The 241,220-nt window shown below is 44.0% G+C and overlaps 13 protein-coding genes and 1 non-coding gene across 38 annotated transcripts; 9 read left to right on the forward strand and 5 right to left on the reverse strand.

Annotated features, from left to right (window-relative positions):
• Positions 1–965: 965 nt before the first annotated feature.
• On the forward strand, positions 966–5,701 carry LOC106589349 (growth/differentiation factor 10). Its single transcript, XM_014179194.2, has 3 exons — positions 966–1,462; positions 2,114–3,018; positions 3,230–5,701. Exons 1-3 carry the CDS (start codon positions 1,204–1,206, stop codon positions 3,419–3,421), a joined length of 1,356 nt encoding a protein of 451 aa, XP_014034669.1. The 5' UTR covers positions 966–1,203; the 3' UTR covers positions 3,422–5,701.
• Positions 5,702–5,974: 273 nt separating this feature from the next.
• On the forward strand, positions 5,975–10,102 carry LOC106589225 (growth/differentiation factor 2). Its single transcript, XM_014178942.2, has 2 exons — positions 5,975–7,437; positions 7,614–10,102. The coding sequence occupies exons 1-2, from the start codon at positions 7,098–7,100 to the stop codon at positions 8,513–8,515; spliced, it is 1,242 nt and encodes a 413-aa protein (XP_014034417.1). The 5' UTR covers positions 5,975–7,097; the 3' UTR covers positions 8,516–10,102.
• A 1,525-nt stretch (positions 10,103–11,627) lies between these two features.
• LOC106589350 (retinol-binding protein 3) lies at positions 11,628–19,603 on the forward strand. Its single transcript, XM_014179195.2, has 5 exons — positions 11,628–14,687; positions 17,383–17,697; positions 17,893–18,083; positions 18,294–18,436; positions 18,574–19,603. Exons 1-5 carry the CDS (start codon positions 12,030–12,032, stop codon positions 18,900–18,902), a joined length of 3,636 nt encoding a protein of 1,211 aa, XP_014034670.2. The 5' UTR covers positions 11,628–12,029; the 3' UTR covers positions 18,903–19,603.
• Positions 19,604–22,858: 3,255 nt separating this feature from the next.
• On the forward strand, positions 22,859–50,928 carry LOC106589351 (anthrax toxin receptor 1). Its single transcript, XM_014179196.2, has 18 exons — positions 22,859–23,557; positions 30,845–30,916; positions 32,901–32,972; positions 33,203–33,284; positions 33,398–33,428; positions 33,517–33,590; positions 33,694–33,762; positions 34,822–34,902; positions 35,139–35,199; positions 36,438–36,536; positions 36,976–37,045; positions 38,374–38,452; positions 38,986–39,081; positions 39,433–39,471; positions 44,515–44,613; positions 44,806–44,973; positions 45,170–45,250; positions 48,308–50,928. The coding sequence occupies exons 1-18, from the start codon at positions 23,400–23,402 to the stop codon at positions 48,569–48,571; spliced, it is 1,695 nt and encodes a 564-aa protein (XP_014034671.2). The 5' UTR covers positions 22,859–23,399; the 3' UTR covers positions 48,572–50,928.
• A 25,026-nt stretch (positions 50,929–75,954) lies between these two features.
• Positions 75,955–93,022, reverse strand: LOC106589356 (ubiquitin domain-containing protein 1). 2 transcript variants are annotated; one of them, XM_014179205.2, is made up of 3 exons: positions 92,306–93,022; positions 80,340–80,567; positions 75,955–80,035 (listed from the first exon to the last, which is right to left on the reverse strand). In XM_014179205.2, the coding sequence occupies exons 1-3, from the start codon at positions 92,391–92,393 to the stop codon at positions 79,653–79,655; spliced, it is 699 nt and encodes a 232-aa protein (XP_014034680.1). In that variant the 5' UTR covers positions 92,394–93,022; the 3' UTR covers positions 75,955–79,652. The 2 variants fall into 2 exon arrangements, with proteins under 2 accessions (XP_014034680.1, XP_014034682.1); XM_014179207.2 differs by lacking the exon at positions 92,306–93,022 and adding an exon at positions 82,124–82,518.
• Positions 93,023–93,463: 441 nt separating this feature from the next.
• Positions 93,464–110,756, forward strand: LOC106589352 (MMS19 nucleotide excision repair protein homolog). 3 transcript variants are annotated; one of them, XM_014179198.2, is made up of 31 exons: positions 93,464–93,620; positions 94,491–94,539; positions 94,649–94,749; positions 94,862–94,947; positions 95,093–95,167; positions 95,316–95,385; positions 95,546–95,674; positions 96,262–96,323; positions 100,105–100,191; positions 101,614–101,688; positions 101,793–101,870; positions 102,016–102,154; positions 103,934–104,088; positions 104,382–104,451; positions 104,856–104,981; positions 105,240–105,321; positions 105,438–105,535; positions 105,666–105,827; positions 105,931–106,083; positions 106,382–106,475; positions 106,600–106,702; positions 106,888–106,959; positions 107,203–107,329; positions 107,423–107,529; positions 107,836–107,892; positions 108,165–108,351; positions 108,484–108,566; positions 108,809–108,973; positions 109,458–109,517; positions 109,645–109,745; positions 109,944–110,756. In XM_014179198.2, the coding sequence occupies exons 1-31, from the start codon at positions 93,530–93,532 to the stop codon at positions 109,972–109,974; spliced, it is 3,075 nt and encodes a 1,024-aa protein (XP_014034673.1). In that variant the 5' UTR covers positions 93,464–93,529; the 3' UTR covers positions 109,975–110,756. The 3 variants fall into 3 exon arrangements, with proteins under 3 accessions (XP_014034673.1, XP_045565980.1, XP_014034674.1); XM_045710024.1 differs by lacking the exon at positions 94,491–94,539 and having other exon boundaries at positions 93,519–93,620; positions 94,606–94,749; XM_014179199.2 differs by lacking the exons at positions 93,464–93,620; positions 94,491–94,539; positions 94,649–94,749; ... (2 more) ...; positions 95,316–95,385; positions 95,546–95,674 and adding an exon at positions 95,698–95,992.
• Positions 110,757–110,798: 42 nt separating this feature from the next.
• On the reverse strand, positions 110,799–124,846 carry zdhhc16b (zDHHC palmitoyltransferase 16b). The gene is made up of 10 exons (XM_014179202.2): positions 124,660–124,846; positions 117,648–117,901; positions 117,248–117,442; positions 117,027–117,115; positions 116,876–116,904; positions 116,561–116,694; positions 113,547–113,632; positions 112,231–112,354; positions 112,081–112,151; positions 110,799–111,991 (listed from the first exon to the last, which is right to left on the reverse strand). The coding sequence occupies exons 2-10, from the start codon at positions 117,891–117,893 to the stop codon at positions 111,883–111,885; spliced, it is 1,083 nt and encodes a 360-aa protein (XP_014034677.1). The 5' UTR covers positions 117,894–117,901; positions 124,660–124,846; the 3' UTR covers positions 110,799–111,882.
• Positions 124,847–124,872: 26 nt separating this feature from the next.
• On the forward strand, positions 124,873–137,859 carry vps35l (VPS35 endosomal protein sorting factor like). 2 transcript variants are annotated; one of them, XM_014179200.2, is made up of 29 exons: positions 124,873–125,115; positions 125,461–125,560; positions 125,850–126,035; positions 126,272–126,391; positions 126,499–126,523; positions 126,651–126,730; positions 126,832–126,960; positions 127,052–127,136; positions 127,291–127,347; positions 127,419–127,527; positions 128,381–128,428; positions 128,530–128,623; positions 128,870–129,070; positions 130,711–130,757; positions 133,848–133,959; positions 134,101–134,217; positions 134,312–134,365; positions 134,474–134,617; positions 134,717–134,802; positions 134,943–135,023; positions 135,143–135,206; positions 135,316–135,414; positions 135,683–135,760; positions 135,854–135,968; positions 136,071–136,210; positions 136,347–136,512; positions 136,795–136,913; positions 137,032–137,178; positions 137,283–137,859. In XM_014179200.2, the coding sequence occupies exons 1-29, from the start codon at positions 125,099–125,101 to the stop codon at positions 137,379–137,381; spliced, it is 2,919 nt and encodes a 972-aa protein (XP_014034675.2). In that variant the 5' UTR covers positions 124,873–125,098; the 3' UTR covers positions 137,382–137,859. The 2 variants fall into 2 exon arrangements, with proteins under 2 accessions (XP_014034675.2, XP_014034676.2); XM_014179201.2 differs by having other exon boundaries at positions 127,431–127,527.
• Positions 137,860–137,957: 98 nt separating this feature from the next.
• LOC106589355 (Golgi to ER traffic protein 4 homolog) lies at positions 137,958–145,147 on the reverse strand. The gene is made up of 9 exons (XM_014179204.2): positions 144,382–145,147; positions 141,475–141,553; positions 141,227–141,308; positions 140,976–141,125; positions 140,740–140,878; positions 140,472–140,612; positions 140,299–140,374; positions 140,119–140,191; positions 137,958–139,995 (listed from the first exon to the last, which is right to left on the reverse strand). The coding sequence occupies exons 1-9, from the start codon at positions 144,522–144,524 to the stop codon at positions 139,913–139,915; spliced, it is 966 nt and encodes a 321-aa protein (XP_014034679.1). The 5' UTR covers positions 144,525–145,147; the 3' UTR covers positions 137,958–139,912.
• Positions 145,148–145,537: 390 nt separating this feature from the next.
• Positions 145,538–172,962, reverse strand: LOC106589358 (SUN domain-containing protein 1). 18 transcript variants are annotated; one of them, XM_014179213.2, is made up of 23 exons: positions 172,621–172,962; positions 170,934–171,028; positions 156,308–156,511; positions 155,975–156,204; positions 155,523–155,828; positions 155,217–155,339; positions 154,746–154,883; positions 154,029–154,109; positions 153,535–153,651; positions 153,301–153,399; positions 152,523–152,616; positions 152,379–152,431; positions 152,067–152,221; positions 151,667–151,936; positions 151,399–151,500; positions 151,191–151,261; positions 150,950–151,094; positions 148,646–148,954; positions 147,820–147,904; positions 147,490–147,605; positions 147,135–147,302; positions 146,837–146,929; positions 145,538–146,656 (listed from the first exon to the last, which is right to left on the reverse strand). In XM_014179213.2, exons 2-23 carry the CDS (start codon positions 170,993–170,995, stop codon positions 146,540–146,542), a joined length of 3,138 nt encoding a protein of 1,045 aa, XP_014034688.2. In that variant the 5' UTR covers positions 170,996–171,028; positions 172,621–172,962; the 3' UTR covers positions 145,538–146,539. The 18 variants fall into 18 exon arrangements, with proteins under 18 accessions (XP_014034688.2, XP_014034687.2, XP_014034689.2 ...); XM_014179212.2 differs by lacking the exon at positions 172,621–172,962 and adding an exon at positions 171,988–172,382; XM_014179214.2 differs by lacking the exon at positions 172,621–172,962 and adding an exon at positions 171,165–171,386.
• Positions 172,963–173,162: 200 nt separating this feature from the next.
• On the forward strand, positions 173,163–191,307 carry heatr1 (HEAT repeat containing 1). 2 transcript variants are annotated; one of them, XM_014179208.2, is made up of 43 exons: positions 173,163–173,272; positions 173,550–173,710; positions 173,840–174,056; positions 174,236–174,377; positions 174,500–174,601; positions 174,710–174,850; positions 174,996–175,207; positions 175,352–175,485; positions 175,604–175,814; positions 176,000–176,117; positions 176,271–176,474; positions 176,563–176,651; positions 176,751–176,962; positions 178,265–178,386; positions 178,612–178,806; positions 178,987–179,146; positions 179,614–179,762; positions 180,021–180,213; positions 180,482–180,654; positions 180,802–180,972; positions 181,181–181,423; positions 181,656–181,787; positions 181,877–181,980; positions 182,128–182,274; positions 182,406–182,524; positions 182,620–182,741; positions 182,928–183,056; positions 183,521–183,739; positions 183,930–184,059; positions 184,217–184,380; positions 184,561–184,613; positions 184,778–184,901; positions 185,051–185,191; positions 185,275–185,573; positions 185,771–185,921; positions 186,052–186,210; positions 186,320–186,454; positions 186,553–186,657; positions 186,836–187,004; positions 187,252–187,406; positions 187,593–187,751; positions 187,961–188,069; positions 190,742–191,307. In XM_014179208.2, exons 2-43 carry the CDS (start codon positions 173,569–173,571, stop codon positions 190,828–190,830), a joined length of 6,444 nt encoding a protein of 2,147 aa, XP_014034683.2. In that variant the 5' UTR covers positions 173,163–173,272; positions 173,550–173,568; the 3' UTR covers positions 190,831–191,307. The 2 variants fall into 2 exon arrangements, with proteins under 2 accessions (XP_014034683.2, XP_045565973.1); XM_045710017.1 differs by having other exon boundaries at positions 178,990–179,146.
• LOC123731489 (small nucleolar RNA SNORA14) lies at positions 183,231–183,361 on the forward strand. The gene has a single exon (XR_006762642.1). It is a non-coding gene; the product is annotated as a small nucleolar RNA SNORA14 (small nucleolar RNA).
• Positions 191,308–191,697: 390 nt separating the features above from the next.
• Positions 191,698–197,862, forward strand: argi1 (Arginase-1). Its single transcript, NM_001141316.2, is given in 8 exon segments — positions 191,698–191,922; positions 192,083–192,155; positions 194,310–194,484; positions 194,651–194,810; positions 196,799–196,893; positions 196,997–197,101; positions 197,269–197,405; positions 197,602–197,862. Coding segments are annotated over 8 exon segments (1,014 nt in total). The 5' UTR covers positions 191,698–191,817; the 3' UTR covers positions 197,766–197,862.
• Positions 197,863–197,988: 126 nt separating this feature from the next.
• Positions 197,989–218,719, reverse strand: p4ha1 (procollagen-proline, 2-oxoglutarate 4-dioxygenase (proline 4-hydroxylase), alpha polypeptide I). 3 transcript variants are annotated; one of them, XM_045709937.1, is made up of 16 exons: positions 218,574–218,719; positions 216,547–216,653; positions 214,362–214,458; positions 213,656–213,807; positions 213,232–213,369; positions 208,187–208,435; positions 207,857–208,068; positions 205,822–205,998; positions 204,398–204,468; positions 203,604–203,669; positions 201,983–202,082; positions 200,945–200,998; positions 200,694–200,759; positions 200,432–200,500; positions 200,195–200,291; positions 197,989–199,981 (listed from the first exon to the last, which is right to left on the reverse strand). In XM_045709937.1, the coding sequence occupies exons 2-16, from the start codon at positions 216,629–216,631 to the stop codon at positions 199,911–199,913; spliced, it is 1,704 nt and encodes a 567-aa protein (XP_045565893.1). In that variant the 5' UTR covers positions 216,632–216,653; positions 218,574–218,719; the 3' UTR covers positions 197,989–199,910.
• Positions 218,720–241,220: the final 22,501 nt, after the last annotated feature.

The raw sequence follows: 241,220 nt of genomic DNA on the forward strand, positions 1-241,220 counted from the left end.
ATGCCAAAAAAATCAACATGCAAAAAACCCAACAATGAATTCATAATTCCTGTTGTCATACTTGCAATGTTCTGAACTCTAAACCACTTAAACTCCAGGCATAGACAGAGTTGGTCTTTAATGCAGGGCTGACAGACAAGTTCCTTACTTTCTAGCCATGTGTTTAAAGGTCCAATGCATCCGTTTTTATCTCAATATCAAATCATTTCTGGGTAACAATTAATACCTTTCTGTGATTGTTTTCAATTAAAATGAAAACAGCAAAAATTTTGCAAGGACTATCTGGGAGTGGGGAGGAGAAAAATAAAACATTTGCTGTTATTGACCAATAGGTTAGGACATCTTATTGGTCTATTAACCAGTTTACGCCATGGAAGGTAAAAACTAAATCCCACCAAAACAGGCTGAAATTGCAGGTGATTTTCAAACAGCTCTTACACTAAAAGGGCATTATATGCAGCTTACCTTTCTATCTGATAGGTTATGTTAGAGTTTTACACATCCTCTTCCAATCATAATGTGAGGAGATCAAAATAATTAAAAATTGTATGACAAATCTACTCATTTTAAAATGTTGATTACTTCTCTTTGCCATTATCATTCACCTGATGATAAGACAAGACGTGAAAAGCGTTTATTTTTTTTTGCTAACGTATGATGGGGTCCTGGGTCGCTGGTTTGCCTTGGTACCTGGGAAAGAAAATGTTGAAGACCCCTGACATATACTATGCTATTATATTCGGTTCTGTTATGTAAACTATTATCATTATGGGATCTTGCAGACATTGATTTAGCTTTGGTCTAACTTTATTAAACGAGCACCATTCGTCTGAGTAGCCTGCTCTCTACGCGTAAAGTAGTTTATGATTGTACAATGGGGGAGATTTGTGGGCTTGACTCTCGTTGGCTGAACGCTCCAAAGCGTCACCGTCTGTCACTGCTAAAGCAGTAGGCTATCCCCTGGTCTCTCTAGTAGTATTAAACAAGTGTGGAGCTATAAGCTGTGAAGTGTGCCTGTCATTCGATGTACCTTTTTTAAACACTTAACTCCAATCTACATTACAGTAAAAGGATAACACTAATCAAGCGCATCCCGGAATTGCACTGCAGATCAAACTGTGGACGACTTTTCTCACATTTTGTCACATTCAAATACTAAAGAAAGACCTTACTTGATGGAATAACGCGTTTTGCATAGACAATATGGCAAATATGTTATTACATCTGGTGCATTTGTTATTATTTTTAAATTCCAGTATCGGGGAAGTTTCATCCGTGGAGCCATCCGACATGACGCAGCACGACAGCAATATCGAACAGGCTACGGATCACTCTTCCGCGCGCGAAACCGCATCGCGGGACATGGTCTCAATCAATATGTTCAAACTCTATGAAAAGTACAGTAAGGAGCCTCACCGCCATCGAGACGGAAATACCGTGAGAAGTTTTAAAGCTATTCCAGGTGAGTGTTCTCCTACATGTTTATATTTTACTGCATGATACTATAATATCACACCTAATAGGAACGTGGTGGGATGTTGACAGCTGTAGGAGGGGGACTTTGAACGCAGCAGCTAGAGTAGCCTTGGAACCATACAAATGACAAACATAATTTTGCAAGAGCAACAAATTAATAATAATTAAGTTGGGCTATTGTATGTGTTTTATATAAGCACCCCCATGCCCTATCACCGTTTTGGTATAGTCTACTGTTAATATTCATGAGATGTTAGACAAGAGCCTATTATGACAGTCACTCAGACACTATTAAAGGCACATGGAAAACTCTATTCCATGCTCTCCTAAGCATTTCCATACGGCTGAGACCTATTCAGGGGCAATTTTTATCTTTCAAACAGTAGTGGGAGTCAAGGGATGACATTAAGTGTATTGTTTATGGTAGTCGAAATAGTGTGCATTGCAATCAGTGTAATCATGCCATAATGATTGCACTGTAGCCTATTGTATGTGAGGATATTTCACCCACGGATAATCATTCGTGGCTTTTATGACATTGTGGTTGCAGAAAAGCTGTTGAAAGCATGTTGAAAAAGAACGTGTAGAATTCAAAATGCTGTCGACACACATGATCACGTCTTTCTTTTCTTTGCAGGAGTCTCCGCGGACAGTGTGTGGTTCCATTTCAACCTGTCAACCATCCAGGAGTCGGAGGTCATCCTGTCCGCCACATTCCACTTCCTGGACCAGCGTCCCCGCCACCGGCCCTGGATCTGCCGGCGCTCCAGAAACGCTTCCTGTCGCATCCAGCACCTCCAGCAGCTTCCCCCGTCCCAGCTCCTCTTCCGAGGAACGTCCCCGAACTCTGCCTTTGCCTCCCCGCTGGGCAACGTCACCCTGCCCCCTCCCAGGAGAGGGTCCTGGCAGACAAGGGAAGTCTCCGCTGTAGTCAGAGAGGCCCGCGTCCTGGGAGAGCTCCTCGTCTCTGCAGAGTTTGACTTTGGGGTGAGGCCCCAGAGGAACCAGGAGCGCCTCTCTCCAGCCAGCCTACCATACGTCCTGGTGTACGCCAACGACATGTCCATATCTGAGCCCAACAGCGTGGCCATGACCTTGCAGAGGTACGGGCCTTTCCCTTCAGGCGAGGAGCCCACCCGGTCCCCCAATGCATCTCCTCCAGCCTCCAGGCTGAAAAGAGAAGCAGTGTCCCCCCTGGACCAAATACAGAACAATGACCTGCCTGAAGTCCAGTTTCACACCCTGAAGAACCATGAACTATGGGAGAGCACTTATTTTTCTCCCAAGATTAAGCCCTCAATGAAAGATGGGCGAAAGCAAGGCCAGGACAGCAGTGAGGGCTTGAATAAGCCCCAGGTGCTGAGCTTTGATGAGAGGACCATGAAGAAGGCTCGCAGGAGACAGTGGAGTGAGCCCAGGGTCTGCGCCCGACGCTACCTGAGAGTGGACTTTGCAGACATCGGCTGGAGCGAGTGGGTGTTAGCCCCGAAAGCCTTTGATGCCTACTACTGTGCCGGCACCTGCAGATTTCCTATTCCTAAGGTAAGTTAGCGTAGTGTTTTACTTCAGTGTGTCGTGTAGTATTTATTTAGTCAATAGAATGTTCCATTGTCTTGAAAATATGCTTGAAATTGATTTAATTCATCTACGGGGTATGCTGTATTAAATACCTGCCTGACAAATGTGATGTCATCCTCATATTTCCTTGTGAAAGAGAATCCCTCTCAACTCCAGCTTCTTTCCTGGCTCCCAGGTTATCCGGCCCTCGAACCACGCCACCATCCAGAGCATTGTGAGGGCGGTGGGAATCGTTCCCGGCATTCCGGAGCCCTGCTGTGTTCCGGACAGGATGAGCTCTCTGAGTGTTCTCTTCCTGGACCCCAGCCGGAACATGGTGCTGAAGGTTTACCCCAACATGTCTGTGGAGACCTGTGGCTGCCGGTAGAACCACCCGGGAAAGAGCCTCAATGCATAATGCATAAAACAGATTACAATGAATCAGACAGAGTGGAGCAGGAGAGACATTCAGTCAATAGAGTAAAAAAAGAAAGACATCTTTGGATGAGACTACAATGGATGAACTCACCACGGAGGGAGATATGGATTATAGATAAGGGTTTACGGGTGGTGGGATGCAGAGAACGCTACGTCTGACCCTCAGATGAGTGTGATTCACACAGAATTTTCTTTGTCATTCAGCAGCTCAACTGTAGGTGAATTGGGGACTGTGTGACTAACTGTCAGTTCCAAGCCTTCAGCCATCCAGAGCTGGCTCTTGATCTATACCCAGACCCCAGAGTAACTCAAATACTGGACCCTATTGCCATATACTGCACTTAGACTATTGGACTCAAGACTTCATACGGCACCAGACTCAAAAGCTCAACCTCTGTAAATAATCTTGTAACTAATACAACTAAATGGGACTTTTTTGTAAATAATTGATGGAATCTTAAACTATGCTTTGCCTGTCGTTTATGTAGTGTTCACTAGTTGTTTGAAATAATCTGCTAAAATAAATGGTTAATGCATGAGAGATTGTACTATTTTAATAAATAATTCCATATCGTTTTCTGACTGTATGCATACTGTGGTCATCTTATAGGTACTCACTGTGGAATATCAAATGAAATGTTTGCATTAGTTTGAATTAGGGATCCGCAGTCATCATTTTCAAAGAAAAGGGAGATACGCAGCACATTGCTGCCACCTGCTGTTTTGAAATAGAAAAATAGTTACAAAATTGCCATTTGAAGATGTGGACCTGAGATGAATTGTTTTGATGTTATTGATGAAACAATCCATCACTAGTGCACACTTATTACAGCCAACATTTTCAACATCATACTGTATGTACAGTTGATTCATGTCAAACTACCACAAAGGTCTTTGAGAATATTGTGCTATGTAACTTCTATTTCCCCATTACAGTTTTTCTCAATCGCTTTGGCTCATTTTTTGAAACCGTCTTAACATTCTCTAAACTGTAAGTGCAATTGTCACAACTGTTTTATGGGACGTCACAACTCTATTGCATGTCTGCAAAATGTAGTAACTCCCCCGAAACATTTAATTCATGCTTCAAAACCTAATTACTGTGTCAGTGAATTTGCCAATGCCACCAAAATGAGAAAAAAAAATGTTGTCATCGTGTGAGCCGTACTGGTCAAAATGTTTAGATGTTTTTTCACCATGACAGTCAACCCTGGAAATGTTTGTTATATACACGTTTCAGTTTTGCTCTACTTTTTTTGTAGACACTGACTGCTTACTATAATACACAATAATGTCAGTTTTGTCTAGCTGAATGCTATTGTGTATCACACTGAGCTTTTTAGATACCGATTTCAACAGTAGAAAAAAGTTTACTGGGAAAGGTCAATACTGTACAATACTGTAGTACAGAGAAAAAGGATATGCACATTTGTATGTATACAGTACATTTATTTTTGTAGCAATGTGTTACATGTAAACCGAAAATCCCATTTGCATGTCCATTTTTACATATTTCTGACATGTAAAGTCATACATAGTGAACAGAAAATTTGACACAAAATGATATCCGTGCAACAAAAAAAATGTACAATCCGCAACAACAATGAAAAAACCTGCGGTAGTTTCTGTAAAAAAAAAACAATCAATTGTACCTCCTCACAGTACGTAACACTACAAGTTCCCATCTTCTTGGTGGACATCCTGTCACTCTTGTTGGTCTGGCAGGTAATTTTCCAATTTAGCAGACATCACAAACATTCCATGTCATAGATATTTATGGAATATACTTGTATGTCTGACAGATTTTGATAATTCGATGGATCATTTTGCATGTGACGGCTCACACGATGAAAGAATGCTTAGAAGTTGTGAAGAGTATGACAGTTTCACTGAGAATCAACTCGTCAGTTTTGATCAGCCATGTGCATGTAGTTATTGTGCAAACTGTAGACAATTGTATTTACTCTTTTGCACACGTGCCAAAACACGTGCAATTTGCTTAAATGAAAAGGAAATTCAAATCTGGTGTGAACAAGAAACTAATTGTTCAGAGATTTGAACTTATTGTTTTGAAAAAAATAATTCTCGTTTGAGAATTGAGCCAAAGCGATTGAGAAAAACTGTAACTGAATTGTGAAAATGTCCGTTTTTTATCGTTTGTGCTTAAATTGCCAAAATATTGCCTAGATTGACTGTAAACTTAAATGGAAATAAACTGAATAGAACATAAGGTATAGTTTGTATTATGAAAAACATGGAAGATTGTGTGGGGTTGTAATCAATAGTAGTCAATAGGCTAATATTAGAATGAATGGCTGCTCCAGGAATGTTTAGGAGATAGGAATGTGTTACTCATTTCAGACAGGTTAAGAAAGTCCCTTCATTTCCAATGCATTGGAAAATGTATATCAGAGGATATTTCAATGGTCTTTACCCTGTTTTTTGGGAGGGGTGGGAGGAGTGCCCTGACTCAGGCCAACATCCTCAGATACATTTGCCTCTGATGTACCCCCCACGACGACACTGGATCCTAGCCACTGTATGACATACTGGTAATGAAGAAGCTGTTCTACCCAACATAGAACGATGCAGCTTGATTCATTCAGTGCTACCAATTTAACCTGTAACTAAAATTGAAAAGTACATGTGTTACTGTTTTCTCTGTTGAACAAGTATGATATCTATATTGCTTATGTATCTGAAAGATAAACAAGTCTTACTATGTACAGGGTTGGGTAGGTTACTTTCTAAATGTAATCCGTTACAATTACTAGTTACTGGTCCAAAATTGTAATCGGTAATATAACTTTGGGATTACCCAACCTCAGTAACATAATCAGATTACTTTTAGATTACTTTCCCCTTAAGAGGCATTATAATAAGACAAAAAGGATCCATCAAATTAATTTGGTGTATCATTATAGTGGTTTCTGACTTGTGCCTAGACTCGCTCAGATGGAGCAAACTTAAACTTGCACCTTTTTTCATTGCTGAAATCATTGAAAACAGAAAGGTGTCATCAATTATTTGTATTGCAAACATCCTTTCTAAATTCAGTAGTAATCCAAGAAGCAATAATCTAGTTTTTCAAAAGTATCTGTAATCTGATTACAATATTTTAGCTGGTAATGTAATTCATTAAAGTTGCAATTTTTTTAATATTCAGATTACATGTGAATCAGTTACTCCCCAACCCTGATATGTATTTCACTGCCTTTCCGAACATATACATTTTGATTTCCGTTGGCCTGAGCTTTGACCCGCATGTGGGAAGCAAGAGGGAAGAATTTAGTAAAGTGTTTGTCAGTAGCCTCACAATGTCCAGCGTCTCTCTCATTATCACAGCGTGTCTGTAAATGTTTACAGAATCTTCATTAACTTCAAGCCCTCTAACGATAACAAAGCCTAAAACAAGACATCAATGGTCGAGATAAGAATGGCCGTGCTACTATTTTGGTTGACATGAGGCTACTGTTTACTCTAGAGCATGGGAGCGGACCCCCAGAACTATAGCCCTAGCATAGAAGAATCTCAATTTCAACAGATTGTCACCCAAAGTCAGTTTTAAATACACAGTGGGAACTGGGAAGGTAAAGCGTGTCGATTGGGAAGGATCTGATCTGAAGATGCAGTGCTCAAGGCGTTTCTTCTTCCAGATGTGTCTGAGTTTGCTGGTGTCCACGGGCTCCTGTCGGTGCAAACCACTGAACGATGTCCTCCAAAGTGAAGATCGCGGGGGCTTCTCTGAGACTTCCGAGCAGGACCTGGTCGAAGAGGAGGACAGGTTACACAGCTTTCTGGGAACCATGAAGGAAGAGTTTCTGAGGAAACTCAATTTATCCGATGTCCCACATGAGCAAAGCAAGGTATACCCGCCGCCGTTCATGATTGAACTGTACAACAAGTATGCCTCCGACACGTCCTCAATGCCTCGTTCTGATGTCATTCGCAGCTTCACCGTTCAAGGTATGTACATTGGCAAGTCAAACATGAATTTGGGGGATTTTATCAATGATCACAACATTTTCATACATAGACACTGTATTATGTATGCTTATTAAGCCTGTGTGCCTCTGAGGCTTTTGATACAAATAAGTGATATGAAATATAAAACTATGCTTGCCTTTTGCCTATTTTTGCAGATGTCAGTCACTCTGAAAAAAATGGCACCAAGTCAAAACACAGACTTCTGTTCAATGTAACTGTCCCAAATCACGAAGAGGTCACCATGGCGGAACTCAGGCTGTTCACCCTGCTGGATAATAGGACAACCTCAACCTCTACCAATGGGATCGTGGCTTCCATAAAGGTCTATGAAGTGGAGTATAAAGGAAACAAGGCCATTGCCCACCTTGTGGATGGGAAAGAGGTCATTGGTACCCATCACTCTTGGGAAACTTTTGATGTGACCACTGCCATCCAGAGTTGGGTCAAGTCGGACCGCGGGGCCAGTGAGTTTGAAGTGGTGGTCGACAGGTGGGACTGTAGGCCTTTCAAAGGTGGAGGTTTGGACGTGAGCGTGGGTGTGGGTGTGAGGGATAACACGGCAGCTGCTTTGATCGTCTTCTCTGATGACCTGGGGAGCAGGAAGAGAGAGGCCAAGAAGGAGCTGAGGGAGATGATAGTTCATGAGGAAGAGACACTCTTCTCACGGAGCGACTGGCAAGGGAGCGACTACAATGAGATCCCCTTGGACTTACACCCCAGGCGGAAGAGGCAGGCGGACACCAACTACTGCCGACGGACCTCCATGCGAGTCAACTTCAAAGATATCGGCTGGGACCAGTGGATCGTAGCGCCCCCTGAGTATGACGCCTTTGAGTGTAGAGGGGTGTGTTACTACCCCCTTACTGACGACATGACCCCTTCCAAACACGCTCTCATCCAAACCCTGGTCAATCTCAAGAACCCCAAAAAAGCCAACATGGCGTGTTGTGTTCCCACAAAACTGGACCCCATCACGGTCATGTACCAGGAGAATGGTGTCATCACTATACGACACCCGTACGAGGAGATGAAGGTGGCAGAGTGTGGATGTAGGTAGTGAGTGGTAACAGCCATGGTGGTCCCCTTTAACCCTTACTGTAAATCTGTACAGTTCTGTTGTAAGGATGCATTTTTGTTCTTTTATTGAGTATATGTTCAGCAAATGCACAGTCTTTCTAGAATAGCAATAAAGCCTATGATACAATATTTATAAATTATTTATGAGCGTTATCATTATTATTATTAGGGTTTTAGAAAATAAAATAGATCATAAATTGGATCTACAGATGTAGGATCTTAATTAGGTGCGCATGCAAAACAATACACAACTCTAGATTTCTTACATACTCACATTATTATTATTATTTAATTTATTCTGTTCTCTCTAGCGCTTAAACGACTTAAGCTATTAACACGAAACCAACGTCCCAATGTGCAGACTGCCCCAACAGACTGCCACTATTAGCATAAAATAACTCACCAACAGTAACTCTTGAAACGTTCAAGTTGGAGACACCAAACCAACTTTCACATTTCCAGACTATTCTAATTTCAGATTCTTTAAAACTTTAATCAACTAGAATGATAAACATTTGCATAAATTAGCATAAAATAACTCACCAACAGTAACTCTTGAACAGTAAAAGTTAGAGACACTAAACCAACCGTCACATGTTCAGGCTTTTGTAACTTCACATTCTTTCGTAATCAACTATAACTATATAAATGTGCATTCATTTGCATAAAATAACTCACCAACAGTAACTCTTGAACCGTTCAAGCTAGAGACACCAAACCAACTTTCTCATGTTCAGTCTATCCTAACTTTAAATTCTGAAAATCTTGTATCAACAATAAATATAAAAATGTGCATAACATAACCAACCAACAGTAACTCTTCAGACATTCAAGCTAGAGACACTAAACCTACTTTCACATTTTCAGGCTATCCTAACTTCTAATTCTTGAACACATGTTAATTATAATCCACATAATAATTCACATTTCTTGTTGCCGCAGGATTATTTTCCTGCTGTAGCAAACTGGCTCAAATTAAGATCCTACATCTGTATTAAGTCTGTGTGCATCTATAGTTTGATATCTATAACAAAATGATCATGATATCTAAAGAGTTTGTACATAGTGTTGTTTATTTATCAGTTGGCTATATCTTGCTCTACAAGTTTTATGGTATTAGATTTTTAAAGTATTTTTATAGCAGGGCATTTCTGATTATGACTTCTAAATTATTGCTTTGAATTAAATATGGATTGTTCTCATTAGTTTCATATTAGAGTCAGAGATTGTGGATTATAGGTAAAGGTTGGCACTATTACATAACAGTGCATTTCTGTGCTGCAGTTGTACTACTATATGAATATTCAATGTGCATTTATGAAGTTCAACTTTTGGGGAAGTTCTTCATTGAATAATGTGTATAGAGCGCACTCTACAGGTGAACAATAAACAGTTGTCTCAACAAATTCATAAAACTTAAAACTGAGTATATTTTTTTAACTGTGTATTCATTTGAATGTATAATTGTTCTATAAAGTAAGGAATTGGTTTGAATGTATTATTTATTTCTTATATATCTTACTCCTTCGTTCTGCCCCTGAACAAGGCAGTTAACCCACTGTTCCTAGGCCGCCATTGAAAATAAGAATTTGTTCTTAACTGACTTGCCTATTTAAATAAAGGTCAAATAAAATAAAAAATAAAATTCATTTTCTGTTCTTTTGAATATCTTTGTCATTATTAAATGCAAATACTGCACACACGTCTTAGTATTCAGTACATGTTGATCGCAACTTATCAAAACCAGACCATATTTCAGTTGTGAACAGGTCACACATTAGTCAATACCATAGTGGTAGATAAAGGACTCCAGTGCCCAAAAGTCAGTTTTAGCATGGGCAGCGTCATTGAGGACTTCCACCATTTTGAAGTAGTCAACTGTGTGGGACTTCCTATGGGTTAAGGAAGGATCACATAATTCCATCCAGGTCACCAGGAGGGATCAGCCAATGAATTATACTCGTGAGCAAACATTCCATAACTGCAGGTGGCAGTAAAGCGTCAACCTTGGCTTTATAGTTGTTCAAACAACACACTCCAGGTGGCATTATGCACCCATCGTAGAAAAAGAAAATGGACTACTTCAAAATGGTGCTGCCCGTGATCTTACAAACGCCATAATGGGAAACACACAATGATGCGATGTCTATCTGTGGTCAATGCACATCAATGTATTCTAATCAGAGGTGATGGGTCCCCTCCTAATGAAGCTAATGTTTGTCAGGAGGGGATGAAAAAGTCTAGATGTAGACACTTACATCACCGCTTCACAATAAAAACAAATATAGCCCAGTCTTAATATACCACCTTTCCATTAAAACACTACGTGACGTCTGATTTTAGCCTAATTAACTGAGACCACAATTGCCTAAATGAGTTCCTCCCCCTGATGACCTCCCCTCTATCCATATTAGTGCCAAACATGCCCTCTTAAATGACGCAGTGAGCAATGCACGGAGAGTGGAGTCTTAAAATGAGATTCTAGGTCCTGATTGGTCACAAAGAATCACCAGACGGGCTTATGTAAGACTGGGTATTAGAAGTTAAAGTGAGATTAACGGTACATACTGTGCTGCAGCATTAGATGATATGTAGTTGTGTAATTATGTGTTGTAAAAATTCCCAGTGTTGTAAGGCTTGTATTAGCATGCCTTTAAATTTCCGTTTTAAACTCACTCAACCTTAAATGATATTCCAACATAAATGAACACAGTGGAAATGTCATTAAAATCAGTGAGTAAAAAATGGAAATGGTGAATATATACTGTAAGTATTTTCAAACTAATGGTAGTCCATGTTCATGTTTATAATCACTTCTGCTAAATCTTTGGTTTTCATCCTAAATCCCGTGTTCAAGGCAGTTTATCACATGTACACAAACTGTGTAATCATCTCATCCACTCGCCCCAGACATGACCTCATAAAGCCTGAACCTTATCTCCACCTGGCCGAACCACACTAACTTATTACTGACTGTGAGTTTCACATGGGGCTTTCATACTAATCAGGTAGTATTTTACCTCTATAATCTTCTCTAATCTATTTTCTCTATCTCATCCTTTTTTTTCAAGAAAATTTGTATTTCATGGTAGAGAATATCATAGAAATTCTCATAAAGAATATGGGATGCAAAGGTTTTTTTATTTGATTTGATGCCTAAAACTAAATACATCCAGACAGAAGCCTCTTTCTTTACAGTGATACAACAAATGAAATACAGTAAAAGTAGAAAAGGTACTGGCATACCCAAATACCTACATTATAATACCTTTGATGTAACATCTCCAATTTGAGAATTTTTTGTCTGTGTTTGTCTGGCGGATGCACCGCAGATAATACGATTAAAGGTTTATTGAGAACAGAAGCCTCTTATGTCGTTGTTGTTGTCCGAAACCTGCCGATGAAAACATTCTCTCCTGACAAAGGACCGTCCCTCTGAATGAATGGACCAAAAAGCAGGATAACGCAGATCAAATATAACATTCTCCACAATAATGGCAGTAGGTCGGTTCTCACAAGCGTTGCTGGTGCTTTTTTGCCATGTTCTCTACTCCAGCTCTTCTTTCCAGCCAGCTCTGGTACTGGATATGGCAAAAATTCTCCTTGACAACTACTGCTTCCCTGAGAATCTAGTCGGGATGCAGGAGGCCATTCAGCAAGCCATCAACAGCGGAGAAATCCTCAAAATATCTGACCGCAAGACCTTGGCATCTGTGCTGACGGCTGGCGTGCAGGGTGCGCTCAATGACCCTCGGCTGACTGTGTCCTTCGAGCCAAACTTTGTCCCAGTGATGCCGCCTGCTCTCCCATCTCTTCCCACGGAGCAGCTCATCCGGCTGGTCAGAAACTCCGTGAAGCTGGAGTTCCTTGAGAACAATGTCGGCTACCTGAGGATCGACCGGATTATAGGGGAGGAGACCGCAGCCAAGCTTGGCCCGCTGCTCCGGGAGAACATCTGGACCAAGGTCACCCACGCCTCCTCGTTAATCTTTGATCTGCGCTACAGCACAGCTGGGGAGCTGTCCGGAGTCCCTTTCATCATCTCCTACTTCTCCGACCCAGAACCTCTGATTCACATTGACACTGTGTTTGATCGGCCCTCCAACACCACTAAGGAGCTATGGACTATGTCATCTATCATGGGAGAGAGGTATGGAAAGAGAAAAGACCTCATCGTATTAACCAGTAAGCGTACTATGGGTGCGGCTGAGGCAATCGCCTACACTCTGAAGCATTTGAACAGGGCTATAATTGTTGGAGAGAGGTCAGCCGGGGGATCAGTGAAAGTGCAGAAGATAAGAATAGGAGATTCTGGTTTCTACATCACAGTTCCTGTGGCCAGGTCAGTGAACCCAATAACAGGTCAAAGCTGGGAAGTGAGTGGAGTATCTCCCTCTGTAAATATCAATGCCAAGGAGGCTGTTTCCAATGCAAAAAATCTACTGGCTGTCAGGAGTGCCATTCCAAACGCTGTCCAGAGCGTCTCTGACATCATCAGGCAGTACTACTCATTCACAGACAGAGTACCGGCTCTCCTTCAACATCTGGAATCCACCGATTTTTTTTCTGTCATTTCAGAGGAGGACCTGGCGAATAAATTCAACAACGAACTGCAGTCTGTGTCAGAGGACCCTCGTCTGATGATCAAACTGACCCAAGATCACCCGGTTATCATTGAGGAAGACTTTGAACCTGAGAACATACCAAACGATCCAGCATTTCTCAGGAACCTGGTGGATACAGTCTTCAAAGTACGCATCTTAACTGGAAACACTGGTTATCTCCGCTTCGACAGGTTTGGAGATGTGTCAATGATGGCCAAATTAGGAGAGCAGATTGCCCAAAAAATCTGGGAGCCCCTCAAAGACACAGAGAACCTCATCATCGATCTGCGATACAACACAGGTGGGTCCTCAGCTTCCATGGGCCTCCTGCTCTCCTTCCTCCAAGACCCGTCACAACAGTTCCACTTCTTCACCATATATGACAGGATCCAGAACACCACCACTGAGTTTAACACGCTTTCCGGCCTCCCAGGCCCACCCTATGGGTCTAAACGGGGAGTATACATCCTGACTAGTTACTATACCGCTGGTGCTGGGGAGGAATTTGCTTATCTGATGCAGTCTCTGCACCGGGGCACCCTCATCGGGGAAATAACATCCGGGACCCTGATGCACTCCAAGTCCTTCCAGGTGGAAGACACAGACATTGTCATCACCGTCCCCTTCATAAACATCATAGACAACAACGGGGAGTGCTGGCTAGGTGGAGGCGTGGTCCCAGACGCCATAGTGCTTGCTGAGGAGGCCGTTGACCACACCCATGAGATCATAGAGTTTCACAGGGAGGTTCGCTCACTGGTGGAGGGGACAGGGGAGCTCCTGGAAGTACACTACGCCATCCCTGAGGTCGCCAACAAGGTCAGCAGAGTGCTGCTCATCAAATGGGCCGAGGGCTCGTATCGATCGGTGGTGGACTATGAGTCTCTGGCATCCCAACTGACAGCTGACCTCCAGGAGACATCAGGTGACCACCGGCTGCACATATTCTACTGCGACATCGAACCTGAGTCTCTGCATGACATGCCAAAAATCCCAACAGCTGAGGAGGTGGGTTACATCATTGACGCGCTGTTCAAGATCGAGGTGATGCCCGGGAACGTGGGCTACTTCAGGTTCGACATGATGGCAGACATAGAAGTGATGAGAGCCATCGGCCCTGAGCTGATTAAACTGGTGTGGAGCAAGCTGGTGAACACGGACACAATGATCATCGACATGAGATACAACACAGGTGGTTACTCCACAGCCATACCGCTCCTCTGCACCTACTTCTTCGATGCTGAGCCCCTGAGGCACCTCTACACCATCTTTGATCGCTCCACAGCCACCATGACCGAGGTCATGACCCTGCCTCAGATCCAGGGTCAGAGGTACGGCTCCACCAAGGACATCTACATCCTCACTAGTCACATGACGGGGTCGGCTGCCGAGGCGTTCACGCGGACCATGAAGGACCTTAACAGGGCGACGGTGATCGGGGAGCCGACCATCGGAGGGTCCCTGTCCAGTGCCACCTACCAGATCGGGAACAGTATCCTGTATGCCTCCATACCTAACCAGGTAGTCTTGAGTGCTGTTACTGGGAAAGTGTGGAGTGTTTCTGGGGTCGAGCCACACGTTGCTGCCCAGGCAAATGATGCTCTGAGTGTTGCACAGAGAATCATTGCAGCCAGGCTTTTAAAGCGAGATCAAGGGAAATAATGGTCATGTTATTGTTTCACTTTCGTTTAAATGTTTTCTTTGTTTGTCCTGTATTTGTGAATTATGTTTTTTGTCGTGTGTGATTTCTAACAGAAATGTTATTTATTCTAATTATTTTTCAGAAATCTGACATATCTGTGGTATAACATAACCACCCCGAAGTTTGAAAAAAAAAACAATTTTCTAAATAAGGTTGACAGAAAACCGGAATACATTTTGGTTCTCTTATTGAAAGTCTTTAAATAGTAGATTGCACATAAGTAATCCTTAAGGCACCTTATGAAAGATTTATTTTTGGACATGATTAGAAAATAATTTAATAAACAGATCCTTGACTGTTGCAGGTCTGGGATGAAATTAGTTGCCTTCGAGGAATTTTACCAAAATCCCTGTGCGTCATTTTGTATGAGAAATGTACAAATAAATCCTCTTGTTCATATTTCATGAATATCTAAATGTCTTCTCTTTTTTTTATCTCCCCGGGCTACAGTTGTGTTGGCCTAAATATGTGTGAGGAGAAAGGGTTAATATTTCATTTCATTTCATTATACTATCATCATGTATTTCATTTGATTAATGCAAATACTTTATACTTTCTATATGAATCTGTTAATGCATTTCTTATTTGTCCTTTTTGTCATTTGTCAAGTCATGTAATTTGTCATGTTGCGAGTAAAACATCATATTGCCATAAGGTGGAAGACTCTTCATGCCAGTCAGTAGAGGGAGCATTACTCATACAAACTTGTAGTGAACTGCTGTACTCAGTTCTCCTACTGTGTAATAGCATCAATGATATCCATATCAACTGATTGTGAATAGTGTCATGACCAAATAGAGGCCATATAGCTTCAGAAGAGGAACACCCATGATCTATTTTATACTGGTGTAGTAGGTTGAATCTAACTATATGGCAAATGTTATTGCTTGCTGGTAAGTTTTATTCCATTTCAAATCAACACTTGTTGAATAAACTGTTGAATAAACCTGTGAGTTATTATTACCCGTGACGGAACTATTTAGAGTTCAATGTGATATTTACAGACCATAATGCTTAGGGTCAGCCAACGGCACATTAAGAGAGAGGAGGGGGTGGATGGCTTGACTATTTCAAATTCTATGTTCTTAATAATAAGTTCTATGTTCTAAGTATAATGCTGATTGATCATGTGCAGCACGAGTGAGAGATTATAAGCCTAAATATGGCATAAGGACCTTTTGTGAAAATATACTGTTCCAGGTAACATTACACTTCACATCAACTAGCTGACCAACAGAAGGCCTGATTTTAAGGTAGAAACAAAATAATAATTAATTTAGAAAACAATTATCTATTTAATTAACCTTATTCATCAAATGAAAAATATGCACAAATGTATAACACATTCAGTGATGTGAATATTTCCACCAAGCATAATCTCAACTGATATTTGTGTCAAGTTAAACCTTACCTCACACGCATAGCAACAAATATATATATCTATATCTTGGGCAATATGTTGCGCCTAGATTGTTGGCCTGTTATTGTCTTACCAAAGCATTCAAGATAATAAGATTAAAGGTTTATTGTGAGGAAAATCCTCTTATGTGTGTGTTAACAGAAACCTTTCAGGAAAAAGGTCTCATTTGACCAAGGACCACTTTGCAGACGGACGTTCCACCGCAGAGTGGCTACTACTGTGGTTTACTGCTATCTAGAAACCTCACCAAGATGGCAACGTCTCTCCTCTTGTTGGCATCGGTGCTGGTCCTCAGCAATGTTGCTGTACACAGCGCTTTCCCACCCGACCTGATTGTCAGCATGGCTAAAATTCTCCTGGACAACTACTGCTCCCCGGAGAAACTGACTGGCATGCAGGAGGCCATTGACGCTGCGAGCAGCAACACAGAGATCCTCAGCATTCCCGACCCTGACACTCTCGCCTCCATCCTGACCGGTGGGATCCAGAGCACCATCAATGACACCCGGCTGGTCATCTCCCATGAGCCCAACTACGTCCCAGCGGTGGCCCCTGCCTTGCCACCCCTGCCCCCAGACCAGCTCATCGGTGTGCTCCAGAGCTCCATTAAGCTGGAGGTCCTGGAGGGCAACATCGGCTACCTAAGGATCGACCACATCATCGGGGAGGAGATTGCCGACAAGATCGGCACCCTCCTCCTGGAGCTGGTCTGGAACAAGATCCTGCCCACGTCCGCTCTGATCTTTGACCTTCGCTACACAGGCAGCGGGGATCTGTCGGGCATTCCATACATTGTGTCTTATTTCACTGATGCCGAACCTCTGATTCACATCGACAGTGTGTACGACCGTCCCACCGACACCACCACCGAGATGTGGTCCATGCCCACACTGCTGGGAGAGAGGTACGGAACAAAGAAGGCTCTTGTCATCCTGACCAGTGCAAACACCAAGGGAATTGCAGAGGACGTCGCCTATTGTCTGAAGAACCTTAAGAGGGCCACCATCGTCGGGGAGAAAACTGCTGGCGGGTCCATGAAAATCGAAAAGATCAAGGTTGGGGACACCGACTTCTATGTCACAGTGCCCTCGGCTAAGTCCATCAACCCCATCACAGGGAAGTCCTGGGAGGTCGCCGGCGTGATGCCCGATGTTGAGGTCGATGCTGAAGATGCCCTGGCCGCTGCCATTAAGATCATTAACCTCCGTGCCGAGGTCCCTGCCATTCTTGAGGCTACTGGCGCTCTGGTGGCCGACAACTACGCCTTTGAGAATGTTGGAGCGGACGTTGCGGAGAAGCTGGCGGCAATGAGCGGTGACTACAACTTGATATCTTCAAAGATGGAGCTGGAGGCAAAACTCTCCGCTGACCTCATGACACTGTCCGGAGACAAATGCCTGAAGACCACCCACAACATCCCAGCCCTGCCACCAATGGTAAGAAATGAATGTTGAATTGTAGCCTATGTAATACATTTAGCTATTGAGAATACTTTTATGTCAATCAAGATAACTTTTTTTAAATTAATATTTGCCAAAAATAATTGTCTGTTGAATTCAGTATACCTTCAATAGAATAACATTGCATATCAATTATGGGGAATATTTTTGAGACATTTATGTTGATTTCAGAACCCATCTCCAGAGATGTTTATTGAGCTGATCAAGGTCTCCTTCCACACGGATCTGTTCGAGAACAACATTGGTTACCTGCGCTTTGACATGTTTGGTGACTTCGAAGAGGTTCAGGCCATTGCCCAGATCATCGTGGAGCATGTATGGAACAAAGTTGTTAACACTGATGCTCTGATTGTTGATCTCAGGTAGGACTTCTCTTCATAGTGTTAATCAAAGCTCAAATTATGAGCATAGCAACTACCGGAAACATATTTATGTTCACTAAAATGAACAGAGTTAGAGAGTGGCTTACCATTTAGTTGGGGTAAATTGGGACAGTTGAACCATATGGAAAGGTTATATTTCCTAAATGTTAATTTTACATATTGAATGAGTTCGAAAAATTGTTTTTGCAGGAACAACGTGGGCGGACCCACCACTGCCATTGCAGGCTTCTGCTCCTACTTCTTTGATGCAGACAAGCAGGTCTTGCTGGACAAACTGTACGACAGACCCTCTGGCACCACTAAGGAGCTGTGGTCTCTGCCTGAGCTCACTGGTAATAAACTTCCCAGTTTCATGATGTGTAGGCTACTGTATAATGAGTTTATCAATTTGGATAAAGCAGAATAAAATTGTGGGCTGTCAGCAGAATAAAAGATGTCAGGGATAAAAATGACTCGTCTTCTTTCTCAGGTGCAAGGTACGGCACCAAGAAGAGCCTGATCATCCTGACCAGCGGGGCCACGGCCGGCGCTGCCGAGGAGTTCGTCTACATCATGAAGAAGCATGGCCGGGCCATGATTGTGGGCGAGACCACCAACGGCGCCTCCCACCCCCCTGAGACCTTCCGTGTGGGCGAGAGTGAAGTGTTCCTGAGCATCCCCACCACCCATTCAGACACAACCCAGGGCCCCGCCTGGGAGGGGGCTGGGGTTGCCCCTCACATCCCTGTGCCAGCCGACGCAGCCTTGGACACTGCCAAGGGCATCCTCAACAAGCACTTTGCCGGCGCAAAGAAGTGAACTCCCTGACCGGGGAAGTTGGCAGCCAAAGGGGTTTAAGATCTTATGTTCTCAGAGGAACGAAGTATTTAGGGTACAGATCAATGCACTTCATTGACCAAGTCTAGGGAGCCAGCCTCTGCACCTAAGCCTTCTTATCGTAGCCTGTTGTAGTGTTTCGCATTTTTCAAGAATATGTGAGAGATTATGAACAAGATTGTGATGGTTTTTACTTATACTTTTTACTTACGAAAACTACTGTGATTGTAGAAGGATTTAAGAAATGCTATAGTGAAATGTGACTCTTAAGGAAGTGGTTCATAAACTACGAATGTGTTTGTGTTACTGATCCACTAGCCCTTGGCCTTGGGGCTAAGATTTGTCAAAGCAACTTCTATTTTTGTCTGTCCAAAATAACGTGAATTGTAAATTGCGCATGAACATGAAAGCTGAAACTAGTTTAAAAAGGTGCATTGAATCAAATTCTGAAACATATTTGCTTTTCCTCTGATATTCTTATATATTTTCGAGTATCATTTTTAGGACCTTTACAAACAAATTGTTCTGTCTGTTGGGGGTGCATTCTCAAATTTGATTCAGGGTCTTTTTGCTGTGTATGGGAAGAAGTGTTGTGTCCATACATAGTGACTTGCCATGTGAGGCAATTTGGGTTGCATAAATGCCAACGGTGGGACACAATAAAGGCATTGAGAACACAAGAATAAGTATATATGTTGTGGATCAGAGGTTAGGAGTGGATGAATAAAGCCAAGCAGCTTATTATATTATACAACACCAAACACGTTTTTGCCCAACAATGGAATAACTACAAATCCAACCAGATTTTCTCAATTCAACACACTAACACCTAAAATGGAATCAATCCCACCCGTTGTTACACAGACCCGTGAGATAAACTATATTTCACCCCTGCAGCAAAAACATTTCAGTACAATTATTCATTCAGATTAGAATTGTATACCTTCCCAGAGCAAGTTTCTCAATTCAAGTAACACTTAACCATTCTGGTTTCTTCCTACAGTTTCAACTTGGCCTGTTATCACAAACATAGTTTATTAGTATTCTGTTAGAGGAGGTACAGTCAATACAATACAATTCAACGTACTCCCTTTGTCGCTTTCCAGAAGATAGCAGTGCAGCTAATTTCTAACAGAAATGAAGCTGTAACATCTCAGAGGCAAACGTATACTGGTCACTGAGAGTGGATATCCAGTGAGCGGGGCCAGCTTTTGGCAGACATTTTTAAGCAGGATCCAGTAAGTAAGGGAATAATTGTACATAAACACGTGCTTAGCGAGGGGCAGGGGGTCCCAGCCATTAGGATTTACTCCTAATGAGGCTGATCACAGACCACAAACAGTAGCTTTAGATTAGCTGTGTGTGTGTGTGCATGCGTGTGTGTTGTGTGCGGGAGAAATGGGACATATTATGGAGAAAAACATGTTCTCATAGGTCCAGTTTTCCTGCAGTCATCACTTTCATTTGATAATGCTTGCTTTGCTTGTCTCTGGAGGCGTAGCTTTGATTTACAGCTGACTCATGTGGTGCCTGCATCAGCTTGCTGGCTATGGCTTAAATACTGTGGACACACAGCTCCTACCTGCTTGGCTCTTCAATATTTACACTGAGAACCTCCAGGAGGCAACTGAGAGAAGATAAGAATGTGCAAATCAGCATGTTATGTGTTCATTACAGTCCCAGCAATTGCATGTCATTCTAACTGTGTAATTGCATGTCAATTATATAGGCACTTCATTCCAAAGTGGTAATTAACTGGTAGGGCAAGTAAACAAGGGTTACGATTTAGTGAAGACTAATGCTTAAAAATAATGCGGGGGATGGCTGCTTGTGTTTGAAAACAGTATAATTAGCCTAACGTACAGTGAGTAAGATTTTATCCTGAACAAGTAAATTAACTTTGTTTGCCTAGGGAAGTATACATCAATTATGCATATAACATTGTGGGCATATATGCTGTAATAAAAGTATGCAAAGCAGCAAAGTGGTCAAATTAGAGAGCAGTGGCGGCAGCTGATTGGCTAAATACCGGGGGAGTGAGGTGGTTGGAGTTGTCAACAGAGCAGCATGACAGAAATATGATGCCATGTTTTCAAACTCTAGCTATTGTAGACCCATGTTCTTCGACTATTGTTCGATGTAGTTGTACGGTTTATCAGGTCCCAGGCGCCCATGACTGTTTTATTATTTATTTAGAAGTTAATTACAATTTGCATTTTGCTTCAGGGCCACCTGTACCTGATAAAGCAGAGCTAGTCTCACGTGCGGAAGTAAGCAGTCTGGCACAAATAGCCTGGCGCAGTGGCGGTTCTAGCTTGTATGGATCCCCTCCTAGAATCAGGGCTCCCCACTCCGACAACGTTAATTGACCCACAGTCCCCACACGTGATATCATTGACGTGACGTGCAAATGAGCGATAGAAACCGATCGCGCAAATGTCACCATTCCTATTTTTTTGGTGAGGGTGCCCCGTGCCGCCCCCGGCTGCCCATGTCGCATATACCTAAATCCGCAACTGGTCTGGTGCGAATAGCCGAAGAAATAATCCAAGCAATGTTCGCATGGCCTATGTGCCCACGGAGGCGGGGCTACTGCTGGCAGTCACTGAGGGTCAGAGGAGTAAGTAACTGAACAGCTTGGTTTAAACAATATATTTTGGAAACAGGAAAATGTACACATTTACCACACTTTAATTACAATTTTAAACACAATCCAATATTTAATGTATATATATCGTTGTGGGGTGTTGCCCCTAACGCCCTAATGGGTGGGCTGCCGCTGGTAGAGAGCCCTCAGTTAAAATACTGACCTTTGCCACAGCCCTTCCCAGCATTAGGCTATGGGTAGGCTAGCCTTGAAAGGATGGTCATGCGAGACTACAGGTGAGGTAGATTCAGTGGCGATTTTAGCATGTAAATCTTGGTGGGGCAAAAAATAAATAAAATACAAGTGGGATGCATGCCAGCAAAGCCACTATACAACACAGCCCTAAACAACACATTATTTGCACTATAATGGTGACAAACCGTGCCCACAAATGGCCTACATAAATCTGTCCCAACAGCAGTCCCAACATTTTACCACTGCTACACCTGGCTATCAGCGGAGCCTTGTCTGTCTGCGAAACAATCCATTCAGTCTCATTTACTGCCTTTTAAAAAAAACATAGCTGATATGTCTGACTTGCTTAAACAAATGTGGTTTCTACTGACAATTGAGATGTACAAACTATGGCATAAGGGGACGACAAGCGGATAAGAGGCAATCCGTAATTTCAATTAAGACATTAGTGTGCGAGCTAGGACAGAAGTAGACAATAAAACTATTTGTTTAGCACTTTTGAAATGTACAGCAACAGAATTCAGAACATGGGGCGTTCTTACAGTGTTCTCCCTGTACACCAAGACAGAACCGTAGGATAAATAAAGGGGGCACATAAGCAGACAATGAAAGCTCTTACAATATTCGATGATTACATTTCTCTAAAACAGGTTATTGGCTACATGGGCACCACCAAGTCAGAACAGTAAGCGAAATTAAGACGGGTAAATAGACCAAATAATTAGGGTGAGGTGTAACCGATGTGAAATGGCTAGTTAGTTAGCGGTGGTGCGTGCTAGAAATTGTCTGGTGAACGAGCCTAGGCAGGCGTTGGTTGGCTCACGCTAGGATGACGTGCCTAATTAGGAAATAGCAATGAGTTTTGTTTATCAAATAAATACAAAGTAGGTATAAGTAATGATTTAGTAAATTATGCTTAAATTTGTATTGCCGAGTTGAGTTATTAGGCTGCAATAACATTCAGGACAGATGGGATTTTTCTATAACTACATCAGTGGATGCTCAGCTCATCACTTCTTTGTCCATGCCTGTTTTCCAAAGTTAGCTTCTTGAGAGGGAGGTGCAAGGTGGAATTTTTTTCTTTCCTGGCAGAAATATGAAACCTGGTTCATTTCAGCCAAGTTTGTCCCAAACTCCCAGTTCTTAACATTTCTTTGCATTGCCCGTCTCCATTTTGCTTTTTTAACTAAAACTCGTTTTGACAATTTGACAGGAAACATGGATAATTCACAAAATGCACATCTATTCTAACGCACTGAAACATTTGGATTTGTTTATCAGATAGGCCTACTACACTATCTATTTTTTTAAAGACGAATATGAACGGATTATATGTCTATATCGGATAGTAAAATCACTCTGAACAAATTATTTTATATTTTTTCCGAGGAGAACAAAGTGCCGTAAGCTTTATGGTATTTCTCGCGCTCTTCGCCCATCCAATATTTGCCAGGGGGGAGGCAGTCAGTAATGTTTAGAAACTGAGTGCAACAACAATCTCGACAGCTTTGACCGTGTGTTGTTTTGTTATGGGCATCTCTGCCTAGAGAAGTAATTAAAACACTTTTGGGGATGTGAGACGGCATTGACTTTTTCCAATTGAGCTTTTGAAGGAATTTACCTTTTCGTGGGGAACAATGGCGAGGTTGTTGGTGAAAATGTCTCTCGCCCTACTTTTCCTTGGATTTTTTATGTTCACTTTAGCATCCGTAAATGCTGAACCAGAGCAAGTAGATAAAGAAGAGGAGGAAAGTACATGTCAAGGGGCTTTCGACTTGTATTTTGTGCTTGACAAGTAAGTTACTATCAAAATGCCATATTTTATTATTATACTGCATAGGCTAAATAAACCCAAGATACCGTTATATTGAGATGCCAAGCTTCTCTGGTTACACACATATGTCAATAGCAAAGCCTACACTGTTCAAGTTAAATAAAAAGTTAAAATACAAAAGTTGTAGTGTTTTTACAACGTTGCAGACTGTTAATGCACTTAAAACTAATTAGTAATGTAAATCAGCTATTCCAGCTGTTACAGCTGTTTCTGTAGAGTCTGACCTCTCTTTTTTTGCACAAGGCAGGGATAAATAATCTATATAGGCTGCTCACAAATTAACTTGATAAATTCATTTTTCACCTCGTTAAGTCATTAATCAACAGGCAGTAGTGTGCGTGTGCGTGTGCGTGGTGATGCAGTAGGAGGCTGACTATGCATCGAACACACCGACATGGTCATTGCATTTTGGTACACCAGAATTACATTCATTTCCAATGAAACGCTGCGTTTGCCTTGCAGCATTGCGTTGCAGAGGCATTTGCAGTGCGTTCGGTGTGCGTAGACGGTTTGACAGAAATGGTAGCACAGGGTGAATGTTGAACTTTTGTTGCATACATATCCAGATGTTGCGTACTATTTTGCGCATTGTGCTGTCGGTGTGTTCGAAGCGTTAGCTGAATAAGCAGTACAAGTGATCATAAACTTCTCTGTGCCTTTTTTTTATTCCTTCTGTCCTAATGGGGGAAGCATGTCTGTGCATGCCCGCGGGTATCTTTACAAGGTCCACTACTTACTTTTTCACATTAAAGAATGGGGAATAAGACACAGTCTGTACTGTCTGTACATGACTACCTACAACTAACATGCAGGAGTATAGTTTTCATAGAGTGACCAATTCATGCATTTCCTCCTTTCCACCCACATAGGAAAAATCTTTGTGGTTCCAACATCTTACGCTAGACCAGCAGCAGGCCTCTCTCACTGTCTCAGGAGAGAAAAGTAGACTATACAGACCTTTCTGTCCGCTATAGCCTAAGCCTAGCGCCTTTATGTAATAGATCAGATCAGATTGAAGCATATTTTAGATAGAATGTCATTTATAAACACAACTCATAGCAGATGTATGATTAAACCTTGGTATATTGTGGCCCTGGTTGTGGATGTTGGTGCCACTGTTTGAGGTTCCTGACTTCAAACAACCGAATGCTCATTAGGGACACCCCCTCATCCCTCAGGCCTGAGCTGTTTATTAGATGCACAGACCTAAGATTAAGGTTAACAGGATGTATGGAGGTTAACAGGATATAGCCCTTTGTACGGTGGCTTGGCTACTGAGTCATGCTTAGGGTCTGGAGTTTTTCCTGAGCTGGAAGAACTCTGTGCCTTATTTACTGTATATTCTACAGGACCAAGAGTTTTCTTTCTCCAGGCCAGGTCAGGGAAAAAACTCCTGCCTCTTGTCATGCTGCATAGGGCTACAACTAGTCTACTGCAACTTGGTCTCGGGTTTCTTTGAATATTAGTCCTTTAGGCTTCACGACTAGTTTATGGAAAAATCTCCCCCAGCCAAGTGGTCACTGAATAAAGGAAAATTGACCTGGTGGATATCATGTATCATTACAGTCCAAATGGATGGTGGATCAAAGAGAACCAACTTTAAGCTGTCCTATGTTGTGGTGGACCATAGGCCTACAGAGGTATGAGTTTGTGCTGAATCAGACTGGTAGGCCCTATCCTGCTGTTTTGTAAGGAACACAACACAAAGGGATTGTTTTAGGCATGTTTCTATCACCACAGACCGGTACTGATGCCAAATGTTCTGCACAATAACGATCCTCAAAACAAACTCCCTACCTACCACTGTAGCTAATTCTCATCAGATGGTATGGGGAAACACCCTAGTTTTACCTTTGGTCTGCTAAAATAACTTCCTTGTCCTCACTTAGGCTACTTGTCACTGGCACACCCGCATTTACCACTTGTAGGACGCAAAAACACTGGCCCATGGGACATTCACCGTTTATAGGAAACAGGATCATGATGCTAGAAGCTCTGATGCTCTAGCAGATTTCCACAGATATCAGGGTGGATCCATAAGATTTTGATAACTTTCAGCCCTTTTGATTTGAACAAAACCTTCCATACATGTTGGTAGAATGGTAGAAGTGGTCAGAAAGTGATTTTTTTTTACCTGAATGTCAAAACATTCAGGAGATAGAGGTGCTCAAAGTTTGACCCGTTTTGCATACCCCACCCTACCATTAGATATCCATATGATTTCATTTGAAAGCTTTACAAAGAGGGATGTCAAAGTATTTCATAATTTATTGAACAAAAATGTATTTAAAATACAAATGTTACTTCTTTTTACCTATAAAGCCAATTATCTAAAAACACGTAAACTCAGATTTTTTTCATGTTCGTATACAGTATGTTGTAGCTTAGACCCTATTTTGCATCATCGGAGTTGTTTGTGTTGTGTCCACCAGTCATGTTTTGTTTGATAAATGTACTAAAATGTGTATAGAATTGACAAAGATGGTTGAATGTTCACACATCAGAGAATGTTTTTATTTTGCGGGGTATTTTATTAGGTTTCCCATTAGCCGACGCCAATGGCGACACCTAGTCTTAGTCTTAATGTGCATTTGAGTGGGAATATCTGTTATTTTAAATTATACTGTCAATCTTCCATAGGAAACCAATTGAAATCATAGAAATATAGATACTAGATTAGACATTCCCATTCAAGTTGACATTCGACAGTGTGTAGACCGGCGGCCATCTTTTTGGTTGTAATTGGGAGTTAAATTTGAAATTGAAATGGTGTACCAGCTAAATTGCAGTGACCTGAAGGGATAGGTCCATTCTATAATTCTCTTTCTATGATTGAAATGACACCCACCCTGTATTCAAGAGTTATGCTGTGTCTCAACCAATGGAAGGCACAACACAAACACCTCAGATTATGTAAATTAGGGTCTAAGGTAGAACATATGCGAAAACAAGACAAATCTGAGTTTACACATTTTTACATAATTGCTGTTGAAGATGAAAAGATTGCATAATTGTTCATTTATAAAAAAAAAATCTTAAGATATTATAAAATTGTTTGTAAGCTTTCAAATGATATCAAACTTAACCGTTTATCTTTTCCAGTGATGAAGACATGGAGGTCTAATTGTAGGGTTGGGTATGCAAAATGGGTCAACTTTGAGCACCTCTATCTCCAGAATGTTTTGGCATTCAGTTCCAAAAAGTCACTTTCTGACCACTTCTACCATGGGCAAACATGTATGGAAGGTTCCGTTCAAAAGGTCACTAAGTGATTGAATTCATATGGAACGACCCATCATTGTTTTCTGATCAAGCGATAGGTACAAATGGAAACAGTTATGTTTGGCACTTGTGTTTTCCCAATGGTCGCTGCATATAGCAGCCATTTTTTCCTCCTTTTCAAGTCTTCGTCATTCTTGTTCTTCTCACAGGCCGACATTGAAGTTGGATGTTAAGTCATGATCATTTAAAAGTCCAAGCCAACCGGACTACAGCTGAAGTCTATAAATAATTGAAATACAGTATGTCAAAACCTTCTCATTGTGGAATGTGCTTTTTTTATCTATTCAGGACCATGATGCTGCTTTGGCCTCCATAAAGCGCTAGAAGTAGCTTTTGGCACATGTGTTTTGCAGGAATAAGTGCCTTGTTAAATGTTATCATACCGTCTAGAATTCTGAGTGTGTTGAGGGACCCGAGTGAGACAGACATTTTAAAGGAATGGCAGTCATTGAACAGTAGTCATTTATTTAGACAAGAAAATATTGCACCCAGAGAACATTTTGAAAAGAAGAAAGAGAGGAGAGACAAAATATCCAAGAAAAGGAGAGAGTAGGAGAGAGAAAATAAAGATTGCAGATGGGGGGGCCTAGTACACAGCAAGTAGGCCTCAAGCTAAAAGTAGGTTAGTGGGTTCTCCGTACAAATCCCTATGCATAGTCAGTTAATTGGTCGCAGACTGGGGTGGTTCTTACCATGCAGCAGGCCCATCTGGAATGTGACACTAGCTTCATGGTGTTGGATTTTCCTCTCAACACGCGTGAGATCAGAGCCCATCGCCTTTACTGAGCGCCTGGTCTGATGGAGCTTTTTACCCCACATGTAATAGGCTAGACCCCTGGCCCAGACCGACTGAACCCTCTCACTCTCCCTGACTCGTCTCACTCACTCTCTCACTCTCCCTGACTCACTTCATTTTGCTGGTTCTACCAGTGCGTTTTCACACAGTCAGCATAAAGAAAAGGCTTGATTGAAAATAAAATATATTTACTCTGGGTCATCCGGGCTTTTATGTGTTTAAAGTAATGAATAGTTTCTCTCTCTGACATCTAGCACAGTCCTGACATGGTCTGTTTAGCATTGCTAGATGCTAATGGTCCATGTTGCCTCCCCGAGTGCCATGAGGTGTTTGGAAACAGTGCAGCCAAAGCAATCAAATCAAATGCCCTAGCAAACTAGAGACATAGTTGTTGCTTGTGGCCTCGAGACCATAGCCTGTCAAGCTGGGTGTACACTACGCGGCTTTGGCCCCAATTTAGCTGTCCCAGACAAGTTTTTGAGATTGGAGACAAAATCCCCATGTCGTTGCCTACTTGGGGCGCGCGGGCGTCCCGAGTAGCCCTCAGAGACGCAATCTCAGGGCTACAGATCCCATTTTTGAGCAGTCCCAGATGTCCAGATATTTTCAAACATGTTTGATGGGCACTAAATCTGCAATGCTCTTGTAGTGTGAGATATGCAACGACAAGATTTTGAGAACGGTGATCAGCAGGTAGCCTAGTGGTTAGAGCGTTGGACTAGTAACCGAAAGATTGCAAGATCGAATCCTTGAGCTGACAAGGTACAAATCTGTTGTTCTGCCCCAGTTAACCCACTGTTCCTAGGCTGTCATTGAAAATAAAAATCTGTTCTTAACTGACTTGCCTAGTTAAATAAAGGTAAAATATATAGATTATTTTTTAAATAGCCAATGAGAGCTCTCCAGAGAAGGAGCCAGTGAGATGACGCATTGTATCGCATTACCCAGAATGTGTACTCTCGAGCAGGAGCCATGACCATCACTAGTATGCATTTGTACTTGCCAAAGAGTCAAATCGTTACATCTCTGACAAGGTCTTTACACACAATGTCATTCAATTCCAAATGTATTGGGCTAGATATTTCAACTCTGTACGGCAAGCATGAATGTTTGACTGAAAACGTTTACGAAGCTGCTTTGAGCCACAGCTCGTTCCAGCGATCACATCGCATCCTTGTTTTAGCGAGGCAGTGTGGTATCAAGAATCGTCACGACCAGGTGAAGAATCTCGTAGTGTGTGACCCCCTCCGGCGGTGCCACATCGTTTAGCGTGCACACCACCGCCAAGACAAAAACAATCACAGGAAAGATGGTCGTCTAATGTGAGGGTCTCCGCGATGTTAGGACTTTAAAAGTCGTGTAGCATCAGTCATGTTGTTGTTCCCCAGGACAGTTTTAAAGGAGTTGGTTAGAGCACCGACCTCACCGGTCCCTCGAATTTGATGATGCTGATCTATTTTGGCCTTTTGTCACTTGTTTGGGCTGACAGACAAGGCACTGGACTGTAGATCTTTGAAGGATCTTTTCTGCTTTCCCCCAGCAGATGACATGAATAAAAAGCCAACACGTTGCTTTAATTATCCCAGTTGTCCTAATGTTACCCCCGATGTCACGCTCTCTCTCTCTCTCTCTCTCTCTCTCATGTGTGTGTATATATATATATATAAGTATAGTCAGAGGATCTATCAATTGTATAACACACTAGGAAAAGGAAACATATGCTCAGTCATTTTATGATATAATCTCCAACTCCTGTTGTCAAGGCCTTAATCATTTTAGTCAACAAAGCTGTTGAAGCTTGGGTTAACAACTTCCAAAACATTTTACATTAACAAAACCCAAACCTTTGAGCTGTAATGGTTTGACTCAGTCTATTAAAATTAGATCAAAGAAGAAGTACCACAAACATTTTCAACGAGGATCTTACAAGAAAATAGCCCACTTCCTTTCCTAATGCTGTTTATACAGGTGAGGAAACTGCAAGCTCGGCCACAATCCCACGACTGCGTGGTACCTCAGAGAACAGTCTTGTCCAACACAAATAATATCCGTCGTAATGCAAAAAATATCCAAGGCGGGAGTTCTTAGCTTAACCCGTCTTAGAAAAACACTGAAACACTATCCCTATATGACTGTACAGTACATGAAAGAAGCCATTTTGAGTTGCAGTATTTTCCCCTTGTAATGAAACAAACTGCATCCCTGACAGTCTGTCTCTTCCATCAAGTCAGGCCAATCCAACTGTGTGTGTTCAAGCCACGTCAGATGAACACTGTTTAGTCAACACATTTGTTGAACATCCAATGAGACCTTAGCTGGACTCCCCCACAAGTTTTATTTGGGTAAGGTTTGTTTAGTTTGAAAAGTCTTGCCCTCACAGGGTGCATTGATTCAGATGGATGCAATGCCTTGATGTGCTGGACAAACAGGAAGTTTGTTGGAGGAAAAAACAAGAACAAGGGAGGGAGATAGTTTATGAAAGAATATACACAACTCTCTATCTGCTAAGTATATCATGTATGCTTATCCTACACAACAACAACACAAATATACACCAGGAAACCAGTACGGAGACTAAACTGGGAAACAAATTAATGTTATGTCTGGCCCCAGATTAGAACTACGTGACATCCATGTGCGGCTTCGTCAGCAGCTTTGTCCTATTTCAAGCTATTGCTTCAGCCATCCGCTAACAGGGCTGTGGTTTGGTTCAGTTCAACAAATTAGCTTATTTCCCATGTTTTATATCCTTCAGTAACGAGTCACCGCCACAACCCCCAGCCAGGTCTCTTCCTTCCATTCACACGTGGGTCTGAGAGGAAATGAAGCTCTTCACTGTGGTCCCTCAGGGAGGCTCAGAGCTGTTTCCTCAGCCCCATGGGAGTTGAGCTGGGCAGTTTGCTAAATTAGTCATGACTGGTCCTCAGATGTGTCCTAACCTACTTTCCTCCTTTTCCCTAACGTATGGAGTTAGTTTGTGTCAATGGAGATTGCCAGTCCGCTTAATAATAATATCTATGCTAGGATTGTGTGTGTTTACTTTTCTATGTTGTATACAATTTCTTTACTAGGAGGTGTTGGATAAACATATATGAAATGTGTGAAGTGTGGTTTTAAACAACAGTAATTCATATGATGTAAATATTCATCTGTTTTTCTTTATTTCTAAGATCTGGCAGTGTGAAACACCACTGGATAGAAATCTACTCCTTTGTGGAGCATCTAGCTGAAAAGTTTATCAGGTAAGAGAGCATCATAAAAATATTTTCAATATCATGTATTGAAAGAAATATATATTTTTAAATGGATTGAGATATAGCCTATATTGAGCCTATATGAATCCTACTTACTTTTGAAGTACAGGTACATCTCTTGAAGAAGATATAACTTTTTAGACATTTTTAGACATTTTAGTCATTTAGCAGACGCTCTTATCCAGAGCGACTTACAGTAGTGAATGCATACATTTCATACAATTTCATACATTTTTTTTTTTTTTTTCCTGTGCTGGCCCCCCGTGGGAATCGAACCCACAACCCTGGTGTTGCAAACACCATGCTCTACCAACTGAGCTACAGGGAAGGCTACTTTGACTTTCTTTTTGTGCCACCAGATGTTTGCATATACTGGTAAAGTTACCAAGGTTATTAGTAGGGCTGCACGATATGGGCAAAAAAAAGACAAATTGCGATTTTTTTCAACCACAAATGGTGATTTGACTTGCAATATAGATCAAAACACTTGGGTGAACTGTTGCGAATCATAGAAATAGAACGATTGTGTTGTTTGGCATGACAACAAATGAAAAAGCCAGCTAGGAGTTACGACAGGGTAGGAACCAACGTGTTGGTCAGTGTTTCCCAGAGGATCCTAATCACATTTAAGTAGTCATTGCACAAACATGCTGATCTACACCAGTGGTCCCCCCATAAAAAAGGAACTCAGTCCGGCTTTCAACTTACTCCTGAAATTTGTAATCATAGAATGCACAAGGTGTCATTTCTAAATTGAGTAATGCATCAGCAGGTTTCCTCTTGTCATGTTAGTCGCTGAAGACCTTAGAGAGCTATTTATAACTTGTCAGAAATGTCCAGATCAACTAGCCCATGTCAGCTAACGTTTGTTTTGCCCGTTGACTTTGTTGTAATGTTTGTCACTCAAATATCACATGAACACACATAAGACATGACAAAAAGTGTAGAATTGCAGGAAATTAGCTTGAAAATGGCAACAACAAAAAGTATCCATTCCTATGCAAAATGAATAGAATTGCAGGAAATAAGCTTTAAACCTGCAGCAATTTCTCTCCGCCAACAAGAAGAGTGTGAACAGTTTGTGTCATGAACAGTGTGAAAGAGGGTTGCGGATAAATATTGTTATGCGTTACGTTTTTTCTTGGATTTTATTCTAGTCGCACTGGTGCTCCCAAAATAAAACTCCAGATCGCAAAGCAAAATATTTTGTTGCATATGCTGCTTACCATCCCATCGCTGTAATGGCATGTGTCATGAACATAATGGCAGGTCGAGAGGTTCAAGCTGGGAGACAAATATGGACATCTAATGTAGATAGTTCGCTACCTCAGTTTGGTTGGCATGGTTTTGCATCATTACCATAGTCTCAAAAACAACAGCTGAAACCATGGAATTGACTTTGAACGTGCTGTAGTATTGCAAGCAACATGCTCACTTCAATGTATGTATTTGTCTGAAAAACGGGGTCCTGAATCCTTGTTAACATGGCACGTACACAAACAATAGGACAGAACTCACCACACGAGAGAATTCTGACTTATGCTTAGATGCATGGACATCAGAGGAGGCTGGTGGGAGGATCTATAGGAGGACAGGCTCATAGTAATGGCTGGAATGGAATCAATTGAAGGGAGTCAAACTTGGTTTCCTTATGTTTGATGTGTTTGATACCATTCCATGTATTTTATTACAGCCACTATAATGTGCCCGTCCTCGTATAGCTCTTCCCACCAGCCTCCTCTGATGGACAAGGTTTTTCTCATGCTAGGGACTTTTTGACGTCAAAACACATGCTTGCATATCACAATAAATCGGTGAAATAAATGGTTTGGAGTGTGTGGTCCCTATAGTTTGTTGTTTGTTTATTGGTTGAGTTCAAACATAGTATGGCCTCTTTGAGGCTCGAAAAAAGGAAAATGGTGCCAAAAGCGTATAGTATATCTAACCCTTGTGTTTGTGTGTTGTTTTACAGCCCCATGTTGAGAATGTCCTTTATTGTGTTCTCATCCAGAGGAACCACTCTCATGAAACTGACAGAAAACAGGTACACAAAAATTTTGGCTGCATCCCAAATGGTACATTATTCTCTTTATAGGGAACACTGTGCCATTTGGGACTCATCCATTGTCATGTATAAGGACCTTGAAATAGAAGAAAGTTATGAAGTCCCTCTAAACTTTGATCTGTTTTACTCAGCAATGACATTTTAAAGACCAGCCAAGGACATTTTCAATGACACGTGATTTGTGATTTGTGGTCTGTGTTGTTTGTCAGGGTGGAGATAAGAAAAGGCTTGAATGTGTTGAAGAAAGAGGTACCAGGTGGAGACACCTTCATGCACCTGGGCTTGCAAAGGGTACATATCTTCTTCTGACTGGGTTCTTACTTTATCACACATTATTTACCTGTTAAACATATATATATATATTTTTTAAACAGAATAAGAATAATATTGTCTTCTCTTTTCAGGCAAATGAGCAGATACACCATGAAAACTTTGGTAAAAAGACCTAAATAAAAAAATCACTCCATTTTTTTCTGTACTTGGCAATGTTGAGTCATACCATTGATTGACTTCTCCGTTACAGGAACAGCAAGTGTTATCATTGCCTTGACTGATGGGGAGCTGAACGAACACCAACTCGTCACTGCACAACAGGAGGTATTCAAATAGGACTATAGCGTTCACCTTCCTGTTGATGTAAAGGAAAGACAATGAAAAAACATGTTCTCTGGGGTTGATTCTTGGTTTTTTGAACAAACAGGCGGAGAGAAGCCGATCTCTAGGAGCTATGGTGTACTGTGTTGGAGTAAAAGACTTCAACGAGACACAGGTAACGATTTAGTTTGCAGTGGAACAGATGCATGTCCTCTTCCCCTGTGAAAACACATTTAGGAACCTGTTAAAAAACAAAAAGTACATAATTACATGCAGTTTACTACTCACTCAATATTCTTTCAATACAATGATTACAATATGTGCTATTTATTTTTAGTAACACGTTTGTAGACTATGTATCCTGTAATTGTATCTACCTACACACCTTGAACCTGAGCTTGCTTGTGAGGTTGGTAGGGCTACTTATATCCCAGGCTGCACGTTATTGATAGAGAAATTAGGCGATTTGACTAGCATGCAAACGATTAACATATTAGCTAAGAAGAATGTTTCAGAGTCATGCGGTGTGAAACTGGATTTGAAACCTGATTGGTCCCTATGAATCATTCTACCACCCAGATTGACTTTCACAAAATGCCTGGACATAATATACTGTAGTATACCTGTATATACTATACCTGTATATATTATACCTGTATATAATATACCTGTATATACTATACCTGTCAAGGCACAGTAATTTAGGCATCTGTCCAATGTCGTTTGTACATTAGGATTGTACCTGATTGTGCTTAGTGTGCCTGTCATTGTACTCTCCCTTTAACCTGGTCATGCATGTAGAGAAAGATGGAGCCATACACTCTTTAAAAAAGGGTTCCAAAAGGTTTCTTCAGCTTTCCCCATAGGATATCTTTTTGTTTCCAGGTAGAACCCTTTTTGGTTCTAGGTAGAGCCCGTTTGGGTTCCATGTAGAACTCTCTGTGGAAACGGTTGTATATGGAACCCAAAAGGGTTCTACCTGGAATCAAAAAGGGTTTTTCAAAGGGTTCTCTTATGGGACAGCCGAAGAATCCGTTTAGATTCTAGATAGCACCTTTCTTCTAAGACTATAGAGATTCAATATAATTCTCAAATCAAGTGTTCACTGAACTCTTCGCTGAAGAGAATGGGTCATGATGTAAATAATATGTGTCTGTCTCTGGTTCCTGAGATGTGAGCTAGGAGGAAGCACTGGGCCTGTGTAAATAAATCTGCTCTCTCCTTCCTCCTATAGCTGGCCACCATAGCAGACACCATCGAGCATGTGTTTCCTGTGATGGGCGGATTCGTAGCCCTGCGAGGAGTGATCGACTCGGTAAATAAACCCTGGACAGAAAGGAGACACAGTCCTGTTTCACAAGACATACCTTCAAAGAAAGATAAAATAAAGATGAAAAGACAAAATAGACAAAGATGTTGTAATCGACAGCTACTGAATGTCTCAAATTTGATTTACCTGTTTATTTTGACAGAATCTTGACAAGCTATGAGTTAATTTGAACTAATATTAACCTACTCAACTCAGTTCATCTCCTTATTCTCCTTCTCCAGATCATCAAGAAGTCCTGTATTGAGATTTTAGCTGCAGAGCCCTCCAGTGTTTGTGCAGGAGGTGGGGTCCCTATAGGAACAAAGCAGATCAATGCCAGTCAATGCTAGTTTTCTGTCATTGCTTAAGTGCTGTGTTAATTTCATTAAGAGGCCAAGCTGGTGCCAGTGCCCTTCCCTCTGACTGGGGCTCAGCTGGCACGTATTCATTAGTGCACACCGTAGTAAAATGTAGCAAACATTATGCAATGGAAAACTTAAACAAGCGTTTCTTATTGGACATATTCAGGTAGTCCCTCACTGTTTCTGTCCGTTTCTTCTCAATTTGTTGCCTAATGATTTATTATATTTAAGGTTTAGTTTACTGTCAATAACAGTGTACAACATTGGCAGCTAAGAGCTGAATTATAGTGTTCAGTCCATATGTAAATCTAACTAAATAAAGACATGAAGAAATCATCTGATAGTTTATTGTCATCGTGAGGCAGGGAGTGTGTATCATTGTCACAGCCAGGGAGAAGCCTCTGGAGCCTTGGTCAGTCGAGACGGGTCCTTTCAGAATAATGAAGTACCGGTTCAGAGCCGTTGAACAGGGCACCCTGCAGCAAGGTCTCTGTTGGTAGCTAGCCGGCTACTCCTTGACCACCACCAACATGCAGCACCCACCTGAGTAATGCCCCCGGCAGCCTCTAGAGTTTCGGGCGCCAGAAAACCCACTACACATGGGCAACAGATCAGAGTAGCCCGGTAGTCCTCCCAACAAGCCTCTATCATCTCCACACAGATCTCTGCTGTCCTCCTCCTTTGGGCTTGCTTGCTTGCTTCCTCAAATTCCAGCGTTCAAAACAAAACAGCTAGCCAGATAGCTAACCAGCTAGCTAGCCATGCCAACCAGCTGACTTGCATAGGAGTCTGATCACTCTAATGACACCAACAGACAGGAATCCCCATTGGTGCTAAATGGAGTGTATCGTATTGGGGATCTTGTTATGAGAGCGGCTCTAAATGGAATTTATCCTGGCCTGCCAAATGGAAGTCAATTTGATAAATGACTTTTTTTCCAAATCGAGAGAGACAAGTCCCATATGACCTGCAGTCTGTTTCCTAAGTATGTTTTCTGTATTATTTAACCAATGTTGCCAAGCCAATCTACGTAATCTCGTGTGCTATCCAACATAATTGTGTAATGTCTGATAGCCTTTGATGTATGTATGTATGTATGTATGTATGTATGTATGTATGTATGTATGTATGTATCTGTACTGTTTTTCCTAAACTAAAGCTGTTGTCTTTTATTTCCAGAGAGTTTCCAGGTGGTGGTGAGAGGGAATGGTTTCCTTCACGCCAGAAATATAGAGCAGGTGTTATGCAGCTTTAAAGTCAATGACACCCTCACAATTAGTGAGTACCTGCTTACATTTACGCAATAATGCCTGAGGGGGTGTGGTATATGGCCAATATACCATGGCTAAGGGCTGTTCTTAGCCACGCGGAGTGCCTGGATACAGCCCTTAGCCATGGTATATTGGCCATATACCACAAACCCCCAACGTGCCTTATTGCTATTATAAACAGGTTAGCAACGTAATTAGAGCAGTAAAAATAAATGTTTTGTCATACCCATGGTATATGGTCTGATATACCACAGCTGTCAGCCAATTATCATTCAGGGCTCGAACCACCCAGTTTATAATTACCTTTATAACACTGTAGGCTTACCAGGTGTTTTTATACTAATGTGTATTTTCAGCTGTGACATGCATGAAGTACTATAGGTGATTGAAGAAACTTAAGTGTATTTAAGGAAACTGCTGACAAAAGTGTTGGGCTCTCTCCCCAGATGAGAAGCCTGTGGATATCGAAGACACGTTCCTGCTGTGTACAGCTCCGGTCATAGATGAAGTTGGGCAGTGAGTACCTTTTTTTTTTAACATCCGTTTTAAAATGGTCCGAGCTATCCCTGTAGGATGAGAGTGTGTTTCCTCTTAAACCACATGTCTAGCTGATCACTCTCCAGCCCTCGCTAACAAACACACTAACAGAGGGAGAGACCCAGAAGAAGCCCGCCGTGCATTAGGGTGTCTTTACGATCCCTGTCAGGGCCTCAGTCCACTCCTCCTCTATTCTCTCTATATGACGATGAGCACTCGTTTAGATCCTCATTGGTTAGAGCCCTGTGTGTTCATAATGAGGACGGTGTTAAGGTTGCCCCTTAATCCTAACAACAGACACACCCATCATCCATCAGCTGGCTTTGTTTCGAAATCAACAAACCACTTTAGAGCCTCTTTTTTTTATCACCACATTCCCCTAATTTCTCCCCTCCCTGCTTACTTCTCTCCTGTCCTCTCCTCAACCTTCTCCCTCCAGCCTTCTACCTTCTCCTCTCCCCCTCACCCTGCTACAGTGACTCCTCTGTCTCTCTCTCTCTCTCTCTCTCTAACTCCCTTCCCTCTCTGCCATATTTTTTTCCTCATTTTTTTCTCCTCTTTTGTCATCTTCATCTGTAGAGTAATCTGGCAGTTAGCACCCCATGGGCAAATGTATCACCCTTCCCTCACACACACGCACAAACATACTCACATCTCTACAAAATGTGAACATGGCCCAAGTCCAACTGTCTATATTTTTCCTCTGATTGTTACTTCTTTAAGGGATAAGAAGCTGTTTGCTGGCACTGAGGTATGCGTGCGCATTAACTTAAACCACATACCTGACTCCAGACAGTCAAACCTGAAGAGGCTTTATCAGTCAAAAATGGCCTACTTCGCATACACTCTTGATCAGTCTACGTGCTTTGCACCCCTAGAAAAAATGTGTGGAATTCAAAATGTTTTTTTTTTTTCAATAATTGAGGTTTGATCTGTTAACCTGGCTAGAATTGTTTTGCGCCCAGAAGCGAAAGGTACTGGCAGTAGTTTTTGGAGATAGGAAGAAAAAGAGATGTGATATGGGCATCAATTGTTTTTGGTCGGGCAAGGTAAAACTTGTCTTTGCTGACAAAAGGGTTTAACCAACTTTGATGCCAGTGCCGATGCCCTACTTAGTCTCAGACATGTAATAACATGTCTAAGCAATAATAGCCTGTTTGTTTGTTGGGCGCAAAGCTCTTTTTGTGTGGCACTGGACAACGGTGCCATATTGCCATTCAGCTGTCTTGTCCGAGCAAGTCCTAACTAGCATAATTTGCCTCCATTTGCATATCCTGTATTGAAACCATGTGTGTTTTGTGTTTCAGGGTTGTTTATCTACAAGTGAGCATGAATGAAGGCCTGTCGTTCATCACTAGCTCTGTGCACATCACCACCACAGAGTGTGTAAGTATGCTCTTCCAATCACATTACAACTACTACTCAAAAACTCACTAGAAATTGTCTAATGTTGGGAAATAATTATCAAATTTCCAGAATTGTTTTAATTTTTTTGATTCTATCTTAATCTTTTTCAGTTTTTCATTTCTGCCTCATTTTTCCTCCTTAATCTTGTTCCGGGGCATTTCTTTTCAAAATAAAAATTCAGAGGGCTCCTGTTTTGCTTGAGTAAGTTTCCTTCTCCTCTTCTTTCTCTGCTCTATCTGGTGTTCTATCTGGAGCCAAACCACAGGGGCTTCAGCAATGATCCACCCAAAAGCCCCCCACGTCAGAGGGATTTTAAACAGCACTCCGCTCACCCACAAAAATAAAAATAAAACACCACCACATCCCATCCACAATCTACAGGCTCTAATAGGAACCATATTGTCCCCTGTTTAGATCTTGAGACCCCTCCTCAACTTCTCATCAGTCTTCCTGGTCTGTGTATCTGGGGGTCCTAACCCTGTCTTAACGATGACTCTTATCTCCCCTGGCAGTTTGATGGTACCATCCTTCTCATCACCCTTCTGGTTTTGTTCCTGTTGATGGCAATGCTGTTCATGTGGTGGTTCTGGCCCCTCTGCTGCACAGTGGTAACCATCAAAAATTGGTTCAATATGATGGCAATTATGGGCCACATGTTATATTATACTTAGAGTAGACCCTTTAGCAGAGTAACTGCCATTTGAATGATTTAATAACCCTTTAAAAGTAACCTGGTTCAATGTAATGCAAATGATGTTGTTATTGTTTGTGTAAGAGTGTTACCAGAATATAATAGATATGACTTTAACAGTGTGTGACAATTTCTTGGTCAGTTTTGCAGTTCATTCAGATGATAAATGACAAATGCCAGGAAATGATCATGAACACCTGATGTGACCACTTAGTCACTGTCATCAGTTAATATTAATGTGACTTTCCACCCTGAACTTCCTGTCTAGGTGATCAAAGAGCCTCCTCCAGCACCCCCTCCAGAGCCAGTAAGTCAGCCCTTGAAGGCGCATTTAGTTTTTTCACAACCAAATCTCTATTTTTTTATGTAAATTGCAGGCATGTTATAGAAGGGTCCAGATACTTTTTTGCGATTCCACTTGTTTTTTGTCAGACTTAGGCCAACCAGCAAGTCACTTCCTCATCTTGTTGTGCAATACAGTGACTCTTTAAAAACATGAACAAATGCTCCAAAAACTCCCAAATACATCATTTTAGAAACAGAAAAGCTCTCAATATAGTGATGCAGGACTTTAGATGTTGAGCACATGAAATTTTGTCATTCCGAACTTTATCCATAATGTCATATTCAATTTTGTTGCGACTCGAGCGATACCGTCCATTCTAGCAGCAGGCTACACGGAGAATGGAACAGCTGGATAGGGGAAACAGCTTGAGTCTTGCAAAAAAAACGAAATACAAATAAAAAACAATTGTTTTAAATACATTACATTTAAGTCATTTAGCAGACGCTCTTATCCAGAGCGACTTACAAATGTGTGCATTCACCTTATGATATCCAGTGGAACAACCACTTTACAATAGTGCATCTAAATCTTTTAAGGGGGGGGGGTAGAAGGATTACTTTATCCTATCCCAGGTATTCCTTAAAGAGGTGGGGTTTCAGGTGTCTCCGGAAGGTGGTGATTGACTCCGCTGTCCTGGCGTCGTGAGGGAGCTTGTTCCACCATTGGGGTGCCAGAGCAGCGAACAGTTTTGACTGGGCTGAGCGGGAACTGTGCTTCCTCAGAGGTAGGGAGGCGAGCAGGCCAGAGGTGGATGAATAGTCTAAACAGTTACAGGCGCCGTCATTGCTCCCTGTGGGAGTATTATACAGACAAGGCAACTTAGACTATGGAGGGTTTTACGCACATCCAAACTTTTCACAGGAACTGGACAAAGATCCAATATGAAGAGAAATGGGGAACGTCCGCTCACCATTATACTCCCAATTGTAATGTTTTCTAAACATCATGGAACAATCTCACAGATCATATTTGAACTTCCCCAGAAATAGCAGACGGAATTGCATTGCATTCCAGCCATGTACATTCTCAACACAAACTCATGGACGGTGGAATCTTTCCAATAGGTTTGGTTTTTAATCAACAAAAAAAAACATTTAGGATCGGATCAGAAGCATGATATCATACATCGCATCTCTCGTTCCATGAGCGTCCAATGAGCATAGTGTGTAGGCCTAAGGACTCTTGGGGCAGGAGACATGGATGCTTGTCCTATCCACTGAAGATAGTTTATTAAATAGTATACAATAACCATACAATAGGCCTAGTTACAGCAAACATGTAGCCAGTCTAGTTTTTTTTATTGGCTTTAACATAGAAATATTTTTCTACACACATTGTATTCGCCTTTCGAAAATGCAGTGCATGTTCGAGCCATGGACAATTGAACATGCAATCTCCGTAGACAAACGTTGGCAGTAGAATGGCCTTACAGAAAGAGCTCAGTGACGTTTCAACGTGGCACTGTCATAGGATGCCACCTTTCCGACAACTCAGTTCGTCATATTTCTGCCCTGCTAGAGCTGCCCCGGTCAATTATAAGTGCTGTTATTGTAAAGTGGAAACGTCTAGGAGCAACAGCATCTCAGCCGCAAAGTGGTAGGCCACGCAAGCTCACAGAACGGGACCACTGAGTGCTGAAGCGCAGAGCGCGTAAAAATCGTCAGTCCTCATTTGCAACAATCACTACCGAGGTCCAAACTGCCTCTGGAAGCAAAGTCAGCACAAGAACTGTTTGTCGGGCGCTTCATGAAATGGGTTTCCATGGCCGAGCAGCCGCACACAAGCCTAAGATCACCATGTGCAATACCAAGCGTCGACTGGAGTGGTGTAAAGCTCGCCACCATTAGACTCTGGATCAGTGGAAACGCGTTCTCTGGAGTGATGAATCACGCTTCTCCATCTGGCAGTCCGACGGACTAATCTGGGTTTGGCGCATGCCAGGAAAATGCTACCTGTCCCAATGCATAGTGCCAACTATAAAGTTTGGGGGAGGGGGAATAATTGTCTTTTGCTGTTTTTCATGGTTCGGGCCAGGCCCATTAGTTCCAGTGAAGAGAAATCTTAACGCTACAGCATACAATGACATTCTAGACAATTCTGTGCTTCCAACTTTGTGGCAGTAGTTTGGGGAAGGCCTTCCCTGTTTCAAGATGACAATGCCCCCATGCACAAAGCAAGTTCCACACAGAAATGTTTTGTCGAGATTGGTGTGGATGAACTTGACTGGTCTGCACAGAGCCCTGACCTCAACCCTATCGAACACCTTTGGGATGATTCTAACATTGATTGCGAGCCAGGCCAATAGCCCAACATCAGTGCTCGACCTCACTAATGCTCTTGAAGCTGAATAGAAGCAAGTCCCCGCAGCAATGTTCCAACATCTAGTGGAAAGCGTTCCCAGAAGAGTGGAGGCTGTTATAGCAGCAAAGTGGAGGACCAACTCCATATTAATGCCAATGATTTTGGAATGAGAGTTCGATGAGCAGGTGTTCACATACTTTTGGTCATGTAGTGAAAGATTAACCAACCATCGCCGTTGATATGGCCTGCTAGTCACGTGAAAGGTAAACAAACTAACAGGCAAATATCTTAGGCTACAAGCGGATTCAGCACCAAGGACAGCGACGGGAAGTCCCACGATCTTTTACATTTTAGTCATTTAGCAGACAAGCGTATCCAGAGCGACTTACAGTAGTGAGTACATACATCTTCATACAGTGCCTTGCAAAAGTATTCATCCCACTAGGCGTTTTTCCTATTTTGTTGCATTACAACCTGTAATTTAAATGGATTTTTACTTGGATTTCATGTAATGGGCATACACAAAATAGTCCAAATTGGTGAAGTTAAATGAAAAAATATATAAAAAATGTAAAACAGAAAAGTGGTGCGTGCGTATGTATTCACCCCCTTTGCTATGAATCCCCTAAATAAGATCTGGTGCAACCAATTACCTTCAGAAGTCACATAATTAGTTAAATAAAGTCCACCTGTGTGCAATCTAAGTGTCACATGATCTGTCACATGATCTCAGTATATATACACCTGTTCTGAAAGGCCCTAGAGTCTGCAACACCACTAAGCAAGGGACACCACCAAGCAAGCGGCACCATGAAGACCAAGGAGCTCTCCAAGCAGGTCAGGGACAAAGTTGTGGAGAAATACAGATCAGGGTTGGGTTATAAAAACATATCAGAAACTTTGAACATCCCACGGAGCACCATTAAATCCATTATTAAAAAATGGAAAGAATATGGCACCACAACAAACCTGCCAAGAGAGGGTCGCCCACCGAAACTCATGGACTAGGCAAGGAGGGCATTAATCAGAGAGGCAACAAAGAGACCAAAGATAACTGTGAAAGAGCTGCAAAGCTCCACAGCGGAGATTGGAGTATCTGTCCATAGGACCACTTTAAGCTGTACACTCCATAGAGCTGGGCATTACAGAAGAGTGGCCAGAAAAAAAGCCATTGCTTAAATTGTTCGCCAAAAGGCATGTGGGAGACTTCCCAAACATATGGAAGAAGGTACTCTGGTCAGATGAGACTAAAATTGAGCTTTTTGGCCATCAAGATAAACGCTATGTCTGGCGCAAACCCAACACCTCTCATCACCCCGAGAACACCATCCCCATAGTGAAGCATGGTGGTGGCAGCATTATGCTGTGGGGATGTTTTTCATCGGTAGGGACTGGAAAATTGGTCAGAATTGAAGGAATGATAGATGGGAATACAGGGAAATTCTTGTGGGAAACCTGTTTCAGTCTTCCAGAGATTTGAGACCGGGATGGAGGTTCACCTTCCAGCAGGACAATGATCCTAAGTATACTGCTAAAGCAACACTCGAGATGTTAATGAGGAAACATTTAAATATCTTGGAATGACCTAGTCTAAGCCCAGACCTCAATCCAATTGAGAATCTGTGATATGACTTAAAGATTGCTGTACACCAACAGAACCCATACAACTTGAAGGAGCTGTAGTAGTTTTAGAGACTTGCGCTGTAATTGCTGCAAAAGGTAGCTCTACAAAGTATTGACCTTGGGGGTGAATAGTTATGCACGCAAAATGTTTCATTTTTTTTGTCTTATTTCTTGCTTGTTTCACAATAAAAAATATTTTGCATCTTCAAAGTGGTAGGCATGTTGTGTAAATCAAATGATACAACTCCCCCCCCCCCAAAAAAAATAAAATAATACATTTTAATTCCAGGTTGTAAGGCAACAAAATAGGAAAAATGCCAAGGGGGTGAATAGTTTCGCAAGCCACTGTACATGTTTTCGTACTGGTCCTCGTGGGAATCAAACCCACATCCCTGGCGTTGCAAGTGCCATGCTCTACCAACTGAGCCACACGGGACGGTTTGGTCCAACAAATGAAAGTGGAAGATGCAATTTCTTTTTACTTGATTATAAAGGAAAAATAATAAGCAGTTGTTATAACTCGATGTTCCTAAACATTCTTCCTACAGTCACTGGCTCCTTTCAGTCAATGGGCATCGCAGATAGGCCTAATGAGGCCAAACCTTTCACAGAAGCTGGAGAAAAATAATGTTCAATATAAAGAAAAAAGGGAATGTCTGCTGACTGTTTTGCTGCTTGTGATATTTTAATAAAACATAGATTAAAGGCTACTGATTAGGCTACTGTGAGCCTCCGTTTGCAAAATCAATGCCATAACCAATTGTGTTACCGCTAAGTCCAGCTTTTGGTCTTAATATCACCACTAGCTCTGCTTAAAATTGGTACATTAGCGCACATTTTTAAAGACACACCTAAAATATTTCCACCCACCTCAGCGCAAGCGAGCTAATATAAGACAGGTAAATGACCAACCCTCGCGCCAGGGTTAGAAAATAGCAGAACCCTGGCTTTTACAAGCCAAAGTTAAGATCGTGATTTTGACAGTAGCTCTGACTTCACGCCAGCCGAAAATAGAACCCTAGGCATATCGAACACTTGCTTGGAAGTTCATTATTTGCTCCCACCTTTTCTGTCTGCCAGGAATCAGATGATGAAGATGGCATGCCCAAGAAGAAGTGGCCAACCGTGGATGCATCCTACTATGGAGGAAGAGGAGTCGGAGGAATCAAAAGAATGGAGGTGAGGTGGATCTAATCACATTACAGTTACACCCAAATAAATGTCCATCTTTATCTTCCATATTTCCTCACAAACACATGACAGTTGGAACTTTATTCTAGACTCTACATCACCGCCTGTGTGTAGTATGTACTGTGGGCCCACTTCCACAGGTACAGTAGGTCATACCCCATCTTTGTTCCACTCCTACAGGTGCGCTGGGGAGGGAAGGGTTCAACCGAGGAGGGGGCTAAGCTGGAGAAGCCCAAGAACGCCGTGGTGAAAATGCCAGAGCAGGAGTTTGAGCCGTACGAGCCCAAGCCCAAGAAGGCCCACAACAGGAAGCCAGCTACAGACAGGAAGTGGTACACCCCCATACAGGTAAAAACACTCTTCTTCTCTTTCCTTTCTACCTTTCTTTCTCAGACTAGTTTATACACTCTCTTCCTCTCTACCTATACATGTATAATAGGGTACTGTGTGTAGGATGAAATGACATATTGGCCATATACACTTTACACAGGTAACATTTTTGACAGTATTCACTATAGCCATGTCTCCCTCTCTTTGTTTGCAGGGTAAACTGGACGCCATTTGGGCCCTGTTTCGCCGCGGTTACGACCAGGTTTCTCTCATGCGGCCTCAGCCAGGAGATCATGTGAGTACTAAAGCTTTAAAACACCATGGGAGCCCAGCCTTAGCCCTATCCCTCATCATACAGCCCTACACTTCCCTAAAAAAAATGCCCCTGCGGTGCCAAAATTCATGATAAGGCAGAGGCCAAAACCTGCTTCAAATCGGCCGCTGCCATAAAAAGAAAATAAATCAGAGCTGTGGACGCGCTCCAGACAGATCCACCTTGTGTTTTAAAAACCTCGACTTTAACTACTTTCTGATCGGGCACATGTTTGAACTGCCATACTGACCCTTTATATCAAAACGGAGATTGGAGTTTGGCTTGGGGTTGGTTGAAGGTGGTTTTTGCTCTAGATATGCACTTGGAGGGCTGGGCTATATGAGAGACTCTTTATCCCATAGCCCTCCTCTCCTTTCTTTCCTTCTAGATCTGCAGCTAGCCTGCTGAGGTGGCACCTCTCCAGGTACTAGTTAAAATCATGCGTTATTTGAAGAAAATAACCCTTTTTAACTGGAATTCCACATTTAAAGAGTTTTCTCTCAGCCAAATATATGAACTGAGAAGAAGTGAAGTACTGCCAGATAAGCTCTCAACAACAACACAGAAAATAAGCTTTTCGACCGCAAAGAGGAACAATGATGCTTATGCTAATGCTTGGCTTCCTTCAAATTTCAAAGATTTCTCCCAGCCAAATAGATGTCGATACTTTGTTCAAAGGGTTTGACCCAGGAAAACTTTTAACGATCGCCACGTGCAAAAGGTTAAACATGACGCATTGCTTATTCCAGAGGAAGTGTTTCCGTGTAATGGCGTCGCCAACTCAAGTAATTTGCGTTCTGTTACGAAGAAGCAGAAAAATTCCCAGGCAGGCCTACTGGTACTGGTGTAATCTTGTTTTTTTTTAGGGGGAATGGAAACGAATACAAGGCAGGCAAGCTCTTTCCTGTGTAAAGTGTGACCTGAGGAGAACCATTAAACTGTCTTACTGACTTTTTAGCATGTCTGTCCCCTAGGCCATGCTAGCTGCTAACACAGCTCTTATCACTCCCACTCACACTCCCTCTTTCTCTCTCTTTCTCTCTCTCACACACAGACACATACACACACACACAGGCCGTATTGGCGTTCACAGCATATACACAGGCCTTGTGTGTTCCATTGGACCCATTTGGCCAAGGTCCGATCTGGATTCCTGACAGACATATTTCAGTCTGTTGCTGTGTTGCATTTTATTACCATGCCGATTTGCTATGACGACGCCTGTATCCTGAATGGCACTATTGAGAGAAGCCTTGGCTAAAAGCCTTTACAGTTCAATCCCTAGTTTCCTTTGATTTCATCAGTCCACAATGGAGCTGCTATGTCCCCCTGGTCAATGCATCCTCTCTGAATACAACTCATGTAGCTATGTAACTCCACGACACTGAAAAACAGAAAGGCACCATCTGTTCCTCTTTTATTTCTCATTCTCTTTGACCCTTCCGTCAGTCTTCTCCCTCTCTCCACACCCCTCCTCTCTCTCCATCTTCCTCTCCCACTCCACTATGGGATTCTCTGTGCTGGTTTTGGACACAGACCCTCTCCCTGTTTGCTTAGTTTAGGTTGAGTGCAGTTTAGTGTACAGGGTATGATTAGCATGCTTAGTCTGGTTTAGTCATCTCTCTCTCTGTCTGTGTGTAGCCCTAGTCCTAGGGACCTCAGCTATTTGGACCTCAGCTATTTGTCTCCAACTACTCTCCAACTTCTCCGCGAGCTCCTACGTAAAACATCACGTGCTCGAGCAGATCGACTCCTGAGGTTAAACTAGAGGCTTTGATTTAATGTCTCCCCAGATGGAGAGTTTGCACTGCGAAGGGCATGAGGTAATAGGCAGCTGAGACAACCGCGAGAGTCGTCTCAACCAGCGGGGACACGAACCCTGCTGAAGCAGCCCTGACTAGTCTGTTTTATGACATCTGGGTTTAATGGTAGACATTGGAAAATGGAGGTTCGAAGGACATTCTTTGTCTGGCCTTTGTGTTGTAAGTTTCTGGTTCAATGTCTCAAACCACACTGGTTCAATGTTAAGTACTCGCAGAAAGGTAGCTGAAATGAACCTCTCAAAGGGTCTGCAGAGAATGAAAGGATATTTGATTTTATGTTCAACATCCCTCTTTTGTTCTCATCCTGTTATTGACTTGAAGGAATGTCAGAGACTTAGAGTGGATTTGAGGAGACAGTGTTTGGTTACCAGAGGATTTCTGTTTTTTTTCTCCTTGACGCATAATTTACAAGTCAGGATGAATGGAATGTGTCCTCGGTTGTTTTCAATTTTTTTTGCCGATGCGGCCACTCAGTGTGTGTGTTTACATAATGTTAAATGCCTCTACAGTCCTACAGTATGCCCTAGTAAGTCCATGCCTGCCTATCTGTGTGGGGGATGGAAAAAGGCTTACTGGGTTGTCTTTCCAGTAAGGGCATGAATCTGAGTTAGCCAATAAACCACAAGAGTTCACAGTAAGAGGCCACTGTGGTGGATGGTTGGGGTTCAAACTATGTAGCTGCTGTGGACGAGAATAGAGAGCAAACGTTTATCAACAAAATGAATTAATTTGCCTCAAGAACTCAGATCTCCCCCCTACCAATCCTTTGTCTCTCTCCCCCCTTTATCTATTTTTCTCTCTCTCATTCTCCATATGGTGCTATAAACAACATGGAGTTTTTGGAAAGCAGCTACAGTTTCATTGGCAACAGCAACAGTACATTGGAACAGAACAATGGACTGGGAAGAGGGCGTAGGGGGGGTCACAGCAGGGGCTGATGGTTAACCGTCCAGCCAGCTGGTCCTGGTTGGAACAGACAGAAAGGGTAGTGACCATCCCATGACCATGGGGTCAGCTTTGCTCTGAGGTGTTCGCCTAGATGGGAGTTAGACACCTGTGTGCTGTACATGGGAGAGGGGCTGGATCATGTCAGGGAGGGGGGTACAATGTAATCAGAGTTATGTCTTTACTGTAGCTTAATGGGGTTCTGTATACCTCCTGACTTTTAGGACATTGATCCCCGTGTAATCTGATGTTACTGTCTCTTTCCCCCCAGGGTCGATGCATCAACTTCACCCGGGTGAAGGACGAGGCAGCGGCAGCGGCCAAGGCACCTCCCCGGGCCCATAGCCCCCCTCCTGCTTCGGACTACCGTCCCCTGATCAGCCCCACTACAGCGCCGCCACCACAGACCAGCCCGCCCCCGCGAGCGCCGCCCGTCACCCAGCTGCCCCCAGGGCCACCCCCCTCCCGCACCCCCCCAGGGCCCCCCTGCCCCCCTCCCACACGCCCCCCACCCTGCCCAAACAGCAGACCATGAGAGCAAATTAGGGACCCCACTCCAATAAAGAAATAGTCCACATTGCCAAAGATGCTCCCTCAACCGAAAAGAAGCACAGTATTTATTGGAGTTGGGGTGAAATTAGCAGGAGACATTATGGTTTGTTGCTGGACAGCAAAATATGTAGTCATAGAAAGAAACATACTGCAATGGATGAAATGATTTGATCACCTACTGAGTATGCTAGATTGTTAGTGGCAAGGCGACAGTAGAGTGAGACTGTGTGAATTTGTTTAACTTTAGTCATCTCTGAGTCGATTTACTTTCCACCACAAGGATTGGATTTTGCTATCAAACCAATGTAGATGATGTATAATTTGGAGCTTTTTGCATCTCTCTTTTGTACATTTTTAGATGTATCTTTTTACGTCTCTATTTTGTAAATTGGAAGATTTGAAAGGGCAAATTTTTTAGGGGGTCAACAAAACATGGCACTGGTTTGATTAAGTTTAATATTTGTTTCTCATGTCCAAATAAGTTTACACAGACTGAGAAAGCCAGTTTTAGCGCATGTGGGTTATTCCATATTCCGTTCAAGAAACCCATTTTAATTACTCCCATTTGGTAGTGTTGCCGGAAGCCATAAGCGTATAAGCATAAGTTGACACTGGGACACTTTTTATATGGACTGAACACGTAAGATTTCTGCTTTTACAGTATACTCTCTCAGGATAGGAGCACATGGTCTGCCAAAAATGAGGCGCACAAACACCTTGATAATTTTTGTTACATCCCCTGAATGAGTTAGTTGAGAATCATACATAGGCGTAGCGTAAGAGATTTGTTAGCGTAAAAATGTTGCATTTTTAAACACTTTTTGGTGATTATCTCTAAGGATGAACCCAGGTTTATCTAAGTTGATATCGGTATCTGTGCACATTGAATGCAGTTCAGATATAGCATCATTTTTTATATTGTTCGTTTTTTAAATCACTTTTGAACCATGAACCTCTCAAACAAAACAGCTAAAGTCAGGTCATTGGCTCTCATCAATTTCTTTACAGTCTCAAAACTGTACTTTACTTTTATACATTGTATTGTTTGTTACCTTTTCTTTTTTTATTGAATCACAATCACATTGCAACTGCAGGGCAGTTCACCGCATCTCTAATTTATTAACCCCAAAGACCTAGAGGAGCGTACTTGAATACGACAAAGGTGTCCACTGACAAAGATGGACACTGTGCATGTAAACAAACAACTATTCACGCAACTTCATATGGCAGTGTTTCTCAACCCCATTGGTCTATAATCCGGCACTAGGTCATGGAATATTGCCTTCCTAAGTGCAACTGTCCTGTATCAAAAGGCACATGAAATTTCAGTGATTTGTCCATGAACCAACACTGATTTAAATCAAGCCCTCAAAGGAGGAAGTCCATAGCATGCCGGTCCTTGGTACAGACAAAGGTTGAGGAATACTATTATATGCTTATCACACACAGTACCTTTCAGAATTGTTCTACTTCGATTTTTCTACTCTCTTTGTATAATGTACTTAATTCGATTATGTCCTATAATACTATTGTGTTACTATATTCCTTTGATATTTTGTAGCACTGCTGAAAGCTGTTCAGGATGATGATGATGATGATTAAGAGAGGTGCATGCATTTAGTTTGTTTTTATCGGTACGACACAAATAAAGCTCGATGGCACCCAAGTGTAATAATATAGTTCTACTTTTTGACAATGATGAACATCCTCCATTTGTATGACTGGATTTATGGCTCTTTATTTGAACATCATCCCACTCAAGCAATGGCATAGTAAGAGGAGCGAGCAACAACGTTAAATAGACCTCATTATGTAGTCCCTGGTGTGTTTTTATCTCTTTGCTTCAGAATGATCATCAGGACCATTGTGGGGCTGTGTTCTCCTGAGAAAAAAACTCTGAGACGCTAAATAAGGGGTGTCAAACTAATTTTGCCCCCGGGGCCGCATTCGGTCTTCAACGAGGTCCGAAGGGCCGCACTGAAAATGTGTTATATTTCCTCACTGTCAAAATTTGCAAAAAATAGTCCTCAACCCATAGTTTTTAGAATTTCCTATGCTCCCTGTCTGTATAGCTTTCATTTCAATGATTATTAGCACGCTGGTCCATTATAATTTTTATACTATTTCTATTTTGTTTTTGTGATTTTTAAAGTATAAAATGGCCCACTGGCCATATTTTTGACACCCCTGCGCTAAATGTTAACCATTCTTTTACATGTTAACCATTGTTTTTAATGTATTCATGGGAGTACTGAAACAAGTATGGAAAGACGTCTTAAGATTCTCTTTTTTGACACGTTCTTTTTTGACAGTATCAATAAAGGTTGACTTTCAAGCTTTTATATGAAACGAATGGGTTGTTTTTGTGTGTGTGTGTCTGACCTATCTGAGGTGAGTTGGGCCAGTGGTGAGCTCCTCGGTGGTCTTCAGCAGCCTGTCTATGATGGGGTGGAAGGGAGAGCTATCCACCTGGGCTAGTGTCTGGAGGGTGGCTGTGGCTGCCCTCCTCACCTCACGGACAGGGGAGCTCAGGGACCCTCCACCATGGAGGGGAAAACACATTTAGAACTTTGTTACTAATACACCATCAATACCCCAGACAAATGAAACACCTAGGGTAATATTCAGACTGTGCCAAACTCTACGTAAATTCAATTCAGCAAGTCTTCATATTATGTGAATTATGAGGGGCTCTGTGTTGTAGAAGGCGCACTCACTGACCCCTTTTTCACACGTTCGAGTTTCTTCTTTGCTGCTCCACCCAGTACATTTGGATAGGAGACAACACAAACTCATGCACAAGTGCACACACACACACACACTTTCAGCAGCTTCAGTATAATCCACTTTGCCACGATATGAAGTTGTGGTCACTCAGCCTGGTCTCAGACTAGATGTAACATAGTAAATGCAAATCCGGGATAGGGCTGTGGCGGTCACAAAATGTGTCAGCCGGTGATAGTCAAGCAAATAACTGTCGGTCTCATGGTAATTGACGTTAATTAAACACATTTAGTATCTCCTGGCTTCCACACATAGCCTACAAGTCACTGATGCAGACTTTGAGAAAGGTCTAAAGAAGCATGATATGAAGAAAATGTTGTCTATTTCAGAAGAACAGAATAGCATACTCTGAGTTGTCCTTAAGTTAGGTCCTGATCTGGCTATGCCAAATGGATGTGGGCTACACTAGTTAATTTAGAATTCTGTGGCATTATTTTATATTATTTCATAGTATGTAGTATACAATTTAACAAAGCTGAATAAAATAGAAAGGATATTTTCTCCAAACAATTTGAGGGAGTGCGCACATGCGGCTATTCTGTGTTAATACATTCTAAGGCTGCATGATGCGACTCTAGTGATGATTTGAAAAAAGTTGCTTGAAAAGCATGAGCTCTGCTTTTTTTTGCGCAAACTGTTCACACTTTACTAGTCTCTCATTCACAATTTGACAAGCTCTTGATAATGCCTCAAATTTCACAACGGCATCCCCTTTGTGTGGCCGAAATGCACCCAGAAAAGATCCATGCCTTTTGCAGCCAGTGGCCGTTGAGCCCTTGGCCCAGGGTGCTGCGTTGCGCCCTTCTCCCTGAACGCTGCACTCTGAAGTACCTCCCACTCATTTTTCTCACATGCCACAAGTGAAGACAGACACATCGGGGACGCAACTGAGCGCGTCCTTATCCAATTCCAAGGTGCATATTGAAGATATTGGAAGAACTGTCCACATTTACCAACAAGATGAGTAGGCTTAACGAACAGCAAAAGCACTAGCCTATGTCAATCTACTATCCCCCATAGTACAAAAATGTACCTATTCGATTCTGCGCAAAAAATAAATATTCCAAACATAGTCTGGGACAGTTGTGGGAAGCGATAGATCCCAAATGAATACTAGCATCAAAAATGCAATGTGGCTCACGCAACAGATCAGAATGTTTAACTTTAAATGTTAATAAACTATTAGGCTATTTCTTCACATTAACCGCGCAGCAATGTGCACATGGCAGTAGGCAAACAGGAAAACACCATTGTCAGAAGTGACCGCAAATGCGATTATTTATGTTATTATAAAGGTGCATTTTTATGGTGAAAATGATCTTCCCCAAATTTGAAACTCACTCGCTGCTTATGTATGCCAGTTAAGCTCTACACGACTTGTAAAGCATATTAATGTGCTTGATTTTAAGAAGTGAATTGGCTACTTTAGTTGTGATACAAACCTTATCAAAACATATAGGCCTATGGGCTAGGCTACATGAAGTGTACGACAATGATTCAAAAAAGTCGAAGAAAAAAAAGGCATTGTTTCTTGCCTGATGCTGGGCATCATTTACAAGTAATAATATATAATTTACAAGTGATAGGCTAATATTGTCACCCATCAGACTTTTCTTGATTTAATCTTCTTGTCTTTACATCTACTAAATTATATATTTGTGAAATTTGTTTTGATTTAGAATGGACCATTATCATGCACCCGTCTCGAAACAGGGGCAGCGGAAAAAATACATGTCATCTATGCACTTAAATAGCGAATGGAGGACGCTTTTCCAGTGGTTCGTTTTCATTCCAACCAGGTAGGCTATACTCGTGTTGTAAAGATAAGCAATGTGCTTAATATTAGTAAAGTTGAGAAATAAATATAGTAGACCTAGTTTATAGAAAGCTGATTGGATCCTTGTCTTTTTAATAGAGGCCATCACTCTGTTTTCTCACGCAATTGCATAGCTTATAGAAATGTTACGCAACATGAGCTCATGGGCTCTCATGAAGTGCTTGATTAGATTTTCCATTGATGTCAGAGTGATTAGAGGGACAATAGAGTGCTGAATACCAGGCAGTTAACAAGTTTGGTAAGCTACTAATGACCATCAGCATCAGAGCTTGGAGAAGCCTAATTACAGTGACTAAACGGTCACGTGAAATTTGACTGCCTTCATGACTCGTGACAGCCAGTGTGGCAGAAATACGGTCACCGCAACAGCCCTAATCCGGGACACTCAAATTAGTATGATATGTTACAATCTGTTCTTTTACTTTTAGATTTGTGTATTGTTGTGAATTGTTAGATACTACTGCACTGTTGGAACTAGGAACATAAGCTTTTCGCTACACCCACAATAACATCTGCTAAATATGTGTATGTGGCCAATACAATTTGATTTGATTTGATATGGTTACATGAGACAGATGTTTACTTAAGGCAAACACAAAAGTAGGTTGGTTGGTTGTGGTGGATGGGATGTATAATGCAAACTTCTAGCAACCCAAAGGTTGCGAGTTCAAATCATATCACTGACAACTTTAGTATTTTTGCTAATTAGCAACTTTTTAACTATTTACTACATTTGAGCTACTTTGCAACTACTTAGCATGTTAGCTAACCCTTCCCCTAATCGTAACCATTTTAGCTATCCCATAACCCTAACCTTAACCCTTTAACCTAACTCCTAAACTTAACCCTAACCCCTAACCCCTAGCCTAGCTAACATTAGCCACCTAGCTAGAATTCATAACATTTCATACGTTTTGCAAATGCGTAACATATAATGCGAATTGTAATTCCTAACATATCATACGAAACGGCTGATGGACATCCACAAATTAATACATACCATACGAAACGTAACATATCATACTAACTGGAGTGACACAGAATTAAATACAGAATAATACGAAAGGCTCTGAGACCAGGTTGCAGCATTTCACAATGACAAAACAATGACTTATCAATGAGCCAAGCCCAGCTAATTTAATCCCTGCCATTGTGTCGCTGAGTTGTCATAATGCTTCAGCAAATGTACATTATCCCAGGGGCGTTGGAAGACACAATGGAAGTAACCTAATTTATGTCCCTCTTACTTCCCTGAATGTCTCTGCTGATCCCACAGCTATTGTATGCAGTAATCACGTGCCTATGAACCAGAGTGATACTGTTAGCACTGAGACAGTGTGCCTTAGTAGGAAGTCCACTGTGTGCAGCTCACCCTGCAATAACATAAATAACATGAGTATGTTTATCCCTGCTAAACTTCCCAGTAAAGCAATAAAAACAATCAAGCATCCCAGAAAAGTGCTAGAAAATAGCCCACGTTAACATTTTTGTCATTTAGCATGCCAAAGGTGGAGATGTGGCCGTTTATATTCTGAACCACATTCCTGTAAAGCGTAGAGAGGATCTCATGTTACATACTGTTGAAGTAATATGGCTACAGGTTCATCTGCCTCACCTAAAAGCCCATTCTGGTGGGAAGCTGCTATAGATCACCAAGTGCTAACAGTTAGTATTTGGATAACATGTGTGAACTGCTTGATAACGTATGTGATATCAAGAAAGAGGTACAGTGCCTTGCGAAAGTATTCGGCCCCCTTGATGTGCAAAACTGATAGAGACATACCCCAAGCGACTTACAGCTGTAATCGCAGCAAAAGGTGGCGCTACAAAGTATTAACTTAAGGGGGCTGAATAATTTTGCACGCCCAATTTTTCAGTTTTTTATTTGTTAAAAAAGTTTGAAATATCCAATAAATTTCATTCCACTTCATAATTGTGTCCCACTTGTTGTTGATTCTTCACAAAAAATTACAGTTTTATATCTTTATGTTTGAAGCCTGAAATGTGGCAAAAGGTCGAAAAGTTCAAGGGGGCCGAATACTTTCGCAAGGCACTGTATGTTTTCTGGGTGATTTAAATATTGACTGGCTTTCATCAGGCTGCCCACTCAAGAGAAAGCTTCAAACTGTAACTAGTGCCTGCAACCTGGTTCAGGTTATCAGTCAACCTACCAGGGTAGTTACAAACAGCACAGGAATGAAATCAAGTGAATGAATGAATATGGCGCCGGAGGGGATGGCTGCCGTCTTATCGGCTCTTAACCAACCATGCTATTTTGATTGTTTTTTCGCATTGTTCATAACTTGTTTTGTACATAATGTTGATGCTACCATCTCTTATGACTGAAAAAAGCTTCTGGACATCAGAACTGCGATACTACAGACACCCAACCAGGCCTAGATCCCCGGCATTCGCTGGAGAAGGAAACTGAGATTTTGTGGAAAAAGATCAGGGTGCCTTGTGAGGATCAGGCAACAAGTGGCTAATCTACATTTGCCTTCCGTCCTGCTAGCTAACGTTCAATCTCTGGAAAATAAATGGGACAAACTGAAATCACATATATCCTACCAACGGGACATTAGAAACTGTAATATCTAATGTTTCACTGAGTCGTGGCTGAACAACGACATTAAGAACATACAGCTGGCGGGTTATACACTCTATCGGCAGGAGAGAACAGCAGCCTCTGGTAAGACACGGGGAGGGGGCCTATGCATATATGTAAACAACAGCTGGTGCACAATATCTAAGGAAGTCTCGAGGTTTTGCTCACCTGACGTAGAGTATGTCATGATAAGCTGTAGACCACACTATCTACCGAGAGAGTTCATCTGTAGCTGTCTACATACCACCACAGACTGATGCTGGCACTAAAACCGCACTTAATAAGCTGTATACCGCCATAAGCAAACAGGAAAACACTCATCCAGAGGCGGTGCTCCTAGAGAACAGGGACTTTAATGCAGGGAAACTTAAATCAGTTTTACCTCATTTCTATCAACATGTTAAATGTGCAACCAGAGGGAGAAAAAAATTCTAGACCACCTTTACTAAACACACAGAGACTCATACAAAGCTCTCCCTCACCCTCCATTTGGCAAATCTGACCATAATTCTATCCTCCTGATTCCAGCTTACAAGAAAAAATTAAAGCAGGAGGCACCAGTGCCTCGGTCTATAAAAAAGTGGTCAGATGAAGCAGATGCTAAACTACAGGACTGTTTTGCTAGCATAGACTAAAATATGTTCTGTGATTCTTCCAATGGCATTGAGGAGTACACCACATCAGTCACTGGCTTTGTCAATAAGTGCATCAAGGACGTCATCCCAGGGTGACTGTACGTACATACCCCAACCAGAAGCCATGGATTACAGGCAACATTCTGAGCTAAAGGGCTAAAGGGTAGAGCTGACACTTTCAAGGAGCACGATTCTAACCCAGAAGCTTATGAGAAATGCCGCTATGCCCTCAGACAAACCATCAAACAAGCAAAGCATCAATAGAGGACTAAGATCGAATCGTACTACACCGGCTCTGACGCTTGTCGGTTGTGGCAGGGCTTGCAAACTATTACAGACTACAAAGGGAAGGATTGCAGAGAGCTGCCCAGTGACACCAGCCTACCAGATGAGCTAAATCACTTTTATGCTCGCTTTGAGGCAAGTAACACAGAAACATGTATGAGAGCATCAGCTGTTCTGGACGACTGCGTGATCACGCTCTCCGTAGCTGATGTGAGTAAGGCCTTTAAACAGGTCAACATTTACAAGGCCACAGGGCCAGAAGGATTACCAGGACGTGTACTCCGAGCATGCGCTGACCAACTGGCAAGTGTCTTCACTGACATTTTCAACCTCTCCCTGTCTGAATCTGTAATACCAACATATTTGAAGCATACTATCATAGTCCCTATGCCCAAGAACACTAAAGTAACCTGCCTAAATGGCTACTGACCTGTAGCTCTCATCTCTGTCACCATGAAATGCTTTGAAAGGCTGGCCATGGCTCAAATCAACACCATTATCCCAGAAACCCTAGACCCACTCCAATTTGCATACCGCACCAACAGATCCAATCTCTATTGCACTCCACACTGCACTTTTCCACCTGGAAAAAAGGAACACCTATGTGAGAATGTTATTCATTGACTACAGCTCAGGGTTCCACGCCATAGTGCCCTCAAAGTTCATCACTAAGCTAAGGACCCTGGGACTAAACATCTCCCTCTGCAACAGGATCCTGGACTTCCTGACGGGCTGCCCCCAGGTGGTAAGGGTAGGTAACAACACATCCGCCATGCTGATCCTCAACACGGGGGCCCCTCAGGGGTGCGTGCTCAGTCCCCTCCTGTACTCTCTGATCACTCATAACTGCACGGCCAGGCACGACTCCAACACCATCATTAAGTTTGCTGATGACACAACAGTGGTAGGCCTGATCACCAACAACGATGAGACAGCCTATAGGGAGGAGGTCAGAGACCTGACCGTGTGGTGAAAGGACAACAACCTCTCCCTCAATGTGATCAGAAGAAAGGAGATAATTGTGGACTACAGGAAAAGGAGGACTGAGCACGTCCCCATTCTCATCGACCTGGCTGTAGTGGAGCAGGTTGAGAGCTTCAAGTTCCTTGGCATCCACATCACCAACAAACTAACATAGTCCAAGCACACCAAGACAGTCGTGAAGAGGGCATGACAAAAACTATTCCCCCTCAGGAAATTGAAAAGATTTGGCATGGGTCCACAGATCCTCAAAAGGTTTTGCAGCTGCACCATCGAGAGCATCCTGACTGGTTGCATCACTGCCTGGTATGGCAACTGCTCAGCCTCCAATCGCAACACACTACAGAGGGTTGTGCGAATTGGCCAGTACATCACCGGGGCCAAGCTTGCTGCCATCCAGGACCTCTATACCAGGCGTTGTCAGAGGATGGCCCTAAAAATTATCAAAGACTCCAGCCACCCTAGTCATAGACTGTTCTCTCTGCTATCGCCTGGCAAGCGGTACCGGAGCGCCAAGTCTAGGTCCAAGAGGGTTCTAAACAGCTTCTACCCCCTAGCCATAAGACTCCAGAACAGCTAATCAAATGGCTACCCAGACTTTTTGCATTGCCCACCTCCCCCCTTCTACGCTACTGTTACTCTCTTATTTTCTATGCATAGTCACTTTAATAACTCTACCTACATGTACATATTACCTCAAATTCTTTATTTTTTTCTTTATTTTATTTTTCTTTAGGGGGTGGATCAGCTTTAATATTGCGGATAGATTGTTGCATTCATCAATGTAATTGTCTGCATCATTTCCTATCCCCCATATATTTTGGGGGTAAATATATATCTACATACATAGAATACATACATACACATACCCATATACATATACAGTTGAAATCGGAAGTTTACATACACCTTATCCAAATACATTTAAACTCAGTTTTTCACAATTCCTGACATTTAATCCAAGTAAAAATTCCCTGTCTTAGGTCACTTAGGATCACCACTTTATTGTAGGAATGCGAAATGTCAGAATAATAGTATAGAGAATGATTTATTTCAGCTTCTTTTTCTTTCATCACATTCCCAGTGGGTCAGAAGTTTACATACACTCAATTACTATTTGGTAGCATTGTCTTTAAATTGTTTAACATGGGTCAAACATTTCGGGTAGCCTTCCACAAGCTTCCCACAATAAGTTGGGTGAATTTTGGCCCATTCCTCTTGACAGAGCTGGTGTAACTGAGTCAGGTTTGTAGGCCTCCTTGCTCACACACACTTTTTCAGTTCAGCCCATACATTTTCTATAGGATTGAGGGCAGGGCTTTGTGATGGCCACTCCAATACCTTGACTTTGTTGTACTTAAGCCATTTTGCCACAACTTTAGAAGTATGCTTGGGGTCATTGTACCTTTGGAAGACCCACTTGCGACCAAGCTTAACTTCCTGACTGATGTCTGGAGATGTTGCTTCAATATATCCACATAATTTCTTTCCTCATGATGCCATCTATTTTGTGAAGTGCACCAGTCCCTCCTGCAGCAAAGCACCCCCACAACATGATGTTGCCACCCCCGTGCTTCACTGTTGGGATGTTGTTCTTCGGCTTGCAAGCATCCCCCTTTTTCCTCCAAACAAGGCGGTGGTCATTATGGCCAAACAGTTTTATTTTTGTTTCATCAGACCAGAGGACAATTCTCCAAAAAGTACAATCTTTGTCCCCATGTGCAGTTGCAAACCGTAGTCTGGCTTTTTTATGGTGGTTTGTGAGCAGTGGCTTCTTCCGTGCTAAGCGGCCAATCAGGTTATGTTGATATAGGACTCGTTTTACTGTAGATATAGATACCTTTGTACCTGTTTCCTCCAGCATCTTCACAAGGTCCTTTGCTGTTGTTCTGGTATTGATTTGCACTTTTCGCACCAAAGTACGTTCATCTCTAGGAGACAGAACACGTCTCCTTCCTGAGCAGTATGACGGCTGCGTGGTCCCATGGTGTTTATACTTGCGTACTATTGTTTGTACAGATGAACGTGGTACCTTCAGGCGTTTGGAAATTGCTCCCAATGATGAACCAGACTTGTGGAGGTCCACATTTTTTTCTGAGGTCTTGGCTGATTTCTTTTCATTTTCCCATGATGTCAAGCAAAGAGTTTGAAGGTAGGCCTTGAAATACATCCACAGGTACACCTCCAATTGACTCAAATGATGTCAGTTAGCCTATCAGAAGCTTCTAAAGCCATGACATCATTTTCTGGAATTTTCCAAGCTGTTAAAAGGCACAGTCAACTTAATGTACAGTGAGGGACAAAAGTATTTGATCCCCTGCTGATTTTGTACATTGTAAGGGCTGTCTGAAGAGAGAGTGGACCAAAACGCAGCAGAGTTAGTGTTCATCATTTAATATTTAATTGAACAACGTGAACACTATACAAAAACAAGAAAAGAGAAAACCGACAGCCAACAGTCCTGTCAGGTGCAAACACTAACAGAAACAATTACCCACAAAACCCCAACGGAAACACATGCACTTATGTGTGACTCCCAATCAACCACAACGACCTTCAGCTGTGCCTGATTGGGAGCCACACACGGCCCAAAACAAAGAAATACAAAAACATAGAAAAAGAACATAGAACGCCCACCCAATGTAACACCCTGGCCTAACCAAAATAAAGAACAAAAAAAAAACTCTCTATGGCCAGGGCGTTACAGTACCCCCCCCACCCCCCAAGGTGCGGACTCCGGCCGCAAAACCTGACACTGAAGGGGAGGGTCTGGGTGGGCCTTCTTACGGCGGCGGCTCAGGTGCGGGACGTGGCCTCTGCCCCACCCTTGGCATCGCCCTCTTAGGTGGCGCACCTGGCCGCGCCGAAGGTCTGGTGGGCGGCAATGGCAGATCCGGACAGGCGGGCCGCTCTGGCAGATCCGGACAGGCGGGCCGCTCTGGCTGATCCGGACAGGCGGGCCGCCCTGGCGGATCCGGCACGGCGGGCCGCCCTGGCGGATCCGGGCAGACGGGCCGCTCTGGCGGCTCCGGGCAGACGGGCCGCTCTGGCGGCTCCGGGCAGACGGGCCGCTCTGGCGGCTCCGGGCAGACGGGCCGCTCTGGCGGCTCCTGACTGGCGGGCGGCTCTGGCGGCTCCTGACTGGCGGGCGGCTCTGGCGGCTCCTGACTGGCGGGCGGCTCTGGCGGCTCCTGACTGGCGGGCGGCTCTGGCGGCTCCTGACTGGCGGGCGGCTCTGGCGGCTCCTGACTGGCGGGCGGCTCTGGCGGCTCCTGACTGGCGGGCGGCTCTGGCGGCTCCTGACTGGCGGGCGGCTCTGGCGGCTCCGGACTGGCGAGACCCACTGGAGGCCTAGTCCTGGGAGGTGGCACAGGACGGACCAGGATGGGGAGACCCACTGGTGGCCTGGTCCTAGGAGGAGGCACAGGACGGACCGGGTCCAGAAGACGCACTGGAGGTCTAGAGCGCACGGCCTGCACAACCCGTCCTGGCTCGATGCCCAACCTCCCCCGGCAGATGTTAGGAGCTGGGATGCACCGGGCAACTCCACGAGGTGAGATCTTGCATGGATCCCCAGGCCGAGGGAGATTGACAGTTATTTTGTGTTTCTTCCATTTGCGAATAATCTCACCAACTGTTGTCACCTTCTCACCAAGCTGCTTGGCGATGGTCTTGTAGCCCATTCCAGCCTTGTGTAGGTCTACAATCTTGTCCCTGACATCCTTGGAGAGCTCTTTGGTCTTGGCCATGGTGGAGAGTTTGGAATCTGATTGATTGATTGCTTCTGTGGAAAGTGAGCAGTTGTAATCTGAATAAAGGGAAAATGGCCATTCTTGAACATGGAGTGAGACATTCCTACTAATTTACTAGAGAATAATTTCGGATTTAAATATAGCTTTTGTATGACTGATGCCTTTAGTGAGAGGTCTAATGCTTTAATATTTAAAACTTTGTTTTACTCCTCTTGACAGTTTAAAACTTTCTGAGATGTAGCTTTATTTACTATTTTACACCTAGGGTTACTACACATAACTTTAACCCATTTTATAAGAGATTCTCCAAAATTGAAATATTCTAGGCATTTATATATAAACTCCAGTCGTACTTTATCAAAGCCTTTTCAATGTCAGCTATGAATAGCAGGCCTGGTTTCCCAGATTTTTCATAGTGTTCTATTGTTTTCAGTACTTCTCTTATATTATGTCCAATGTATCGTCCATGTAAAAAACCTGTCTGATTAGGATGAATAATATCTGACAAAACCTCTTTAATTCTATGCAGCAAGCATTTAGCTAGAATTGTTGCATCACAACACTGAAGTATAAGAGGCCTCCAGTTTTTTTAATGGACTGGATCTTTATATATACACCACTTGGATCCTGTTTCAGTTATAATGAAATCAGACCTTCTGTACCGGTACCCCCGTATATAGTCCCACTATTGTTATTTACTGCTGCTCTTTCATTATTTGTTATTCTTATCTCTTACCTTTTTTTGGTATTTTCTTAACTGCATTGTTGGTTAAGGGCTTGAAAGTTAGCATTTCACTGTAAAGTCTACACCTGTTGCATTCGGCTCATGTGACAAATAAAATTTGATTTGATCATCAACATGTATTCATCACATTTAACTAATGCTGCAGAAATTTGCTTTAAAGCAGTATGCAAATTCATCAGATGTAGTGATCACAATATACTAGCATCTTATCTAGGAAAAACAAAGTTCCAAAGGTTGGGCCTAATATAGTGTATAAGAGGTCATACAATACGTTTTGTAGTGATTCCTATGTTGTTGATGTAAATAATATTTGTTAGTGTAATGAGGAGCAACCAGACGCTGCACATGACACATTTATGAAATTGCTTATCCCTGTTACTAATAAGCATGCACCAATTAAATAAATGACTGTAGAAACTGTTAAATCTCTGTCGCTTGATGAGGAATTAAAAGATTGTATGGTTGAGAAGGATGACGCAAAAGGAATGGCAAATAAGTCTGGCTGCACAACCAATTTGTAAATTGAAAAATCACATGACTAAATAAAATGAATAAAAAGAAGAAGAAACTACACTATGAAACAAAGATAAATGACAAAGAATTATAGTACAAATCTTTGGAGCACCTTAAATGAAATTTTGGGCAAAAAGGCAAACTCAGCTCCTTCATTCATTGAATCAGATTGCTCATTCATCACAAACCCCACTGATATTGCCAACTACTTTAATGATTTTTTAATTGGCAAGATTAGCAAACTTAGGCATGACATGCCAGCAACAGATGCTAACACTACACATCCAAGTATATCTGACCAAATTATGAAAGACAAGCATTGTAATTTTGAATTTCTTAAAGGAAGACATGAAAAATGACAAACCACCGGGGTCTGACAAAATTGGAAAATTGCTGATGATAATAGCGGATGATATTGCTACTCCTATTTGCCATATCTTCAATTCTACTGTGTGCCCTCAGGCTTGGAGGGAAGCAAAAGTCATTCCGCTACCTAAGAATAGTAAAGACCAATTTACTGGCTCAAATAGCCAACCAATCTGCCTGTCACCAACCCTTAGTAAATTTTTGGAAAAACTTTGGGCTGTTTTGTTAGACTTCAGTGCAGCTTTTGACATTAGCGATCATAGTCTGCTGCTGAAAAACGTATGTGTTGTGGTTTTACACCCCTTGTTGTAGATAAAGAGTTACCTGACTAACAGAACACAGAGAGTGTTCTTTAATGGAAGTCTCTCCAACATAATCAAGGTAGAATAAGGAATTCCCCAGGGCAGCTGTCTAGGCCCCTTACTTTTTTCAATCTTTACTAACGAGTAAAGCCAGTGTGTCTATGTATGCGATGAGTCAACACTATACACTGCAACACTTAACAAAGAGCTGCAGTTGGTCTCAGAATGGGTGGCAAGGAATAAGTCAGTCCTAAATATTAAAAAACTAAAAGCATTGTATTTGGGACAAATCATTCACTAAACCCTAAACCTCAACTAAATCTTGTAATGAATAATGTGGAAATTGAGCAAGTTGAGGTGACTAAACTTCTTGGAGTAATCCTGGATTGTAAACTGTCATGGTCAAAACATATTGTTACAACAGTAGCTAAGATAGGGAGAAGTCTGTCCATAATAAAGTGCAGTTCTGCCTTCTTAACAGCACTATCAACAAAGAAGGTTCTACAGGCCCTAGTTTTGTCACACCTGGACTACTGTTCAGTCGTATGGACAGGTGCCACGAACAGGGACTTAGAAAAATTGCAATTGGCTCAGAACAGGGCAGTACGACTGGCCCTTAGATGTACACAGAGAGCTAACATTAATGATATACATGTCAATTTCTCCTGGCTCAAAGTGGAGGAGAGATTGACTTAATCACTACTTGTATTTGTGAGAGGTATTGACATATTGAATGCAATGAGCTGTCTGTTTGAACTACTGACACACAGCTCGGACACCATGCATACCCCACAAGACATGCCACCAGAGGGCTCTTCACAGTCCCCAAGTCCAGAACAGACTATGGGAGGCGCACAGTGCTACATAGAGAAATTTCTACAATGAACTCCATTCCACATCAAGTAACTCATGCAAGCAGTAAAATCTGATTTAAAAAAATTATAAAAATACACTTTAAGGAACAACGGGGAATGTGAAGCAACAGAAACATAGTTACAGAATCATGTGCACACACACGCGCGCGCACACGCACACACACACACACACACACACACACAATACACACATGTACACATGGATTTTGTGTTGTAGATATGTGGTAGTAGAGTTTGATATGTGTTTTTTGTGTGCTGTGCAGATTTTATTCTCATCCATTTTTAGCTAGCAGTGGCTAAAGTTTGAAGTGGCTGTTTAAAGAAATATGTTAATGTGTTGTGAAATCTGTTGTGAATGTATTGTAATCTTTTTAAAATTATATAACTGCCTTAATTTTGACGGACCCCAGGAAGAGCAGCTGCTGCCTTGCAGCCAAAGGTAGTCTAGGAACACCTCATTTGTCAAAGACAGCATATTCATTCAGAGCTCAAATTGTCACCAAAAAGAATGATCATCTCCACCCAACTTTAACCAGGAATGTGTTATGCAACATTGTCTATATGTCTTAATAACATGCAATTGTACTTCCAGCTAATTACACAGTTATAAATCATGAGATCAGAAGACATCTCTGACCAGAAAACATATTGTTCATGCTTGTCTATGGCTATGGGAATATTCATCATCAAAGTGAAATCCCTTATTTTTTGATGTAATGACTGTAATACACCAGAAATAGAGGCATGAGCAGTTCCAGCTGTATAATTGACATGTATTCTCCATTTTTCCCCTGTGCTTGCAGAACTAGAGGGGATGTGGCAGAGAGTGCAGGCCAGGGCATGCCCCTCCTCTCCCGGGGAAGAGAGAACACATGGCCGATAAGGGCTGAGATTTTGGCCCCGGCAGCACATCAACGACTCGGAGGCCTTTATCAGCATAAATCACAGCCTAGTCCCACTAACTATGGTGAAGCTGTTCTCACAGCCCAAAGCCAAAACAATATGGCCCAGGTGTAGGGAAGGAGCTAGGCAGCCTACATTGTGAGAGGAACGTGATTTATAAGGACAGCTAGGATGTCTATTAACATAAAATACCCTGTGAAATCTCCTCAAAAAGCTGCCCAGTATTCTCAAAAAGGTTTCTGAGATAGCTTTCTCGTTGTGGCCTTTTGTCTGAAAAATACCTCATTCGAAAAACAATTCCCATTTCCTGTTTAATGCCTGTTATTCCTGAAATCAGAGCATTTTTAACCGGATGACCATAATGACCTGACACGGTGATGACACTGGGAAATTACCAGAGGGTTGGAGATTGCAGCCGACCCCCCCCAACACTACCCCAACCTCTCCTGCGGCCGCAGAACAGTTGGACCAGTAAATTGCCTGGCTTTTGGTTTATCCATCGAGACCAGGCTGAGAAACCACGTACATGAACAGTCAGTCATATTTTTTTCTGTCTAAAACCCAGGCTGAGAGGAATGTGCTGATGCTTCCTTTTTTTTTCCTTCGGAGTCTCACATTACAGACCATACTGAAGACTGAACCTCCCTGACCCAATCCTTATTCCTGCCTTCCCTCTGGTCGTGTTGTCATTATCCCTCTATTTGGATGCCTTTGTATCCAGGGCAACTAAAGAGTGCAAACAGAAGACGGAAAGCTGTCTTCTCACAGTGTGCTTTGCATCCAAAGCAGTGCTTAAAAAGCCAGAGTTAGTGTTCATTTTCCATATGAAGGAAATGTTCGGGCAGTTGGCTACGTTAAAGTCGTTATTCTATTGTCAAATTAATTTTCTCCAGAGGTGAACCTGTCACTCGGATAACTTTAAATGAATTAGGATGTGACACTTAATTATATAATGTTGACTACTGAATGTATGACTTCACTTCTACCGGATCACAGATCTAAGCAGTTGATATCGACGGACTTTCATCTATTGAACCTAAACCAATGAGGCATTAAAGTCTATATTTTGTAATTAAGATAAGGTCTTGGAAAGACCCTCAAATACTTTGCTTATTGAAGGTACCTGATTTAATGCCAAAGCTATTAAAACTTCCAAGAGTTCAATATGCTGGGAATTAAAACGTTTTTTTTTGTGTGTCTGGCTGTTTAGCGCAGGTAAGACAGTGTAATGAAAAGAAAATAGATTGAAGCTGAATTTGATTGACTACAGTAACGAGTGGAATCTTTGGGTTTTGAATTCTTGTAGAATTCTCTAAATTCACTACTGTCTGGCAACTCTTCTCAGAATGTGTTTTTCTTCCTTGTTTATTCAAAATAGCATGACTTGCTGATGAGGTTTTGGACATCATCAGTTGGAAAAACCCAAATACTTCAAGGTCACAGAAAAGTCAACCATGTGGTCCATGCTCATTCTCTCTCCTTACTCTCTTGCTTGCTCTCCCTCTCTCTGTCTTGCTCTCTCTCTTGCTCTCTATATCTCTCTTGCTCTCTCTCCCCCTCTCTCTCTTGCTCTCGGGTGGAAACAACAGGCAAAAATGCACATTTAGCGTTGCATGGGTCATCCACCCGTGTGTATGTGCGCATGCATGATTTCAAGATGCCACACACCCCAGGCACATCCAAATACCTAACATGAACAAGATCAGCACAATGAAATGACAATGGCAACTTTGGTATTCAGCAGGGTGCATGCATAGTTTCAAATACTTTTTATGTCCAGTATTTACAAGTTGTTAAAGGGACAGGGGGTGGAGCGGTAAAGAAGCCTCTGACACTAACAAGCACCTCTGAGTATAGTTTTTTTGTCCTGTAAAAAAGCATGAGCAACAGTAGAGACGATGTTCCATTCCCACGAGTAGCAGGCCTAGGCCTAATGTCATTGAATGTTGGAATTGTACTTTTTTTCTCTTTCTCTTAACTCTAATGAATAAGAGTCTTTCTAATCAGTGAGATTTTACACTGAGCATTTAGTACCTAGCAGGATTTCTCAGATTAGAAGTTAAACAGCAAAAATGCCAGTTCGGCTGGGAATAGGATTATAGTACTGTGATGCAAACGTGGCACCCTCCTCTGCCCCCACCAACTCTTCCCCCTCACTTCCTCCTCTGTGCCAAAACCAGACCGCTCTGCTCACTCAGGCTCTGAGAGGTGACTTGTGTGGCAGAGATGTTTATTCCCTTTACGTCACAAAGAGCTGAGAGAGAGATAGAGAGAGCACACTGACTCCTGCTGGTAGAACTAGGTATTTGGTATTTTATTAGGATCCCCACTAGCTGTTGCAAAAGCAGCAGCTACTCTTCCTGGGGTCCACACAAAACATGAAACATAATACAGAATGACATAATACAGAACATCCTTTGACAAGAACAGCTCAAGGACAGAACTACATACATTTTTTTTTAAAGGCACACGTAGCCTACATATCAATGCGTACACAAACTATCTAGGTCAAATAAGGGAGAGGCGTTGTGCTTTATCTGTTTTTTGAAACCAGGTCTGCTGTTCATTTGAGCAACATGAGATGGAAGGAAGTTCCATGCAATAAGGGCTCTACATAATACTGTACGTTTTCTTGAATTTGTTCTGGATTTGGGGACTGTGAAAAGACCTCTTGTGGCATGTCTGGTGGGATAAGTTTGTGTGTCAGAGCTGTGTGTAAGTTGACTATGCAAACACATGAATGTTTCTTATAAAAATAAGTGATGCAGTCAGTCTCTCCTCAACTCTTAGCCAAGAGAGACTGGCATGCCATAGTATTTATATCAGCCCTCTGATTACAATGAAGAGCAAAACGTGCCGCTCTGTTCTGGGGCAGCTGCAGCTTCTTTCCTTGCAGCACTGGACCACACGACTGGCTGCCCTGCGGTACACCACACATTACATGTTTGACAGAGACGCTTCCATTAAAGAAAACCCTTTGAGTTCTATTAGATAGACAACTCTGAATCCACGATATGGCAGAGGTTGAAAAGCCATAGCACTTAAGTTTTTTCAACAACAGGTTATGGTCAATAATATCAAAGGCTGCACTGAAATCTAACAGTACAGCTCCCACAATTTTCTTATTATCAATTTCTTTCAACCAATCATCAGTCATTTGTGTCAGTGCAGTACATGTTGAGTGCCCTTCTCTATAAACATGCTGAAAGTCTGTTGGTAATTTGTTTACAGAGAAATAGCATTGTATTTGGTCAAACACCATTTTTTCAAACAGTTTGCTAAGAGCTGGCAGCAAGCTTATAGGTCTACTGTTTGAACCAGTAAAGGCGACTTTACCACTCTTGGGTAGCGGAATTACGTTGGCTTCCCTCCATGGCCTGAGGACAAAGACTTTTCTCTAGGCTCAGATAAAAAATATGGTAGATAGGAGTGGCTATAGAGTCAGCTACCATCCTCAGTAGCTTTCCATCTAAGTTGTCAATGCCAGGACGTTTGTCATTATTGATCGTTAACAATCATTTTCCCACCTCTCCTACACTAACTTTACAAAATTCAAACTTGCACTGCTTTTCTTCCGTTATTAGTTTTAATTATACATGAATATAATTGCTCACTGTTTCTCGTGGGCATTTCCTGCCTAAATTTGCCCACTTTGTCAATGAAATAATAATTCAAATAATTGGCAATATTAAATGGTTTTGTGATGAATAAGTAATCTGATTCGATGAAAGTTGGAGTTGAATTTGTCTTTCTGCCCATAATTTCATTTAAAGTACTCCATGCACGCATACACAGACAGAGCTGTTTCTGTCCCCCCTCTTTCTCCCTTGTGCAGTGACAGAACAGGCCAGGAGATACAGAAAACAGACAGACAGATAAACAGATAGATACCAGGGTACACTCGCTGGGGAAACTAATTGGAAGTAGAAGCAGCACCCTGCCTCGGAAGGCTCAGTCTAGCTAGCTACACTACTGGGCATGTTAACTCAAACTATCGTCAGACGGTTTGTCAAATGGCCGCTGCCTGCAAAAAAAAAAGTGAAACTCGAAACTGAAATTGAAACTGATGCTGCCAATTGGAAGTAAATATGTCCATTGTGAAAACCATCAATAACCAGAACTTCAATAGAAACATATGCTGCTACTTCCCGTCCTTTCGTAGTCGCCATAGAAATGAACATAACAGAATGCATGTACAGAAATAAAGGAAAAGGACACCACATAAAATGGTAATGGAATATACCCTACCCTGAAAGCAAGATATTAAATCCCTCACCACAGTATGAAAAACAAAGACGGGGCGATTCGGGGGTTGAAATGAATGTGATCTGATACAATGTAATGTTGACACAAACCTATATTTGCCACTATCCCCATGATGCGGTCTGAGGAGAAATATTTAGGCCAGTTGTTTTCCCCTCAAGAATGTAACGCTCTACGGGCCCATTCTACCCAATGGTGTCGCAGTATCCTGGAAACAGCAGCACATCCCCAGCCACAGCACTGGAGGAAAAACTCTGTTTACATCCCAAGTGGCACACTATTCCCTACATAGTGCACTACCTTTGAACAGGCACTGGTCAAAATATTAATAACGGTAATAGGATGCCATTTGGGACGGAGAACTTGCCTTGATTCTACAGAAGAACACACTGTCACCCCAACAAAATTACCCACATTAACAGACTAGCCACGCAAATGATAGGCAAATTAATCCAAGGCACTCAGGATTCTCATAAACCTCTGTCTGTCAACAACTCAGAGGGTGTTGGGTTTGGTTGGGGTTTGCGTCGGAGCTGGAGCTGAAACGCAGATATCTCATTGGCACGTGTGACCGGGATAGAGAGTGAGGAGATGCTATATTTGGCCTTGGGCTAGTGTGTCGTCATGGGGGATGTTGTTGGGAGTGTTCGGCTGGATGGCAGGCTTGGCCAGCTTGCAGGGCAGGGGGCTCAAGGCTTAGACAGGGAGCTGGAACCATGACCTGAAGAGTAAAGGATGTCTCAGATGGAACAAGGCCACAGCGAACTCACTTGCTTAAAGCAGTAACATGCTGACCACACCGCTAGCGTTTACGTAGGCGAGCGTTGCAAAATACATTTACACATAATTGTTATTCAATTATTTCATCCAAACTGCTCGCGCACGTCAGCAAGCGTCTGCGTAGCCAGGCGGTACAATAGAACTAAGTTCTATTTTTGACGTTTGATGCGCTGCAAGTCCCGCCTCTCCCATCTCCTCACTCGTGTTTAGGAGCATATATCCATGTGGGTGATTGAAAGCTGAACTGAGGTCCACACACCAGTACAGTTGGTGGTGGTAATCCACTTTAAAGTCGGTTGCCAACCGCCATATAAAGTCCACAGAAGAAGACTGAAGGAGGAGAGATTACTAGAAACTAACAAAATGTCCCCTTTTATTCTGCAAAGATCCAGGAAAAAAGGAATTTGTGCATTTCAGGTAAAATAACAACCCAATGTTTAAATCCCAGGACAAATTAGCTGGCAACAGCAGCTAGCTACCTAAATGTATTTCGACCTGTCCCCAAATTAATATAGTTGGTTCAGAGTTGTTTTGATATTTCAGCCTGCGTGTCCGGTACACGTCAGGTGAGGATGGACACAATCAACATGCGCACGATTACGCACGTGGAGGAACGCACACGCCCGGTGTAGTCAGCATGTTAGGTGAGGTGGACACCAGTGGAGGCTGCTGAGGGGAGGACTGCTCATAATAATGGCTAGAATGTAGTAAATTGAACGGTATCAAACACATCAAAGACGTTGTTTCCATGCGGTTGATACGACGCCACACACGCCGTCCTCCCCTCAGCAGTCTCCACTGGTGGACACCCTGTTCTGCCTCCTGTCGTACTTTCCCCCGTAATCCAGTGAACGGACAGAATGTGTCTGTGAAACATATGTTAAGTTTACAGGTGTTGATTCCTGTAATTGGCTCATTGGGATTGGGTTATCACTCTTTAACATGGTGTGCCATTTTATTTTGTTGTATAGAGGAGGGTGGAGGGTTTTCTTTCAATCTCGGTATGAACACTCCATTGCTAAATTCAAAGAGATCTGTGAAGAGAGGTTTGGGAGTTTTAACCTGTTTAGGACCGGTGGTTGGTCATTGGATACGCAGCCCACTTCCTTGAAAGACAAGGCACCTGTAGTCCTCCCATGTTGTTACTGAAACCATGTGACGTCATGTCAGCCAATGGCATAGGGTAAACAGGTTCTTGCACGCTGTGTTTAAGTGAGCAGCATTATTAGGTGAGAAGCATTAGATAAGCATTAGGTGATTGTTAGGTGAGCGTTCTAGGCTGCTGGCCACGAGGAGACGGCAGCAGATTAGCATTAAAACCCCCCCTAACTCCCTTGACTTCAAACCCTCCCACACACACATCTACACACACCAACAGTCTGCTGCACTGAGAGGATTGCTTCTTCTACTCTGGTCAGAGCTTTCTGTTATTCTGGACAAAGAGCTGGCAAGCTTGTACAAGAACCTGTGTCTTTAGAGCACCCCTACCCACCATGCAAAATCATTTTTCTCCGTCTCCGATGCTTATCAATGACATTTGTCGTAAATCTGGCCAAGCACAGATGGGATTTACACAAGGAGTAAAACATGAATTGGTTGTGGGCCGAAAAATCTGAAAAAGAACCTGTCCACCGTAATCCATCTTAGAATCACTCAAATCTTTACTCTTAAATTATTCAACATGACTGCTAGCAAGCCTATCCCACTGGATTAAGTCCCACTGGATTCAGTTAGAGGGAGCTCTTTCTTGGAAGCTGCATAAATGTGTATGTCAAATTTGTCTTAATAGGGCGTTGGGCCACCACCACGACCTGCAAGAACTGATTCAATGCGCCTTGGCATATATTCTACAAGTGTCTGGAACTTTTTTGGAGGGATATGAGCTTGCAACGTCATTCTTCCACGAAAAAAAATCCTGAATTTATTGTTTTGTTGATGGTGGTGGAAAACTCTGTCTCTGGTGCTGCTCCAGAATCTCCCATAAGTGTTTAATTGGGTTGAGGTCTAGTGACTGAGACACACACACACACCCTTTAAACCTCCTATGTATGCACTTATTTCAAATTTACTGAGATCTCTTCTTCTAGCCATGGTAGCCAAAATAATGGGCAACGGAATTTTTATACATGACCCTAAGCATGATGGGATGTTAATTGCTTAATTAACCCCGGAACCACACCTGCTTTCAATATAATTTGTATCCCTCATTTAGCACCTGAAAGTACCTGCTTTCAATATACTTTGTGTCCCTCATTTACTCAATGTTTTCCATTATTTTGGCGGTTACCTGTATGTTGATACTGCTCATTCTGAGAAAGTGAGAAATGAGTCATAATTTCCTATGAGGTCAATTACAGTCAGAGGATCTCAACATATTGAAAACTGTGTTGAGCACATTTGTACAGAGTTGATAGGGTCATTCCGGGTCTGTAATGGCACACAGTGTAGAATGGGCTGATTCCACTCAGGCCCTGGCAGGGCAGCCAACCACAAACTCTTCTTGTGAAATTATTTTTCCAGGGATTTTCAGCCACCCTGTAGAATGTGTTTGCTTTGAGATGAGTGAGAGAGTGAGAAAGAGAGAGAGAGTACAGTGTACTGTGTATATTATACAGTGTACTGTGTATAGTATACAGTGTGTATGTGTGTGTGTATTTACATGTGCGTCATACATTGGGAAAAAGTCATCAAATGACTTGATGACATGTGAAGAATATGTCTGTATGTTATAACTGTATAGGCGAGGATTACTCAAGCATCTCTCAAAGATATCTGAATGATCTCTAACGTCAGGGTCAAATACTGTCTGTTGGAGTACTTGTGGGGCTGTGAAGTGACATTGTGATTTTATGTGTGACAGTAAGATGAGTGGAAGGAGCCAAGCAGCAGATCTGGGGCAAGCAGACGCCACAGACGTCCTTGGCTGACCACCTCTGATCCTGTTCTCAGGCCAGTTCCCTAACATTGACTCACTCACACATGGAGAAACCAGAGGAAGGAGTGAGGTTCTGAACCCTGCAGATGTCTGATGATAGCAATAACATTCACCCCATATTGCTACTGGGAACCCGTTCATTCATTGCCCATCAGCCTCATAAGACGTAAATGGTGAAAGTGGTCATGGAAAAATCAAAACACTGTTTTGAATAGATTACGAAATCTGAGCATTACGTGTTCCTTATGCGTTTATCTCCAGGGAACACTTAAAATATTAGCTGACTGTCTCATTTGAAGGAATATGCCTATAACCGAAAACTGTATACCGGTATCGAAGGCAAGAAGCCTGCTAATGAAGCCAGTCTTTCTTGTGCACAGTACCATCTAGTGGCGATGACAAACTGGTGACAATAAGTGAATCAGGATGTGTCTTGTGCTGGCTATAGTGTACATTGTATAAAATATGAGGGGTACTTAACCGTGACGCCAAGAGGTCCGAACCTCTTGATGAGGTCGCTAGGTGTTTGGTTAAGGTCACTACAATATGTAGGTGTGTAGTAGTGTGAGCATGTGCTTCAAATTTCAAGCCAACTGCATAATGCTGCACATCCTGGAACTCTGAAGAACCCACGTAATGTGGATCAGACTACTACCACCCAGTCTCAGACAACCCAGCTGGGGCGTCGTGGAGGATCGAGGAAGAGGTCAACTGTGGGTGGAAGTTCCTTCCGGATCAGGCGAGCCCAGTCAACCAGACTAGACCAGACCAGACCAGTGCCTGCTCAGCAGACTTACCTTCTCACTTAGCGAGACTGACTACATTCATTGTGGACTCCAAACATACCTTGTTAGATCCAGACAATCCAGGGTAGCCCACCAACATCCTTTGCTCTTCTTGGCCCATCAAAGTTCACTTTGTTGAAGATATGACCACGAACAGGTGTTGATGTAAGATAAAATTATATTAAAATAATGTTCCTAGAGATAATCCCGTGGTTCTGTCAACTCAGCAACACAGAGGTCAGGGAAGCAGAGAGCTTTTAATTGCTTTCAGCAAAAGCATACCCATCATCTTTAGGATAACGGCAATGGTCTCCCAGTATTGTTTACAGCTAGTGAGTATATCTGGATGATGAGCATCTGAGCAATTAGACTGGAAATAACTGAAGTAGTGGGCAAAGCCACAGAAAGCACACTACATGACCAAAAGTTTGTGGATACCTGCTCGTTGAACATCTCATTCCAAAATCATGGGCATTAATATGGAGTTGGTCCCCCCTTTGCTGCACTCTTCTGGGAAGGCTTTCCACTAGTGTTGTAACATTGCTGCGGGGACTTACTTCCATTCAGCCACAAGAGCATTAGAGGTCGGGCACTGATGTTGGGCGATTTGGCCTGGCTCGCAGTCTGTGTTCCAATTCATCCCCAAGGTGTTCGATGTAACTGAGGTCAGGGCTCTGTGCAGGCCAGTCAAGTTCATCCACACCGATCTCGACATCTCCTGGCATCCGCCAAACCCAGATTCGTCCGTCGACTGCCAGATGGTGAAGCGTGATTCACCGCTCCTGAGTCCAATGGCGGCTAGCTTTACACCACTCCAGCCGACGCTTGACGATCTTAGGTTTGTGTGCGGCTACTCAGCCATGGAAACACATTATTGTGCTGACGTTGCTTCCAGAGGCAGTTTGGAACTCGGTAGTGAGTGTTGCAACCTTGTACACTGACCATTTTTACGCGCTTCAGCACTCGACGGTCCCGCTCTATGAGCTTGTGTGGGCCGACCTCTGTGGTGGAGCTATTGTTGCTCTTAGACGTTTCCACTTCACAGCACTTACAGTTGACCGGGGCAGTTCTAGCAGGACCGAAATTTGAGGAACTGACTTGTTGGAAAGGTGGCATCCTCTGACATTGAAAGTACCTGAGCTCTTCAGTAAAGCCATTATATTGCCAATGTTTGTCTATGGAGATTGCATGGCTGTGTGCTCAATTTTATACACCTGTCAGCAACGGGTGTGGCTGAAATAGCCGAATCAACTAATTTGAAGGTGTCCGCATACCACTAATTTGAAGGTGTCCACATACATAATCATAGATAATAAACGAGTAGCAGCAGTGCACAAAACGGAGGGGGGGTCAACGTAAATAGTCCAGTGGCGATTTTATTAATTGTTCAGCAGTCTTATGGCTTGGGGGTAAAAGCTGTTGAGGAGCCTTTTGGTCCTAGACTTGGTGCTCCGGTACCGCTTGCCGTGTGGTAGCAGAGAAAACAGTCTATAACTTGGGTGACTGGAGTCTGACAATTTTTGTATACATTTATTTTTTATTCTGATTTCTCAGGGGGTGCTGCAGCAATCTCAGCACCCTTATTTCTCACGGCTATGGTAGTGGGTGTATAATTGATAAAGATAAACTTTCATTCCAGGACGTGCCAATCTATCAGTGCTCCTCATTGGTGTCATGTCTCCATATTTTTTATCATTCTCTCTTTCTTTACCTTCCTTCTAAAGAAGAAAGGAAGTGAAACCTTTTCTTTTCATGTGAGTACACCACAAGAGAATGTCAATAATCAATACACTAAGTTATTCCCCCAAAAGGTGGCAGTATGACCTAAATCAATTACCTGAACTTGTACTGGGTGTGGGGTGAGCTCAGGCAAAGTATTGAACTGTAAACTGATCACCAAAAAACAACAGAGCAAACATTTAAACTAATAAAATGTATTTAGGTTTTATTCATTTTACAGTGGCCAGATGGTCTGGTCCAAGGCCACAGACTTGGCTTCAAGATCAAATTAAGAGAGAGATTTATTTTTCCAATCATTTTATTTGACAGTTAAAAATAAGGTTGAAAATGAAATCAGCTTATAAATGTACACGTCACTTGTAAAACAAGTCGTAGCCATATTTAATTATCAGAAATCTAATAAATCACTTATTTTTCAAAATGACTAAATATACAGATCTTTATACGGCTATATCCTCATTGACATCATCAAAAGCGCAATTAGCATGTTTCTGCTTTGAGCTGTTGAGGAAGGGGGTGCCTCTCGATTCACCCCGGTGAAAAACGCTTCATTAAAATGCAATGGCTTCTTAGTATCTGAGGTTCGAGAGGAAAACAAAGCAGTATACATTGTGTCCTTTAGTAGTCCACAAAAGAACTCAAATATCTGTGGCCATATGGCTTTTTACCTGCTTGCTTTAGTCCACTTGTGTACCATAACTAATACGATGACTATGGACACTACAGAAAGACACAAATGAAACTCCTGACCTGAACCCCAAATGATCAAACATGTACAGTAAAATATACTTGCACGTTCTTACTAAAACCCCGAAAAACATAGTGTCTGATTAATTGTCTGCATACGGGATCATTCCTAGACAGTTGTTGAAAATGTCCAACTGCGGTGATGGGAGGTACACAGGGCTCAGAAGAAACAAAAGGAGTCTCTTTATTCCTCGCTCTCCTGCTCCCCTGGCCTGGATCGAACCAACGGCCCTTGGGTGATGTCAATGCTCTGCGGTATCAGATTTGTCCATACTGGCAGTATCGAGCAGATCCCTCACACTGATTACAGTGAGGTTTATATTTTTATGCTGTCTCGTGTAGGGATTGTACCTTGATGTTAAACCGACGTATCTTGTTACGGCTCTCATACGACTACAAATTACCGTAGTTGAAGCCAACATTTGAGCCACATTCTGAGAAAAAGGGTAACAACCCAGCTAACAGAACATGGGTCGAGATTGTAAAAAGAGGCTCTATTGCTAAGATGGGTCTTATGAGCCCAAATGATGTGCTAACCTCAGGGACCGAGCCAATTCACAGAAAGTACATGATTATCATAGTGAGGTCATGCCATTAAAAGAAAGATGTTGCCATTTGAAACACTTTTCGAGGAGAGACAACATTTCAAACAGAGACAAAGGCAATATGAAACTCTGGACAAGGTCAAAGAAAGTTGATTGTTCAATGACAACGCAATGTGAACATAGCAGGCTCCTACGTGAAGTTCTGTGTTAAGAGAACGTTTACAATAGTCATAGCTAATGCTACGATACATATGAAATATGGGAAGAATCAACGTCTATTCTGTATTGCACATAAATATATTGTAAGTTGAGAGAAATACTTATTCAAGTTTGCATAAAAATGTTCAATATATTCCCAGCACGGTATGGATCAACTGTTGAAGCTAAATGGATGATGTTCAAATGATGCCTATGCAGACAAAAATAAAAACCTAAAATGATAGCATAACCACAATGACAATAGCACGGTACAGGTCTTTCCATCTCCAGCTTAACCGTCCACCAACAAGTATGTTCTATGTAAAAAAAAAAATGTAGGCCACATTAAGGCTAGAGGGGAATTGAACTTCACTACCGTCTGGTTTGCTTCTTCGCGATCTGGCCTGCAGTCAAATGAGTGAGCAGCAGCAGTTTGTTGGGAACCCTCCTGCAAAGACATCCTCGCCCCTCTATCATCCCTACAGAGTAGTTCAAAGAGAAGATGCTTCTAACCCCTCATACAGGGTCAGATTGTTTTCATCCCCCCTCATGGTTAAGGTTAGGATTGGGGGTCTGGTGGTTAAGGGAAACAATTCCTACCCTCTTGCCATCTCCATGGCAGCCCCGGCTCAGAGGCATACCAGGACAGCTACTGCTCAGAGAGTCAGCTTGGCCTGGCTTTTGTTTGTGTGGGAGGAAGGGGATGGATTACGGTCTATGTGCTGAATGGACTAAGCTCTGGTCAGCTAACTTTACGCTGGGTTGGCTGGCTGGGGCTCAGAATCCGCGTCGACAGCCGGATACAAGGGGATCCAAAATTAGCTTGACCACCCTGCTAGTGAAGACTATAGGTCTGTCTAGTGAAGCCTCAGGTTATGGGGGAGGGGGGCCCAAAGTGCTTAGAGGGAGAGAGAGAGCGAGGTAGAAAAGCAAAAAGGACAGATATAAAGGAGCACCTGAGACAGACAAGCACATTTTGTACACTTCCGTGAGTGTACAAAACATTGGGAACACCTGCTGTTTCCATGAGACTGACCAGGCGAAAGCAATGATCCCTTATTGACGTCACTTGTTAAATCCACTTGAAAAATCAGTGTAGATGAAAGGGAGGAGACAGGTTAAAGAAGGATTTTTTTTAAGCCTTGACACAAATGAGACATGGATTGTGTTTGTGTGTCATTCAGAAGGTGAATGTGCAAAACAAAAGATTTAAGTGCCTTTGAACGGGGTATGGTAGTAGGTGCCAGGCACACCGGTTTGAGTGTGTCAAGAACTGCGACGCTGCTGGGTTTTTCCACGCTCAACAGTTTCCTGTGTGTATCAAGAATGGTCCACCACCCAACGGACATTCAGCCAATTTGACACAACTGTGGGAAGTAATGGAGTCAACATGGGCCAGCTATACTGTGGAATGCTTTGAACGACTTGTAGAGGCCATGCACTGACGAATTGAGACTGTAAAAGGGGGTGCAAATAAATATTAGGAAGGTGTTCCTAATGTTTTGTACACTCAATGTATATTAAAAACAGAGGCATTCTCCAATCATCTTCACTATAGCTTCACATTTCACCTCAGGATTGTTATGTGGCACAGCATGAGGGCTGGGCTCTAATCATAGTCACTTTACAGTACATAAAAAAAACTAAAGAAATAGGGGGACCACACATGGAAAACAGCCAGGAAAACACCACAGTAAATTTGAACTTCAACGACTGACAAGACAAACGATCGGAAAAGGCAGCAGTATACTTCGGATTTTTATAGATCTATGAAAAGATTATTCCTGAATCTAGAGACAGAAGGCTTTAGCAGTAAAACTAGAGTTTTCCCCCTGGGATTTTGTTTCGCTTTCTTCCTTGAAGGCACACAAACTACTACGCAAGTATAATCAAGTGTGCAAAAAAAGCTTATTAAAAGAATAAGAATGAGAAAAATAGTTTGTATTTCACTTGAGGGAGGATCATGGTAGGAATCTATGACGGGGACGATGTGCTTTACAACCGATCCAAATTACTCTGTGATTTATATTGGCACTTAGTTACCATTAGTGCAGGCGCAGACCCCTTGCACATGCCATGCAGTTCACACCTGCAGTGTGGGGCAATTCTGCTGTGATTTGGGTCGGGTCATTTTTGCAGGGGGAGGAGGGTAGAGGTCTCAGTGGACTGTGTGACTCCAGAGTTAGTGTGGTGAGTGACACAGAACACCCTTCTCAGAGTGAGTGGTCTGGTCTGGCTAGATCAATCAAATCGACCAACCAACCCTCCCACAGTGAAGTCACGCACTCAAAAATATAATCACACTCTTTAATGGTAGACATTGAAAAGCAGCACTTTGGAGTATCTCCCTTCTGTTATTCATCTCTTATAATTCCCCAAATCACCTCCCCGTTTTAAAGAGCAGCGGTAAAGCCATTATCCAGGGTTCCTCTATTCCAGTCCGGTCTCTCCATCACCCCTCCTCTTCACTCCTACTCTCATCTGGGACCTAGTTAATGGGGGCTTGCGGATTGACGATGACCTGGATGACAAAGTCCTTCTGGATCTTGGTGTCCTGCAGGCGGGTCTTGTCCGTGAGCAGCTTGCCCGAGAAGAACCAGCGCTGGTGGGCTGTGTCGATGTCCTCCTGGGCCTGCAGCTGCTTCTTCAGCTGCCCGATGGGGTCGGCCATGCTAGCGCTAAGGCGCAGGTCCTTGCCCGTGGAAAGGCGCACCTTGAGCTGGAACTCCTTCTTGGGGGCAGCGGTGGGCTCGGGGTTGTCACTGGGGTCCTCGTCGCTGCGCTCCGAGATCAGGTTGACCGGAGGGGCCAGGCAGTAGACGGGCAGCTGGTAGCAGCTACCTAGCTCGTCATAACACTCTGTCAGGGACCCTGGAACACACAAAGGAAAAACATGTTTGGGTTGTTAAATGTGTTACTTCACTACTGCACAGAAAGTTGTCTTGACTCAGGCATGAATCAAAGAAACAGATTTTATTGTCAGGTTAATAGTTGTCCAATCAGAGCATGGGGTAACGTCGCCATTGTTCCAAACCAAATGTACTGACAGTCTATTCAGGTTTCAAAATGTGCCCCCAGGGACGATAGCTTCCCCCATAACACAGTTCTGCAGTGTAATGCTGGCTCCTTCACCATGGCATGAACCAGGTCTTGTCTGTCTGTCTGTGGTCCTCACCGTGAGGCAGTGTGATGTTGGCTCCATCCACTATGGCCTGGGCCAGCTCGTGGTCGTTGCACTCCAGGGCCACAGTGGCCGCCTTCAGGGCGTCCCATATCTCCTTGCGTCCCTCGAAAGCTGGGGCCGTGTCCCAGAATTCATCCCTCTTACTGCGGAGCTGGCCCTCCGTCATGGGGTAGTCACTCTTCCACTTGGGCTTGTCCTTCTTGAGGGGCTCATTGCGACCTGCAGGGAGGAATCAACAGATGTTTTTTTCTAGTATCAACCTATAGACTATGTGCCACAATATTGTTACACAGTTTGCATTGAAACAAGTACGTTTTAGTCACATACCTAGGTAATATACAGTACTGTATACTGGGTTACATCCCATATAGCCTTGGGTGGTATACACTGGGGGGGTGGGGTCCTACGGTAATACCATATACCCCGATATGGTACCCATTATAGCCTATACATTACCAGGGTTTGTTCTGGATTAAAACCGGCTTAGGTGGTGGGCGTGGCAGGGGGGCACGGCTAAATGTTCACACACCACATCTTGGCGGCGTAGAGAAACGATTGCATTTTTAAAGCCAATTTCCAGCAATTCCACAAATTTCCCCATGGAGCTAAGAGAAATGTCCTCGAATTCTATGCATTTTGCCATGGCAAATGCAGTGTTGTTTGGCTCAAACAATCTATTCTCCTTGACTGTCTAGCTTTTATTTTGGTGATTGTAACATGCTCACCACACCGCTCGCGTTACAAAATAAATTTACACATACATTGTTACTCAATAATTTCATCCAAACTGCTCACACGCGTCAACGTGGTTCTATTTTTGATGCTTGACGCGCTGCAAGTCCCACCTCTCCCATCTCCTCATTGGGTTTTAGGAGCATATATCCATGTGGGTGATTGAAAGCTGAACTGAGGTCCACATACACCAGTCCAGTTTGTGGTGATAATGCACCTTAAAAAGTTGGTTGCCAACCGCCATAAAGTCCACAGAAAAAGAAGACTGAATGAGGAGAGATTACTAGAAACTAACAAGGTTTACCTTTTTTATCTGTGGATTAGAGGACCTTGTGCATTTCAGGTAAAATAACAACCCACCGTTTATATCCCAGGACAAATTAGCTACTAAGAGCAAGCTAGTTAGCTAAATTGCCATGAGTGGTTTTATGCATTTCAACCTGTCCCAAATTAATATAGTTGGTTCCGAGTTTGCTTTGATATTTCAACCTGCGTGTCCTGATCGCTTCTGGACAAAATCAAAATACATGCCATGGCGCACACGCGTGCCCGGTCTAATTCTCAAATATTAGAATACAAATATATAGATGATATTTTCTACATGATCTGTTTTAGTCATTTAGGTTTACACTGAAAGAGTTTTCCCACCCCAAATCTTGTTGTTGAATGTACACGCTTTCAAATGGCAGAAAAATCTGGTTATACAATACAGTTAGGCAAAAACTGCTTCTCCAATAGAAATCCCAGCTCACACTTAGGCGACGTTAGCTAGCCAAACTCACGCGCAGAAACACGTCATCGGGTCTAACGGTGCAGGCCGTCAAATCAGAGGCAATACTTGGATATAAAAGTTGTTTTTGACAAAAACAACGTGCCAGTTAACAAGACGTTTACGGAATGTTTGGGTCTGCCCGTCTGGAGAATCTCTCTCTACATTGCCAGTGACCACCCACCCACCCACCCCATCAATGTTTAGAATTAGAGCATGCAGACAGTACTACACATGTACATCTGAAACATTAGCCATGCTTAGCACTGCACACCTATCGGGGCAGCCTTGCCAGGAAAACACTTTTCAGCACCAGGCTGGCCCAGCATACAGAGCTTCTAAAGTGTATCCTGTCTCGGTCTCTAACACAACCTAAAGAAGAGACGGCTTAAATTGGACTCCGGCAGACAGCTGACAAGTAGCCCTCAGAATGGCATAGAGAGGAGGGTCCCGGTCTCCCAGGACATTGTGCCAAACTGAGCAGCTGAGTTTTATAGTCGGCACCGGAGCGTGACTTCGGCACAGACTGTAGCAGGTACTAAACAGGCCTAACCCAGGTTAGCTTGCAACCGAGCGAGCATTTAAACACGTTAAAAAAAAGGGAGAATACGAAGCCGGCGATTGTGGTCCTAAAATGACCAGCTTGAGGTCTCGCTGGTCTTCATTGTCAAGTAGGCAAACCAAGAGCAGCAAGGAGGGGCAACAAAGGCAGTTGCCAAGTATCTAAAAGGTTGCCTTTCCTCCAAACAAATTATTTATAGTGCAGGCAGCTTACAAGGAGTAACTAAATCGGGAGGACACACTGTAGGATTTGTAGGGCGTGTAACATTGGGTCTTCCTACTAGCACTCAGGCAGAGTGGTGGACAAGTCTACAAGAGCTGTTGGATTAGGAAGCACACAGGACCAAGACACACAGCTGTGTGTGTGTAACACTATGATGTCGTAAGGGACATGATACATGTTCAACTCAACATACAGGCTACGTCTTGGGGAAAAAAAGGACCGGAAGACTTACCAGTCATCATATACAGAGCCCGAAGAAAGTATTTACGCCCCTTGACATTTTCCACAATTTGTTGTGCTACATCCTGAATTTAACATGGATCAAATTGAGATTTCTGATCAGTGGGCTACACATGTCAAAGTGGAGCGAATAAGTATTATGGCAAGCCTAAACAAGTTCAGGAGTAAAAATGTGCTTAACAAGCCACAGCTGTGATAGAAGGAAACTGAAGACTGAGAAACAGCGTTGTAGTTACACCACAATACTAAGATAATCGACAGAGTGAAAAGGAAGGCTGTACAGAATTTTTTTTAAATACTCCAAAACATGCATCCTGTTTGCAACAAGGCACTAAAGTATACTGCAAAAAAGTATGGCAAAGAAATTAACTTTGTCCTGAATACAAAGTGTTATGTTTGGGGCAAATCCAATACATTAATGAGTACTACTTGCCATATTTTCAAGCATAGTGATGGCTGCACATTGTTACGGGCAATGTTGCCTTGAAGTTGCGTACGTGTGCTTCTCCCCTCAGACTGCCACGCAGAAGAAATATTAACCAGCGCAGAGAAGCACGAGATTGAACAACTCAACTTAGAGTTTTCCCCTTTAGTTACCACCGTCAACATTTCGCTCTACTGTGGGAATTGTGCTCGAAATCAACGCAATATTAGCCACTTTCAATGTAACATACAGAAAAACTAAAATGAACTATGTATGCTAGAGTATGTTAAACTAACGGTGCAAGAGATTGTTGTAGACAGAGCGCATTGGAGTAGGATTCTATTGCATTGACAGGCATGACTCAGGCCTGTACTCTACACAGACCGGTACACCATAACCAAATCAGAGCTGCAGTAGGCCTATATGCAAATAGCCATAGCTATATATGGATCTGTGCAATTCACTTTGAACTGGACTGTGTTTACAGCATGAGTGGTTGCGAGTTCATGCGCATGTTTTGAGATCAAAGTGACAGCTGCATGTAGCAACCTGTGCACATTTGATCATTTTCTTTGCTAGTTAGTGAGTTATTATCCCAGTTATAGCTAAGTTCTAGTTAACAAATGAGGCAGTGGTTGCTTCCTACAAGAGCACAAAATGTGTGCATTTCTAGCTCTTTGAAAAGCAAGTCAGATAAAGAGCTTTTTTATGTCTTAAAGGGGCAGTGTATTTTGAGACGGTCTTGAAATAGGTAAGTGGCCAATAGGCAGAGGGTAGCACAATTATTCTGATTGTCTAATAATGGTACGGGAATAATGCATTTTATTTAGTAAAATGGTTTCTTGCGTCAAACATTTTCAGTCACCTTGTCTGAAGGACACGTGGATAAACAGGTTGTCAGGCCATGCATGTTTTTTTTAAATGTTTTTTTCCCTATAGTCTCATGGAATGTAGGCCTACATTGAACACCACTCATTCACTGGTACTGTTGCCTGAATGATAGAACAGCTATTTCCATGTTAAAATGTTATGAGATGCATTTTTCTCCATTGTTTTTGATGGTAGGCCACTCTGGAAGGCCTACATTATGATCAAATAGCCACAATAGCCTACTTGGCCACTGTTAAAAGTGCTACTTAAAGCGGGTACAGCCTCTGCGTTCACAGTAAACACACGCCGGAAGTTGCACAGAATTCTGCTCTCAGCAGACCTGAAATTTGCTCAGTGCTGAAGTTTTTCTCAGGGAACATTAGTTATGGGTATGCTTGTAATCATTAAAGAACTGGAGTTTTTCCCAGGATAAAAAAAAAAGCTAAGCACATGAAAAATCCTAGAGGAAAACCGTGTTCAGTCTGCTTTCCATCAGACACTGGGAGATTTCCGCAGGATAATAAACTAAAACACAAGGACAAATCTACACAAGTTGCTTACCCAGAAGACAGGGAATGTTCCTGAGTGGCCGAGTTACAGTTTTGACTTCAATCTGCTTGAAAATGTATGGCAAGACTGGAAAATGGTTGTCTAGCAATGATAAACAACCAATTTGACAGCGTTTGAAGAACTTATAAAATATTATACAATCCAGGTGTGCAAAGCTCTTAGAGACTTACCCAGAACGACGCACAGCTGTAACCGCTGCCAAAGGTGATTCTAACATGTATTGACTCAGGGGTGTGAATGAGATTTCTTTTTCAATAAATAGGCAAACATTTCTAAAACCATGTTTTCACTTTGTCATTATGGGGTATTGTGTGTAGATGGGCGAGGAAAAAAAAAATAAAAAATAACATTTCATCCATTCTGAATTCAGGCTGTAACAACAAAATGTGGAACAAGTTAAGAGGTATGAATACTTTCTGAAGGCACTGTAGCCTAGACAAGGCCTCTGGAAAAAGTGTATAGACCAGGCTAATGTGTAGTCTTCATTACCCGTTAACAGATTTGGCAACACAATCTAGCAAATAGTTCAGAAATGTTTACGGCCCATTTGCAGGTGTGCAGATGGGAGCATCTCCTCTGGCCACCCATTGTGAGTCAGTGTTGCCAAAGCATTGGAGACACATTACAGCCACATGAGGCAATAGCAGGGTGTGCTTGTACAAGTTGTTAAATGGGTTGAGGTTATGAAGGGGCAGATAACGCCACACTTGGGTGTTGGTGAAATGCATTTCACAGACATGATTGGATTACAGAACATAACTTTTCATTTCGTTTCAGGACATGTAGAAATAACCCACCGATACAGGCTGTTAAAAAGCATGGGTGCAAATTAATAAGTTACAATCATAGCTCCTCCCCTCCCCTGATACTACAAAATACAGGGTGGATTTCTGTGCCTAGAGGCCTACAGCCTGCTTTCACCTCTGCAATGTCAACATTGAAGTAGGCCAATTTCAGCCCTGAACCAACAGAGCTGAAAAGCATATCCGCAAGACTAGGAAGTATCCCTTTCACATACAGTACTGCCATGTAGGAATAAATTATATTTAAGTCAAAACTAGGTTTGGGCCAAGACCAATTTACTGGGGAGTCGTTCCATGAATATTCAGCAAGCCATGAGACCGATTGTTCTGAAATTGGCATGTTGATATGTAATTAGATCTGAGAAATTACACTAATTGATTGCACCCAGTGGCCATTTTAAATGTATAGGATTCAGATAATATTCAATAAATATAGTACCCAACAGCCGATTTGGACCAAACTTTACCCAACTAATGAGTAAGACAAGAGGAATCACAAATAAGTTGTCAAAAGCCACCCACGGACCCCCCCCCCACACACACACCCACACACCATACCCATGCAAATCCCACCCCAACAACCAGTGTCAATTATCTATGTTTGACCAGTAGTATGAAGCTGTGACTTGGAGTATTGCTTTTCCATAATATGTTATGTATTCCTTGGGGGGGGGTGCATGACGGCCTGGTGCACATCCCGGTGGAACAGTCATTGTAAGGGACATGAAGTGACTTATTACCGGCCTGGGAGCACTTCTACTCTACCTGCATCGAGCACTCACTGCTCCAAAGGTTTCTACAAGTCATTGTTGGTTCTTCAGTCAGCTGTATAGGCTAGATCCACAGATCTGGTGTACGACAATACACTAACAAAGTCTGCAACAGCACATTGTGACAGTCCCACAGTCGAGTGCAAGATTATTTTCAAAACTGGGCTGAGGTGATGATCGGTCCAAAAGGTTTATGTGGCAGAGGGATCTTCCTGCTTTCCGTGTCCCTTGGAAGTTCCCAATTTGTGTTTCATTACACCTAGACCATTTGTAGCTTAAAAATCGCTGTGCAAATTTACATCCAAAGTGCTTTAGCAGCAATCTACATTGCATCAGTCACTTAAAAAGACAACTAGCTATAAAAACGATGAAACATGGCAATTTGCCATTATTTGCCTTCTGCAGAAAATTATTTTTGAGCTTAGCGAGGTAATGGACTTGAGCATCGTACATTGAAACACTGTTGGTAAAGAGTCACCTCAACCACAAAGTCCCCTATAACTCCCTTGTATTATTGACGCTAAATGAGTTTCACGTTTTATTAGGCGTATGTACAGGATACAGAAGGTATACACCAGCCAACGAAATGCTTACTTCTAGGTTCCTTCCACAATACAACAATACAAATATCAGATAACACGAGCATAAAGTAAATGGCTCAGTAGAATAGAAAACATTTTAGCCTATGCATGATACAGGAAGGCACAAATTATAGTACAACATTTACACGTATGGTGGATTATTTTAGGCGGCAATGAGGCCCTTTACTTCCCCAGAGCCAGATTAACTAGTGGATAACATTGGTGTCTCTGCAAGCAGTTTGAAGGAAGTGACTAACTAGTGCTAGTTATCATTGGCTCCCAAAAATGCCTCCAACTTCCTTCATACAGGACAGACATAAAAATGCTGTCCATGAGTTCATCTGACTCTGGGGAAGTAGATAAAGTGCATCATTACCAAAATCCCGAGGTATTCCTTTAAATGTGTTATGTTTGAGCAAAAGAACACAGCATTAGCCATGGCAAAACGCATAGTATTGCAGGAAATTAGCTTTGAAACTGGAAAAATGCATCTCAAGCCAATGGAGAAATATGTAGAATTGCAGAAAATTGGCTTAAAATTGCCTCTACACCACCAAGATAAGGGCCTCTAAAATTCTCTGTCAAGTTCAGCCACGCCGAAAGGCTTTTGGCATCCCCCCTACAACGCCAACTACCTAAGCCCTTTTTTGAACCTGGAAAACCTGGATGTTTGCGTAAGTGGGTGCATGCATGCTAAGGTGCAGAGAGTCAGTGCAGGTGGTTGTGATGCGTTTGTGTAACATAAAATGTACTGTATATGTGTGTACGTGAGTGAGTGTGTGCTAAGGTACGAAGAGTCAGTGCAGATGGTCAGTCCAGTTCAAGTGTTCAGCAGTCTGATGGCTTATAGATGGTTTCTACAACAGTTCCTTTCCTCCTGACGGTAAGGGAGTTAACAGCTCGTGGCTGGGGTGTGTGGGGACTTGATGCTTCGGGACTTCCTCAGGCACCGTTTCAAGTAGAAACACAGCCCCAGTGACATACTGGATAATCTTCACCACGCGCTGAAGGGCCTTGCTGTCGTGGATGGCGCAATTAAACGAACCAGGCTGTGAAGCAACCCATCAGGATTCTCTCGATGGTGCAGCGGTAGTATATGGAGAGGACCCGGGGTGGCATACCAGATTTCTTCAGCCGCCTTAGGAAGTAGAGACGCCGTTACACCCTCTTGGCAAGAGTGGTGGCGTTGGTCCATGGTCTGTGACGTAGATGCAGAGGAACTTCAAATCTACTGTAGTCCCGGTGATGTGGACCGAGGCAAGTTCCCTCCTCTGCTTCCTGAATTTAACAATCAAGTCTTTTGTTCTGCTGACATTGGAGGAAGAGGCTGCTGTCCCACAATGCCAGTTCTCTTACCTCCTCCCTATAGACTGACTCGTTGTTGTTGGTTATCAGGCCTACAATCGTGGTTTCATCAGCAAACTTGGAGTTGGTGTCGTGCAAAGCCACGCAGTCATGGGTGAACAGGGAGTACAGCAGAAGGCAGAGGACACCCCCCTGGGGGGCCCATGTGTTAAGAGTTTGTGTGGAGGAAGTGTTGTTGCCAATCCTCACAGCCTGTGGTCTGCCTTTCAGGAAGTCCTTGGAGGGAACAATAGTGTTGAATGCTGAACTGTAGTCAATGAACAGCATTCTCACATAGGTGTTCATCTTGTCCAGACGTGTTCGGGCCGTGTGAATAGCGATGGAAATGGCATCTTCCGTGGATCTGTTGAAGCAGTAGGCAAATTGGGGTGGGTCCAGTGTGCCTGGTATGCTGACCATAACACTCTCTGTTATTATCTATGCAGAGTCACTTTAATAACTCTACCAACATGTACATATTACCTCAACTACCTCGACTAACAGGTACCCCCTGTATATAGCCTCACTTTTTAGGTATTTTCTTAAAACTGCATTGTTGGTTAAGTAAACACTTCACTGTAAGGTCTACACCCGTTGTATTCGGCGCATGTGACAAGCAACATTTTATTTGATTTCATGAAGACAAGGGTGCATGCGCGGGGCGATAGTAATTTGGGCATGTCACCTTGGTTTTCTTGGGAAACAGGATGATGGTGGTCTCCTTGAAGCAAGTGGGGACTACAACCTGGTACAAGGACAGGTTGAAGATGTCTGAGAAGATGCCCGCCTGTCAGCGCACACGCTGGGGACGCAGCAAGGGATACCATCTGAGCCGGTGGCTTTGTGAGGAAAATTCTGTGAATACTCACGTCAGCCTCGAAGAGCGAAAGCGCATGGTCATCCAGGGGAGTGAGAGCCTTCCTGGATGGCTCAGTATCGTCTGCCTTAAAGCGTGCATGGAATGTGTTAAGCTCGTCTGGGAGGGAGGCGTCAGTGGGCATCACACAGCTGGATTTGCCTTTGCAGCCTGTGATAGCCTGTTGTCCTTGCCACATGCATCGCGAGTCAGTTGTTGAACATCGATTCAAGTTTGAATTTGTATTGTCTTTTTGCGTGCTTAAAGGATTTCCAGAGCTCGTACCTGCTTGCCTTGTACAGGTCGCACGCCACCAAGTCATCAAAGTTCTTTCTGCTGACATTGAATACTGCAGTACGGGTTCTCATCGTGCTACGGATTGGTCTGTTGATCCAGGGTATGTCTGGATTGTTATTGTGGTTACATCAACACATTTCCTAATGAAGCCTGTGACTGACGATGTACACTGAGTGTACAAAATACTAGGAACACCTACTCTTTCCATGACAGACTGACCAGGTGAATCCAGATGAACGCTATGATCCCTTATTGATGTCACTTGTTAAATCCACTTCAAAAATCTGTGTAGATGAAGGGGAGGAGACCGGTTTAAGATATATTTTTAAGCCTTGAGACATGGATTTTGCCTTTGAACGGGGTATGGTAGATGCCAGGCACACCAGTTTGAGTGTGTCAATAACTGCAACGCTGCTGGGTTTTTCCAGGCTCAACAGTTTCCTGTGTGTATCAAGAATGGTCCACCACCCAAAGGACATCCAGCCAACTTGACACAACTGTGGGAAGCATTGGTGTCAACATGGGCCAGCATCCCTTTGGAACGTTTGACACCTTGCAGTCCATGGCGAACAAACTGAGGCTGTTCTGAGGGCAAAGGGGGGTGCAATGCTATTTATTTTGTATTAATTGTACCTTTATTTAACTAGGCAAGTCCCAGTTAAGAACAAATTCTTATTTACAATGACGGCCTACCAAAAGGCAAAAGACATCCTGCGGGGGCGGGGTAAGGGGCTGAGATTAAAAAATAAATAAAATATAGGACAAAACACACATCCCGACAAGAGAGACAACACTACATAAAGAGAGACCTAAGACAACAACATAGCAAGGCAGCAACACATGACAACACAGCATGGTAGCAACACAAAACATGGTACAAACATTATTGGGCACAGTCAAGAAGGTAGAGACAACAATACATCACACAAAGCAGCCACAACTGTCAGTAAGAGTGTCCATGATTGAGTCTTTGAATGAAGAGATTGAGAAAACTGTCCAGTTTGAGTGTTTGTCGCAGCTCGTTCCAGTCGCTAGCTGCAGCGAACTGAAAAGACGAGTGACCAGGGATGTGTGTGCTTTGGGGACCTTTATCAGAATGTGACTGGCAGAATGGGTGTTGTATGTGGAGGATGAGGGCTGCAGTAGATATCTCAGATAGGGGGGAGTGAGGCCTAAGAGGGTTTTATAAATAAGCATCAACCAGTGGGTCTTACGACGGGTATACAGAGATGACCAGTTTACAGAGGAGTATAGAGTGCAGTGATGTGTCCTATAAGGAGCATTGGTGGCAAATCTGATGGCCGAATGGTAAAGAACATCTAGCCGCTCGAGAGCACCCTTACCTACTGATCTATAAATGATGTATCCGTAATGTAGCATGGGTAGGATGGTCATCTGAATCAGGGTTAGTTTGGCAGCTGGGGTGAAAGAGGAGCAATTACGATAGAGGAAACCAAGTCTAGATTTAACTTTAGCCTGCAGCTTTGATATGTGCTGAGAGAAGGACAGTGTACCGTCTAGCCATACTCCCAAGTAATTGTATGAGGTGACGACCTCTAGCTCTAAAGTAGTAATCACACCTGTGGGGAGAGGGGCATTCTTCTCATCAAACCACATGACCTTTGTTTTGGAGGTGTTCAGAACAGGGTTAAGGGTAGAGAAAGCTTTGTTGTAGAGCATTTACAAAATCCAGCTGAGTATAAAACTATAATCTGCATATAAATGGATGAGAGAGCTTCCTACTGCCTGAGATATGTTGTTGATGTAAATTGAGAAGAGCGTGGGGCCTAGGATCGAGCCTTGTAATGTTTGTACCCTCAATGTATATTCCACAACGTTGATTGATGAGTCCCGGGTGGATGAATCTTCAGACATATTCCAATCAGTATTCTCAAACAGGTGTATCCTAGTTGTGTTGGTAGCTATTTATACAGCTATTGGTTGGTAGAGAGATAAGAGGAAGTAACTCATGAATGTTTCCATTTGTGCCCAGTAAGATGGGGGGGGAAATAACAATTTTTCCTAGAGTTTCTTGGTCACAGTCCATAGAGCACCACAGTGGAGGTGTCATAATACCAATAAAACAGGGAAATGGTTCCCTGACGTTTTGATGACCATGTAACTCTCTCGGACAAGGTGACTTATCAATATATTTGGCTATATTTACTCTCAGATTCAAAAATGCAAATTAGCGTCAAAGTAGACATCATGCAAGACTACAAATCCCTGCAAGCTCCTGCACGTCATCTCTAGCTAACACCTTTGCTAACAGGTATTGTGTCGATTTTAAAACTTGCACAAGACAGCTTGCAGAATTGTAAATTTAAAAAAACGTTGCCAATTTAATAATTACTAAATGTAGCTAACATTAGATAGTTAATCCAGAGTTTCTTACCTTTGCCTCAATTTGGCAGTCTCGTTCAGATCATCATAGCATTTGTAGTTCTTTATGATATACAAATTAGTTGCAAATATGACTGTCTTTTTTTTGGGGGGGGGGGGGTAAATACAGTTGCATATATTAACAAGTCACCTTGTCCTAGAGAGATTTACACGGATAGCAAAACGTCACGCCAGGGTAAGCCTACACGAAGCACAGTCCTTATTTTAGTTATGCGTTTCTAAAATCCCCTATGGGAAAAATATATGGTGGAAAAACGATTGGAACCATTTCCTTGTTTGACCGTTAGGTTTTATGAGTTTTAAAGACTCATGTGGTACTATTGGGTATGCACTACACTTGAGAACCTAAGGAGAAAATCCTATTGGCCAGTATTATTGCACTGGGCCGGGGAGTTAGTAATTACATGGGTATGGCACAACAATACACTATCTGCTAAACATTTACCATGAAATGTAATGAACTAGGTTTGTATTCGAGGCACTCAGACAACGAGTATTCGTTTGGTTAACTTACCTCCACGTTTTCGGTGTGTCCTTCCACCGCTCCTGGATGAACCGTGGCCCTGTGTGTCCTCGCGTTCTCTCCCAACACATCCTCCCATGATTTGTATCAGATGGCTAACTATGTCGGGGCCCCATCATTAGCCAACTGCTAGTTGGTTCCAAAACAAATATATATACAGATCCACTGTACAAAAGGAACGAGGTCAAGTTAATTATCTTGACAGAGGAATCCACAAAGTAACGGAGGTAATGTGCACGCTGGTAGAAGAACTAGCTAGCAAGCGCGGAAGCAAGCTAGCGTGCTAACAAGCTAGATAGTACGCTAGCTATCTCCGTTTTATTATTGTTTGATGTGATCCAACGTTCCAAACTCAGTAGTCACGTGCAGAATGTCTAGCCAGCTAAATTGGATAAATATAATGTCAACAATCAATGATTGCATTATAGTTTAACGCTAGATATCCCTCTATAAATACAAATTTAGACAAGTTCGCTTTCTTTGTAGCCAACAATTAAGCAACTTTCTTGCTAGCTAAAATTAGTAAGCAGAATTTTATGCAGTAGCGACCAGGTAAATATTGTAAACATATAGCTAACTAACTTAGATAAAACAATTGATTGTGGATATGGAGAATTTCCAACCCTTCTCATTTTTGTCAGCCTGGTTTTAAATCCCCCTTCCCTTTCTGGTGCAGATAGAAACACTAACTTTTTACGCCTGCGCGTTCTCAGGGGGAAAGGGGTCAAATTATGGCACGTTACGAATACAGAGAGCACCTTTCGAACGGTTGAACGTTGTTTTTTTTAAATGTTATTTTATGTTTCTTCAGAGAAATTATAAGTGTAATGATGCTCTATGTTTTTTGTTTGTTATTATATTGTAATTGAAAATTGTATTAAAAAAAATATAGAATAATATTGAAAGTCCTCAACCTTGCTAAACATTTACTTGCTATATTTAGCAGATGCATGGGCAAATCATTCAATACAATATACGATTTCCAACATACAAAGTTGTATTTGGAATATGCACTTGGCCACTTCCACAACCAACAGATGATGTATTATTTGGTTAGTAAAATATCTAGCTACAGCTGTATTACCCTGCAAAAATGACAGCAGGCATGTATGTTGTTAAAAATCATACGACGTTATAACGTTTTTTTTGTGACCCATCAGGGTAACCGCAAAAACTTTCCACGCATGCTCACTTCAGTTTGAACCAAGGCTGTTCATGATGGCTGCGGATAGTGCCTTGCTATTGGGCTTGGTAGAAGAATTCGTTTTGGGACAACAGGACCGCAAGGCTGTAGACACCGCAACAGGTAGCTGCCAAAAGTATTCAAGCCACCTTTCTCTCTGATACGGCTTTTGAGATAAACAAAATAAATGAATGATACATAAATCGCGCGTGACTGATGTCTGGCAAAGATGCTAGCTAGCAGCAGGCTATCACAAGTCTTAGCTACATCCTGTGTTCAACCGCACGCTATAGAAATAACCGACAAAAAAGTTGGCCTGTTCAGTTTACCATATGTACCTGTAGCTTTGCACGTATACAACCTGGCAATCAATGTATCTTAATTCAAAGGAATGTATTGATCGCTGTTCATTGCCATAACATGAATGGTTTTAGCTAGCCAGCAGATCTGACCTGTTTGCTACAGCTGCACTAGGGTCGGACAGCATTCATGTGAATGTTAAGACAGCTGAGTCAGCGCAATATGGCTCTGAAAAGGTACCGTAATGAGAAATGCGTTGTATTCCGAATTGTCCCCTCTTTTACACCAAGCAGATTGTAGGACTGTTAAAAAACAAACAGTAGTTACATCTTCTCTGTGTACCTTTTGTGATAATGGGACAATTTGGAGTACAATGCATTTGTAATCCCTGGATTGAGGTACATTTTCCTGAGCAAAAGCTCACACAGGCTCCGTGGTATCTTAATTTACACAGGAGGAATTCTGTCCGACCCAAGTGCAGCTGTAAATCAGCAGGTCGGATTTGCTGGCTCGATCTGAAAACAGTCTTTCACAACACATTAGACTCTGGACCTACTTTCCTGTCTCCTAAAGTGTCTGCATGATGTATCCTACTGACCACTTGTCTTTTCCTCTTGTTAAATAAATGCATTTTCAAGTTTTAATGTCACATGCACAAGTACAGTGAAATTCCCTTAATTTTCTTTGCATTAGAACTCAAGGCTGGACAGTTTACTATACTGCAGTTGGTTGAAGCCTTGGGGTAATGTATACAATCATCATTATTGTCCCAGTTACTAACAATGTCATAAACTTCAATGTCATGCAGTTCTAGCCTCCACTAACAAGTTGACCATCCTGTCTCTGTGAAGTTTGCATCTGACCAGCTCCCAACCCCAGACCCGAGCCCGTGGTGTCCAGCTCCTCTCCAATGTCCTACAGGAGTGCCATGGAGACCTTACAGAGAGAGAAGGTAGTCAACACTATAGCACCTCTTTGGCATCATAACCCACCTTTGCCATTTGCTTAGTGTGTGCTATATGTCCTGTCAATTTATTATATTCTCCTTTTTGTTTTGTCCTAAGTGGAAGTCCTTATAGTGTTTTATGAGAACAGATTGAAGGACCACTATGTCATCACACCACATGTCATACAGGGGCTGAAAGCGCTGGTAAGTCTCAAGCTTAGTAACCTCTGTCATGTTAAATTTCACAAAGATATTAGAGAAATGTCAATATTATCCCGTCAAAAGTGAACTGAGAGGGAGAGGTGGTACCTTGCCTATCTCTGACCGACATCTTGAAATATCCTCTCAGACCAAATGCTCAGTGTTGCCGCCTGGGTCTGCAGTGTCCATTCTGAAATCACTATTCCAGGACATCCATGTGCAGGTAAACACACCCAACCTGCCCCGTCAAGTGTAAATTCTCCTAAATAATGAGCATACACTAGTTATTAAAGGGTTAATAAGCCCATATGTTTCTTATACTGCAACACCCTGACTCTGTTTATCTGGTTTCATTGTCTGTGTCACTACAGTCCCTGATGCTGGCGGAGCGGTCGTGTGTTTACAACATCCTCATCCAGCTTATGGAATCCAGAGAGTCAGGTAAGAGCCCAGGTAGTGTGGTAGCTATAATGGAGAAATCCGCGGGTCACGGAGATCCTTGTCGAGAGCGATACAGTTTTAAAATAATCTGCGCGATCTATTCCGCATGTTACATATTGGAAGGTTGTTACATTGATTGACTACTTTTCCCATCCCACAGAGCTTAAGGGCCTGGGTGCAGACTTTGTCTTTGGGTTTGTCCAGTCAGTGGATGGGGAGAGGGACCCACGCAACCTTCTCCTGGCCTTCCATATCGCTGGGAAGATTGTCCGTGAAGGCTATGATCTTGGTGAGAACACGCGTGCGCTCTCACGTTGTTGTGCAGCTGTTGTTGTTCCGAAACATTTTAAATGTGTTTGATGTACCTTTTTTTTTTTAGTTGTACATGTTGTCGTCTTGTTCTTCATTGTTGCCGAGGTTTACTGGGCATTGAGTGAACTTGTAGCACGTCCAACCGGAAGCGTACCATCTCGGCAGCGCTGTGAATGACTTCATAAGATGATTGCACGTTTGTTTCTATTGCGTGACGACATTTTGGTGCGACCAAATCATGGGCTGGTCCCACCAACTGAAAATGTTAGTGGCGCCTGTGCCACCAGGAGGAAAAGTTAGTCTGTAGCCCTACACACACACACACACACACACACACACACACACACACACACACACACACACACCTGCTAGTCTAAAAGAGAGGTTTAAGCACCCTTTTATGTAGACCAGTAGTTGGGTTGAGATTTAATACATGCATTATTATAATTTGTTTAACCTTTTATTGAACCTTTATCATGACCTTTAAGTATATTTTATCTTAACATGTATTATTCAATGATTCCTCAATTCTGAGAGTATGATCTTGTCTCTGTTTTATTTCAGGTAAATTCACAGAGGAGTTGTTTGAAGTGACATCCTGCTATTTCCCTATAGACTTCAGCCCTGTAAGTGTTAGTTTCCCTATAGACTTCAGCCCTTGTAAGTGTTAGTTTCCCTATAGACTTCAGCCCTTGTAAGTGTTAGTTTCCCTATAGACTTCAGCCCTTGTAAGTGTTAGTTTCCCTATAGACTTCAGCCCTTGTAAGTGTTAGTTTCCCTATAGACTTCAGCCCTTGTAAGTGTTAGTTTCCCTATAGACTTCAGCCCTTGTAAGTGTTAGTTTCCCTATAGACTTCAGCCCTTGTAAGTGTTAGTTTCCCTATAGACTTCAGCCCTTGTAAGTGTTAGTTTCCCTATAGACTTCAGCCCTTGTAAGTGTTAGTTTCCCTATAGACTTCAGCCCTTGTAAGTGTTAGTTTCCCTATAGACTTCAGCCCTTGTAAGTGTTAGTTTCCCTATAGACTTCAGCCCTTGTAAGTGTTAGTTTCCCTATAGACTTCAGCCCTTGTAAGTGTTAGTTTCCCTATAGACTTCAGCCCTTGTAAGTGTTAGTTTCCCTATAGACTTCAGCCCTTGTAAGTGTTAGTTTCCCTATAGACTTCAGCCCTTGTAAGTGTTAGTTTCCCTATAGACTTCAGCCCTTGTAAGTGTTAGTTTCCCTATAGACTTCAGCCCTTGTAAGTGTTAGTTTCCCTATAGACTTCAGCCCTTGTAAGTGTTAGTTTCCCTATAGACTTCAGCCCTTGTAAGTGTTAGTTTCCCTATAGACTTCAGCCCTGTAAGTGTTAGTTTCCCTATAGACTTCAGCCCTTGTAAGTGTTAGTTTCCCTATAGACTTCAGCCCTTGTAAGTGTTAGTTTCCCTATAGACTTCAGCCCTTGTAAGTGTTAGTTTCCCTATAGACTTCAGCCCTTGTAAGTGTTAGTTTCCCTATAGACTTCAGCCCTGTAAGTGTTAGTTTCCCTATAGACTTCAGCCCTTGTAAGTGTTAGTTTCCCTATAGACTTCAGCCCTTGTAAGTGTTAGTTTCCCTATAGACTTCAGCCCTTGTAAGTGTTAGTTTCCCTATAGACTTCAGCCCTTGTAAGTGTTAGTTTCCCTATAGACTTCAGCCCTGTAAGTGTTAGTTTCCCTATAGACTTCAGCCCTTGTAAGTGTTAGTTTCCCTATAGACTTCAGCCCTTGTAAGTGTTAGTTTCCCTATAGACTTCAGCCCTTGTAAGTGTTAGTTTCCCTATAGACTTCAGCCCTTGTAAGTGTTAGTTTCCCTATAGACTTCAGCCCTTGTAAGTGTTAGTTTCCCTATAGACTTCAGCCCTTGTAAGTGTTAGTTTCCCTATAGACTTCAGCCCTTGTAAGTGTTAGTTTCCCTATAGACTTCAGCCCTGTAAGTGTTAGTTTCCCTATAGACTTCAGCCCTGTAAGTGTTAGTTTCCCTATAGACTTCAGCCCTTGTAAGTGTTAGTTTCCCTATAGACTTCAGCCCTTGTAAGTGTTAGTTTCCCTATAGACTTCAGCCCTGTAAGTGTTAGTTTCCCTATAGACTTCAGCCCTGTAAGTGTTAGTTTCCCTATAGACTTCAGCCCTTGTAAGTGTTAGTTTCCCTATAGACTTCAGCCCTGTAAGTGTTAGTTTCCCTATAGACTTCAGCCCTTGTAAGTGTTAGTTTCCCTATAGACTTCAGCCCTTGTAAGTGTTAGTTTCCCTATAGACTTCAGCCCTTGTAAGTGTTAGTTTCCCTATAGACTTCAGCCCTGTAAGTGTTAGTTTCCCTATAGACTTCAGCCCTGTAAGTGTTAGTTTCCCTATAGACTTCAGCCCTTGTAAGTGTTAGTTTCCCTATAGACTTCAGCCCTTGTAAGTGTTAGTTTCCCTATAGACTTCAGCCCTTGTAAGTGTTAGTTTCCCTATAGACTTCAGCCCTTGTAAGTGTTAGTTTCCCTATAGACTTCAGCCCTTGTAAGTGTTAGTTTCCCTATAGACTTCAGCCCTTGTAAGTGTTAGTTTCCCTATAGACTTCAGCCCTTGTAAATGTTAGTTTCCCTATAGACTTCAGCCCTTGTAAGTGTTAGTTTCCCTATAGACTTCAGCCCTTGTAAGTGTTAGTTTCCCTATAGACTTCAGCCCTTGTAAGTGTTAGTTTCCCTATAGACTTCAGCCCTGTAAGTGTTAGTTTCCCTATAGACTTCAGCCCTTGTAAGTGTTAGTTTCCCTATAGACTTCAGCCCTTGTAAGTGTTAGTTTCCCTATAGACTTCAGCCCTTGTAAGTGTTAGTTTCCCTATAGACTTCAGCCCTTGTAAGTGTTAGTTTCCCTATAGACTTCAGCCTTGTGTTAGTTTCCCTATAGACTTCAGCCCTTGTAAGTGTTAGTTTCCCTATAGACTTCAGCCCTGTAAGTGTTAGTTTCCCTATAGACTTCAGCCCTTGTAAGTGTTAGTTTCCCTATAGACTTCAGCCTTGTGTTAGTTTCCCTATAGACTTCAGCCCTTGTAAGTGTTAGTTTCCCTATAGACTTCAGCCCTTGTAAGTGTTAGTTTCCCTATAGACTTCAGCCCTTGTAAGTGTTAGTTTCCCTATAGACTTCAGCCCTTGTAAGTGTTAGTTTCCCTATAGACTTCAGCCCTTGTAAGTGTTAGTTTCCCTATAGACTTCAGCCCTTGTAAGTGTTAGTTTCCCTATAGACTTCAGCCCTGTAAGTGTTTGTTTCCCTATAGACTTCAGCCCTTGTAAGTGTTAGTTTCCCTATAGACTTCAGCCCTTGTAAGTGTTAGTTTCCCCATAGACTTCAGCCCTGTAAGTGTTAGTTTCCCTATAGACTTCAGCCCTGTAAGTGTTAGTTTCCCTATAGACTTCAGCCCTTGTAAGTGTTAGTTTCCCTATAGACTTCAGCCCTTGTAAGTGTTAGTTTCCCTATAGACTTCAGCCCTTGTAAGTGTTAGTTTCCCTATAGACTTCAGCCCTTGTAAGTGTTAGTTTCCCTATAGACTTCAGCCCTTGTAAGTGTTAGTTTCCCTATAGACTTCAGCCCTTGTAAGTGTTAGTTTCCCTATAGACTTCAGCCCTTGTAAGTGTTAGTTTCCCTATAGACTTCAGCCCTTGTAAGTGTTAGTTTCCCTATAGACTTCAGCCCTTGTAAGTGTTAGTTTCCCTATAGACTTCAGCCCTTGTAAATGTTAGTTTCCCTATAGACTTCAGCCCTTGTAAGTGTTAGTTTCCCTATAGACTTCAGCCCTTGTAAGTGTTAGTTTCCCTATAGACTTCAGCCCTTGTAAGTGTTAGTTTCCCTATAGACTTCAGCCCTTGTAAGTGTTAGTTTCCCTATAGACTTCAGCCCTGTAAGTGTTAGTTTCCCTATAGACTTCAGCCCTTGTAAGTGTTAGTTTCCCTATAGACTTCAGCCCTTGTAAGTGTTAGTTTGCAAAGCTGTTGTGGACTTACACCAGTCAGGAGACAACGTGGATGTGAGACTCTGTCCTGTGTGCTTTGATACCTGAGCCATGTGACACTGACAAGCATCTGGCAGAGGATTGTAGGAAATGGTTAACCCCGGAGTTAAAATACTGACAGACAGCTTGTGTACTGTTTTATGTGATTCATGTTGATGGACAATTGAGACCATTTAGAATTTACTGGAACAGTTTTAGATGAATGTTCATTTGATGAGCATTTATAGCTGTAGGGAGGGCCGTTTGATGACTTGGACGTTTGTTCATCGAATGAAAACATTTTAAGAGTTCTCAAGTGTTTTTAAAATGGTTGACCCATAGAATGAGAATCATTCCATTTCAATGGGTTGACCGCCATCTAACTCCATGACTGCCTCTGTGTGTGTGACCCCGTCTAGCCCCCGAACGACCCCCATGGCATCACCCAGGAGGAGCTGGTCCTGGCCCTGAGGGCCGTGCTCACCGGAACACCACGCTTTGCAGAGGTGGGGGGGGGGGGACACTACTGCACACTACACATACAGTAGGGGTCAACGAGAACAATACACAATGCGTCGTCTCCTTCCACATATCCACCATGTCTGGCAAACGAGACTACACCATGCATAGCCTTTTAGGACATCAGAGGTGGTCTTTGTGTATGGTTGCATGTTTGTCAGCGGTAACGTGGACAAGTGAAATGGTTAGGGTTTGTGGGTGCGTCTGTAATCACCTTTTCTTGTTCACCTGCACAGTTTACAGCAGGTATAAAAGGTGCAGCGAAGTGCTTACGTGCTAGCTCTCTCAACAGTACATCAATCAATAATAGCAATAAAAGGTTCAAGTAATAGAAGAGCTAGTATCCGTAGTAATAATGGGCTGTATTTACACTATCTATGATGAGTAGTGACTTGGCCATACAGTAGAATAAGCTATATAATAGAACAGCATTGTTCACTGTGTGTGTGTGTGTGAGTTCTGAGTGTGTGTGTGTTTATGGTTGTTTGTGTGTGTTTGTGTGTGAGGGTTGGATGGGTGTGTAATCAGAGCAAATACAAACTATTTGCACCTTAGAGACTAAGGTGCAGGTCTGCACAGGGAGACAGCTAGGGTTAGCTGTTCTGCTGTCTGACGGCCTGGCGGTAAAAGCTGTCTTTGAGCCTGTTGGTCCGAGACCCGATGCGCCGATACCACTTGCCGGATGGTAACGGAGTGAACAGTCCGTGGCTCTCAGGTGACTGGAGTACTTGACGACCTTTCGGGACCTTCCTCAGACACGTCCTGACCGGTGACGCAGCCAGTTAAGATGCTCTCCATTGTGCAGCTGTAGAACTTGGAAGAGGCACTGTGATTGGACCGTGTCAGGTCCTCTGTGATGTGCACGCCAGAGGAACTTGAAGCTTTTGCTCCTCCGCTGCATCCCCGTCGATGACAATAGGGGGCGTGCCCCCCCACCCCCGTTTCCTGTAGTCCACGATCAGCTCCTTGGTTTTACTGACGTTGACGGTGACGTTTCCTGGCACCGTTCTGCCAGGGCTCTAACCTCCTCCCTGGATGCTATCTCATGGCCGATCAGGCCCACCGCCGTTGTGTCGTTGACAAACTTAATGATTGTGTTGGAGTCGTTTGTGGCCACTCAGTCGTGGGTGTACAGGAGGGGGCTGAGCACGCACTCCTGGGGGGAACCCTCGTGTTGTGGGTCAGCGTGGCAGAGGTGTTGTTGCCTACCTTCACCACCTAGGGTCTGCCAATCAGGAAGTCCAGGATCCAGTTGCAGAAGGAGGTGTTCATCAATCAAATCAAATGTATTTATGAAGCCTTTTTACATCAGCAGCTGTCACAAAGTGCTTGTAGAGAAACCCCTACCCAGGGACCTTGAGCTTAGTGTCAATGCAGGTTCTGATTTGTGGATTGTCTCGCTTCAACAGTTCCTGCTGCCACTGATCATTGAGAAGCTGGACTCCGGTGTTCAGAGTGCCAAGGTGGACTCCCTGCAGACCCTGGTAAGACCTCGTCGGTAACCTCACCTCAGATCATCTTTACGGTTTACGTGTGCAGCAAACGGCATTCATGTCTTATTGGCCCTCGTTTTCTCCCCATGTTGCAGACTGCCTGTGCTTCTTTGTATGAACATAAAGAGCTAGCCCAATTCCTACCAGGCCTTTGGGCCTCGCTGCGCAGAGAGGTACGTTTCAATGCAGCTTGGGGGCCAGCGACATATCAGTACGGTTTGTAAAAGAGTCCTATACGGTGAGCTGTGGTAAGGCTACGTGAGGAATCTTTGATAGCAGATCATCTGAATGGAGAGTTTTGTTGACCTCCCTGTGCAGGTGTTTCAGACAGCTAGTGAGCGGGTGGAGTCCGCTGGCCTAGCCGCCGTCGGTACCCTGACAGCCTGTCTCTCCCGCTCCGTCCTCAACTCCGACTCTGAAGACTCCCTCAATGTCTTTCTGGAGCTGGTCCTCAAAGGTACCACCTCAAACTTTCTGGTTCTGGGCACAAGTGGTGTTTGTTTATTGTCTTTGTGTAGCGGTGTGTGGGGGCAGTATTCAGGAAATGTGTGAGAATGAGTCTGACTTGGCAATCACATTCTCCTCAGGGCTTACCACAGTAGTAGAAGCGTTAAATCAGAGAGTGAGAGACTGCGGGAGGGTATATACACTTTATATAATCCAGTACACAGTGTCCTGATATAAACTCAGCAAAAAAAGAACGTCCCTTTTTCAGGACCCTGTCTTTGAAAGATAATTCGTAAAAATCCAAATTACTTCACAGATCTTCATTGTAAAGGCTTTAAACACTGTTTCCCATGCTTGTTCAATGAACCATAAACAATTAATGAACATGGACCTGTGGAACGGTCGTTAAGACACTAACAGCTTACAGACGGTAGGCAATTAAGGTCACAGTTATGAAAACTCAGGACACTGAAGAGGCTTTTCTGCTGACACTGAAAAACTCCTAAATAAAGATGCCCAGGGTCCCTGCTCATCTGCGTGAACATGCCTTAGGCATGCTGCAAGGAGGCATGAGGACTGCAGATGTGGCCAGGGCAATAAATTACAATGTCCGTACTGTGAGACACCTAAGACAGCGCTACAGGGAGACGGGACAGACAGCAGATCATCCTCGCAGTGGCAGACCACGTGTAACAACACCTGCACAGGATCGGTACATCCGAACATCACACTTGCGGGACAGGTACAGGATGGCAACAACAACTGCCCGAGTTACACCAGGAACGCACAATCCCCTCCATCAGTGCTCAGACTGTCCGTAATAGGCTGAGAGAGGCTGGACTGAGGGTTTGTAGGCCTGTTGTAAGGCAGGTCCTCACCAGACATCACTGGCAACAACGTCGCCTATGGGCACAAACCCACCGTTGCTGGACCAGACAGGACTGGCAAAAAGTGCTCTTCACTGACGAGTCGCGGTTTTGTCTCACATGGGGTGATGGTCGGATTTGCGTTTATCGTCGAGGGAACGAGCTTTACACCGAGACCTGTACTCTGGAGCGAGATCGATTTGGAGGTGGAGGGTCCGTCATGGTCTGGGGTGGTGTGTCACAGCATCATCGGACTGAGCTTGTCATTGCAGGCAATCTCAATGCTGTGCGTTACAGGGAAGACCTCCTCCCTCATGTGGTACCCTTCCTGCAGGCTCATCCTGACATGACCCTCCAGCATGACAATGCCACCAGCCATACTGCTCGTTCTGTGTGTGATTTCCAGCAAGACAGGAATGTCAGTGTTCTGCCATGGCAAGCGAAGAGCCCGGATCTCAATCCCATTGAGCACGTCTGGGACCTGTTGGATCGGAGGGTGAGGGCTAGGGCCGTTCCCCCCAGAAATGTCTGGGAACTTGCAGGTGCCTTGGTGGAAGAGTGGGGTAACATCTCACAACAAGAACTGGCAAATCTGGTGCAGTCCATGAGGAGGAGATGCACTGCAGTACTTAATGCAGCTGGTGGCCACACCAGATACTGACTGTTACTTTTGATTTTGACCCCCCCCTTTGTTCAGGGACACATTATTCAATTTCTGTAAGTCACATGTCTGTGGAACTTGTTCAGTTTACGTCTCAGTTGCTGAATCTTGTTATGTACATACCATGTGAAAATATTTGTAAGTTTGCTGAAAATAAACGCAGTTGACAGTGAGAGGACGTTTCTTTTTTGCTGAGTTTATATAGATCACACGCACACATACACCATCGCCAATGTGCCAACCCGACCCAATGTTTTTCTAGACTGTCAGCACCACTTGTGTGAGCCGGACCTGAAGCTGGTGTGGCCCAGTGCGAAGCTGCTGCAGGCCACCTCTACCGCCTCCTACAGGGCGAGCCACAGAGTTGCCGCCGCCGTCCTGCCGTCCCTCATAGAGCAATACAACAGCCGCACACAGGTGAGTCACACCATCCAGCTAGGACGTTCCATTATCGTCAATGTTGGTGTTTGTCTCACGTTCTTGACCGTTTGATTAGTTTGCCCATGGCAGCTTCATCACTGTGTGAATTGGTGGCTTCCTGAATAGTCACAAACGGTGTTATTGCGTTGTAAGTTATGGCCTTTTGTTTACCCGATATTACCACAGGACATGTAGACGACCTGTTATAAGTATCTTGGTTCTAACTTTCTTCCTATAGGTGCATGATGTTATCAGTGAAATCTTTCATATGTCTGTGTGCCCCTGTGTAGTGTGCTCAGCGGCGCACCCTACTGGAGGTGTTACAGGGCTTCGTCCATCCGGTGAAATCATCAGAAGAGGGTAAATGTAACGTCCCTTACTATCCCGCCCTTTGTGCCACGTCTCGTTCCTCCTTTCCTCTGCCATTATATGCCTCGGCTGCTAAACGTGTGACATACAGAGCTGGATTTCAGGGCCCCATTTGAAAGAGTATTTGAAGCGGAACACCGTTCGAGTTTGCCCAAGCGTTATGACACTTTTAATCACAAATCGCGCTTTAGGAATGACGGTCATGTCCAGTCGTTTGTACTGTGCAATAACTCCCACCTGAAATAATTCATCGCTCCTCTTTCCTTCCTGCTTTGTGTGGCACTGTGAATTGTTCCATTAACCTTTTCCCAATTTGTCACACTTGCCCTCTCACAACTCTCTCTCTCTTCCTCTCACTCTCTCTCTCTTTCTCTCTCTCTCTCTCCCTCCCCCAGATGAGAGTGTGCTGTTGGACTTCAGGCAGTCTCTGTGCAGTGTAGTGTTCTCTGCTCTGTCTGAGAGCAATGCTGACCTCCAGATCACATCTATGCGTGTGCTCACTGCTCTGGGCCAACAGACAGGTGACGCTCCTAACCTTTTCAACCCCTCTTCCAATGAACGTGTACCTGAACCCGCTCAACACATTCGAGACCTTTTGAGCTCACCCCCGCTGCTACACAGGTCTGAATCGGTCAGAATGGCGTTTTTGTCCACATGCCGTTCAGCTTGTGCCTGTTACTGTGGGATAGAGAATACATTTGATTGGCCGTTCGGTTCGTGCTACATCTCCCTTTACTACGCTGAGATCTATAGGTTGACATCTTCCATCTCTCTCCTAGGCCTGCTGTTAGAGTCAGATGTGGAGCTGGCCGTTGACCACCTCACCAGGCTCATCCTGGAGGAGGAAGATCCTAAAGTCAGGTTAGTACCTGTTTTCAGTTGCTCCGGGAGGGCAATCAGAAGTCTATGATGCCTAATCAATCAAATAACACAATGGCTTGGTCCTCCTCCTCTCTCGTCTCTCCCCGTCTGTCCAGCCTGGCTGTGGTTGAGTGTGCAGGGGCTCTGGCTCGCCTGCACCCTGCAGCCTTCATCTCTAAGATGGTTCCACGGCTGAAGGAGGAAATCTTCTCAGGTGGGTTAAGGTCAAAGGTCGAAACGAAATAATGTCAACGAAGGTCTTCCCCGTCATTACGTGCCTTCAGTTGCATCATTCTAACCAGAGGACGTTTACCGTATTGAATCCTTCCCTCTCCTGTTCCCAGAGCCCATGGCACAAGGTGACAGCGCCGCGCAGTCCCAGGAACATTCCCAGCAGGCAGTGCGTCAGCGCTGTGTGGCGGCGCTGGCTGCGGTGTCGTCCCGGCCCAGTTTGGTTCAGGAGAGCACACCTGTCCTGCTACAGGTCCTCACCTCTGCACACACTGGTATGTGTCACTGGCCCAGGCTCTTCTGACATCGTTTAGGTAGACCCTTCTAAATATCTATGTTAAGTAGATTCTGATAACGACGTAATCTCCCTCCCAACAGGCACTGGCGCGTTCTCACTGGAAGAGGTGATCTCTGTCTGCCACAGTCTGCAGAAGATAGCAGAGCAGGCCCAGGACACTGAAGAGACCGGTGGCGTCTTCCATGACGTCATTCCTCGCCTGCTCGGGCTGGCATTGCAGGCAGCTTTGCAGGGTGAGAATATCCTGACCAACACGTGCCGTCAGGCCTGCGCAACACGTTGTAATGTGAACCAGGAAGTACAACCTTTTTATTGAACCAGGAAGTCCATTGAGATAAGAAATCTATTTTTCAGAGGAAGGCTTGTACTGAGAATGTGTTGGTGTTTTAGCGAATATATGGATGCAAACCTATGCAAGCGAAATTCAAATGACAAATGTCCTCCACGTCATGATGTTGGACAGATAAAGGACTCTTTTTGTTGTTGTTGACTGACCTGGTTTTTCTGCTTCTGATCTGTGTGTATGTTAAGGTTCCTCAGACCATCGTAGCCCGATACTCGAGGAGACTGTCCTATCAGCCATGGTACCCATCATCAGCACCACTTGTGCCCGACTACAGTCCCAGTGAGTTCACATCACTGAGACAGCCAGCCACCCAGAAAAGACACACACACATATTATTGATAATGGCCCATTTATGTTATATGTAAATATTTTGGCTTGGTGCTAACCACTGCTCTGTCACCAGACTGGCTGGCCAAACAGCCTCGCGGGCCGTGTCCCTCTTCCTTGACGGTGATGTTTCCTTCCTGCCAGAGAACGCCTTCCCCTCCCAGATCCAGCTCCTCAAGGTCAGGTTTCAATGCTAAAGACAACCAGCCATCTCCTATTGAAAATGTTTTCTTCACTGATATACCTACAGAGGACACCCCGAGGACACCCCGCATTCTGGGAGTAAATAAAACATTGTATCGCTGAGTGGTATGCTGAATGTGTTTGAGTGACATTGTCCTTTGACTTTGTCCTCCGGACGCAGGCAGGTGACTCCCGGAGCCAGTCCCAGATGGTGTGCCTGCTCATGGGTTGTGTGTGCTGGCTGCCACGGACTGTAAGACCCCACACCCCCCCTCCTCCTATGCCTCTGCACCACATGACAAGACTTCAAAATGACATCTTTTTAAAAGTGTACTGTTAAATGTTCATACTAAGGATACCTGTTTTGTTGTGTTACCTTGGATGACTTGCGTGTTGCCTACTTGTTAAGATCTCTCTGACCGGTCATGTACATTTTTTTTTAAATGGCTCGATTTAGCCTGTGATCGTAGACTGACTGACCGTTTGCCCCGGACAGGTGGAGGTGCCCCAGATGGACAGGCTACTGTTGGAGCTGGAGGAGCTGAGCTGTACCTCTGACCATCCCCTCTCCTACACGTCAGCCGCCAAGTGCTACGCTGGGCTGGTCAACAAGAGTCCCGCAGGCGAGTCCTCCGGTCGTGGCCTTTGACTGAATGGGAATTGGTCAAGTGAATGTTGGTTGAGATGGTATATTAATTGTGTGTGTGCTTCTACAGGTGAAGCCCTGGACTCTCTGATAGACAGGATGTTAAAGAGGATCTCCACTGAGCTGGACTCTGCATCCTCCCCAGTCAGAACGCAGGCGTTCACTCTGCTGCTTTGGGTTAGACCCCGTTTACATTACTACTAATACGGCAGAATTCTGCATTAAGAACAATGACGGTCTACCCTCCCCTAACCCGGACGCCGCCCTACGGCAGTTTGTATCCATTACTTTCCCTATTCCCCTTAGCCCATTCTTAGCCTACTGAACTGCCCCCAATAATACAACCCCTGCGTCTCTAGACTAGGGAACACTGATACTACTACGACCTCTCCTTCAGGGCGAATGGTGACTTGCCTGTTGTACATTGTTGTGTTGTCCCATCCATCCATTTATACAGTTGTGAATGGCTTTTCTTGTCTTTAGGTGTCCAAAGCTCTCCTTCTCCGCTACCACCCTCTGTCCACAGCCCTGACTGACAAGGTAAAAGGACAGGAGTCCTCTTTGTCTTCCCACACAAACGCAGTCTGTTAACTGTTCTGCGTCTTCTCCCCAGGGGAAAACCTGGCCTAATGTATCAATGAAATCTTGTCGTAATTGTATCGATCCATGAACAGTAAACACAAAGTTTTGTTTGATTCCTTTTTGTATTGAGTTCACCTCAGTTTAGCAGTGGAGGTTAAGGGATGAGGCAAGGCTAGAGAAATGGCCCTACCTCACACACACCGCAGTAATCCTGTGTGTGTCTGTCTAAGCTCTTCTCCCTGCTCAGTGACCCAGAGCTGGGTTCGTTAGCGGCCAATGGATTCTCTCTCCTGATGAGCGACTCGCAGGACGTCCTGAACCGCGGTAGCCACGCCGACGTGCGCATCATGTACCGCCAGCGCTTCTTCACGGAGAACTCTGCCAAACTGGTCGAGGGCTTCAACGCTGCAGTCCAAGGTACTGTGAGCAGACGTTCACGATGCACTACAGACGCAGGACATGTGTTGTGATGAAAATGGTAAAGCAGTTTTTGAGAGTCCTGTATATTTGACAGATTCTTAACTTTCCCTTCCTTCTCTCCCCCTGCAGAGAAGAAGTCTGGCTACCTGAAGGCACTGTCTCACATTGTAAACAACCTACCCAGACAGGTCCAGCTTACTGAGCTACCAGCGGTAAGTAGACAGGACAGGACAGAGACAAGTGCCAGACAGGGGAGCAAAAACAGGAATATGTATTTCCTCCATGGAATATTGTGTTTGTCTTGAAATGTAAAACACATTTGAGAGTTCCATCCCATGTGAAATGTGTATTTTGTACATCTGTGAGGAATTTCTCACTATGGCACTGTTTTTCATATGGGTATCGTGTGACGACTTCCCCTTTTTTTTCTCTACTCTCCTCTGTGTTTGGGCAGCTCTTGCCCCTCCTGCTGGAGGCCCTGTCGTGTCCGGACCAGGGGGTGCAGGTTTCTACCCTGTCCTGCTTGCAACCTGTCCTCCTGGACCCCCCTTCAACCCTCATCACCCAGCTGGAGGTGCTGGTGGGCCGCACACTGGCGCTCACCACCAGCCCTACCATGGTATGTATCGTGTTATAAACAGCCACCACACAAGGAAGTGAAATGGCTAGAGGGGAGTCTTAAAAACGTAAGTGTCGGGCAGAGGATGTGTGGTCGCTCCGTGACAGAGTTTGGGCCTCTTGCCACACAGACCTCGTGTATCTTATTATTCGTAATATGCCAGACTGATGATTCAGCTTCCGTTGTTAGTAACAACGGAGTCGGCGGTAGACCTCTCAGCCGTGTCCCCGCGATCTGCCTGCAAATTAAATTCTGCTCGACTGTACCGGCGCAGCCTTCAACTTGAACTGCAATTAATGGCATGAGCCCCAGAGTGCAACTCAGCGTTTTTGATATCTGGACTGTTCAGTATTTTAGCTAAGTAACCTTGAGAGCCATAGTCCCCAATCCCCATACAGTACATAATGCCACAACACCATCGTCATTCATAAAGGTTCTTTTTTTAAAGTCTGTGTCTGAGGTCTGTCTCACCTCGTCTTCACAGAAAGTGCGGATAGCCTCACTGCGCTGTATCCATGCCCTCTCCCGCTTTCCAGAACATGAGGTAAGACTCTGGTCTGCACATGCCCATCAGTCAGCAGACAGAGGTTCTTTTAATATGTGATCGCTATTGGCCATATCAACTGATTCGTTATGAACTCTGGCCATTAACAAACCCTTCCCCCTGGCAGATCATGCCCTTCCGTGCGAGGGTGCTGCGTGCCCTGGCTGCCCCCCTGGACGACCATAAGAGGGTGGTGAGGAGCGAGGCAGCGGTGGCCCGGAATGAATGGTGAGTCCTACTGGGGAACATGGTTGGGGAGGCTCCCCTGAACGTCTTCAAACATTCTCATAAATACAAGGGATAGGGTCAGTCGTGCCAATCTGTTGATGGAACGTTGGTGATTCCTGTTCATCTAACAAAGGCAGAATGGCAATATGACAGGAAAACCTAATGAGAAAATTACAATGTGTCTCTCCTCATGTGAAGGTTCCTTCTGGGGAGTCCAGGAGGCAGGTGAATTTGGTCCCCCATCCCTGACTGGGTGTGGGAGGGGACAGATGGCACGGCTTGCTCCTGAGGAAGTGGCCCTGGATCCAGGCTTGGGGCTCTAGCGCTGCCCTTGGAGTCTGGGACATCTCACCACCACCCACAGCACTTCATCTTGTACATGAGATTAAACACGGGTGGCGGGTAGCCTAGCCGTTAAGAGCGTTGGGCCAGTAACCGACAGGTCGCTGGTTGAAATCGACTAGGTGAAGAAGAAGAAAAAAATCTGTCAGTGTGCCCTTGGGCAAGGCACTTAACCCTAATTGCTCCAGTAAGTCGCTCTGGATAAGAGCGTCTGCTAAATGACACAAATATACACTTTTTTTTGTACTGCTTCTACCATCAAACGTGAGAGGAGTTAGACTGACCACTGCATGGTGGCATGGACCTACGGGTGACAGCCTACTGCCCCTTCATGGAAAGACAGAGCTGCACTGAAACAAGCTTGGCACAGAGAGAAGAAAAAACAATTTCTATTGGGGAGAGGGGTGTTAATGAATGTGTGAAAGAGGACCTATTAACCATATATCTAACCATATTAAGGACAATGTGTTTAACAAGGCTCAAAGATCCCATTTTGAAGCGTGAACCTTGTATTCGGCACTGGAAGAATGATTAATGCAGCTGGCATGTGGTTGGCTACACATTTCACTAGGCCAACTTACTTTGAACCTCAAAATTATGCCGAAGATGTGGACAATATTTAAAATGTCTAACTTAAGCTGTCAATAAAACATTTTTTTTTGTTGTAAATGTATGAGTGCTTTAAAATCAACAAAATATCAAAAAAGAAGCTTCAGTCTCCAAAAACAATATTTTATATTAACCAATACAAGCTGATATCAAATGCATTATCACAGACATGCAGCGTACAATAATGGAGCACAGCTCCTATTGGTCATGTCACAGCAGTGAGTACATTTTCACTATGGCAACCAGGTAGCCCCTCCCTACTGTTACAGGCTGGCTACTATAGAAATATCCCCTGACCATTAGAAATCTAAATGGTGGCCAAACAAGACCAGTTGGGAGGAAGTCTCATGCATTCAAGCGCTTTTAACCATGTTAAGACAGGTTAAGTGATCTTAAAGATGGCTACTGGGGGAAAACTATTTCCATAAGTGATGTGGGCAAGATAATTAATGGACAATGTTAGAAATGACATATTCCAGTAAAACTGTACTTTGCATTAGTGCCTGATAACCAACAAATGTAAAACACCTGTTAAAGATTTAACTTCACAAGGCACATTAGCAATCTTTTTGACAATTCCTAATGCTCCTACGTGGATGTTTTGTCCTATACACAGGATAGGTGCAGTGAAATGTGTTGTTTTTACAGGGTCAACCATAGTATTACGTCACCCCTGGATATTGGCTGGGACACTGCTCAGTAATATGAGCACCATGATCTAACTAGAGCCTGAACGATAATATGAATTGTTTATGTAAGTCTGTCAAAAAGTCTCCAGACTACTCACCCCTAGATGGACAATGGCCAAGGTGTGTGGTCATCTAGCTCGAACCTAGTCATTGGTGAAAAGCTCTTTGTTGGCACTGAAAAAGTCCAAACTGCTTTTTCGGTGACTTCAGTACAATTAAAAAGCACACGTTTTGTCAACTTTGGACAACATACCTACCAGTACAAAAAAACACAATCAGTTCACAAGACAGGACGACAGTTGAAAAAGACACTTCACATGACAGTGACCGGAGTGCAGATTAAGGTGCCTTGACATAAGGGTCACCATCAAGCCCGAATGGTCTACTCCTCAGAGGCTAAGAGAAGTCCTCTGTTCACCCCACCATCCAGGGGCCAGTAGTGATTCTGGGCCATAGTGTGGAGATGAGAAACTGGCCAGCAGCAGTGAGTAGTGAGGTTAGATGGTCATTGGGTCTCTTCTGGTGAGAGCCTGAGGGAATTCCCATACCAGTCCATCTTCATGGGGAGCGTGACTAGACGGCAGGAGGACTCTGGTCAACCAGTGACTGTGAGAAGAGGAAGTCAAACCAACTCAAAGAAGAATCATTTAGGTTTCACAACAGTCTAGAAGTTTGCGGTGATCTGGAGGGCTTACCTTGTCTCCTCCACACCAAACAACACTTTCCAATTGTTTATCTTCCCATAATGGTATGGATTTCGGAACACCTTACAAGAGAGAGAGGCTTTACTCGCCAATTCCAAACTGGTACACCGTGTTGATATGAGTAAATCCAATAAACCTCACCTTTCCTTTCTCCTTTAAGCGTCTGATCTCTTTCTTGTTGATGTGTCTCTCCACGCTGGTCTCTCCTAGGGTGATGAGGATAGCATGCCACAGTGTCAGACCTCCCAGAGCGACTGCCACCGAACTGCAGGGAGGAAAAACAGCGATCACGATCATATTAAACTAAATTAAAGGTAAAAGGTATATTTGAGAATATGAACAAAAGTATGTGGACACCTGCTTGTCAAACATTTCATTCCAAAATCATGGGCATTAATGTGGAATTGGTCCCCCTTTGCTGCTGTAACAGCCTCCACTCTTCTGAGAAGGCTTTCCATTAGATGTTGGGACTTGCTTCAATTTAGCCACAGGAGCGTTAGTGAGCGCTGACGTTGGGTGATTAGGCCTGGCTCGCAGTCGGCGTTCCAATTAATCCCGATGGGGTTGAGGTCAGGGCTCTGCAGGCCGGTCAAGTTCTTCCACAGCGATCTAGACAAAACATTTCTGTATGGACCGCACTTTGTGCATGGGGGCATTGTCATGCTGAAACAGGAAAGGGCCTTCCCCAAACTGTTGCCACAAAGTTGGAAGCACAGAATTGTATAGAATGTCATTGTATGCTGTAGCATTAAGATTTCTTTTCACTGGAACTAAGGGGCCTAGCAAAACCCTGAAAAACAGCCCCAGACCATTATCCCTCCTCCACCAAACTTAACAGTTGGCACTATGCATTTGGGCAGGTAGCAATATCTGGGAATCCGCCAAACCTAGATTCGTCCATCGGACTGCCAGATGGTAAAGTGTGATTCCGCTTGTGTTAAGCTCCCGACGAAAAGTTATTGTGCTGATGTTGCTTCTTGAGGCAGTTTGAACTCAGTAGTGAGTGTTGCAACCGAATACAGGCGATTTATACGAGCTACAGCACTCGCAGTCCCGTTCTGTGGGCTTGTGTGGCGTACCACTTTGCGAGTGAAGCCATTGTTGCCCCTAGACATTTCCACTTCACAATATCAGCACTTACAGCTGACCGGGGCAGCTCTAGCAGGGCAGAAATTTGATGAAATGACTTGTTAGAAAGGTGGCATCCTAAGATGGTGCCACGTTGAAAGTCACTGAGCTCTTCAGTAAGGCCATTCTATTGTCAATGTTTGTCTATGGAGATTGCATGGCAGGGTGCTCGATTTTATACCTGTCAGCAACCGGTGTGGCTGAAATAACCAAAATCCACTAATTTGAAGGGGTGTCCACATACTGTTGTGTATATATAGTGTACATAGAACAGCCATAGCGGTTGACGTCAACAACTTCTTTTTTTTGCAGTTACAAATGTGTCTCACCTTGTTAGCACCCAAATGAAAATGACACTCTTGTGGACCATCTTTTCTCTGAAGGAAAATAGTGGTGGTGGCGTCTGATAGTAGCTCTAGACGGAAAGCAAAACCAAACCATGTGAAAAGACCATCCATGTACAGCAGTTGTAATTAGTAAATGTGATGCCACTGAGTATTCTACAGGATTGAACAACCAACCACAAAAAGGCTAACAGGAAACACAGTAGCTGGGTTAACAGTAGCACATCTACAGTCCTCCAATTGCAACTTGTGACAAAGAAGCGAAATACGAAATGCCAAGTCTGTAGCCATTCACAGCCAAGGGAGCTAAAAAAATAACTACTAATCACAGGGGACTTTGCCTGACTTGAGGACTGCAGTCTCACTGGGCAGTGAAACATGGCCGACTCCATGCCAGTGTAGGCTGAAAATATTTTAGGCATCTCAGATTGTGAGAATTGCCAGAACAAACTTGGGAGGAAGTCTGATGTCTGACATACTCTTTACATTTATCACAAACCATTGGAGAAAATTGACATTTTAAGCCCTTTTAGAGCTACCTATACATGCCTCCTGTAAGACCCTATGATTTGTGAACCGTACATGATACAGACATCTAGGTGTCATTATACTCCTTATAGTGTGCTATAAAATATGTAGGTCTTGATATTAGGGCTCTAGAGTGGCGCAGCAGTCTAAAGCACCAGCTCAGTGCTAGAGGCGTCACTACAGACCCTGGTTCAATTCCAGGCTGTATCACAACCAGCCGTGATTGAGAGTCCCATAGGGCGGAGCACAATTGGCCCAGCGTCGTCCGGGTTTGGCCGGGGTAGGCCGTCATTGTAAATAAGAATTTGTTGTTAACTGACTTGCTTAGATAAATTATAGGTTAAATATTATAATTTTTTTTAAAGTTTCCACATCAACTTATTCAATATAAAACTTTTTTTTTTATTACAACTAAATGGCATGTTATAAAAGGGTCCAGATAACTTTTGTGATTTCATGTTTGAAAAACTAACCCCAAACAGCAAATGACTTCCTCATCCTCTGTGTAGTATGGGGGCCCCCAAAAAAACATGCTCCAAAATCGCCCAAAAAACGTTATATTCCGTTTTGCGTGACTCGAGCAGTTTCCCTATCCAACTGTTCCATTCTCTGTGTAGCCTGCTACAACAGGTAACTGCCAAAATAAAGGAAACACCAACATAAAACATCTTACTAGGGCGTTGGGCCACCACGACCCACCAGAACAGCTTAAATGCACCTTGGCATAGATTCTACAAGTCTGGAAGCACCCCATGCTTTCAATATACTTTGTATCCCTAATGTATCCTTTATTTCAGCAATTACCTGCCGAATGGACGGAGAGGTATCGCTCGAGTCGCAACAAAATGGAATAGAACTTTGCGGATAAAGTTCGGAATGACAATTTCATGTGTACAATATTTAAAGACCTGCATCACTATAATGACAGCTTTGCAGTTTCCAAATAGGACATCTTTTTGTGTTTTTGGAGCCTCTGTTCATGTTTTTTCAGGCTCCCATACTACAAATTGAGAATAAGGAAGTGATTTGCTGTTTGGGGTAAGTTTCTAAAAAACATGAAAGGTGTCTGGACCCTTCTATAACATGCCATTTAAAATCAAAAATAGAGAATTGGTTGTGAAAATTAAAACTTGCCATTTAAAGACAGTTTGGAACAATATACTCTACAAGTACCAACAATACTATGCTGGTGTGGAGTCGTCCACATATAAAACCCCATACTATACAGGGAGATGATTGACAAATTGTTGTCAATCAAATGTTGATTGTTAATTAACAGTGAGACCCAGCACTGCCCAGTGGACCTTTACAGCCTGTCAGTCTGTATTACCTGGCCAAAAAAGAAGAACTCTGAAAATATTATTTTTTTTCAGTGCGGACCCTCTACAAATTAATCTGCCGTTTTAATTCCAGTCAACGCACCAGTTCTGAGTTCAGTGGTTTCAAGAACCTTTTGTAGTACCTGGCCAGTCATGAGCTCAAGGAGACTGAGCAGTCTGTGCCCTACTCCCATCACTGGCTCCCCCTGTGGCTTCCACACTGCGGTGGAAGCGCTAGTGGAACAATGGCAATTCATACACTGGCTGCATCCCGAATGGCACTTTATTCCCTATGGAGTGCGCAACGTTTGACCAGGGCCCACAAGGCTCTAGTCAAAAGTAGTGCACTACATAGGGAATAAAGTGCCATTTGGGACACACCCACAGCTTCAGTCAAGTTGGTGCCCTTGACTAGCTCAAACACAACTCATAATGCTAAGGGAAACTATAGGCTAGATGTGTTATAGGGCCAGGGTGATTATTATAGAATGGTACCTCCCATCTTCTATGTCGCTAAAGAGAACACATGTCATACGTCAGAGCGATTGAAACATAAAAATATATATATTTCTCTAAAACAGTGAGGTGTTGGCTCAGAGCCATAGGTTTTATTACTATATAAACTCCCATCTTGCCATGAGTGATTGGTGTGAGAACAGTAAGTGGTCTTGAGCCTGGAGGCTTTAGATTACATAAGAAACAATCCGACTGGTTATATACACAACGGCACCAGTTATCTGCACACCACCAGCCTTCTCAGCGGACTTGAAGATAAACAAGTGTATTACATTGCCGTTAACGTGTCATGTGATCTGATGTCCTTGATCCCTACACTTTGTGGTCTGTTCGCTGTCTTTGCTTGGCTGCCGTCTCTCTTTAGCTAAACTAGCGGCAGTGAACTTTACACAGCTTGCTCAGAATGTACGGCCTTTCGCTCACCTCTATGAAAAGACCATGCCATATCTAGCACATAAGAGAAGGAAAATGTGGCAAAGACATGCCAGACTCTACCCAAACAGTCACGAACCAAGCGGCCTCACTCAATCAGGGTGTTTGGGTCACATGTATGGCAGTACTCAGAATACTTTTTGAAAGTCAGAGTGTCAAGCCTCCTAGAACCTCTAAGAAGTTGACATTCTTGGTCTCCCTCACCTCGACAGCGTTGTAGGCCTCTATGAACATGTCTTTGCAGCTGACGCTGCAGTACATGCAGCCCATGGTCATGTACAGGCAGAAGGAGAAAAAGTAGCGGTGGTTGAAGTGGCCCACACAGTTGTTGAGCCAGGCTAGCATCACAAGGCAAGTTAAGGTCAAAGTTAATGAGGCAGATCTAACAAAAGATAAAACATGGAAAAAGGCAAGATGATTTAATTGTATGACTGTCCCCCCTGGGGTTTTACAATGCTATAAAACATATCTTTTAAAGGAATCTGAGAGATGAGATGTTTGTTGGTCTAGAAAGGATACGACAGTGGTGATCCATCTTCAGAATACACCTGGAATGAAAGAGAAAGTCACTCAGTGTGATTGACCTGTGCTATGGACTAGAGCTATCCAGTAGAGGTTTTTTATTTCTTGATGACATCATCTGATGACAGTCGGAGTGTCCTTAACTTACGTATTGCAGATGCTGCAGTGGTGAGTTCTGGCTGGTTTGGGGACGATGCATTTTTTACAGATGGACACTGACGGTGTATCACTTTTAACCTGAGAAACAACAAGCCGAAAAAAGGGAACTAGAAAGCATGAAGTTATTTCAGAATCAAACCTATCTATAGCCCGTCTTCCTAGTGTTTCCCAAAAACAGTTTTCCTGCAGGCATTGGAGTGGGCACCTCACCTGTGGTGGGTGTCCAGGGGAGGTGGTGGTGGCCTTGTAGTAGTGGAAGAGGACCATCATGAGGACCCAGTGGCCGTAAGTGAGGTGCCAGACGATCCACTGCAGCGGGTAGGTGTTGAGGATGACAGGCAGCAGGCACAGGTAGACAATGACCAGCACAGAGCTGGTGAGGGCAATCACCAGGCACACAAACACCTGGGAACAGAAGAGAGGGACACGAACAGAGGGAGAAACTCACGAGGGCACGTGAAAGGTGAAATACTGTGAGAAATAGAATAGCAAAAAGGGGTAATGTAACCGAACATGGGAGATTTGATTAACTGGCCTACATTTAATGAAATACAATAAAACACTAATATTTGACTGTACATCTGCGCAGACAATTGAGCCATTGACTTACCACCCCAAACCAGCGAGTCACATTGTCGACTATCCAGTAGACGGGCTCAAAGACACAGTCCAGGCAGGTGTCAGAGTTGGTGAGGCTGTTGAAGTAGAGGGAGTTGAGCAGCAGCTTCCAGTAGCTCCACAGCTCTCGTAGCTTCCTCTGGGGCTTGCTGGGTCGACCCCCTCGCTTAGGGCACAGCCGGCACCAGCGCAGGCACAGACGCATCATCCTGGAGAACTGCCACCTCCAGCTGCGCATGCCCCCGCCTTCCACACACACACGGACAGACACGCAACACAGAAGCAGGTGAAAAACTACTACAACCAGGAAGAACAACTTGGAATGTGCGGTCATCCATATCGCAGATGATATCATCATGGTCACGCTTTCTTTGGGGATAGAATACCCACGGTCGAGTGGTAACACTCACAGCTCGACATATACTACGACCTCGGAGACCTGGGTTCAATCGCCACATCCACCCATCCTACAACGCCTCCTCTCATCAAGCTCCCCCTTCAAATTCTTATCTGTCTAAATAATCTAATGCCTGAATAAAACATGAATAAAATACAAAGAGGGTGGAATTCCACTCTCCCCCCGCCCCCCCGAAAAGGCCCTCATCTCAATTAAATACTGCAACCCCCCCACCCCAAACTCACCTATGAAAAGACTATTGTCTGAGACAGACAAAAACCAAATCTAAGTCTTAAAAAAAAGCTAATCAAGAGAGACTCCTGCGCAGCGCATGGTCTTCCTCTCCACGGAGCAAAGTCAAGGCATTAAAGTAATTAAATCCAGCTGAGTGCTGTTTCCATTGGAGCCAAAGGACGCATCAGGCATGCCCAGAAAATAGGACAGGGCTATCAGGTAATAAGTGCGTCCACTCTCACAGAACTTATAATGTTAATAATGCATGAGAAATACAGTTCTGTGGCTGAGCCGTCCATAGAAAGACCTTGGGAATGCAAAACCGGTAACCTTATAAAAGACACCAAAAGCCCAAGGATGAATTTCCTTAGAGGGGAATAAGTGGACACCAGAGCGCCAAGGCGCTCCAGAATGCTAAGGCCATACACATTTTATTAAATGTTTTAACAGATTTCTTTTTTTGAAAAGTGAGGGGAGCGAGCGAATAAAAAAAAATATAGCTGTGAGCAGCAATGAACGGGGTTCACAGAATAACAGAAAGGACAAGATTAGTTGGATAAAGCAAGCACTATCATGTAGGACAGGGGTGGGCAATTCCAGTCCTCGAGGGCCTCATTGGTGTCACAGTTTTGCCTCATCCCCAGCTAACACACCTGACTCCACAATCACCTAATCATGATCTTCAGTTTAGAATGCAATTTGATTAATCAGCTGTGTTTGCTAGGGATAGAGAAAAAGTGACACCAATCAGGCCCTCGAGGACTGAGTTTCCCACCCCTGATGTAGGAACTATCTTCCTTTATGTGCAATCAGTGAAAGTATTACCATGTTTATCTCTCAATACCACAAGGATGACAAGTGAATTTAGTCTAGTGCTGTAGGTTAGTTTTCTTAAAGTCATTACTTAATGTATTCAGTTTATATATAAATAAATTCAGCAAAAAAAGAAACGTCCCTTTTTCAGGACCCTGTCTTTCAAAGATAATTTGTAAAAATCCAAATAACTTCACAGATCTTCATTGTAAAGGGTTTAAACACTGTTTCCCCATGCTTGTTCAATGAACCATAAACAATTAATGAACATGCACCTGCGGAACGGTCGTTAAGACACTAACAGCTTACAGACGGTTGGCAATTAAGGTCACAGTTATGAAAACTCAGGACACTAAATAGAAATTTCTACTGACTCTGAAAAACACCAGAAGAAAGATGCCCAGGGTCCCTGCTCATCTGCGTGAACGTGCCTTAGGCATGCTGCAAGGAGGTATGAGGACTGCAGATGTGGCCAGGGCAAAAAATTGCAATGTCCATACTGTGAGACGCCTAAGACAGCGCTACAGGGAGACAGGACGGAGAGCTGATCATCCTCGCAGTGGCAGACCACGTGTAACACCACCTGCACAGGATCGGTACATCCGAACATCACACCTGCAGGACAGGTACAGGATGGCAACAACTGCCCGAGTTGCACCAGGAGAACACAATCCCTCCATCAGTGCTCAGACTGTCCGCAATAGGCTGAGAGAGGCTGGACTGAGGGCTTGTAGGCCAGTTGTAAGGCCAGTCCTCACTAGACATCACCAGCAACAACATCGCCAATGGGCACAAACCCACGGTCGCTGGACCAGACAGGACTGGCAAAAAGTGCTCTTCACTGACGAGTTGCGGTTTTGTCTCACCAGGGGTGATGGTCGGATTCGCATTTATCGTCGAAGGAACGAGCTTTACACCGAGGCCTGTACTCTGGAGCGGGATCGATTTGGAAGTGGAGGGTCCGTCATGGTCTGGGGCGGAATGTCACAGCATCAATGGACTGAGCCTGTCGTCATTGTCTACAATCTCAGCCATACTGCTCGTTCTGTGCGTGATTTCCTGCAAGACAGGAATGTCAGTGTTCTGCCATGGCCAGCGAAGAGCCCGGATCTCAATCCTATTGAGCATATCTGGGACCTGTTGGATCGGAGGGTGAGGGCTAGTGCCATTCCCCCCAGAAATGTCAAGGAACTTGCAGGTGCCTTGGTGGAAGAGTGGGGTAACATCTCACAGCAAGAACTGGCAAATCTGGTGCAGTCCATGAGGAGGAGATGCACTGCAGTACTTAATGCAGCTGGTGGCCACACCAGATACTGACTTACTTTAGATTTTGCCCCCCTCCCCCCCTTTGTTCAGGGACACATTCTATTTCTGTTAGTCACGTGTCTGTTGAATTTTATGTTCATACAAATATTTACACGTTAAGTTTGCTGAAAATAAACGCAGTTGACAGTGAGAGGATTTTTTTTTTTTTGCTGAGATAGATGATAGATAGATGCCTATGCAAGTGGCAGGACTGCCTGTTTCTCATTTTCCTGAAGAAAAGATCCACTTTCTACTACGTTCAGACCACATAATAGGGCAACAATATACAGATCACGATATTTCACATTGTTTGTCTGCATAATTTAAATCTAACATTCATTTGCATGAGACAAAGTCCACTTGACCAATAGTTATTGCTCTAGTATCCTATGATGCCACTGGTGCCAATGAAATCTATAGTGCCACCAACTGGTAACAGTGACTTTATATTCACACAGCTTCTAAAGAACATATACAATGCATTCGCAAAGTATTCAGACCCCTTGACTTTTTCCACTTTGTTTCATTACAGCCTTATTCTAAAAATGTATTAAATAGATTTATTTCCTCAATCTACACACAATACCCCATAATGACAAAGCAAAAAGAGGGTTTTTAGATTTAAAAAAAAAAAAAAATAGTTATTTAAAAAAAAAAAAGGTTTTCATACCAAATTTCATGTTCCCATATCCATCGGTTTAGTTCTTATAGCCCTGGTGTGATATGGAGTCATCTAGTGGTGAAGCTTGGCTGACTTTGAATGCAGCAAATAATAATTCTCAAATTCCATTGAGTCTATATACTAAATCTGGAGTCAATCTGAATAAATGGTTAATGAGAAGATTTTTAAATTATTTTTCACATTAGCATATGTGCTAACATGCATTTATATGTAAAGTAGGACCATATTTGAATGCAGCAACAATTTCTTCTCAGAACCATTCAAGACTAATGTAATGAGTCTAAATACAATATCTGGAGTGAATCTGACGTATGGTTGATGAGAAGATGATTGCAGATGATTTTGAGCATAAGCATTACATAAGAAAATAATGAGTTGTTAATAGTTTCCTTGTTTTTTTAGATATCAATACCAAATTCAGTTAGGTTTATCTTAGGGATGTCCATGGTAGCGACAAGTTTCAAGTTGATAGGCCACCGTGGAGTGGATTTACAGTTTTTTTTAAATGGACACGTAAAATCTGAATTTTGAATTTTGATTTTTTGAAGTATTTTTAGCACATTTTAGCATGGCCAACTTTGAATGCATCAATGTTATTTTCTCAAACTCATTAGGGAATATTTGGATTAGTCCTCATTATTATGATTCTACTAATTTTGCTATGGGACAGAGAGAAATTAGCAGTTTTACATCATATTTCCTGCAATTCTACACTTTGACATAAATGAAATGTTATTTGTCACATGTGCCAAATACAACAGGTGTAGACCTTACAGTGAAATGCTTAATTACAAACACCCAAAACCAACAATGCAGTTAAGAAAATACCCCAAAAATGTAAGAATAACAAATAATGAAAGAGCAGTAGTAAATAACAATAGTGGGGCTATATACAGGGGGTACCGGTACAGAGTCAATGTGCAGGAGCACCGGTGTCGAGGTAATATGTACATGTAGGTAGAGTTGTTAAAGTGACTATGCAGAGATGATAACAGAGAGTAGCAGTAGCGTAAAAGGGGGGAGGGGGGCAATGCAAATAGTTTGCGTAGCCATTTGATTAGATGTTCAGGAGTCTTATGGCTTGGAGGTAGAAGCTGTTTAGAAGCCTCTTGGACCTACACTTGGCGCTCCCGATACCGCTTGTCGTGCTGTAGCAAAGAGAACAGTCTATGACTAGGGTGGCTGGAGTCGTTGACAATTTTAGGGCCTTCCTCTGACACCGCCAGGTAGAGAGGTCCTGGATGGCAGGAAGCTTGGCCCCGGTGATGTACCGGGCCGTATGCGCTACCCTCTGTAGTGCCTTGTGGTCGGAGGCCAAGCAGTTGCCATACCAGGCAGTGATGCAAACTGTCAGGATGCTCTCAATGGTGCAGCTGTAAAACCTTTTGAGGATCTGTGGACCCAAACCAAATCTTTTCGGTCTCCTGAGGGAGAATAGGTTTTGTCGTACCGTTTTCACGACTGTCTTGGTGTGGTTGGACCATGTTAGTGATGTGGACGCCAAGGAACTTGTAGAGAAATGTTTACAGTTTTTAATGATATCGGAGTGAGAGTGACTAAGAAAAATCAATGCCCCCCCCGGTCAGTAATTCAACCATGATTACTACAAGTTTAGATAGCTGGCAAGACTCATTTACCAATCAAAATTGTTTTAGCTTACATGGGCTAATTGAGTGACTGACATAAGAGAAACTGCTGATGCACAACCACATTTCTAAATTGCACTTTGTGTATTCTACTATTGTAACTCTCAACAGCAAGTTGAGACCCAGACAGTTCAGCATCATTTTTTTAAAGGGGTGGCCACCAGTTGCCCACCCCTGCTCTATAGAAACCTTAGTTCAACACCTAGCAACCTAATCAAGATATTTTAGGAGAGACTAAAAGAGAAAGTTCAGCCATAATCCGAAAGGGAATGTTGTGTCTCTCTTTACTGGAAGCTTGAGGACATTCATTTTCCTATAAATCGTGGCAATTTCTCAGTACAATTTTTCAACAACAACAACAACAACAAAAAAGTTGAAAAGTGAAGAGGGGCATCCGTTAAACACTTAAATGTGTATGGCCTGATAATCAATTATTAGTGCTGGGACCGTCACTGTGGCCTGCCGTTTGGCCTACAATACCGCCCCTTTGTTGTCATTATGCAGTGGGAGTACGTGTGATCCCTCTTCACAAGCAGCGGCGCAGATGGAATGAAAGAAATGTCATAATGCCAACAGGGGAACACGAGGTCAACCAGTATTAATGAGATCATTGATCGGCATATGGCAGCATGCCATCAAAGTCAAAGAAAGGCTGTGTGGAACTGGAAAAGAGTAGGGACGATTTCCAGCCAAATCAACAGGCTGTCGACTACCTAGGCTACCTTTGCTTTTATTACATTTTTATTTTAACTAGGCAAGTCAGTTAAGAACAAATTCTTATTTACAATGATGGCCTACCCTGGCCAAGCCCTAACCCAGACGACGCTGGGCCAATTGCGCACCGCCCTATGGGACTCCCAATCACAGCCAGTTGTGATACAGCCTGGAATCGAACCAGGGTTTGTAGTGATGCTTCTAGCACTGAGATGCAGTGCCTTAGACCGCTGCACCACTCGGGAGCCAAAGGTAAAGTACAGAGTGACATATTGGAACAAACCCATATAAATATGGGTTTTTCTCAATCTCAGATTAACCCATTAAAAATGTATTTTAAAACAGAACAATTAAGCTCTTTATCTGGGGGGTAAAAAAAAGTAAGGCAGAGCAGGCGGTCTCTATGGCAACCCCCAAATCTTCTCAGCTTGGAAATAGTCTCCTCTGCTCTGCCCAGATAATAAGCTTTGCCGTCTGTCCTCGAGACTGGTTTAGCCTCTGTGTCTGCAGCACAGGCCTGGCAATTGGCAAACTGCACAGACTCCAAATGTTTGTTGTTTCTGCTCATTTGTGATCTTTCTCTGGGCAACACTGCCACTGCTGTGTGTCTCTTTACTCCCAATGGAAAGTTTTCAGTCCTCAGCTTAGAGATTTGTGCTTGTGTTGACAGTACTGGAACTAGGGAATGATGGAGCTGCTTATTGGGGTCATTACACTGCAGAAAACTGCCTAATTCTACAATCTGAGGGATGCAAATGAGCTGTCAGACATTCACACAGAGAACAATCCACAACATAGAATGTTAATCCAGTCACAAATTAACTGTAAGTAACTATCACATCCTAAAGCATTATATTTATATGATCACACCAACAACGCTGTCAAAAATATGTTGAATGTCTGCAGGTGTACAAATAACATAGGCCTAACTACTATTTACGTCTGTATTTTACAGGGTTCTGTCAATCTCTGCTGCTGTTGCCGCTGGCTACCACACTGAACAAACAATAGTGTGCGAGCAACGTTAGCCAGCTATAGCTATTCCACCTGGCAATCTTGATAGCAGAGTTTTCCACAGGCAGACCCCCTACATGAGATTACAATCTGAGATGTGTGTCGATTACAAAATATTGCCAATTATGACGGCTAGCTATAGCTAGCTAGCTAATTACTGACACCATTGATATGTCAATCATGTAAATATTCCACTCACCTTAACGTATCTTCTGAAATGATAGAACCAGCTGGGTTAAATAAATTGCAATTCAAGTCATAACTGTGAAATGTTAGCGACACTCAAAGATATTTAGCAAAACGAGGAAAACATTATGAATCGTGCACCGATGCACAGCAGCCCTTGCTAGCTTGCTTTCTTGTGTAAAAAAAAATTATAATAATCCTGATGTTGCGCACGCATTGCATCTTGGGAAATTATGTTTTTTCGTACTCTTCGAAATGTCAATAAAATCGTTCCCTACTGATCTGTGGATCTATTCAAGTCACGCTAAGCCACCCATCCTTTTTTAGATTTTTATGTTTAATGAGTACTTTAAAATAAAATCTGGACAAATCTCTTATTAGAGGAGAAAACGGTGTCGTCTCAGAATTAGTACTACAACCAGGAAGTGTAGACGTCATATGACTGGAGAAAAATGGCTGCTGTGCAGTGGTAAGATGCATCTTTTCTGATCCTAAATCTGTTTTTGGTGTCCTTTAAATCTTAAGAGTATGAAATTGACATCAAAACAAGATAGCTAGATGCATAAAAACAAATGAAAATGCGCGTGGTCTGCCTGATCTTGCTGTCATAACTTGTCACGAGCTGTCAACTTCTTTTTTTTATCTCGATGTCAGCTAGCATAACATTCAGCATCAAAGTACAGTCTGAAAAAGAACGCACTTCTACGTGCAGGATCCTCATATTTCGCTAAAGTTGCGCTGTGTTTGTATTAATGCAGGTTTATTCCAGAGACCTCTGGGTAAATCAAGCTGTAACATATGTTTTCCGCGACAGGCACTCTCGTGCACGCAGGTATGAGTCTGAACTGCAGAGCTGTGGCCTGGAGGTCGCCCCAGTGGAGTTTAGCGACTACCATCCCCTCAAGTCCATCACTGTGAGTAGGGCACCGTATGTTGTTGATGCACACCATATGTGGCAAAGAAATGGATACTTATTGTATGTAGGCTTGATTTCTTCACATCCTCATCATCATTATTAATGCAAGAGTAAATCGTCCTACCATAGAACATGTTTCTAATCATTTGAGCATAGCTCTCTCTCTCTCTCTCTCTCTCTCTCTCTCTCTCTCTCTCTCTCTCTCTCTCTCTGTGTGTGCGTGTGTGTGTGTGTAGCTCAGTAGTAAACAACTTGTCCCCCTCCACCCATCCATACATACCACACAGGTGACAGACTCCAAGTCGCGGAGGGGAGCGCGTAAAGGCAGCACCTCCTCCTCTTCCTCCTCTTCCAGCTCTGCGGCACCAGATCCCCTGAGCTCCATGCTGGATGGAACAGACCCCTTGTCCATGTTTGCTGCAGCCTCTGCCAGCGAGTCCCCCCTAACCCTCTCACAGAGCAGCTCCACTGGGGTGAGTGATTCACTGGGGTGTGGATAGAATGAAATTCTCACTGAGGGATAGATGGAATGGAGGTTGATAGTGGGACAACGGTGATGGAGGGGGGGGGTCTGATATTTGTATCGTGTCTCGTTATGGAGCCATTGTCTCTTAAAAGGATGTTAAAAATAAAGCAATGTGCACAATTTCCTCCTCTCTCTGTCTCTCGCTCTCTTTCACTGAAATATTTTTTTCTGTGCTCTGTTCAGGACTTGGGTAGAGGAAAGAGGAGGGAGAAGGAGGATGAGGTTGGAGTGGACTTTGAACCGTGGTCATCCAAACGGGGAGAAATCCTTGCCAGGTTCACTACCACGGAGAAGCTCTCCATTGTGAGCAATGATTGTGCTTTAAGATCCCTCCAAGAGAAACATTTCCCCTTTCCCATCCTTGGTAATGGGACTAAGACTGACTTCTCTCTCTTGTTTTTTTTTGACAGAATCTCTTCATGGGCTCAGATAAAGGTAAGTCTACTCCAACATTTATAGTCTTTGATATACAAGATCCCCTATTCTGAAAGCTTGCTCGATTGAGTCTAGACAAAAAACCCAAGCACACGTGCATTGTTGTGGCACTTCTGTCATTCTCCAGGCAAGGCTCCCAGTCTTGCCTCCTCTGCTGTATCGGAGAAGGTGCGAACTCGCCTAGAGGAGCTGGATGACCTGGAAGAGGTAAGTACAGCAGAATGGATCTACAGCCAGAACGTTCTCTGTTGAGTTTGTTGTCAAGAATGTTAGTGTTTACGTCTCTAATGTTGTGTGTATGTCGTCAGGGGTCTCAGCGGGAGCTGCTGAATCTGTCCCAGCAGGACTATGTGAACCGTATCGAGGAGCTCAACCAGTCTCTAAAAGAGGCCTGGGCCTCTGACCAGAAGGTCAAGGCCCTCAAAATCGTCATCCAGGTCAGAACTGCAATACTTATAACAAATCTATTACAACGTAATATGTTTACAACGTTATTTCAGTCTATGTCATTGCATGTGTGTGTCTTAGTGCTCCAAGCTGCTGTCAGACACAGCTGTGATTCAGTTCTACCCAAGCAAGTTTGTCCTCATCACAGACATTCTGGACACCTTTGGTAAGTACTGAGGACTGGCATGTCACTTCAATTAATAGCAGGGCATTCTATAGTAACATAGTCACATTTTTCACATTGGATGCTGTAGTGGGTTTGATTGTTGTCAGGAAGGGGTCACGTTACGTCAGGTGACCAAAATGTCTCTCTCTCTTAGGACGTCTGGTGTATGAGAGGATCTGGTCCATGTGTTCTGACCCTCGCCCCCTACCAGGTATGTCCTGTGCGTCAAACCAAGTGCTCTCCATGGTTCCTTCCTTTTTTCTTAGTTATTTATTTATTCAGATCCCTGTCCAGACTCCTTTACAGCTGATGAAGTGAATGACACGGCCAAGGAGACCTGCCTCAACTGGTTCTTCAAAATTGCCTCCATCAGAGAACTCATCCCTCGACTGTATCCTTTATTATATACATCAACTTTCTAGTAGCACACTAAGTTATTCATACATACATGCAGTTATTTTGTGTTGTTTTGTCTCTGTACTTCAGCACTTTGGATTTTAAATAATACAATGACTGAGGTTAAAGTGCAGACTGTCAGCTTTAATTAGAGGGTATTTCCATCCCATAGCGGGTGAACCGTTTAGAAATTACAACTATTTTGCTACATAGTCCCCCCCCCCCCCCACACACACACACACACACATTTTAGGGGACTAAAAGTTTTGGGACAAATTCACTTATGTGTATTAAAGTAGTCAAAAGTGTAGTATTTGGTCCCATATTCCTAACATGCAATGATTGCATCAAGCTTCTGACTTCAAACTTGTTGGATGCATTAGCTGTTTGTTTTTGGTTGCGTTTCAGATTATTTTGTACCCTATATAAATGAATGGTAAATCATGTATTGTGTCATTTTTTAGTCACTTTTACTGTAAATAAGAATATAATATATTTCTAAACACTTCTATATTAATGTGGATCCTACAATGATTACGTATAGTCCACAATGATTACGGATAGTCCTGAATTCATCCTGAATAATGATGAGTGAGAAAGTTACAGACGCACAAATATCATACCCCCAAGACATGTTAACCTCTCACCATTACAATAACAATTTTTGGGGGGTATGATAATTGTGTGTCTGTTAGCATCATTTCAAATCCAAAGTGCTGCAGTACAGAGCAAAAGTAACAAACAATGTGTCACTGTCCCAATACCTTTTGGAGCTCACTGTGTCTACCTATGTCTCTGATCACATCCTTACATAGTGGTTTGAGTTGAATCCTTGACTCCACATGCAGATATGTAGAGGTAGCTCTCCTGAAGTGTAACCGTTTCTTGACCAAGTGGTTAGTATCCCTCCCATGTTTCCCCACCTTGCTCTAGCACCACTCTCTCATCCCTCTAGCCATCCGTTCACTGGTTTCACTCCCTCTCTCTGTGTTCTCAGTGGGATCCAGGAGACGGTGCCTCGCCTCACAGCTATGATCCGGGGGATAGGGGACCCCCTGGTGGCCGTGTATGCCCGGGCCTACCTCTGTAGGGTGAGACTGGCTTCTAGAACATATTTTCTCTCAACTCTCTCTCATTGGTTGCCCTCATTTACAGAGATTTTAACCGCCCTTCTTGCTTCTTTCCCCCTGTATTACATTTTGACTCAGTCATGAGAATGGGATAAATTCTTTCTTCTCCCTATTTTAATCTCTTTTCTCCCTCTCTAATCTCCCTGTTTTCTTCCTCTACTTGTTTCCACCAATCCCCTCTCTCTGCATCCATCTCTCTCCGGCCAGATTGGGATGGAGGTGGCTCCTCACCTGAAGGACAGCCTGAACAAGAACTTCTTTGACCTGCTGGGGACGTTCCGTCAGATCCACGGCGACAGTGTCCAGAACCAGCTGGTCCTGCAGAGGGTGGAGATCCCCGTCTACCTGACCCTCTACTCCCCCGCCATCCACTGGATCCTGCAGTGTGTCTCCTACAGAGCACCAGAGGTACATTACCACCCAGCATAACACATCCACAGTGGTCCGACAATTGAGTGAGGTTGACCAATAACAGTTATATAGTTATTGTATTGGGGATATCCCCATAACAGTGGCTGGCATGTAAACTCAGGAAAAAAAAGAAACGTCCTCTCACTGTCAACTACGTTTATTTTCAGCAAACCTAACATGTGTAAATATTTGTATGAACATAACAAGATTCAACAACTGAGACATAAACTGAACAATTTCCACAGACATGTGACTAACAGAAATGGAATAATGTGTCCCTGAACAAAGGGGAGGGGGTCAAAATCAATAGTAACAGTCAGTATCTGGTGTGGCCACCAGCTGCATTAAGTACTGCAGTGCATCTCCTCCTCATGGACTGCACCAGATTTGGCAGTTCTTGCTGTGAGATGTTACCCCACTCTTCCACCAAGGCACTTGCAAGTTCCCGGACGTTTCTGGGGGGAATGGCCCTAGCCCTCACCCTCCGATCCAACAGGTCCCAGACGTGCTCAATGGGATTGAGATCCGAGCTCTTTGCTGGCCATGGCAGAACACTGTGACATTCCTGTCTTGCAGGAAATCACTCACAGAACGAGCAGTATGGCTGCTGGCATTGTCATGCTCGTGGGTCATGTCAGGATGAGCCTGCAGGAAGGGTACCACATGAGGGACGAGGATGTCTTCCCTGTAACGCACAGCGTTGAGATTGCCTGTAATGACAACAAGCTCAGTCCGATGATGCTGTGACACACCGCCCCAGACCATGACGGACCCTCCACCTCCAAATCGATCCCGCTCCAGAGTACAGGCCTCGGGGGAACGCTCATTCCTTCGACGATAAACGCAAATCCGACCATCACCCCTGGTGAGACAAAACCGCGACTAGTCAGTGAAGAGCACTTTTTGCCAGTCCTGTCTGGTCCAGCGACGGTGGGTTTGTGCCCATAGGCTTGTGCCCATTGTTGGTGATGTCTGGTGAGGACCTGCCTTACAACAGGCCTACAAGCCCTCAGTCCAGCCTCTCTCAGCCTATTGCGGACAGTCTGAGCACTGATGGCGGGATTGTACGTTCCTGATCGGGCAGTTGTTGTGCCATTCTGTACCTGTCCCGCAAGTGTGATGTTCGGATATACCGATCCTGTGCAGGTGTTGTTACATGTGGTCTGCCACTGCGAGGACGATCAGCTGTCCGTCCTGTCTCCCTGTAGCGCTGTCTTAGGCATTTCACAGTACAGACATTGCAGTTTATTGCCCTGGCCACATCTGCAGTCCTCATGCCTCCTTGCAGCATGCCTAAGGCACGTTCAACCAGATGCGCAGGGATCCTGGGCATCTTTCTTCTGGTGTTTTTCAGAGTCAGTAGAAAGGCCTCTTTAGTGTCCTAAGTTTTCATAACTGTGACCTTAATTGCCTACCATCTGTAAGCTGTTAGTGTCTTAACGACCGTTCCACAGGTGCATGTTCATTCATTGTTTATGGTTCATTGAACAAGCATGGTAAACAGTGTTTAAACCCTTTACAATGAAGATCTGTGAAGTTATTTGGATTTTTGCGAATTACCTTGGAAAGACAGGGTCCTGAGAAAGGGATGTTTCTTTTTTTGCTGAGTTTATTTGACATCCATTGTTCCATTGCAGGCCCTGCTAACAGAGATGATGGAGAGGTGCAAAAAGCTTGGGAATAAGTGAGTACTCCTCTACACCAGAGGGAATTCTTTAGAAGCCAGATGCACTGGGTTCCTGTAATACAGATCAAATGTTGTATGTCACATGCTTCGTAAACGACAGGTGTAGACAAACAGTGAAAAGCTTACTTACGGGCCCTACCCAACAATGCAGAGAGAAAAATAGAGAAATAATAAAAAATTAAAAAAATAACTCTAGGAATAAATACACAATGAGTCACTATAACTTGGCTATATACACGAGGTACCAGTACTGAGTTGATGTGCAGGAGTACGAGGTTGAGGTAGATATGTACGTAGGGATAAAGTGACTTGGCAACAGGATACATAACAAATGGTAGCAGCAGTGTATGTGATGAGTCGAAAGAGTTAGTGCAAAAAGTGTCAATGCAGATAGTCCAGGTAGATATTGTTTAACTATTTAGCAGTCTTATGGCTTCGGGGTAGAAGCTGTTCAGGATCCTGTTGGTTCCAGACTTGGTGCATCGGTACCACTTGTCGTGCGGTAGAAGTGAGTAGAGTCTATGACTTGGGTGGCTTTGACAATTTTTAGGGCCTTCATCTGGCACTGACTGGTATAGAGGTCCTGGATGGCAGGGAGCTCGGCCCCAGGGATGTACTGGGCCATACGCACTACCCTCTGTAACACCTTGCATTCAGAAGCCAAACAGTTGCTATACCAAACGGTGATGCAGCCAGTCAAGATGCTCTCAATGGTGACGCTGTGTAGGGGTGTGTGTGGACCATGATAATTCCTTAGTGATGTGGACGCCACAGAACTTGAAGCTAACGACCCGCTCCACTACACTCCTGTGGATGAGGGCGTTCTTGGCTCGCCGTTTCCTGTAGTCCACGATCATCTCATTTGTCCTGCTGACATTGAGAGAAAGGTTGTTGTCCTGGCACCACACTGCCAGGTCTCTGACCTCCTCCCTATAGGCTGTCTCATCGTCATCAGTGATCAGGCCAACCACCGGCGTGTTGTCAGAAAACGTAACGATTGTGTTGGAGTCATACATGGCCAGGTAGTTGTGGGTGAACAGGAAGTACAGGAGGGGACTAAGCACGCACCCCTGAGGGTCCCCCGCATTGAGGGTCAGCATTGCTGATGTGTTGTTGCCTACTTTCACCACCTGGGGAGGCCCATCAGGAAGTCCAGGATCCAGTTGCAGAGGGAGGCGTTCAGTCCCAGGGTCCTGAGCTCAGTGATGAGCTTGGAAGGTACTATGGTGTTGAACACTGAGCTATACTCAATGAACAGCGTTCTCAAATAGGTGTTCTTCTTGTCCAAGTGGGAGAGGGCGGTGTGGAGTGCAATAGAGATTGCGTCATCTGTGGATCTGTTGGGGCGGTATGGGAATTAGAGTGGGTCCAGGGTGTCTTGGATGATGGTGAAACAGCTGGAGCTCTCATGCATGGTTCAGTGTTGCTTGCCTCAGTGTTGCTGGCCTCAAAGCGAGCATAGACCGCATTTAGCTTGTCTGGTAGGCTTGTGTCACTGGGCAGCTCGCGGATGGGTTTCCCTTTGTCTGTGACAAAGTTTGTGGGGACGACGTCGATGCACTTATTAATGAAGCCGGTGACTGATGTGGTAAACTCCTCAATGTTATCAGATGAATCCTGATACATTTTACAGTCTGTGCTAGCGAAAGAGTCCTGTAGCTTAGCATCCTCTTCATCGGACCACTTCCGTATTGAGCGCGTCATTGATACTTCCTGTTTGAGTTTTGGCTTGTAAGCAGGAATCAGGAGGATAGAATTATGGTCAGATTTGTCAAAGAGAGTGCGAGGGAGAGCTTTGTATTCGTTTCTGTGTATGGAGTAAATGTGATATAGATTTTTGTCGCCTCTAGTTGCACAGGTTACATGCTTACAAAAATGATGTCAAACGGATTTCAGTTTACCTGTATTATAATCACCGGCCTCTAGGAGCGCCGCCTCTGGATGTGCATTTTCTTTGCAATTTCGGCGCCATACAGCTCAATTAGTGCGGTCTTAGTGCCAGCATCGGTTTGTGGTGGTAAATAGACAGCTTCAAAAAATATATACTGAACAGAAATGTAAATGCAACATGAAACAATTTCAATGATTTTACTGATTTACATTTCATATAAGGAAATCTATGGATTTCACTGGGCAGGGGCACAGCTATGGGTGGGCCTCGGAGGGCATAGGCCCACCCACTGGGGAGCCAAGACCAGCCAATCAGAATGAATTTTTCTCCACAAAAGAGATTTATTACAGACAGAAATACTCCTCAGTTTCATCAGCTGTCCGGGTAGCTGGTCTCAGACGATCCCGCAGGTGAAGAAGCCAGATGTGGAGGTCCTGGGCTGGCGTGGTTACACGGGGTCTGTGGTTGTGAGGCCAGTTGGACGTACTGCCACATTCTCTAAAATGACGTTGGAGGCGGCTTATGGTAGAGAAATGAACATTCAATTCTCATGGAAACAGCTTTGGTGGACATTTATGCAGTCAGCATGCCAAATGCATGCTCCCTCGAAACTTGAGACATCTGTGGCATTGCGTTGTGTGACAAAACTGAACATTTTAGAGTGGCCTTTTATTTTCCCCAGTACAAGGTGCAGCTGTGTAATGATCATGCTGTTTCATCAACTTTTTGATATGCCACACCTGTCAGGTGGATGGATTATCTTGGCAAAGGAGAAATGCTCACTAACAGGGATGTAATCAAATTTGTGAACAACACTTTTGAGAAATAAGCTTTTTGTCCATACGGAACATTTCTGCTATCTTTTATTTCAGCTCATGAAACATGGGACCAACACTTTACATGTTGTGTTTATATTTTTGTTCGGTATAGATAAAAACTATCTTGTTAAATAGTATGGTCTGCAGGTCATCATGAGGTATTCTAATTCAGGCGAGCAAAAACTCGAGACTTCCTTGACATTAGAGATTGCGTACCAGCTGTTGTTAACAAAGATACAACCCCCTTAACCTTACCCGAGGCTGTCGTTTGGTTTTGAAGTTTCATATAAAAATCAACTAGATGTACAGTATATTATCCATGTCCACAGGAAGCCAAACCTGGGTATTGAGTCTCAACCAATGTTGATTTCCCCACAGTGCCCTGCTGCTGAACTCGGTGATGTGGGCGTTCAGGGCGGAGTTTATCGCGACGAGAGCCACCGACTTCATCGGCATGATCAAGGACTGCGATGAGGCAGGATTCCCTAAGGTTAGACACATCCACATTCACCATGTCCTCCAAGTGTGCTCTAAAAATAGCATCGTTGCCCCTCCCTTCTGCCTCCAATATAGCTTTTATCTGTTATCTGCGTTGTTTACTCTTCAACTTCCTCTCTTTGTCCTCCTTCAGCACCTGTTGTTTGGCTCTCTGGGCCGCAGTCTGGCCTGTGCTGACCCTCCTGAGGCAGAAAGGCTGCCCATCCTCAATGAGGCCTGGAAGGTCATCACCAAAGTGCGAAGTCCACAGGTACATAACAAATAATAACCCTCTTAGACGATGAAGGCGTGCTTGGTGGTTCACATTAACAAATGGTTGTAAATGTTTCATTCTCTTATTCCAGGATTACATCAACTGTGCTGAGATCTGGGTGGAGTTCACCTGTCGTCACTTCACTGTGAGTGTCCAAGAGAATTCCAGAGGTGCCAATGAAAGAGTTCTAAGCACAAGGGTCTCGAAATGATTCCTGCTATATAATCCTTATTTTCTCTGATGTTATTCTAAGAAACGTGAGGTCAACACTGTGCTCTCTGACATCATCAAGCACATGACCCCAGACCGGGCCTTTGAGGATGCCTACCCTCAGCTTCAGTCCGTGATACGGAAGATCCTCACCTACTTTCATGACTTCTCTGTCCTCTTCTCCATGGTAAGACTTGGTGTTGACATTCTCCAGTCTCAAACAATCCCTTGTGTTTTAGCAGCGGATAGATCTAACTAGTTTCTCTGGGATCCCTCCCCTCCTCAGGAGCGTTTCCTTCCCTTCATGGACATGTTCCAGAAGGACAGCGTCAGGGTGGAGGTGTGTCGCTCCATCATGGACGTGTTCATCAAGTATGTCTGGTTTAGCCAACACCTTTTGCTGTTGTCATGCTACGTGGCTAATGTCACCCAGGCTAAATGTCTCTTCCACACTGTACGTGGGAAGTCAGTTTGCTTCCGTGTCTGTCCCTCATGTCTGTCTGTCTTCTCAGACACCAGCAGGAGCCCACTAGAGATCCTGTCATCCTCAATGCTCTACTCCACGTCTGCAAGACCATGCACGACTCTGTCAAGTAAGTAGCCAAGTGTGTGTGTGTGTGTGTGTGTGTGTGTGTGTGTGTGTGTGTGTGTGTGTGTGTGTGTGTGTGTGTGTGTGTGTTATAAATGACCCTACTCTCTCTGTGTCCCTTAGTGCTCTGACGCTGGAGGATGAGAAGAGATCTCTGGCCTTATTGATCAATGGCTTCATACGCATGGTGAGTGTCTTCGACTCAGACTGCCCATCCTCTCCAGACACTCCTTCTCCTCCTGCATTTCCAAGGTTGACAGATAGTGACTCAGCATATGTCTCTCTCTCTCTCTCAGGTGTCGTTTGGCCGTGACTTTGAGCAGCAGCTGAGTTTCTGTGTGGAGGCCCGGGCCACCTTCTGTAACCTGGAGCCAGTGCTGGTGCAGCTCATCCACGTGAGTACAGCACAGCAGCCAAGGGACCCACCATACCCTACCTTCATCGTGTTATCTGTGTGTGCGTGTGTCGTGCATGTGTGTGTGTGTGTGTGTGTGTGCGCGCGCATGTGGGACCACACCTCAACGTGGTTCTGCTTTGCGTTGCAGTACAAACCGACTTCTTTTGACAGTTGATATGAATCTAGCTTAACCTTTTAATCATTTTGTCATGGTCATATATATATACTGTACATACACGCGCAGGACTTTTGTCCTCTTCTCCCAGACTGTGAACCAGCTGGCCATGGAGACAAGGCGTGTGATGAGGGGGAGCCACTCCCGCAAGACTGCTGCTTTTGTCAGGGTGGGTCATGCTACCTCACTGTCTATAACCCCAACATCTGTGTCCTCAATATGGTCACTAATACAATCACTGAATCCTCGGTCTCTCTCTCAGGCATGTGCTGCCTACAGCTTCATCACCATTCCCTCCCTCACCAGCATCTTCAGCCGCCTCAACCTCTACCTGCTGTCTGGGCAGGTGGCCCTGGCCAACCAGTGTCTTTCCCAGGGTGAGTCTGAGTGTGCTCTGTTCAGAATAGACAGACCCAGAGTCCTGAGGTTTTCACCAGTTCTGAAGTGAATTCTCATTCATTTTTATCGCTCTCTCCTAGCGGATGCATTCCTGAAGGCAGCGGTCAGTGTGTTGCCAGAGGTGCCACGCAGTATCAGCATCGAGGGCAAACTGCGCTCTTCTGAGGGCTTCCTGCTTGACTTCATCAACAACTTCCTGTCAGCACTACTAGTTGTGCCGGTAAGGAAACATCCCTGCTTTTCCCATAATGAATAACTAAAGAAATAGATGTCAAGGAAGTACTTCCTGTGTGTGTGTGTGTGTGTGTGTGTGTGTGTGTGTGTGTGTGTGTGTGTGTGTTTGTGTGTGTGTTCAGGACCACCCAGAGGCAGGGGTGTTGTTCCTTGTGCGTGGGCTGCTCAACATGGTGCAGGACTACACCTGGGAGGACAACAGTGACGCCAAGGTCCAAGTCTACATCAGCGCCCTGCCACTACTGGCTGCCATGAGTCAGGAGAGCTACCTCTATTCCATCCCCAAAGGTACTACCTACAAACACACACCCTCTTCTCCCATACTTTTCAGGTTTATGTGGCATGTAATATAATACTATATGGCTTTTAGCAAACACTTTTATCCAATGCGGCTTACAGTCATGCGTTCATACATTTTTTTAAGTACGGGTGGTCCCGGGAATCGAACCCACTATCAGAGGGCCATATGATATTGGTCTCTCAGAATAGGCTAGAAATATAGAAGTGTGAACTTAAAGGATAATTGGAGTCAAAGCCAGCTAACACACATCCTTCCTTTCTCTTTTCCAGTGGACTCGAATGAAACACTTTATGGAGGAGATCCCAAGTTTTTGGCAGAGATCAACAAGTTATGTGAAACTCTGATTGGACAAGTGCTGGACCACCTCAAGACCTTGGGTAGAGATGAGGTAGGACACACTATGCCAGTGTCCTGAGAAAGTCACCGGTTATACATTTTTTTTTTGTATTTATCCATAAACATGTTTAACTCTCTCTTATCTCTTCTTGTCCCTTCCTCTGTTGTAGAGTGTTCATAGACAGGGTAGTCTGGCCTTCTCTCTGTTCGGCTGCCTCCTGGCTCATGGGGACCTACGCAACAACAAACTCAACCAGCTGGCTGTCAACCTGTGGAATCTGAGCCACAAGCAGGGCTACTGCAACACACGCACCTCTGTGAGTAAAACACAGGCAGTTTATAGCCATAGGGACAATAAAACATAGGAGAGATACTGTCAAGTAAAATCAAATCTCTGTATACACAACATATTTCTCGACAGGTGCGGACACTAGAGTTCATCAAGCACCAGGCCCAGCAGCCAGACATGGCTCACTTCTCAGACATGCTTCAACGCCTCACCTTGCAGTCCAGGACCTGAGGACATTGACTACATCCCCTTTTCCCATATATCTATATGCACTGTAGGGATTGCCTCATCTTATAATTGCATTATCTGTTTAGTGCCCACGATCTGTGAACCAGGATCTTGGAGGGCTGTACATGTTCTGATTCTCATCCTTCAGTATTTCATTTGGACCTAGTAAACTAGGTGTGTAGACTAGCCAATCAACTGATTAATTCATTGCCAGATTGATATGAAAACTCAAGACAGATCAGTCCTCAAGGACTGGAGCTAGACAGCCCTGCAAACAGAGGTCCTTGGTACCATTGTTGGAAAGATTTAAAAAAATGAAGATTCATGCAATGCCGTTAAACTTCCCTGCATTTCAGTGATTGTACACTTGTTTATGGATTTGTACTGTACTGAAATTGTTTCTCCATTCTGTGCAAACATTTTGTATATCGTTGTAAAATGTCTGAACGTACGTGATTTGAAAAAAGCAAAACCAAACCAAGGCGGTGTTGTGTATTTGTAACAAATGATTGGCTTCGTAAATGCAAACAACTCTTTCAAGCCTAGCACTCTTTAAACAGACAGTGAGGACGGAGAAGCTACCATCAGTTGTTTATTTACTCAATTAGTGTAACATTTTAAAAGGCAAACCACCCCCATTTTGCATTCAAATGAATCAAAAACAAAATGTTATGTTCAACATGCTGGCTAGCTCGCCAGAGCCCTGGTCTGTCTAAAAGCCTTTGGTCACACAACTCCGGTATCATTTCCTAAACGTTCTGTGCGTTACCGTACGACTCACAAAGCAGGAGGAATATTTGATTCAGACCTTTATGCTATCCGGGCTACATATTGGTGCATTAACTTGTTTTCTTAAGTTAAGAGATGTTATAGTTGTAACATGGGACATCTTGACTATTATCAAGGATTGAACTTTCTAATAACAAAATATCTCGAGGTGGCTGTAGAGTAGTTTGGAAGATTCACTCGTGTGAATTTCTACAGCGGTTATAATTCCAAAACACGTAAAAACCTGTAAAACATGAATTCAAAAAAAATCCCAAAACATTTACAGTAGCAGAAGAAAATGTAAAAGCACTGATTTAAACAACCACTCTCTCCATGTAAATGAATATTCATTTTGGATACCGGAGTATGCATTTAAGCCCAACCCGGTAAAATAAATAACTAAGCTTCTGGATATAGACAATATAATACGGTAGGCGAGGATTGTTTCAAGTTGTTTAATCTTCTCTTCGTCCGTCTGATCTCAAACATCTGGACCGACAAAATGGAGCAGTCACCAACTCAAACTGAAAATGTACTGGGGGGGGGGACGCCCGATATAGAAGACTTCAACGGAACTGACTTGCATTTACATGAACATGCCAAATACATTCATCAACACACACACACAGCCAGGTATATATGATCTGAGCATACCCATCCACTCCTGTCGATTTTAAACACATGTAATCTCCCATACGTAACAGATTATGAATAGTGGTCAAATCCGGCTTTAGTTTGCAGCCAGGTATACGATGCCCGACAGGTAACTTGACAGAATAAAGGAAACACCAACATAGCGTCTTATTAGAACGTTGAGCCAGAACACCTTCCATGCACATTGGCATAGATTCTAGTGTCTGGAACTCTATTGGAGGGATGCGACACCATTCTTCCACGAGAAATTCCATCATTTGGTGTTTTGTTGATGGAAAAAACGCCGTCTCAGGCACGGCTCCAGAATCTCACATAACTGTTCATTTGGGTTGAGATCTCGTGCCCTGTGGATGGGGGCATTGTCATCCTATAAGGGAATAGCCATGGTAGCCAAAATAATGGCCTGCCCAGCATTTTTATACACGACCCCAAGCAAGATGCGACGTTAATCCACCTGCTTTCAATACACTTTCATCCCTCATTTACTCAAGTGTTTCCATTATTTTTGGCAGTTACCTGTATGTCTCTCCCCACTGACACTACACCATGCAGCTCACCACACCCCCAATCACTCATGATTATTATTGAACATTTACATGGATTACAAGTTGGTTAGAGTAACTCTTTAATAGAAATTACTACCTCCACCTCCGGTGGATGCATGGTGAATGGGGAGAAAAAGCGTTACTCCCAAGAAATAAGTGTTTTTCATTGTTGTTGTATCCCAGGATGAGGTGTTATTTTAGGAGTTAATTATGACAAATTAATATGCAGCCATTGTTGAATCTTTTCTGTCCCTGGGGATGAGAGAAAATAAGAAGTCCAGGAAGTAAGGATTGCAGCTGCTTTCCTTTTAAAAAACCAAAACTACACAGAAAATTGTCCAAAACGAAGAAACAAAAACGATGAAAATAAAACCAAATATAATGTAACAAACGGAAAGCATTTGCATTTTTGCGCAGTCCAGGCAGTGCTGAGAGGGATAGTTTGGCCTGCTCTTTGTTCTGGTTGGATGTCTTGGGGAACTGGGAGGTAGGGAGACCAGCACGCCTCTGCAACCCCCTGGGAGGAGGGGAGGGGAGGGGGGGGCAGCCTTGCTCGTCCCAGAGCTCTCAGTCCAGCTCAATGGGGCTGCCGTCCTCCTGTGCTTCCTCTCCCTCCTCATCTGAACCCATCAGGCTGTTCAACAGGTTTCCTGACAGACACAGAACACACTTCAATGAAACACAAAAAAAACTACCGTTTCCACCAACGCAGGTTTCAATGGTGATCAGAATGGGTTTGTAAAAATAGTCTGCAGTGAGTCACAAGCACTTACCGAGCAATCCACCATATGATGAGGACTGTTTGGGTGGCACCCCAAAGAAAAGCTGACCTATTCTGTCGAGATACTGACGCAGCAGGCAGTCAATGTAACAGGAAAATTATTATTAGACACCATGATGAGTTATAATGCTACGTGACCACAGAGGGACACTCATTAATTGGTCAAACTCACCTCATTATACATAGGGTCCCTCTTCAGGGAAGGCTGATACTGTTCACATAGCACTGTGAACACTGTTAATTTCCCTCTGCAGAGGAGAACATACAAGGAGAGGCACATTTATAAGAACCTGGCAAAACAATGTGGGTTTTATTCGAAGGGTGGTTGAACAAACACGGCCTTACCCATCCACTGCCAGCAAGAGAAACCAGATGAAGTTGAGCAAGGGCTGAACAAAGGGAGGGCCCTTCTCTATTGAGGGGTGTTTCTGAGTATATGTGCTGAACACCACAGATGCACTGTTTTTGTTCTTTAGACAGAGGAACCTGAGCAGTGAGGGAAAGAGAGAAGGGGAAGGGAGGGACAGAGCTGAAAAAGCAATTAAACAACATAGCAAACGGCTATTGATGACAGACTGAAAACAGATCTAGGTGCCGCGAGACAGAGACTTACTGTAGGACGGCCTGCGCCACAAACATGTCCACCTCACTGCGAAACCCCCGCTGCGCCGAGTACTCCACCAGCATCTGGGCACAGCCCTCTCCATCAGAGGAGTGCAAGAAGTGGTAGCGAGACTCACTGTAGTTTTGCTCTAAACAGATTGAATGTGATTTAATTCGAACTCTTTGTTCGGGGAAAAATGATATATATCTTTGCAGTTTAAATGTTCAGAGTTTTCCATTGAATACCTTTCCACAAGGTGACTGCCAGGAGCTGATGCAGTTTGGGGGAGCCCAGCTTCCCCGAGCCGCCTGTGGACCACTTGAGTGCGCGGGACACAAATGCTACTCTCTCTGGGGAGTTGGGGTCCATCAAACTGAACAGCTTAGCCAGGTGCTCTGCAATGCAACACAGATGAGGTTAACACAGAGACGACGGTACACTGACACCAACTATGTTCATAATGTTTAACTACGATGAATTACGTATTTCAGCTCACCTAAGTCTTCATCCTCTACCGTCGCCTCTGATTTCTCCAAAGACTCCAGCACCAACATTGACAGGTCTGCAGCACTGTTTAGCTGCGGATGACAAAAAAAAGACAGTCATTTGCCACAGAACCTTCTACAATTGTTGAGTTGTGAATTAATACAATTGCTAGCTATAGTCGCTTAGACTCCACTCAAAAAGAGACGCTACAAAAACGACATTAACGTATGAATGCCCCAGTGCCAGGCTTTCTTATACCTGGTTGTAACTGAAGAAGAGCTGGGCGCCATTGTACATCAACTCCCTGGCATCTGCATGCTTCGCCTGTGACATATACCTGTGTCAAACAGAGATGGCAAATGTTATGTCACTGACAAACTGCATTCAAAGCAGGTTAAGAAAGTGGCAATAGGAATGGTAGTGTAGCCCACTAGGAAATACTGAGGGCTGAAAAGTAGTACTCAGTCACTGGGCCAACATTTCTCAATACACAACAGTAAATAACAGTGAACTGTCACTCAGGGTGTTTTCACACTTGGTCCCTTTCAGCCAAATGTTGTGATCTCCACAAAAAAAATGAAGGTAAGTTAAGTTGAAAGTGAACAATTCAAAAGGAACTCAGACCCCTCAAAAGAGCCCCCAATGCAAACAGAACTGAGACCATCTTGAGAGGTGGTCTGAGTTTGGTTCACTTGAATTCCATCTGGTTCCCTTTCTTAGGGCAATGTGAACAAAAATACACTACCGCTCAAAAGTTTGGGGTCACTTAGAAATGACCTTGTTTTTGAAAGAAAAGCACATTTTTTGTCCATTAACATAACATCAAATTGATCAGAAATACAGTGTAGACGTTGTTAATGTTGTAAATGGCTATTGTAGCTGGAAACGGCAGATTTTTTTATGGGATATCTACATAGGCATACAGAGGCCCATTATCAGCAACCATCACTCCTGTGTTCCAATAACATGTTGTGTTAGCTAATCCAAGTTTATCATTTTAAAAGGCTAATTGATCATTAGAAAACCCTTTTGCAATCATGTTAGCACAGCTGAAAACTGCTGTGCTAATTCAGGAAGCAATAAAACTGGCCTTCTTTAGACTAGTTGACTATCTGGAGCATCAGCATTTGTGGGTTAATTACAGGCTCAAAATGGCCAGAAACAAAGTACTTTCTTCTGAAACTCATCAGTCTATTCTTGTTCTGAGAAATGACGGCTATTCAATTCGAGAAATTGCCAAGAAACTGAAGATCTCGCACAACACTGTTTACTACTCCCTTCACAGAACAGCGCAAACTGTCTCTAACCATAATAGAAAGAGGAGTGGGAGGCCCCAGTGCACAACTGAGCAAGAGGACAAGTACATTAGAGTGTCTAGTTTAAGAAACTCACTACTTAGTTCAAAACTGCCTCGAAGCAACGTCAGCAAAGAATTGTTTATCAGGAGCTTCTTGAAATGAAATTCCAAGGCCAAGCAGCCGCCCACAAGCCTAAGATCACCATGCCCAATGGCAAGCGTTGGCTGGAGTGGTGTAAAGCTCGCCACTATTGGACTCTGGAGCAGTGGAAACGCGTTCTCTGGAGTGATTCACCATCTGGCAGTCCGACAGACTAATCTGGGTTTGGCGGATGCCAGGAGAACGCTACCTGCCGAAATGCATGGCGCCAACTGTAACGTTTGGTGGAAGAGGAAAAATGGTCTGGGGCTGTTTTTAGGCCCCTTAGTTCCAGTGAATGGAAATTTTAACACTACAGCATACAATGACATTCTAGACGAGCCCTGACCACAACCCCATCGAACACCTTTGGGATGAATTGGAACGCCGACTGCAAGCCAGGCCTAATCGCCAACATCAGCGCCCGACCTCACTAATGCTCTTATGGTTGAATGCAAGCAAGTCCCCGGAGCAATGTTCCAATATCTAGTTGAAAGCCTTCCCAGAAGAGTGGAGGCTGTTACAACAGCAAAAGGGGGACCAACTCCATATTAATGCCCATGATTTTGGAATGAGATGTTTGACAAGTAAATGTCCACATACTTTTGGTCATGTAGTGTATTTGGTGAGAATCAGAACATAGTCACAAAATCAATTCTAGCTCTTAAAGGTCAGTTGCCTACATTGGGTGTACAATTTTCAATTAAGCCTACAGCATTATTTCATCTGCAGTTATTCTACTGGTATTTAATCTGTTGCCAATAATATTTACATGTTAATATTATCTTCTGATTACAATGACTATGTCTCACGTTTAAACAAAATGCTATCTATTAGCTTCCAAAATGTATGTTGGTATTGTTAGGTATATCTAGCTGTCTGAAGGAATGACTTGTCCTATACTTTTACCCAGAGTGCAGTGAATGAATGTTGGAAAAAGATCTTGGTACCTTTCTAAACATAGCAATGTGAATGCAAAGAGAAAGTAATTCTTTCCCTTTTTTACCCCAGAGTTCACTTTAAATAGTACTATATGTGAAAACACCCTTACTTAACGTAAAGGCTGTGCCCACACAGTTCTCATGTGCAGTTAGGCTGTGAAACATGGGAGCTCATCCAACAGCAAGTTAATGAATGAGACCATAGTGATTGTGACGGGAAGTCATGAATCATGGGCAATATCAAACACCATAGCTTAATTGATTGTGCATGCTTAGCAAAGTTGACAAGCTAACGTTAACTAGTTTCTTTTATCTACATTTACTAACCAGCTAACTACAAACCAAGCTAGATGGCAAGTTAGTTAGCTAACTAGTACTTGACATGGTTTTTGCTGGGCTTGGGCTGACAGTCTGTACTGTTTGTAAGTGTGCCAGGTTAGTGAACTGTATCTTTACTAAATGAACATGGGCACTGCGGGTAGATAGCTAGCTAGCTAACGTTAGTAAAGGAGATGGTTTGGCGCTAGCTTATATTATTGCGACATTGATTAGCTAACTAGGCTAGCTAGCAAGGCGGATAATTTCCCTTTTGTGACTGAGTGATTGACGCATAAAACTGTCCATTCAAAAATAAGGACTGACCCGAGTGGGTGGGGCAGTGCCGTGAATCGACGAATCATGCAATATAATGGAGGCAGCAAGGTTGCTAAGCAGAAAGATCAGGAAAATGAAGGCCCAAGAATCCAATTGATAATTTAGCCAGGGTAACGAAAATGTAAATGTCTTACCTAAAAAACAAGGTTCTGTACATCTGGTGAGCCTCATAGTAATCTCCCTTTTCTACACTGGCTCGCAGTTTCCCTTCAACCCGCTGCGTTCCTCCACGGTTTCTTGCGCTGGAGCACTTCAGAGCCTCCTGCTCCGACATCATTGTTCCCAGCAGCTCGGCCCAACAACCAAGCCAAGCGTTGACAGTGCAGAAAGCGGATGCACAAAAAAAATACCTATGACCTATTTCACTTGCCGTAGTTATTTGCGCTCATATTTCTAAATTCCCTGCTAGATATTTCACTGCCATTTTCATTTCACTATTTCTTAGACACTGAAACACATTATGGTTGTATTCGTTACCTTTATCTAGCTATGTGCATTAGCTCTGGTCTAAGGCGTTAATGTTATGTAGTTATGTTATGACCTGGCTTTCTGACGATACTTGGTAAGCACCGATAGCCAAGCTAACATTATTCATGAATGTAATAGTTAAATGTAGCTAGTTAAATTAACTTCTCATTTTAAGGCATCTCATAATGATCATATATATGATCATATACAGCATGATCCCAGCGGCAGTGGGGCACCCATGTCAACCAAACTTCATCCTGGTCTGGAAGGTGGAGCACATTACTGAATGTAACGGTATCAGAAAACGTTGAATAGTGAACTGGCTAGAATTCCCACTATGCTGTATAGCTGTTCTGTGTAGATTCAGTATATGTCCAGTCCAGCTCTGAGCAGCTCCTGTGAGGGGAAAATACAGCACCGGCTTCCTGAAAGACTAGAGTACGAAACTCTTTACTGCTGCCCCTCCCTCATTGAGCACAGCGGATCCTACTGGTCGAGTGATTCTACCGCCGCAGATGAATAGCTACCACTAGAGACCGCTGCACCTGAGAATTCACCACCCAGCTCATGGATCCAGATTTCTCTGTTCAGTCTAGGACCAGTGTGCCATACATACACTGTCCGTTGTGTATTTTTCCCCCAGTTATTAGTTATTGGACATATGTAAAAATCTGTGTGAACGTGTGCACATATCAGGAAGAAGGGTGGAGCATCAGTCTGCAACCAAACATTTCCACATTTGTTGAAACTATTCTGCCTAATTTCCTTTAAGTTATAATAAATAAAATTAGCTAAAACTCAAGTCAATGACTGCTACATAAATCAAAATCAAGGTTTTTATTTGAACATTTTACACATTACAATTATGTACAAAAGACAAATAAAATTATAAAACAAAATAAACCTGTATAGTCCCAAGACCATTTACAAATAGTCCAAAAAGCCTTTACAAAAATATATTACACAGATTGGCATTTCAGTAACTCGGGACAAACAATGAGATTTACAACTGGGCACTTGTAGATACTCAATAAAGGGCTAAAGCCTGACTTCTGTGGCTGAAAGGACTAGTGCAAGATATCCTTAACTTACTTGAGCGGAAAATTCCCTTTAAAAAAAATGCAAACAAATCAATAACATTTTATAATTGCAGCATATACATATTTCAAAGCAACACTGATATTAGTAGACTTAAAAACGACAAACTATTGACAATGTACAAGTTTACATTCTTCCGTTGTTCGTAAGAGAACATGGTAGAACCTGGGCCCATATCCACAAAGCATTTTATAGGAGTGTTGATCTAGGATCTGTCCATATGATCTAAAAGGCTAAACTGATCTTAGATCAGTACTCCTACTCTGATATGCTTTGTGGATATGGGCCCTGGTTTCACCATGAGCGACAAGGGCTCAACACACATGAATCCAGTTGTCTCATAACACATATAGCGCATGTATAAATAGACTGAGAAAATGTACTTGAAACATTCCTTAACCAATAAAATCTTGTCTGACGTAGTAAAGCACAGAATCGCATCCATATTTTTAGCCCAATGTTACTTTGAGATTTTTCTGTCAAATGAAAGCCATTTTACAACTGTAATAAATTATTAGTGGTTGGGTGATAGTCCTTCGAAAGTCAGGCACCAGTGGCCATGCTTCAGATCCAGACCTGTGGTCACTCTGTTAGAGCCTCTGTCCTGGTGGGATGAGTTAGTGCACAAATAAAGTTTGCGGATCAAGCATGTTTACATGTGTGCATAATTGGCTCCAGCCATCTGCAGAACATTAAAATGTAGACAGGGTGGTTTGCTCTGTGCCCTCAGTTGACACTGGGCTGACCGTGCACTCTGATGCGGTACAGGCAGGTGTACTCCGGGTGACCCCAGTTGGACAGCACCCGAACCTCAATGATCTGATAGGCTTTATCATTCTCCTCCTGTGGATAGATAGCAGAAGACACTCAATTTAGATTCAAGTCATTTAAGAATTATCAAGACCTAAAACTTTCCAAGTCACCATCTCTAATCGTACTAGAGATCAGTGCCATGTGGACTACTAACATAACATCTTCCACTGGCCAATCAAGCCCCTTGAGGTAGTGTTGGAGTGTACTTACTGTGACAGGATAAGTTTGTAGAGCATCCTCATCATCCTGGTAGGTGTAGCTGCCCAGTAACTTACCCTCCTCCTGGTACTCATCATCCAGACCCTGGAAACAAGTGTACACAGTTAGAAAACAGCAGAGACCCACAGCAATAAGTGTGTCAATCAGTAGTGCTTCACCAGAGCACACTCACAGTAAATGTGACTGACTTGAGTGTCTACGAGGTGGGCTTCTGAATGGCTGAGACAGCAATAGCCGACATGAATGTTAATTGGGTAAGCAGGGTAGTTTGGAGGTTTGCATGGCTTACATAGACGGTAAACTGGCGCGGGGCGCTGCTGATGGTGCCTGTTGGCGAAAGGGCTTTGGGGATGTGCTCCAATGAGAAGGCAGAGGGCACGATCCTCATAGAGAGACGAATCACCAGGTAACCATGGGAACCCTGAAACGCCCAGCAGTTCCCTGGATGGACATCAGGCTGCAGTGCGAGAGAGCTCAAGATGAAACCAGTGTATGGATGGACTACTTTTCAAAAGGTCTTCCATGTGTTGGCAAGGCAGTATCAGGAACTGAAACTCTCCCAATGTAATGAATCTAGTAAATCACGAAGGGATCATAAAAAAAACTCAGATTAGTCTCATGTGGTGCTGTGACTTGAGTCGTACCTGTATGGCCACACGAGGAGACTGGGAGAAGTACCAGAGCGGGAGGCCAAACAGACTCATTAGTGCCGTCTTTGTCTCGTACGTCTCAGAGCAGCGAGTGCTCAGGATGCTGCCGCCTGCAGACAGACACACAGCCATGATATCTTATGTCACTTTCACAACTGTACAATGTCAACCACACCCATTTTACAACGAGAGCATTGTTAAAGCCGGTCATACCAGGAACTACTGTACAGAGTACAAACAGATCGTTCAAATAATAGGCAGTAGATGATTAATTATTTTTAAAAGCCTAGTCACCACGCCCCATCACAACAACTGAAACTTTACCGCCAGACTCCAGAGCATAGTCCACCAGGCCGGTCCGATCCTGGGAGTAGAGTGTCAGAGCATTCTTCACTATCAGCTGTACATGCTGGAGGAGGAAGAAAGGAAAAGAGTGATTGGGTGAGGAAATGGAATAGTGCAGACTTAATCACAGCATTTAAATCATTTATTTTCAAATCCAAAAACACTGAATCTTAACTTTTTGGGTGACCCAACCAAATTCACTGAAACAAGAGTTAGAGCAGTCAATGTAAGTCTAAAAAGTGGTAGATCGGTTCCATGTGCACCATTTAAATGCTTTCTGTTCTTAAGTTTAGTTTTCGCGTCTTTTACTTCCGGTTTCGTACACCAGCTTTAAAAACAGCTTAAAATAACCTTTTTGTTTATGGAAAATATATTTCACAGCAGTTTAGATGGTAATGATTCTGTACACCAGGGATCATCAACTAGATCAGCCGCGGGCCGATTGTTTTCTGGAGCGGATGGTCGGGGGGGCCGGAACATAATTACAAATAATTTCTAGACTGCAAATTGACCACAAGAAGCCCCCAAAATAGGTAATATTTAACTAAAACATAAGCATTTCAAACCTTGCTTACATATGTATATGATCACGTTGCGCTCTATAACACATTGGAATACTTAGGGGGCCAGATAAAACGGCCACCCGTGGTCCGCCATTGGCCAACACTGCTCTACACTATACTTGTTTATTTAGTAAAATTTTAGCAACCAGGAAATGCCTCAGCGGTTTCTTCATAAAAAAATAAATTAGACCAATAAAAACTACAAATGTTCTTCACAAAATTCCCCAAACCAATTCTCGTACCTCCTCGGACATCCCGGTCCCTGCGGCTCCAACAGTGTGCATCACAGTCTGAGTGACAGTCTCAGTGCTGAGCGTCTCCTGCCTGGCCCTGCTCTTCTCCAGCTGCAGGGTCACGTTCTGCAGGATGCTGAGCTCCAGGGAGGTCAGAGAGGCGTGCACATCAGCCCCACTTACATAGCGCTCAGAGAGCCACTGCAGCAGGGACTCTGGGAGCTCCTTTTCTCCAGGTTGGGAATCTCCGACTTGCTTGCTGTGGTCAAACAGGGCCCGCAGTTCCATCCTCACCTGGGCAGACACTTGCTCAGACACCTGCCACAACCACACAGTGAGACAGACACCATCAGACAGAGTCAACAGAGAGGATTTATATAAAGAACTCCAGCAAAATCATCTCAGTACTAAATAATATTGAGTGTCTGTACAGGACCAGCTAATCAAAGGAATGGGAGAGCCCATCTGGAAAGGTCCACAAGGCTCGACATTAAACTCTCGTAGGCAAGTACATTTTAAAAATAATTGTTGGACAAGCAGATTATAGATTTAAGTTGTCCGAATGAACAAGTCAAAAAAATAAATGTTTTGTACAAAACCGGATGCAATGTTTTGCTCACTGTCCTATTTCTATCAGATTTTGTTTCTCTGTTAGTGAGCATTTCTCCTTTGCCAAGATAATCCATCTACCTAATAGGTGTGGCATATCACGAAGCTGATTAAACAGTATGATCATTATTCAGGTGCACTGTGTGCAATAAAAGGCCACTCTAAAATGTGCAGTTTTTCTGCCTCCGTCATTTTAGAGAATATGTTAGTACAGCCAACCGGCCTCACAACCGGAGCTTCACGTTCCTTGGTGTCCACATAACCAACAAACTATCATTGTCTAAACACACCAAGAAAGTCATGAAGAGGGCACGACAACACCTTTTCCCCCCTCAGGAGACTGAAAAGATTTGGTATGAGTCCCCAGATCCTCAAAAAGTTCTACAGCTGCACCAGAGAGCATCCTGACCGGTTGCATCACCGTCTGGTATGGCAACTGCTCGGCAGCCATAAGCTGCTACAGAGGGTCATTTACACTGCTGCTACTCGGTTTATTATCTATGCATAGTCACTTTATCCCTACATACATGTACAAATTACCACGACTAACCTGTACACCCCCGCACATTGACTCGGTACCGGTAAACCTGTATCGCCTCATTGTTATTTTATTGTGTTACTTAAAATGTTTTACTTTAATGAATATATTTATAAAATAAACATATTCATAACTATTTTCTTAAAACTGCATTGTTGGATAAGGGCTTGTAAGTAAGCATTTCACTGTAAGGTCTACACATGTTGTAGTCGGCGTATGTGACAAATAAAATTTGTTGAACTGCAGACCACATGTAACCACGCCAGCACAGGACCTACACATCCACCTTCTTCACCTGCGAGATCTGAGACCAGCCACCTGGACAGCTGATGAAACTAAGGAGTATTTATGTCTGTAATAAAGCCCTTCTGTGAAAAAAACTAATTCTGATTGGCTGGGCCTGGCTCCAAGTGGGTGTGACTATGCCCATCCAGGCACACCCATGGCTGCACCCCTGTCCAGTCAGGTGAAATCCATAGAAAAATGATTGATTTCCTTATATGAAATGGCTCTTTTACAAAAAAATAAACTAAATGTTTTTATATTTTTGTTCAGTATAGTTAGCTACCTCCCACACCGTAGCCATTTGATCCCTGGGTCATTGAATGAAGGAATTATTTCATAAGTATTTGGTTGTAATGTTGCAGAGTGGCCAACCCTCGCCCAGGAAAGCTGCTGGGTGTGCAGGCTTTTGCGCCAGCCCTGCTTGAACACACCACATTGTTTAAAAAGAATTATGTAAAAACAGGAACTTGATAAACTGACTCTGGTGTGTTTGAGCAGGGATGGATCAAAAGCCTGCACACCCAGTAGCTCTCCAGATGGAAGGTTGACCCCCCACGTGTTTTATACAGTAGCCTGTCAGTGCAGTGTTTTAATTTGTGGCGGGTTAAGTGGCTTGCTCAAGGCCACAACAGCAGGAGATATACCACATGGGATCAGAGACCATTTTCAATACCAGTGATAATAATGAAGGTTATTTTGTCAAGTGGTTCCTTGTATCATACAACCCAATTTTCAGTCACCTTTTTGGCCTATGGTGTTACAAACCAAGTGACTTGAGCTTTTGGACATGTGTAAAAAAAAATATATATAAAAAATTAAAAAAAGGGAAAAAAAGTTACATACTGGAGCAATACATGTACAGTACAGAGCAAGCTACTCACCGTTTCATGGAGTGTGTCCAGGCGGTCACACATGCCCTGGCATCCCATCACCCCCTGCAGGTCCTGCCTAATGCTCCCCAGCGTCGCCTCTAGAAGTTGCACCTCCGCCAGCAAGGCATCATGGGACTCGCTGTCCACACCCACACTGAAAGAGCACACATTGTCACAAGGAGGAATATTCAACACCACTCATGATTTTATTGAATTAATACAATCCAAAAGGGTTATGTGCTGAACTCACTTGACTAGCACAGGCACTGGTGGCAGTGCAGGTGTAGCACTGGAAGTGTCTGCTTGCCTCCTCTGCACCTCCTGAAGACAAAAAATTCCAAATATATCTATTTTTTTATAAATCAACATAACATGGATATATGACAACAAATACTTTTTAATAGAGCTTCTACAGTAAAGTATGGGCATAGAAATGAGTACAGGCTCTGAGTCTGTACCTCTGTCTTGGCAGTCAGTGTCTGCAGCAGCACCTCTAGCTGAGCCAGACGAGACTCTTGGCCCTGCTGCTGCACCACATACTGCTCTCCAATCTCCTGACTCTGAACACAGGAAGAGAGTAGAGATGAATGAGCATACAGAGGCAAAAAAAAAAAAATGTGAAAAAGCTAACCAAGTAAGCGTACCGAATTGTATACTTTTCATTACAAGCTAAATTAATATGCTGGATAAAATGAATCCCTAACAATCCAACCAGGATGATCTCACCAGTTCTCTCCGCAGTGCTGCATCCTTCTCCACCCCCCCCTTCAGCAGAAGGAGTCTCTCCTCCAGCAGGCCAGACACCCACAGCCCCATGCTGTCCTTGTCCGTCTGGGTGTCCAGCTGCTCTCGTACAGACTGGTAGAGACTCAGCACCTCCCTGTGCTGGTTTTCCTGCCTTCGGCCCCCTCGCTCCACCTTCTCCCACAGCTGGGCCAGCCTCTGCTCCAACCGGGCTAGGCGCTCAGAGTCCACAGACACCAGCACACTGCCTGGCTGCTCACATACATGGGAGGATAGAGGTCAGCTATACTGTGCAACTAGCCTCATCCATAGAATTAGATGGTCTTATGCAAGATGACAATCATAAATGGTGAATGAAAACAAGCATCAATACCACTTCTACCTGTGAGACAGCTGGTGGTGGTTGAGCCATGATGGGCTGGCTGTCTTTGGTTGGTTCCAGAGGGTTCTGACTGAGGGAGTAGGCCGTCCTCCACTCAGTGATGTTAATGGCAGGCAACACAGACAGCAGGCTGGACGGACCCCAGTGCCACAGAGCTGGGAAAACCCAGAGGAGGATAAGTGAGACAGAAAAGGTGTCTGCAGTGGAATGCGGTTGAAATATATGTCAGAGTAAGTGACTGCACAGTACTACGGAATATGGATAACCAGCGGCCGGGCTTCGGGGTCGGACAGCAAGAGCGGTGCTACTCACCCAGGAGGAATGGGAGCAGAATCAGCAGGAGTTTGAGGAGCTTGGGAAGGCACCTATGAAAAACAGGAACACCCTTGTTAGTGTGATCACATGTATCCCATCCGCAAGCCTCGGGTGTTACTCCAGCAGCCCCAAGAGACTCACCGTGTCAAGACGAAGATGTTGAGGAGCGACATGACGGTGGCCAGATGATACCATCCAGTCCCCAGCCACCAGAAAGCCCCAGTCGCTGCCTTACCTGAAAACACAATAAAAGAAAGCCAGGGAGAGGATTAGTGGAAGTTCTTCAAAAGGTGGGAGGGGTAGAGGCACTTCCACACAGCACTAAAGATTAGGTAATTAAGTACATTCACCAGATGAGGTAAGAGGCAAGGAGATAAAGTGCAGGTTACGGAGTTAGTTACAGACAGGGGCGATAGAGCAACAGTGTTCTTCTCTGTCAGCGTAGATGCAGAGAGCAGCAGAGTGAAGCAGAGATATTTTTTTTTAGGGAGAGCCCATCTTTCGTTAAACCGCAGTACTCCATCACACTCCTGTTGACAAATTGCTCCAATTCTTGGAACAGACTTTAAATCGAAACCCGCCCAGAGGGACAGAAGCAGCAGACAGATGGGGAAGCAGTTCTACAGACAGGCGTTGCAGTTTCCTAGCCTAACACAGCGAATTAGAAGGATGCAACGCAAATGAAATGGAACAGGTAAGAATGAGTCCCAGTATTTTGTAAGAGCCTGCAGCACCTGTTAAACCGCAAGGTTACATTACACTCCAAGCCACCATCCTAATAGGTTTTAAGGTAGGAAGACACACAAGCTAGCCATGGAGAGACTAGAGACTAGGAAACATGCAGGCCAAGCAGAGGTTTATCTGGAGGTTGAGAGGCTGGTAAGAGTGTGGAGTTATTTGAAACATGGTAAATGATGACCTGGGGACACGGCTGCCAACCAGAGAACAGACAGCATCCTTCTTATCACGGACCGCACAGCTGAGCCTGCCTTCTGCCCCACCCACAACACACTGGAGCCTGGAGACCAACCAAGTAACAAAAAACACAACTTAATCTACTTCGTACAGTAAAATAAGGACTAAAGGGTAGAACTGGATTCATTAATTTCAAGTGTATGAGGATACGCCCGAGTTTGATCGCTTAATAGGTAACCTGTGTAAGCGGTGGCAAGCCACAGTTCCCCCAACACATGGTGTGACCGGCAGACCCGTGGTGATGATGACTGGACAACGCGTGTCTCCACGCACTGCTTCCCTTTGCAGTCGTCACCTGTTGTCGTAAGCAGTGTGGATGAGCAGCAAAAGCGTAAAGGAACGCATGACAACATTTTTTGGAGAGACTAAAGAAAATGATAAAACATCAGAAGGGCTGACATTTCTCCTAACAGAGAAATCTAACAAAAGTAAAATGGCAGATGTGTGTAGCCAAAGAGTGAGTGAAAGGCTAAGAGGAAGCCCTCTTTATATCTCTGGGTTGCCCAGTGACAGAAGCACTCAGCTATAGCACAAGATGTAGGCTACTCACTAACCACATGAAAACCATACCAATCACCAAATGTTAGTCCATTATAGACATTTAAAAACATACACATATATACAGTAGTACATGTCAAAGTCAACAAAAATGTCAAAGTCAGTTACACTTACAAAGAGCACCATTCAGATTCATGCGTTTCCCCTCAGTCCCCATCTCATTTACATTCATGCTTCCGCAGTAGCTGGAGTGAGCTGCAACCAATAAGAAACAAATCAAATAAAACAACTAAATAGATAAACTTCAAAACATCCCTCTTTCCCTTCACCGGAGCTGAGGAACATAGTGAGTCGAGAGCATTTGCATGTCACCAGGGCAACAGCTAAAGCAGCCCATTTGTTTGGAAGAGAAACAGAGGGTGAAATCTGTGTGGTCAAACAAGTGAGAACACCAGAATATAAAGGCAGCGTGATGTAAAAAGGAGTGAGAAAGGTGTAGGCAGGATAAACTGTGGTAGTGTCAGCCTCTCTACTCCTGGAAAAAGAGAGAGAAAAAAAGAGGGAAAAGAAAGAGAGGGAGAAGAGTCAGAAGCAGGTGACAAGGAATGTGAGTTTAAGTTTATCAGTGAAAGCCACCATGATCATTCACACAGCATCTGCAACCTCCAGAGTCAGTGCAGATTCAGTACGGAGCTTTATCTATTCAAAAACAGTGAAAGCAAGAGTGAAACGTAGAATTGGTGCACTGCAAACAGCGGGATTCCTGAAATCAAGTGTCAACTAAGTGTAGACCCATGCAAATCACACAACACCCGCCTTGTGGATGCCCAGGCTCCATGAAAAATCAGTTAGCCTCAAAAAAGCAAAAAAATAAATAAAACAGTGGAATACCTCCATTAACCACTTTTCTGCCCACACTGCCCATCTTCAGCACAGCAGTCTGTATGAGCAGAGTCACTACACACACTGTGAAGGCAGCTGCCCTCCTGCTATGGTTCACACAGGTGTCTAATGCTGACCACAGCACACCTAAAGAGAAGGAGCATATTTATTTTTTTTAAGTAAAAAAGGGAATGATGCAGATTGCATGATTATGTTAAGCTTTAGCAACATGCTTTGTCAGATTTATTGGCAGGCTGCCACCGCATGATTGGCATACAGATTGCATAGGGCATCTCAGCACAAGCCGCTGTCACAGAATGCAGGAAAAAGTTGACGACGACCCCCCCCGTCTAAAACTGAATTATCTGATATCGTCATCATTCATGACACAAAACTGGGAAGCTGCCAGGCAGATGTGTGAGAAATAGTGTGAGAGGAAACGTTGGCGCTGTAAAGACACCAAGAGGCAGAGCCTGATACCTTTGCCCTCTTTGCGTGACCTCAGCAGCACACTCTGTAAGAGCAGTGAGAAGACGGACGCCACAGAGGCTGCTGCCCTCCTGCTCACGCGCACACAGGTGTCCGAGAAGGACACCAGCACACCTGAATCAAATCAATTCAACTTTGCTCAAAATGCACTTTACAAAATCACAATACATGTCAAAATGTTAAGAAAATGAAAAGAAATTCCAAAACTCACACATCAGCAATGACAATTTACACTGTGTATGATAGTCCTTCAAACGAAATAGGAAGGCAAAACTCACGCTCCCAGATACAACGCACGTTTTAAGGACAAACACGTTATAGTACTTCTGTGGCTGCCGCTCTCACCCGTCCTGTGCTTGCGGCTCTTGTCCCTGGCGTAGATGGTGGAGGGAGGGGAAGCGGCGGGGGCTGTCAGGGCCTGCTTGCCGGTGGCAGAGCGGGCTGCAGTTGAGAAGTGCTTGGAGTAGGTGGTGAGCGCGTCATTTCTGTCCGAGTGGATCGCGTGGTCCTTACCGAAGCTACCGTTCACCATGGAGGTCTGGGTCTGTGCCGAGTTAATGTCTCCGTTGGCCTCACACATACTGTAGTCAGTCATGGTCCGCTCTAAGAAACACAGATTTGATCATATTTTTATTTTTATTTTTTTTTAAATACACAAAATCACCCATTGTAAAGGAATCCATTCAAGACACAGGCTGATGTTGCGGACAGTACAAGTAACTGATTGATAAGGTCCTTTTAAAAATTACCTTTGAGTTCAGAGTCTTCATCCAAGCCCCAGAAGCCTTCGACCAGCGTGCGCTCCTGGATGCACGACTTGTCCAGCATGGAGGAGAGCAGGGAGGCGTCGCTGGCGGCCACGCTGTGCAGACTGCTGTTGTGCTGCTGGGAGCCATGCTGGCTCTTATGGGGCGTGGTGAGGAGCAGAGACTGGGAGCAGGAGACAGAGTGCTGCTGAGACCTCCTGCTCTTCAACGCCCTGGGAGAGAACAATCAGATTAGACATAGAAAACCCTGGATGTAACATATTCTGGGCCCAAAACCATAGAAGGAACCCCAGGGCGGCCAGCAACATCACTTACTTGGAATCTCTGCGACTGGCTCCTCCTGCACTGAAGGAAGCGCTGTGGTACATGTGGTTGAGAGAAGAGTCCATGCTGTCGTCACCATAGAGACCAGTGGTGGAGTGCAGACGCAGGCTCCGCCGAGACATCCTGGGAGACTCTAAGACGGGAGTGATCCTGTGCTCCTTCTCAAAGTCCAGGGCTGTTGTAGAGTAGCTGGAGCTGGCAACACAAGGAAGAGAAGATGGGAGGAATGTATTAGAATAAAACAAGTCGCAGTCTCTAAATCAGTGATTCAATCGATTGGCAATGCCCTTCGGTTTTCATTGTCCTTGGGGTCTTGAAAGGCACTTAAATCAAATGTACTACCATATTATGTAGCCTATACATCACACATAAATATTAAAGTAGAGCCTATGATCCAACTTCCTTTATAGCACAATGATTAAACTGAGGCTGCCACTGTATTCCCCTGTCCAGTGTCAAACAGTATACCAAAATTCCTTTACTTTTTGTACACTAGAACATGAAAAACGGTTTGGTATTAGAATTTGTTACTTTCAGTACTTCTGTAAATTGTGTCTCGCAGCCAATGTCCCCCACGGAGCGCGCCGTGCCTGCTTCACTCAATGCAAGCATGCAATCGGAGTCTGGGCTGCATCATGTTAGCTCCCTCATGCTGCACAGAACTTGACGCACATGAATATTTGCGACACTACACGTAACATTTTTGAAACTGAGCAAAACAATGAATGTTCATACAGGCTAGAACACTTTACAATGCAAGACAATACCGGTAGCTTCCAGCTAGGCTAACTTTCCTTGCTAGCACACAGCTTAAGTTAATAGCATCAATTCACTACCCTAGTACCTTTGTGAAACGCAAAATATGCTGACTACCACCATAAACGTTATTCAGTCGCTTGAAATCACTCCCTCACTTCTCTCCCCCAAAGGGCTCCAAAAGGCCACACCCCTCTTTGCTTGTGAATGAAATCATTACAGGTTAAAAAAAAAGAGACCCTGCACACTTTTATAAAGAAGCTGCTTCTATGCAAATGTTGTCCAGTACAATAAAATAAGTCCCACATGGAAGTGAAACAGATTCATTGGGCTACAGATGAATTTGGCCAAAACATGCTCAATAAGTCAACGCAAGCACACACACACACTCCGCCTGATTATGAATTCCCTTGCATTGTGATATACCCAGTTTATCAATGGAGATGTACCATTCAAATAAATGACTGCCATTATGTGAAGTAGTTACATTGGTAAAACAGTCAAATTGATTGTGTAATTGGGTTTATTAATGCATACATGGCTGTCTCAAAATGTTTCAATGTAATGATATTGAACTCAAAAGATGCCCAACGATTGAACAGAGCAGTAGCTGAGTTTTTCTGTCTGGATCAAGTACCATTCTGTGACTTCGGGTTAACATGCCTTGGTATCGAGTATTAACATCAACTTTATTTTCCAATTACATTTTATTCAAAATTCTGGCTTGTAGCGCTTGTTCAGATGAAATGTTCCAAACAAAACGGCATTATCTCAGACTGTAACCAGGTTGGCATCAGTCTAATTTATTAGGCAATGCCCAACTTACCCTTGCAACAACAACAAAAAAGCAAACTGCTGCTGCCATCTCTCAAGGAACAACTCAGTCCGGCATTCACATCGTTTGGACTTTGGAACCGTTTCAAAATCTGTACTTGCGACAGACAAGATCATAAGGCTAACTGAAGTCCAAGTAGGGAATAGCTAGCACAGCGTAACAATAACTTTCCAAAACAATGCATGACAGGCTATTACAGCCTGAAACCTAATCCCTATGAAAAAACACACACACACCCTTCAAGGTGAGCACATAGGAGTGACCCTGCTTGCTGTCTAAACATAGCCAAGTGCACAAACTCAAAGAAGGTAATGAAACAGAAATGATGATACACACAGATCTGTCCAACCCCAGCTCTCCAGAGTCCACCCCTCATCACCGTCGCTCATCCCAGGGAAAAGCCCACACGAACAAACATCATGGACACACACAGACACTCCACACACTATCCTGCGAGCCAGGAGAGCTCAGACAACCTAACACGACTTACTGTATGTAGCCTAGGCTACACTGTTCACTTCCTGTAGCCAGGGACAGACGAGCCACTTACCTACTCAACAACCCCCCCCCCCCCTCCTCCTCCTCCTCCTCCCTCCCTGAAACAATGACACCAATCCTTACATTATGCATTTTAAACTGACGAGTGAGGTCAGTTCTTTAGTGCGACTGACTGTACAAAAGAAGGAAGAGAAGGGAGACCTGCTACAAAAGAGAGACATCTGTGTCCCTGAACTTGTCTATAAACTACTGTTGGTAGTCCATAAACAAAGGACTACCAACAGGGATCTTTCCTACGTAAAAAAAATACAAATATAAACTCACCATGTCACCCTGCTCTCTGGTTCTCCCACTATGTCTTTCTCGTCACGTGCTAAAAATCGGGGGTAGGAAACTAGATTTAGCTACAGGCCGATTTTTGGCAGAGCGGATAGTCGGGAGCTGGAACATAATTATAAGTTGTACACTGCACATTGTTTTTGGGCTTAGTTGTGGTCAATTGATTATTTTCGAAAATAACAATTTCATACCTTGATTACACTGAGACACGATCACATATTTACATTTTAGTCATATAGCAGACGCACTTACGGAAGCAATTAGGGTTAAAGTGCCTTGCTCAAGGGCACAGATTTCTCACCTAGTTGTATTGGGGATTCAAACCAGCAACCTTTTGTTTACTGGCCCAACGCTCTTAACCGCTAGGCTACCTGTCGCCCCGTATGGGTCTTTATTTGTGGGAATACTTGGCGAACAGACTTCCTAAATGAAACTCGTTTTTTGCTGAATTCCTGGTGATTTGCCATGTTCTTGTGGGCCAGTTTTGGCCTACGGGCCGCCTGTTGCTGACGCCTGAGCTAAATAAAGCCTCTCCAGGATTACACAGGGCCTTGGCAGAGCCAATTATGTGCTTTCCTCTGCCTGGCCTGCTGCTCCTTCTGCCAGTGTGCTCTAGGCCCTTGCGTGGGACAGCGGGGTGTCCTCAGCAGAGATCCCGGGCAGTCCCACCCAAATTCCCAGGCTGGGGTCTAGGCAAGGGGAGCCAGGCCAAGGACAGCGTCAGTGAGACCAGGTCAATGGGTGCAGCATTCTCTTCCTCTCACACACACAAACAAAAGGACAAGACAGGAGTCCGTCACGGTTCTTACCCATCTGCTGCTGCACACTGCCTGGTTTGTTTCGGTTCAGACACAAAACTATCGACACTTCATTCCAAAACATAGTGATAAAGAATCAAATGGCAAGAGAAAGAGGAATTTCTGTTTAGACAGAACTCAATACCATTCTTGGTTGTCTATCACCATCTTAGTGTTAATCAATAGTCCATTAAGGACAACTCCAGGAAGTCTGTGACTTTGTCAAAACTTACCCTCTTCTGACCAACAACATCCCACAAATTGTCAAACACCCCAGCAGAGCGAACAGTCTGACTACAGCATGGCAAGCAGTACCCGAGCGCCAAGCCTGGGAACAAAAGGCACCCGAACGGCTTCTACCCCCAAGCATTAAGACTGCTGAACAGTTACTCAAAATGGCTACTCATACCATTTACATTGACCCCCTTTATAAATTTGAATTGTTTTGCACCGACTCCCTTACAATCACTAGACTACCCATACATACTACACTGACACACACTGCTACTCCGTTTACAACATATCCTGATCGCCTAGTCACTTATACACTGTGGTGTAAAGTACTTTAAGACCTTACATTTGACAACTTTTACTTTATTACATTCCTAATGAAAATATATATATATATAATTCCTTACATTTTGAATGCTTAGCAGGACAGCAAAATGGTCCAATTCACACACTCAAGAGAACATCCCTGGTCATCCCTACTGCCTCTAATCGGTCAGACTCACTAAACACAAAATGCTTCGTTTGTAAAAGACGTCTGAGTGTTGAAATGTGCCCCTGGCTTTCCACAATTATATTAAAATGGTTTATTTATAAAAATAAAAAAAAGTGCCATCTGGGTTTGCTTAATATAGAATTTTAAATGATTTATACTTGTACTTTTAGTACTTAAGTATATATTAGCGATTACAAGTACATTTTAAAAACCAAATACTTTTAGACTTTTACTCAAGTAGTATTTTACTGGGTGACTTTCACTTGAATCATTTTCTATTAAGGCATCTTTACTTTTACTCAAGTATGAGAATTGGGTAGTTTTCCACCACTGCATGTGTATACTGTATTACCTCGTACCACTGCACATTGACTCGGTACTGGTACTCCTTGTATATTGCCTCATTTTTATTGTGTTACCATTTTCTTTAACTCTGCATTGTTGGGGATGGGCTCGTAACTAAGCATTAACCTGTAAATACAATACCCATTGTTGTATTCAGCACATGACCAATACATTTTGATCTGACAAGCTCCATCCTGATTAAAGATTGTGCAAACAATCGTGTTTCATGAGCAGGGATCAGCAAACAAGACAGCAACAGCCAGGGATACGTTTGCTCATCACTTTTCCTACAGAAACGCAGATCTATGCTGCATCAAGCAAGCCTAGGGCTACTTACAAGCCTAAGTACACATCTGGAGACTAACTATTTGCTCAAGAGTTGTGCAGCCAGGTTAATCAATCAAGCCAAACACTGACCAGCCATTTCCATCCAATCCCACAAAATGTACTCTAGAAGGAAAAGACACTTGAACCTGTTGCTACACAGACAGTATCATTTCCTTACTATTTGTCAGCCTAGGGAGCAGCAGATTATCACCGAACCTGGTCACTGAAATATTCCCCAAAATTGCCCTCCCTCGCACTATGACTTTTAGGTCGGTCATACAACAGCATTACCCCCTATAACTACGGTCTGTAGGTCTGACCCATTAAGTCGACTGGTCGATTGTCTGGTCAATAAGCTACTGGTCGACCGAGATTGCTTTAGGTCGGGCAGTAGCAATTGTTTTTTTTAAATAACCAAAACAGTACCTCTCAAAAGTTGACACCTACTCATTCAAGAGTTTCCTTATTTTTCATCATTGTAGAATAGTGAAAACGTCAAAACATGGAATCATGTAGTAATCAGAAAAGCCTGACTGCTTTGCACACTTGGCATTCTCTCAAATAGCTTCATGAGGTAGTCAACTGGAATGCATTTCAATTAACAGGTGTGCCTTGTTAAAAGTTAAATTTGTGGAATTTATTTTCTTAATGCATTAGAGCCAATCAGTTGTGTTGTGACAAGGTAGGGACGGCATACAGAAGATTGGACTAGGTCTTTCACCAAATAGCCCTTATTATGGAAAGAACATCTCAAATAAGCAAAGAGAAACGATAGTCCATCATTACTTTATGACATGAAGGCCAGTCAATCTGGAAAACTTCAAGAACTTTGAACGTTTCTTCAAGTGCAGTCACAAATACCATCAAGGGCTATGAAACTGGCTCTCATTCAGACCCCACATGTTCTTCCGTTACAGCCTTATTCTAAAATTGATTAAATTATAAAAATAAAAAGTATCATGTGGCCACCAGCTGCGTTAAGTACTGCAGTGCACCTCCTCATGAACTGCACCAGATGTGCCAGTTCTTGTGGTGAGATGTTACCCCACTCTTCCACCAAGGCACCTACAAGTTCCCAGACATTTCTGGGGGAGAAATGGCCCTGGCCCTAGCCCTCGCCCTCCGATCCAACAGGTCCCAGTGTAACGCTCATTTCTTCGACAATAAACGCAAATCCAACCATCACCCCTGGCGAGACAAAACAGCGACTAGCCAGTGAAAAGCACTTTTTTGCCAGTCCTGCCTGGTCCAGCGACGGTGGGTTTGTGCCCATAGGCGACGTCGTTGCCGGTGATGTCTGGTGAGGACCTGCCTTACAACAGGCCTACAAGCCCTCAGTCCAGCCTCTCTCTCAGCCTATTACGGACAGTCTGAGCACTGATGGAGGGATTGTGTGTTCCTGGTGTAACTCGGGCAGTTGTTGCCATCCTGTACCTGTCCTGCAGGTGTGATGTTCGGATGTACCGATCCTGTGCAGGTGGTGTTACACGTGGTCTGCCACTGCGAGGACGATCAGCTCTCCATCCTGTCTCCCTGTAGCGCTGTCTAAGGCGTCTCACAGTACGGACATTGCAATTTATTGCCCTGGCCACATCTGCAGTCCTCATGCCTCCTTGCAGCATGCTTAAGGCATGTTCACGCAGATGAGCAGGGACCCTGGGCATCTTTCTTTAGATGTTTTCCAGAGGCAGTAGAAAGGCCTCTTTAGTGGCCTAAGTTTTCATAACTGTGACCTTAATTGCCTACCGTCTGTAAGCTGTTAGTGTCTTAACGACCGTTCCACAGGTGCATGTTCATTAATTGTTTATGGTTCACTGAAAAAGCATGGGAAACAGTGTTTAAAGCCTTTACAATGAAGATCTGTGAAGTTATTTGGATTTTTACTATTTATCTTTGAAAGACAGAGTCCTGAAAAAGGAACGTTTTTGTTTTTTGCTGAGTTTACATAGAAGTATTTAGATCCTTTACTCAGTACTTTGTTGGAGCACCTTTGGCAGCCTCGCGTCTACTGGGTATGACGCTACGAGCTTGGCGCACCTGTATTTGGGGAGTTTCTTCCATTCTTCTATGCAGATCCTCAAGCTCGATCAGGTTGGATGGGGGTGCGTCGCTGCACAGCTATTTTCAGGTCTCTGGAGATGTTCAATCTGGCTTAAGTCCTGGCTCTGGCTGGGCCACTCAAGGACATTCAGAAACTTTCCAGAAGCCACTCCCGCATTGTCTTGGCTGTGTACTTAGGGTCGTTGTCCTGATGGAAGGTGAACCGTCGCCCCAGTCAGAGGTCCAGAGAGCTCTGGAGCAGGCTTTCTCCGTACTTTGCGCTGTTCATCTTTGCCTTGATCCTGACTAGTCTCCCAGTCCCTGCCCCTGAAAAAAAAAATCCCCACAGCATGATGCTGCCACCACCATGCGTCACCGTAGGAATGGTGCCAGGTTTCCTCCGGACGTGATGCTTGGCATTCAGGCCAAAGAGTTCAATCTTGAGTTCATCAGACCAGAGCATCTTGCTTCTCATTGTCAGAGTCCTTTAGGTGCCTTTTGGCAAACCCCAAGCAAGCTGTCATGTGCCTTTTACTGAGGAGTGGTTTTTATCTGGCCACTACCATAAAGGCCTGATTGGTGAATTGCTGCAGAGATGGGATAACCATCTCCACAGAGGAACTCCAGAGCGCCATCAGAGTGACCATAGGGTTCTTGGTCACCTCCCTGACCAAGGCCTTTCTCCTCCGATTGCTCAGTTTGGCCGAGGGGGGCAGCTCTAGGAAGAGACTTGTTGGCTCCAAACGGCTGCCATTTAAGGATGGAGGCCAGTGTTCTTGGGGACCTTCAATGCTGCAGAAGTGTTTTGGTTCCCTTCCCCAGATCTGAGCTCTACGGACAATTCCTTCGACCTCATGGCTTGGTTTTTGCTCTGACATGCACTGTCAACTGTGGGACCTTATAGACAGGTGTGTGCCTATCCCAAAAAAATTGAATTTACCACAGGTGGAATCCAATGAAGTTGTAGAAATATCTCAAGGATGCTCAATGGAAACAGGATGCACCTGAGCTCAATTTCGAGTCTCATAGCAAAGGGTCTAAATACTAAATAAAAAGGTAATTGTTACTTTATTTTTAATACATTGGCAAAAAGTAAAAAAATATGTTTTTGCTTTGTCATTATGGGGTAGTGTGTGTAGATTGAGGGGGAACTAATTTTTATCAATTTTAGAATAAGGCTGTAACGTAACAATGTGGGAAAAGGGTCTGAATATTCGCCGAATGCAGCCTTGTATAACCACAGTCGAGCTGTAGGCCTAAGAGCACATCCAGTTTAGCCTTAATACTGTAGCCTATATTTCAATACTTCTATAGGCTACTGTAGCAATCATTAATTTCACCACACAGCATAGGAGTAATTCATGATTTGAAATGAAAGCAACCAATTTAGTTTTAAAATACAATAAAGTAAGCCTTGTATAATTAGCTTAAACAAATAAACCGTTCCATTTCGGAAATTCCATTCACGAATTAAATGTGACTGAAGTCTTTGCTGTAATAAAGGCTTAACAAAGAAGAAAACATTTAGACTCTCTGGTATGCTTGTCAATTTGGTGTTGTTTACAATTGTTCCAAACAGTCAGAAAAATTATATTGTAGTCTATACAGCACCTGTTTAACACACAATATGCACGCAGCACTTGCTTACCTTATTTTTCTTGATCTTCAGTATTTTCCACAGCTAGTCAGACTTGATCCACACATCTGACTCTCCCTTTAGCTCCTGAGCAACCTATGAATATTTCGGAACTAAACTGACCGAGACGCACCTCAAACCTCACATAATTCTGCCCAAAAACAATCTCTCTCAACCAGTGGCACATGAGCTTTTTAGGTGAGCGCTGATGCCGCCCTTGGATAAGCAGTGCCCACTTCGTCAAAAGCGCAAAATATTTTGTTTGTCCAATTCCAGAGTGCCTCTCGAAGGCCGCTGAAATGTTTAGTCAACAAATAAAATAATATATACACTGCTCAAAAAAATAAAGGGAACACTTAAACAACACAATGTAACTCCAAGTCAATCACACTTCTGTGAAATCAAGCTGTCCACTTAGGAAGCAACACTGATTGACAATAAATTTCACATGCTGTTGTGCAAATGGAATAGACAACAGGTGGAAATTATAGGCAATTAGCAAGACACCCCCAATAAAGGAGTGGTTCTGCAGGTGGGGACCACAGACCACTTCTCAGTTCCTATGCTTCCTGGCTGATGTTTTGGTCACTTTTGAATGCTGGCGGTGCTTTCACTCTAGTGGTAGCATGAGACGGAGTCTACAACCCACACAAGTGGCTCAGGTAGTGCAGCTCATCCAGGATGGCACATCAATGCGAGCTGTGGCTTCGAAGGTTTGCTGTGTCTGTCAGCGTAGTGTCCAGAGCATGGAGGCGCTACCAGGAGACAGGCCAGTACATCAGGAGACGTGGAGGAGGCCGTAGGAGGGCAACAACCCAGCAGCAGGACCGCTACCTCCGCCTTTGTGCAAGGAGGAGCAGGAGGAGCACTGCCAGAGCCCTGCAAAATGACCTCCAGCAGGCCACAAATGTGCATGTGTCTGCTCAAACGGTCAGAAACAGACTCCATGAGGGTGGTATGAGGGCCCGACGTCCACAGGTGGGGATTGTGCTTACAGCCCAACACCGTGCAGGACGTTTGGCATTTGCCAGAGAACACCAAGATTGGCAAATTCGCCACTGGCGCCCTGTGCTCTTCACAGATGAAAGCAGGTTCACACTGAGCACATGTGACAGACGTGACAGAGTCTGTAGACACCGTGGAGAACGTTCTGCTGCCTGCAACATCCTCCAGCATGACCGGTTTGGCGGTGGGTCAGTCATGGTGTGGGGTGGCATTTCTTTGGGGGCCGCACAGCCCTCCATGTGCTCGCCAGAGGTAGCCTGACTGCCATTAGGTACCGAGATGAGATCCTCAGACCCCTTGTGAGACCATATGCTGGTGCGGTTGGCCCTGGGTTCCTCCTAATGCAAGACAATGCTAGACCTCATGTGGCTGGAGTGTGTCAGCAGTTCCTGCAAGAGGAAGGCATTGATGCTATGGACTGGCCCGCCCGTTCCCCAGACCTGAATCCAATTGAGCACATCTGGGACATCATGTCTCGCTTCAACCACCAACAGACTGTCCAGGAGTTGGCGGATGCTTTAGTCCAGGTCTGGGAGGAGATCCCTCAGGAGACCATCCGCCACCTCATCAGGAGCATGCCCAGGCGTTGTAGGGAGGTCATACAGGAACGTGGAGGCCACACACACACTACTGAGCCTCATTTTGACTTGTTTTAAGGACATTACATCAAAGTTGGATCAGCCTGTAGTGTGGTTTTCCACTTTAATTTTGAGTGTGACTCCAAATCCAGACCTCCATGGGTTGATAAATTGGATTTCCATTGATTGTGTGATTTTGTTGTCAGCACATTCAACTATGTAAAGAAAAAAGTATTTAATAAGATTATTTCTTTCATTCAGATCTAGGATGTGTTGTATAAGTGTTCCCTTTATTTTTTTGAGCAGTATATATCATGTAGCAGATATACAATATGGTAGAAAGAGTATGTGGCCTTTTCTGTAGCCTACAGGCTGGAGATAAAATGTATGACAATGTAATGAGACTGACACTTTTTACATCATGCACGTTTCTCAATTTCAAATCAGCTAACCTAAAATGACACTCAAGCAAATAAAATAAAAAATTTGCCGTCATGTTAACAAAGCAACAGATCGTAAAAACAGGACAGGTCAAAGTAAAATGGACAATACGGAATGTACAAGCAACTGTTGTCCAGGAGTTTCACCCCATTGTCATGATCAGTGGTTTTAAATACATTTGACAAGCTTATGAAAAAGAAAATACTTTTGCATTTCCCGCTGTGTAAACGCATCGAAAATAGGCTTGCAATAACTCCTGAAAGTTGGGTAGCAGATATTCAGAGCATAAATAGCCAAATTGATTAGTCACAGGAATTAGGACTAATAAAGCCAATGCAATGGCCTGTTTCACAAACGGTGGGCCTACCACATGGATGGGAATTCATAAAAATCCATTGCAGGCTGACATGGTAGGCTACACCCTAGTAAGCATGAGCCGACGTCTTTTGGAAGTCTTATTTTTTAACCTGTCTGGAAGTCGTTTTACAAACGGTAGGCCTACCACATAGATAGGCATTCATAAAATTCAATTTCAGGCAAAACCTCAGTAAGCACGGACCAATGCAGACTTATTTTTTTGAAGCAGTTCCGGACCGGCCTTGATTGCCACATTGTCTATGTACCAGACCAAATATTGATGTCTATAAATCGGAACAGCCTTGAGTTGGTCCAAACAGATATCTATAAAATTACTTATTTTCAGCTTTCATTCTAAACCAAAAAATGTGCCCGATTTCAATATCTAAAATACATATTTGCAACATCAGGAAAATAAGTATTTAACATAAATGAGAACTGAAAATTAACCAAACGTTAGGAAAACATGTATTTTATTAGTCTTTACAATGTCATTTTGCTTACTGGGACTACTCTAGTTTGCAGGGGCAGCATTTTTTGGTCTTGACTATGGCAGCAGAACGGCAAAGACAGGCCCTGGCTATAGGTCAGGCCCTAGTTTGCCCTATTCGGACGGGATACATTTTACTGGGGAATGCAATTATGTGCACAAAACACCACATCTGTAATTTTAGATTGCTTTGCAATCTATTAATACAACTGACCTAAATGTTAAATTCTCATCAATTGCCTTAAAATTGCACATCAAGTGCAATTGCACAGTTTAGCTCACATCTGAAGGCTGGGGAGTATTTAAGATGTACTGCGGATCGCTAAAATATCACACTTCCTCAATTCAAATATTATGCCAACACTTTAGGAAGTATGGTATGGTTTAGAAACCAGTTATCAGTGTGGCCCTATCACCTGGACATGTTGAAATACTGCATCTTCACAACTAGAATAAAAACCTCCAGTCTTCCTTCATAACTTTGAATTTACAAAAAAATAAAAACTACAGGGGGCAGTTTGGAAAAAAACGAATCCAGTCTGAATCCTCTTCTGGAATAATTATCCTCTTAGGGCTAGGGGGCAGTATTTACACGGCCGGATAAAAAACGTACCCGATTTAATCTGGTTACTACTCCTACCCAGTAACTAGAATATGCATATACTTATTAGATATGGATAGAAAACACCCTAAAGTTTCTAAAACTTTTTGAATGGTGTCTGAGTATAACAGAACTCATATGGCAGGCAAAAACCTGAGAGATTCCTTTACAGGAAGTGGCCTGTCTGACCATTTATTGGCTTTCTTTGACATCTCTTTCCAAAACAAAGGATCTCTGCGGTAACGTGACACTTCCCACGGCTCCCATAGGCTCTCAGAGCCTGGGAAAAAGCTGAATGTCGTCATTCCAGCCCCAGGCTGAAACACATTATCGCCTTTGTCAAGTGGCCGATCAAGGGACAGTGGGCTTAGGCGCGTGCACTGGTCGCCCCCGTCTTTCTTTTTTTCCCTCTATTTACCGAAACGCAGATTCCCGGTCGGAATATTATCGCTTTTTTACGAGATAAATTGCATAAAAATTGATTTTAAACAGCGGTTGACATGCTTCGAAGTACGGTAATGGAATATTTAGAATTTTTTGGTCACGAAATGCGCCATGCTCGTAACCCTGATTTACCATTTCGGATAGTGTCTGGAACGCACGAACAAAACGCCGCTATTTGGATATAACGATGGATTATTTGGGACCAAACCAACATTTGTTATTGAAGTAGAAGTCCTGGGAGTGCATTCTGACGAAGAACATCAAAGGTAATCAAACTTTTGTAATAGTAAATCTGATTTTGGTGAAGGCTAAACCTGCTGGGTGTCTAAATAGCTAGCCCGTGATATGTACTTAGAATATTGCAAAATGTGCTTTCACCAAAAAGCTATTTTAAAAATCGGACATATCGAGTGCATAGAGGAGTTCTGTATCTATAATTCTTAAAATAATTGTTATGCTTTTTGTGAACGTTTATCGTGAGTAATTTAGTAAATTGTTAGTAAATTCCCCGGAAGTTTGCGGGGGGGTATGCTAGTTCTGAACGTCACATGCTAATGTAAAAAGCTGGTTTTTGATATAAATATGAACTTGATTGAACAAAACATGCATGTATTGTATAACATAATGTCCTAGGGTTGTCATCTGATGAAGATCAAAGGTCAGTGCTACATTTAGCTGTGGTTTGGGTTTATGTGACATTATATGCTAGCTTGAAAAATGGGTGTCTGATTATTTCTGGCTGGGTACTCTGCTGACATAATCTAATGTTTTGCTTTCGTTGTAAAGCCTTTTTGAAATCGGACAGTGTGGTTAGATTAACGAGAGTCTTGTCTTTAAATAGCTGTAAAATAGTCATATGTTTGAGAAATTGAAGTAATAGCATTTCTAAGGTATTTGAAAGTCGCGCCACAGGCTTCAAGTGGCTGTTACGTAGGTGGGACGATTTGGTGCCACCTAGCCCAGAGAGGATAATGGACATTCTGGAGTAATAAATTACATAACCAACATTCTCTAGAGATACTAGTCCCGTGCGAACGTGTCTTTGGTCACATAAAGAGAGCCAGGGTTGAGGGAATGTTTCTCCTAAACAAGACACAGGATGTGTCCATATAAAAATAGACCATTTGAAATTGACCAATCGAAAGTTGGGGACAGCCCTAGTAGTATGTAAATCTACCATTTAGAGGCAAGTGAAATTAAAACACTGTTTTATTAGCTAAGCTAGACCGAACGCAATTGCAAAGAACCGAGAGAAAAATGTATATGAGCACTTGTCTATCAGGCTTGTGTGTTCTCAGAGCAGATGGTGAAATAAAATGGCTAATATTGTCACATCGCGTGCAACAGCCCCAACATCTACACCCTCTCTCTGAGTCACATAAGACACACCCTGTCACAACGAACAAACCAGTGGGTCTGACACACATATCCGCTTTGCACTTCTCTTTTTCAGAAATGGGAACATTGCCAAATACACGTGGAGGGGGTTCCATAATAGTATATAAACCCTGCTCAAAATGAGAGCTGGAATCTCTATGAATAAAATCATTCAACTACCCTAAATCCTGATATTTATTTTGTTAGAAGGCAAAAACTTTAGCCAGAAAGGACAATCCTGGAAAACCACCTTGGGCTACAGTTACTCAAATAACATTTCAAATCAAAATTAACATTTGAGAAACTTATGCATGCAAGTCCTACCAGTGTGATTTGTTGAAACAAGCCCTTGATCAAAGCAAAAACCTCTAGTGTATTTGACACAGAAAAGCCAATTTATGCTCACCATCGACTAAACCAGTGGTTCCCAAACTGTGAGGCTCAACCCCCCCAAAAAAATAAACAGTCCAGCTTAAAAAAATAAGAAAAAAGAATACTCTTGAAAGTTGTAATAGTAGAATGCACAAGTTGCACTTTTCGAAATTGGGTAGTGTATCATCAATTCGTCATTGCATACCTTAGAGCTACTTATAACTTCGGATCAACTAGCCCGGATCACTAGCCCATATCAAGTAACGTTTTGTTATTTAAGTTTAACCCATAGATATTATTGCCACTTAAATATCACATGAATACACATTAGACATGGAAAAATGTATTGAATTTCAAGAAAAATAGCTTTAAAACTGAAAAAAGTTCTTAGCACACCATGTCAAAATGTGTAGAATTATAGGAAATAAGCTTTAACCTGCAAAATTCTCTCAAACAATAAGAGGGGTGTGAACAGTTTGTCATGAACAGTGATATAGAAAAACACGTGATGCAGGCACAGGCTGTTCCAATGCTGGAAGGGGGGCCACGAGTGAAGAGGTTTTGGAACCCCTCCTTTAACTGGAAAGTTATAGAAATCATTCAGGACATCCCTCTTTCAGGGCCTTGAGACTGGCAGCTCTGCATGCACACTCACCTGTGAGAGTAGGTATAGCCAGTGTTCCCTGGGGCGCGTGAGTTCACTTTTGAATGGTCCATGCCTGTCCAACCTCCAATTTCTCAGTAATGAGACTGCAAGAGCCAAACCATGAGACTTTACAACCCAGTAGTACATATTCACCCCATCAATTCAAACAATACTGTGAGCTCCTAACTAAAGAATGTAGCAGTTCAATTTGTAGAAATGTTTTTATGAGTAACTGCTCACCCCAAAACCAATTTCTGCTTAATAAATCGCCTCAGAAGACACTCGGAAACTAGATATTTTGCTGCATCATGACAGGGTGCATTTTCTAATGGCACTTAAGTATATGGCTGTGCAATAGTAGCCTTGGAGTTTACTCAAGTCACACCCAGACAGAGTGATAAGAGGGCTGGGTGGGACCTGTACTACTCGGAACCACAGACATCCGGCGGTCGGTCATTAGTTGTCCAGAAATACATGGTAAAAACACAGACCCCATTTTAAAGACGTAATAAGCAATCCTCATCTTTACACGTACATAAACATCTCTCCATACAAAATAAAAATGAGAATATTTGTATTACTCCGCCACCCCACCCCCAAAAAAACATTTTTTAACATGTTTTATCGTCACATACACCGGATAATGCAGTTGAATGTGTTGTTTTACCGGGTCAGCCATAGTAGTACGGTGCCCCGTGGAGCAAATTAGGGTTAAATAAATTCCTTGATTTTTTTGCATCCTATCGGCTTGGGTATTCGAACCAAAGACCTTTCGGTTACTGGCTCTAACCGCTAGGCTACCTGCCGCCCAAGTTGGTACCGTTAACCCGTATGGCTATGAATGAAATTAACAACTACTCTGAACTGCCACCCTTTGTAAACTAACCTAACTTCCATAGTCACATCTCATGTAGTGTAAACAAAGAAAAGGTTTCAGGCTGAATTTAGACAAAGTATCAGTGAGGTTCACAAACAGACTAATTACTGACCGAGTATGAAGTAAAGAGTAGCCTAGTTATCAAGCTACTCTCCATTTGTATAGTCAAATACATCATTAACTTGCCTTTTGTAAATACAACTTGTAAATCCACAGAATAAGATCAGGAGAGCTGCAGAGAAAATTAGCTGACTTCATGCCGCAATACAGACTCGTGAGTCACGGTGTAGAGCAGCCAGTGGGCGTAGGTGCACTGCTCAGCCTCAAACTACCCAATATAAACAGTATCCCTCAAAGTGTGGGCACGTTGCCGTAGGTACAACAGTAAATTAGTCAGCTATCAACTGTATTAAAAAAAAATAAAAAAATCCCTAGTCATTACAAATTCAGAATTCCAAAATGGCTTCCCCAACAAAGCGGGAGAAATAACTGCTCGTTGCTACTACTAGTGTTGCTTGTTCTCTCATCCAGAATGTGCTACTCATGTACACACCGGTCTCTGTTACACACAATCATCTCTGTAAATTGTACAGGCAGGCAAAATGTCAAATGTCACTTCAGTAGCCTTTTCAAACTTGAACCAATCAGTGCACGGTTCAAAGGAGGCTGGGAGACTCACGTCCAATGGTAATTTACAGTGGGCGGGATCCCGCGAAAAATGAACTGTCAAACTTCCAAACGTGACTTTGTTTTGGGATACATGCAGCGGTTTGCCAAAGTAGTTAATGTTATATACTGTTCATGGATATGTCTGCTTACCTGAATGGCAATGTAGCTAGATGATTTACAAATACGGGTAAATGTTGCCACACGATGGACGAGCTGTTAGCTATCGTTGACAGGTGACCGGTTAGTTTGCTAACGTTGACAGATGACCGGTTAGCTAACGTTTGTTAACTCTTGTCGCAGTTTGACAGTAAATGTTTCTTGATAAGCACTCCAAAACCGTCCAAATACAACTAATCTCAGAATACTTACAAATAACATTTCATTTACAAAGGACTCTCAAAATAACCATGATAAAACCCGAACGAAAATGAAATATCACACGAGTATGGACGACAGTTCTCTCCTTCGCGGTCAACGGTGACGTAAACGTATATCTTCTTCTGTTTTATGCCGGCGGTAAACACACTTCACTGGTGCTTTACCGGCACCCTGTGGACTGGAGTTGAACAGAGGGCTTTCTTAACACTGACAAAGGCTTTTTATGTTATTTCAACTCTCTAAAACGACTTCTGTGTAATTTGACTGCATTGAATACAGCATATATTTTTTTTTACAGAAAAAATAGAAAAGGGCTGTGGTTTAGCCACTTTTATTTTGAAGTACATGTCGTGAACCGGATGTGAATACCATCAGAGAGGTCAGAGAAAACGCACGTGTGGGAAAGTAGGAGTGCGGATCCGAGGTACAGTAACAACTAACTGTACAATAATAATGTTTTATATCTATCTTACGTTGTGTTTTTAAATCCACAGAAGAATGACCCTAGTAATGTAGTAGCGCATAGCTTCGGGTGTTAAAGCTGGTCGTTTATGAACTATGGCCTAGCAGCCGGCAAAAAATGCTAGCTAACAGTTTGGGCACAGATACGATTTTTTGGTTAGCCAACGTTAGCTTACTAGTACTAGAAATATGCAGTACAGTGTCAAAGGTAACGTTATAATGATTGCCTCTCCCAACAGATCTTGAGAACCTGACACAATGACATCTTTAGCCCACCAGTTGAAACGCCTGGCCTTGCCACAAAATGACCCCAATCTGCTCACTCGTCGGGAGGTTGCATCCCTACTGTTTGACCCTAAAGATGCTTCCAGTATGGATAGAAGCACCTTCTTTGCACTTGGTACGTTTGACATTGGTCTTCCTGATGTCAGTCTTGACTTCACTGTTGCAGCTTGTTGACTTCTAAATGACTACTGTTTAAACTTCTCAGCTACTTCTCCCGGACTATCTCTTTTCTCTTGCATTTTAGGATGCACAGGGCTCGAGGAACTCCTGGGCATCGAGCCTGCATTCAGTGAGTTCCAGGAGACACTATTCAGCCAAGCCTCAGTGGACATGGAGCGCAGTGTCCAGTCCAAGGAGGTCAACAAGAAACTTGACGCAGGCATCTCCCTGTTTCTTACACGCCTGTCCCCGTACTTTCTACTCAAGCCTGCCCAGAAGTGCATCGAGTGGCTTGTACACAGGTGCCCCCCCATTTTTCTATCTACAGGATATTCTCTCAATCAAGTGTTATGTTTACATTTGAAGGAAAGTGTGTCTAAGCTGCTGTTTTCATTGCCTCGTTGTATGTAGCCTATTCATATTGAATTTGTTTTATTGACATTGTGTTAATACTGGTTGTTATTCTCTTTCATCCTTGCAGGTTCCACATCCACCTGTATAATGTGGACACACTGCTTGCCTGTGCCTTGCCCTATCACGAGACTAAAGTGTTTGTCAGAGTCATTCAGCTTTTTAAGTTAAAGGACCCCACTAACCGATGGAATTGGCTCGAGGGGCTTCAGGTAATTGCTATAGAAGCTAGCTTTGATTTATGAGCATAACTATTGGAAGTTGATAGATTTTGTTGTTATTTTTCATTATAATCAGCATGTCATCAATGACCATTGTGTTGATTTCCTTACAGAAACCAGGAGTTCCTTTGGCCAGAGGAACCCTAATCACTCACTGTTACAAAGACTTGGGCTTCATGGATTTCATCTGCACCCTGGTCACGAAGTCAATCAAGGTAAACCCAATACATTGCCTTATACCTCAATATAGCTTATATGTATGCTCAGGTATCAAGCACAGTGCCTCATCTTGACCTGTTTTTGTTGGTCTTCTTTTTTTGCAGGGATATTCAGGACATTCTGGCAACTGTGCCCAGCTTCGAGTGATTTTCTCTTTTTATGCCTCCACTATTGTACCGGCTTTGGATGCTGTGGAGAAAGTCTCTGACACAATCATATCCAAGCTGCTGCCTTATGTTCAGAAGGTTAGATACTGCATTTAAGCTTCATAAGAAACCATTCTATTTTGAGGCGTTGACACCGATACAGAAACTTTTTTTTATTGAAGTTAAGGAATAAACCACGAGGACACTGTTCAGCTCATGCTGACCATTTCCTTTGTGTCTCCAGGGTTTGAAGTCCTCTTTGACAGACTACAAGGCTGCCACCTACATGATAGTGTGCCAGCTGGCTGTGAAGGTGGTGATGGAGGCCCAGCTGGTGGACATCCTGGCCCTGCAGATCAGCAAGTCACTGTGCAAGGAGCCTGTGCTGCCTAAAGAGGGCCTGGGCTGCCTCATCGTCCTCCTGCAGAACCAGAAGGAGGGCACTGTCGGCCCAAAGTGAGTGAAGAAGTGGAATAGGAAGAATTTTTATTTTTTTAACTATTTCATCACTTTGAGTGTGTGTCATTTTAGGGCATCTTAGGATTGTTTGGTGTTTCTTAATTGGCATTCTCTGTGTTTTATTTAAAAATGGTCCTTTAGATCCTTTGGCCAGCTGTGTGCCGTGACTTCCTTGGTCCCCTCCCTCCAGGCAATGGCTGCAGTTCATGACATCAGTCCCTTATTACGCTACCTGCTGCCTCACCTGGTTCATGCTGTTGTCACCACCGGCACTGGTGAGTAGCAGTGTATACCTGCATCTGACTCTTTGTTTTTTAACCTGGATGCGTATGTATATTGCCATTGAATCCCTTTAATAAGAAAGATAAAAGTGTTGTCTTTTGTTTGTTATAGATGAGATGGAGACTGAGGAGCCCTCAGAGAGCACCCGCCATGGGAACCTGTTCGAGTCTGTCCTTCAAGGCCTTCCACTGTCTGGTGGTCTCGATAACACAGTAGCAATGATGCTACTTGAGGAATACCTCTCCCAGAGTCGGCTCTCTGCTGAGGGTGTCGCTGCCCTCAACCAGCGCTTGCTGCCATTAGTCCGACTGTTCGAGTCAAAGTAAGTTTGGCCTTTTCTTTTAAACACTGGCATTAATTGAGGGCTACTTGCTTCCCTTTCAATTGGTAGTAGCCAAACTGTAGTTATTCTCTCAGCTGCTGAACCACAGTACCCACACGTGTGTCCTCGTTCCTTCCCACTCCATTGTGTGTATATTGATTACACTGACATGTCTGTTGTTGCAGGTACCCAGGTGCTGTGTACATGGTCCTGGAGGGCCATGTGAGTGACATCTCTAGCGCAGAGGACAAGAACCTCTTCCACCAATTCATCTCCCTGTCCATGAGCAGTGGCAAGTACCAGGTAGGCGGCAGCGCCCTGGCTGAGAAGGTTCTGAGTGAAGGCTGCACTTAGGCAGATATATAGGAGATCAGCTCAACCTCCTCAAAGCCATTCTGTGTCATTTTGTTTTCTTACACTCCGCTGTCTTTTTAACATATATTTTTTTGGCTACAGATCCTCGGGGACTCTGACACCTCCCTCGTGTTGAGCCTGAAGCACCCACTCCCCTCTGTGAGGCACATGGCTGTGGAACACCTGATGGGCATTGTCACCTCAGGACAGGGGGGTTTTGACCAGGCCTTCCTGAAGGAGGCTCTGCTGGAGCGTATGAAGGATGACGTCCCAGAGGTGGTGGCTGCAACCTTGAAGGCCCTGGAGGTGACTGGCTGGAACATGAGACTTTCAAGTACATTCATATTGGAATCTACTAGTGATTAAACCTAACGTATCATATTTCCCTCCACAGCTCTACGTTGATCGCCTGGATCCAGAGGACACTGTGTCATGTCTCCTCTCACTGCTACAACGTGTAGACCTCTCAAATGCTGGAAACTGGTTAATGCTGTTTTCAGTTCTTTGAAATGCACATCAATTCCCCAAATAACTCCAAATTCGTAGTATGATATTGAATGGCTTCCATGTGCTTCCTCATAGGTGTCCATTGTTGAAGGAGGCAGTGAGGGTTCTGGATGAACCCAGACTGGTTGAAGGGAACTCTGACCTTAAGGCTTGTGTCGTCTGGGGTCTTTTGCCCTTTCTTGTGGTCACCTCGGCCCTGCCCGACTCCCCAGACCTCCAGCTGGCCACCTGTGTGGCCCAGTCCTCCATCATATCCCAGCACAACCTCACTCAGGGCTGGGCCTATGGTAAACGCATTCGAAAATGGTTTCACAATAAATGTATTTTCATTTTTTTTGTCTTTGAGAACACTTGCAAACGTTTTACTGAGAATGCTATGGAGGGTACTTTGGTAGATAGAGGGATCATATATACCCGTATACTCTAGCATGATGCCACTAATCTAAATCAAAATTCAGATTGTTAGGATTGTCTGCTTCCAGAGAATAAGAAGGTATGTGTACTATACAGTGCCGGCCAAATATATTGGCACCCTTGCACTTTTTTCTTAAATAATTCCCTATTTCTTCTTAAATAAGTTGAAATTGAAAAAAAATGTTTGTTCTCCACACCTCGTTGTTGGATTTTCAACATTGCAGAACCAATTTTATTTTTGTGAACTTAAGTTAACAATTTCTATTTAGAAAATAAAGATAAATGGCATGGACAAAATTATTGGCATCCCTAGTACGTTGTTGCACAGCCTTTGGCCAAGATAACTGCCAACAAATGCTTCTTGAAGCCATCGATTGAGTTGGCTGCACCTTTCTACTGGCAATTTGGCCCATTCTAAAGCGGCAAACTGCCCTTTATTGTTCAATGTTTGAGCGGTTCCCTCCACCAACTGCTGTTTTCAGCACTTGCCACAGGGTATGGATGTGATTCAGATCTGGTCTCTTTGTTGGCCATTCCAGAACAGTCCAGAGTTTCTTCTTGAACCATTCCAAGGTGCTTTTGATGTGTGTTTAGGGTTGTTCTGCTGGAAGACCCACAGCCTTCAACAGAGACAGTTTTTGGACACTAGGTTCAACGTTGCACACATTCAAGGCCCCCAGTACCAGAGGCAGCATAGCAGCCCTGCAGCATTATGGAATCTTCCCTATGTTTGATTGTATGAAGGGTGTTTGAATGCTTCATTTGGTTGCCGGTAAACAAAGGAAGAACCCACTGCTGAAGGAGACCCGAGAAAGCCTGGTTGAACTTCTTTAAAAAAAAACAACCTAAACAAGCTTAAGTCCTGGGGAAAATGTTCTGTGAACCAATGAAACAAAGCTAGACCTCTTTGGCAATACATATCAGCTGATCTCCATTGAAGGTTGTGGGTCTACCAGCAGGACGATGACCTCAAACGCGCATCAACCAGTACTCAGGAATGTTTCAAGAAGAAATGCTGGAGTGGCCAGCAAAGAGTCCAGATCTGAATCGCATCGAAAACCTATGGCGAGAGCTAAAAACTTATTTTAGAAGAAATGATTTAAGAAAAGTGGGAGGGTGCCAGTATATTGGGCCGGCACTGTAACTACTTCCTATCTCTCCCCTCTGCTCTACAGCGCTCAAGGCCGTGGTGGAGAGGAGTTCTCAGCCGGACTTCATTGGGTTGGCCAACCAGCATCTCATCTCAACACTGACCAAGAACCTGTCTAACATGGACCCCTTTTCCAAACGTAATGCTGTGAGTGGATTAGTAAACATTTGGTGGCCTTTCTAAGTCAAGTTCAATTGAATTCCGAGTGCAATGAAAACAAAATGGTGTTCCTTTCCTTACGCTGATCTAGTGATTTTAGAGCTCTTTGCTAACTAGGTTAAGCACTAGGAATTTACATGAACTTGTTGGGTTCAATGTGAAAGGGTCCCGAGTACAACAACTCACCCTTCACCTAATTTGCATGTCTGCTAGCTGGAGAAGCTGGCTGGGGTGGTAGCAGTCCAGCGGGGCAGCCTGAGGGAGAGGGCAGCGTTCGTGGTGCTGAGCCAGACCTTACTGCAGGGCCTGGGGGACATGAGTGAGACCCAGCACCTCCACACAGCCCAGAGTGTCTACTCCCTGCTGGAGCCTGCAATACTGGAACTCACCCAGAAAGACATGCCTACGGTGAGAGGGAGTGGCGGTTTGTACAACTACATAAATGACAGATGTCTCTTGTGATATTTACTTTCTGTCTTTGTATTTATTTATTTTTATCCTGCGATTCCTTTACCCGCTCTATACTTTTCTGGGCTGTTGAAGTCCGTATGAAATGGTTTACCTTATTTTCTTCTGTTGTGTTGCCAGCAGCAGGAGGATGTGTCTCTCTCCTTCTCTGTGGGGCTGGGAGAGTACCTGCAGAAGCTCAGGGCAGGGCAGAGCATGGATACAGAGTATGCGGTGCTGTTGGTGTCACTGCTCAGAGGGCTCATATCCACCCTGAAGTGCCATGACACTTCCTTCAAAGGTAAGTCGATCAAATCCAATTTTATTTGTCACGCGCCGAATACAACAGGTTTAGACCTTACCGTGAAATGCTTACTTAAAAGCCCTTAACCAACAATGTAGTTAAGAAAATATTTACTAAAAAAACAAAAGTAAAAAATAAAATAAAAATGAACACAATAAAATAACAATAACGAGGCTAAATACAATGGGTCCCGGTACTGTCAGTGTGCGGGCATACAGGTTAGTTGAGGTAATATGTACATGTAGGTAGGTGTAAAGTGACTATGCATAGATAATAAACAGCGAGTAGCAGCAGTGTACATTTAAAAAAAAAAATACAAAAATACCTTTTTCCTTCTTGAAAGCAATTGGCTACATATTGTTTTTCATTAGGTTTAACACTCTGCTATCACCAATTATTTTTGCCACTTGGTCACACACTGAGTTAAAAGGAAAGAGGCTGACAGACTGCTTGCTTCCTGTCAGGTGAGACGTGGTGGAACCCAGAGAAGCTGGACACCAACACTTGCTGCTACCTCCGGTTGCTGTGTCGCCTGTTTGACGTCATCATCACAGGGGCAGGCCAGGGCCACATGGCAGCCAGCTTCAGGGCCCTGATGAAGCTGCTCTTTCAGGTACTGAATCTTCATATGTTGCACAATGGATTTCAGTGCACAGACCGATGCTTCAACTCCACTCATTGGAGCATAGCTTCACTCGAGGGAAAGTCCAGCATTCCTCTAAGGAGGCTACAATTTAACCGTTATGTAATCATTAAAATGTAAGTTTAGTGTTTTTGAGAAAGAAGGTGACAAAGAAATATCCTGTTTTACTTTCAACTGCCTCACTTAGTCCACATTATTCTATTCCTCAACCCCCTCCATTTGTCCCAGGTCCACCTGAGTGATCCCCTGGAGCTCTTCAAGTTCCTGAGTCTGGTGTGGGGTTACGGCAGTAACCTCGGAGATCAGCTGGACTGTAAGGTCAATGCCATTTTGCAAACCCAGGCCCTCTATGTGGGCAGAGCCCTCCTCAGCGCCCAGCCAGGGAAGACCCTCACACTGCTGGCATCAGGCTCATCACCAGGTAGCCTGGAGAATTGTATTTGATGTATAGAGTTTGGCGTAGTCTGAAAATTACCATCAGTTGTCTGGGACGAGAACCGTTCCTACTGTGTTGTGGTGTATTAAAGCTTATTACCTGCTCTTTTTATGACCGTGTAATAAAAACCCATGTCTCAACAATCACGCCCTGCTAGGACAATGGAGAAGGTATTAGTGGAGTAACAAGCAAATGGATTGAGTAGTGATGGTGTATTAGTAACAAAGTTCAAAATATGGTTTTCCCTCTATAGTTGTGCTGTCCCTGCTGGCCTGTCTGAGCTCCCCTGTCCGTGAGGTGAGGAGGGCAGCCACAGCCACCCTCCAGACACTAGCCCAGGTGGATAGCTCTCCCTTCCACCCCATCATAGACAGGCTGCTGAAGACCACCGAGGAGCTCACCACTGGCCCAACTCACCTCAGCCAGGTGAGAGGCGCACACACATACATCATTTGTATCCTCAATGAAACATTGTGTATCAAATAGAAATAATACACACTCACGCACATTTATTTCATGTTATATTCACAGTAAATGTTATCATGCACACTATCCAAATGTGTTTTTCTCTAGGCCCTGGGGAAGCTCTATGAGGAGGCTGTAACGGGGGCAGGGAAAGGCAAGGCCCGGGACAAGAAGCTGCTGGTGGGGTTGGAGGAGCTGCTGCTGGGTGTCCAGGTGGCCAACTGCCCTGCCTACACTGCCAAGACCATACTGAGGGCTCTGGGAGAGGTCAATGGAGAGGTGAGTGGACAGGGAATGACAACAGAAATTTAAGAAGGCCTTGATCTAATGTGAAACCTATTTCCTGACGGTGATGTGACCGGATCAGGAGCAACTCTGAAGCCTCTTTTTTTTTTATATGACAACTCTTATCTGGGCATTGGAGTTTTTGTAAAGCCATATTTTATATCCCGGTCTCTGTCTTTCTTTTATTTTTTTCTCCTCTTAGTCTGTGTTGTCTGTCCTAATGCCTGTCCTGGAGCGCCTGCTGGAGCAGAGCGGGCCGGAGAACCCCACTGTCCTAAAGGACGAGGCCCTGCTCATGCAGCTGGTCCTGGGGAAGTACAACGAGCACGCAGCCCCCCTCCTGGTGAAGGACCAGGACTGTCTGGAGCTCTTCATCAAGGCCCTGGGCACGGTGTCTAAGCCCTACCCTGATATCCCCTGCTTTCAGATCATCGCTCTGGAACAGGTACGCTACTGTAGCAGCACGGCTCTCCCTGACTGAGATCCATACGATCATACTCTGGGATGATACAAAGGCTGTATGCTAGTAATTTCTGTGCCGTCAAAATACCGGCCTATTGCCTGAGTCATGTTCAGTGGGCACCAAAAAAAATTAACCGTTTTGAAACTTCTACAATGACAACCCTCGTTTTCTCCCATTTGCTCCTACTGAACATGACCCTGTTGTTTGTTCTCAGATCACCAAGGCGTTCTACTCAGCCCTCGGAGATGAGAAGGTCCAGCAGAGGCTCCTGGGGGTGATGTTTGACTTGCTGGTGGAGAGCAAGAGTCCTGTCTGTGCCCAGACCATCAGCAGTGTCTTCAAAGGGGTGAGGAGGAACCTCTGCATACTGTATCTACAGGGAAGCCATCATTCACTACCACCACACAAGATGCTAATGCTGTCCTCTCACTGTAGATTGCTGTGGACGGCGAGCTAGTGGCTAACGAGCTAGCCCCAGCAGAGAAGCCCAAAGTCACTGTGTCAGTACAGCAGACCCGCAGGAGCAAGATGCTGCAGAGGTGAGGAACATCTACTCTAACTGGCCTACATTTGATTACAATAAGCCGTAGACTAGATACAATCACCTCATTGGTTACAATGCAATTTGACTTGGAGCCACTATGATGGACTTGACTTGAGCCACTGTGTTTCTGGGCTTTATATAGGAAGGCCCAGGACACTTCTCAGGCAGTGCCAAAAGAGGGCGCTGTGTCCTGGCAGAGGGTGACTCTCATCCTGGAGCTGCTGCAGCACAAGAAGAAGCTAAAGAGGCCACAGACGCTGGTGCCCGCTCTCTTCAGCCTGCTCTCCAGGTACAACCAGCTGCACACTCTCTGAGCCTCAGCCTGACCAAGGCCAACCATGTTCCCAATTATCTACACCTTTATTATCTATACTAAATAGTGCGCTGCAAAAAAAACGTTGTTCCTCTCTGGCCACTCAGGTGTCTGGAGACGTCCACCGTGGAGCGAGGCAACCTAGAGTACACCAAGCAGCTTATCCTCGGCTGCCTGCTCAACGTCTGCCAGAAGCTCTCCCCTGACGGAGGACCCGTCAGCGAAGGTGAGAAGACTAAATACTTTTTTTTTGGGGGCCCAGAGGCACCCTTCAGGCTTTTCTAAAATGTGTGTGACTGACTGTTTGTCCTCCACACTCAGATGTGCTGGATGAGGACAAGTTCAACGTGGAGATTGTGGTGCAGTGTGTGAGGATGTCCGACATGCCCCAGACCCACCATCATGCCCTGCTCCTTCTGGGAAGCGTGGCTGGCATCTTCCCTGTGAGTGCTGTACACAGTCATCTCTCAGCCATCTCAAAAGCAGTCTCTCATTCGTCACGGAATTAATCTCTCGAAGAACCATCTCGCAACCATCACAGAGCCATCTGTAAACCATCAGAAACTGTTTCCAATCTAAAGTGTTTCCAATGACCTTTGACCCCCCCCCCCCCTTCTATTCTTTCCCAGGAGAAAGTCCTGCACAACATCATGCCCATCTTCACCTTCATGGGCGCCAACATCATGCGTCTGGACGACACCTACAGCTTTCAGGTCATCAACAAGACCGTCCGGACGGTCATCCCTGCCCTCATCAAGGTGAGTCAACCAACAAGCGGTCAGGGATGTAGGATGGCTTTGGCCTGGCCATTGTCTCACTTCCACTCATCTAATATGCTATGAATGTGAATAATACGTCATGTGTTGTTTTGGTTGGCATTACATGAACACTGGAGATGTGGGTGGTAAATGCCAATCAAAAACAAATGTCTTGTGCATTCTCGTAAACCCCCTAGTTGCTAATGTTAGCTTCTGGGACAAGAAAGGATGCTAGATCAAACTAGAGATCCAAAGCTGAGGGCCGTGTGTCAGTGGCTCTCGGTTATTTCAGCTCTAGGACATTCGTCACAGGGGCTATGACGTCAATTGTTGTCAGTTGTCTCTTTAAAGGATGTTTTAAGCGTTGTGTGAGCAACCTGCACACTGGTTTGGCATGGTTGCTGAGTTTCTCTCTACTTCCCACTTTTCAGAAAAACACGCATGTCTGTTTTGCTTGTTTCTAGGCCAATGAGAGTGGCGACGGCGAGTCAACCGCTCACATGGAGGCGGTGGTGACGCGCATCGTGCACGTGTTCGCCGACGCGCTGCCCCACGTGCCCGAGCACCGCCGTCTGCCCATCCTGTCCCAGCTGATGACCACCCTGGGGCCCGCCCGCTTCCTCTGGGTCCTACTGCTGCTCCTGTTCAAGCAGCACGCTACCCAGACCAACGCCACAGATAAGGTAGGCCGTGAGAAAAGCTCGACTGAAATATCAACACAATGGAATATACTACTTAAAAAGGTGTGCGCGCGTTTTTAGAAGGTATGTCTATGGCCTCTGTTGACAAGTGTCTTTGGAATTTGCTCTAGGTTTTATGCGCAAAATCTTCAGGAAACGCTTTAAGCCGCCATGTTTGTCCGTCTCTTCTCAGGATGCTGCGTTGGAGAGGGACGTGGAGTTCTGGATCTCAGTGTGCTGTGAGTTTGAGGTGGAGGAACAGCTCGTCTCTCTCATAAAGATCCTGAAGTATCTCATGGCGCTGCCGCAGGACAAAGAGGACGGTGAGGAACTCAACAGACCTGCGATGCGTTTTAGTCTGTTGTAAAGGCTGGGTGTGCTGTGTGGGTCTATGTAACAAAGCAACATCAAGACAGATGCTCTTTAGGGACCAGGTTTTATTTGTTTTTTTACAACGTACTCCATTTTTGTTTTGTGCAGGACCTGTGAAGAGGCCAACACGTGGCAGGGGAGCCGAGAAGGAGAAGGCAGAGGACCTGATCTTCAACATGGAGGCCCACAGCAGCAAAGAGCTGCGCCACTTCAAGTTCCTCTCGGTCTCCTTCATGGCCCAACTCTTGGCCGCCGGCAGCTTTGTGGGAATGGTAATATAACTGTAGCCTGGTTCCCAGATCTGTTTGTGCTGTCTTGCCAATACTATTAGCAAAACAGTTGACACCATTGGCAAGACAGCAAAACCAGATCTGGGAAAAGGCTATGTAACTCAAGTTTAACGTCTGTCGTGTATCAGTGTAGTTTGTTAACTGTGTGTGTGTGTCTTCCAGATTGCGGCGGGCGGTGACATCGTGGAGGATTCTCTGCAGAAGCTACAGCAAAGGTGAGACCTACTTAGACTAACCAACCATGTGGCGCAAGGAATTGGTGATTACATTATTATTATTTTTTTGTGGTGATTTCAATTTGTTTGACTGTAAGATAAAAAGATCTTACAATGTTCCAAATGATCCCTGTATCACAATGTTGTTCTGATGTCCTGTTTAGTCTTCTGGAGGAGATCCTTTGCTACATCCACACTGTGGCTCGCTGTGTGGAGGAGAACACTGACAAACCAACTGGCAAGTTCTGGAGAGCTCTGCTCAATAAGGCCTACGATGTCCTGGACAAAGTAAGTCTGCCACAGAGACGGAAAGACGTGTACTCTACTCAGTCATAGAAAATAAAGGCAAACCAATGTTGTTACAATATCAAGAAAAAACTAGCCAGGTTTGCATTGTGAGATCCTACATTTTCTTTTTTCTGTGTTTTGATCGCCAGGTCAACGCCCTGTTGCCCACGGATACGTTCATCACGGTGATGCGAGGCCTGATGGGTAACCAACTACCGTCTGTGAGGCGGAAGGCTATGGAGCTGCTCAACAACAAGCTGCACCAGAAAACCCAGTGGCAGGAGAAGCAGGTTATTACACAGACTGGGGATATTCTGTGTGTGTATGTTTTGAGTAGTTGGGGGTAGTCCTGACCTTTGACATCTCACCCCAGGTGACAGTGCTTCTGGACCTGACAGGCGACCTGCTGGCCATTGTGGGACATGGTCACGGCAAGGTCAATGTCATGGAGGAGGAGCAGGCCATCAACAGGCAGACAGCCCTCTACAGCCTCAAACTGCTGTGCCGCAGTTTTGGCTCGGATCATAAGGAGGCGTTTGTACTGGTGCTAAACCGGGCTGTGGAGATCGTGGTGTCACCGGAGGAGGAGAAGAACGTGATGGGCAGTGCCCTACTGTGTATCGCTGAGGTGGCCAGCACTCTGAAGGCCCTCGCCATCCCACAGCTGCCCAGGTACACAGTCTACGCTTCTGTGTTCACGGTAGATAGAGGCAGCGTAGTTCACAGACCAGTGCATTTTGTTAAATCAATTACTTATATTTTCCTATAAACACTTTTATAGTACACAAATATTTACAAATAATATACCCTAGGTAAACTGTCACTAATGTGGTGTCAGAAGTTTGACTCGAGTCCCCTCATGTTGTCAGGCTGATGCCGGCAGTGCTGCAGTCTCTAACCGAGAGAAAAGAGGTGTTGTCTAATGAGCTCTACATGTTGAGTGCCGTCACAGCTCTGCAACGTGTCACTGAGACCCTGCCTCACTTCATCAGTCCCTACCTGCAGGACACACTGCTTCAGGTAACTTCTACTATCCCATACACACACACGTCCATCTGGTTTCTATCATAATAAACCTATAGTAAACATACAATACATCGACTGGGACCTGTCGTACTGAAATGATGTAACGGTGTAATGTGTCCCCCAGGTGGCTCGACTGACACGGGTGGCAGAGAAGGCCACCACCACCCCACAGCTGGCCGTGCGACTGGCCTCCCTCAGGACCACTGTGGCCACCAAGGTGCCCCCCAGGGTCCTGCTGCCCACCCTCACCAAGTGCTACAGCAAGACGGTGAACTCCAAACAGGTAGGTGGTGAATTACCTGGAATAGCCTGGGATATGTAAGGATGGAGGAAATAAATGACGTTCACATTGTGCGGTCATGTATTGAGTGTTTCTCCTTTCATTTTCACAGAGCCAGCTGGGTCCCCTGATGAGCATCTTGAAGGAGCACATTGGTCACATGGAGAAGGATCAGCTGACCTCCCACCAATCAGAGCTTACGTCCTTCTTCCTAATTGCACTGGACTTCCGGGCCCAACACTGCCAAGTATGTCTCTCTCTGTTGAGCTCATAACAGTTTGAATGACACTCACTAAATTCTTTGTTTTTGTCTGCCATAGTTAAGACTGTCGTGTTTGTTTGCAGGGTGATCTGGAGAAGACCAAGGAGATTGAGGGCTATGTGATCGACTGTCTCCTGGCCATGGTTATGAAGCTATCTGAAGTCACTTTCAGGCCCCTGTTCTTCAAAGTAAGCATCATTACTTGAGAATCGACGCTGTCCTACTTCAGTTGTTTTGTGTGTTCCTTGTTTTTTTATTTTTTATTAGATGGTACCCTAATTCCCAAAGCACACTTATCTCCCAGTATTAGTCCAAATGTAATCACTTGAAGAGTCATGGTGCTTAACTGTGTTTATGCCCATGCAGCTCTTTGATTGGTGCAAGACTGAGAGCGTAGCCAAGGACCGCCTGCTGACCTTCTACCGCCTGTCGGACAGCATCGCAGACAGGCTCAAGGGGCTCTTTGTCCTGTTTGCCGGTCACCTGGTCAAGCCCGTCTCTGACCTGCTCCGTCAGACTAACGTCACAAAGACAGGTGGGTCTCTCCTCTCTCTCTCATGTGTGGTTACAGACTGTCTATGAATCGAAGGTCTCTAAGATGAAGTGTCTGGATTAGTTTGGCTTTGCTGGACAACGACGGTCGTGTTTGATCGGGGATTTGCCCGTTTCTGGTTCACTGTTGGTTTTGAGTCACGTGAATGATTAACGCAAGGCACTCCGGGAAGTATTTGAAAGTCTTTTGCTTATTTTCCCTCTTTTAATCCACTCCTTCCCTCATTCAGATGAAGCCTTCTTTGACACAGACGACAACATTGAGAAGCGTTGCCTGCTGCTGGAGTACATACTGGACTGCCTCCATAAGATCTGCCTGTACGACACGCAGCGCTTCGTCAGCAAGGAGAGAGCCGACTCCCTCATGACCCCTCTGGTCGATCAGGTCAGCCTCACCCCTCTCTCACATCACTATAACAAAGGATTCATCCACAGAAATGGCAAGCTTTACAACTGAGGGTCTTCCTAATATGGATGCCGTGCGCCTTTTCCTTATGCCCTTTTCTATTCTTGTGGTCCCCTGTTCTCCCCTATAGCAGTGGTGTATAAATGTCTGCCTGTCTGTGTGTAGTTGGAGAACACCCTGGGTGGAGAGGAGGTTTACCAGACCAGAGTCACCAAGCACCTGGTGCCGTGCGTGGGCCAGTTCTGCGTTGCCGTGGGTGACGACACTCTGTGGAAGACCCTCAACTACCAGATCCTGTTGAAGACGCGACACAGCTCGTCCAAGGTGAGACGTCTGAGAAGTGTGAAGAAGTTGGATTGGATTCCCAACCTAGTACCAACAGACATGTGATTCAAGTAGTCATTAAGACCATAGTTAGCTGGTGTGTTAGTGCTGGGTCAGCACAAAAACCCTGCCCACCTGCAGCTCTCCAGGACCACGAGTGATCAAGTGACTGAAATAAAGGCCTGTTGTTCTCTTCCCCCCCCAATCAGGTGCGTTTCTCTGCCCTGCTGATGCTGCTGGAGCTGGCTTCTAAGCTGAGGGAGAACTACATGGTCCTGCTACCAGAGACCATCCCCTTCCTGGCTGAACTCATGGAGGGTAGGTTCACTGTCTCATCACCTTTTCTTTTTTTTCACACTTTTCTCTTTCTGCAGCTATAATGTTTATGTAATGTTAGCATATTTGAGACATGTCTGTCTGTCCGTCCGTCCCGTCCCCCCCTCTGTGTAGCAGAGTACATTCCATTTAAGCATATCTGGAAACCTCTTTGAATAAGCATCGTTTATTATATTCTGTCATTTTGAAAGCAAACTGTTCCTCGGCATATTATTTTCTGCTTGTAGCTGAAAAGGAGCGATGCTTATAAATATATGGTTTGGCAGTATGCAGACATCCCTCTCATCCTCATATGTGCCTAGGGTAGTTGAAGAAAGTAGGACAATAGCAGGGTGGTGTAATGGTAGCTACAGTGCCTTCAGAAAGTATGTATGCCCCTTAATCCACATTTTGTTGTTTGAGCCTGTATTCAAAATTGATTCTATTTGTTTCTCTCACCCATCTATACAATTTACCCAATAATTGCAAACTGAAAGTGTTTTTAGACATTTTTGCAAATGTATCAAAAATGAAATCCAGTAATAGCTCATTTACGTGAGTGTTCACACCCCTTTGCTAGGACACTACAAAATGAGCTCAGGGGCATCCAATTTCCTTTGATTGTCCTTGAGAGGTCACTACAACTGGATTGGAGTCCACCGTTGGCCAATTCAATAGTTTGGACATGATTTAGAAAGAAACATACCTACGGGCCTCCCGAGTGCTAGCTGTGCCACTAGAGATCCTGGTTCGAGTCCCGGCTCTGTCGCAGCCGTCGCACAATTGGCCCAGCGTCAGCCCGGGTTAGGGGAGGGTTTGACCGGCCGGGATGTCCTTGTCCCATCGAGCTCTAGCGACTCCTGTGGTGGGCCGGGCACATGACACAGTCGCAAAGTACGGCGTTTCCTAAAACACATTGGTGTGGCTGGCTTCTGGGTTAAGGGGGCATTGTGTCAAGAAGTAGTGCGGCTTGGCTGAGTCGTGTTTCAGAGGACGCACTGCCGAGTCCGTACGGGAGTTGCAGTGATGGGACAAGACTGTAACTACCAATTGGATACCACAAAATTGGGGAGAAAAAGGGGTAAAAAATATAAATAAACTAGGAAGAAACACACACCCGTCAATATAAGGTCCCACAGTTGACAGGGCATTTCAGAGCAGAAACTATACCATGAAGTCCATGGAACTGTCCATAGATCTCCGAGATATATGCATCATCACAATTATATCTGGGGAAGGGTATAAAACAATTTCTAAAGTGTTGAACGTTTCCAAGAGCACAATGGTTTCCATTATTGGGAAATTTTTTAAATGTGGAACTACCCAGACTCTGCATAGAGCTGGCCATCTGATCAAACTGAGCCATCGGGCAAGAAGGACCTTGGTCAGGGAGATGACCAAGAACCCAATGATTATTCTGACAGAACTACAGAGTTCCTTGGCTGAGATAAGAACTTGCCAGAAGGACAACTGTCTTACAGCACTTCACCAATCTGGGAGAGTGGCCAGACTGAAGCCACTCCTAAGAAAAAGGCACATGACGGTACCCCTTCAGTTTGCAAAACGGCACATGAAAGACCGAGCATAAGGCAAAAGATTCTGTGGTCTGATGAGACAAAAATGTTACTCTTTGGCCTGAATGCAAAGCGCTATGTTTGGAGAAAACCAGGCACAGCTCATCACCCGTCTAACACCATCCCTACCGTGAAGCATGGTGGTGGCAGCATCATGCTGTGGGGATGCTTTTCATCAGCGGAGACTGGTAAGGATGGAGGGGAACAATGAATGGAGCCAAGTAGAGGCAAATCTTTGAGAACCTGCTTCAGAGTGCAAACGACCATAGACTGGGGGGTGTAGATTCATGTTCCAACAGGACAATGACCCAAAGCAATGCTGGAATGGCTTCAGAAGAACAATGTGAAAATCCTTGTGGTCCAGCCAAAGCCCAGAAAATCAGTGGAAAGACTTGAAGATTGCTGTTCACTGCTGCTCCCCATCTAATTTAACAGAACTTGTGAAAATTTGCAGGGGGAAAATATCCAAATCCAGATGTGCAAAGCTGATACAGACATAGCCAAGATGACTCAAAGCTGTAATCGAGACATTAAGGTGCTTCTACAAGGTATCTGGGGTGTGAATACTTGGGCGGCAGGTAGCCTAGCGGTTAAGAGTGTTGGGCCAGTAACCGACAAGCCGCTGGTTTGAATCCCCGAGTGGACAAGGTGAAAATCTGTTCTGCCCTTGAGCACAGCAATTAACCCCCAACAACAACTGCTTTCTGGGTGCCGATGATGTGGGCGTCGATTTAAGGCAGCCCCTCGCACTTCTCTGAGGGGTTGGGTTAAATGCGGAACACACATTTTGTTTGAATGCTTTGTTGTGCAGCTGACTAGGTGTATCCCCCTTCCATAACTTATGTAAATGAGATGTCTGTATTTAATATTCAATAAATCTGCAAACATCACCTTGAGATGGGGGTATTGTGTGTAGATGGGTGAGAAACAATTAAACCATTTTTAATTCAGGCTGTAACACAACAAAAATGTGGAATAAATTAAGGGGTATGAATCTTTTCTGAAGGCACTGTAAATATTGATGTGTTTAGGGTAGTTGGCGAACTTGGTCGATGGCCACCATTTTGTGCTTACCGCTGTGTGTGTTTTTCTCCGTTACAGATGAATGCGAGGAGGTGGAGCATCAAGTACAGAAGGTGATCCACGAGATGGAAACCATCTTGGGAGAGCCTCTTCAGAGTTACTTCTAACCTGCGTCCCACTTCCACCTCTTCACCACCATTATAAGGGCCCAGATTGACCCGTAGCCCACTACGTCCCCCTATCAGAAGGCTGAGCCTCAGCCCCTCTCCCCCAGTTTAGACATTAACTGTTTCCCAGAACCGTGCAACAATCAAAATAAAGATGGGAGACACTGGAGGTTAACCTTTGTTTGCTTGTACCTCTTGCCACTGGATACCTGGTACATATAGGATGGATCTCTAGCAGTAAGAGAAGAAATCATCAGGCCAAAATGTATCCTGTGGGAATTCAAAAATGTATTAATTTTGTTAGGCTATTGCTGTTGTCTTTTCCCTTTCTGGGAGGTGTTATGAAAAACTTATGGGAACTTTTTAAGTCTTGGTTTTGTTACATTGTATGACAATGTAATATGTACATTTTAAATAATACATTTGTCAACACACTCTTCATTGAAATACATTTGAATAAAGGCTTTTGGAAGCTAATCCAGTACTACTTACTGCTGAATATGAAGGAACCTTAATCTGTCATGAGTCATTCCATTTGATGGAATATTCACATTTAGATATAGCACCAGTAAAATTGTATTTGAATTGTCCCTATTGAAAACACCTCAATAGACATGACTCAAAATGATTATGAATTCCACTGCTGCCCCATGACACAAGATTATTGAACTTTTATTGTTATTGGTATCACTTTATTAAGGCTGTCACTAACGTCAACATCAAACGCTAAATACAATGCAACGATGAGTTATGGAATTTTAGTGAAATAAAGCCGCTTATATGTGATGATGCTGGGTCGGTGCTGAAACTTTTCGCTGTGTGGACCATTAAGAGCGGCAATAGGCTCCCTGTTGGGTTTACTGTACCACGCTCACGCTGGTGTCGTCACACACTGGCGATGTGCCTTTGATTTCGGTGAACAATTTGATAGTGCTCCAGCGCCGCTCCAACCCTGTGCTCCTGTACACTGTGTCCCGACACAGGATAATGGTCATTATGAAAAGCTCGGGAGGATTACAACTCGCCTTCAGAATTTATAAGCGAAGTCATCACTCAGTTGGAATTATTGGAGCGCCTTTTTCAAAAGGACAAGTGAGTAGTCAATATTTTATTGTAGGCTAGCCTACTTATTATAGGCTATTGATAGGTATTCGAATGGGCTCAATGGACTACCGTTATATGCAGTATATATATGTTTTAATGTATTGCTGTAATAGGCCTACACAGTCCCATAAATATATATCTGCTGCAGCCGCGGGATGGTGTGGAGAAAGGACCAGACCTCATTCGCGCAGCCGGATTGGTGAAGAAGCTTAAAGCGCAAGGTGACGTCCTGATATTGATTTTACACTCATTCTGTGATATAGGCTAGCTAGGTAGCTCCAGTGCAGAAATGAAGACATCTGAACTGAATAAAACGGTGCGAATATAGAATGTACAGTACAGGGAATCTGTTTACATTCAAAGTATTTGTTTTCCCGAGAGAAATAAGGAAATTATCCTGTGCATTCCCAAATTGCAATATTTGCATCAGTATGCTATTGGTTTAATCAAATTATTATGTGATCTGAGCTCTTATGAGGAAGTCACCAGACGTCCAACCTTTTCTTTGACTTGCCTGGCAGAGGTGTTCAGATGGAAGCATTAGCATATTGGGGATCCGTTTGAAACCTGGTGTCAAATGGCAACATCATTTACACAAGCGAAGGGCATGATTTATTTTCCATGACCAAGTTCAATTCCAGGGCAGTTCTGAACAAACTATGTGAATAAGTGATATTACATAGGCTAGGCTACAGAAATAATCCTATTGGAAAAAATACACCTGAACTTGAATTTGAGTTTGTGACCAGAGTATAACACAGACAGGAATTTCCTTTGGAAATACGACCAGTAAGACTGAACTGTCTTTTGAAGTGTTTAGTCGTGGGAAGTCTTATTGGGAAATCCGTGACCGTAAGAGTGGCAGGGGGGATCTGTGTGATCCAAGTGGATTAACATGTGAGCAGGATCAATCACTCTGTGTGTGGGTGTGTGTGGGTGTGTCCTCCTCTGCCCATGTGTGTGATCACGTGAGATCAAAGACATCCTAAGCACCCTCTCTGTTTTATTCATATCACACAGGAGAAGGCATCTGATAGGCCTAGCTCTTTTGACCTTGCTTCACTCCCCCTTCCATGTTTGTGTGTATGTGTTTGGGTCACGACAATGGCAGCCTCCTGCATTCAGTATGCATGCCAGTGATAACATTCTCACTCATTAAACCGCCAGCAACAGTTGGGGCACTCTGAGGACAAGTGTCCTGTCAATCCTTAGCCTGACTGTGTGCCCTACGGAGAGAATAGCACACAGCAGCCTGGTCTCATAAACTAGACATAACGTAGTAAATATAAATCCGGGATACTGAAATTATTATGATATGTTACGTTTGGTATTGTTACATAAGACAGAAGGTTACTTGAGGCAAAAACGAAAGAGGGTGGTTGGTCGGGGTGGATGAATGGGCCTATAACGCGAATGTCTAGCAACCCAAAGGTTGCACGTTTGAATCTCACCATAGACAATTTTAGCTAATTAGCAACTTTTCAACTATTTAAATTTTTTTGTCTACTTTGCAATGACTTAGCATGTTAGCTAACCCTTCCCCTGACCCTAACCTTAACCCTTTTAGCTAACCCTTCCCCTAACCTTAACTGTTTAACCTAACTCCTCAACTTAACCCTAACCTTAACCCTAATCCCTAGCCCTAACCCCTAGCCAAGCTAAAATTAGCCACCACAAATTAGAATTTGTAACATATTGTAAGTTTTGCAAATTCGTAACATATCTTACGAAATGGATGAAGGACATGAAAAATGAATACATACCATACGAAACAAAATATATAATACCATATGGTGATACTATTATTTACGTACTGAATAATACAAAATACTCTGAGACCAGGTTGCAGACAGAGACGCCTCAATCACTAACATAGTAACAGACATAGTAAAATAAGTATTTCATAAGTCATTTATTTAAACTAGGAGAGAGCTCATTTGCATCCGATTGTGAAATGTTTATTTTGCAATCACTAACATAGTAACAGACATAGTAAAATATGTATTTCATAAGTCATTTATTTAAACTAGGAGAGAGGTAATTTGCATCAGATTGGGAAATGTTTATTAATGGAGGGAATGTAACATTTAGCATTTTGGTAAAATGGAGGGGATTTAGCATATTGGCAAAAAGTATGAGTTTTAACATTACCAAATGGTAGTAAGATCAGAGGCAAGGACTAGTTTAGAACATGTACAGGGATGGACCATTATAAACATGGTGGTAATCCATTGACTCGTGGCAACTTTTCTTTTCTGTCTAAGTGATCCATTGACAGCTCATGCCTTGATTTTTTAAAACATGAGATTACTGTAGGTGCATTGACTAATGCGTTTTCTTATGTCAATTGTGTTGCCCAATCTCATCCTACACAGGCTGTGCAGTCAAAGACTATGGCAACGTGACGTTTGAGGAGGTGGCCAACGATGAGCCAATAGGCAATGTGAAGAGACCCAGAGCGGTGGGCAGCGCCAACCAACGTCTGTCTGCAGCCGTCCACGCTGTGAAAAATGACGGACACACCTGTGTGATGCTGGGAGGAGACCACAGGTGTGTGTGTGTGTATGTCACATGTCTGTGTGTCTCACATTCACCTGTAGTAGAGCAAGTGCCCAGTGTCAACAACCAGCCAAAATACACCAACAATTATTGAGGGTTAGGGGTTCTTCCCTAACAATGTGATGTGGATTTCACTCCAATTTTGGTCTGTGTCCAGTTTGGCAATAGGCTCGATCCAGGGGCATGCGGCAGCTAAGAAGGACCTCAGTGTAGTATGGGTAGACGCCCATGCAGACATCAACACACCCCTGACCTCCCCTACAGGCAATATCCACGGACAGCCCATGTCCTACCTCATCCATGAGCTGCAATCCAAGGTGATTTCTCTATCTCTCCCTCTTTTCCCATAGGCATCACCTAGTTTTTATATTTCAAGTACTGTATCATTAAGTTTGACCAGTAAATGTTATACCTTGGTATTCACAATAGCAGTATTTACACAGTTGTGCAATGCCTGTTTTTTTTTTTTTGGGGGGGGGGGGGGGATTTATCATGAGATTCTTCCTCTTCCTGTACACGTCATGAATCATGAATTTCTAGAAAGTGATTATGAAATATTTTTTTGGGGAAAGAGAATAGTTATATCAATTGTGTTTATGTTTTAGGTGGTGACAGTGTTATATAGTACCAGTCAAAAGTTTGGACACATCTACTCATTCAAGGGTTTCTTTATTTTTACTATTTTCTACATTGTAGAATAATAATGAAGACATCAAAACTATGAAATAACACATATGGAATCATGTAGTAACCAAAGAAGTGTTAAACAAATCTAAATATTGTAAATAATAATTTGTCCTTAACTGACTTGCCTAGTTAAATAAAGGTTAAATAAAATAAAATAAATATTTAATATTTTAAATTCTTCAAAGTAGCCACCCTTTGCTTGATGACAGCTTTGCACACTCTTTGCATTCTCTCAACCAGCTTCACCTGGAATGCTTTTCCAACAGTCTTGAAGGAGTTTTTCTTCACTCTGCAGTCCAACTCATCCTAAACCATCTCAGTTGGGTTGAGGTCAGGTGATTGTGGAGGCCAGGTCACCTGATGCAGCACTCCATCACTCTCCTTCTTGGTCAAATAGCCCTTACACAGCCTGGAGGTGTGTTGGGTCATTGTCCTGTTGAAAAACATGCCGTAATTGTAAATAAGAATTTGTTCTTAACTGACTTGCCTAGTTAAATAAAAAAATTAAAATGATAGCCCCACTAAGCGCAAACCAGATGGGATGGCGTATCACTGCAGAATGCTGTGGTAGCCATGCAGGTTAAGTGTGCCTTGAATTCTAAATAAATTACTGACAGTGTCACCAACAAAGCATCATCACATCTCCTCCTCCAGGCTTCACGGTGAGAACCAGACATGCAGAGATCCTCCGTTCACCTATTCTGTGTCTCACAAAGACACGGCAGTTGGAACCAAAAATCTCAAATTTGGACTCATCAGACCAAAGGACAGATTTCCACCGGTCTAATGTCCATTGCTCATGTTTCTTGGCCCAAGCAAGTCTCTTCTTATTATTGGTGTCCTTAAGTAGTGTTTCTTTGCAGCAATTCGACCATGAAGGCCTGATTCACGCAGTCTCCTCTGAACAGTTGATGTTGAGATGTGTCTGTTACTTGAATTCTGTGAAGCATTTATTTGGGCTGCAATTTCTGAGGCGGGAAACTCTAATGAACTTATCCTCTGCAGCAGAGGTAACTCTGGGTCTTCCTTTCCTGTGGCGATCCTCATGAGAGCTAGTTTCGACTGCACTTTAAGAAACTTTCAAAGTTCTTGACATTTTCTGCATGAGCTGACCATGTCTTATTGAAATGATTGACTGTCGTTTCTCTTTGCTTATTTGAGCTGTTCTTGCCATAATATGGACTTGGTCTTTTACCAAATAGGGTTATCTTCTGTATACCACCACTACCTTGTCACAATATAACTGATTGGCTCAAACGCATTAAGAAGGAAAGAAATTCCACACGTTAACTTTTAACAAGGCACACCTGTTAATTGAAATGCATTCCAGGTGACTACCTCATGAAGCTGGTTGAGAGAACGCCAAGAGTGTACAATGCTGTCATCAAGGCAAAGGATGGCTACTTTGAAGAATCTCAAACATAAAATATATTTTGATTTGTTTAACACTGTTTTGGTTACTACATGATTCCATGTGTTATGTCTTCACTATTATTCTACAATGTAGATATAAAGAAAAACCATGGAACGAGTAGGTGTGTCCAAACTTTTGACTGGTTTTGTACATGGGTATGAGCTACAGTTCTGGATGCAGACTTGTCTCTGTTTCTTTGATTAGATTCCAGTTCTGCCAAATTTCTCTTGGATAAAGCCATGCGTATCAGCCAAAGACATAGTCTACATTGGCTTGAGAGACGTGGATCCAGAGGAGCAGTATGTTTTTGCCCGTCATCCTGTATCATACACTATCTTATCATGACCTTGCACTACATAATTGTTTACAGAAGAATAAAAAAAAAGATATCTCCCATTACAGCCATATCCTGAAGTTACTGGGTATCAAAGTTTACTCCATGACTGAGGTGGATCGCCTTGGAATCGCCAAAGTGATGGAGGAGACATGTGACTACATCTTTTCAAAGTATGTAGCCTCAACAATTTCACTGGGTCGTTTTCATTTCTTGCTATATATATATATATATATATATATATATATATATATATATATATAAAATAACTTGGATACATCAATGGAAATATTGGGCATTGACACGTGTTCGACATGAATTCATTTCTCTGATTCAACAGGGTGAAGAAGCCCATCCACCTGAGCTATGACATCGACGCCCTGGACCCGTCAATCTCCCCGGCCACAGGAACCCCAGTAGTGGGAGGGCTGACCTACAGGGAGGGAATCTACATCACAGAGCACATCTGTCAGACAGGTGAGAGATAACACACACACAGATGCACATCAACAGAGATGATAACGCACACACACACAGCGAGAGATGGGAGTGCATCGGTATTGATGCTGCTCCAATGTACTGTTTAGTCTGTGTCTGTGTGTGTGTGTGTGTGTGTGTGTGTGTGTGTGTAGTCAGTCAGGTGTGTGTTAAGCGATGTGTTTTCTTTGTGCAGGGCTGCTGTCTGCAGTGGACATGGTGGAGGTGAACCCTAAGAGGGGCAGGACAGAGGATGAGATCAGCTCCACGGTCAACGCTGCAGTAGATCTGATACGTGGCTGCTTCGGAAAGCTTCGGGAGGGAAACCACCCTGCAGACTACAAGATGCCCCTGCCTTGAGGTGCCAACCTCCACCAGGATCTTGTTACGATCAAGGGCTCTGGCCATCAACGCAATCTTTTGTATTAAATCATGGAGATTAAAATACTTTTTTTTTTTCAGAATTGTTTTAAAGTTTGATTGGTAATAACTGTGGTAATAGGAATAGTTCTGCAGTTGTTCCAATCAATTATGCGTCTGGTCTGGACAAATAATGTAAAACACTGACTCACTCCAGACTGAATTCTTTACTTAATGTAATATTTATTTCTGTAGAAAACATTAATTTCACATGTACAACACATATCCCCACACATCCCATCGTTATTACAATTCAAAATAAAAAGAAGGCCTGCATCTGGGAGGATATACATGTAACCATGTTGCTTCTGTCCGTCTCCTTGCCCCCCAACCCGGGCTCGAACCAGGGACCCTCTGAACAAATCAGCAACTGCCTCTCATGAGGTATCGTTATTCCCAGGGTCAGCATAGGCTTAAACTGTGGAGTGGAGGAACCAGGTTTGGAGTGATACACATAAGAAATATTTCTTAGCGATTCTTAGCATCATATTTCATTCAGTCATTTTAGGGATCAAATCCTATTATCATCAAACCCAATGAAACATCAGTTGATCAGGTACGAGCTTTGCTTCGGTAACATAGAACGGGGGCAGTCAGCACTTATAGGCGCACCTGCATTTAGTTGACTGTATTTCAGGGGGGGGGGGGGCAGAAAAACTAAGAGATATCGTGTACCTTTGGCTTTAAAAGTCAGTGTTTATCTGTGCAGCAGATGCAGTAGTGTTTGTCGTGGAGTGAATGACCTCAGGGCTGAAATGGCCCCGCGGCAGACATGGCCTTGGTAGAGAAGAGGGGTGTAAGGGAGAGAGAAGGAAAAGAGGGGGGGGGGGCTGGCACAGCTCCTCTGTCAATATATCACAGTGAATCAGTGATAATCACTTGTCATAAGCACTGTTCAGAGAACTTCCCTTAGTCCGATAGTAACCCCAGACCCTGTGCATAGTGCACTATACAAAACTCGATCAACAATGTAAAGAACGGATTCTGAGAACGGTCACATTATAACAAGTCTTTGCAGTTACATTGGTAATCCCCTGCCTTAACGCATCAGGTTGCACCACACTGTTTCATACGCGTACACAACTAGAACGGCCAATATTTAGAGCCTTGGCCTAATGACTAACCCTGATTGTCATAGCGCAACCAACCAATAAACCTCCATCCTTCTAGCCCCGTGTATGCCCTGCGGGTCAGGCCAAGATGGGTCAAGTGGCTTAAATCCCACCCTGATTACAGGGCCAAAAAGGAGGCTTGATATAATGCGGGGGTCATCTGATTCTAACCTGTTGATAGAGAGGGAGAGGAGGGGAAAGGGGGACATCGTGGGAGAGTCTGACAGTGCCTTTATGACTGGTCTCGTCCCTCTGTGTGCTGGGTCACAGTGGGTGAGGAGAGGATTGGAGTGATGGTAAGGAAAAGAGAAGTGCACATGAAAATATGTCACGTGTAGGAAGTTGATTGCTCTAGGTCAGTGTTTTCCCAACTCCGATCCTCCGGTCCTCTGAACAGTACACCATTTCGTTGGCGTTCTGGACAAACACACCTCATTCAACTTATCAAGGGCTTGATGATGAGTTGACAAGTTGAATCAGTTGTGCTTGTCTGGGGCCTACAATACAAATGTGTACTGTTGAGTTATTCAAGGACCAGAGTTGGGAAACGCTGAACTAGTTAATTGAGTATCTTGTCGATAGTATCAACATAAAAGTCCATGTTAAGGGTGAGAGTTAAATAAAAGTTCCCCAGGTTTTAAGACAGCTGTGCAATCTGAGTGTGCAAAACCCATCAACAGAGAAGGCACAGACTGGGACTGGTGAACCCCACACACACACGTTCACACACACGCACACATACACACCTCAGATAAAAATTAAATGTGACAGATCACATGAGCAGCCAGAGCCTCAGACAACAACTGAGTGAACGCTGAGTTTGGAGAGAAGGAAGGAGAAGAAGAGGGTGGAGAGGTCAGAGGGCACTTCCCCCCCCCCCCAGCGTCCACAGAGCCGAGAGTCAGGTGGGTCCAGGAGGAGGGATTGGAAGAGGAAGACGAGGATTAGGAGGAAGGTGTTTTATTCCTTGTGATCAGTCAGACTCGTCCAGAGTGCAACGTCTTCTGAACTCTTGGCCTCGCTCGTGAATCCACTTGTTAGACACTGGAGAGAGAAGATGAAAACTAAGCCAGGTGGACATATAAACACAGACATCAAAAAACATGACGTAGGAAAAAGGACCCACTGCTAACTGCTGCAGCAAACAGTTCGCCGACCGGACACAAGGTTATTTCTGCCCTCAGGCAGACCTGAAGTTCTCAGGGTGTAGGTAATATGGCAGTATTAAAGGATGTAATGAGAGACAGGTTGGCTCACCCCACTTGTTGCCCACTAGGACGGGGCAAGCTGCGTGCCGCGTGCTGTAGTCACCCTCCCCGCTGGGAAACAGGTTATACCAGAACACCGCACTTCCCTGAAAACAACAGTTTACATATACACACATTAAAGACACTGTTCCTGATTCAGCGTTCAAATATCATCAAAGGAAAGAAGTCCTTTCGCACACTTAACAGGAAAAGAATGCGATGTGAACGCCACAGTTGCACGTTTCACCTTTTTGGGCCACACTGCAGCTCCCACATCTGTAAAGACAGTGGCGCCCCCTGATGGCACGTCACTCATCTGCAACAGAGAAGAGAGCGTCCTCAAGCAATCGGTCATACGTACCACTCTAATAGGAGAGATTTTTCCAGTTCAACGTAATTAAACCCCATTGCTGTTTCATGGAATCTTGGAAATTAGATTGATTTACACATGGGTAAATGGAAGATCGAAAGACCTGAAATAGTGAATTGTATAAAGCAGAGATACTAACGTAAATTAGCCAGGTGGCGATGCGGTTCCCAGTGCCCAGCTCTTTAAACGCATCTGGTTCATCTTTCTGCAAAGACAGAGAACATACACAAAGGGTCTAAGGTTAAATAACGCTCAAGGCAAAAACCCCACCCAGATATGAACCCACTAACAGCAGTAGACAAGTGTGCCAGCCATCAACAGTCACCCACTGACTCTCGGTCATGCACGTCATATTTCCCTGACCAGAATCGAAAGAGAAGCCTTGTTTACCCGCCCAAAGTCAAAGTGGGGCTCGTATTGCCCGCCCACGCCGTAATTTGCCACCTGGGGAGAGAGGAAAAGAGGATATAAACAGTGACAGATGCTGTGTTGTCGTTAGAGACACTCGTCTACAGTACTGTAGAATGACCTTTCCTTCCGCTTTACCTTCACAGTACAAACACTAGTCTATCATTGGCTCTTCCTAAGTAGCAAACAGCAGTAAAGTTCATTCCTCATCGATCAATTAAATGTATTTATAAAGCCCTTTTTACATCAGTAGATGTCACAAAGTGCTATACAGAAAACTGGCCTAAATCCCCAAACAGCAAGCACTGCAAATGTAGTCACTGCATGGAATACATTTTTCACCCTGTTGCTATAATAGACATATACACCGAATATGCAGAACATTAGGGACACCTTCCTAATATTGAGTCCCCCCCCCCTTTTGCCCTCAGAACAGCCTCAATTCGTCTGGGCATGGACTCTACAAGTTGTCGAAAGCGTCGCACACAGATGCTGGCCCATGTTGACTCCAATCCTTCCCACAATTGTGTCAAGTTGTCTGGATGTCCTTTGGGTGGTGGACCATTCTTGATACACACGGGAAACTGTTGAGCGCGAAAAACCCAGCAGCATCACAGTTCTTGACACAAACCGGTGCGCCTGGCACCTACTACCATACCCTGTTCAAAGGCACTTAAAATCTTTTGTCTTGCACATTCACCCTCTGAATGACACACATACACAATCCATGTCTCAATTGTCTCGACACAAAATTCCTTCTTTAACCTGCCTCCTCCCCTTCATCTACACTGATTAAAGTGGATTTAACAAGTGACACACAGTACATAAGGGATTCATATCTTTCACCTGGATTCACCTGACCAGCCGACGTCATGGAAAGAGCAGGTGTTCTTAATGTTTCGTATACTCAGTGCATGTTCAAATCATTGGTTGCTAAACCCTATAGGTGTACTGTGAGAGTATCCACTCCTGCCAGTCCTACCAAACTCCCTCAGCCAACCGGATCTTCTGTTGTGTTACCTGCAGCTCCTCCGCTGTCTTGACATTCAGGCCGGTGATATCCTCAATGCGCTGGTTTATCTTGTCCACTACTGGATCCTCATAGGCGGTTAGCCACGCACTGTGATGAGAGACGGAGAGTTTCTGAGTTGGAAAATACACCTTGATTCATGATCAATTGCAGCCAGGCAGCTGACTAATGTTATTACAGATGAGCATGGGCTGCATGCGTTAGTACTGTACGCTAGAAGGGTGTAGGAGAAGGAAACAGGCTGGTTGGGACAGAATGCTTCAAGGGAACCCCATATTTATCCACAAGTCTCAACGCAAAATGTTTTTTTGAGACCCCCCCATTTCTCCTTTTGATATGCTTCTATTTGAAGAATCCCCTTAGTTAATGAAAACTTGAACTGTTTCTCACCAAGGAAGACGGGGCAGAGTAACCATTTGGGGTTATTCATTTAACAACAGACCCCAGTCCTTCTGTCCCTCTACGTAAAAGATCTATAAACTGGATTAGAAAGGTATGGGAGTAACAGAAGATGCTGTTAAGTATCCAGCAGGCAGCAGAATAGACTGGGCAGACTAAGATCTCATCCTTCCATTGGATAGGAGCCACACCTCACTCGGCCCCCTCGAGGGGTCGAACCACGCCGAGTCAGACAAAGCCCCAGTCTCAGGCCTTGTGTTTACACACACCATCATTTAACGGGAGTGCCTGTGTGTGTCCTATGTGCATCCAGCTAATTAGCATAGCCTGTGCATGTTATATAGATGAATAAGACATCCCTTGAAGTGGCTCAATCTAGTCATACATACTGAAGTAGAAATGTGTGTGTGTGTGTGTTGAATTATTCTGGGCTGTTTTTGATGTGCTGTTATTAGGAGAGTACGGCCAGAATTCTGTCTCAAATCCTCAGATATAAATGTGCCATCAGCTGCTATATCGGCTGTACCGTTACAAATATGTTTTCTGTATCAGAGTGGTTAATTAAACCATTTATCTAACAAAAATACAAAATGTACAGCCTAACTAAGAACCCGGATAACTAATGGCCCTAAGATAATTCATTAAAACGTTGCATATTTAATGAGCAAAACACTTCATGTATTTAACTCATTTAGGTGAATGGGCTCAAAGGTCATAATGAAAGTATAATCTGGGGTACCAGACTTGAGGAAAAGAACGGGGTCACCACGATGTTTCCATTTGCTCATCTCAGCTCAATCTATCTGCACCAGGGGGCGCTCTATAACCGCTCCACATTAAACAGGCTTGAAGGGAGCCAAGAGGCCAGCAGCCGCCTTCCTGTAAGAGGAATTCAAGTTTGACTTCCACCCACACGCTGAAATAACATTCTGTAAGATACACCAGAGCCTGCACCAAGATAACCGAAAAAGTCCTTGTGTTTTCAAAGAAAAAGAGCAGATAAAACTACCTTGGCTTGTCATGCTGATAATGTCAATCATCTGATGGGCTGAAGAGGAGAGGAAGGGATCTGATTGTATAGGTCAGGGGAGGGAGGGAGGGAGGTGTATCCGTAAGCAAAGGTCCACAAAGGGGTGAGGGGGAGGGATGAGCAGCGTGAAAGGGCAGACAGGGCCTCATGCAGGCCCCTCCCCTTCACCTTTGACCCCTTACCTCTTGGAGACTCTGTAATGGGCCGTGGTGAGTTTCCCTGTTTGAGGGTCATGCACGGTGGCGCGCCTTAGCTAGCTCCCGGACGGTTCACATTATAGTCACAGATCACAGGACAGACACACAGAGAGGAAGAGGAGAGCCAGAGAAATAGAAAGAGAGAGAGACAGAGAGAGAGACGGTCACTGAATGATCAAGCAACTGTATGAGAGTCAGACTGATGCCAGGCCAGGGCAACCGAACCATGCTGTCTAAAACCATTGCAGCAAACGACTTGCTGAGCTTGCACTCAGGTAATGGCTAGTAATGGCCACTGTCAAACTTAATTGAGAGGCTACAAAAGAAGATGAGATATTAGACTGCCCCTGTCGCACCCCGACTACTGTTAACGGAGTCAGATAACAAGCAGATACTTGACTCCTCTTCCGCCCTCTTGTTATGATCAAAGCAGTGGCAGGACGTCTTGGCAAGAGCACGGGCCCAGAATTATACCTTCTTCAAAATCAACCTACCTTCCAATATACCCTAAATATCTACATTTCACAAAAAAGTGACTTGTCCAGGCAATAACAGCACAAGTTCCCCAAACATACAAACTATCAATTTACACTAGTCATTGTGTACAATCAGTTATAATCATTCTACGCTTAAGTCGTAGAGTTCACGACTAGCTGTTGTGCTTTTGCCAAGGTTCCTGCCCGAAGCGGAGGGGATGCGGGGTGCAGAGGGGTTTGGTGTACAGACAGAGGCACGGTTTGGGTTGCAGTGTTGTGCCCATCCCTGCCTGCTGGTCTTACCTCTTGCTGATGCGATAGTGGGCGGTCTCCAGCACACCAGTAATGGGGTTGGAGATGGTGGCCCGGCGCAGCTGTGGAGCCAACAGCCAACCGGCCGAGAGGACACGGGTTACAGGGACAATCCCTGTTACACACTGGCTGGCTGCTGGACCCACATACACTACTAGGCTACATTACGTCTGTGCTGTGTGTCCCTGCTGGGTTCCCTTACCCTCTCCAAGAGCTGAACCACAGCTTGAGTTATGGATCTCGATCATTGACATCAATACACGATTTATGCGAAAGTCAGATATGTGTTGATACGAAGCTATGATTTGGTTATGATCGTTTGAGGTGATGTTCATTGCCTAGTCAAAACTCCATTTTAGTTCTAACTGAGCTATCAAATACTACTGTATGAGCCAAACAAGTGGGATGTTGCTCTTATCCAGCCAGTGTGTAACAAATAAACAAAACACACACATTGTACACAGTCAGGTCCTCAGGCAGAGTGGGCATCCCCAGTGTTCTTATGGCAGCAATGGAACTTGCATATTACACACATTTTAACCAGTGGAAGCTGGTGAGAGGAGCTATAGGAAGACGGGCTCATTGTAAAGGCTGGAATAAAATAAATGGGACCGTATCCAACACATCAAACATATGGAAACCACGTTTGACTCCGTTCCATTTATTCCATCCAGTGCTGGAAAAAATACCCAATTTTCATACTAAAGGTAAAAATACCTTCATAGAAAATGACTCAAGTGAAAGCGAAAGTCACCCAGTAAAATTCTACTTGAGTAAATATACTTAAGTTTCAAAAGTAAATGTAATTACTAAAATATACTTAAGTTTCAAAAGTAAAAATTATTTCATATTCCTTATATAAAGCAAACAAGACAGCATCATTTTTTTTTAAATACTTTTTTTTTTACGGGTAGCCAGGGGAACTCTCCAACGGAGGCAGTAGGGATGTTATCTTGATAGGTGTGTGAATTAGGCCATTTTCCTATCCTGCTGAGCATTCAAAATTTAGTACTTTTGGGTGTCAGGGAAAATGTATGGAGTAAAAAGTACATCATTTTCCTTAGGAATGTAGTAAAGTAAAAGTAATCAAAAATATAAATAGTAAAGTACAGATACCAAAAAAACTATTTAAATAGTACTTTTGTTTTTACTTAAGTACTTTACACCACTGATTCCATCTCAGCCACAACAATGAGCCTGTCCTCCTATAGCACCCCCCACCAGCCTCCACTGATTTTAACGCCTACCACACTTAGGGTCGCAAAATCCCGGAGACTTTCCCCAAAACTCTCCTCCAAATGGGAATTCTGGAAAACCTTGGAATTTTGGGGGAAAACTGGAAAAATTACTGGAATTTCGCAACCCTTACCACACCCCAGACCTTGCCTTCCCCTGAGGGTGGACCTTGAACTCACCCTGGGTTTGGCCAGCTCTTTGACCTTCTCGATCTCGCTGTTGGAGAGGACGTCGTGGTAACGGATGATGCGTGGGCGGTCCCACTCGTCCTCCTGTTTGACGGGACCCAGCACGTACAGGGGGTGGCGGTTGTTGTCAGAGTAACGGCAGAACATACGACTCTGACGCCGCGGGGTCTGAGATGGGGGAAGGAGAGAGAGACCATTATCATATATAAATCACAGGAGGGTCACCCGAGGTCACAAACTTGCAGATCATTTGCTATGGTATCTGACCCAAACATTACGGGACATATATGGGACATTCTCACAGTTCTGGCCATTGCTATAGCTACTGGCTTAGAACCCATCAAGGCACGGTTCAACGAGTGCACACACACACACCCCCACACACTTGTTCATCCAGGCTTCCGCCTCGTTGCCAAACATAATGACTAGAGTAAACAGATCCATCTATGGACAGACAGACAGGCAGAAGCAGAGCCAGGGGGAGAAGCAGGGAGCGGTGTACGCAGCAGAGAGGACATAGAGAATCATTAAGGAGATTCACGCAGCAGAGAAAAGTGTGCCAAAAGATTCCTATTGTCCTGCCAAACATCGAACTGGTCTCTCTCGGATGAGCATAGGGCTTAGGAAATGCCCATCTATACTGAACAAAAAATATAAATGTAACATGCAACAATTTCAAGGATTTTACTGAGTTACAGTTCATATCAGGAAATCAGTCAATTTAAATAAATAAATTAGACTAATCTGTGGATTTCACATGACTGGGAATAGAGATTTGCATCGGTTGGTCACAGATACCTTAAAAAAAAGATAGGGGCGTGGACCAGAAAAAGTCAGTCTCTGGTGTGACCACCATTTGCCTCATGCAGTGCGACACATCTCCTTCGCACAGAGTTGATCAGGCTGTTGAACTGTGGAATGCTGTCCCACTCCTCTTCAATGGCTGTGCGAAGTTGATGGATATTGCCGTACTTGTCGATCCAGAGCATCCCAAACGTGCTCAATGGGTGACATGTCAGGTGAGTATGCAGGCCATGGAAGAACTGGGACAGGGATTGTGTACAGATCCTTGCGACATGGGGCTGTGCATTGTCATGCTGAAACATGAGGTGATGGCAGTGGATGATTGGCACGACATTCATCCGCTGCCGTCAGGATCGAGTCACGGTATCTCTGTGCATTCAAACTGACATCGATAACATGCAATTGTGATCGTTGTCCGTAGCTTATGCCTGCCCATACCATAACCCCACCGCCACCATGGGGCACTCTGTTCACAACGTTGACATCAGCAAACCGCTCGCCCACACAACGCCATACACGTGGTCTGCGGTTGTGAGGCCGGTTGGACGTAGTACCAAATTCTTTAAAACGACGCTGGAGAAATGAACATTTAATTTACTGGCAACAGCTCTGGCGGACATTCCTCCAGTCAGCATGCCAATCGCATGCTCCCTCACTTGAGAAATGTGTGGCATTGTGGCACATTTTAAAGTGGCCTTTTATTGTCCATAAGGTGCAGCTGCGTAATGATCATGCTGTTTAATCAGCTTCGTGATATGCCACACCTATTAGGTAGATGGATTATCTTGGCAAAGGAGAAATGCTCACTAACAGGGATGAAAAACACATTTGAACGCACAATTTGAGCGAAATAAGCTTTTTGTGCATATGGAACATTCCTGGGATATTTTATTTCAGCTCATGAAACACTTTACATTTATATTTTTGTTCAGTGTAATTCCATGATCAATATAGAGCCTTTCAAGACGAGTAGGACTTAAGCCATTTAAACATCAAAATACATAGCCATTAGAAGTTCTGCATGCAGAGTGTGTGTGTTAGTACCAGTGGAGGCTGGTGAGGGGAGGATGGCTCATAGTAATGGCTGGAAAGAAATTAATGGAGTAGTATCAAACACATGGAAGCCATGTGTCTGATATCTTTCCATTTATTCTATTCCAGCTACTACTATGAGTCTGTCCTCCGATTTAAAGTGCCACCAGTGGTCAGTACAGCCTCTCACCATCTTGATGCCCTCGCCGCGACACAGCTGTTCGTACTTCCTCCTCTCAGGCAGGTAGTCTGCAGGTCTGCCCTTCTTCTCAGATGCCTCCCGCTTCTCCCTCTCTCTTTTCTCCTTCTCCTTCAGGCCCTCCTCTGCCTCCACCTTCTTCTGCTTGGCCAGCTGGTACTCAAAGTACTTCAGGTTGCCATTGGCTCGCTGGTGGGCAGAGTCTGAGGAACACAGCAGACACATTTACGACTGAAGATGAGAATCTACTCAGTATTGTCCTGTGCATTACAATGAAGACATGAAACGCATATGAAACACATATCACAAATATCCACTCACCCAATTTCAGCAGTCTCTTGGTGTAGTCCAGGGCCCTCTCTAGCTCCCCCTGCTGGTAGATGGAGTAGCTGAGGTAGTCCAGGATGGTCACCATGTCCACGCTGGACTCCTCTCCCCCGTCCAGCTGTTTCAGGGCCTGCTCCATCCACAGCTCCGTGTGGTAGTAGTCTGCATCAGAGTAGGCAATCTTCCCCAGCTCAAAGCAGTCCTCCACCGTCATAGGGCTCATAGTGACATCCGTATTGGTTCCTGTGTGTAGACGTGAGTGAGTGACACACACGCATCAGACACACACATAGACTCATCTCATCACCATAAAAATTCCATCTTGGCAGCATTTGCATACAGTGCATTTCCATGGCATTACATGGGATTTCAAGACTTCATGTGGACTAAATGGGGCTTTCAACTGCATGTTGTGAGCCCTGTGCAGGGTTTCCCGTAACAGAAGCAGGAGCAGCAATCACTGAAGCTATAACAGAACGTCCGCCGGCAACACGCCCACGGCTAATCCACTCCTGGTATGCAGCTCCCTCCACATGCCTTTCCCTGCCTGCCCCTCACCCCCCTCACCAGGAAACTCCCTCATGGAGATGTTATGCGTTTCCAGCCAGTAGGTGCCTAAATGACTATTGCCTCATAGCACTCACATCTATAGCCATGAAATGCTTTGAAAGGCTGGTCATGCCTCACATCAACACCATCATCCCAGACACCTTAGACCCACTCCAATTCGCATACCGCCCCAACAGATCCACAGATAGTGCAATAGAGATTGCGCTCCACACTGCCCTGACTCACCTGGACAAAAGGAATACCCAAGGTAAGAATGCTGTTCATTGATTACTGCTCGCATTTAACACCATAGTCCCCATCCAAGCTCATCACCAAGCTCAGGTGACACCTCCCTGGACACTCCCTCTGCAACTGGATCCTGAACTTCCTGAGGGCCGCCCCCAGGTGGCGAGGGTGGTCAACAACACATCCCCATGCTGACCATCACTGCCTGATTGCCTGCATCCGCTATGGGTTCGTGGTCAAACGACCACCCCTCATCACTGTCAAACACTCCCTAAAACACTTCTGCGAGAAGGCCTTTCTAATCGACCTGGCCCGGGTATCCTGGAAGGATATTGACCTCATTCCGTCAGTAGAGGATGCCTGGTTGCTCTTCAAAAGTGCTTTCTTCTCCATCTTAAATAAGCATGCCCCTTTGAAAAAATGTAGAACTAAGAACAGATATAGCCCTTGGTTCACTCCAGACCTGACTGCCCTCGACCAGCACAAAAACATCCTGTGGCGGACTGCACTAGCATCGAATAGTCCCCGCGATGCGATATGCAACTTTTCAGGGAAGTCAGGAACCAATACACGTAGTCAGTCAGGAAAGCAAAGACTAGCTTTTTCAAACAGAAATTTGCATCCTGTAGCTCTAACTCCAAAAAGTTCTGGAACACTGTAAAGTCCATGGAGAATAAGAGCACCTCCTCCCAGCTGCCCACTGCACCGAGGCTAGGTAACACTGTCACCACCGATAAATCCACAATAATCGAGAATTTCAATAAGCATTTCTCTACGGCTGGCCATGCTTTCTGCCTGGCCACCCCAACCCCGGCCAACAGCTCCGCAGCCGCTGCAGCTACTTGCCCAAGCCTCCCCAGCTTCTCCTTCACCCAAATCCAGATAGCAGACATCCTGAAAGAGCTGCAAAACCTGGACCTGTACAAATCAGCTGGGCTAGACAATCTGGACCCTCTCTTTCTAAAATTATCCACCACCATTGTTGCAACCCCTATTACCAGCCTGTTCAACCTCTCTTTCGTATCTTCCGAGATCCCTAAAGATTGGAAAGCTGCCGCGGTCATCCCCTGACACTCTAGACCCAAACTATTATGGACCGATATCCATCCTGCCCTGCCTTTCTAAAGCCAAGTCAACAAACAGATCACTGACCATTTCGTATCCCACCGTACCTTCTCCGCTGTGCAATCCGGTTTCCGAGCTGGTCACGGGTGCACCTCGACCACACTCAAGGTACTAAACGATATCATAACCGCCATCGATAAAAGACAGTACTGTGCAGCCGTCTTCATCGACCTGGCCAAGGCTTTCGACTCTGTCAATCACCGTATTGTTATTGGTAGACTCAATAGCCTTGGTTTCTCAAATGACTGCCTCGCCTGGTTCACCAACTACTTCTCAGACAGAGTTCAGTGTGTCAAATCGGAGGGCCAGTTGTCCGGACCTCTGGCAGTCTCTATGGGGGTACCACAATTCTTGAGGTTCAATTCTTGAGCCGACTCTTTTCTCTGTATATATCAACGATGTCGCTCTTGCTGCGGGTGATTCTTTGATCCACCTCTACGGAGACGACACCATTCTGTATACATCTGCCCCCTCCTTGGACACTGTGTTAACTAACGAGCTTCAGTGCCATACAACACTCCTCCGTGGTCTCCAACAGCTCTTAAACGCTAGTAAAACCAAATGCATGCTTTTCAACCGTTCGCTGCCCACACCCGCCTGCCCGACTAGCATCACTACTCTGGACGGTTCTAACTTAGAATATGTGGACAACTACAAATAGCTAGGTGTCTGGCTAGACTCTCCTTCCAGACTTAAACATCTCCAACACAAAATTAAATCTAGAATCGGCTTCCTATTTCGCAACAAAGCCTCCTTCACTCACGCCGCCAAACATACCCTCGTAAAACTGACTATCCTACCGATCCTCGACTTCGGCGATGTAATTTACAAAATAGCTTCCAATACTCTACTCAGCAAACTGGATGCAGTCTATCACAGTGCCATCCGTTTTGTTACCAAAGCCCCTTATACCACCCACCACTGCGACCTGTATGCTCTAGTCGGCTGGCCCTCGCTACATATTCATCGCCAGGCCCACTGGCTCCAGGTCATCTATAAGTCGATGCTAGGTAAAGCTACGCCTTATCTCAGCTCACTGGTCACGATAACAACACCCACCCATAGCACATGCTCTAGCAGGTATCTTTCACTGGCCATCCCCAAAGCCAACACATACTTTGGCCGCCTTTCCTTCCAGTTCTCTGCTGCCAATGACTGGAACGAATTGCAAAAAAAAAAAAGATTACACATTTTAAAAACTGAAAAAAAAACTATTAAAAAAATGTTAAACTGAAAAAAACTATTTCAAAAAAATAAAAAAATATCGCTGAAGCTGGAGACTTATATTTCCCTCACTAACTTTAAACATCAACTATCTGAGCAGCTCACCGATCACTGCAGCTGTACATAGCCCATCTGTAAATAGTCCACCCAATCTACCTACATCATCCCCATATTGTTTTTATTTACTTTTCTGCTCTTTTGCACACCAGTATTTCTACTTGCACATCATCATCTGCTCATCTATCACTCCAGTGTTAATTTGCTAAAATGTAACTACTTCGCTACTATGGCCTATTTATTGCCTTACCTCCTCACACGATTTGCACACACTGTATATAGACTTTCTTTTTTTCTATTGTGTTATTGACTGTACGCTTGTTTATTCCATGTGTAACTCTGGGTTGTTGTTTGTGTCGCACTGCTTTGCTTTATCTTGGCCAGGTCGCAGTTGTAAATGAGAACTTGTTCTCAACTAGCTTACCTGGTTAAATAAAGGTGAAAAAAATATATATATATATATATATTTTATTTTTATATATATATAAATAATCAACACGTGGGCCCCTCAGGGGTGTGTGCTTAGTCCCTTCCTGAACTCAGTGTTCACCCACGAATGTGTGGCCTAACACAACTCCAACATCATCATCAAGTTTGCCGACCCGCCGGTGGTAGGTCTGATCACCAACGACGAGGCAGCCTGCTAGAGCTTGGAGCTTGCAACGCCAGGGTTGTGGATTCGATTCCCACAGAGGACCAGTACGAGAGAATAAAGTATGAAATGTATGCAATCACTACTGTGAGTCGCTCTGGATTAAAGGGTCTGCTAAATGACTAACATATAAATGTATAGGGAGGTGGTCAGAGACCTGGCAGTGTGGTGCCAGCACAACAACCTCTCCCTCAACGTCAGCAAGACAAAGGAGCTGATCGTGGACAACATGAAATGGAGGGGCGAGCACACCCCCATCCACATTGACGGGGCTGTAGTGGAGCAGGTCGAGAGCTTCAAGTTCCTCGGTGTCCACATCACTAAGGAATTAACATGGTCTACACACACACCCCCTAACAGTTGTGAAGAGGGCACGACAGCACCTGTTCCTCCTCAGGAAGCTGAAAAGATTAGGCATGGGCCCTCAGATCCTCAAAACGTTCTACAGCTGCACCATTGAGAGCATCTTGTCTGGCTGCATCACCACAAGGTACGGCAACTGCAAGGCACACGCCACTACAGAGCGTGGTTAGTATGGCCGAGTACATCACTGGGGCCGAGCTCCCTGCCATCCAGGACCTCTATACCGGGAGGTGTCAGAGGAAGGCCCAACGAATTGTCAAAGACTCCAACCACCCAAGCCATAGACTGTTCACTCTACTGCCGCACGGCAAGTCTGGAACCAACAGGACCATGAACAGCTTCTACCCCCAAGCCATAAGACTGCTAAATAGCTCATCAAATGGCTACCTGGAATACCCGCACTAACCCTTTTTTTTGCACTAACTCTCTTGTACTGACAATGCACACACACTGGACTCTACCCACACACACTTACACTGATACCCCATCACACACTACATACGCCCACACATACATACTGACGCCACACACACTTTCCCACACGCTGCTGCTACTGTCTATTATCTATCATGTTGCCTAGTCACTTTACCCCTACCTATATGTACCTGGTACCCCCTGTAGATAACCATGTTATTTTTACTCCTTAAATCACTGTGTATTTATTCCTCGTGTCACTATTTCTATTTGATCACTAAATCTGCATTGCTGGAAAAGGACCCATAAGTAAGTATTTCACTGTTAATCTATACCTGTTGTTCACAAAGCATGTGACGCATAGATTTAAAGCCCCTAGCCTCTACCTCCCTGACCCATCACCCCTCACCAGGCAGCTCTCCCGTGGAGATGGTTTGCGTGTCCAGTCGGTAGGTGTCCTGCAGCCTCATCAGGGCCTTGGCTGCCCCCGTCTGGTCATCATCATTGGGGAAGTACTGTCTCTGGATGGTCAGGTTAGAGATAAACCCTGGAGTATGGGAAGGAAAGATTGCTAAGAAGCTCAATTCTATTATACGAGATCTTCCCTCAAGGTGGTACAGATGCTAAAAGATGCTTGGAGAACAATCTTGTTCCTCTCTGAGTGGAAAAAGACCCTGTTCCATCACTTTAGTGAAAAAAAATGCTACCGATTAAAAAAAAAAAAAAAAAAAAATGTCAATTAGCACTTAGCAATAATTTGGAAGGATGAATCTTTATGTGGTAATAGAGCATGTATACAGTCGTTATAATAGAGGCCCATGAGTAACCCTGACCATCAGACATGTCCTTGAGGACCAGGCTCTCCAGCTCTCCCCACTCTGTGTTGAGTCTCTTCATCAGCTTGAAGGCGTTGACTGGGTGGCCCAGGAAGCCCTCTGGGTCCTGAGTGGCCGTGGCCGACAACACGTCCAGCTTCTGAGCCCACCTGGACACGTCGCGGAAAGGGAAAACACATTCAGTATACGGCTCCTAGAAGCAAACAGTGATTCCTTGTCTGATGCATTTCTACATATGACACACATACATCAACAACGTATTCATGTACTCCCTCTACAGACAAACATGCTCGCACGCCTGTCCCTCAGCACCATTGAAAAGGCAATAGATAAAGAGATCAGTTTCCTCATGTCCTGGACTTGACACAGCCGGTTGGTTCATTGACGGTGTCTCTTTATAGTAACACAATAAGCGGAGAGGAAAACTAGGTGTCTTGTTAGCCGGGTCCATTGTAAGTGATATGACACCCTCAGCAATATGATACCCACCGAGGGTGTTGTTGTACAGGTGACATTGTGAAGAAGGATATGGAAAATGATTCTCTTTGATAGTATTTATACCATTGTGTGTATGCCTTGTGGGAGAGAGTAAAGTGAGCAAGTACGAGAGAGTAGCTATCTGGGCATTTGAGAGTGAGTGACAAAGATAGCGAGATAGGGCTAGAGAGATAAAGCGACTGGGGGGGGGGGTCTCTCCTCTCACTTTTTGACTTGCTCCAGCTTGCTCTCCTCTGCTCTGATGTAATCCTTCAGAGAGGTGACCAGGTCCTTTTCTGTGTACAGCAGATCTGTCATCTGACCTGGGGAACACAGTGAAACACGGGGTCAAAGGTTGTATAAATGTTGAATACATAGAAGAGCTATACATGTTTGTAATGCTTATGTCTGTGATAAACACATTTCTCCCCCTAGGGTTAAGGTTTGTGACCAAGACAGGATGGTAGTGATTGAGGTAATTTCCATGTAAAAACACCCATGAGCCCCAACGTGAAGATTATAGGAGCATATCAAACTGGGTGTCAAATAAAAGCTAAGAGTCTATATTTTTGTGGAATTAAGGCATGTATACATTTTTCAACCATTTTCATTGAAAAAGGCGTGTTAGAAAACATCTCCCATAAAAAGTCTTCAGAGGTATTATAAACACGTCAAAACACAGTAGCGTTGTAGTGAAGACCCCTGGCAACTAATATCAACACTTCTATTAAGCGTTGGAGAAATGTTTCTGCATTCTGTAAGTTTAAGAAACATTGCCTTGTGCCTTGAAATTCCATTACCAAAAACCCACATCTTTATATTGTCTAATTTCTCTCCCTCATGAGGGAGGATAATGAAAGTTCACAGAAGTAACAAGTAAAGGCAGACCTATCAATGAGTTATAGTGTTTATACTGATATCAATTTTGTTAATTAATGAAGTATTCATTTAATTATAATTTAGTTCATATTAATTAAGGGCTCCCTAGTGGCGCAGCAGTCTAAGGCACTGCATCTCAGGCTACCCTGGTTCGATTCCTGGCTGTATCACAACCGGACGTGATTGGGAGTCCCACAGGGCGGCGCACAATTGGCCCAGCGTCGTCCGAGTTAGGGTTTGGCCGGGGTAGGCCGTCATTGTAAATAAGAATTTGTTCTTAACTGACTTGCCTAGTTAAATAAATAAAAACAATAAAGTGATTAAAACTCGAAATTCAGATCCCAAATCAGTAACTGAATTTCTGATATTGAATTGGCTACAATGGGAAATCATTCATCACAAACCACATATGGGTTCACAAGTTTGTACAGCACAGAACAGTAGAGTACAGTAAAGAAAAGTAGAGTATAGTTCAGTACAGTACACAGTAGAGCACACCAGCATTGAGTACACTATAATGCACTGTGTTGTACTGTAATGAACTATATTCTACTTTATTGTACAGTACTCTGCTGAGCTCTACTGTGCTGTAATTTGATGTCCAAACCTGTGAAACGTAGACATGGTTCAGATTTGGTCCAGTTCGGACCAACCAAATTTGGTCTTGTTTGATGGCAGAGCTCATTAAAATAATAGCCAGTGTGTAGAATAATATACAAATATGCAAAGTAGGATATTGCATATTTATACCTTTGTGTACCTATTTAGGATACATCACCATGAAGAGAATGGCATTCATTACCATAATAATGCATTTCTGTGCAGTACAGGTCAGGGACCCATGATGCAATTCTGTTAACGCAATTCTGTTACTGGGCGTAAAACCACTTCACTCACAGTAGTTTCAATAACCAAAACAGATTATTTTAAAAAGTCTGTGTGTCATGTCCTAGATGACACCACATTCTTTCTGCAGACATCGTTAAATCTTAATTCGGAGCAGATAGTTTTTGGAAAGCGTGGACACGTAAAAAACAGAGGGAGATTTTACTGAAATTCTCTTACCAAACTTGCATCTGCACAGTTCTTCCAGTAAATGTGTTTTTATTTGAAACGTTTAGTGTAAATTCGAGAGCTTGTACGGTTCTATCTGCAAAAAGATGAGATAATTGGCCTTCAAGTCCCGAACTCTCATTGGTTTGAATGGTGTCAGCAATTTTTTTATCTTGTATTCTTTTAAACTTAACATGAATTGGGGGTATTTAGAGTACTAGATCGGTAGAGAACATTGAACAGAACAAGGCTGTGTCAATAACTACATTTTGACAACAATTCAGAAGGAACCTTATCGTCATGCTCTCCGATTGTTATAAGTAGTCCATGTGCAAAGAGCTGTATGGTTCGGTAAACTTTGAAATCAATGGGTTTTGTTTGGCATACACTTTAAGTGAACTTGGAATTGCCCTAAACCTACTAAATAAAGGGGTCTATAAAGGATTGTTCATGGAAAATAGAAGGAGGGGGATATTTACCAATGGAGGTGAAGAAATCTTTGTCAGCGGAGGATGTGTAGAAGAGACAAGTCAACAACACACACCAGACACCCCTCGGCGCCATCTTTGCACTGCTGCACAGGGGTCTGTAAGAGACAGGTAGACAAGTTGTTAGTCTGTTACATATCATATTAATAGCTGTGAGATGTAAGGGCACTTGCATGTCTCAGCATGCTAACTGGCTGAGCAGAAGCTCCTATTAATTTGTTGCCTACACTGGGAGATGGTTTTGCCAGGCTTGCCTCCAGAACCCACCGAGTCTGCACGCACCCAGTGAATATGTAACCAATGCCAGCTCATGCCCCGGCGTGACCCACTCTGGTCCTTTCACTGCTCCCAGAAGGCCTTAGTTCTTTACACAATTACTACCGTGTAACTCGTGTTGCTCCAACAAAAAAACAAAAAAACACTTCGTAGACTCAAAGCGAGGATTTTCAATTACTTTTAGTCTATGAAAAAATGTGTTTTCATTTTACAGTGTCTATCTATAAAAAATAAAAAAAAACAGACTTGATACTCAGTTGTTGAGTCACACAGTGACCATTTGAGACAAAGAGGACAGTACTCCGTTTGACCAGAGGACATTTGAGGCTTTTAGGATGATGGAGTACACATGCCGGCCAGTGCAAGCAGCAACTGCATCCCAAGGAGCGCAAGGAGCAGAGGGGGGTCAAGGTGGGAGGGTAAGGCTTGATTTCCCACACACTGCACCACACCAGCCTTTTGGGAAGCCCAAGTATTTACGACGGGCAATCAAATACCCGGGAGAGAGCACAAGTTCACACAAAAGGCTGGAGTGCAGTAGGTACAGTACAGTAAATAAACAGGCCAATGGGCTTAATTTCCTTTCACGTTGGTCTGGATTTGATTTCTGATTGGTACTTCTAAAACAGAGGCCCAGGACAGATGACCCATCACTCATCCCTGTCTAGGGAAATGTAAAGTAGGTCTCATCACCAAATGGTCTGGAATGTGGGAGATGTGACTCTACAAGACTACCAACAGCTAGGCTACTTGGTTAAGAAAACTCGTGAGGACACGCAGAGGTGATGCGTCTGTAATCTGCTTTGTTCACTAAAACAGTTTAGAATTGTTCAATAACACAAGCTGACAGCCATGTTGTATACCAGCTGTCTTAACTGGTTGAAGAAAACTAATCCTGACGTATTCCAGCAGATGACTGGGAATGTTCGAGTCAATGAGTCATAAACTGGATGTATAGCCAGCCTAGGGTTGGAGAGGTTCAGGCTAGGGAGTGACATTCGGGGAGAGAAGACTGCCACGTTCATGCCCCTCCCCCATAGCTGGGATTTTGGGAGCTCCCTATCAAAAATAGATTTCCTAGAAGCCCTACCGCTAATAACTAGAGTCTGACTGCAAATGAAAGATTGGTATATAAAAAGGGAAGTTACATTTGCTTGAGTTTCATTTTCCACATCTGGTATTTTTTATTATTCTGGCCCTGCAGTAGCTGACTAAACTCAATGAACTTCCTTGACAATGGAGATGAGTTCGGTCAGCTAACTTAACCCTGAAACTATGTTTCTGAACGGTCTGCACGTAGGCAACTCTTCTCTTGAAATAGCAACATGTGTGCAATAACGTAGTAACCAATTGTTTCCAGCAACATGTTACTGTTACGTGTAGAATGGAGGGTAAAAAAAACACATTGGAGATAGAAACATCGAGCTTAACTACGGTTTACTGCAGGTGCGACACAACTTTTTGATACCTTCACATTATTGTTGCTACTGTCCAGCAGGGCAAATCAAAACCAAGCCAGATATCAACACAGTATCAATAGCAAAAATCTAGCTACTGTGACTGACAAACATTTTTTTTCTCCAATGTGTTATTTCATAAAGGAATGCAGTGGACCAAAACGAATAGCTGTTTAGCCATTAAGTCCAGAGTGACTGAAGAAATGTCCAGACGTTTCCTCCAATAAATACTACAGTGAGTGATATCATGCAATAATTAAGAACATCAATGACATATTTTAGTACCTTTTTCGGCCCAGCACTGCGTTCGGAAGGTTAAATCCCCACGTCAATTGACACCGCTGTTTTCTCCAAATCCTCGGTATTTGAACTGACCTGCGGTGAGCTGGTAGGTTTACGTACCAGTATTTTTTTTTAAAAACCTTCCCTTTTCTCTTCAGTGACATTTTACAGGATGGTAAATGTCGCCACCTGGCGGCTGAATTTAAACAATGACTGAAATACAGTCGTGCTGTTTAAATGTACTGTAACTCAAAACTACTCCACTGTCTTCGTATTTACGGAGTATTATGGCCAAGCAAAAAGAAACAAATCAAATAAACTGCGATGAGTGGTGGTTCTTGGATACATTTTTCTTGCTTGGAGAGTACTTTTTTTTAAAAAGTGGTACAATTTCGAGTATAAGCAATATTTCGAGAATTAAGTCAAAATAAAATTTGGTGAATAAAGTGTCAATATTTAGAGAATAATATCTACATTTAATTTCGACAATAAATATAAAAAAATAAATAAAGTAGATATTTTCACAATAGTCGTAGTTACATTTCAAGATTAAAATTTGTATTTTTTTATTAACCCTTGTGTGGTGTTCATGTTTTTGTTATTTACCCAATGTTCGCGGATCTGATGGATCCACAACATTGGGTTTTTAAAACAATACAGCCATAACAATTTACGTAAAAATACTTAAATGTTGACTTATATCAATTACAAGCAATATAGACAGCATGTTTGGTTAATATTTGACATTTACCTCTGCTAGGTCACATTTTTCAATAAAAGCACCATTTGTTTTTTGGGGGGTAAAAATCAATTATAATCAAGACATGGGTGGAATAAATCATGTTTATCTTGAAGAAATATAAATGAAACAAGGTTTTCATCACTATTGATGTTTATTGCTTTGAACTGAACACATTGGAAGGACAAATTTTACACACAGTATTTTATGGCAATGATAAATTAGCCCCATTGAACACAAATTAAGGCCGGTCTACACACCACATGAGGGACAGCGTTTTACTGTGTGTGTGTGTGTTGCAAATGTATTCCTTGCACTTGATGCATGTGTAATGTGTCTTCCTGTCCTTCTTGGGTCCACACACATCACAACGTTTCTTCTTGTTGCTACCGGCTGCATCTAGAATGAACACACTTAGTTCAGGAATTTTACTAAGATCTTACTCACTTACTCACATATATCGTTACAGCAGGCCAAGGTAGGAGAGTCAGACACACACACGCAACAACATCACTCACACTTACTTCCGGTATTGGAGTTGAATCTGTGGATTCCCCATTGGATCTGAAAACACAAGCAAGGATAAGAACTCCAAAGTATGCATGTAAATGAGTTTGGTCCATCTCCTTCCATCTCTCTCCAAAAACACACCTTCCCTCCAAATTAGTGCAGATCAGAATGATTTTCTGGATGGTGTCAGGGATGAACAGTTCAAAGGAAGACTATGTCCTGCACATGAGTAACCGCCATCGTGTCGGCCCTGGTTGCATCCTTATCACATTGGCAGCCATGCAGGGTGGCTCATGCCTTGGCCAAGAAGACCATTCAATTTCACAATTTTTTGACATCCATATTTCTCCTCCTGCAGGCTGCTGATGAGCTGGTTGCTGACGGGCTGGCTGAGGTTCAATCTCATCCTTTTCTTCCAACTCACTGTCAGACTCCGAATTGACAGAGACCGGATCCTCATATTCTGAAAATTCTTTCAAAGTGGAAGACGCCTTCCGTTATTTTTGCCATACTGATTGATTGTGGTAAGGAGCCACACATGCAAAGCTATTTATTTGTTGTTTCCCTCCCCCAATTTGCACCTGGCTGGGGTAGAGTGAGGGAAAATACAGATTAGTTTTTTTACAATGTATCAAAATAATGTATTGTAATGACATCGTGCAGGTTCCCGCAAGACATTGTGTAATTTCACACCCTACAAAGAGTAAAGTGTGCGAAAAAAAAGTGGGAGACAGCACCAAGAACCTGTCCATCTCTCTGCCTATGTTGAAAACAGCAGGCCCAGGGAAGAGGAAGACAGAGTGAAAGCACACAGCAAACCTTTTTGTTTCATTTTTACTTGTTTTCACCATAACGCACACACTTTCCCACACTTATTACCCTTATGTAATACCACATATGTAATATAAATGTGTAGGGGGGTGCAAAGTGTGCACTCAATGAAAATATGTTCCTTTACATGTTCTTCACAGAAAATGAGCCAAGGCCAACGAGTCTCAGGTTGAAAAAATAATTCATTGCATTTTTCTTTTAGTAAACATTGAAAATGGGTCCCACAGACCCGAACACCACACAAGGGTTAAGCAGCTACTCTTCCTGGGGTCCAGCAACATTAAGGCAGTTATATACGTGTAACCCTCTCACCAGGCTCGAATATGACTCTCACAATATTAACTTATGCAGAGTATCTCAGCAGCATGGGATGTTAGGTGAGAAGGACATCTCCAATAAGAATTCCTATTGTAAACTATCTAGGGTTATGACAATAGGGTATTAACTTCAGATGAAATGATTATAGGTTTCTGTTATTGAATCAGGATAAACCATCCCATGCATTAAGTTAAATTTAAACAATCAATGACTCCACCAAGGCAATATACATAACGTTCCATATGTGTATTAAAACATTTTCAAACACAAATACATTTTCAGACACAACATCAAAAGAAATAAAAAATAATCCCCAATGAGTCGTGCACAACCCGTGTCCAAATTATTTCATGTTCGCTTAAATAAACCGTTGGCGCGCGTTGGAGCTCAAAAAAATGAAGACACCCAAAAATATCCTGAAGCACCTCACGTTGTGGTTACTCACTCCCTGGTAGATATTCCCTTAGCGAAGTATGGTAGTTCCATGCTGGTTTCCTCACAAAGTCCAAGGCAAGCACAGCTACCCATGCAGACAGTACTCCTTAGCCGTAACCGATATCCCATGGGAACACGAACTCGTTAAGCTGACCAAGCAATTATCTCTCGGTATCACTCGATGCTAGGCTAACCTCTAGGCTGGCAAATACCTCCACGACGAGACGGTAGTTTCAGTCTTTACTAAGTTTTAACAAAATTATAACAACTCTTTTATAAAATAAAACATGTATTTCCCTTCATGTCTTAGTAGGTATGAGTTTTGTTCTAGTTCTGTCGTCTTCTTTTATAATTTTTCTTTACCAACAGTCCTAAGGTAAAACGTCCATCCTTTCATCAACGTTTTTTTCCCTCTCTTTTTTCCCAGGCCTCCCGTTAACCAGGTCAACTCCCATTGGCCACAACTTAACAAGCAACCTTATTGGTCAAAACTTAAACTTCAAAGTAAAACAAACTATTCACTTATACATTAAATATTTATTCAAAAAGAATAATGCATTATTAACAACATTACAGTTTAGGAGCAATTCAATCATCTTTTAAATATAATACCAATTAATTCTAACAAATAAACTCAATACCTGGTTCAAACAAGGGTATTACATACGATTAAAAATATTACATCACATTACATTTGATAGCACTTTTCACAACACATTGTGTTCCCTCAGGCTGCTACTCTACTACCACATATCTACAATACAAAATGCACGTGTACCTTTGTGTAGAGTGAGTGTCTTATGTATATGTGTAGGCGTGTGGTTCTGTGCCTGTGTATGTGTCTATAATGTGTATTTTTATCAGCTTTTTTAAATGTGATTCTACTGCTTACATCAGTTACCTGATGTGGAATAGAGTTCCATGTAGCCATGGCTCTATGTAGTACTGTGCACCTCCCATAGTCTGTTCTTGACTTGGGGATTGTAAAGAGACTTCTGGTGGCATGTCTTGTGGGGTATGCATCTGAGCTGTGTGCTTGTAGTTTAAACAGACACCTTGTGCATTCAGCATGTCAACCCTTCTTACAAAAACAAATAGTGATGAAGTCAATCTCTCCTCCACTTTAAGCCATGAGAGATGTAAATTGTATATTATTAATGTTAGCTCTCCGTGTACATTTAAGGGCCAGCCATGCTTCCCTGTTCTGAGCCAATTGTTATTTTCTGAGGTCCCTCTTTGTGGTACCTGACCACACGACTAAACAGTAGTCCAGATGCGACAAAACTAGCGCCTGGTTAAATGCACGTCTCTGTGTGTGTGTGTGTGTGTGTGTGTGTGTGTGTGGAGGGGGGGTCTAATACACTCGTTCAAAAAGGCGTCACACACACCGTATCTCCTAAACAATACAATTCTAACGTCCATGGTGCATTGAAATGCGGAAGACCCATTTCAGTTGAATGCATTCAGTTGTACAACTGACTTAGGGGTCCCCCTTTCCCTTTCCCATTGTCAGACTGCGAAGAGACATAGGAGAGTTGCGTGCATCAGTACCTGTCATGGTACCCTTCGAATTCACTGCAACGTTATCCTCAATCCCATGCGTGTGCCAACAACTTGGCTTGCATAGTATATTTTAGAAAGTAACAGCTAGGCCATCAGCCTATATGTCAAAATGAAATGTTAAACTACAAAACTGTGCGTAATGGCATGGTGTTTTATGCAGGCTACACTTCAGTTCCAATGAAGTAGCCTCATAGGCCTGTGCTTATTATCTTTGAATGTAAAATCAGGGATTGCGTGGAGAAGGATTATACATCCCTGTCGGGATCAAGGGCTGCCCCGAACTCCCTGACATGGACATTGATTGCATAGCCACGGGGCTGGGGGTTGGGTACAGCCCCGTGACCCGTCTGAGACAGTAATTTTACTTTCAGCTAACAGGTCTTGCCACTAGCCTCTATAAAGTGAGCAAGTGGTAGCCTAAATTAGCGGTATAGCTGAGACAAATAGTCTATAACGGAGACGATGCCATTGTTGGGGGGATAACCATCCTTTATTCTTCCCATCCTTGAAGACATCACCGATAGATGGATAGTGAAAGGAGATATTACGCTACCATGTCATGTCAAATCAGTGATTATTTCAGTGATTACCCCCTTCTTCGTTGTTTATTCCTCCCGCAGCCGTTGGATAGGCCAATAATTTAGTCTACTTTCACTTGCCCACTGTACTGTACGATTAGTTTTCAGGTTAGGGTACTCAATCTAGTGAAGGGCAGCTCTGAACAGTTGAAACTGGATTTTAAAGAGCCGATTGATTCTCTGCTCGACGCTAATAAAAAAAACATATGGCCCTGTGCCCTTTAAATCGTGGCATTGAACGCTTTAGCAGGATTCTTTATTTTCACGACTGGCTACGTGATTATTTCAGCTCAACGGGTGTAACTTTTGTTGACAATTTCGATACCTTTTGGAAAGAAAATACGTATCATAAGGAATGAGGATAGAATCCACCCAAAATAATTTGTGTTCCTGGATCCTTTCACAGCATTAAAAGGCAGCCCTGAAAAAGTGAATGTCAGCACCAAGATATGCAAAGGTAATAGTAGTTACAATAGTCTGTCATTAGCCCCTCTAATACTATCAACAGGCTTGCATTCAGCTATTGTACTGCATGTGCTCACAAGCATAGAGGTGTTTTATATAGCAATTTTGTGCCCATTTCCTTGAAGTCTTCTGTTAGTTCTGAAACCACAAATCTAACATGTAATGATCTGGCTTGTACTGATACACCACTGGAATACAAAAAAACGTAAAGTTTAGAAGATTATGCACTTAAACAAAAGTAACCTATTGTCTAAAATGGATTACATTAAGATCTGGGCCTTTCACGCAAATCCAGACCATTTTTTTTGGTCAGAAACATGGGTAACTGAAAAATAATGGATTCTGAGATTGCTATAGACGTTACAGACTATTCAGGGTAGATAGGAAGGATGAAGGGGGCGTAGCCATTTATGTAAAATCACCTTCCTGTTTCAATGTCTGTCACTGTAATGACCTGGGTTTGGAGACGTAGCGGAGTCAAGCGCAGGACACAGGTTTGAGTGAAAACAGTCTCGTTTACTCAAAAAAACACAAGAAAAAAACCCCAACAGGAAACAACAGTGTGAGGAGAAACACCTCCAACAACCACTGACAAAGAACAATCACGGACAAAACAGAAAGGTAAGCCAGAGGAGAGGGTTAAATAAGGAACATAATAAGGGAATTGAAACCAGGTGTGTGTAATCAAGACAAAACAAAACGAAAAGGGAAACATGGATCGGTGGTGACTCGAAAGCCGGTGAAGTCGACCGCCGAAAGCCGCCCGAACAAGGAGAGGGGCCGACTTCGGCGGAAGTCGTGACAGTCACCATCCCAAAGCAATTCGAATTTTGGTCCTTAAGTCTCCAATTAGGAATTAACTTTACATTAACAATCATGGGATTTCATCATCCACCCTCTGCTAAGATATGTGTGATAATAGAACTGACTTAATAGCCTCCTTTTCAGCCTCTGAAGTGTTAATCGTTGGGGACTTTAACATTGCCTGGGGAAACCATGACTCTGATTGTTTAAAGGATTTTTTTGTTAAATTAAATCTGACCCAGTTAATTAATAAGACCAAGTGTCCAAACCTGAAGCACCCTACACATTCAACCATGATCTACCTTATATTGTCACGCTCTGACCTAGGAGAGCTGTGTTTTCTCTGTTTAGCTAGGCCAGGGTGTAATAGGTGGGTGGGCATTCTATGTTTTGTGTTCTATGTTTTGGCCGGGTGTGGTTTCCAATCAGAGGCAGGTGTCTATCGTTGTCTCTGATTGGAAGCCATACTTAGGCAGCCTGTTTTGCCTTTGTTTTTTTGTGGGTAGTTGTTTTCCGTTTAGTTGTAAGTACCTGACGGCTGTCATTTTTGTTTATTTGTAAAGTGTTCATTCTTTCATTAAATTACAAGATGAACATATTCTACGCTGCACCTTGGTCTACTCATTCTGATGGCTGTGACATATATTTACAAATACCCCGGAAAAATACAGTAGCAGTCAAAAGTTTGGACAGACCTACTCATTCAAGGGTTTGTCTTTATTTTTACTATTTTCTACATTGTATAATAATAATAATGAAGACATCAAAACTATGAAATAACACATGGAATCATGTAGTAACCAAAAAAGTGTTAAACAAATCAAAATATATTTTGGATTGTTCAAAGTAGCCACCCTTTGCCTTGATGACAGCTTTGCACACTCTTGGCATACTCTCAACCAGTTTCACCTGGAATACTTTCCCCAACTGTCTTGAACGAGTTCCCACATATGCTGAGCACTTGTTGGCTGATTTTCCTTCACTCTGCGGTCCAACTCATCTCAAACCATCTCAATTGGGTTGAGGTTAGGTGATTGTGGAGGCCAGGTCATCTGATGCAGCACTCCATCACGCTCCTTCTTGGTCAAATAGCCCCTACACACCTGGAGGTATATTGGGTCATTGTCCAATTGAAAAACGAATGATAGTTCCACTAAGCGCAAACCAGATTGGATGGCGTATCGCTGCAGAATGCTGTGTTAGCCATGCTGGTTAAGTGTGCCTTGAATTCTAAATACATCACAGACAGTGTCACCAGCAAAGCACCTCTGCACCATCATACCTCCTCCTCCATGCTTCCCGGTGGGAACCACACATAAGGAGATCATCCGTTCACCTACTCTGCATCTCAAAGACACAGCAGTTGGAACCAAAAATCTCAAATTTGTACTCATCAGACCAACGGACAGATTTCCACCGGTCTAATGTCCATTGCTTGTGTTTCTTGGCCCAAGCAAGTCTCTTATTCTTATTGGTGTCATTTAGTAGTGGTTTCTTTGCAGCAGTTCGACCATGAAGGCCTGATTCACGTAGTCTCCTCTGAACAGCTGATGTTGAGATGTGTCTGTTACTTGAACTCTGTAAAGCATTCATTTGGGCTTCAATTTTCGAGGTGCAGTTAACTATAAGGAACTTATCCTCTGCAGCAGAGGTAACTCTGGGTCTTCCTTTCCTGTGGCGGTCCGCTTGATGGTTTTTGTAACTGCACTTGAAGACATTTTCAAAGTTCTTGACATTTTCTGCATTGACTGACCTTCATGTCTTAAAGTAATGATGGACTGTAATTTCTCTTTGCTTTTTTGAGCTGTTCTTGCCATAATATGGACTATATGGATATGGATCTTTTACCAAATAGGGCTATCTTCTGTATACCACCCCTACCTTGTCACAACACAACTGATTGGCTCAAATGCATTAAGAAGGAAATACATTTCACAAATGAACATAATTGCAAAAGGGTTTTCTAATGATCAATTAGCCATTTAAAATAATAAACTAGGATTAGCTAACACAACGTGCCATTTGAACACAGGAGTGATGGTTGCTGATAATGGGCCTCTGTACGACTATGTAGATATTCCATTATAAATCAGCCGTTTCCAGCTACAATAGTGATTTACAACATTAACAATGTCTACACTGTATTTCTGATCAATTTGATGTTATTTGAATGGACAAAAAAATGTGATTTTCTTTCAAAAACAAGGACATTTCTAAGTGACCCCAAACTTTTGAATGGTAGTGTACTTGAGGCTACTTGATTGCCAACAAAGGCAAAAAAGTCACATCAGCACACACACAATTATATACAAAATACACAAAATATACACACAATATACACATTAGCCTTTATTATCAAATAAAACAAACACATTCATCACCATAAATGTATGTTGAATCGGTTCGTCTTTGTTTACCTCGACGACATCCTGATCTTCTCTAAGACCCTTCCGGAACACATCCTGCACGTCCGCCAAGTCCTAAGACACCTCCTGCAGAGTCAACTATACGTCAAGATTGAGAAGTGTGACTCCCATGTATCCTAAAGTCTCTTTCCTGGGCCACATTATCTCTACCACCGGCATCCAAATGGACCCTGTTAAGGTTAGGGTGGTCACTGACTGGTCCCGTCCCGCCTCACTCAAACAAGTCCAGCGGTTCCTCGGGTTTGCCAATTTTTTGTTTTATACGCAACTTTGGTGCAGTGGCAGCCCCTCTCACGGCCCAAACCTGCAAGTCCCAGACCCATTTTGGCTGGACCATCGAGGCTGAACAGGGCATTCATGGAGTTCAAGGGACGTTTCACCTCCAGACCCATCCTCGTTCATCCTGATCCTACTCGTCCCTTCGTGGTAGAGGTGGATGTCTCGAACACCGGAGCAGGGGTGGTCCTTTCACAGCAGAACGAGGGGGACAAGAGACTGCACCCATGTGCCTTTCTGTCCAAGCGGTTCTCACCAGTGGAACACAAGTACGATGTAGACAACTGGGAGCACTTGGCAGTCAAATGGGCCCTTGAAGGGTGGAGACACTGGTTGGTGGGGGCATCTCATTCTTTCGTGATCTGGACGGACCATAAGAACTTGGTCTCCATTCAAGAAGCCAAGAGGTTGAACACTCGCCAGGCTAGGTGGCCTCTGTTTTTTAACAGGTTCAACTTCACTCTAGCCTATCGCGCGGGATCCAAGAATCAGAAAGAAGATTCCCTGTCCTGCCAACACGATGTAATGAGGAGAGGGGCTCCCAGCCCATCATCCCCAGCTCCCGCATTGTGGCTCCCGTTTTATGGAGTATAGAGACCACAGTACGACAAGCCCAGACCCGAGAACATGACCCCGGCGAGGGTCCCACTAACAGACTTTTTATGTTCCACGATCAGCCGTTCTCAAGTGCTACCGTGGGGACACGCCTCTAAATTAACTGGGCATCCAGGGGTTAATTGGACACTGGAGTTCCTGAGGCGGAAATTCTGGTGGTCCAACATGATTGAGGATGTGAGATCCTTTGTTGCGGCCTATTCCACTTATGCCCAAAGCAAGTCCTCATGACAGCGACCGGCTGGGTTTCACCAACCTTTGCCCATCCCCAGCCAGCCCTGGTCCCACCTGTCTGTAGACTTTATCACAAGGTTACCTCCATCCAATATCCTGGTGGTTGTCGATTGGTTCTCCAAAGCAGCCCATTTCATCGTCTTACCCAAGTTGCCCTCAGCGAAGGAGACCGCTGATCTCATGATTACCCATATCTTTCGACTACACGGTTCCAGCGCTGTAGGAACTGTATCTATTACGCACTGTTTCGGGACAAACTGGACCACTCGGAATTCCAAAGCGGCAATCGTTTACTTGCCAAGGATTATAGGCTTGGAGGTGGCTTCATTGATCACGCAGGTCGCCATGTTTACATTTTCTACGACGGTGGCTGGACGGCTTTCGCTCTTGTTGGATGCATCTCCGCCTTGTTGTTTGTCGTTATCCGACTGGCCGGTGTTGCCCGGAGCTCCCCCATCTGATAGCGGAGTCGAAGGAGCACAGCAAGAGGAGCAAGACAATCAACGATGGTCGCATGTCACGAGCCATGGAAGTCTAAAACAGCGACTTCCCATAAAGCAGTCTACACTCCCAACGAGAGGCCCGGAGAGGATACAACCAACGAATAGCTTCGCCGTCCTGGAGCCTGCTCTTCCTGCACCTTCGTCGCTGGTGGTGCCTGTGTCTGCGGCTGCAGAGCCTACAACTACGAATTCGAAGTCGACAACCTTACTTCCCTGCTCTGGATCGAGCAGGGCTTCTCCATCTGTCGGAGGTCCTTCTCACCAGCCATGATTCTGGGCAGCTCCATGGTAAGAAATGTGACCATTTCTGGTGCAAAAACAATGTCTTATCCCGGAACTCGAGTAAATTACAGTACTAAGCTGCTCCCGAATGTACTACGCCAGGACATGGAAATTAATTCTATCGTAGCCCATGTGGGTTTTAATGACATTATTAAGGGCAGTTCAGAAAGTTGAAACTGGATTTTAAAGAGGTGATTGACTCTCTGCTAAACACTAAAAGACCCATCATATCTGGCCCTCTGCCATCTCTGAATTGCGTCACTGAACACTTTAGCAGGATTCTTTCTCTTCACAACTGGCTACGTGATTATTGCAGCTCAATGGGTGTAACTTTTGTTGACAATTTTGATACCTTTTGGAATCAAAACACGTTTTATAAGGAGGATGGGATCCAGGATCCTTTCACAGCACTATAAGGCTGTGTTGAGACAATGACTTATCAATGACTCAAGCCCAGCTCAGCTAATCCCTACCATTCTGATGCAGAGTTGTCATAATGCTTCAGCAATTGTACACTACACCAGGGGGGTCAGTAGACACAATATAAGTAACCTAATTTATGTCCCTTTAACTGCCCTGAATGCCTCTACTGATCCTACAGCTATTGTATGCAGTAATCATGTGCCTATGAACCAGATTTATACTGTTAGCACTAAGCCGGTGTGCCCTAGGAGGAAGTCCACTGTGAGCAGCTCACCCTGCACTAACATGAAGAACATGAGCACATCTACTGCTGCTAAGCTTCCCAGTAAAGCAATGAAAGCAAGTAAGCATCCCAGAAGAAAAGTGCTCAAAATAGCCCACGTTAATATATGTATGTAGCTTGAGAAACAAGGTTCATGAAATCAATAATTTGCTAGTAACAGATGACATTCATATTCTGACTATCTCTGAAACTCACTTAGATAATACATTTGATGGTACAGTGGTAGCAATACAAGGTTATAACATGTATAGAAAGGATAGAAATGCCAATGGTGGAGATGTTGCTGTTTATATTCAGAACCACATTCCTGTAAAGATTAGAGAGGATCTCATGTTAAATACCGTTGAAGTAATATGGCTACAGGTTCATCTGCCTCACATAAAGCCCATTCTGGTGGGAAGCTGCTATATACCATCAAGTGCTAACAGTAAGTATCTGGATAACATGTGTGAAATGCTTGATAAATGTATGTGATATCAGAGAGGTATATTTTCTGCGTGATTTAAATATTGACTGGCTTTCATCAAGCTGCCCACTCAAGAAAAAGCTTCAAACTGTAACCAGTGCCTGCAACATGGTTCAGGTTATCAGTCAACCTACCAGGGTAGTTACAAACAGCACAGGAATGAAATCATCAACATGTATTGATCACATCTTTACTAATGCTGCAGAAATTAGCTTGAAAGCAGTATCCAGATCCATCGGATGTAGTGATCACAATATAGTAGCCATATCTAGGAAAACCAAAGTTCCAAAGGCTGGGCCTAATATAGTGTATAAGAGATCATACAATACGTTTTGTAGTGATTCCTATGTTATTGATATAAAGAATCTGTTGGTCCGTAGTGTGTAATGAGGAGCAAACAGACACTGCACTTGACACATTTATGAAATTGCTTATTCCAGTTGCTAATAAGCATGCACCCATTAAGAAAATGGCTGTAAAAACTGATAAATCCCCATGGATTGATGAGGAATTTAAAAGTTTATGGTTGAGAGGGATGAGGCAAAAGGAATGGCAAATAAGTCTGGCTGCACAACCGATTGGCAAACTTATTGCAAATTGAGAAATCATGTGAAACCAAGATAAATTAAATAAAGAATGCTAGTAAATAGCTTTGGAGCACCTTAAATTAAATTCTGGGAAAAAAGGCAAACTCTGCTCCATCATTCATTGAAACAGATGGCTCATTCTATAAGGGCACAAGGCGAGACCCAGATACAGACACGGGAGGAGGCAGATGGTTTGAGTCTTTGATATTTATTATATCCGAAAGGGGTAGGCAAGACAATGGTCGTGGACAGGCAAAAAGTCGAAACCAGTTCAGAGTCCAGGAGGTACAGTGTGGCAGGCAGGCTCGAGGTCAGGGCAGGCAGAATGGTCAGGCAGACGAGTACAGAAAACAGGGAAGGGTCAAAACTGGGAGGACTAGTAAAAGAGAATCGAAAAGGCAGGCGCACGGGAAAAACACATTGGTTGACTTGGAACATACAAGACGAACTGGCACAGAGAGACAGGAAACACGGATATATACACCAGGGATAACAAGCGACACCTGGAGGGGGTGGAGACAATAACAAGGACAGGTGAAACTTATCAGGGTGTGACACATTCATCACAAAACCAACTGATATTGCCAACTACTTTAATGATTTTTTTCATTGGCAAGATTAGAAAACTTAGGCATAACATGTCAGCAACAAATGCTGACACTACACATCCAAGTATATCTGACCAAATTATGAAAGACGAGCATTGTCATTTTAAATTCCGTAAAGTTAGTGTGGAAGAGGTGAAAAAATTATTGTTGTCTATCAACAATAACAAGCCAAAGGTCTGACAACTTGGATGGAAAATTACTGAGGATAATAGCGGACGATATTGCCACTCCTATTTGGCACATCTTCAATTTAAGCCAACTAGAAAGTGTGTGCCCTCAGGCTTGGAGGGAAGCAAAAGTCATTCCGCTACCTAAGAATAGTAAAGCCCCTTTTTATTTATTTATTTTATTTCACCTTTATTTAATAACCAGGTAGGCTAGTTGAGAACAAGTTCTCATTTACAACGGCGACCTGGCCAAGATAAAGCAAAGCAGTGTGACACAGACAACAACACAGAGTTACACATGGAGTAAACAATAAACAAGCCAATAACACAATAAACAAGTCAATGACACAGCAGAAAAACAATTAAGTCTATATACAGTGTGTGCAAAAGGCATGAGGAGGTAGGCAATAAATAGGCCATAGGAGTGAATAATTACAATTTAGCAGATTAACACTGGAGTGATAAATGAGCATATGATGATGTGCAAGTAGAAATACTGGTGTGCAAAAGAGCAGAAAAGTAAATAAAATAAAAACAGTATGGGGATGAGGTAGGTAGTTTGGGTGGGCAATTTACAGATGGACTATGTTCAGCTGCAGCGATCGGTTAGCAGCTCAGGTAGCTGATGTTTAAAGTTGGTGAAGGAAATAAATGTCTCCAACTTCAGCGATTTTAAAAAAATTCGTTCCAGTCACTGGCAGCAGAGAACTGGAAGGAAAGGCGGCCAAATGAAGTGTTGGCTTTGGGGATGATCAGTGAGATATACCTGCTGGAGCGTGTGCTACGGGTGGGTGTTGTCATCGTGACCAGTGAACTGAGATAAGGTGGAGCTTTACCTAGCATAGATTTATAGATGACCTGGAGACAGTGGGTCTGGCGACGAATATGTAGCGAGGGCCAGCCGACTAGAGCATACAGGTCGCAGAGGTGGGTGGTATAAGGTGGTTTGGTAACAAAACGGATGGCACTGTGATAGACTGCATCCAGTTTGCTGAGTAGAGTAATGGAAGCTATTTTGTAGATGACATCGCCGGAGTTGAGGATCGGTAGGATAGTCAGTTTTACTAGGGTAAGTTTGGCGGCGTGAGTGAAGGAGGCTTTGTTGCGAAGTAGAAATCCGATTCTAGATTTGATTTTGGATTGGAGATGTTTATTATGAGTCTGGAAGGAGAGTTTACAGTCTAACCAGACACCTAGGTATTTATAGTTGTCCACATATTCTAGGTCGGAACCGTCCAGGGTGGTGATGCTAGCCGGGCGGGCAGGTGCGGGCAGCGAACGGTTGAAAAGCATGCATTTGGTTTTACTAGCGTTTAAGAGCAGTTGGAGGCCACGGAAGGAGTGTTGTATGGCATTGAAGCTCGTTTGGAGGTTTGTTAGTGTCCAAGGAAGGGCCAGAAGTATACAGAATGGTGTCGTCTGCGTAGAGGTGGATCAGGGAATCGCCCGCAGCAAGAGCGACATCATTGATATATACAGAGAAAAGAGTCGGCCCGAGAATTGAACCCTGTGGTACTCCCATAGAGACTGCCAGAGGTCCGGACAACATGCCCTCCGATTTGACACATTGAACTCTGTCTGCAAAGTAGTTGGTGAACCAGGCGAGGCAGTCATTAGAAAAACCAAGGCTATTGAGTCTGCCGATAAGAATACGGTGATTGACAGTCGAAAGCCTTGGCCAGGTCGGTCGATGAAGACAGCTGCACAGTACTGTCTTTTATCGATGGAGGTTATGATATCATTTAGTACCTTGAGCGTGGCTGAGGTGCACCCGTGACCGGCTCGGAAACTGGATTGCACAGCTGAGAAGGTACGGTGGGATTCAAAATGGTCAGTGATCTGTTTATTGACTTGGCTTTCGAAGACTTTAGATAGGCAGGGCAGGATGGAAATTTACTGGCTGAAATAGCTCACCAATCAGCCTGTTACCAACCCTTAGTAAACTTTTGGGAAAAATGGTGTTTGCCCAGATCCAATGCTATTTTACAATAAACAAATTGACAACAAACTTTCAGCATGCTTATATAGAAGGACGTTCAACAAGCACAGCACTTACACAAATGACTGAAGATTAGCTGAGAGATTGTGGGGGCTACTTTGTTAGACTTCAGTGCGGCCTTTGACATAAATCGATCATAGTCTGCTGCTGGCAAAACTGTGTTATGGCTTTACACCCCCTGCCATATTGTGGATAAAGAGTTAGCTGTCTAACAGAACACAGAAGGTGTTCTTTAATGGAAGCCTCTCCAACATAATCCAGGTAGAATCAGGAATTCCCCAGGGCAGCTGTCTTGGCCGATTACGTTTTTCAATCTTTACTAATGACATGCCACTGGCTTTGAGGAAAGTCGGAGTGTCTATGTATGCAAATGACTCAACACTATACATGTCAGCTACTACAGCGACTGAAATTACTGCAACACTTAATAAGGAGTTGCAGTTCGTTTCAGAGTGGGGGCAAGGAATACATTTGTCCTTTCTCAAACTAAAAGCATTGTATTCGGGACAAATCATTCACTAAACCCTAAACCTCAACTAAATCTTGTAATAAATAATGTGGAAATTGAGCATGTTGAGGTGACTAAACTGCTTGGAGTTAACCTGGATTGTAAACTGTCATGGTCAAAACATATTGATACAACAGTAGCTAAGATGGGGAGAAGTATGTCCATGCTAAGGCGCTGCTCTACCTTCTTGACAGCACTGTCAACAAGGCAGGTCCTACAGGCCCTGTCGCACTTGGACTACTGTTCAGTCGTGTGGTCAGGTGCCACAAAAAAAGGACGTAGGAAAATTACAATTGGTTCAGAACAGGGCAGCACGGCTGGCCCTTGGATGTACACAGCGAGCTAATATTAATAATATGCATGTCAATCTCTCCTGGCTCAAAGTGGAGGAGAGATTGACTTCATCACTGCTGTATTTATGAGAGGTATTGACATGTTGAATGCACCGAGCTGTCTGTTTGAACTACTGGCGCACAGCTCGGACACCCATGCATATCCCACAAGACATGCCACAAAAGGTCTCTTCACAGTCCCCAAGTCCAGAACAGACTATGGAAAGCACACAGTACTAAATAGAGCCATGACTACATGTGGCAGCAGCTAACTGGGATCCATAATAATTACAAATACAAATACTTTCCCAAGACATTGTCTCAGATCGTGGGCCCCAGTTTGTCGCACGGTATTGGAAGGCCTTTTGCTCCCTGTTGGGGGAGTCGGTGAGTCTCTCCTCGGGGTTCCACCCACAGTTGAATGGGCAAACGGAGCGGGCCAACCAGAAGCTGGAGAAGTTCCTCCACTGTTTCGTCTCCACTCAGGCCAGCAACTGGAGCAAGTTCCTCGTCTGGGCAGAGTATGCTCACAACACACTGCCTAACTCGTCCACTGGACTGTTGCCGTTCGAGTGTCAGTTCTGGTTTGCCCCCCGTTTCCTGAATAAAAGGCCGAAGTGGGGGTGCCGCCAGCCGAGGAGTTCTTTCGACGATGTTGCCGCTCCTGGATCAGAGCCCAATCTTCCTTGCTCAGCTCCTCTGCCTGACACCAACACCAGGCAAACCAGCACCGAAGGCCTCTTCGGCTCCTTCGACTGGGTCAACGTCATCTTCCCTTAAAGGTGGACTCGCAGAAGCTCGCTCCAAGCTACATAGGACCATTCAAGATCCTGAGTCATCTCCAGCTTCCCAGGTCTATTAGGGTCTGTTCATCATTCCATGTCTCCCGTCTCTAGCTGGTAAGGACCAGTCCCTTCTCTCCCCCCACACCTGCCCCTCCGCCCCCTCGATTTGTTGATGGTCGCCCGGCCTACACTGTCCGGCGTCTGTTGGAGGCACGTCGGGTCCGAGGCACTCTGCAGTACCTGGTGGACTGGGAGGGCTACGGCCCCGATGAGCAGGCGTGGGTGCCTGCCCGTGACATCCTGGATCCGGGACTTGTACGGGACTTCAACCAACTACGTGGTGGTCACCCTGGCTCTGCGCCTGGAGCCGCTCCTAGAAGGGGGGGGGTACTGTCATGGTTCCACCTGTCACCAGAGGGTGGCAGAGACCGTCCTAGAGTCATTAACGACACTCAGGTGTGTCCTATTTCCTAAATATGATTTCCCTGTTAAAATCGGTATGTTTTCTGTTGTCTTTTGCAGAAGCTTGAATTGCTTACCGTGTGCGTTTGTTTCCTGGGTGATTTTGAGACTTAGTGTTTGTTGTTTTTCAAGTGTACAGTGATCCTTCGGCTACCGTGTCTTAGTAAAGTATTTATGTTTATCCTTAACCACTGATTCCTCATCTGGTCTCTTCTCTGCACCTGGCACCAGGCACCACTGGCCTGAGGAGAGAACATGAAAGGTCGGGTTAATGCGGTAATCAACAGAGAGTTGTAAACAGTACGTTACCTCATTAACCCTCCTCAGGACTTTCAACGGCCCCACAAACCGCGGGCTCATTTTCCGGCAGGGAAGGCGGAGGGGCAGGTTCTGGGTGGAGAGAAGGGGAGAAGACAGCCGCCTCACTGCGGTGGCGGTCGGCCTTGTGCCGACGCACGGCGCGCTGGAGACGAGTGTGCGCAGCGTTCCAGATCTCCTCAGCACGCCGAAACTACACGTCCACCGCAGGAGCCTCAGTCTGGCTCAGATGCCAAGGTGCCAGGGCTGGCTGATACCCCAACACACACTGGAAAGGAGTGAGGTTAGTGGAGGAGTGGTGGAGGGAATTCTGCGCGCACTCCGCCCAAGGTAGAAAATCAGCCCACTCCCCCGGCCAATCCTGACAGGAACACCGCAGGAACCTGCCCACCTCCTCATAGGAGAAGGGATAGACATGTCCTCTCAGGAGGGCTGCGTCAGACAACAGGTCAATGGCACAGTCCCAGGGGTGATGGGGAGGCAGGCATGTAGCCTGGGTCTTTGAGAAAACCTGGTGCAGATCCTGGTACTCATCTGGTAAATCCACTTGAGCAGCACAGTCCGGACTTTCCACCATAGTGGTGTTGACAGACACCGTGAGAAACCTCCCCTGACACTCCTGTGACCAACCCAGTAGTCTCCTCTCGGACCAGGAAATAACCGGGTTATGCAAACTCAACCAGGGGAGACCTAAAACAATGAGGTGCGTGTGGGTGTCTATAATCAAGAAAGTGATCTGTTCTGGATGAGTGTCATGGGTCAGCAAAGAAACAGGAACAGTAATTTGATGTACGAGCCCTGTCCCTATTGGGCGATTATCCAGGGCTCGAACTGGAATGGGTGACTGTAGGGGAACCAAAGGAATGCGTAATGCAGTGGCCAGTGCGCTAAGAGATTCCCGGCAGCTCCGGAATCAATCAGAGCTAACGGGAGTGAAGGGCTACTCAGGGAATTTAACGGGAAAACACACTGGTTGATATGATGGACAAGAAGAAGAGACCTTGCCTCCTACCTGGGTTGGCGCAGGGGAATTCCCTGGCTTGTCACCTCCTCGCCTCCTAGTGGAAAAGCAGGTTGGAGACTCCTTTCTCCACAATAGAAGCAGAGGCCCAGATTCCTCCTTCTCCTATGCTCTGCCTCGGGAAAACGTGCTGAGCCCTCCTCCATCAGCTCTGGCCACGGAGCAGGGGTAGCCATGGGCTCCGAATTCCACACAGGTCTTCTTCGGTACCGCAGGAGGTTGGCCAACCGGATCGTGTTGTGGAAAATATTGAATCAAATTGTTGCACCCACAATCGCCATGCTGATGAGCTGGTCGAATGACAGGTTGTCATCACGGCATGCTAACTCCAGCTGTACCTCCTCCCGCAGTGCGCTGCGGAAAACGGTGACCAGAGCCAACTCATTCCATCCGGTGGAGGCCGCGATGGTCCAGAACTCCAGAGCGAAATCCGAGGCGGTCCGAGATCCCTGGCGTAGTCGGAGTAGACGCTCACCCTCCTCTCGGCCCTCCGCAGGATGATCAAACACCGAGCAGAAGAGGATGGTGAAGCGCTCGTAGGACTCAACCTTGGGTCCGCCCATCTCCAAAACCGCGGCACCCCAGTCCAGAGCCCGTCCGGTCAGTGCCGAGATGACGGCGGCAACCCTGTCTCTTCCAGAAACAGCCCTAGCATAGTGAGCGAGGTACAGGTCGCATTGTAGAAGGAACCCCTTGCATCTAGCTGGTGCGCCGTCGAAGAGCTCCAGGAGGTACAGGGGTGTTCCACGGACCGGCTCCGATGGAACGGAGGTAGGTCATGTTGTGGGAGCTGGTACCGGAATCGGTGCTGGAGACTGGAGGGACTGCACACTCCCCTCCAAGCGCAGGATGGTTGCCAGCACACTGTCCATGGCGATGCAGAGTCTGGAGAGACAGTCCTCGTGGTGCTGTACTGTCCCTACAATGGTCGCCAGCTCGGTCTTTCCTGCTGTCTCCATTTTGCAGGTCGGTTATTCTGTCACGTTGGTATAAAAGGACTTGGAGACAGGTGCAGGAATACACAATAGGGGTTTTTAATACACCCAAAACAAAACACTGGGCTATACGACACGGACGATACCCGTAATACACAATATATAAAGCACACAGCATAACAGCTGCACCAACGCACGGGTCTCGCTTCTTCACAAAATTGGATCTCAGGAGCGCTTACAACCTGGTGCGTATCCGGGAGGGGGACGAGTGGAAGACAGCATTTAGTACCACCTCTGGGCACTATGAGTACCTCGTCATGCCGTACGGGTTGTTGAATGCTCCATCAGTCTTCCAGGCCTTTGTTGACTAGATTTTCCGGGACCTGCACGGGCAGGGTGTAGTGGTGTATATCGACGACATTCTGATATACTCCGCTACACGCACCGAGCATGTGTCCCTGGTGCGCAGGGTGCTTGGTCGACTGTTGGAGCATGACCTGTACGTCAAGGCTGAGAAATGTCTGTTCTTCAAACAGTCCATCTCCTTCCTAGGGTACCGCATTTCCACTTCAGGGGTGGAGATGGAGAGTGACCGCATTTCAGCCGTGCGTAATTGGCCGACTCCCACCACGTTAAAGGAAGTGCAGTGGTTTCTAGGGTTTGCCAACTACTACCGGAGGTTGATCCGGGGTTTTGGTCAGGTAGCAGCTCCCATTACCTCACTGTTGAAGAGGGGACCGGTGCGGCTGCAGTGGTCGGCTGAGGCGGACAGGGCTTTTGGTCACCTGGAGGCTCTGTTTACCTCGGCTCCCGTGCTGGCTCATCCGGATCCCTCTTTGGCATTCATAGTGGAGGTGGACACGTCCGAGGCTGGGATAGGAGCCGTGCTCTCTCAGCGCTCGGGCACGCCACCAAAGCTCCGCCCCTGTGCTTTCTTTTTGAAGAAGTTCAGCCCGGCAGAGTGAAACTATGATGTGGGAGACCGGGAGCTGTTGGCTGTTGTCAAGGCTCTGAAGACATGGAGACATTGGCTTGAAGGGGCTAAACACCCTTTTCTCATCTGAACGGACCACTGCAATCTGGAGTACATCCGGGCGGCGAGGAGACTGAACCCTCGCCAGGCAAGGTGGGCCATGTTCTTCGCACAGAGCCCACTGACCCCCAGTGTCCAGCTGGGCGCCTGTATGTTCCGTCTGCTGTCCGCGACTGTTTGATCTACTGGGCCCACACGTCACCCTCCACTGGTCACCCTGGCATCGGTCGGACGGTGGGTTGCCTTAGTGGGAAGTACTGGTGGTCCACCTTGGCCAAGAACGTGAGGGTTTATGTTTCCTCCTGCTCGGTGTGCGCCCAGTGCTAGGCTCCCAGGCACCTGCCCAGAGGGAAGTTACAACCCCTACCTGTTCCACAACGGCCGTGCTCGCACCTGTCGGTGGACTTCCTGACAGATCTTCCTCCATCACAGGGCAACACCACGATCCTGGTCGTTGTGGATCGGTTTTCTAAGTCCTGCCGTCTCCTCCCTTTGCCCGGTCACCCTACGGCCCTACAGACTGCGGAGGCCCTGTTCACTCACGCCTTCCGGCACTACGGGGTGCCTGAGGAAATAGTCTCTGATCGGGGTCCCCAGTTCACGTCCAGGGTCTGGAGAGCGTTCATGGAACTGGGGGTCTGGGGTTCTCGGTCAGCCTCACCTCAGGTTTTCACCCCGAGAGTAACGTGCAAGAGGAAAGAGTAAATCAGGATGTGGGAAGGTTTCTGCGGTCATATTGCCAGGACCGGCCGGGGGAGTGGGCGGCGTTCATCCCCTGGGCAGAGATAGCCCAAAACTCACTCCGCCACTCCTCCACTAACCTCTCTCCTTTCCAGTGCGTACTGGGGTATCAGCCGGTTCTGGCACCGTGGCATCAGAGCCAGATCGAAGCTCCTGCGGTGGACGAATGGTTTAAGCGCACGAAGGAGACCTGGGACGCCGCCCATGTGCACCTGCAACGGGCCGTGAGGCAGCAGAAGGTGAGCGCCGACTGCCACCGCAGTGAACCGGGTCTGGCTCTTGACCCGAAACCTGCCCCTCCGCCTGCCTTGCCGGAAGCTGGGTCCGCGGTTTGTGGGGCCATTCAAAGTCCTGAGGAGACTGAACGACGTATGTTACAGCTTCCCCCAGATTACCGTATTAATCCCTTGTTCCATGTGTCTCTCCCCAGGCCGGTGGTGGCTGATCCAGTCCAGGAGTGTGAGGTGCGGGAGGTTCCTCCGCCCCCTCTGGACATCGAGGGGGCCCCGGCGTATGCCGTTCGAGCCATCCTGGACTCGAGGCGTCGGGCGAGGGGCCTTCAGTACCTCGTGGAGTGGGAGTGGTACAGTGATGCTGGGTGCCGGGTGGAGGACATCTTGGACCCTTCGTTGCTGCGGGAGTTCCACCATCTCCATCCGGATCGCCCTGCGCCTCGTCCTCCGGGTCGTCCCCGAGGTCGGTGTCGGCACGCGGCTCGGAGGTACTGTCACGACTTCCGCCGAAGTCGGTCCCTGTTCTTGTTCAGGCGGCGTTTGGCGGTCGACGTCACCGGCCTTCTAGCCACCACCGATCCACTTTTCATTTTCCATTTGTTTTGTCTTTGTCTTACACACCTGGTTTCAATCCCCCAATTACCTGTTCATTATTTAACCCTCTGTTCCCCCATGTTTGTTTGTGAGTGATTGTTTCTATGTAGGAAGGTCCGTTATTGTGGGCTCTGTTTTTGTATTGCATTTATTATATGTTGAGTAAAATACAGTTATTTACTCATATCTGCTGTCCTGCGCCTGACTCCTATACACCAGCTACACACAGACTTCCTTACAGATAGTTGCCTTATGGGGGCAATACTACTGTTAGTAAAGCACCATGGATAAGGTCATTAATAGTTGCCATCATGTACATATTTTTTGCAAGGTGTTCGCCTAGGCTACGCTGCAGAACGTTGTATAGCGAATTCAGAGGGCAGACTGACAGGGACTCAACCCCAGTTCACTTCGCATTCAGTGACAGTGCCAAGAACATATTTTGTTTGTGCTCATAACGCACCATGGCGGTTAGAAGAGTTTATGCTTATAGTCTGAAATTGCCAGGGGGAAACTTGTTCTGTGTGCGTGTGTGCGTGTGCTTGCGAGTTATTAGGTCGAGTAATTATACCGATT

The sequence above is a fragment of the Salmo salar genome, chromosome ssa28 (assembly GCF_905237065.1).
Source record: "Salmo salar chromosome ssa28, Ssal_v3.1, whole genome shotgun sequence".
Classification (NCBI taxonomy): Eukaryota; Metazoa; Chordata; class Actinopteri; order Salmoniformes; family Salmonidae; genus Salmo; species Salmo salar.

What these genes read in the sequence shown, in the direction of transcription:
- LOC106589349 (XM_014179194.2), top strand. Translation starts at nt 1,204, where the DNA reads ATGGCAAATATGTTATTACATCTGGTGCATTTGTTATTATTTTTAAAT. An exon ending in AAGTTTTAAAGCTATTCCAG is followed by an intron (nt 1,463 to 2,113) that starts GTGAGTGTTCTC and finishes TTTTCTTTGCAG; the next exon opens with GAGTCTCCGCGGACAGTGTG. An exon ending in GCAGATTTCCTATTCCTAAG is followed by an intron (nt 3,019 to 3,229) that starts GTAAGTTAGCGT and finishes CCTGGCTCCCAG; the next exon opens with GTTATCCGGCCCTCGAACCA.
- LOC106589225 (XM_014178942.2), top strand. Translation starts at nt 7,098, where the DNA reads ATGCAGTGCTCAAGGCGTTTCTTCTTCCAGATGTGTCTGAGTTTGCTG. An exon ending in TCGCAGCTTCACCGTTCAAG is followed by an intron (nt 7,438 to 7,613) that starts GTATGTACATTG and finishes CTATTTTTGCAG; the next exon opens with ATGTCAGTCACTCTGAAAAA.
- LOC106589350 (XM_014179195.2), top strand. Translation starts at nt 12,030, where the DNA reads ATGGCAGTAGGTCGGTTCTCACAAGCGTTGCTGGTGCTTTTTTGCCAT. An exon ending in TCCCAGCCCTGCCACCAATG is followed by an intron (nt 17,698 to 17,892) that starts GTAAGAAATGAA and finishes TGTTGATTTCAG; the next exon opens with AACCCATCTCCAGAGATGTT. An exon ending in GCTCTGATTGTTGATCTCAG is followed by an intron (nt 18,084 to 18,293) that starts GTAGGACTTCTC and finishes TTGTTTTTGCAG; the next exon opens with GAACAACGTGGGCGGACCCA.
- LOC106589351 (XM_014179196.2), top strand. Translation starts at nt 23,400, where the DNA reads ATGGCGAGGTTGTTGGTGAAAATGTCTCTCGCCCTACTTTTCCTTGGA. An exon ending in GATACACCATGAAAACTTTG is followed by an intron (nt 33,429 to 33,516) that starts GTAAAAAGACCT and finishes TCTCCGTTACAG; the next exon opens with GAACAGCAAGTGTTATCATT. An exon ending in CTCCAGTGTTTGTGCAGGAG is followed by an intron (nt 35,200 to 36,437) that starts GTGGGGTCCCTA and finishes TTTTATTTCCAG; the next exon opens with AGAGTTTCCAGGTGGTGGTG.
- LOC106589356 (XM_014179205.2), bottom strand. Translation starts at nt 92,393, where the DNA reads ATGGGAGGATGTGTTGGGAGAGAACGCGAGGACACACAGGGCCACGGT. An exon ending in GACACACCGAAAACGTGGAG is followed by an intron (nt 80,568 to 92,305) that starts GTAAGTTAACCA and finishes TCCTCCCTGCAG; the next exon opens with GTCGCAATGAGCCCCTCAAG. An exon ending in CAACATCACACTGCCTCACG is followed by an intron (nt 80,036 to 80,339) that starts GTGAGGACCACA and finishes TGTGTGTTCCAG; the next exon opens with GGTCCCTGACAGAGTGTTAT.
- LOC106589352 (XM_014179198.2), top strand. Translation starts at nt 93,530, where the DNA reads ATGATGGCTGCGGATAGTGCCTTGCTATTGGGCTTGGTAGAAGAATTC. An exon ending in CCGTGAAGGCTATGATCTTG is followed by an intron (nt 95,675 to 96,261) that starts GTGAGAACACGC and finishes GTTTTATTTCAG; the next exon opens with GTAAATTCACAGAGGAGTTG. An exon ending in GAACACCACGCTTTGCAGAG is followed by an intron (nt 100,192 to 101,613) that starts GTGGGGGGGGGG and finishes TCGCTTCAACAG; the next exon opens with TTCCTGCTGCCACTGATCAT.
- zdhhc16b (XM_014179202.2), bottom strand. Translation starts at nt 117,893, where the DNA reads ATGCGCAGCTGGAGGTGGCAGTTCTCCAGGATGATGCGTCTGTGCCTG. An exon ending in CACTGCAGCATCTGCAATAC is followed by an intron (nt 116,905 to 117,026) that starts GTAAGTTAAGGA and finishes CTTTCATTCCAG; the next exon opens with GTGTATTCTGAAGATGGATC. An exon ending in AGGCCTACAACGCTGTCGAG is followed by an intron (nt 113,633 to 116,560) that starts GTGAGGGAGACC and finishes CTTTCCGTCTAG; the next exon opens with AGCTACTATCAGACGCCACC.
- vps35l (XM_014179200.2), top strand. An exon ending in CTTCATGGGCTCAGATAAAG is followed by an intron (nt 126,524 to 126,650) that starts GTAAGTCTACTC and finishes GTCATTCTCCAG; the next exon opens with GCAAGGCTCCCAGTCTTGCC. An exon ending in AGACCTTGGGTAGAGATGAG is followed by an intron (nt 136,914 to 137,031) that starts GTAGGACACACT and finishes CCTCTGTTGTAG; the next exon opens with AGTGTTCATAGACAGGGTAG.
- LOC106589355 (XM_014179204.2), bottom strand. Translation starts at nt 144,524, where the DNA reads ATGATGTCGGAGCAGGAGGCTCTGAAGTGCTCCAGCGCAAGAAACCGT. An exon ending in GGTAGAGGATGAAGACTTAG is followed by an intron (nt 141,126 to 141,226) that starts GTGAGCTGAAAT and finishes GTTGCATTGCAG; the next exon opens with AGCACCTGGCTAAGCTGTTC. An exon ending in GTGGCGCAGGCCGTCCTACA is followed by an intron (nt 140,613 to 140,739) that starts GTAAGTCTCTGT and finishes CTCACTGCTCAG; the next exon opens with GTTCCTCTGTCTAAAGAACA.
- LOC106589358 (XM_045710018.1), bottom strand. Translation starts at nt 158,283, where the DNA reads ATGAGGGGTGGACTCTGGAGAGCTGGGGTTGGACAGATCT. An exon ending in TTTTTGTTGTTGTTGCAAGG is followed by an intron (nt 156,512 to 157,898) that starts GTAAGTTGGGCA and finishes TTGTGTTGCCAG; the next exon opens with CTCCAGCTACTCTACAACAG. An exon ending in CACTGACTGCCAAGACAGAG is followed by an intron (nt 151,262 to 151,398) that starts GTACAGACTCAG and finishes TTTTGTCTTCAG; the next exon opens with GAGGTGCAGAGGAGGCAAGC.
- heatr1 (XM_014179208.2), top strand. Translation starts at nt 173,569, where the DNA reads ATGACATCTTTAGCCCACCAGTTGAAACGCCTGGCCTTGCCACAAAAT. An exon ending in GCGTGGCTGGCATCTTCCCT is followed by an intron (nt 182,742 to 182,927) that starts GTGAGTGCTGTA and finishes ATTCTTTCCCAG; the next exon opens with GAGAAAGTCCTGCACAACAT. An exon ending in CGCGACACAGCTCGTCCAAG is followed by an intron (nt 187,752 to 187,960) that starts GTGAGACGTCTG and finishes CCCCCCAATCAG; the next exon opens with GTGCGTTTCTCTGCCCTGCT.
- p4ha1 (XM_045709937.1), bottom strand. Translation starts at nt 216,631, where the DNA reads ATGGCGCCGAGGGGTGTCTGGTGTGTGTTGTTGACTTGTCTCTTCTAC. An exon ending in CATTACAGAGTCTCCAAGAG is followed by an intron (nt 202,083 to 203,603) that starts GTAAGGGGTCAA and finishes CTCTCATCACAG; the next exon opens with TGCGTGGCTAACCGCCTATG. An exon ending in CTGCAGTGTGGCCCAAAAAG is followed by an intron (nt 200,292 to 200,431) that starts GTGAAACGTGCA and finishes TGTTGTTTTCAG; the next exon opens with GGAAGTGCGGTGTTCTGGTA.